Raw genomic sequence first — 288,358 nt, 5'->3', positions numbered from 1 at the left:
TGCATTGCACACAGGCTTGGGCAGCATGTGAGGAAGGTTGTGGAGATCTGCAGGCACAAGAGACAGCAGCTTTCTGCACGAGAGTTTTGCGTGTACATTTGGAAACCTCTGCCACACCTCTGCTGGCAGTGTGCTACTGACCACAAACCTGGAATAAGCTTGCTCCTAATTTCTGCTCTTTTTCAGGTTTGTAAAATGCTGGTTTTCTGGGGGACCAGGAGGGTGGAAGTCACTTTGAACACCCAGCTCCTCAGAGTTGTTAAGTTGTCCTGTGTATGGACTAAAAAGAAGTAAGATTAGAAACATAGAATCACATAATCATTAAGGTTGGAAAAGACCTTCAAGATTGTCAAGTGCAGCCTTTGACCAAACACCACCATGCCAACTAAACCATAGCTCTAAGTGCTGTGTCCAGTCATTTCTTTAATGTTTCCAGGGATTGTGACTCCACCACTTCCCTGGGCAGCCTGTTCCAATTCTTGACAACACTTTCTGTGAAAAAATTCCTCCTGATGTTGGACCTGAACCTCCCTGCTGCAGCTTGAGGCCATTTCCTCTTGTCCTATCACTAATTGTCTGATACAAGAGGCTGAGCCACACCTTGCTACAACATCCTTTCAGGGAGTTTTAGAGAGCTATAAGACCTCTTCTGAGCCTCCTTTTCTCCAGGCTAAACAACCCCAGCCATCTTCCTCAAATGCTCTGCATATGATTAATACCCTAGACCCTTCACCAGCTTCATTGTCCCCCTTTGGACACTCCAGAACCTTAAGTGCCTCTTTTCTTCTTGAAGTGAGGGGCTAGATAATCAGTGAAACACCTCCTAGAGCCTTGCTGAAAGTAATTGTAGAAATCTGTGGACAGCAGAGCTGCAATCCCAGTCATAAAGCAGAAGCAATGCTTTCAGCTCTTGAAGGCACTCTACCCCACTTCCCAGCACTTGCTATTTGCCCTGCTGTGCTGTAAACTTGCGAGGTCAGAGTTGTATGTGAGGATAGCAACACAAGAAAGGAACTATCAGCTCTGAAAAATAACTGCAAGCTTTTAGAGAGCTCCTTGTACATGATGTTTGTAGCCCTTGTCAAGCCACCAATACATTACTGTAGTAGCTGTGTTAAACTGCAGAAAGATAACTATAGGGAAAAAGAGAGCATACAAATCTCAGGGTCACTTGCATTTTATTCATAAAATTAACTCTTTCTCATAGTGTTCAGATTTGAGAATGTGCCATATTTCAAAATGTGCAGAGCTCCCGCACCCCAGACAGGCTGTTTTAAGCTATTGATTTATCTCAGGTCTTTTTTTGCATGATATCATGAGTTGATTTTGTTATAGCATCTTATAAAGCCCTGGAAATGGCTTCATGTTTTGGAGATTTCAGGAGATTTTTTTCTTCCCTCTGCAGTATGCAGCTAAAGCAGGTTTTGGGAAGGTGTAAATGCTATTTAGGCAAAGCTGTCCCACTTCAAACACTCTGCCAAAATCTGTCTGAGCCATCACAACCCTTATGGCTCACTCTGGTATTGTTTTTGGTGTGTGGGCCAGGTTTTACCCATCTTTTCCAGTTTTTAAGGAGCTTGCCAATGTAGCTATGCCCATTCTAATCACAGTTCCAAATCACTGTGTTGTCGGCTCCTGTTCCTTTCAACAACAGCCTCCTGCATCTTTAGGCACCTGAACTTGTTGCACATCTGCTCCCAAACCTTGGGAGAATCAATAGGAATGTGTCTGCTTGTGACAAAACTTGATAGTTGTTTGCATTTTTCACCATCTGGTATCAGTGCCTGTAAGGGTATTATATCTATTTTTATTGGAGAAATGTGAAAAAGAGTTGTCATGGTTTTGAGCTGGAATCCCATTTCCTCACTCTACACCCACAGTCCTACCAGGGCAACACAAACTGCTTCATGGCCTCTGGCTGCCACTTTTCTCCCCAGAATCTCTCAAAGCACTGAGGAATTAACCAGCCCTGTATTCCTGGGAAGTATCAGTGCTGTCACCTGTCACTTTGTGTCCATGGTTTCTGCACTGAGCAGAAGTGCAACCTTGGCTGCCAGCCCAAGGCTTAGTGCAGACAGAGGCACAGCAAATCTTTGATTCCATGTGTCATGGAAGCATCCTACCTGTCCCTAGGGACAGCAGCTGGTGGGAATTACAATGCAGTGGCTCGAGGGTGAAGGTCAGTGCTCCAGAAAGACTAGGCAGATGGCAGAAGTGCCCAAATTCTGCTGGGACAAAGTAGCTAGAAGATAAAATAAGGGCAAATTTCGGATACTTGCATGGGTAGACCTAGTCTTACTGCATCCCAAAGGGTCAGCTCTTGCTTTGACCCAAGGAGAACATCTCCTCTTTGTCAAGTCCTCAGCATTTTACTGTCCAAACTGGAAGAATCAATTTCACCTTCAATTATTGTTTCGTAAGCAACTAACAATCAGAAAATATAGGTCACCAGGACTTTTAGAGTAAGACATCCACCACCAGAGAGCATCAGCTTTGACATTAAATCAGTGAATGGGAGACATAAGGTAGTCTTATTCATTTTTATTAAGGTTGTAAAAGAGATGGCTCAGGTAACTCAAATCTCCATGGCCAGAACATATTATCTGCCAACAGGCCCACAAGCGACCAACCATAACATTATTTTGACCTTAAATTGTTCACAGTCTTACTCTTCAGGGCATTGTGTCAGCTTATCTTGATCATTACACCTCCTGAATTGGGAATCAATTAAATGTCATCTGATCTCTCCAATCTGTAGTGCACAGTCTATTTTTATGCAGGAAATGAATACTGCAGCGTGATCATCCTGCACCTTCAATTTTCACTGTGTACAAATACTGAATAAATACTGCTGCTTTGGCATGTTTAGAAAAATACTTCCCAAAAATATATGTTTATTTTCAGCCTAGTTCTCGAGGTGAAAAAAAGGTTGTACTTTTATTGAGGCAGAACTACAATATTCCTTAACAGTGTGATAACATATTCTTATTAATAGAGTTGATTACCTGTCTAAGATGATAATGTCTGAAGAGTTAAAGAGTAAATTGTTGTGCAATTGGGTTTTTTTTAGAAAATTACCTTGAGTTGTTTTGGTATGTTAGAATTCATCAGATGTTAAGCAAAACTCCAGCTTTTTAAGAAAAAGACATTTGTGTAGAAAGAAGTGCTAATGTTGAAGTGTTAATGTGAGTATAGAGGGCACCAGCACTGCTCTAAAAAGACGAAATTCTAGCAAGTCTGTTGAAAACAAATGGAGCCATAATATGCTGAGAAAATTAAATTTGGTTTAAATCTGTACCATTTTTAAGACACAAAATTCTGCAGCTTTCAGGAAAAAAAAAAAAAAAAGCAGCATAAACCAGCCAGAACAAGAATAAACCAGAAGGTAGAAATGTTTAGATGTGAAACTTTTGTTATCTGACTTTGGGGAAGAAGCATCCAGCTGCAGAGCATCCTCTGCTGCTCCAGAGGGAGCAGGATCTCTGCAGAGGTGACTGTGAAGGTTATGGTATTGTCAGACTGAAAACAGCAAAGTGCAAAGCAGGAAAAGGAAAGAATAATATCATATTGATTCCAGATCATGTTTAGGGACTTTTTATATATCTTTTTAGCAAAAGACCCGTGATGAAAGTCCACCTGGGGCTGTCCTGTGGGAACATAACATTACATGTGTGAGCTTAACTCAGTCATCTCTAGGCTTTTGCAGTCAAGCTCCACCATTCTAGGAGATAGTGTCCAGTCCCCAGACTATTAAAAAGTGAATCTGGCTTCCTCTTCCTTTCATCCTTAAAGCCTCTTTTAGTTGTTTGCAGGCTGATAGAAGAAAGTCACTTGCAAAGGAATGGAGCAAATTTCTTAACATCAGAAAGAAGGGCAACAGGAGGGCATCCTATGCTGCAGAATCTGCAAACATGCAAAAAATGAAAGTTAGTCATACTTAAAAGGGAAAAATGAAGGAGTAGGTTCAAAGCAAATTGCTCAGTAATGCATTTTTTTTATCAACAAACAATTGTGAGTGGGAATGGGTATAGCAAAATGTTAAGTTTAGAGATAAGACAGAAATTTAAATTACAAAAGAATAAAAATTTTCTTTCTGAGAGAAGCTGCAAATCTAATACATCCCATCCCCACTCCCATAAATAAATAAAATGGAAAAAAACCCTTAAAGGTAAGTTTTTTCTATGACTAGAACATAACACTGTTTTTTATGTTTTGCACAGTGCTGAGTTAGCATCCAAAAAATCCCTTGCTTGCAAGAAATGAACTTCCAAGACCCATTCATGCTCTCAGGGACCCAGCCTGAAATGAATATGAGTTTTTAAGAAGCAGTGAGCTTCTTCTTCCAGAAACACAGGTCTTTTGGGACAGTAAACATTACTGACAATTTTTGAAAAATTTGTGTGGAGCCTTGGCTGTCCTTAACACAGTGCCTTCCTTTGTACTGCCCAGAGCAACAGCAAACCTGAAACCACAAGCATCAGAGTGCTTTGGGCAATTTTCCTCATCCAAGGAGCTGCCAGCTTTGAGTCCTGCTGCTACAGGTCCTGTGGTTTAGTACTCCAATATTTAGTACATCCAAGATCCCCCTATTATGTAGTTTTGGTCAACAAAGAGTTGCAAGAGTAAAATATAGGGGGAAAAAAATAAAGATTGCCCAGTGTAGCAGATTTCAAAGCTATGGAGAATGTGCTGGCTCTGTAAGGAGTCTTGGGAAATGTCTGACATTCCTGGGTTCAGCACTAGAATTTCTAACATTATAAATCAACACTGATAAAATCAAAGGGCTGCTGTGGGTATAAAGGAGGATGGAGATTGTTGTTTGGTGTATCCCTATTGTATACAGTGTTAGAAAGTCTCAGATACTTGTCCTGCAAAAAAAGGGAAGCTGTGAAAACTGGCCATGTGCTCCCACTTTATAGTGGGAAAAAATCCTAGTCCAAAGTGGCTTTCAGCTTTCAAAAACATGCTTTTGGAAAACAACCCTACCAGCACTCAGATGGCAACAGAAGATGCCCTTTCTCCTTGCAGTCATGTCTTGTCCTCTAGCTGGGCATGCATACTGTGTGTGGCCACAGCACAGCAGTTTCCCAGTCCCATTTTCCTCTGAGTCACACTGAGTTTTGACAGAGGCAATTCTGCTGACTTTGCTGTGTCTCAGCTCAGCCATTTAGGGACTTGGTCTTCCTTACCTGGCCTAAGGTCACTGTGGAATTTAAAACCTGCCTTCTACTTCTGAACAAAATTTCAAAGAAATGCAAAGAAAACACATTTTAACTTAGGTGTTGAATATAAGCAGAGGCTGGAGGGTACCATGTGATGCCATACAGGTCTTCCCATGTCACCTGCTGCAGGCCATTGCCTGTCACCATATTGAGTGACTTTGGGTTTGACCCAGCAGTGCCATTCTCAGGTTCTTATTGAAGCAAACCTAGAAATCTTCTTGAGCATATTAAACATTTGGCTGACATGCTCTTCCCCTCAAAGTCCAGAAAAGCATCTCAAGTTGTAGCCTGAAGAGTAGACAACATCCTGAAGGCCTTTTGGGTATTTTGTTCAGTTAGGACAATCCTCAGTGACTAAACATTCAGGTACTGCCTTCTTTTCAAGATGTTTGTTGAGGGCACACTGCATTTACAACATGAGCTGAAAGCTCTTCAGTCATCAGTTGTTATTTTAACCATAGGGACTGAAGTTGAGGTTTGCACCACAAGAGATGGGTGTCAGGTGGATAACAGCTGGGTTGTTTGGGGTGAGCTGATACACATTGGCACCTTCAACAGCTGCTTCCCAGGTGTGCAGATATGTCCTTGAATTTTTGTGGAATTTTTCTGTTGTATTTTTCATATAAGAAGTCATATTGAGTTTGGCTGGTATCTGGACTCCTCTGGAAAAAAGAAAACCCATTTTATTTTTATTTGAAATTATGATCAGAAATTTATCAGCATCCCTTTTCACTTGAACTGAGGCAACAGAGGAAGGAAACTTAAAAAAAAAAGGAACAACAGAGGAAACCTTGAACATTATTTATGAAAGAGCAGGAGACAAAATTAATATCCATATACTTTAGACACTTGTGATTACATTGTGTTTCTTATGCTGTGTAATTTTGCCTCTAAGCTCCCTCTCTCACTTTTCCTTCCATCTGCATTAAGAGAGAACTTTGTATAAATGTTTCTAGGATGTACAGCTCTGACAGATGTTCAAATGATAAATATTTGCAGGCAGGGTAATTTTCAGACCTGGTGTCATTTTGTTGATTTAGGATTTTTCTGTACTTTGTATTTGTGTGCAAACACATAACTCTGGGAAATAAATTTGTCTTAATCAAAGACAAAGTAATTAAAAGGATTGTAGCTGAAACCGCTGATGTTGCTTCTGAATGTCACAAAAAATGGCATTTCAAATGAGGCATGATGCTTTTCAAGTAGATTTAGGATATACAAAATGGATTGGAAATTTTCTCTGTTTGAAATTATATACGTACTGGAAAGCATGGACACTGATATACTGCAAAAAACTAGTAAAGCAGAAAGGAGAAAAATACAGACAAAGCAGACAAAGATAGAGATTGAAAGAGATGAGTAGTCAAAAGAGAAACTGCCTTTGAGAAACAGTGCTCTGTAGTCAGGAAGACAACTTGTACACAGCTGAAGGAAACACATGTTAGGGGATGGCATCACTGCTGCACTGCCCTTCCCAGGGCACTTCCAGGCCAGCAAAGCCACAAACAGTGCAAAAAGGAATTTTATTTTACGTTGCAGTTTTTCTTCACTCTTTTCTTAAACTTATTAAAAAAAAAAAAGTGGGAAGAGATATATTTGTGGTCTTCTAAAATAATTAATTCCTGTCTAGATGTTTTATTTTTATTTTTCCTGACCCTCCAGACTTCTCAGTCAGGGTTAAGCAAGAGTGTTTACAACAGCTAAGATCTGGGTGAAGAAATTTTACCTAAGCCACTGGCTGAAATTTCACATGGACTCTTTTCATCAGACAAACTTGATTTTCTCTATGTTGTAAGGGCTTAAGACTTTTGATAAATTCCTGTCAAAATTTGCTGTCAAATTATGACAGCATTTGTAAAGACCCACTTCCTTTTTCTCTTTTCCTTCCCTTCTTTGAGAGGAAAATCTTATGGCATTTGCACTGCAGAGATTATTTGTCAGACAGGGTTAATTCTTTTGCAGGCATCCAGCACTTGTTCAGTACAAGATTTTTGTATCCATGCAGTGAATAAACTCCTCAAAAAAACCTCTCTTCATTTTAGCCTTCACACAAAACTCCAGATATTTGTCTTCTAGAATAGAATATTGCCTCTTTCTAGGCAGTACTAGAGCATTTTCTAGTATGAGCACTCTCTATCAGAAGAGCTTTTGTTGCCCCAGGTTGGTGGGTGCAGTTATCTCCAACATAATATTGTAATGGTGTTGTTGAGAGTAAAAATTGCTGAATTAATCTGAGGCTTATGGTAAGCTGAAATTTTATTGTTGTGGACATTCAGGCAGCAAAAGCACTGCTTTGCTTTGTTTTGGTTCCTTTTTTTTCCCTCCCCAGAATTAGATGAAGGAAAAAAACATTTAAAGATGACACTGCAGTTATTATTCAGCTACTGAGACTTCTCCACTCCTTTCCACTGAGTGGTCTCTGAAACTTAAGTTACAAATTAGTAGTGGCCATGGAGGAAACACAGACAGAGTGAGATGTACCGTGATAGGACCAGGGGTAACAGTCACAAGATGCAGCAGGGACTTTCCACCCACATATCAGGGAAATGGGAACACAGAACTCTCAATGAGTGCGTCACATGCTGGAAACAGGGCCCAGGGTACAGTCTCTGCAACCCTGAAGATTTGTAATACTTCACTAAACAATGATCCTAAACAATCTTGGGATCCCTACCACACTTTGGAGCCGACTCTGGTTTGAATAGCAAACTAGATTACATGACACCCACAATAACCTAAATCTTTCTTGGATTCAGTGGAATTTTGGATACATATTTCTTTTAATGGCATTGTTTCCCTCCTGATCCCACCCATCTCCTATGAAAATCAAGTATTTCAAATAAAAATTTTCCCTTTCCTAAAAAGCTTAAACCAGCCCTGTTAATCCTTTTAAGGACATAACCTCTCTCCACTTAAGGATGCCCATATCATATTTGGCTTTCATCTTGTTCTTCTGGGCAATAACCATTTCTTTTTGATGTGTCTTTTTCAAGTTTTGGTTTATAGTTTTATAGTTTAGTGCCTCTGGGCGCTACTGTAGCTATGAAAATGCATTTCTCCAGGCATGCCCCAAGGGGTAGACTGAGTTTGTGCTGAAGAGCACAAGAAGTTTTCACCAAATCTCCTGGTTCTTGTCATTCCTCATCAGGCCCTGTGCTCGCTGCACTGCTGCTGCTGTGTTCCCCATTCAGTGCTTATGGAGTGCACATGGGGCAAAGGAGCCCTAAATACCCAGTGCCATGGGGCAGAGATGCTCAGATGCCCAAGAATGCCTGGGGCTCACATGCATGAGGACAGTCCTGCTTCAACATCCCTCTTTGAGACAGAATCAGCAAAAACTACTTGAACAACCAACTGGCATCAAAGCAGTTTAGGATCCCTGTCCTTCCCCTTGGAGCAGCAGCCCCTGGGGGAGCAGGCTGTGGCAGAGCTCCTGCCAGCATTCCAGCCCGGATTTCTCATCTGGGTGGTATTTCAGGGCAGGCTTGGAGGGAGGCTGCATTCATTTTGGCCTGGGAGAAGCAGTCCAGAAGAAACAAAGGGGAATTCTTACAATTGCCAGGGTGGCTTTGAAATCAGCACAAAAAGCCGGGTTGCTAAGTAAGGGAGATCAAGGTGAGAGCAGAATGGGAAGTGTTGATTCAGCCTCTCCTGTAACAAAGAGAAACAGCCTGTCAGTGCCAGACAGGAGTGCTTAAATCACCTGTACCTCAAGGAAGCCAAAACCCAGAAAGCACCCAAGTGGCTGAGAAGCAGCATTGAAGGTATTTATGTGTGCTCACACTTGGCTTCGTGAAACCTGCTCATGGGTGTCGGGTTCGGCTGTCTGTCTCTGCCCGGACACGGGTAGGGTGGTTCTTGGGTGGCACGCGTTTCAAAGGACGAGTCTGGACTCTTCAGCTTTTCAGTCTTCAGATTGTTTATTGTTTCTTATCTACAAAATTTTCTGTCTGCCCAACAGAGGTCTGATCTGCAAGCAGTCACAGGCACTCTCTGACCACCCACGGGGCGGTCATGTCTTTTTATACTAATATCTACGTACATGATATTTACCTTTATTTTCCAATACTTTTCACCCATGTTAGCAAGTGCACCTTCACCATAAACCAATCCCCAAGTGCCAACATCACCACAGGAGATGGAGGACAAGAAGAAGAAAGAAGAAGGACGAGACACGCCCTGATTCCTCCATCTTGTCTCCATAACCCCCCTGTACCAAAAACCTTAAAGTTTATATTTCACCCTCTAAATGTGTCCCTTTTACACCCTTCACTCTAAAGTGATTCTCATGTCCTCAAACTCTTGTTACTTCTGTGGATGGATCAAAATCAAGCCACCAAGCACTCTTGGCAACATTCCAGGATTTCCGAGACCCCCAAGGGTTCTCCTGGCATCTCTGGACATCGGGAATGATGTGCTGAGATCCCACACATGGTGATGGTCAAATTGAGCGTGATGTGTGTGCAAGGCCACTTCCTCCCAGCCATGACACAACTGTTAATATCAAAATAATCAATGGCTTTTTTTGCCCTTTGACATCTGTTGGGTGCTACCTGCCTTGGAGCTGTACCTGGGTCTTTTCCAAAAGCGTTGGTTCTCCTTCTCCGCAGGAAAAGGAGATGTTTGCCTTCTCTGCAGGTGCAAGAGGGATGTTTGCCTTGGCTGGGAGCCTGGGCACATCTGCCCTGCAGTGCTCTGCTGGCCACTGCCCCAGACCCATCCAGCTTTCACGAGAACCAGCTCGGAAAAACAAGTTTGTCCCACGTTTTCCAGAAGATGGAGCTCAAGAGTCTCCCATGTGAAATGGTAAAAGGTTGTCTGTGTCTGGGGAATACGGGAAGATAGACATTACTCCTGGAGAACTACCTGAATAATAATTTTGTAGCAAAAGGCTTAAAATATCTTCTTGTGAGAAAAGGAAGTACACTCCCTCCCCCTGCTCCCCAAGAGTGTGTCTAGAAATGATACAGAAACAGTGAATTTTAATCTATGGTAAAAGATAAATGAAAAAGTATAGTTTATTTGTGAAAAAAAATCCAGTAGGAACTAGACATTTTCTGAAGCAATTTTGTGCCCTACACCATCTACCCCACAGCATTTTATATCCATAGTGGCCAGAAACTGCATTCCCTGGAAAAAAAACCACAAGAAAACAAGGGGGAGATTCTTATTTTCTTGAGATTGAGCCCATCACTAACAGTAGATTTCCAGAATGGATTAAAACATTTTCCAAGGGCTGCAAGAGGAATGACAGACAAGGCAGATTGAACCACCTCCTCAGGAGAGAGCCATGCACGTACAAGAGGTCAGCAGGAATTTGAAGAGATTAACAACTAAAACCATCTGCACTCCGGAAAAAATCAAACCCATACCATATATTGTGCAGGAAATCCATGCAGTAACCCCAAAATCCCTGAGGGCCCTATTAGTCAGACCACAAGATAGCCATGAGAAAACAGTTGAAATGAAAATTATTAGCAGCTTGCTCTCTTCAGGTCCACCTTAGAGCAGTCTAGTATAGCTTTTGAAAGAAAAATATGAGGTAATTCTCTGTTAAGCTCTTTGGGCACTGATAACAACTTCCTCCAAATCCAGATGGATTTTTATATCTGGTCTCAGCTGCCCAGTTCCATAGTTAAGTAAACATACTCTCAATCTAACTGAGATGATGTTGATGTAAAGTAGTAAATATTTATTTTTATGCTACTGTTATGATATCCATGTTCTATTCTATAACATATAAAGAAATATTTCTAGAACTTAACTTTTAAATAGTATTGATTTAAGTAGTATTTAAATAGATCTGAGTAAAGCTGAACTAATAAAAGTTGGAGTGAATTCTGCTCCTATAGAATATCTGAAGGCCAGATACTGAGAAGTTTGAAATCTCACCATTTCTATTTTGCAACTGTGAAAAATACTGTCTATATATCTATAAATCCATAATGCCAAATAGGCTGCTTTTACTGCCTGGGGTTAGGAAATTCCCAGACTTATTAAGTCCTGTTTCCTTCCCACTGCTAGACTGAGAGAACGTAGAAATCTCTGATAGGTCAGCTCTCAGGGGTTTCTTTCCTCCAATTCCTTCCTCCTCCCCAATGCACCTGCCTGCTTTCCCTCTTGGAGGAAATGTGAGTGCACATTGCCAGGTCTTGTCCAGCCTTTCATCCACCAGTATCCCCAGGGTTAACCAAGAGCATAACTCAGGCATAGCTCAATCCCACTGTATGATGGGCCTCTCTTTTCAGCAATATCACCTCCATAAATTTGATCAGAATTCTTCCCAGATGAGCTTTGTGAGAATATTTTTGGACTCTTAATAGAAACCTTTACCCAGAAGGAGCTAATGGAATGAATGAGACAGACATCAGCCATTTCTTTTCCAGGAGGAGCACAGACACTGCTGCTACAGAAAAGAAATATCTGGGACTAGGGCAGGGAATTCTCCTCTGGAAGTGCTCTTTGCTCAAGGCTGCACAGAAGGAAAGTCCCAAGTACTGACTGAGACAACCAGCCTTTAGGTATTCAGTGTTGGTGAGCAGAGGCCCTTCTTTTTTGGTCAGAAGTGTCCTTTTCCATGTTTAAAGAACAATTTCTATGATGCACATTTATTATTGTACCTTTTATAGGCATGTATTTGATGTAAAGTCAGCTAAAGACAAATCCATTTGCCTACTTTTGTAACGAATGGTTATTACTTGACTTTGTTACAAACCTTTTTATTTCAAAATTGGTGTTGAAATTCAAGATTTTCAACAAACTTCTTAAATTTTGCTGCTGGAGGTCAATTAGTGTGAGTTTATGCAGAGATCAGTGCAGAAGCAGACTATTCCTGAGATACTGAATAAGCAGAGCACTTTCAGGAACACTGAGTAAAGATGATAAACAAGGCTGAAAGCAGAGAAACATCTGAGGATGATTTTGCCTGCTGAAAAGGGGTGTGTAAGGGGAAAAAAGTAAAACAAAAGTATAATAAAATGAGATTTAGTTAATTCCTCTTTTGTAACTTAATGATAAAGTGGACAAGACACATCAATTATCAAAGAAAAAATTAGGCATCAGACTAATCAGACTGAATCAGCACTGAATCAGACACTGACAACTTGGAAAGCAAATTAGATGAAGAAAACTTTGCTTTTGTCTGGCTGGAAAAATATTTATGTCAAATATTTATTAAAGCACAGACTCAGCATTCTGCCCCAGTTGTGTGGAACTGAATTTCCCTCCACTCCCTAAACCTGCAGAGGTGATTGTATTCCTGAGATTTGAAAACAAAAGTAAAAGCAGATTCTGCTAGAGACTTGGCCATCTTCACCTAGTGCTAGTAGAGAGGCACAGAATGAACAAACTTTTCCCTGTAACCCACAGTTTTTTGGAGAGCAGCCACTGAAGTGTTTATTACATGCCCAAAAAAGTGGTAGATTAGACCTATGGGGGAAACTGTGTTGAAGTGGGTAAAGATAAAACATGATTTACTGCTCTGGGATAGCTTGAACCTTGCAGGAACGTGCAGCTGACCATGCCTTTCACACAGCTAAGGACAATCACTCCTGTTCTTTAAGCATATTTCATTTGTTTCATTTTTGTCCTCCTTTTTTTGCCTTTTTGTTTTTGCTGTGGAGGGATAGAATGTAAGAAAACAAAAATAGTGCAGAAGGTAGTGTCACACCTGAGGAGCTGCAGCTGTACTAATGACCAAAGATTAGGAACAGGCCTGTCCTTAAAAGGCCACAGCTGTGTCCAACAGGAAGATGAGTGCTACAAAGGAGTGGGTCAGCTAGGTGAAGAGAGAATTGGTTAGCTGTGCTGTGAGGAGATGCCCATGAGAAATCACTGAGAAGGTATGGGAGTTTTGCAATAAGATGACAACATTTTACAGCAAAACTTAGGTGGTTTGCTCAGTGGCACCTAGATTGATAATCTGTGATACAGACACACAGATAGATGGATTCTTAACACCAGATATAAGATGGGTACATGCAGTAACTCTGCCTGCATGGTGAAGACCACAAACTCTTCACTCATGATTGTGCTGGGGGACACGGGGGTCACAAGAGCAATATCTTGGACTGACTGTCTCTGAAACTACTTCAAATTTCCTGTTACTGTGTTCAACATGACAGATAGCTTCTCTCCTTTTCAAAATGATGACCTATTTTTCTACTGTCACTGCAGAATACATTATCATAAACTACAGTTTTCAAATGTATTGCTCTGGACCCTAGAATCATTATTTATAAGAATTATAAGGTTGTCTACATGTTTTATTTTTAGCATTAAACATGACTGAAGCTTAGAATGAGCTATTTTCCATTCTTACCTTATTTTGTAGGCCAGAAATGCTGTGTGTGGGTGCAAAATACAAAAGGTTTCACAGTTTTCAAATCATAGCACTTTCCAAACTATTTCCAGTGTTAGACTTTGAAATAAAGTAGAATACCACTTCACTTGCATTTATTTTCTTTCTTAAAATACAAAATTAAAATAATATCTACTTGCAGGGTGAAATAGCAGTATATTAGGTGTTTAGTTGGGAAAGACCTGAATAATACAGTAAACCAGTAATTCTGTATTGTACAAAAAATGTTTTCAAAACAGTCTTTGAAAGAAGTGTGGCATTAGAGCTATGCATCTTCATATTCTTGAAGTATCCAAACAGCCTCACCTCTGTCTTTTTTGCAAGGTCAAGCTCTTTTTCTCTCCTTCAGATATGTTTGCCTATCATTTGGATACATGTTCTTCCCTTGCAGGGAAAGAGCTCTCCCACTGAATGACCTCTAGACTAGGGAAAACTTGGCTCAGAGTTTGTCCTCCTTTGCTGGCAACTAATACTAAAAGAAATCCTGGAGGATGAGCCTTGCTCTTTTCTTGGGAGAAAGTGGAGAAGGAAATATTTAGCTCTAATATCTAACTTTGTTTGTCCGAGATGTGTTCTTAGGAAAAAAAAAAAAAAAATCCTCTCCTCTAGTTCAGACCTTTGAAGCAGTGAGTCAAAGCTGGCTGGGAGGCTTCCTTTGCAGCCAAAGAGAGTTTTACACTGGTGGGATGTGGCATCTTTTGGAAGTGCCTGAATATCCATACACAATGATGACTGGAGGAGGAGCCCACTAACTATGAGGTGCTAAGAGAACGTCTTTGCCCTCAAGGTAAGTGATGCTTGTCTGGAAAGGAACAGCAATAAACAGGGTTTCTCCCCCAAATAGCGTTTCTGTGAGTGAATAAATGTGTAGTGTTTCGAGATCAATTCTCTGGAGTCAGAATTAGAAAAGTTCAAACCAAGAGCTTCATGGTCACTAACTGGTTCTTCTGCTCTTGGTTGTTGATCAATATTGTGACCAGGTCAGACAAAGGCAACAGTTACTGATAGTCTTGGGCTATTGTTCACTTCACTTTCACTGGGCACTCCCACAAGTCTGTTTTCTGTATGGTTTACCAGAAATCTGTGGCTACAGAAACATCCCAGATTTACTCTGGATTTGTGAACCATGCCGCTCCTATGTGTCTACATTTTGACACAGTGACCATGAAAACTTTTCATATGACATTTAACAAATTTCCTCCCCGAGGAACTATGTAAGTTAAAAAAGTGTTCCCAAAAACTATTATAAACCAAACAGTCCTTTAAATGGATCCTGTACACTGCAACGTGCTAATTTTATCTTTATCCTTGCTCATACTCTTGTCCTACCATGGAAAATTACATGTCTAATTGTTCTTTTGTGTGCCACACTTTGACAGCATGTTTTGCTGATAGCAGACTTCTTTAGCTTAAGGTAACAGTTGAAGAGTGGTAAAATATCTGGGACCCACAGACATTCTGCATTTATGAAATTTTAGAAACATTTCACATTTGTCTCTATTGTATAAATGCTTGAGCAAACACAATATATCTGTGCTAAGAAGAGTTCATATACTCCAGAACACAATCTGACATTTACTCCCATTTATTTTGAAATGCAAATGAATCTAGTTTATTCAGGATTCTTTTGCAGCTTACCGTCTTATTAGTGATCATGCTGATAACTTGAATTTCTGAAATGTTGTTGCTAAGCAATGCAACTTCAGGCATGTAATGAGGCTTTCCAGTGGCTACTTGAAGATGAAGAAAATTATCTCAGCTTCACAGGTTGTTTGATCATCAACCACACTATAATGGTTGGATGATAAATAGGTTTTCAGCTTGCCCTCATTCTCCTGCAAATAATTTATTTTTGTATGGTAACTGAAGATCATACAGTATCAAGAAGAAAGTTGTATATTTTGGGATGCAAAGACAGAACCAAAGAACTTGTGTAGTTCCTTTGTGTAACTTTCTATAAAAAGAAAATTCCTTCCTGCAGCTCATTACTTCAGGGAACAGTAGAGGAAAATTAGGATGCAAAGTTGTCCCAGCAGGACCCCTCCCCACACAAGGTGCTGCTGCCCCTTTGCCCCTTGCAGAGCAGATCTCCTCTTGGTGGGACCTGGCTGAGGAGACCCTCCAGCTGTGACAGGAGCAGGCAGCTGTGCTGGGCTGTGTGCTGGGGCAAGACCTCTTGCACAGGCCTTGTTCTTGGGAAGCCAAATCCATACACGGAACTGGGACAGGTGAAATTCCTCTGACATGGCCCAGCCTGGAGCTCCCCAGTGCATCCAGGCACTGTTCCAGGAGCTCCATAACATGGCAGTACCAGCTGGAATCTGGCTGTTCTTTAATCATCTTTCCTTTATTTTCCTTCATCACTGCAAAGTCCAATCACTTAAGCCTACTGTCAAGAATCTGACATTCCCCTTTTTCTATGGGATGATCCTGAAGATCTTCCCTTTTTTTCCTCCTCCATTTTAGACATTGAAACACCTGCAGCTGAAGTATGTGGTGTTCACATACCCTCTGAACAGAGAGAAGCTGTGAGAGAAGCAGAGAAAAGAATGATCAAAACAATTCTTACCTCATTTGCTGCTCCTGTGTTTGTGCCCATGTGGAATGTGTTCTGGAGATTGTCTACCCGAGGTGATTGCTTGATTGGAATCTGGTGATGGTGTTTTGGATTCATTGACCAATTGGATCCACGTGTGTGTGTATGTCTTGGGACTCAGGCAGAGTGTCATGGGTCTTCTAATTAGTTAGTGATAGTTCTTGTTAGTGTAATAGTCTGTAATATGGTTATACTATAATATAATAAATTAATTAGCCTTCTGATATCCTGGAGTTCTGTGCATCATTCTTCCCAGATGTCAGGCATCTTAGCACCGACAGAAGTACATGGAACCATGTCCTGAACAGCTAACCTACTCTTGTGGGTGCTGCTCAGGTGAAAGAAGGTCCACCCTGACCTTCATCTCCCAGTGCCTCAACCCTCCACCCACCAAAAGAGGCAGTGTCTACGAGTGAAACCAAACCAGCATTTGAAGTATTCAGAAGTAGTAATAAGGCTAAAGAAAAGGCCAGGGGAAAATAGACAAATCTTTATTCAGAACTGGTTTGAAAAGTCTGCAATAGACAAGGCCTGGGGCTACAAATTGGAGAAAAAAATGAAATAAAATATTGACCTCCTGCGCAAAAAGTGCCTTACCTTCTCCCATGCATTCCAAGTGAGAAAGGTTGTGTAAGATTGTGCCACAAGAGTCATGCAAGTGGATTGAATTCAAGTTGTACAAATAACTGTCACATTATCTCTTCAGAGCCTCATTTTTGCAGATTAATATTTTTGAAGTAGGTGGGTGTTTCGTAGATGTCCGTGGTATTGGTGTACAGGGCTTTTCTTGAGGAATCTTGCTAGAATAAAAGTAGCTCCTACTAATGAAAGCTGATTTTGCAAAATTACAGAGAAGTGTTACATTGAAAAATTAAAAGTGTAATGTAAGATGATGTAATTTCTTGCCCTGTAGGATTTATTTTTATATACTTTTTCCCCTGAACATGTCAATGTTCACAATGAGGCAGTAGTTTTAGAGTAGTCACCCACCCAGCCAGGACACATTTTTCTGTGGGTGAAGGAGTGTCATTTTTCTGTCCTCATCAAGACAAATCTTTAGCTGTTTAACAATTAAAACCTTAAGGATTTAATCCTGGAAAAGACAACATTCTAAAGGTTGTGGGTTTGAGCATCTTTGTTTAAATTTCTGACCAAGAAGCCACTAAATCTGTACTTACAGTGCGTAGACACGAACGTAATCTAAACATCAGATTAATTTCCTTACCTGTGGGCAAGCAAGCCTTAAAACTCATGCAGCCAAACATTTGTGTTCTATTCAGTGCACTGTTCTTGTCACTGCTAAATGTTTGTGCTCCAGGAGAGATTTCTGTTCATTTTGCTCCTGCATGTTCTATAGATGCCACTGACAGTCAGTAGGTGCACTGTTGGCTGCATCTCATTATAGTCACAGCCAGCTATGTTGAATCATATAAGGAAGGGAGAGCATGTGGGGAAAGGTGAGATGATGGGAAGATTTTTTTACTTTTAAGAAAGGAGGAGAAATTGGAAATTTAAAAAAGCAGATACCTAAGGCTTAATTCAGAGCTGGTCGTGCAGCAGCACAGGATATTCTCATGCAGATAAACCTGGCATGAAAGCACATATACCTCCTTTCCTGAGCTGAGAAAGCCAAGTGAAGGCACAGGCTCTGAGCTTCTGTGGAGAATGTCACCCCAGGTAGGCAGCACACCTCGTATTTCAGCCCTGCAGCACCAGCACTAGGCAAGGAGCTCAGTGACTTTGATCCTCATAATGATTTTTGTCTTATCTCTGCTGTTTGCTGGTGCAGGAGCAGTCAGGTTTTATTGGTTTGTGCAGTTCCCTTCCTCAGTGGCACACACAGTCTGTGGCTATCTGAGAAGGGGATTTATTTTCTGTATCTGTGATAAAATGTTTTCTGTTAAGTCATTAATCTTCTAGACTGACATTTAACCCTGTACAGGCCAGGATTCCAGCAGCTGGAATCCTCTGCATGAAAAGCCTGGCATATTAATATCCTCCATTTCCAGTCAATTAGGAGGAATATATTTTCTAACACAGAAATAGCACTGTCAAAAAAAAAAAAGATACAACAGCTAACATTCAATGAGAATAATCTGATAATGTAATCAAAGATTCTCTCTAGCGTGGCAGTTAAAATTAAGCATTGTGAACAGTGCGTAATGTTCCCATCTCTTAACAAGTTCATAAATACTTTAACCCTTAGCAGCCTGGATAATGCCAGCATGTTAAGCTTGTTGGACATGGTTGAGCCGCACACATGAACATGTATACATGCACACACAGACAGGAAAAAGCAATGCATTTTAAAAATAAAAATCTCCTTCTATACTGTTTAACACTTTTACATTTCTTTACATTTTTAGATTGCTTTCTATCCTGTTTTACTGTTGGTGTTTGCTTTCACTACCAGCACCTCTGTGTGCTGCTCTGCTCTGGCAGGCGGCAGTGAAGGAGGTGGGCCAGGGAAGGCAATTGGGTGGTAGGAGGATGTTGGTCCCCAAGCTGAAGGCTACCCTGGGGCCAGCTACAGGGTTAATGGGGAGTGGAATATGCAGAGAAATGCAGGAGAGGAGCCTGAGGAAAGAAAAGGGTCCATAGCATCCCAAGGACTGAGCTTAGTGAGCTGTGTCCTGATCCTCCCCGGCCACACAAATGATTCCTCTGCGCCATATGGGAGGGAGCGACTTAAGTGGTTCAGGCAGGTCTTGCTGGGGGCTCCTCATTCATGAGGCAGCTGATCAAAGGAGTCAGGCAAACAGCCTCCAAACCTGGGGTGAACAAGAGGATTTGTATTGCCTGTGCCACCTTCAAGGTCACTGATTTCATTACAAGGTCAAGCTCAAGACAATGATCAGTCCTCACTGTGTGAATGACAAAGGCTGGATGGGAGAAAGTTTAGCTTCTGGTCCTCTTGTGAATGAACAGAAATGCTTTTTAGCCATTGTAATTCAAGAATCCTCAGTCAAGAAGGAGCCGGTGCCTCTAGAAATAAGATTAACAGCTACTGAGCTTCACAAGAGGGCTTGAGGATTGATTAATACACTGGGACTGCTCGATAGCATAGAAGGGCTACATATCAATTTACCCAGGGAACTGCCAATGCTGCATAAGATTAGAGCATGAGCCCATGATCCTCAGATATACAGCTTTCCTTGAAGTGTTACATGCTAGACCTTGTAATAGAGTGATTGCAGATGAAGATGTATGGAGGGCTAGTGACCCAGGTGAGGAAGGTAAAGCCCCCAACATTTAAACACAGAAAACCTTCAGCTAAGGAATAGTATTATTTGTATGTGTGTATTTGCTTTTGCATAAGTAATTGATAGCTCATTAACAACCCATTAGAGTGAAAACTCCTGGGATGAAGAGCATGCTTGCTGTTTGTATTTGAAAACCTAATACAAATAGAAGAGGGAAAGCAGTTTTAGAGTCTGACATAGTTGACTGCTGCGTAGCAGGATCTTTCTCTGGCTTCCAACTGCTCTGATCAGCTGACCTCAGGGAGACAGGGAGTTTCCATCCAGAGCAGAGGAGCTCCAGCTCTACTAGGTCTGTAACTTTTTTGCAGCAGGATTTTTAACAGTTTGTAGTATAACTTCTGTGCAGCCCAAGGGTTCTGATCTTCACAATGGTATAAAATGGCCAAATGGTTTTCTTCTGGCTGAAAACCTAAGGGCTGGTAGAAGGAAAAGAAATTCCCAGCCAGAGACATTCAGTATTTCAAGTACAAACATGAAGGGGAATCACCAGCCCTATTGTACAAGGCTTGGAGGGGGGTAGGGGCTAAGGAAACAGCGGCCTGGGCCCGGAGCACCTCATGATAATCTTGTCAGCAGGAGGGTGCTCAAGGCGGACAGAAAGAAAATGCTGCTCAGAGAGCAACCTCTCTTTGCCAGGTGGCTCTATCCACAGGTCAGTGCTATGCAGTGTATAAAATTCTTTACCAACATTTTTGTCTGAAGGGCTGAGCAAGGTTGCTGCCTGTCAATGGAATGGCTGCTCCTCTCTTGCCAAGGGCTTGGCACCGCCACCAAGGAAATGGAAGATTTAGGTCCAAGTTGCACCATTAACCATCCATTTCATCCAGTAACTGCAACATAAGCTTTGAAACAAGGCAAGGTGAAGGAATCAAACTCACCTTCCCCCTCTCCACCCTCCCAATGCCCAAATGATGGACTGTGACTATCCCCACTCTTTTTCTCTTGACCCAGCTCTAGGCATCTTGTCCATGAATGAGTGGAGAAAATGTGAGTGCCTTCACAAATGCAGCCTTCAAAAGACACTGGGCTAAATAGGATACATTTTCCAAAAGAATTAATTCTATGCAGTTATACATATGACCAACCAAGGTATCTCACTTGAAAACATTGATAAATGAGCTAGGAAATAATGCTGATCCAGGATCAAAAGCGATTTCTTGCTCTTATGTTTATTTCACAGCAGATCAGGGAATTAGGTGAAGACTGATGGAAGAAAAAACAGAAGTGTGTACCTTGAAATATGTCAGACAGAAGTTTTGTTTTTAGTGTCTTGCAATAAAAAAGATCACCATGTCTTCCACTTTTCTAGCATGTAAATCGTTTTCAGATTTTAGCATAAATAAATTTTGCATAAATGGAATCTTTCATTTGGCACTGAATATGTAAGACAGACAAGACATTTAAAAATGATGGGAAAATTATTCTGTTCCTCTGACAATTTCTAAAATCAAAGGCATGTATTTTGGAGTAATACATACTAACTAGGAAAATAATTTTTTAAAAGTCTTTTACAAATGTTACCAAATTAAATATAACCTTCAATGCTGTTTCTGAAACACATATTTTCTTATCAGATGTTACCCGTGTTCAATTTATTCTGTTGTGCTCCTTTTACATCATAGCAATGTAATAGTCAATGACTGGAAATACACATTTATGCAGGAGAAATAGGTGCATCAACACTTTCTTCTGAGTCTTTAAATGCTCTTTATCAATGTATTTAGCAGACAAAAACAACATCTCATTCATAACACAGGAAACTTAACAAAAGGCAAGCAGATATCATTTTGCTGCTTGATCCTGTAAAATATTCAAATGGAAACAACAAGTTGCAGGTGAAGTAAGGAAAATAATCTTCATCTTAAAAAGAGAGAACGCTATTTTTGACAACTGGACCAAACCTAGTGATACATTTATTTAGCAAGGCACTGTGACAGGGCAGAATGGAAAAGGTCAGTGTGGGGATTGCCTGCAATCATTGCAGAGCAGCAGTGTCTGGGGAGGGCTGGGCTCAGTGGAGCACGACAGGCATGTGGGAGCCTGGAGCGAGGCACAGAGCCTGGCCAGCCATGGGCAGTCCCGGGCTCTGGAGTCTGAGCGGGGCTCCAGGCGCCTGGGGAGCTCAGCCTGCACCGCCCTGCACCGTGGTACAGGCCCAAGGGAAGGAAGGGCTCCTCCTCTCCCAACACAGATAGTTCTTTTGGAACTGTGAAAGATAAATACAGAATTATTAATGATAAAGCCTGCAGACTGTGGGGAAAGTGTGAGGGCATCTACCCTGGAGGGCTACCTAGCCCTGGAGACTTCTAGCAGAACAGATGTGGCTGCTTTGCAGCTGTGTGCTGGCTCCAAAGAGGCAAGGAACAGAGATTTTAAATCTCACCCCTTTCCAGGATAAGAGCTATTTTTTTTTCTGAAGCTTTCCTTCTGTTATACTGTGCACTTTCCTCAGTTCAAAGTTTCAGTACAGATTTCATATTAAGCTTCATCTAAGATCATCACCAGCAAAAGCATTTGCAGAGTGCCTGGAATTAGTCAGAAATTCCCCTTTCATCGTGAGTGATTCCACATCCATCCATTATTCAACCATCTCAGATCAGTTTTAACCCCAGAGAGGAGATGAGACAGTCCACCACTCTGATCAAGCCTGAAAATTGTGGTAGTCTTTCTAGCAGTGTTAATACCCTACAAATCACACAGGCTGGGTTTTTTTAAGGTATTTCGACACCTAACTTACCCTGCAATAAATTTAAAGGTCTTTGAACAAATTCTTATGCAAGAAACTCATATTAAGGAAAGAATGCTTGTCCTTCTCACTTAAAATGAAATAAAAGATCTAAAGTCTGCTAATGAGCAGTGATATTCTTGAGTGCCAATTTAAATGGAAAAAATTGCTTTCATTATGCAGATTTTGATGCTGGCCGTGTCATGACACTACTTTCTCCAGAGGATTAATTTAAGTCCAGTAAAGCAGAAAAGAATCCCCTTGAAAGTGATGAAGTGAACAAGAAGTGAAATTGATTTATGCAAAGTAAGAAAGTCCTGAAAGAGTTGTAGATTATGCAAATGATAAAAAAATAAAAGACCAGGAATAAAGTAATTTGAAATTTGGAGGGGAAAAAATCAAATTACATTATACAAAAAATAGTAGCTCTTCAGTTAAAGGTCTTTATTTGATTTTGTAAATGGAATAAGTTAATAATAACTTTAAAAGAAATTAAGAATGCAATGCATATTAAAATGAGCCCCGGTCTTGCCTGGGACTAGACCTTTGCCAACTCCTGTGACAGAAATATTGAATAAGAACACCCATGTGTGGTTATTTTTAAACAGCATCGCTGGCTGCTGGCAGCTCGGATTGCAGTGCTTTGGAGAGTACAGCAAGAGGAATCTGATTAGAATCTCGTACAAGGTGCAAGTTCAGGCTCATTAGCCAGTGGTGATGAAAGCATTAACGCCCTTCAAGGAGTGCCTTTACTCTGAACACATTTGCTCATTAGGAGGATGAAGGTCTCTTTTTTCACCATGCATCTGAGCTGTGAAAGGGTTTAAGGAAACTCTTTGCTTTATTAGGAGCTTTGTCTCCTCACGCTGAAAACCAAAGGGAGGTCCCAGGGCACCATCATCAGGGGTGGGACTGAATTCTCTTGGCAGTGCCTCTCACAGGGCAGCTGCCCCACCAAGGTTTTCACTAAGGTACAGAGAGAGGAGCTGGAACTTCCAGTTACTTGAGATGAACTCAGTAAAAATGTCCCATGGGGAAAGAGAAGGCTCATTGCTAAGAACCAAAGAGTGGTTTAGATGACCAGTTTGCAGAGAATTGTCCACATTAGCCCTGGGCAGACGAGTCGCAGCCCTTCTGCCTGGCACAGAGTCATTGCCACTTTAATCCAGCCACAGGTACAGTAGATCTTATTTTCCTGTAGATCAAGCCAACACTTAAAGCCAACAGGAATGGCAACCTCCTATTGCATCCTGAATGGCAGCCTTCTACTGCTTCCAGTCACAGAGCTAGAAGAAATGAGGGAACTAATTTGAAAGTGGACACTTCAAATACTGTTAAAGACAATCAGGAGTTTCTGATCTGTAGCAATGCCACCAGTAATTGCGCACATTTGAAAGAAACTTTTGCCCCAAGACACTTGCCATCTTTGACGTAGGATCAAGCCTGGACAGCAAAACAGACAATTAATTGCTCATAGGACATGTCCTTGTTCCTGTCCTCATTCTCCTTCAAATAAGGGGATTTGCTTCCAGACCCACTTGAGCTGACTACCCTTTTCCTCCTTGTCTTCCAGAAAAGAATTCAAAAGCTATCAGCAATAGTGTGGTCATAGAAAAGGCTCTTTCTTAATTATTAGTATCACCAAATTTAGCCACACTATTGTGTTAGTTTTCTGGCACATGGCGGACTAGTGGACACACATGGGAGACATGCAAAACAAAGGAATTGTTCCATGTTTTTTCAAAGCTGCTTAAAATTTCTTCCCACTCTGCAGCCTATTGTTGTTCTGAGAAATGCGGCACACTGACACCCCTTGCATGAATACTTGTGCACAGCTTTGTTAGCCTGGTACAAGTATTCCTACAAAAACACTGACTTCTAAAGAGGGTCAAAATACAGATACATTGGCCCAGTGAAAGTTTAGAGAAAAAGAGAAATTGCAGTCTATGCTCCAATAAAAAAATGCTTTTTTTTTGTTTTGTTTTGATTTGGGTTTTTTTGGTACATTAACCCTCTCTTTCACAAGCTTCCAATGTCTTTGATAACAAAATCTTCTCTTCAGACATGATGAACTGCCAAGCCATTGTGTTATTGTTGGGAAAGATGCTGTCTTCATCAGCTTTGTCAGCATTTCATCTTGTGAGTTCCATTATACATGGTAAAAAAAATAAAATACACTGTGCAGGGAAAGATGCATATATATGCAACACAAAATCCCTTTACTGTGCCACACTAAAAAAGGGGAATTCAAGAAAATGATCTTATCTGTATCTTTCATCCTTCTGATCACCTATTAACTATGCATGGAATATATTAAGGCATTTTATTATTTTGGGGAATATTAGTTTACTGCAAAGTTACATATTATTTAATCATCTCAAGCTGCATCTCTACAAAGATGGTGACTTTGTGGGAATTGTCACAACAAGTGGTTACTCCAATAAGAGATTTCTAATGAAAGGGAATTATACTGATTATTAATGAGTTCCAAATGAATTCAAGTCCCATGGTAAGCTTAAAATAACACAGGCAAAAAATACTGCAATGGAAAATGGTTGATCTGATCAGAGGTGTATGGAAATGTAGCTTCAAAAGAGTAATCAGACAGAACTGAGCCAATCTTACTTGTGAAAGTAATTATTTTGCTTATGTCATACTCACCTCTGAAAACTGTTCAAAAAAGAACAGTTTTGCTTCACCAGTCCATGGGTTTATATGATTGCTTCACCAATCCATGGATTTTTGTATGTCTTCAAGAGACAAATGCAAAATAATAAAATAAGAAAAGGAAAAAAAAACAAGAAAAAGAAAAAAAAGGAAAAAAAGAGGGTTGCATACTTAGAAGAGGAGAAAAAAGAGTGAGAGGGAAGTAACAGACACCGATCATTCCCAAAATGTGTTAAAACTAAAGAAAGAAGGTGCAGTATGGAGGAGGTTGGTTATGCCCCAAAGCAGCCCAGTGAAGCCTGAAGATAAATGCAATGTATTGTCAGCACAATGCCTTGCTATAAAGAAACTGGTGCCAGCACTCAGAGGAGGCAAAGACAAAGGAAATAAAACTGTTAATGTGGCCACACAGTGTTTAGAACAGAAGAAATACTAGTTTTCTATCCTGGGAGGCTGCTTCTGTCATAGTAAGATTTGCATGGCTGGCAGCCCCAGGTGCTGATGTTACAGTGCATCCTACAGTATGGAGGTGAGCCACCAAAACTGCAGAAACAATTTTGGCCAAAATAAAGCTGAAATTTCTGGTACCCAGAATTTCTTGTTTGGGTTGAAATGAATTTCTGCTGCCTCTGTTTTCTATGCTGGGCTGTGAGAGGTGTGCTGCCTTCAGCATCAATCCCTCCCCTAGGCAGGATGCACCATCCCACTTGGAGTGCCAGGAGCCCTCCATCCCCTGATCCTCACCTCCACAAAGAGCTGCCAAGGAAGATTCAACAACTTGCAAATGAATTTACATAGAGGGAAGGAAAATGAAGTTTCCAGGATGTAAACAGAACAAAAGTGCCTCCATAATACCTTTCCACCTGTGGCCATGTTCCGTTGGGCTTCACTGAGATGGGCAAGGCGTGAGATGCATCTCTGCCCATGGGTCTCTGGATTTTATTTACTTTTTCTTTGAGGTTCTTCCAGAGAAAGTGGATTGTACTGTTTCTCTGGCATTGGATGCTATGGTCCCCCTTTATGGAAAAAGGCTGTTTGAAGTAAACAACAGCCTAAACCAAGGGTGGTGAACTTGGTAGGGCAAGAGTCTCTTGTGACTTAGTTGGGCTCCATGTACCACCTGGACTTGAACCAAGTAAAGGCACACTGGGGACAAAGCAGATCACTGTGGGGCTTGGCATCATGAATAAATTCATTACTGAGCAGATCCCTTGAAAATCCCCTTTCTCCTCTTTTTTCTTTCCACTCCTGAGTTACTCATCCAGCAAGCAGCCACCTGAGGCAGGCAAACCTTTGGACACACAGCCACTGTGCAGATTACAGTCAAAATTGGCAGCTTGTAAGTTAGGTTGCTAAGGACAGCATTAATCTGTTGGTGATGTAAGCATTCCCAGCTAAGAGTGTTGTGTCAGTAAACTTAATCTGTAATTAGCAGAGTGCACAACCTTTATTTCTCTTGGCATTCACAATCTGGATTCTAATGCTTATGAAATATAGGTATGTCCCTTCCTTTTATAGCAAAGAATATTTCCAGTTTGTCATTCCTACTCAGTCTCCTTGAAGTTGTGGGATTCCAAAATCAAGCAGATAAGTATTCGGCAAGAAAGCCCCATCTTTCTGTGATTTCTTAATATGTGCTAACATTATATTTCATTTTGTTATGGTAGCTCATCCTCTCAGTATTACATGAAATGCTGAGGAGGAATACTTGTGCTCAATAGCATCCAGATATCCCATGGGGGATCAGATAGTTTTAAATGTTAGGAATTTGGGAAATGCCGAGAATCTCAGTTTTCTAAAGCACACACAATGTATGTCAGGACATGCAGCTAACCAATAATGATGGATGGATACAATAAACTCTCCAGAGAGCAGTGGAGTACAAAAGCACATTTTAATTTGAAACCAACAGCAGCATCTTTTCTCACTCCCTGGCAGATAAACAAGGTATCTTGGTTGCATTTCTTGTTGTGTTGACCTGCCTCTCTGGAATTCTGTGTAGTGCTTAATAGGCTGGCATGGCTTTGCTACTGCAGGAATCGTGTGACCTTCCTCTTCTTCAGAGGGCACCGGGCTGAGGTTAGGACCTGTTCTTGGCTGTGCACAGTTGCTGGGACTGCCTTTCACATGCTCATCCCTAATGCATCCATCTCCTTTTGCACTTCATGGCACTACTGAAGTAATTTGCTGGTATAGAATGTAAGCTGAGAAACACAAGCCTGCAAGTTTCTTGGTTTTTATCAATCCTTTTTGACACAGAAAGTGTATGTGGCTGTCAGTGATATTTTTGCAATTCTAGTGCCTGAACAGAGGAAGCTCATGCCATTTCAGGTACACAAAACATCTGCACAAGGCTGAGAGCCATGGCACAAAACCTGCCACACAGTTTGGACCAGCACCTGGGGACTGGTGTAATGCTTTACCAGCAATTGAGACAGCCCTGCATGGCTACAGTTAAGTCATGAGAATCTCACCCTTGGAGTAAAAATTGGAAAATACAAGATTTTGTAAATATAAAACATAAGTCCTGATATTTCAGTCATAATTGCTCTCTTTGTTTTCCCACATTCCAACGCACAGTCTCAATTTATTTCTCTGGATATTCCCTGATTCAGGATCAGTGGGCAATCAAAGATAAATTGAATTCTGCTTTGTGCTTGATAATTACTTTTTGAAGAAAAAATTATCTCACATAAGGAGAAAGAAGAACTAGACTAAGAATTGATACTCCTGATGTCTGTTTCCCAGTTAGAGTTAGTAGATATTTTGCAGTTCTTGTTCTTTTATCTATACTTACATATGTGTGTGTGTTTTATATTTTCTTAAGGCACACTTCTATTAGTAACTTGTAAAAAGTTAACTTCTTTTTGTCATTTTTCTGTCTTTTATTGCTGAATATGAAATACCAGTAGTAGTATTCTTAGAAGTGATTTATTGGCTGGTGTCAGCATTTTATTTTTTCTTTGGGAAAATAAGCTTTTTCATAGCTATTTTAGAAGCTTAAATTAACCAGGAGAAGGACCAGTGATTTTGAGAAATAAAAGAAAGAGTCAGAAAGGAATTACTATGATGAAAGGAAGAGAATAAGAAATAGGAAGGAGGCTGAAAGAAAGGAGAGAATGTTAGGGGTGCAGTTTAGGCAATATTTATAAAAACCCTGTGTTCTGTCACAGTCTTGCTTCTACCAAATGCAATTTTGACAAAGTAATAAAATGTAAGAAGGGTATGGAGGTCTGGCTTCAGCTCTCCTGTTCATAAGGTATACAACAACTCTTTTTTAAAGAAAAGATAGAAATGTCAGTGTTTCTATATTTGGGAAAAATGAGAAGCAGCAAGGTGACTTGTCACAGATCTGTCATCACTATAACTATCTTGTTTGTATTCTGCAAGCTGGCTTTGAGCTTTGTGTCCATTTTGTGATCAGCTCACAGGGATGCATATCTGCTCCACAGGTGGGCATTGCTGTTATTTTTAAGCATCCTCAGGAAAGATGGGATCAGCTGGAGACTGTTCGGAGGAGAGGGTGTGAATGGGCAGAGAAAACAGGAACGTGTCATTTGGCCTCACTGATACAGAGGTGTTGGCAGCAGGGCTGGGCTCTGCCATACAGAGTGAAACCACAGGCTGAGGGGAGCAGCATCTCCTCATGGCTGGGCAATTGCAAGACCAAGGCTGGAGCACTGTATGAGAGAGTATGAGAGAGAGATTGACAAACAGGAGAGGATTGGGAAGGTCAGGGAAGCCTTTACCATGTGAGGAAAGGCTTGAGAGGACTTTTATTTGCTAAGAACCAGGCATTATCACAAGACAGATAACTGGTAAGGTAGAGAACTGAAATTACAGGTGGTTAAATGGGTGCTTTACAGACTTTTAGATGGCTCTAAAGCAGGAAGAGCTTGGAGTCTGAGTGCCATCCCTTCCCTTTGCTCCTGTGCAAAGCCACCACCACACACAAGGCTCAGGCTGCAGATGTTTTCTGTCCATGCAGCACAGAGTCAGGGATGTTCCTTGCTGCCTGAACACAAAAATACTGCAAGATGAAGGTGGTTCATTGGCACCATTTTTCTGCTCCTGTATTGTCAGAGCTGGTTTCCTCAGTGAGGGACAGCTCTTCCCAAAGGGGCACGAGCTGGGACCTGCGGGTGACTCCAGCACAGGCCCGTGCTCTCCAGTGGATGCTGCCCCACAGGCTGTGGCTGTGGTGGGCAGAGACAATGGCTGTGACAAAGTCCACCTGTGGCCCCTGACATGGAAGTGATAAGGGCCAGGGACCAGCCAGGAGCTCCCATCAGGAGCTGAAGGAGAGGACGTAGGAGACAGGATAGAACAAGGCTGCGATGAATAACTGGAGGATCCCAACACAGAAATCAGACTGAAGTGGGGCTTCTGGCCCCAGGTGGATCCAGCAAAGGCTGGGCAGGAGCAGTAGGGCCTCTGGTGCCCTCAAGGCCCTGACATTTGTGTAGCCATCTCCTTGTGAAGAGAAGAAAACAAGAAAGCTGTCCAGGAGTTGCTCAGAGTGTGACATTGCTTCAGGCATAACTGGCAGGGGAAAAAAAAAAAAAAAAAAAGTAGGTCTTTTCTCTCTCTCTGCAAGTTTCTGGTGGATGAAATATGCAGGAATCTATTTTTGGAGATGATCAAATAATGAGTGTGAGGAACTCTGTTGTGCTCACTGTATGGGGAACAAGGATAATAAAAAACACCCTTTCCTCACCAGCTAGTTAACCAAGAACATCCATACACACTCACCACTTTGTTCATATTTCACCTCAACAAAACTGAAATATCAAGTAGGTTTTATAGACACATTCCCAATGACTGAGATTTATTTTTGTGGGGAAAAAAAAAATCATGGTGCTTCCTGAAATGTAACACCTTTGTGCTCTGGTTTGCTGTGTAGCTGAGGTGTTGGGCAGATTCAGGGATGTCCACCACGGAGCAGACCACAGGAAACATTTACTCTAATTGCACCCTAATATAGAGGTTCCCCTGTGGTCGTGCAGCAGCTGGAGAGCCACACCACAGCCATGCAGCCTTGCAGCTAGCAGCTGGCTCTGAGTGCTGGGGGTCAGGGCACAGCCTGGCCTCAGCCACAGAAGCTGTGTGGTGTGAGGAGATGGTGCGAAGCCCTTAACAGGGGCAGACACAGCTCCTCCTCACAGCACAGCCTGGAGCCCTGCTGCCCCTGGGCCACAGCCACTCTGCCATGGAAACACAGCAGACCTACCTGAGCTGGGCTCCACAACAGTCCTCCCCTGGCAGTCTGCCTCTTTCTAGGGGCTCAGTACAGTTACTCCAAACCACAGCTGCTTTTAACCTGAAGCACAGCCAGAAAAGGAAGGGGAGAAGGCAGGGAGAATAGGTAGCTGGCTCTCCCTGAATGTCATCCTTTCCCTTCAGATTTTAGGTAGGCTGGATTCAGCTCTACTTTTGTGCCAGTGGATGCAGAAGCAGTGGATGCTCTTGGCAGCTGCCAAAACCTCACTTTGAGCAGGTGATGCTCCCTCCCTCCCTCTGTCCCTTCCAGCAGTGCAGTGTGTGCCTGGATATGAGGTCTTCCTCTGGGAAAAATAAGCCTGTTGGCTTGGCTGGTAGGTAGACAGGTACTTTGCAGTGAATTATAAAACCCCTGAAGACAGAGGCTTTCTCCAAGCTGTGTCCACAGCCCTCAGGCACAGTTCAGGGGCAGCAGGGGCTGGGACTGGCACTGGGATTCAGCCCTAAGCAGCAGGAAGTGGGTGGCATGGCCAAGCCTGCTCCCCTCCCGCCTTTCCGCTCTGCTGCATGCCAGACAGAAATTATCCCTTTGTTAATTTAAATAAACAGAAACACAGTGATGACAGGTTGTTTATTATAGGATCTAGGCAAGAATCCATGTTTTCAGGATCACATGGAATTCTGTGGTAACAAAGTGAGGCAAACTGGGAGAATGCCTGCACAACCCTTTCATTAGTGCTATATTGCTCCTCCTGCCCCCTCCCCACATCTCCTACTGCTTTGTTTGAATTCATAGAGTTAATTGAAAGCAGGTAATAACAGGCTTTTTACAGATCTGAGCAAGGAAAAGTAATATAATGACCTGGTTAAGCCAGGCTCAGGTACTCAGCTTCAAAGGAGTGAGGATAACAATGTCTTTTCTCTACTCAGACAGGCTGGGAGACTCCTCCAGTAGTCAAGCCTGCTTTCAGAGGAGCCCCTAACACCTCCAAGGTTACAAAAAAGGGCAGGGAATTATGTGAAACAGAAAAAGCTGACAGGCTAAAGATATGTTTGAAAAAAAATGAATTAATCTCGGGAAACAGGCTGCAAGCCTGATAGCCAGCTTCCATGTTGGGGAAAAATACCATGTCTGCCTATGTTCCACCAAGGAAAATTAAGGATGAGTACAAATATAATGTGTAAGGCACCTCTCTTGTATATGTTCTACTAAGACCTGTGCAACTTTTTGGCAAAATAAATAATAATTTTATTTCAGTTAAGCTGCTGTTGCAGCCTAACAGCAAACTAGTACTGGCAACCCCACATCCCAAATTATGGTGTGAGAATTGCAGAATTGCATGCAGGAGGTATCTCCTGGCTTCTTGGGGACAGAGATAAGGAGAGGGGATCTTAGAGATGCCCAAAGCAGGGATGGTAGCACAGCTAACCCAAAAGCACTGGTGCAAAGGATTTAGGGCATCCTGGATGACATTGTACATGTTCTGTCTAGGTCCTCCCTGGACCCTGCAAGACCTGTCCTTATAATCCCACATTGTTGTCCAAATGATATTTTTTTTCCTTATAAACCAGCCTGTAATTCCTCATAAATCCATCTCGCTGTCTCACAGAGATTGCATTGACTTTTCATTTTTCACTCCCTGTGGCATTCTGTGCTTAGAGAAAACACTGTGGTGAGCTGGTCACGCTTCAATAGCTCTCTCACAAATGGACTTGTCAATAATTAAATTAATATATTTTCAGACAATGAGGAAAATATTTTCAGCAGAGCTGTGAGCTAGTAATGCTCTGTTTTCAGAATATTTTGAGACCACAAAGGCCACTGCAGAATCTGAACCTAGTGCACTAAAAAAAGAAACAAAAGCAACTGAGTTTCCACAGTGTTCATTAATTTAATTTAGCTTGAATAATTCATGTAGCACAGCTTCTCTGTAGTACATTTTATCTGGAGATGCAAAGGTTCTTTAGAAAGTTGGGCAGTATAATTATCTTTTTACAGGTGAAGAAGCAGAGATAATCTCCTTACTCAAACCTCAAGCAGCAGGCAGGATTTTCCTGAGGCAGGCACAAAGGCCCATTCTGCCAGGTGTCATTCTGTGAGAAGGCAAGCCTAGCCTCATGTGTTAGGAAAGTAACTCCAGAAATTTGGCTTCTAACCCTGAATGTGACACACGTGGCAGCTACACTCCTGCAAATGAGGTCACTTAATTGACCTTAAGTATTTAATTTAGTGCCACTCTGTGTCAACTGAATGAGCAGAAATCTGCAAATCACAAGTGATGGGGGCTCTCTTGGCAGTCTAGGGGCACCCAGCCCTTTGGCACTCCTTTCCTCAGCTGTGGTTTCATGACACAAAGTCTCCACACTGCAGCATGGTCAGCGGTGTTGCTGCCCCGCTGCTGCTGCTTGCCCAGCTCTCCTCACACACCAGACCTTCATGCAAACCCAGCTCAGAACTGGCCCAGCCTAAAAATCACCAGCTGAAAACACTGTTGGAGCAGCTCTGTTGATTCCTTCATCACATTCACAGCGTTGTGGAACAGCAGTGCCTCGGGCAGAAATCTGTTTGAGCGGAACAGGAGGAGGAGATGGGGTGGTGAGGAAGAGGAAAGGGAGGCCACCAACTTTTCAGGCTGGTACTGCCACCAAGGGCCTTATCTTACAAAGCCACAAAACTATAGTCCAACTTTTAGTAGCCCTTCCCTCATTTGAAAACAAAATTTTCAATGCAATTGAGCTTACCGGTCCGGAATACCCAGATTTGGGGTTGAATTCAGCTGTCTAAATTTTTAGAGCCAAGCTGAACAACACTCCGGATGCATTTTCTTTGCTATTGCCAATAGTCCAAATATCTGAGCCTGTGCTGTAGCTATCCAGGCTGGTACAAGAGATGGAGCTCTTTTGAAGATTGTTTCTCGATAATGGAAAACACTCAGTGTAAACTTTCATTTTTTGCCAATCAAGGCAAGAGCTTGGTGAACCTTTAAAATGCATTCCACACAAAACTCAAGCTGGCAGCAGTTACATGTGACTTTGTTATGAGAGACAAAATAATTTTATCCTAAACTGCATGTTGCCAAGGAGGGGAAGAGCAGCAAATAGGACACAAGAAAAATGTTTCCTAGAAGAGGATGGACAAATGCATCATACTACTATTGCAATAGTAGTGGCCAGTAATTAAGGAGTCTAACACTAACAAAATGTACCTATTTGTGGCATACAAATAAGCAAAAAAGATAGCAAGCAGACCTGAGGGAGCACTGTGATGATCAATTCTGTTACTAGGAGAAAAAAATTATAAACATGGTAGGAGGGACTCAAGTGCAACACTGATGGTTTCCTAGTCTTGTCTTTTTCCTTTTGTGCCTGTTTTACCAAGCATTTCACTTTCTTTTTGCTCAAATTCCCATCTTATTCCTTTTGCTGTTGCTCATAGTGTCAGTGTAGCAATTAGCTGGACAAGACAGGAGCTATTTGCTGTGATTTGCTCCTTAGACATCAGACAGACTCTGGAGAAAAAAGAAAGTCAGAAACCAGACGGGAAGAAGTTGACCACATAAAATCAGCCATCAGAAAAACAGAAGTAGTTGTATGAGAACATTTCTCAGCTAAGGTGGAATCTTACATGTGCTCAAAGACAAAACCCTGATTTTGATTTTTTTTTTTTTTAGGACTTGTTGTCATTGAGTTTAGAATAGTTGGGGTTTTTTTTCTGGGAAATAGGACCCAGTTGAAATTAATTTAGTCCCACCCAGAATAAGAAATTGCATGTAAACAATCTTCAATAATTTGTCTTAAAAGAAGCATCAGTCATCAAGACACTTAAATTCCCCTCATGGTTTTGGGGCAAGGAAGGAAGGGCAGACAAGCAACAGAAAGCCACATCTATGTAACATTCCATCAGGTTCATACAAATTATCTGTGCTTTTAAAGTGGAATGTGCACTAGAGAAGGAGATGTTATTTTGGGACCTAGGGAATAATAAAGTAAACAGGTTTGTATCATTAATGGTCTGTACACAAAATTCCCAACCCTTCTCCAGGGAAAAATTTTAAGTTGGTAACATCACCTCAGTGTCTGATGTGAGCCTCTGAGTGGCCACAGTGCAGGCAGAGGGACTGCCAGCAACAATGACATGACAATAAGTCAACTTTGCTGTAATAGAGGGGCTTGAAAATGATGTTTGCTTGGAGGTCATCTGTCAGCTGGAAAGGAAGGATGATGAAGAGTTCTCACATAAAGTCATTCTTTGTCTTATTGCAGCTGATGAGCTCTGCAAAACTGGGTCTGGTAAAAATGGCCCCAGCCATAAACAAAATGTTCTCCATGGAAAGGGCAGGGCTTCATAGCCTGCCATGCCTGTGAGCATTTCAACCAGAGACCCCTGGGGTTGCATCCCAAAATATCCCATGACACAGTAATTGTACATAACAGTCTACTTGAAAGTATTGCAGAGAGGCAGCGAAGTCTAGGCTGGCCTAGAGAATTTAAGAGACTCAAACTACAATTTAGGAAGTTCTCGCTAACAATCTGAGCTGTACTAAATCTCCACATGCCCAAACTGATACAAATTTTAAAGTAAAACTCATAGCTCTATTATTCCACCTTCACCAGAGGTGAGATTTACCCTAGAAACAAGTGGTTTTAAGGGGAAAGTTACTTAAACCAGTAAGTTTTGCTTTGTAAAGTCGCCAGCTATTAATATGCAATGATCAGCTATGCTGTCTCTGTCAGCATGGAAGGCTTTTTACTCTGCTAAGAGGTGATTGTCCACCAGAGGCAAGTGTTACAAGGATATTGATAATGCACAGGGCTAACAGTTCAGGTTTTGTTTACTACACAACACTGCACTCTAAGAGAAATTTCTTCATTCTGATTAAACTCCTTCTTTTAAGATCACATCCAGATACCTTTGTATGGCTCCTTCTCCGTGACACTACCATCATCTTGAACCTGAAAGTTGCCAGCTACCCCTTTTTTATTATTTTAATTCAGTCAATGGATTAAAGTTGGCACACTGTAAAGCCTTGTCTCTAGCAGAAAAGTGAGTCAGTTTAATTAAATTGATTTACACTTAGGAAATTACTATGATAGACGTAAAGGAGCTGGTTTAGCCCATGCTGCCATTGATTTATCTTGCATCAGTTCTGTTCCTATCATGAATGCCAATCATTATTCTCTTTTAACCAGTGTACTAGAATGGCAAAGTCACAAGGCAAAGGAAAAAAGTCAAAGCTTAGATTTTCCTCCTTTGCAGGAGAAAAATGGATCTTGTTGATACCACCTTTTGTGTTGCAAAAAGCAGTGAAATGGTGGAAGAAGGGAAAGAAGATATCAAGAGGCATAGAAATGGGCAAAACATACACAGTTTGGGGAGTAAGAAAATTTCAGGACAGCGGTGATGGTCATAAACCTCCATTTTCCATTCCATTTAGCTGTCATTTCTCATCATTAATTTTCGCTATACATAGGCAATACCCTGTGCTGAAAAAACCTTTTCACCTCCTGCAAAATCACCCCAAAACACCACAAGAGACTCCTGAATAGCTCTCTGTCAGAAACAGCAGTGTTGACCTTCAGGCACATGGTAGGGATTGTAAAAAAAAAATATGATTTGGCTTCCAGAGTATGCTCAGGGTGTCTCCAAGCTTTATGCTGAAAGCCTACAAAATTGCCACACTGACATTTTCTGGGTATGTTTTGTTGCTATACTGTAGCTGTTAAACCTCCAGACCTTTCAGAAAGCCACTGCAGCTGCTTGCACTGCTTACTGTGACATAACCTCACAGCTCATGAGGGGCCTACCCAGATTTCTATCTCGCTCAGTGCACAGATTACTGCTGCATTATCATTGGACACAGCTCCAGAGCTCATGTACAGCCACTCATTGCAAACGCCTCCTCTGGGTACTGCAGCCCTGAAATAGTCTACAAAGCAAGAAGACAATGTCTCACTCTGTCTGAAATCCAGCCCCTTGGGAAGGACAGGCACATAGCTTTTATTTTACTTGTAAAATTCTTTTATTTTAAGCAAAAAGACTGGAGTGTGACTCCTGTCAATGACTCTTGTACTCATCCCCTTATATGGGGATGTATGTCACCCACAGGGACTCCTAGCCCAGCAGCTGGTCCAGCAGGTGGAAATACCATAATCAATTATGGTATTACTCACAGAATCATAGAATGGTCTGGGTTGGAAAGGGCCTTAAAGATGATCTAGTTTCATCACTAATGACACAGGCAGGGATACCTTCATCTAGACCAAGTTGCTCAGGGTCCCATCCAACCTGGTCTTGAACACTTCCAGGGATGGGGACCCACAACTTCTCTGTTCTCTGGGCAGCCTGTTCCATTGCCTCATCATCCTCACAACAAAAGGCTTTGTAATATCTAATCTGAATCTCCTAATTTGAATCCATTTGTCGGTGTCATATTTTCTGGGAAAATCCCTTTGCCAGGATTTCTCTCCTGGGAAGCTGAGAAGCCTCAGGGGAAAAGGAAAACAATATTATCTCATTTGCTTCTCCTGTGTTTTGCTGCTTTGGAATGTGATTGGAGATTGTTTATCCAACATGTGAATTGTTTTTACTTAATGACCAATCACAGTCCGGCTATGTTGGGACTCTGGTGAGAGTCACGGGTTTTTCATTAGTACCTTGTTAAGCTTTCTATAAGTATCCTTTCTCTATTCTTTAGTATAGTTTTAGTATAGTATTCTTTTATATAATATCATAAAATAATAAATTATCCTTCTAAGAACATGGAGACAGATTCATCTTTCCTCCCCACGACGGGGAGGAAAATACCACATCCATTCTCCCTTTTCCTGTCACTACATGCTCATGTCAAAAGTCCCCTCCATCCTCTTTGCAGGGTCCCTCCAGGTACTGGAAGGCTGCAGTTAGGTCACCCAAGCTGTCTTTTTTCCAGGGTGAACAAACCCAATTCTTTCTGCCTTTCCTTGTATGAGAGGTGCTCCATCCCTCTAAACATCTTGGTGTCCCTCCTCTGGATTTGTTCCAGCAGGTCAATGTCCTTTCTGTGCTGGGGGCCCCAGAGCTGATGCAGCCCTGCAGATGGGGTCTCACCACAGCAGAGCAGAGCAGAGGGGCAGAATCACCTCCATTGCCCTCTGGCCACTCTGCCTCTGACTCAGCCCAGGACACAGTTGGCATTCTGGGCTGCAAGTGCACATTGCCCAGTCGTGTCCAGCCTCTCATCCACCAAACTCTTTGAACTGCTTTCAGTACAGGTTTTGTACACTTTTGTACACTCTCGATTCAAGGTGAATGAACGAGTTGCAAGTCTTGTCATGACATGTGGCTTGGACACAAGGCAGATTTTTATCATACAGGAGATCCTCATCTGGAGTGAATAAATATCCCATGTGCAGATATTGTACTGACCACTTACAGTATTTTGAAGAACAGAAGAATCTCTCTTTTAATCTACAAAGCACTGAACTGCTGACACTCACTGAATGGCAGATGCTGTGCTGCAGGGGGCTTGTGATTTCTTTGCTCCTGGACTACAGTACTGAGGTTGCATCTTGCATCAACCCATCTGCTCTTCCTTGTAATTTCAAAAGGACTCAGATTCAAATCCAGAGGGATTTAAGCACAAGGTGGGTTATGTTTATTTTATCACAGATTTCCACTCTTTACTAGAAGTCTTGGATGTAAAATTTGAAATGTCTTTGTTCATTGATTTTGAAAGGACACATCCCCTTCAGTAACATTAACTTTGCTGCCCGTTTTTCTTTCTGGTAAATTCTTTGGAAAGATTGAGGTGGTGGGAGTGAATTTCAAACTGCAAATGCAGCCTGTGCTTGTCCAAGGAAAGGGAGCAAGCAGAAAGGCTGGCATTATCTGGCAGGCTTTTCATGGAGCAGTAAGCAGTAGTTTACAGGATTAGTTGTCAGGCAATACAATGGGTGCAAGTCAGCCTTCAAGTGATGCTGTGAAGTATTTTGCATGTCTACTATCCTTCTGGTACTTTCTCTCCAGTTCTATGCTCTGTTACTGAGTCAGAGAAAGCTAAAAAGCAGTCCCAGACATCTCAGCTGGATTTAAACTCTGTTACCCAGGCTGTGCTTCCTTAAGAAGGATTTCACAGTATGTACAGGAGCACATTATGGTGGGATTTACTTGCTTTTACTTCAACACGGGCATTATATCTGTCTGCTAAGTAGTTCTTATCACTGAGAATAGCTCTTGCTTCTGTTGGCATGACAGTCAAATACTTTTCAGAATATGATTGACATGTTCATTAATCCCAGTGTAGGAAGAAGCAAATCCTGGCTGCTTGTACACCAGGATAAGCACATTATTCATCCTGTTTCCTTGCTCTCCATCCTAAGTGCAGAGAAGGGCGAGGCTCCAGTTCTGCAGTTTGGTACAAATGTGTGTAGAAATCAGAAGATCTGTGTTTGTGAGAGCAGTTTATACATCTACAGCAAAAGTCTTAAACCAAGTAAAATTTCCACCCAAGTCCTGCATCAGTTGTTAAGCATGGGAGCTAGTTGAACATGCTTTGAGAATAAGTTAAAATGACCAAGTCAAGAGAAGTTAACAACCCAGTCAGCAAAAAGAGCTGAATTTTGTCCAACACTTTTGCCCATAGATTCTGGCTTCCATATCTCCTTTCAAAATTCAGTGTTCATTCAGATAATTCTTTATTAACCATTAGCATGTTCTCAGACTCTGTGTGGGACATGACTCTCTAATCATCAAATCTAACTTCTGGAATGAATCAGGGTTAGCCATGGAAATAATTCCACTTTCCATGCATCCTTCTTCATCTTGAACACTGCTGATGATGCTGACATAATGACCTCCTTAGGTGATACCTTCCTAAGCACAAGTTGTCCTGTTAATCATGTCTCCTTCTGCTATTTCAGTAATGCAGAACTAATATAATAAATAATAATTTAATAAAGCCTTGAACCTGACAGTAACTTTCATTAATCACCCAAAGACTTCACCTATTTGCAAAATGTGACTAGCAGATGTGATTTTCTTGCCCCAAAATGCTATGCATTTAATCTTTAATTCCTTCAGCACACTAGCTTTTAGACTTGGCTTAACAACAATCCCTCCTCTTGCTCACTCACAGAATTGCAGTTATGTCTTGCCAACAAGGCCTGCAAAACAAATTGACACATGAAAAAAAAATAACATGGAAAGACACTTTACGCTTTGAAAGGAGAACTTGTTAATACCTGGAGATCAATCTTTATTTTTGAAAGATTAAGGCATTTCACAACAATGTACCAGATATAAAGAATCACCAGAAACCAACAATAAATATCCCTAAAGAGTGCTGCTTCCAAAGGAAGTATTCTGATTTTTATCTGGTTTTTTTTAGGTGTTGCCTACCCCTGCTGATGGATACACTAAAACAGCCAGTCAGTCACATACATACTGAATCTTACTGAGGCAATAATTCTGAGTGCTCCTCTCTCCAGTCTATCAAGGAATATGGCAAGAGAGCTGAATCTCTGCTATTCCTTCCAATAAATCTGAGTAATTAAGAATTTGCATTTGTTGAGTGCTTTGTTGTTGCTTTATTTGCATACATTTTATCTTTGTTCTTGCAGAATGTGGGAGTAAGTCACTTTATAGATCCTCATCCTTTCATGTTTTTCTGTAACTTTGTCCTAATAAAATGAGAAGTAGTGAACAGGTTACTCTTCCCATCTCTTTTCCCTTCTGGATTTTTCTGACCCTACAGTTACACATACACGCACGACTGAAACATAGCTTGGCACAACTAAAATCCTGATTCAGAAGGCTGATATGTTATATTATATTATATTATATTATATTATATTATATTATATTATATTATATTATATTATATTATATTATATTATATTATAATATATTATATTATATTATATTATATTATATTATATTATATTATATTATATTATATTATATTATATTATATTATATTTTAAAATTATATTTTAAAATTATATTTTAAAATTATATTTTAAAATTATATACTAAAACTATACTAAAGAATAGAAGAAAGGATTTCATCAGAAAGCTAGAAAGGAATGATAATAAAGAAACCCATGACAGGCTCAGAAAGTCTGACACAGCTGGCTGTGATTGTCATCAAGTAAAAACAATTCACATGCTGGGTAACAATTCTCCAAATCACATTCCAAAGGAGCAAAACATGGAGAAGCTTTTCTCCAGCTTCTCAGGAGAAAAGATCCTGGCAAAGGGATTTTTCATAAAATATGTCAGTGACATCCAATCTCCTGTGCAACCAGGTGCCTTGTGATTTCACTTGCTGGATCTTGAAAACCTCCAAGGATGGAGCCTTTCCATCCTGGGCAGTCTGTGCCATTGCTTGATGGAGTTAATAAAGCACCTGGCTTGTTGTAATCTCTGTGCTAAAATTGCTCTGATTTGGTGTCTTTAGGGCATTGTCATGCTAGAAAAAGAGCAGGTTTGTTCTTGTGTTTCCCACACTCTAGGACAGCCTCAAGGTGTAACCAGGATTCTGACAGTCCTGGGAAGTCTTGGGAAGTTAGAAATGACAGAAAGGAGGAAAGGCAGTGCAAAGGTCAGTCGTTCTCCTCCCCTGTATCATTAACTAAAGTGTTGCTGTGTTGTCTGTCACAGATGTTTGGATCAGCTCTGAGAAGGTGGGACTGTGCAGGGGAGGTGAGGCAGGTGGGACTAGAGGTACACAAGGCCAGAGAGAGAAGACACGGGAAGTTTGAATAGGTGGTGAAGGGCAGGCAGTGCCAGCAAAGACACAGCAGCGCTGTCTCAAATGGCCGGTGTGTGCGGGTGAAATGAAGAGGGAAAAGCCAAACCTGCACCACTGTCATGACCCCTGCTTGAAGGCACAACCCTTCTGCTCCTGTCTTCTGCAGCCTGGACCCCTCTCCCCATGGCCCTGGGGGAGGAGGGAGCACCACACTGCACCTGCAGCAGCAGGGGCTGCACTCCCTGGCACCTTCCTTGCATCTCCAGTGGGTTTGATTTCAGTTTCAACCCTACCATTTTTTTCCCCATGGGAGATATGACAGCAATAATTAGAAACCCAGAGGCCTCTGGTGTTATTAACCAGGACAAAAGTCTGCCAATGAGATATATTACAATACTGCTAAGGCATACAATATGTATGGTTGGTTTTCTCTAGAGGTTAACACTTTTACTGTTTGGGAAGCCCCTTTAATTTCTCCATAGTCCATTTAATGGCTTTTCTCCCTTACAAAATGAACTCTCATTTTTCTCCTGAGGTGATTTGTTTTAAATGTTGAAATCCTTTTTCCAGATGAAATTCTTGTCCAGCAAAACTGCTGTGTCACTTTGCCCTGGAATCTGGCAGTCCTGGCCTGTATCAGAAGCAGTGTGGTCAGCAGAACCAGTGATTGTCCCCCTGTACCTGGGACTGGTGAGGCCACGCCTTGAATCCTGTGCTCAATTATGGGTCCCTCACTAATAGAGAGAGATGTTGAGGTGCTGGGGCATGGCCAGAGAAGGGCAGTGGAGCTGGTGAAGGGTCTGGAGAACAAGTCTTACAAGGAACAACCAAGAGAGCTGGGGTTGTTTAGCCTGGACAGGAGGAGGCTCAGGAGGGACCTTATTGCTGTGCATAGCTGCCTGAAAGGAGGCTGCAGCAAGGCAGGAGTTGGTCTCTTCTCACACATAATAAACACCAGGCCGACAGGACAAGTTGCACCAAAAGGGTTGCTCAGCATTGAAAGGAGTTGCCTAGGGAAGTGGTTGAGTTACCAGCCCTGGAGGCATTTAGAAAACATATACATGTGGTGCTTGAAGCCATGGTTTAGTGGTGGCCTTGGCGGTGCTGAGTTAATGGCTGGACTTGGTGATCCTCAAGGTCCTTTCTGACTGAAATGATTCTGTCACTCTGCATCTCTCACCTCTCACCCTGAGTTTTTGTTTGGACATTGTTTACCCAGAGAGGGCATGGCCAGGAGGACCTCAAGATCACCTTAAATGATCTCATGTACATCAAAGGCCTCTACATTCCACTGAGCTACTGCTGTATGGAGATGGTGTGCTGAAACCTGGGCAGTGAAATGCCTCTCAGTCCAAGGGCAGCTTCATTCTTGGAAATCCAGGCCTCTCCTTGACAGATTGACAATTATCTGGCTTGCAAATGGACTAATAAACCACCTCTGCTGTGAGGTGTGTCATTTCCAAAAATATTTCCCAAGTTGTGTGTCGAAGCATCCCTCCAACCTGCTCATCGAATCCCCCAGGCAGAGAAGATCCTGCAGGATTGGGAAGTTTTCTATAAAGTACAGATAAGTAAGGAAATAAAGCAATATCAAATTATCATATTTCTCCTGAAATGGACTTTTCAAGACTTGCTTCCTCAAAACCAAAACAAATTGGTTTGATTTTTCTCATCTGTGTATCACATTTTCTGATTGCCGAACAGTGACATTGAAAAGAGTTATTGCTTTTCTATAGAAGAAGAGTATTATTTAAAAAACTTGTTATTTCTGGACAAGTAGAGACATTAAAACAGGGCATGCTGTAGGCTAAGATTTAATAATGCAATGAGGAAGGACAAGAATCAAACAATCAAATAAATTAATCTTAATGTGTTTTTGTGAAAAGAACAAGTAGATTGAAAATGCTACTGGGCTGCACAAAACCAGCAATACATGATTTATTATAACTTAATTTCTCTTTTAATACCAGGTTAGGGACTTCTTCCTGCTTGCTTTTCCAGCACTGAATATCAACAAGGGAAATAGCAGTCTGCCTCCCCGCAGCTTCCTGAGCTGATGAGCTGATGAGCTGTTGCTTTTGAGATTCAGCTCTCTTTCCAGTCTGAGGTTTTGAGTCTGTGAGTGACCTATGCTACAAGCAAAGCAGGAAAGTTAATACTGTTCTTAATTAATCTCTGCAGGATTCATTTATGTTTATGCAAATTAGGAAGAGGACAAGTAGGTAAACGTCTGCAACTGTCAAAAAGCTGCCGGTGATTGCACGGCTGTGACAAAGTGCTGAAATGATTGCTGCAGCAGTGAAGCAAGGAAATCTCAAAGAAGAGGCAATCACATGTGAGGCAGGAGCTCTCCCCATTCTCATCCTTAGAGAAACAGAGCTATTCCAGATGTTCTGCTTCTGAACTGCTTGTGAACCTTGTACTATTGTAAGCTCAGGCATTCGCAGATTATTTATTGTACTTTTTATTGTGCCTTTGCTGCTCACCGAAGGTGATGGAATTGAATAAATTCTATTTAATTTTACCTTTTCTCTATTGTATAATCTATCTTTATATGGATGCAGCTGCTTGGTCTCAGGCTCCAAAGGCATTGCAATGCAATTCTCCCTGTCTCTGCTCGTGTGTGTGAATATTCCCCTACAAGAAAGAAAATTATTAGTCAGTTGTTATATTCCCTTCTGCAGCTAATGAAAAATATAAAGTATTTTTATTATGTGATGTGAATAATAGACATCACCACCCACAACCTTCCTCTGCCATGCAGGTGGGGTGTCTCACATCATGTGCAAGGCAAGGAAGAGAGAACTGGTGGGGAGAGCAGCTCTGTCTGTGCCTCCATGCTCCTCCCCTCTTGTTTCATCAGATGCAGAGTTCTTGGCTGCGTACTGTATGTGAGTTGTGTGCTGATATTCCCCACAGCTATATTGCCTTTCCATAGATGATCTAACATGTATGAATAGACACATTATGCTCATTGCTCATGACTGATGACTTCTCATCTTGTAACCTCTTCTCTTGTGAGGCCAGGATTATCTGTAATAATGTTGCCAAAATGGGACAGTGGTGCATGGAGGCTGAGGAATAACATGAAGGCTGTGCTGCTGTGCTCTACCCTTCCTTTTTTCTGTCATAGTCTATCTCCCATGCTGGAAATTTGTCACTTCTGTGAATCTTTCTCATGTGTGTTGGGAAGTGGTTGGAGTAGTTGGACTCTCCTAATAAACTCTGCCCAAGAGGAGGCTGGGAAGGATTTTCAGCAAAGGACTTTTGTTGACACCAACACTTTGCCTCCATGGCTGTTGCTTGTTCTCCAAAAGCACCATAAAAAAAAAGGCTGTAAGCATTTCCCAATGCAGCTCTGACTTTAGAGATACCTGGGTTTCTTTCAAATTAGCTAGACAGAAGCACTACAGCTTCAGGATAGTGCTCAACCCAAACTCACCCGAAATATGACTAAACCCTCTCTGGAGCACCATGCAGGAATAAGTGGGATGAGCTAATGCTGATCCATCTGGTGTTGCAGCAGAGTGTGTTAATGAAAGATCTCATTCCCTCCAGCTGCAACTATTTCATTCCAGGGATAAAGAAAAAAAATGTAATATTTGATTTCTTAGTCATAATCAAGCAATGTTTTAAGAAAATAAAAATGTTTAAGATAAAATGTTATATCAAATATTAAAATTTACATATCAACATAAAATTTATATATTCTATACAAATCAAACAGGAAATATATAATAGTCATTCAGAGGGATGAAAAAGCCATCATGATTCTTCCTCTTGGCATCCTTGATGGTTGATTGAGAAATGACAGTGCATGTCTGTCTTGGCTAGAGCTGCTTCAGTACCTCAGTTTCCCATCCTTGAAAAAAATGTGACAGAAGAGTCTACTGTGTCTGGCTGTGATCCCCACAATAAGACAAGCAGCCTTGAGAGCTGCTTGAGAGCTACAGAACCCAGAGCTTTTCCACAGAACTGCAACCACTGAAATTTGGGGTTCTTTTCTTGGAGCTGGGAACCAAGGGGTGCCAACAGAAAAAGCAACTTCAGCAATTCTAGGACACTCAGCTGGAAAAGCAAAAAATTGAGTTTAAAATCTGTAAAATTTGGCTAAGCAGAGGTGAGAGCCCAAGTCCTTGCATCCAGGGAAACTGTTCAACCTATTTGTAGGTATAGAGGCATGCCTTTATAAAAATTTCTTCTTTTTTAGTACCGCTGCCCTACTTACAAATTCTACTGGTAGTGTGTTGTCCCTCTAGTTACTGGTTAGCCTCTGGTCCTGCCACAAGTCCTTCCAGCTCTCAAGTGGGATCAGAGCACAGCTGCAAGATTGGAGCCCCAGGAGAGGACTTCCCCATCTAGTTTAAGGATTGTGTTTCAGGCACAAGGATTTAGGCTTAGGCCAGACTCCTGGGCAGTGTGTTAGGCAGTCACTGAGGTTGCTGTTCTAACAGCTTTGTACATCTTTATTGACAGAAACTCAAAAGTTAAAAGGACTTGATTCCCTGTGAACTCTGGAGGCCATGGAGAGTTTTTTCCTTTATTCATGGAGACTGTTGGAGAACAAAAAGGCTGAGGCAGTTCAGTGCCTTTGAGAGCCTGGGTTTAAGCTCATGTGACAATATTGGAAAACCTGCACTTGAAACCAGATTCAATTGCTGGAAGGTGAACTGCTTCTTCAGGGTAAATGACAAAAAGGAGTCATCAGACTAACCTCTAGCATGTTCACCTGGGGGGTGAAATGCTTAAAAAAAACAAATTTGCACAATTATACAGATTCTATGCCTATATTCTGGTAAAACTACTCCAGCTGGGTGTTACATAAATGAAAATGTTGGAAGTGCCACAGTTGAATGTCAACATGGAAAGTAAAAGTTACAAGGGAGCGGAGCATGCTTAGCACTAAGTTTGAAATCAGGCCAGGAATGCTAGGACTGAGGGATACTGAGCCACAGGAACAGTATCTTGAGCAATTATTAAAATGTTAAAAAATGTTGCTCTCAATCAGTGCCTACTGATTGTATGATGCAGTCCACTGCTGATATTACTAAACAGAATGCATCCTGAGTAATTGCTCCTCCCAGTACTTTTGTCTAACCATGGAAAAAGCCCTGCATGGCTAAGCTGCAATATTAAAAGCATGAAGCTGTGGGATGGTGTAATGCTCTGTGTGTGGTATGGTGTGGTGGTGAGACAAAGTGAAAAGTAATTGGAAACAATTTCATTGGACACAGCAAAAGTTTAGCATCACATTTATGATGGACCTGCATGTGCAAGAAATCCATTTGTCACAATGGCAGCAGGGCTGTCTGCACAGACCTACAGTTTTTCTCTGCATTGCCAAAAAGGGTGCTGATAAATAAGGGGGCTGCTCTGAGGACAGGACCTCCCTACAGCCCCCCTCCCGTTTATGGGCACATCCTAAATTGGACTTCAGGTATGCATTCACTTGGTTTAATCAGCAGGAATAAAGTTACACAAACACTGTTGTTCTGGTCTGCTCAGCTGTCGGATTAGTCTGAAATGGCCACTGAGCACCCAGAAGCAAACACATCTCCGACCTCAACCCTTTCCCATCTCACAGTGAGTGCTTCCAGAGTACTCATCCAGCCGCAGTGTGGCGAGACAGCCTGTTTAACAGAGGGCATGGAAGCATTAACAAACAGGTGCGAGAGTGCGTAGGACACAGATGAGTGTGCGAGCTGGGAGATGCTGCAGCTGGAGGGAGCCCGGCCCTGCCGGCTCTCGGCACAGCACGGGCTGCCAGCCCCGCAGCTAACCAACCCTGCACCGCCCGGCTGCGGGGCACTGCAGCTCCCAGCCTCTGCCCCTTCCGCTGCCAAGAGCTGCCAGGGAGAATGAACCTCATCTTCCCTCCACTTATGGAAGCATGTGGTTGCCATGGGGGGAATGGGAGAGAGGAGAATCTCTCAGTAGCATAATCCGATTCAACTGAGATTCGGCTCGCGCTGAAAACAGCTGGCTGTTTGCCCAGAACAGAGAATGAACTTTACAGGATTTCGAGTGAGCGAGCCCCATCTTCAAAAGCATTCCTCTGGTAAAGCAACATGCTCCACCGGATCTCATCTGAAGACCTGTTAGACAGAGGCTGCTCAGGTACTCAGAGTAAACCGACACATTAAACATTGATATTGGCAAAAGGAAGAGTTCCTATAAACTGACATTACCTACCTGAAACCTAAAAATAAAAAAAAAAAAAAAAAGAAAAAAAAGAGGCAAATATAATTTTGAGTATCACATCTATCTGATTTCCCTGGGAGACACTGCATGGCTTTACAACCACATTTCCCTGCTTACCATGAATGTCCATCTCATCTTCACAGCTTTGTGTAAGGTTCACACAAACAGAAATATAGGGAAAGAGTCCTTGACAAAAATAAGTAGAGGGGAACAATAGAATGAAGAAGGTGAAATTTCAAATGTATGTCACCTAAAGGGCTTAGCAAAATTATCATGTAATATGTTTCAGAGAGACATGATCGATTAAAAAGACACCTCCTCTGAGCCTAATTCAATTTTTGAAGTGAAAGATCTTTATGTTTAGAGTAAGAAATATTGAACCCACGTTCATTCCACTTCTCTTTGGGGAGTCTCCCAGTATTTGAACGCGAGAAACACAACATTTTAACAAGCCTCGCCCAGGCATGAACTTCAAGTGCACTGTCTCTATAAAAAATGTATGGAGCTCTGAACTTTACAGTGACTGCCATGCCTCCCTCAGTCCCTTACGTGCCTCTGGCAGTGTGAGAGCCAGGGCGTTGTTCAGAGGCGATTTTTTTTTTCGCTTTTCCCAGTTGGCTGAAGATGACACCGGCCGTGCTGCGTTTCAGAAGACAAGTGTACGGCAACTCCCGGGTGTCCACACAGCCCCGGCCAGGGAGGAGGTGCCGTGCCGCTCAGCCGTGAGCATCTCCAACCCAAAGAAACAACACCTCAAAAAAACCCACCCCACAAAGACAACTAAACACCCCGAAGAAAACAGATGAGGGTTTAATGGGGCACAGTTCGGGGCCCCGACGAAGCGGCTCCCCCTCTCCCCCCAGCGCGGAGCTCAGCTGGAGGCCGGCAGAGCCCCCGGGGCGGCCGGGACCCCTCGGGACCCCTCGGGACCCCTCGGGACCCCTCGGGACCCCTCGGGACCCCTCGGGACCGGCCCGGCCGCGCTGCCCGGGGGCGCTGCCACCGCCGCGGGCTCCCCCTGGCGGCGCCGGCCGCGCTCAGCGGCGGCCCCGCGGCGCGCAGGGCTCCGGGGGTCTCCGGGGGGCTCCGAGGGGCTCCGCGCCGTGCCGTGCTGTGCCGTGCTGTGCCGTGCCGGGCCGGGCCGTGCTGCGGCAGCAGCCGCGCGTCAGGGGAGCGCGGGGCGGTGGCGAGCGGGAACAAAGGGGATCGAGGCGGCGCAGCGGCGGCGGCTCCGCCGGGGGGAGGCACCGGCTGGGCGCGGGGGGTGTGGGAGGAGGAGGAGGAGGGTCGCCAAACTGCTGCCACTTCGTCGGCCGTGAGCGGCACTCGCTGGCGGCGGCGGCAGCATCCCGCCCCTCGCTGCATGGCAGCCCAGTGAGGGAGGAGCGGGCGAGGGTCTGGAGCTGCCCGGAAGCCGAGGGAGCCAGCGCCGGCGGCAGCAGCGCCCGCCGCCCTCCCGCCGGGATGCGCCCCGCTCTCCGCTGAGGCGCAGCCCCGCCGCGATGCTCTCCCCCGAGCGCCACCGCCACCACCGCCACCCGCCGCCGCCGCAGCCGCCGCCGCCGCCGCACCACTCGCCGCAGCCCAGCCATGTCGTGGCCACCATCGAGAACCTGCCGGCGGAGGGCGGCAGCGGCGGCGGCAGGAGTGGCATCTCCGCGCCCTCCTCCAGCGTGCGCCAGAGGATCAGGAAAGTGCTGAACAGGTGAGGCCAGGGGATGGAGCGGGGCTCTGGCTACACGGCACGGTGCCGCTCGCCCTGGGGCGGGCAGGTTCCGAGGGCCGCCGTCGGAGGGGCCCCGACCCAGCCCGGACCCGGCCCGGCCCCGCTCGGCTCGGCTCCGCCGGGCTGGGCTGGCAGCGCCTTTCCCCACAGAAGCCCCGGGCGGGAAGGGAGCGACGGCGCGGAGCCTCCCCCGGCCCATTGTTGCCTGCGAGGCGGCGGCGTGAGCCGCCAGCCCGCGCCCTCCCCGCCGGGGCCGGTGCCGGTGCCTGTGGCACCTGCCGTGCCCACAGGCACAGCCGCCGCAGCGGAGCCCCCGCGCCTCCGCCGGCTCCGGCTTTCCCGGCCGGTCGCGGACAGGCGGGAGCAGGCAGCAGCATCCCCGCTGCCGCAGCCCGGGGAAGTTGGAGCGCGGGCGAGAGGGCGGCGGGGAAGGGGCGGCCCCCGGGGCTCCCGGCCGGGGTCCGCCAGCGGCGGCCGGGCGCGGCCTGATGCTCCGGGGTGCCGGGTGGCGTCGTGTGGGATCTCTGCCCGGTTCAGCACGCTGGGGCTGCTGACGGGAGGCGAGCCGCTCCGTTCGCCCCTGCGTGTGGCTCAGAGCGGTCAGTGCAAAGATGGGAAAACTGCAGGGTACTCGGAGTAAATTATTTCACCGAAGGCACAAGAAAACGCTGGAACCATCTTAGTTAATCCTTTGCGCTCCCCTCTCTGCCGGTTGTTTCTTTTGCGTTGCATTTGATGAGGGCAGACGGTTTTACTACCAAACAGAGTCCATCCAGAGCCTAACTGGTTGCTCTTCTCCAGAAGGGGCTCCTGTCTGAAAAGGCAGCTGGAGCCATCACTTCTGACTCTTACGTGCTGAACTGAGCGGTTGCAGCAATGGGATGGTGCGTACCAGCCTTGGCCTCATTGTCCCGGCTTTAGTTTCAGATTCACGTAACATGGACGAGCTACTGAACCCAGCTATTCTAAATGGGTGTGTTAGGTTTGAAGATGAAGCTTTTAAATATTAAACAATTACAATTCCTACAAGTGTTACATTGTTAAAAATACGTGAAGCTATTTGCTCCCAGAACATCCCTATTACACGCAGTTAATTAACTGTTACCATTCCAGGAGAATTCCCCAAAGCTTCAGTGACAGAGGGAATACTTATCTTTGCTATTTGAGCATGACAAGGGTTGAAAAGAAGTTGAAACAAGTAAGAGCTGCTTCAACTCAGTTACACATTTTCTTGTACCTCATGCATTTTGCAACTCTCCGTATTGAAAGATTGGCTCAATTCCTTAACCCGACAGTCCGTGTCATCTTAGGCGTCCTGTGCTTGCAAGATCCCGCCCTCCTTCTGCTTGGTCATCCTGAGGTGTGTGTCAGTCCTGAAACAAGACACCAGAGAAAAGATTTTTTTTCCCAGGGGCACCAAGAGAAACAGGAAGATGTGGTGAAGAGGTCGGATACAAAAGCAGTAGGCTCTCCTGGGCAAGGGTGGTGATAATGACCTCTAGGGAGTCATCAGATTGACCACAGTCTTCATGGAGGTGTTGGATTAATTCAAACAGTTTAAACAGTTAGCAGGCTTATGCATGCATACGACTGAGCTGTAGATAAAATGTCAAATCAGTATTTGTTGTTCTTTATATATGATTGTATGATTGAAATGAGAATACCTAGGTACCTAGGTTGTGGTGGGGTTTTGTTTTGTTGTTTTGTTGGGGGTTTTTTTCTTTCTTCTTTTTTTTTTTTTTTTTCTTAAGGAGGGGAAGGATAGAAATTTGCTCTGGTGAATGAAATTCAAATCTGTTTGTTCTGATTCATAAACTTGAACCTAGAAATGAGATCTCACATAGCACAGAAGAGCAGCCTAAGGAACAGGAACAGGAATCAGTCCCTTTTTTTCGTGATTGTGTTCTTACCTCCTTCTCAAACATGAAATAAGAGTAAAATTTTTCCAAATTTATGTGGTTTGTGGAGAAGGAGAAGACATGTTACTGAGGTGTTTTAATTCTTAGCCAGTCCGACACTGTGTATCAATGGAAATTTTTCAAAAGTTAGATTTCCTTAAGTTTCTTTTAACTTTACATGGGAACTGATGTCTCCATGAAACATCACAGCTTTCATAAGTATTTCTGTTGATACGGTGAAATGAATTCTGACACAGTGTTTATATTTTCATTCTCTATGGAAACAATAGTCTGAAAATACATGTGAGAAAGAAAGAAACATGTATGCCATATCCCTAAAGAAGTGGGAGACCCCAACAAACTAAACATTGGCCTTTCCAATTGTTTTTCCCCTGGAAGAGGGTAACACTTTCTCTGTGCTATCTATACTTTGTGTGCACCATTTGCTTGACACCCATTAGTGGAAGGTTCCTGATTGATTCATTGTGCTTCTGTTTTCTGCTACACAAAGTAGGGGATCTTCAGGCAGGCATCAATATAAAAATGTTGACAACAACTGGGGCTGCCAGAAACCTGCTTTTGGCTGGTGGAATCACAGAATGGTTTGGGTTGGAAGGGACCTTTAAAGGTCACCTAATCCAACCCCTGCTGCCATCAGCAGGAACATCTTCAACTAGATCAGGTTGTTCAGAGCCACATCCAACCTCACCCGGATTGTTTCTGGGCAGCCTCTTTCAGAGTTTCACCAACCTCATAATAAAAAAAATTATTCCTTATATCTAATCTTTTAATTTGAAACTCTTGTCCTGTCACAAGAGGCCCTGCTAAGAAATCTGTGCCCAGGAAAGGGACAGACTCTGGTGTGGTCAAGGAGGAAACAAGGCATCAGGAGAAAGGACACAGGAACCAGCAGAAACTGATCATTGTTTCTTGCTCACTTTCTTTGTAGCAGTTCCATTACCCAGGCACTTTCTGATTCCTAAATTGCCTTCCATGGCAATTCAGGAATTAAAATTAAACAATTAAACCAAATTCAAATTGTTTTCCAAGCTATGGAAGCTTATTTTAACTTCACCTTCCAACCTCTCCTCTCTGTTCACTCAGTAGATCCCAAGGTAATAGAGAAACACTGGAACAACCCCTGCAGGGTATTTGGGAGAGAACACACTGAAAGCAGAGCTGGCTGCCTGTAAAAGTTTATTTCAGTGATCACAGCAAACACTGACAAAAATCCCTAACAAGAAAGCAGAAAGTAATTAAAACAAAAAAGTGAATAGTTAGAATAATGAAGGACTGGAGATGCTGAGCACAGTTATGGGATCTACTGGAATAGTTTGTGTATAAATTCTGGGCTGCCAGTGATGGTGAACAGGACCTGCTGCAAAGGGTCAAACTTGCTGTTATCCTTGAAGCAGTTGTGGTGCTTAGGGATCTGGTTTAATGGTGGACCTGCTAGTGCTGGGTTAATGGTTGGACTCCAGGATCTTGGAGGTCTTTTCCAGCCTTAATGATTTTGTGGTTCTGAGTTGGGAGAGGATGGCTCTGAGTTGCTGTAGCAGCTCAAAGGGGAAATGCTGTGCTGCAGATATGTTCCTGGACCTGTGACTCACACCCATGGTCCATAAATCCCATCTTCAGGGCCCTGCCTGGTACCTGCCTTGTGACATTTGCTGAGCAGGTGTCCCTGACTGATGGTGCCCTGCTATGCTGCCGGGAAGAGCAAGAATAATGATGGCTGCTTGATTGCTTGATTACTTGCTTCCCCAAATTTCTGTGCAGCCAAAATTGGAATCCACAAACTCTGCCTGCTTTTAGAAGACCACTTAATAAGCAGTGACTTACTTGCTCCTCATTGACTCCCACCTCTAGTGGGGAGATAGAAAATAAATGATGTGGTTTGGAGTTCTGTGGTTCTCTGTGCCTGTGCCCCAGCAATCACCTACATATTTCAGATACCTGTTGGTGGTCCCAGCTTGCTCCATCTGGCTGTATTCCAGCACAAGAGGCAGCTTGTGTCCCTTTCTTGCACTCCCTGGGTGATCTGAAGGGCAGGGACTCACCTGTGGTCCCTGAAACCTTTTGAACTAATTTACAGGTTGATCTCACATTGGGAAGTGTGGTTATCATCTCTTGAGAGGACTGGACAGACAACAAACATTGCTGAAACACAGGGGGAGCAGGTTGCCAAGGAATCTCTTTGGGGGATTCTTGCAAATTGTCTCTAAATGAAAGCCAACAAGCAAGATACCTGCTTATACATGGACATTATCTCTGTAAACCTGGGCAGCAGAACAGGGGGGAAAATAAAGTTTCTGCAAGCAAAATGAGTTAATATCTTTAGGTACTATGACAAAATTTTTTTAGCTAAGTAAATGAGATTATTCCTAGAAATAAAAAATCCCATAGCCATGTTGATGAACTCAGGTCTCCAGAGACATGTCTAAGGCACTGCTATTATATTGCTTTCCTTGACAAGGACTTTTTTAGACAGCTGGATGGCACATGCATTTTTCTGGGTTTACCCACTTCTATCTGTTAGAGCTTCCTCAAGTCTGGCTGTGCCTTATCTTGCTGTTTCAAGGTTGTCTTGATGGGCTTTTTCTTGCTGGCAGTTGCTGAATGGCACTTTGTGTTTCTCAGAAGTTTCCTAAAAATCATATCAGAATATTAGAGACATACTAAACTTGAATCAGAAAATGGAATAAGAGTTATTTCAGCCATTCAGTCCCATCTCATCTTTTAAATAGCTTTGTTCTCTGCACTAGTGAATTGCAAAAGTTATCTATGGAGCAGTGTGCTTCTTTGCTCACTTATTTACTTTGCCAAGTAAATTTCGGCCTTATATAAAAGCCACTGCATGGTCTAATTCCTGTTTTAGGAAAAGGAAGAGAAAAATGTTTCTAATAAGTATAATTCATTAAATTAGGTAGTGATGTACTGAACAAAATTATATGAAGAAAAGCAATTTAGATTCTTTTTGAAAGAAAGTCTGTCTGTTTGGGTTCAGTCTGGGTAAAACTTGATTTTTTAGTGTGTTATAGGCCAAATTCCTCCTGATACTGGAGTTGAGGAAATTTGGCCCACTAGCTGACTAACTTTGAACTTGACCTGTGTGTCAAAGCTACTAACTCTTCGGGGATGGGAGCTGTTTAAATGGCACTGCAAGCATTGAAAGCTATAACCCAATGTGGTTTTTTTCCCTAATAACATGCACCTGCATAATAAATCAGACATAGGGATTTTATGTACTAAAAGGAACTTGGAGCTGAATAATAATAAAATTGAGATGTTTCATTGCCCCAAAGCAAAAATGTCTTTCAGTTGACTGATCAGAAAGGCAAACAAACCAAATAATTTATGGCATTTTTCCTTAATGAAAAGCAAGTCAAGGATCAAACATATCATTTATGAATCCAAAAAAAGAGTGAGTATTCATTGCCTTCAGTTGCTTTGCCTTTCTTCTTCAAAACAAAAGAATTTGCTTCCTTTGGGATTTTTATTCTTAAAAAGTACAAATAGCTCCTCAAAGTCCACCCCGAATCACAGTGACTGTACAAAGATGAGCCCGAGTTCAATTCAGATAGCCACAGTTCTCCTTTCAGGTAAAAATATTTATACCATTCTGAAGTAAGTCAAAGAAAATGAGATCAGAGCATAAATAAAGCAACTAGGTTGGCTTTCTTGTGCCTGTTAGTATTATTCTTTTTGGTTGAGGAAGTGGGAAGGTCATATCTGCCTGTCGGAAAGCATCCTGGCAGAGCATAAAGAAATGAAGTGATGAAAAATTGTCCATTCTTTCCTTTTCTCATTAGTTAGCTTGTAATCGCCATTTTGTAAGCAAAAAACCTCTGCAAACTAGCTGTGTTCCCAATGATTAGAGTGCATAAGGGAAATAATGGGAGCAAAAGATGCTCTTCCTCTTCTCCAAACAACTTATTTCAGTGAATGCACACTTACTTATTGGCATGCCATAGCACACCCAAAATACTTTGATTTAGGGGTGAAGAACAGCTAAAGTACAAAAAGTTTCCATGGTTTTGATGTAGCATGCACTGAAAAGCTGTCCAAGTTTGGTTTCAAAGTGTCTGAGTGTCATTTCTTAACAGGTTTAGAAGCCAGGATTGGGAAGCTTTGTCCCTCCTGCCTTGTTTTGTTCCTGAGAATTTGCACTTTTGGAGATTCAAGCCTTGCTGGTCCTGTTCTGAAGTAGGAGTTGTTTGAAGTGATGTGATATCCTAAGTGCACTGTAATTCAAACCATACCGTCCCTGTACTGAGTGGGAAAAGATTTCCCTAGGAGGGGCAATTCGGCAAAGCAGAATATGTTGGGTGTCTTCTGTCTACCTATGACACTCAAAATGCCACTCCTTACTGGGTGCCTGTCTGTAAGTGGGAATTTTTGACACTGGCTGTGCTGTGGGCTTTGGGAAGGGGTTACTGCCTCTTGAACTAGGGGGGTTTCAAAGGAGCAGCACCATAAATGGCTCCATAGAGAAAGCGGGAGGAATGGACAGAGTGGCTCTTATGGGATGGACAGAGCAGCTTTAATGTGCTAATGAGGGGAAGGCCAGATGCCAGCAGCGATCAGAAGGGCTCTTTGTGGCTCTGTCTCTTTGGAGATGGCTGGAGTCTCTGTCCTTATCGGGGTTGTTTCTGCAGGCAGAGGGAAACACTGGGGCTATTAGTGAGGTATTCCCTTCCTTTAAGTCAGCAGATAGCCTGACAGATTAGCACTTGAATACTGATTAGGGCTAATTACCAGGAAAGCTGAGGAAAAAGAAGTTGCTGAAGAAGCTTGACATTAAAAACTACAAAAATTAGCCTCCAAGCCCAACAACAACAGAAGTCTCATGCTCAGCAGAGCTCAAACTGAGCTGAAATCACCTGTTGCAAGAACAGCTGTATGGGGACTCATAAATTGCTATGACTGTAAAGTGTGTAAGTATTGGTAGTTCTGAGATTCATGTTGTGAACTGCCTTCTTTACCTGTCTGTGCTTATTTATGTCTGTCATCCATCTAACTGAGATTTTTACTGAAAACTTCAAGTTTTGAAGTTCAGCTTTCTCCGACTTGGTTCCTCTCGCGATTTAAGAAAACATTTCTTCAATACATATTCACTCTAGGTCATTTTTCTCGGAGACACCAAGCGACTGAGGAAGCAGGTTTGACTCCCATGCACCACCTTCTCCTCAGTGCAGGGGGGAGCATCCCCACAGCCTGGCTGTGCTGGGTGAGCACACCCATACAGCAGCACAGTGCCCTACATCTGCAGGGAGTGTGCCGGCTTTTTGGGAAGTGCCATGGCACAAGGGGATGACCAAATAATATCCTAGAGGAGGTGGGTGACCCTTGTTCTCACCAGAATGGTCTGTCCACAAATGATGCCATGCAGGCTCCACAGTAAAAAAATAGGGATGCTTATTAAGCCAGTCTTCTATTTATAGCTGATACAGTAACTTCAGTCCATAATTTCAGATTCCCTTTGGTGTGGTGGTCACCTTTGCTTCCTTACACTGCCTGTTCCCCATGTAATATGAGAGGTCTCACTCCACTTTCAGATGGGTCTGACCTGTGGCGACCTGTAGGAACTTTGGAGCTGGATGGTGAATCTTCTCTTTTGCTGCAACTTTTTTTTCCTAACAGAAAACATAGACAAGTCAAATCCTCAAGAAGGATTGGTCTTTCTTGAGACTTCTTGAGACTGTGTTTAGTAAGGTTTCTTATGTCCACACTAGATTTTTTTGGTTGGAGAGCAAGTAAGACTTCATGGTAATCTGGTGGTGGGAGTGCTTATGTAGGAGACCATGATTAACTCTGCTTTGCTGCATCCCTGAAGGCAGCTGTGAGCACATGTACTGTGAGGTTCCCTAGGGATGAAGAACCTCAAAAGGTCATGGATTTGTCTTGATGCAAAACATGAGAAATTTTGAAAATTGAAAGTTTACAACTAGAAGATGCTTTCCCCCCCATCCTCCCCAGCACATCTTCCAAGGCATTTCAGGCTTCAAGGTGCTCATTTACAAAAGCACGCCATGCTTGAAACAGATTGCTGCATCTCTAATGCAGATAAATGAAGTAATTTAAGTCCAATAACAAGACCATAACCCTACTGTTAATTTCAACCTGTAAGCCAGTATTAGCTGATAATGGAATGAAAACAAAATTTGAAACATCTTTAGTGATGTCCATTAGTTTACTTAGTCCTTTTTGGTGTTCATTTGTCAAAGGAGCTGTTGTGTGTGTGTCCAGAAGTATGTAATTCGGCTGCACTGATTTTAAAAGGGTGCTGTCTTCTGGGCCATATTTATTCTTGTTAGTTTTCTCATCTGGCAAGTGTTTTTTGATGGGAGTTGGCTTTTCCTTCTTTCCATTTGGTAGAAATGGAATATGAGTTAAGAGGGGTATAAGTCTTTCCCCCTCTTTAGTGAGATAGAGAAGAAGCCGTTGACATTGCAAGAGGTAGATGCCAGGGTTTGTTTCTGCTCTGATACCTCTTTATCAACTCTTCAAAGCAGAAGAGTGCTCCACAGCTCCACTCCTGGATCTCTCCAGCCTAATAACTAAAATTCTGGTCCTTAATGTAGCCTTGAGGTGGCTGTCTCAGAGCTTTTCAGGGGAAGGGGGAGTTTGAGGGAGCTGGGCTGGGCTGAATAAGAGTGGTGGCTGCAAGGTAGAAGAGGGGGGAATTCTCTCTCCTTTTTGTTGAAGAGAGGAGGTAGATGTCTAACTCTTCAAGAGGAGGCCTGAAGTGAGTCACTGAAAGGTAGGGGGCAAATGCTCCAAGGAGGGATAAGGCATAAGCTGTACCCTGTACGATGCTTTCTGATTTTTAGCAAGATTTCAGTCTTTGTCTACTCAGGTGCCTCTGTGGCTTTCCCAGGGTGAAATATTATTCTGCATGGATCTTTTGGGGTTTTTTTTTGCCCTATGATGGTGAGACAAATGCTAGAAAATACTTATTAAAATTAAATTAATTACCTTGTGATTATTTTAAGTCCTGGTATTTTATGGAGTTTAAACAGCTCGGTATTTCTGGTGGCCTCTGCCATCTGATCTGGGCCATTTGCCTTCTGAAATCTCTTCTTACTTGAAGCTGAGTGCTGTAATGAAACTATGGGTTTCTTTCCTGTTGCTGCTTTCCTTTTCTCTCTCTGCTGCTGCTGCTGCTGCTACAGACATGAAATGCTTTTGAATATGTTTTCTTTAACTCCCTCCTGCCAGTATATTGAGGTCTGTAGGGATTGTCCTGGGTAGATTGAAAGTGAGAAAGGACAGAAAATGGCAAGTAGGATGGGTAGAGTTGAGCAGTGAGCTGGAAAATATTTTAATGGGTATGTGATTTGATACTTGAAGGAAGTAAAACTTTAATGTTGTGGATATAATTTTCATCAGGCTGGGTATGAGGATTAAGTACCCTTAGGCAGAAAAAAGTTTTCAAGCTTCATCCCATATAGTGGGGAAAAAGCCATCACCCAAATATAATTAACGATCAACAGAAATGTCTCCTTGTCCTGGTTTGGGACAAATCTGGAAGGGAACTTCCAAAGGGATGATTTCCTAAAGGGCAAAATTCAGCAGCCCTTCCCCCCATTTGTTCGGGAGAAAAGTTGAAAAAGCTTTATTTAACAAACAAAGTATTCAGAAGCATAAAAAATGAATAATATTAAACAATAAAACCTCTTGCTGTTCTGAAGAGATGGCAAATTCAGAAAGTCCTTCTGTAGTTCAGAGAGAGTCCTCTGTGGGTGTTTCTTGGCTCACTGAGTGTCTCTCAGTCCCTCTGGTGCTGGAATGCAGTGTCCTGGGCCCTGGACACTGGTGTGAGCTCCTAATGTGTTTTCTGGGTTTCTGGTCCAGAGCAGGTTTGAACAGTTCCAGGAAAAGAAAAAGCCACAGCCCAGGGAACTTTTCTGCCTCAGCTAGTTAAAAAAACCTAACTAAACTGACAAAGGAGAGCTCTCTCCTGCTGTCTGTCCATGCTGCAGACAACAGAGTCTGTGAGAAGGAAAGCTGAAGCTCTTATCTCTGTGTTTTTGAAAACACCATGAAAAAATTCCACCTCTTCTCCTTCTCCCCCACTTTGCTCTCAGATCTAGTTTTAAAGGCACACAATTAATTTCTGGGCTAAACAGATGAATGGGGATACAATTCAGCATCAGAAAATCACCCCAGGACACTCCTTTTCCTGCACAACCTATCAGACATGCACAGGTAACTTCCAGTCAGATTTTGATACCTGACCTCTGCTGTCAGATGCCTGATGTGCTGAGTGGGACACTGTAGAAAAAGGACTTCCAGCATTGGCAGAGGTGCTGTCCAGCTTGTGCCAGGGCAGACAGCACCTGTGGGTAGCCTTGGAGACCTTGTTCCATTGCTGCCTCTTCACATTCTTCTGCCAAAGCTGCTTTTTGCTTGTGCTCACCAGCAATTTTTGACAGTATACTTAAGGGGTTTATTTTTGGGTCCATTCTGGTGGGGGAGTCATGTCTTCAATAACATTCAGCGGATTCCAGAACATTTGGAGGATTTAACCTAGAAGCACAGGGGCAAGGTGGTGTGATGGTTATCATTCACGGATGAAAGCACCTCTTACTGGAACTGAAAAGGAAAATTCCAAGTTTTCTGTCATTTAAACATAATGGTGACAACAGAACAACTGTGCAGTAGCAGAAATGCACTCCAGGACTGAGGCAGAGTGGTCAAGGTAAGATGCAGTGCCATGATGGTGATTGAAGGGTTGCCAGAAATGAAATAGTTACATTGGATTTGTGTTAACCACAGAGTTGGTCTCCTGCTCTAGAGAGGTTACTTGAGTTTAAGATACCAAGTAATTCCCTAGTAATTCACTTGAAAAATTCTGTCTGTGACTGTGTGTTAGCACGTAATATCTTTTAGTTACCTAAAATCAACTTCCCATTATAAATAAATAAATTCTAGGTAATTCTAACTTGTAGAAGAATTTCTGTTAAGTTTGATGTCTGAAATTGTCCATAAGTATTGATTTGGTATGCATTACTGTGTTAATGGAACTTATTATTACTCAGCCAGATTAATTTATTAGATTTATCCCTACATTACAACCTATAGATGTATTGAGACATGAGCCCACAGAATCAATACCAATTTCTTTCCTCATTTATGAATGTTCTTACTAACATCCAAAACAGTGTTACACTCAAGAGTATTTAGCTGCCATTTATTGTGAAGCATTACACTCCAACAATTTTAAATTTGTCTTTTTTCTTTGCCTTTAATAATTATTTTTTCCATTTATCTGGGCACTTGTTTGAACAAAATGCCAAGCATAAAGCTTCAAGTGAGTCATGATCATACTCAATCATTGAGTCTGGCAGTAACTTAGGTGTGCAAAATCAGGGCTCTGAGACCAGACCTAATCTTTGAGATGCATTTTGGCTGCTGTTCCATGTGGCAGGCCCAAAGAGGGAGAGGGAACAAAGGTACAAATGTAACTTCTCCTAAGCTGCCTGCCAAATGTGCTGTATTTGCATGTTTCCCTTTGAGCAGCGGCCATGCGTGCATTTATCTCTCAGAAGCAGCAGTGTTTGGCTGAGGAGCAGTTGCAAAGAACAGCTGAAATGGGCAACTGATGTGGAGCTCATTCACTTGCTCCCAGAGCTTGAGCTGTGGAAAGCTCATGGTGGGAAGTAAAAGAAGTGGGGTCCAGAAGAAATATGGAGTAAGAAAGCTGTTTGATCCCTTCTGCCCCTGCTGCAATTCAAGACTGGTAGACAGCACTGATGGCAGGGAGAGACAAGTCTTCAGACAGTCCTAACACTGGCATTTCTATTCCCATCACAGCTCCAGTGGTGCTTGGGGATAATGTCCTTCCTTCCTCTGGATGGACCAGAAATGTTCTGTAACTCTCAGGAAGAGAATTGCAGAGACTGTTTGGTCTCACCCCAGCCTTTAAATGCAATTCTAAGCAGCTCACCAGACATTTATGCAGACAAATCTCCAGCAGCTGCATATACAACACAGAGATAATGTTTCATCCAGTGATCTGTGAGGTGAAACTCTGTAAAACTCACTCTTCTCCAGACAGTCTTTCTTTCTTATTTTCCAGTTAAAGTTGCTGGATTCACTGAGTATGCTTCTTATCTGACCAATTTTTGGTTTGTATTTAACTGTTTCTGCTGTAGCTGCTGCTTGTGCACCACTGCAGTAACTGGGCATTAAAAGCTCAAGTCTGATAAATGAAACACAGCATGCACAAAAGGATCAGCCAGGTGATAAAGGAGGAAAAAATCAACCCAAAAAATATCATATACGTAGGCATCAGAGTCAAAAAAGTGGTGAGTTGCTCTATGAATACCATCTGCCTGACCCAGCTGTGGGGTTTGGGACAAAGCCAGAGCAGGATGATTTGTGTCATCCTGACTGTGCAAGACTAAAAGCTACAGGACAGCTGGTGGACAAAATGCAGCTTTACCAACGTGTGCAGTGCAGGACAGGGAGGGGTAGGCTTTGTTTTCAGGAGAAGCTGTACTGCAGCAGCAGATGAGGGGAAATACTGTGTTGTAAGGTCTTGGAGAGAAGTTACATACAGTAGCTTCTGATTTACAGTCTAGAATAGGACACCAATTGGTTTTTTGGCCCTGGGTGAATCTCTCAACCTCTCTGGGTCTGGTTCAGCACCTGTAAAATGGGGACTTAACTACCTGGAAGAGTTGTTGATTAGTTAATGCTTGTGAAATGCTACACAGTGCTATAAAACAGAGCATAGTACTCAGAAACATCTGGTTTGCAGTTACTATAGTGCTTCTCTGAAACTTTATGGGCAAACTTTGCCAAGAAGCAAAATGATTAATGTGTGCAATACACGTAGGCATTGGGAGATGAGGAACAGACGGCCTTTCCAAAGCATCTAACTTACCTCAGGTACATTCTCTCAAAATACAAGAAGCTTCCCAAGAGCACCTGAAGTGTCCTGGGACTGAAAGCAGTGTTAGGTGAATTTGGGGCTGCAGAATGAGGCTCTGGCAGGTGGCAGAAGAGCTCTTTGCTCCACTCCTATCTTCTTGTTCTTATTCTTGACCCTACCTAGCTTCTTCCCCCATTTGTTTTTCTGATGGAACTGTTTGCATGGTACCATTGAAAAACAGGTTGGTGGTTTGATTCAGATAGGAAAAAAAAATGGGATAAAAATGGGGAAAAGTTTCTGCCATTGTTGGTTTGTGTTTCCAGATGGATCTTATCTCCAGTGTAGTTTTTTATCATGTGGCTACACACACACAGACTCTGAGGCTGGTACATAGTGGAGTCTGGGGCAGTTGGAATTCTCCTGACACTGGAGGTGGTCCCACAAGCCATGTTACCCAGACACAAAAGGTGTTGCCACCACAGAGCTTAGAAAGTGTGCTAGTGAGCTAACCCTTTTTCCTGCCTCCAAAGACAAGTTACACTGCTTTCCTTGGAGATGTGTATGGCAGCAGAGAGCAACCATTTGCTGAAGAGCTGAAGCTCATCGTGTTGTGTGTGAAACTCTGCTAACAAAAGGGACAAAGCTAAGAATGTGCTAGAGACTGGCTTGTAATAATTTCTGAGATTTGCATCTTGACCATTATTTGAGATACTTACAATGTGAATATGTGCACTATATGAATAATGCACATGCATACATATTGATTTGGTTTAATAGGAGACTGTTAAAAAAAATAGAAGCAGTGGTGGAGGGAAGAAACCATTTCCAAATCCATCACTCCTTCATTGATATCTAGAAATTATTAAGAGAAGGTCATAAGTTACCTCATGTGAAGGTTCAACTTCTCAGTCCTTTTACAGAGCTAGGTAGGATGAACATGAGCTAAGGCTGAGGAATGAGTTTGCTCATAACAGAACATCATGAGCTGCCAAAGGAGGTTGCACTTCTGTCTCTTCCCTGTCCTGGCCAAATTACTCCTTCTGCTTTTGCTAAGCCACGTCTGGTTTCTGTCACAGGCAGATCACTAAAATCACAGATGGGTTTTTGGCGCTAACTTTTGATTAAACTAGTGCCTTGACTGATGATGGAAGGAAAGAGGCTGTGAGCAGGGAGCAGAGAGGAGCAAGGGCAGAGGAGGTGAGGAAAACAGGGATGGGAAGTAAAAGAAACTAGAAAGAAGGAAAGGAAAGTATACCTTTCTATGACCTCAAGCTTTTTATTTGGCTCATCTGTATTGTAATATCATGCCTGAGCTAACTACTTACTGCCAAAGTCCTCAGCTTCCTCCTGCCTTCTTGTTGCAAACCTTAGTGTGATGTTCCTGATGAAATGAACACATGTGAGACCTGTTGGCTATTGACAGCTGGTAAACAATCAGCAGTAGCCAATTCCTCTCTCAGGTAGGGGGGAAGAGGTGTGAGTATACGCAGAGAGGAAAAAGAAGGTTGCCAGAGATTCAGGTAGTGTGATTCTGAATGGGGTGGTGGAAAAATGTGTGCTGTTAGATGTGTAAGTACTTGCTGTTGGAGGTGATGGTGGAGGTGTGATACAGCCCAAGTCTTTTTTGTTACAGGTTAAATTTATTTGTTTTTAGGCAAGGCTGAGATCAGTGAGGATAAGCATTTGTGAAAAACCTCAGTGTAAGCGTGCTCTGTGTTTCCCTGTTGATAGAAAATGGAAGGGGAGCCTTATCCACAAAATAGGTTCTTTTTCACAGTAAATAAAAGAGCAGGCACATGTTCAGCAGGTCATCATTATATCTGGTGTGCAGCAGTGCTCCTGTGTGCTTTGTGACTCACTTCTGCCTCCCTGCCAAGGTGTGCAGTGACTTCTTTGCTATGGCTGACTAGAAAAATAGCCCAATCAGCAGTGGCCAAAATTGGTGGCCACTGAACTGGATTGTCTCCCTTTCCATGATGGCATGTGATGTATGATAGCATTCTGCTATAGTGTGAATTGCTGTTTTTATTTGGCTGATGTGATCTTGGAGGCTTATTGCCATTCCCTGACCCCTTTCTTCCTGGAGCCAGCAGCCATGCACAAGCTTTCCCAAAACTGCCTCTGATCTGCAATCCTGTAACTTCAGTTACCAAAATAATTCTTTAAGAGCAAGGTATCCACCAACTTGGCCACCTGGGGAATGGTCACAATATTGTATTGACATAGATAGTTGTCTGGAAGCATTTCTCTGTTAGTCCTGCTTCCCAAATTGATCCAGTGTCCTCCTAGCTGTTGTATTTTCACTTGCAATACTGTTGTATAGAGTTCCAAAGTATCAGTTCACAACAACTTCTTCTCTCCTGCAGCAAGCAAAGCTTTTTTGTATTTAGAGCACCAAAAGCATAGGTAAGAAGGAAAAGGGAGTGATCATCTTCAGACTGGGAAGGTGTCTATTAGTAGGAGCACAGGCTCTGTCGATTTTTAAAGAAAACAAAATAACAACACATCACCCTTCTCACCCCTGGGAAAAAAAAACCAAAACAAACCCCCAAAAAGCAAAACCACGCAAGAAATACCACCAAACCCCGCAACGTTGCTACAGGGCATTATACAGCCATTTGTGTTTTGATACCAAAATGAATGTGCAGAAAGCTAGGGAAGAAGCTTTCAGGTAAATTCTGCCAGAGTTTGAATCCCATTTGTTGGGAGTAGAGAAATGCAACACAACAAAAACTTACTTTGTCTGTCTGTGTTCAGGTATGCTTCTGTGGCATAAAAATAAATTATCGTGTAGGGAAGGACCTGCTTCTTGTTGTTTTGGGGTTTCCTGATGACCATGGCTCTGATCTTATGTAGGCAGAGATAGACAATGAACTAGCTTGCAGGTGTGCTGTGCTATAACCACATTGTCTGTTTTTATAAACTCAGTGATGGTGTTGTTCTGAAAGAGGGAAAGAAGACGAAAGACTTACGGTGGGAGTAAAGAAAATATGTTATCAATGCAGGAAAAAGTGGTATGTCAGTTCTTAAGATGAATTCCTAGCTGGACCCCAAAGTATATGATAATCCCCAGTTTTGTTTCCTTTGCCTGTCCAACTCTCTCCTTTCCTCCTCCTCCCCCGGCATGCAGCCTCCCTCCACAGCCACAGCAGCACCATGGTTTCAGTATTTCCTGTAAAGGAAGGGGGAGTGAGGGGAGAGTCCCCCATGCCTGGTTAAGAGTGTCTATTATAGAGGATTAACTGTGCCCAAACAATGAAGCCCCTCGAGGAGCCCGGTACCCTTTTGAGATGCGTGTGTGGGTAAGAGGGCACACTGCTGTCCCTGTATCCCAGCCCAAGTGCGTGTGGTTCCATGCCCTGGTTGCTATGACAATTAATCGCGTCTTTTAAGGGCTGGTGCCGACTACAGATCCCTGTAAATTGCCTGAAAGACTAGTTAAAGCTGCTCCTCAGGCACTTTTATTTGCTTTTACCCTCAAAAATGGGATGGAGAGGTTTTCTGCTTCCTACTTGTAAAAAAAGCAAGAATAACTTGGTATATGCTTTTAGACTGGCTTTCACTTTCCTGAGCATGATGAAACATGAATTTTTTCTGAAGAACAACTGTAAAATAGACAGGGATGTGGTGCCTTCCAGCTCTGTGCATGTAATCTTCATGTGACCAGCAGATTGTGCGTGCCTGGGAAATGTAAGTAGTATAGTCTTCAAGAGGTGTGCATGGACTCTTTTGTGTTTGTTTGTTTTTACTGGAAGGTTTGCACTAGGCAATTAATGTATATGTCTTTGGCTTTTCTTTGTACCTTAAAAAAGAGGAACAGGGAATTACTGTGGTGTCTCAACCTACTGCAAGACCGTACTCTGTATTTGCCTGTTTGCCAAGGTAAGGGGAGAGAAATCGATGTTTCCCCTGTCATTAGTCCAGAAAACTGAACAGCAGTGAATGCAAATATTCTTAAAAGTCTTCCTGTAGGTTAAAGCCCTTTTCATTGGAAAGACAGTCCTAACTCCCTCAGTACATTATTAGAATGGTTGGAAAAATATGTCCAGAAGTTTGACAAGTTTATTTTCTTCCTTGAAGGCACTAAAGTCTCTGTTACCTTTAATATTCCTTCTCAGGGAAGAACAAAAAAAAAAACAAAAAACCAAAATTAAGCCCCATGAAGGGAAACAAGTTTAAAGGGATAAGTTATCAAATGCACAATATTCTCTCTTAACCTTAAAACAAAAGGAAAGGTGCAATTCAGCGCAGTCTCTCTTTTTTTAATGAATGTCACCTTGATACAAACACATTCATATACACAGTATATATGTCTGAGGAAACTTACAACTGCTTTTACTGGAGACAGTGGGCAAGATGTTGGTATAGTTTGGTATGTCACATCAGAATCAAATGTGCTAAAATAGATTAGGTAACTTTGATTATCAAAAATATTAATAGCTGTATACATTCAGTGCATGCTATGTATCCTAGTTTTGGGTGACTAATTTTGTCCCACTGGTCACAGAGACATGAATGTGCCATCTGCCATCATAGGTGTGTAATATTGGCTTGCTTTTCATTTGTAATTTCAGTACTTGAGGAGTATAAGGTACTACTGTTGATAATTAAGCCATGGCTGAAGAAGTAGTTGTGTTCCATCTTGTATATGGCAAATATGTGCAATTGTTCAGAACTCTCAGGTCAAGCCAGAGAAGCAACTGAAATGGACCTAACCCCCAGTCTATGGCTCTGCAGCCATTACTTCTTTCTCTTATCAAAGAGTTTTAAACTGGAAGTGCGCAGGATTGCTGCTCAAGGCCTGCAGGCTAAGGTCTTGTTTATTCAGTTTGTATCCTCCAGGATCAGCTTTCCTGTGTGGAAGAACAAGAACCAGTTAAATAGCAGTACACTCCCTTCCTTCCTTTTCATGGTGGAAAACCTTTTCTCAAGACTACATTCTTCCTGGTCAGCAGAGGACTGTGAAAGGCCCCAAGGTGGTGTTTTTGATGTAGTACCTGTTCAACTTACTAATAGCCCTGGAGGTACTATTCAGAGAAAAAAAAAGCATCCTCTGGCCTTCCCTTGCCATTGACAGTCAGAGCCCCATCTTGGCATCTGGAATTGGCTTGCCGGGGATGTGAGACAGAAAAGGTTTCAGTTCTGTCATATGTGTAGTGGCTCTGCATTGTGATGATCCAAAGTCGTGAACTGGAGTATGCCCACACCCATACTGCTGCCAGGACTATTAAACTATTAGCCTCTTGCTCCATTTTTCCCATGAAACTCAGTTCAAGCCAGTATCTTTTAATTTTATTCCAATACAATGTGTTTGTTTGGGTTTTTCCCCCTTTAATGCAATGTAATATTACAATGGGGTTCTTGCTTCAGGCAGCCCTGTGTATGTGAGCAGTGCTTGCCTTGAGTACATCAATGTGATTACAGGCTCTGCTGTTGTGCAGTGTATCCTGTTCAGCCATCACTGTGTATCCTTCAGAAGTCCTGAACCTTCTTTTCCTCTTCCTGCATCCACTGCAGTGCCAGGACTCCCCCATTTGTGGAAGTGGTGGGCCGGGTTCTTGGGGCTTTTCTTGGGGCTTTTCTTGGGTGACATTCCTCTGTGTCCCAGTGGGACTGTACCTGGGGGCTGGGAGGAGATGCTGCCATGGCAGAAAGCTGAGAGTGCTCTCCAGCTGCAGGACCTTGAAATCCAGCAGAATGACAGACAGCTGCTTCTTTACCTCTGCTGGCAATGCAAGAAGAAACTTGCCCTTGTTTGATACCCCCTGAGTTCTCACTACTAAAACCCCTGGGTTCTCAACACTTTAGGGCCACTGGACATCTGACAGGAGCCACCATGGTGCATGGCAGGAGCTGCTGCTGCCACTTGTGTCACTGCTGCCAGCCATGGCCCTGCTCTGCTCCTTCAGGGTGGCTTTAGCAGCATTGTGCCAGATCCATCTGCCCTGGGAAACAATTTTATTTTATCTTTGTCCTTTTAATTCTTTGTCTTTTGTGAAGCACTAGTTAGTTGTCCCTTTTCCCCTGCTCCCTGTGTGGCTGCTGTTCCCTTCACCTGCAGCTTCCCCTTCTTTCTTCTCCCCAGCCTGGCTGCCTCTTTTTATTGCCCTTCTCTCAGAGGAAGATATTCTTAGGCAAGGGTCAGATGCTCAGGTCTCTTGGGGAAAGTACTTCAGGGTTCTGAGACAGAAATAGCACAGTGGCTTTTGGTGCCTGCTGGGAGGAGTCACTAGCCTGTGATCTTTACCTCAACTTCTTTGGGCTCTCATGGAGTTGTTTGGCCCTATTTAAATGTGTTGGCTTGAAGGGGCTCTGAGAAGCAGAAGTGAGCTGGGTCTGTTTTCCCGTGGCTTTAATCTGTTTAGAATGTCCTATAAAAGCAACGTGTCTAATTGAAATAAAAGCAAACTTACGTTAAGGTTTGATTTTTTGCAATGGAAATTGTCTGATGTGGCGACCATTGGATTGCAAATGATATCTGTGTGGCAGCAGCCTCACTTGTCATCACCTGCAGGGCTTTGCACTCCTGTTCTGGCTTGGTCTGCTCTGGGCTGTGGATCTTCCAGCTGCAGAGAAAATCTGGTGAGGCACAGCATCTCCTCTTGTGGAAGAGCAGTTTTAACATAGCAAGGGCATACATAAAATCAGCTATTTGTAGCTGGAAAGATTAATGCTGTAATGGGATAATTACAATGCAGAAGTATGAACAAAGAAAAAAAGCTTTAGTTTTAACCCATGTTCTGACATGCAGTCCCTGCCTTTTGAGCAAGGCATTTTCTAGGTTTGCTGCTGGTTTTCCCCCTGGGATGCAAACACTAGCCCTTCATCAGGAGATTTGGACTATTTAATGAAAAAAAAAACAAACAAAAAAGCAGGAAAGATATTTATAGATGCTTCTAATTTGTATTGTAAATACTGGCTGGCAAGGAGAGCAAGAGGCTAGAAAGGCCATGGCACAGATATGGAAGAGTCTCTTCTATCTCTCACTACAAGCTCAGAAAAACATGAAAGGGCAATGTAATTGGGATGCTGTTGAATTATGTATAATACTGGCATCAAGTTCTCTATCAGTTTAATTTTGGTAATGCTTTCTTTCTTGCCAACATAATAGTCTCTGTAAATAAGCTGCCTTGTTTGCTGGCATGGCCTGATTATATACAATTATCCCTTGACTGCTATGACTTTTTAAATTAGTAGTGGGCTCAGCTGGGTAGGTATTCTAGGATTTAATCTGAAATATTCATTGCTTTAACTGACCACATAAATGCACATGGTTCCACCCCAAAACCGGGAAAAGCCATTCTGCTGACAGCTTCATTGCCTTCCTGCAGTTTTCTTGCCACTGGAATTGCTTGCCACAATGACTTCCATGGTTTAAGTAGAAGGTACCCTCTCAACAGAAGTCAAATTGAGAGTATTCTATGAGCATTCTAGTATTCTAGAGCTTTTACATTTTAAAGTTGACCCGGTAACAGTGAAACAAACCTGGACAGAAGGTTTTTGTCCAGCCTCAGATCCAGATGTGTCTGCAAGAGCACTTTTTTGCCTACTTTGCAACACATCCACATCCTCCTTAACTTGTGGAAACCTCTGTTCCATGACTCAGCTCCACATCTCTGAGGCATTGTTATCTTTACTGCTTCAGAGATGGAACACAATTTTCTCCCTTGTCAGAGGGAAATAACCATCTACAAATGCAGTGGTCTGGCCGTGATATGACAGACTAACATGTGTATTCATAAGCCCAGATAAGCTAGATTGGGATTCAGATTTCAGGTTACAGAAATTTTCGGCAGACTGTTGTTTGAACAAAAAGACAGGAGTTGGCAAATTCATGTTAACTGCAGTTAATGAACCTGAAATTTTATCTTTAAATATTTGAAAAAGGTTGTCTTCAGCATATAGAAAATAAAGATCATGGTTCGGCATATAGAAAATAAAGAGCAGGTTAAAAAAAGCACGTGTTTGTAGTGAAACTTCCAGTGTTTGGCCCTACAGAGCTTGGAAAAATCAACACTTCCATCTTATGTGGTGTCTGAAGAAGGTAAAAAATCAGAATACAATTCCCAAGTGTCTTGATTTCTGTGTGAGGTGGTGTGGCATACTCACAAAAACTAGCTTCACCACAAAATTTGCCTGTTCACCATGTGCTATAGTAATAAGTTTAACACAAGATTTATTAACTTCCTAAATAAAATATTACTTCTCCTTATTTTGAGTTGAATTTTGGTGGCTGATCTAGAATAAAAATTAGCCCCAAAATGCATTGAAAGAGATTTGTACCCTCCAGTATGTCAAAGATTGATTTAGCCCCCCAAAGCTCCTTAGTTTTTAATTAACTTTTTTCCTTGCTCTCTTCACTAGAAGTTTTTGTGATATCATTTTTTCTGTGAAGCCCCAACTCTCTGTGCTCTTAGAAAAAAAGGTTATTTTCTGGTAGGGACACTGAAGGATGCGAAAGAACATGTACTAACTGACCTTATGTGCTACTTATTTTTATTTTTAAGGGACAAAATCTGAAAGTCTTATTTCTTTCTGTGCTGTAGCAGAAGGCTTTTGGAGCATCTCAAAAAAGACAATTAGAACTAGCAGCATAGATACAAAAACTAGGTAGTAGAAAGCAGGATTCGATGGAGATGTCTATTTGTATGTGGACTAATCTTTCAGAAGAAGACGTATCATCCAAACTAAATCACAGAAAGCCCTCCCAAACCCATTTGGAGGAAATAATTCTCTGCTGATGAGAGGAAGAGAGAGGTACAGATGATATAACACATCCCTTGTAGCTCTGATATCGATAGCTCTTTGTCAAAACTGACATTTGAGGGTTATTAAAGAGAGGGATGAAGGATCTGTATAAGAAGCATCAGGTCTAAATGTGGCTGTGGCGTGCCATTCTGTTTCCCTTGGCACAGGAGTGTGGGTTGTCACCCTGTGCACGGGCAGGCACCAGACCCTGCGCTGTGGGCTCTGGTTGTCCCCTGTCCTCGCCCTTCCCCTGGAGCAGTGATGGGGACCAGGGTGTCATCCCAGCCCGGGCTGGCCTCCCCTGCAGGGCTTTGCCAGGGAGCAGAGCGGGGCTGCCCTGGGCGGTGCTGCTGGCTGGGAGAGAGAACATGGCCACATCTCTCCCAAATTTTTCATACATGGGAGCAAGGTTAGCTAACTATCTATCTCACCACTTAACCATTAGTCCACAAAGTGGGAACTTCCGACAGTTGCTGCTTCAAAGGTCAGTGTCAGTCAGTTTAAGCCTAATTCTCTTCAGTTACATCTTTCTGGTTTGTGTGTTAACCCCTTCTGTTGCATATAAAGAGACACTTATTTAAAATCTGACAGATTGAGGAGTACTGAAACACAGCTAATGTGCTGAGTACTGAACACATGGACCTTAAAATATTTTAATATTTTTAAACATAAAAATATGTTTATTTTTAACGGTTTATGTGAAAAACCCAATCACTTGTTTTTAAAATTTTAAAAGTTTAATAGTAATAAAATGGTTATAAAAATAGCAATACAATTAGAGTAATAATAATTTGGACAACTTGGATTAGGATAATGTGAAACAGCAGAAACAAAGAGTTACAGACGTCTGGGTACCTTTTTCTGGGCAGCATAGCCTGAAAAAGGACCCATGTTAACAGACGATTAACCCTTAAAACAATAACCTGTTGCACATTCATACATCTCATACATGATGCATAAATTCCATTCAAACACAGGATTCTGTCTGATCATCATCAACTTCTTCCTTTTAATTCTGACGATGTTGTCAAGCCTGAGCGAAGCGGGAAGAAGTTCGTTTCTTCTGGTAAGAGGGCAATAAATTCTTTTTCTCTGAAAGATTTAGGTGTCTGCTATCTCGCTGCGGGTCCTGTCTTTAAAAAAAAAAGTATCTTACCTAGCATAGTTTCTATTTTAACATTTTGTTATAACCCAAAACTATATTTAACACACCACTTAAGAAAATTAATACAGCATAACTTTCTAACACAAGACATATTCATTTTAGTACTTGCGAAAAGCCAGCCCTACAGTACGCATTTTTCCCAGCTCATTTCAAAAGAAGGGCGGTGCTGCAGTGCCCCCCTTTGAAGTGCCCCGGTGCCCTCCTTGGTGGCACCTGAGCGGCGCTGAAAGCCTCAATGGGCGCCCGGCAACGCGGGGAGCGGCGCCTGGAATGCGCTGGGTTCATTGAGAAATCCCCGCCTGAAAGAGCCGCGGTGGTGCCTTTGTGCAAGCGCATCCAGGCCGCCGCCAAACTCCGCTGCCCCGGCCCTTTGCCTCCCAGTCGGAGCCGCTGGGAAGTTGCCTCTTCGGATCACTTTGGGGCTTTGTGAAAAATGCGTGTTTTATGATTGGCTTTTCTTAAACATTAAAATAAATATTATATGTGTTATGTTAGAAAGTTATGCTGTATTAATTTTCTTAAGTAGTGTGTTAAATATAGTTTTAGGTTGTAACAAAATGTTAAAATAGAAACTATGCTAGGTAAGATCCTTTTTTTTTTAAAGAAAGAACCTGCAGCGAGATAGTAGCCACAGGACACTTAAATCTTGCAGAGAAAAAGAATTTATTGCCCTCTTATCAGAAGAAACTAACTTCTTCCCGCCTCACTCAGGTCTAAAGAGGCCGTTAGGATTCAGAGGAAGAAGTTGTCGATGACCAGACAGAATCCTGTGTTTGAATGGAATTTATGCATCATGTATGAGATGTATGAATATGCAACAGGATTTTTTTTAAGGGTTAATCGTCTGTTAACGTGTGTCCTTTTTCGGGCTTATGTTGCCCAGAAAAGGTACCGGGATGTCCATAACTCTTTGTTTCTATTGTCTCATATTATCCTAATTCAAATTGTCCAAATTATTCTTCCTCTAATAATATTGCTATTTTTATGACCATTTTATTATCATTAAACTTTTAAAATTTTAAAAAACAAGTGATTGGCATTTTTCACACGTTTTAAATCACTTGTGTTAAAGTAATGTATTGTCACAAAACACTGCATGAACTTGGGGGCCCTTGAGGAGTTTTCCACAGAGTTACAAGCATTGGGAAGCAGAAACATAGCAGAGACCTGCTGCATGAGGAAGTGAAACAGCATTTTATGGCTGCTTTGAAAGATTAAAAAAGACCCCAGCAACCTACCAGACAAAAAGTAGTGTGTTGTTTGGGTTTTTTTTTTTTTACTCCCAAACACAAATGTGAAACAATGGTAATATCCTTGTAGCCAAACAACAAATGAACTGAGTATGAGGTATGTGTTTCTTTGCCACCAGCCCGTGAGCAAATATTGCATCTAGAACAAATGGGTGAAATTTGACTGAATTAGCAGAGAAGCACCGTCTTGAGATCTCACTTTCCCTACTCTAATTATTATTTCTTATGGAAGCCCCAGTTGTGCTCCAAGGCTGTGAATGAGTGGAATTTTTCTTCCAAAGCAGACAATCCAACTGCTTGGCTATGAATGGAGAATTGCATGTCTTTCAAATTACCACACCAACTCTCAACACACAACGATTTTCTGAGGTTTGCAAGTGGAACTCTTAAATTAGTTTGAGATTTAAATGGAATTTTAAATTTTATTCCTTTGAGCCTTTTCTGGCTGCTTCTTTTTCATGTGCTAAGCAGAAAAATAACACAGAGCTTGTATTATTTTTTTCTTCCCTTTTTGTTCTTTCTTTTTTTCCCCTCACTGTTGTAGGGCCTGAATCCATGATGCTTTGACCTTCAGCCTCATGGTGCTGATGGATAGAGGACACTTGGGAAGTTTTCCTTGTAGACATATTTCTGTTGTAGATATAGAACTGTTGTGTAGAGTATATGTCTTCATGCTGGAAGAGAAGAGGAACACTTTAGTTCCCCAAAGGTTTGCCAAAGCAAAAAAAAGGTGGAGAAGAAATAAGTGTAAAGGAAAGTCCCATTTTTTTTTTTTTTGCTATCTCAATATGCCAGCTGTGGTGCAGCCATCAGTTTTAACATCTTTTCTTCTTGATGCAAATGTTGTGTTTTTCACCTAAGCAAGTTCAGCTACCTGAAGGAGACTTGTCACAATCAGGAACATGAGTTATTCCTGTAAGCTGGAAAGTGCTGACAGCTGAATAATTTTCGTTGACAAATTGCCAGTGTGATTTTTTTTTTTTTGTTTTAAATTTATGTACTCTAAGCTCTGACTTTAGGTGCATTTTTAATAAACACGTGTGCCTTCCCCTCTTCTTTGTGGAAGAGTGAGAAGTGACCTTAGAAGTATTTTTTGCTTTTAAGACTTAAGTTAGATGGGATGCATTCCACTCCCAAATTGATAGGTCACTCTTGTCTTTTGGGGGAATCAAAAATCTTTGACAAATTCTACTTGATGAGAGTCAGTCTACTTCCTCCCCAACACATACACAAGGTAAATTTGTGTTATGCAGGAGAGCCCTAAAGTTAAAAGAAAGTGCCCCAGATACACCCACCCACTCCCCTACCTGGGAGCAACTGATTGGTGCCTAGAACAAGATTTTGTTGTAATAGCTAGAATATGGTTCCTTCTGTGCTATTTGAGTTGGGAAAGAGCACCTCGTTGGCTTTAGCAGGAGTACGAAAGGGTGAAATGATGATGTCAAGAGCTTAGGAAATGAAAAAGAAGATTGGTGTTTTTATAAAACCTTTTAATTGATTTTAATGTGTTGCTTTTAATGGCAGCATTTAAAAGCCGTTTAGTAAATAATCTCCTCAGTACAGGCATTTATTTGGAGAAGAGACATCTCCATGAGAGATTTTTAAACGGCAGTGCTTCATGCCATAGGTAAATCAACTAAATGGTGTTTTAAATACCCATTGATTTCCTTCTTTCAGCCCCCGTACTTCTGCTATATTTCATTCTGCCTTGCTGTGTGATAATATTGGGCTGTTGTACAGCTAATACAAAAATCTTACTGCTCTGAACAGCAAAAATAAACCCATGTTTTGCCTCATACTTGGAGACAGATGAGGATCTTTCCTGTACTGGTGAGTGAGTTACTGGGGAAATCTGGCAGACATAATCCATGTTGCTAATAGGTAATGTGCTCCTTCAGATTTAATTTCTATCAATTTTAGGTAAGCTTAGGTGAGTGTCTGTGTTATGGAGAAGCAGCAGTGAGTATTAGACTTATGTCACTTAATAATTCCTGTAGTTTTAATGGGGATCTCCCATCAACAGAGCCCGTTTTAGGGCTTTCAGTGAGACCTCAATACTGAATTGGTGTGGAGGCTGAGTGACGCCATCCACTTTTTTTTTGGTGAAAACTTGCTCTAGTTTGGCCAAGATTCACATGTCTAAAAAACCAAAAATCACAATGAGATGTGCTATAGTACAGCTTTGGGTCTGACACCATGCCAGACTTCAGTGTCTATCTAGTAAGACACAGATCTATCTTCTACTTGGAAGCGTGGTACCATAAATAACATCATGAGAGTGCAAAAAGGAAAATACATTCAGATTTCCCTTAGGTAAATAAAAGGGGGTGATTTTTAACAACACATATGATAAAATTTTGCATAATGTGAAAGTACCATCCTCTCGCCTACTAATGTAAAGTCTAGTATCCTGCAAAGTGGCATAAAGAAGATGGGTGCTGTACAAAATGGCTAGATAAAATTAATTCAGCTACTAGAAAAATAAGGCACATATCTTTACCTCAATGACTTTGCAGTAATTACCCTCAGCTACTGCCTGCTAAATCTTGGTTAGATCTTAATTGACATACTCAATTATAAAACTATAAATCTGGGAGAGGAAAGATCTCCCTTGTCTTTAGCTGCAATAATGTAGCTAATTCTAATAACGGTTTGTTATCTCACCAAATATGTTTAGCAAAAGATTTTTCTAATAGTTTAATGTCCCTACAAGGAAAAAAAGAATATTCACAATCTCTGAAGAATATAAAACAACCAATCGATAAGTTAATCAAATTAATCCTGTCAGTTGTAGAGAGGGGTTAGGTCTCCTGCTCTCTGACACTGTAGTAGCTGCAAATTCTGATAGCTAAAAAAACCAACAACAGTGCAAAAACTGAGCTGTGGGTTGGTAATGATGCTCCTTTTAGATCTTGATGAATTCTGTATTACTTGGATATATTATGTCTCATTAAAAGTTTTCCTGGTTTACAAATGGGATTTTATTTAATCATTGTCTTAAAACAAAACCTAACACCAACCAGCCACAGAAATGAAACTGCTAAAAAAAAACCAAACATGAAATTCAATGAGGAATTTTAAAGCCTCATTTAAAAATTTCACTGTGGTCCTGTAAAATGTAGTTGTTACCCTCCAGAATATTTAGAGCAGCAGTTTCTATCTTTAACAGAATTGAGTTCTGTTTAGTCTCCAGAGGGGCGTGCTGCTACCAACAGCTTTGAAATCTTTCCCTGGAACTTCTCTAATGTGGGGTGCTTGTTGCATGTTTTGAGAAGAGAGGCATAACAGATCAGGCTATTTTCTACGTTTTTGAAATGTTCAAACTAAGAAGTTGTGATTTCCCCCCCACACTCCTCCCCCAAGGAGGGGAACTGTAACTCAACCCACTTGTTGGCTCTTCTCCACTGAATACAGATCATATGGTGTAAATCTTTCTGAAAGGGAAGTTGTCATTTATTATAAACACATTTCTCTGAAGGGAGTAACTAGTGAACTGTAGACACCTGGATGTACTGAGTGCGTGACTAAACACGTCTCTGTGTGCCTGCATTCAAATTTTGGGTACTGTAAAGATCACACAGCAAGCCTAAATAATCCACTGTGTCATTTTGGGGATCAGCATTCCCCAGAGGAGGTTTTACAAGATGAAACTGGCTGCTGCTTCCATCTGCAGTCCATGTGCATGTGTTTTAGAGTACCTTCTCCAGGCTGATCTCTCCAAGTGGCAGCCAGATGTGGCTTTGGACTACTCCCCTGCTCTTTCTGTCCTTAGTTTTGACTCTTGTGAAGCAACACATGGTTCAAAGTTTGGGAGTCCCACACTGCCAGGCTTCAGTGCTGGTGTATGAGATCCAATTCCTGCCAAGAAAATCCCACCTCCAATGCTGTTCAGGAGAGCTGCCAGTGCTGGTACCTGCAGTGGCAGCCAGGGGTTCATGCTGGGATGTGAGCAGGCCTGGTACTGATAGAGCAAACCAGGGGTGGGCACCTGGGAAAGTGCTGTGGGCAGCATCCCTAGCAAAAGCAGTAAAATAACTGAGTGACCTGAGCCCCTGATGTTAGACACAGATGGGCTATGGGCTGTATTGGATTCTGAATCTGATTTGTGCTTTCAATTTAAGATAATGTTGCTACAGCTGCTTTTTTCTTCTTCTTCTTTTTTTCTTTTTTCCTTTTTAAATCTCGAAGGGCTGCATAGGAGAACAGAGATTCTTTTTACTGAAGCTGGCATCACCCTTTTCCCCCTGCTTTTCTACGTGATTTTATACAACAACCACAGCTGACTTTCACGTGAACTGGACAGAAGCAGGAAGAAATTCTGTCTCTGGCATTATTAACTGACTTCTTGGCATGGGAAAATAAGAGAGTGTGCAGACCGCTAACACAGGCAGTATTTCTTGAGATGAGTTTGAACAGGGGCAGCATCTGATGAAGTGGAAAAATGAGCTTTTCTGTTCCAAAGGTTTCATACTTTCTAGGGCAAGGCAGGAAGTGTTCTTTTCCAGAGAGAAAGGAAATGGGAGGCAGGCTGGCGAAGTGATATGCATGCTGACAGAGGAATAAAAAACAAATAATACTTCCAAGAAATATTATAGACCCCAAAGTTTATCTTTGTGGATTTTTCTTTTTACAGAAGTGATTTACTCACTTTGATGCTATTAAAATGCAAGAGATGACCACATCAAAACATGTGATCTGAAAGAACAGTTTTCTTCCCCTCAGTTGTTTCTTCCTGTGTTTAATTTTATGTTCAATTATTTGTTTTGTAGCAGAGAATATAGAGTTTGAACTTTGTAAGCAAGGACCATGTGTGCAGGAAGCATATGCCATATTGCAGTAGTTGTTAGTAACAAATACAGTATTCCTAGAAACCTTTATCAACTGGATGCTCCTTGCCTCTCCAGTATCATTCCACTACTTGTTTGTCCAGTGCGTTCTCCAAAGACATATTTTGCTGTGGCTGAAGTGGTGCTGAATGCTTTTATTTGGAATGAAAGTTGCTAGGCATTGAGGTTGCTTGGTCTGTAGCTAATGCAGGTCTTTAGGCTGTTATAAATCTTGGGGCATCAGGAAAGTCAGCCTGCACCAATGGGAAACAGTGATATATTCTCATTGATCCCTTCTCCAAATAGTTAGCCATTTCATAAAAATGTCTAGATACACAGCAGCAGTGGCTCCCTGGGTTAGTAGCTAATTATAAAATGCCCTGCAGTTCTCTTTTAAAGCAAAATGAATTTAAAGTATTTATGTCTTATTTTTTGTGCAAGGTAAGAGTTTAAAGTGCTCTTGGTTTCAGAAGAGACCTGAGAGACCTGCAGAGACTTGCAGAGGCAGCACAGCCTGTGCTGGGGGGCAGGCAGCTGTGAAGGGGCGCAGGTCCCATCACCTGGACAGTAGCCCAGGGCAGGGTCCATCAGTATCTTGTGTTCCTTTGTGCATTTCAGATTTTATTAATTGTCACTAGAAGCAGCAGCCTTTTCCTTGGCTTTAGTGGGATTGGGATCAGGTACAGTGTGATTGGCTTTCAGTGGTGATGGAAGCATAAGAAGAAATTATTCTGTGCCCAGCATCCAGCCAGGACATGTTGCAGGTGCTGGATGTCCCTTTGTCAGGATGCTAATAAATAAGAGTGGGTCAGTCACTTAGGCTCTTGCTTTGTCAGAGAAAACCCCACCTGCTGAGAGAGAACATTTTCTAGTGGTTGGTGAGGAGAATATTCTCTGGGGTTCCTCCCTGCTCAGCAGTAGGGTGAACGTTATATGGGGCACCATGTTCCATCTCTGCTTTTCTTTCAAATGTTGTACCTTTTGGTTGCCTCCTGGTCCTGACCTGCTTTCTGTGTATTTTTTTCCCTGTCTTTGTGCCTGGCTTTCTACCTCTTCCTAGGTTCCCTGGTCCTCTCTGTCCTGCTTTTCAATCACCTTGTTATCTTCATGCTTCTCTCCTTTCAATTAATGAGTTTCTCATATCTTGTTGCTCTCATACTTCTACACGTCTCTTTACTTTACCAAAACCAAGCTGTTTTAAGAAGAATAACAATAATTTCTAAATAAAAACCAAAGAACAGTCAGTCTCTCTTGCAGATTTCCCATGACTTCAGTGCATTTAAAATGCACACAGAGGTATTCTAAGCTACACTTTCTTTTTCTGAAGGATGAGACTTCTAACTCAGCAGGTGAGAACAATAAATATTTTTTTTCATTTATCCTGGTGATAAATATAATCCCTGTCCATTTGGGAGAGTTTGGAGGCCACCAGCAGTAGCTACAGCTATCTCCCAGCTTGTGTTCCTTTGCTGTGTTTAAGACTGATTATATTTTTAATCATTGATATGAAGTAGGGTTACTCAAGATTTTATTGTTTGTGATTTATGGATTTGATAGAAAGGTTTCTGAAGGAGGGTGTCTCCATGCATGTGTAGAACTTCACTAAAATTCAGACACACTAAAACTCAGACACACAAGATTACCATCATTTTCTCTGTAAAATACGAAGGAAAATGAAAACAAGTTAATATTGCTGAATGCAGCTCAAGGGTAACAGGATGCATCTCAATGTACTTACTGATGCTGGATTTTGGCCAGGACTCCAAGCCAATAGACTACTGAAGCCCAGAATGGTTTCTTTAATGATAACAAGTAATCGGGAGATTTTGTATTTGCATTTTATCTTGGAAGCAAGTGTTAGAAATAGGTGTAACCAACTGTCACATAATCCAGCTCAGAAGAGTGCAGCCTTTCCAGCTGCTGGATGCCTTGCTGGCTGGAGGGTTTTTCTGCACATTAAAAAAAACCCAAAACAAAACCAAAACACCACCTGTCAAGAGCATATGAAAAGACTTCAGTGTTTTTAATCTCCTAACTGTAATAAACTCTGTTTTAGGGACTATGTGGTAGAAATAATTGGATTTTTTCCCCCTAAATACACACTAAAGTGTTGCATGAACCACAAAGCAAAGCTGATTTTACATTGATACAAGCTGCTTGTGAACCTCTGGTGTTATTTTTAACCTGGAGGTGAAAATGGTGTATTAAGTGTGTGCTCCCACAGTGTTTCCTTTGGCTTGACTTTTCCTTTTACTACCAAGATGTTTCACTGATGCATGTTTCAAATGCACATCAACTTTTTGTCAAAGACTGTGGTGAGAAGGAGAAACAGTAGATCTTGCAGGGTTACAGCTTTATACATCTTCCATCTTGCAGTTATGAGCATTTTTTGTATATCCTATATTTTATTTTATCCCTGTCTTTTTTGGGCTTATTTAGATGAAAAAAAGCTGGAGAACTGCAGTGTGTGTATATATAACATAATAGAGACAAAAGTCAGTGTTTGATGGAGATCCAATGTAGCTTCTGTTCTCTGCAGTGGAGTCACCTTTGTACCTTTGCATTGCCCTGGCCTTACAAACAGTAAGAACAGCCCTTAGGTCAAGCCTTAAATCTTCAAATAAACTTTTTAAAGTAATAATTTTTTTAATGTAGTAGAAGTACAATTTTTATTCTTCAGAAAGCAGCTAATTTTCAATCTAAATACTTGGATTGTCTTTGCTTTTCTTTCATAAGGTCTTGCTGACTCAGAATGCTGATGTATTTGTAATTTTATTTTCATCTGCAGGATAAAATTCTCCCATAACATGCAACTACAAATTAACTTAGCTGTGACATACATTTGCTTGGTTATATGGTTATCTCTTGCAAATTTTAGGCCTGGCTATGACTAAACTAAAGTGATGCAGAAAAAGCCTTGATTTTGTGGGAATTTGGGTATTTCCCAGTTTCTTTATGTAAATTGAAAAGTGGCCTTACTAACTGCTTCAAGAATAAGTACTATAAGAGCATGTGTGAATTTTGGTTTTGTCTCCATTTCATTTTACTACTTGTTTTTAATTTACTGTAGTACTAATGGTGAATTATGTCAATACTGAAAATAAAAAATATGAAGGGATTGGTTTGCTTTTCTGTAGCAATACAAAATCCTGGTCTGGTTTTGATGAGTACATAGCACCCCCCTTCATAGTAAGGGATTATCCATTTACTTTTAGAAATGCAGGAAAATCTCCTTTATGATGCCACCAGGTGTACCTAAGAATCCCTGAGCCTAATCCCTGCCCTTTAGCCCTCCATCACACTCTTCCCATGGATGCCCATACTGTTTGAACTCTGTTCCACTCCTTCAACTCAAGCTCTGTTTGCTCTGACTAGCACAGAGTATGAAGAGGAAGCAAAGGGGAAGATTAGGGTGTTTTTTAGCAGGCAGAGCTCCCACGAGGCTGAAGGTACATTGGAATGACTCTGTGTTGGTGTGTTGGTTGGGGCTGCTGCCTTTGCCTGTGGTGGGGGCCTGGCACTTGCCCCCCTTGGCATGATGCTCATTTCTGCCCTGAAGTGATGTCTTTCCCAGCAGCCCCCTTCACATGTAGAGAGGATATGACATAGAGGACTGGAAGAAGCTGTTTTTTGGAGGATGAGTGTGGCATTCACATTCTCTGAAAAAATTCCTTCGCTCAGGATTTTTCTCCTGGGAAGCTGAGAAGCCTCAGAAAAAAGGAAAACAATTCTGATCTCATTTGCTTCTCCTCTGTTTTGCTCATGTGGAATGTGTTTGGAGATTGTTTACCCACAGGTGATTGTTTCATTGGTTTCTGGTGTGAGTTGTTTTGACTCATTGGTCAATCAGGGCCAAGCTGTGTTGAGACTCTGGAAAGAGTCATGAGTTTTCATTATAATCTTTTTAGCATTCAGTAAGTATTTTTTCTGTATTCTTTAGAATAGTATAGTATTGTTTAATATAATATAGTATTATAAAGTAATAAATTAGCCTTCTGAAAACATGGAGTCAGATGCATCATTCCTGCCTTTGTTGGGGCATTCCCTGCTAATACAATGGATGAGGGCATGTCTGAGACAGACTGTGCTGCTCCAGTGTGATAATTTGTCAGGGAAATTTGTGTGAAAATGAGAAATCAGAAAATACGGGTCGGCATGGGAAAGGAGAGCGATCCAACAATGGGAAAGGAGGAGATGGAGACTGGGCACAGGGCAAAGGCAAGAGTGTAGGAGAAGTTATGTTTTCCAGATGTGGGCAGTAAGCATGCATTGGCATGGCAGTACTTTTATCCAGGTCTGGAAGAGGACATGATTTTTCTGGATCTCATCGCTGCTGAGCTTCCATCTAACTTGCCATCTCATGGCAGAGAGCATTTTCTCTTTGCAGTGGTGATCCACCAAGAGATTGACAACACTTTCCGTAATTTCATTAGCCCAGATGACAGATGAGTAAGTTCCCACTGTGCCAGTGAACCTCAGCAGCATAGCAGGATGGTCAGTGAGGACATTTTGGGTTTGAAATTTGTTATGGGAAATCTAAATGATTAATTGCAAACACATGGAGAGGGAACTTCACGTGTTAGGGTTATGTATGAAGGATATCTCAGTTGCCAGAGTGAGTGATCTGTAAATGCTGAATTTTCTTCCTCTTTCTAGAGCAGAGCTTCTGATAATACAGGCATGTGCTGCAAATTCCCTACTCCATAAGTAAGCAGAAGGATTTGCTCAGGACCAGTTTGGTTACTGTGCTACAGTCCAAGGATCAGAAACTGGAAAACATGCAGCAAAGAAGGGAATTTCAGGGTGGCAGAGGAATACTTTGGCAGTTTGGACTGCCATAGGCTGCCTTGAAGGATGAGTCATGCAGGATTCAAAGTGACAAGCATTCAAGTACTTATGGATTTAGTGTTTTAGCTTGTAATGTTAAATACAGAGTCAGGGTGGACATCTGTTAGTCTACCAAAACTGTGTTCAGGCAAAGCTGCTGCTTAAGAATCTGGCCAGAGTGAACAAGAAAAAAAGAAAAAAATGCCTTAAACACATGGAAAGTTAGCTTAGGCAATCAATAATGAAGCATCTTTGAAGTTTCTAAAACCACGGAGATTAATTTCCTAACAAAAGAGAACTGTGCCTCTTGTGATAGTATCTGGTATTGCAAGATAACTTTTAAGAGAACTTTTTATCCTTTGATCAAATTTTAATAATACTGTGGGTAGGCACATAAGCCTGCTATACTGTCAGGTCTCCAGGACCTCTCTGGACAACCTATTCCAGTGTTTGACCTCTCTTACAGTAAAGTCGTCTTAAGATGTTTCAGTACCTCTTGTCCTGCCCGTGGGCACCAGGGAGAAGAGCTGGGCTGCAGCTGCTTGCCAGTGGGATTGTTATATTCACACTGCAGGTTTCAGCACACTGAATTTAATAACTGAATTTAACTGTTTCCCCTTTCAGTGGTGATTCAGATCCAGTCTTGTCACTTTTAACTCCCCTCCATCTCCTGTATTGCCAGGGAATGCTTACACCATTTGGAAAGGCTTCCATACTGTCAAACAGGTTACAAGATTTCAAGGGCAGGTACAGGATTTTTGGATTCCTTGAAAAAACACTGGTTTGATACTCATTTCATCTGAACATCTGAAAAGTTACTTGATTCCTTTGCAAAACAAATATAGTAATACCAACTTTCAGAATTACTATTTTAAAGGAGTCCTGTCTTTCAGTGTTGTAGTTTTCTGTTGAAATGGTGGCTTTCTGAGTTGCTTTTTGGAGTTGAATATTGATGGTACACAAATGTAAAATAATTTTGTACTGACACAAAACATTTTGTATGGTGTAAGAAGTCTTGTTTTTTTTTGGGTGAAGATCTCATAAACTTTAAGCCAACTACTACTCTGCTTAATTAAAAACAAACAAACAAACAACAACAAAAAAATTTCCAAGCAAAATCATGTGTCATACAGTGCACCAGGGTCATGACATGGAGGCAGGTGGGCTCCAACCTGTGAGGCACTTAGGTCTTCCCTCAGCAGAGCACTTTATTTTGTGCCAGGCTGTGATTAGTAAGTAGCACACACTGCCATGCTTTGCTTGAGAGAGGCCAGACACTCAGCACCCCACGTATTGAGCCAAGAATGTGCTGTATATTAGAGGGGGAAAAACTACATTGTACTCTAAAAATACTACCTTTTTGCAGGTCATATTTCCTCTCCCTATTCCCTTTCAGGTCTCTCTGGTACCTGATATTATTCAGTGGTAGTAGATAGAGAGGTTTGCTGGACAAGTACAATGCTTTTATAGAAAGAGTCATTCTGCGATTTCAGATTGCTCAAAGCTTTTTCCCTTCACTGCACTTATTGAGGGGAAGGGAATCTAAATGTATGAGGGCAGAAATAATTTCCCTTTTCTTTAACAATTGCACCCATGATGTCAGCTGCTGCTAGTAATGTGGAGTGATAAATTGACATTGAACTTGAACAGAATTCATGGCGTGCTGGAGACAATAAGAGCCTCTGAGGAAATAATTATTTTGCTGCCAGGAGCTCATGCATCTCAAATTGGTTGGTGTGGGGACTTTAGAGCAGCCTGCCTGCCTATTGACTGGAGTTGAGAGCTGGTGCTGCCAGCTCTGTGTTAGTGCAGGAACTCAGGCTTTGTGGTTTGCTCATAGCATGTCAGAAAAAAGAAAAGAGAGTGACAAAGGTCTGATGTTGCCCACTTTTACTTGCTTGCTTGCAGGGAGAGGCAGTGGGTGTTGAAAACCAAGTTCAGTAATATGTTTTTTCCTGTGAACATAGGACTTTGATACTCTCACAGCAGTACTTAACTGCAGACACTTGGTTATAGCCCGATTCCTGATGAGCGGCAGATCAGTTGCACGCTGCAGCCGCTAGAATTCAATTTAGTGCTCATGGGCTCAATCGATTTGGGGAGGGCAGAGTCCCTCTGATCAGTGACAGTTGTTACCAATTGGGGTCACAATAATTAAATTTCCCATGAAAGTAATTAGTTTGCATTGTACACAACACTTTGCTGGGTGGTTTTTTGCTTTGTTTTGGGCGTGGCAGTTCTAACAAAAAAGCCCAACCACCCTCTTCTCCTCCTCCCCTCATTAAAGTCAGTTTGCATGTTGAGGATGCTCCATGATGGCCTATAATTAAGGTCTTGCTTTTCATTAGAATAAAACATAAATGACAATTTGGCACTAAGTTCCTGTCGACTTTCACTGAGAGTCAGGCATCTTGATGTCTCTTCTGACTTTGAAAATTTTACTCTTTATTCAAAGGTCATGTTCTTGCAGAGAAATAATCTTTCAGTATGTATTTCAGTATTTCCCAAAGTTTGTAGCTTTCTTATGTCTCAAAGAGACTTTTCATTTGAACTTTGACCTCTTAAATCAGGACATATTAATTTATACAGGTCATAACGTTTTGGAAGGTTATAAATTAGTGTACTTAATCCCTATCTAAATAACAAACTTAAAATATACAAGCTTGCATTTTCAAAGAATAGTTTGGGACAGAAGGGGTCTCTAAAGGCACCATCTGGTCCAACTCATCTGTAATGAGCAGGAACATCATCAACTACATCACTTTATTCTGAGCTGCTCTTGTAATATGCATAACAGAACATGGATCCTTGGTGTCATGTTGGCTCCTGATTTGGGCTTGGCTTCAACTAACAAACTTCCAAAATGTGGGACAAGCAAAATAAAATTTTCATCTGTGAAAATCAACATCATGCCTTCAGTAACAATAACTTTTAATAACAGTTAGTGTTACAGCTCTGTGTTTTTCCAGTGGGCAATTTTTAACAATGAAAATTTCAGGCATCCAGTGTGGTGTGAAACAGCAGCTTGGACAATGAGCTTGATGTCATCTACTGAAATGTGGTTGAAAGCTATGTCTGAACTACCAAAGGGTTGTCTCCTCTGATATTTATTATTTTGATAGTCATAGTTTTTCAGTGATGCATCTCTGGTTATATTGGGTTTATTTGGTTCCATCTGTTACTCTGGTCAGAAATAACTTTTTGGGTCTTTTTTAGGCATGTAGGAGTATAAAATGAAGTGTCATTGATATATTCAATGGTGGTGCTTCTGCTGTGACAATTGAGGCTAGTCTATGGAGTGTCAAAAAAAGCCTTCCAGTAACATCTGGGTCAAGAGAGTATCATATATTTAGTCTCTGACCTATCTCAGTTCTTTGCTTTGTTTGATGCTTTCAGAGAAGAATCCTGTGTTCAGTATCATTCTTCCCTTTTTTTGTGGTACTGAAATCTTTGCAAATGGAGATGTTTCATAGTTTGCTTACCAAGGTAAATGGTATCGCTAAACTAAATAGTAAAATGTAAAAAACCAATTGGAATTACTAGTACCTCGTGTGCAGTGAGCTGGTTTGGCTACCTGCTGGTGAGCTGGCTTGTCTTGCCTGCTGTAATCTAGAATTTGATGTTGAGACATGAAGGCATGAATGAAAAGGTTAAGAATCTGCAATACTTTCACCCAACAGAAGTGGCCCACTTCTGTTGTAGTAATCTTTTTAGGGGAGTTGTGGCCAGTCATTGGGAGAAGAAGGCTTTGATGCTACCTGTGCTCCAGGGCAGCACTTCTTCTGTCACTAGAAAGTTTCAGTGTGTCCTATCCATTTTTTCATCTGAAACAACAGTTCATAAAGTGAATTCTTAGTTTTGCTTGGAAATCTGTGCAGTATGTAGTGGCTTAATTTTTCTCTATACAGCTTCATGCAAATGCCCTGGGGGGAATTCAGAACAGGAGAGTTTTAGTCAGAGGATAATAAGCAGAGAGAAAATAAGCCCTTAAGTATTGTGTAGTTCTCTTTTCCTTTTAGCAGTATCCCATGTAATGTCAAAGTCATAAAATGGTCCATAAAATGGAAAGGTGAAAGGGCTCCTTGTCCTATATAATTACTAGACCTTAGCTCCTGTTCACTTACTCCCATTGAAGGAATGCTTTGGCTCTGGTTCCCTGCACATGTTCTTTAATGAATTGCTGGCATTTATACTGAAGACAAAAAAGAACATTATCCTTTAAAACTTTTCTTCTATTTTCGTTTAATTAGTGCTATTTACAGAAGTAAAGAAAAAATTTTAAAAATCCAAATCTGCTAGTTTTTTCTTGTCTGATGTGGTAACAAATGTCTGGGATGCAAGGCACTAACTTCAGTGATGCTGATAGGAAATTACTTGTTTGTTAGTTGACTGTCTATGGTTATCTGTTCCTCAGGCTTTGAGATTCAATTTATTTGGAGTCTCACTGGTGGCAGGATTATAAAGAGTTTTTGCATGCTCCATTGTACTGACCTGTAATTTTGTGCTGTGGCTGCTGGGTTTCTGAGAAAGCAGGAGTGGACTGGATTCTTCTCATTTTTGCAGGGGAGAGACAAGCATGTGCTAATATTCAGTTCTTTTTTTTCTGTATCAATCAACAAGTGCCAGCAACATGGATAAATAAATGAAAATGAGTACATAGTTAGTCTATGAGATATGGATATGAGATGAAAAACCTGACTGGTCTTGTTGCACATAAATTCCAATCATTAGAATTATTTTTATTTTTTTTGCAGCAAGCATCTGAGTGCTGTGATTATTACTCAGGCCACCCAGTTATCTGAGAAATGCCTCTTTTTGGCTTCTTGAAACCTCCTTACCTGCAGCAACCTGACCTCACCCCTTTCCTGACTGGAGTCAGCCTCATCTTTTCCTCACATTTGCTCTTGTTTTACTAGGGGCAGTTTTGATGAGCTGGAGACTGCTCATGAGCAGCAGCTCTCAGTCTCTGCTTTGGGGTTTAATCTCTGTAGGCCTGTGTGTGCAGCTTAGGTGTATTTTGGAAGTGCAGCATGCATTGGTGGTGCCACTGGTGAAACTATGCCTTCTGCTTGCATCTCTGTGTTTGTTTTGCAAAGATTTGTTCCTTTATGATGCAGAAAATGTCACCACCATGATACCATCTGTGCGCTTTTTCCATAGAGGAGTGCGGGTGAGATTTAACACTAGGGCTGTTCCTGTTTCCCTGTCGGGGACTTTGAAACCTGCTTCATTCTTTTCATCAGTTCTGGGCAGAAATTTCATTTTGAGTGGAGATTGCTATCCATCTGGGAAAGAGAAAGATAGCCAGACACAAACCACATGTTATGAAGCTAAAGGTTTGATGTGGACCCTGTGTGTCAGGACTCTAGGAGAAACAGCAACACAAGGTAAGGGTTAGAAAAAAGAAGGTGGCTGCTGAACTAACATGCACAGGAAAGGGCAGAATTAGCACTAGGCAGTTCAGAAATGTTGAATGAGGGAAACTTAATGATTATAACAAAGCAAAAAGTCAGTGTATTGTTTTGATCACAGAAGATAAATCACCAGCCAGCTCTCCTTTACAAACAGTTAATGTGGGTTATTTTTGCTCCTGGAGCTGTGGGCCTCCAATTTATATTAAGATTGAAGAGCATTAATCATACTTCTTTGCACAGACTTTACCCCTGAACAGATTCTGCCCCATTACTGCTTTAAGTAATGACTGTGCTACATTTAGGCTTTGTTAGGGGAAGAGCATTATAATAGCTGAAGTTTTGTGTGGTTTTGGGCAAGCTGGAGTGACCTGAAGGCTTTTGTGTAGTTGACTGTGATTTACAGCATAGAAGAAACAAGTAGCTTGTGCTGCCAATTCAGAAGATGCCAGAAGTGAATTTTGGTAGGGAGCCTGGTCATGTTAACTTATGTGGGTTACAATAGTATAAACTAGTGATTAGTTTTTACCTGTATCTAGTGGCAATGGGAGTTCTATTCTTATCTTCTCTTGAGTACAATGCAGCTCAAATCTAAAGCAGTGTTAAGCTATCAGGTAGCACAGGTGAATAATATCCCTGGGTCACTCTTCAGGAGATAATGTGTTTAAACTGGAGCAGACCAGCAGGTGATATATCCATATCTGCTGCTTCATTGCCATGCCAGCAGTTGACAGCTGCTCTTGGTGGCTCAGACAGCATATCATCTGTGGTACATTAAGTGCTGTATTTTAGGCAGACTATCAGGGGTACAGCAGACAGATGTCTGTGTTAAGTTGTCCTCTAATTAATGTCCATTGTTATGAGTGGTTTATAATGTAAAGAAGTAGGGTACCTAATGCCTGTTGAGATGCATGTAAATGGTTGTCTGGATCCCCGATGTTTTTCTGAATATCCTGTTATGTGCGTTTTGGCTGAAGTGTGGGAAATGCATATTTGGATTTTTTTAATAGGAGGTTAATCAATATGCATGTAGGCTGTGTGCCACATGTGAGCAATTTATGCCTCAAACTCGACTACAACCAATATTTTCTCTCAGGCCAGTAGTATCTTGAAACAGCATATTTTTCTTTGCATTTATGTCATTATTTTGTTAAGCAAAGTTTGTCTAGTGTTATCAGTAACAATATCTATTAGTGAGTTTTTCCTTGCCTGACAATTTACTTACTTGGAGGTAAAATAATTTTCTGTGTTTCCATTTTATTTCTACAGCTTTAGCCTCTTTTCTGCCTCTTAAGCCAAGCCTGGGATTGTGTTTTTGCTTAGCTTTCTCTTGTATAGATGTATTTTTGCAGAGACCCATTAAATGAATTTGGGTGTTGCACATGGACACATGTATACAGATATACTCACGCACAGAGTTTCCTGTTAATGTATGTTCTTGTAGAGAGTCACACTTAATTAGTCGTCACAACTTCCCAAAATCTGGTTAGATTAGGTTATGGCTATGACCCATTTAAAAGTGAGTCTCTTCAGATTCCTGTCTTTTTGAGTTATTGTAGTCTAGCTAAAAATTAATCTGAGAATATATACACCTATGTACAACTCTGATTCTAATGAAACAGTATGATTGCATCTCTTGTTATTCATATCTATTTGTACATTCAAAGGTTTTAAAATTTTAATTATATTTATGAAGATGTTATAAGCAGTTCCTTATTAAGATACAGATTGTTACTAGACCTTAAATGCTTCAGGTATATACCAAAGTCTCCAGTTGCTAAGAGGAGCCTGTTAGCTGCTTGCTAGCTTAGAACTGGGATCATCTGGCAAATATATTGAAACATAAAAATCTTGAAAAGATACTGACTGTAGATAAGGAGCTAAGTGCTGAGGTCTGGCTCCTGCTCACTTTACCCCATTCTTGCATAGGAAATGTCTTGCAGTGTTGAGTTTTTCTAATAAGAGCATTGCCTAATTCAAAGCTCGCCAGATCCTGAGGATTCGAAAAATCTTGACCCAGAGGTTTTCTTTCTCCTACCCTTTTTCATGTAACCTTTAAAGGGAAGTTCTGTGATTTTTTTGGTGGCTGTTGAAATTAGCACTTTGAGTTCAAAGGATTTTTTAGCAATTCACAATGTTGTAGACTGACATTTGTCAGGGCAGGCCCAAAAGGAGAGACGAAATCCTGGGCTGCTGCAGATAATGGGTAGAAAGAGGTTGAGCTATCCAGTGGCCCTCTATCCAGTTTTATTAGCTCCCTTGATAACTCAAGGGCAGCTGAAGACATAACATTTTTGAAACATCACCTCCTTGGAATGGGTACCTGTGTAAGCCCCAGAGCACTAACTTAAAAGTTCACCAATGTGTTGAGAAAAAATGGACAAAGGTCTGAAATGTATCATAATTGAACAAGCACTTCTAAGTGCCAACCTAGTTAAATTACAGGAATTTGCTCTAATTAATGCAGCTGTAATTAATACAGCTGTACTAGTGCCATAATTAGTATCTTTTTCAGCCATGGTTTGTGTTATGGAAACAAAATACTGTGTAGTAGAATTCTGTTCACATTGGATGCTTTGATTTAGCACTTGTTTGAGGGTTTTTTTTTAGCTGATGATAGGAAGCTCTAATAGGAAGGAATCCAAAAGCCCTTTAGACACCATCTTAATTTTCAGCATTGTTACTGGATCTATTGCCTTCAGTAGAATTACTGTTTTGATGCTTTCCTAGATTGAGCCCGGGTTAGCTGGAGTATTTGGTAGATAGGCAGTGTACCTGCTGCATGCAATTGGGAGGCAGTGGCTGGAATGAACAAGTCCTACAAATCTTCTACCAATTCTCCCAGGGTGGCCAGGGAGTAGGTGTGGCTAATTTGCCGTGTACAGTGTTCATGGATTTGGGGATAAATTTGCTGGCTCTTTGTCCTGTGCTGTAGTTGAAGGCTGACCACTCAGCACCTTTCCTTACCCTGTTGTGCAGCATCACCATACCCGTGCTTTGAGTCTGACCATGAATCACGTGCCAAAATAAGCAAAGAAATAGAAGAATTGCAAACCCAAATGCCCTAATGCAAGCCAGAGCTGGGTACCTCTAATGGAGTAATTTTCTATTTATGTTCTTTGTCTTTTGCTGAAGCACCTAAGTGTCAGATACAGGATGCACACAAGTTAACTCTACCATTGTGATAATATGGCATTATACTCTTACTAAAGATTTTTTTTTAAAGGTTTTTTTTTTTTTTCTTTGCTTTGTACACACTCCATTTGCTGACTGGAGTTCTCAGTTTTGCCAGGTCCAGTCTATTGTTAGCTGAAAAAGTATTTCCTACTCACTGTCTCTTGGAAATGGTGCATTTCAACAGGAACTAGCATAATAGACTAACCAAAGAAAGTCTGAGGAAGATAGCCCTGCCCTGGTGGGGGACTCCCAGTTGTCCTGGCTCCCACTGTGCCATGGCAGTGGGGAGAACACGCTGCTGCATTCCCTGAAGTATGACTTTCCTAAGAAACAGCTTACTGATTAAGTAGTCTTATAGGCCATAAAGCACTTTTTTTCATTAGCTACCTTGCCTAGCACCACTTTTGCAGTCTTTGAGGTATTTTTTGCCCCAGGAAATATCTTTCTATTTAGACCACATCTGTTGTTGAAAAAATTAGAAAACGAATGGTTGTGGTGGTGGTCTGAGTCCTTGCTAGTACATGGATATGCCTCTGAGCTACTGTTCTGTGTAATTTGCACGGATGTCAGTAGTATCTGAAAGACAACTTTTGTACTCTGCTGCAATAAGATTTGAAAATAAGGAGCTCTTTGTCATAAAACTCAAAAAAAGTATTGAGATACAATTTATAATTAGCTTTTTTCCTGTAGTTGCCAGTGCAAGTACTCACACGAGTCCCTTTTCTAATCCAAGACATAAATGAAATCAGAAAATTGTCATGGATGCTTAGTTTCCTTGTTTGCTATAATGAAATAGTTTATGCTGTTTTTTTTTTCTCCTTTGTCTTTGAGAAGATCTGTTAGGGTACAGCTTAAAGTGATTTTCTGGATGTTGTAGTAAAATTGCCAAAGCAGATTGAAGTATATTATAGAGACAGCAGTGTGATGAAAAATTCAGTTTTATTTTCTCATGAATTGTTATTCATCACAGGAGTAATTTCGAATCTCCAGGTCTATTCTTGCTCATTTTGCATGTATCTTTGAGATTCACCTGGGGTTGTAACTCAAAAACACAGGAAGCTTTAATTAATTAATCTATTTCCTTGATGGCATTAGTCCATGCTTCATTTCTGGTCAGATAACACAATAATGATGTGACTTTTTCATCCATAAAACCTTGTAGATATGCACTGAACATCTGCACATAATGAATCCATTCATGCAAAGAAAGATAAGTGACTTATTTATCATGCTAGGTTTGCAAGAATTTCTCCTTTTCTACAGGCAGCTACAGATGTTTGTTGCCACTGAGGGCAAAACTTCACATTCTGTTCATCTAATGAGCAAAGTACAGGATGGATCCTTAAAAAATGTCCATCTCGATTTTTAGATTAGCAGGTAAATATTTGTATAACGAAATGAAAGAAGGGCAAATGTTTTTTGCTGTTGTTAGTTGCTGAATTACTTTGACAGCCACAAAGCACCAAGTGCTGCTGGGTGCATCCTGGATGCAGCAGGTGTGATGTGGGCTGAGGTGAAGATACCACCCCTGGGAGTAACAGTTTGTACTGTTCCAGAGCTTTCAGCCTGTGTGGTCAGCAAATCCTTTGGAGCAGTGGTTCAGCTGTTTGCCAGGATGGGCTCAGTTCAATTACCTAAACATACAATAGCATTTGAGGTGTGCTGTAGAGGATTTGGACATCTTCATGTACAGGTAGGTGCTGTACAGGCTTGCAGGAGACCTGCTCCATGCCCTTCTGGCAGCTGGGAGCTAGGAGGGGTATTCCAGGGAATATGACACTAGATAATTATGCCTAGTGACTCATCTATGGGCAGTGTTGGTGACAAGTGGGTTGTGCCTGAGGTGTCGACTTAAACATTAATTGAATCATTGTCCTGTGATTGATTGGATCTGCATGGATCATACTGGTCTTGTACAAAGCTGGGGCATCCCTGGATACCTGTGCATTGACCCCTAAATGGAAAATGTCTTGCTGCCTGCCCACCTTCAGGTCTGCAGGGCAATCAGGAAGGATCGAGATGGGTACATGTGCATTATCACACCTGTGACATTTTAATTTATTCGTGGCAGTAGAGGATTCTGGAGTCGATGAGAGAGAGTGGGGTTTGCTGAAATTTGTGTCAGAGGGTCTCCATGGATAGAATTAATCTTTCAGAGAGAAATAGGGCAGTGTTTGGATTCAGCCTCCATGCAATGGATCCAGGAATGTGAGAATGTGGTTTTGAAAATACTGACTGAGGGGTGTTGAAAGTGACCAGGGCACGGTTACCTCTGTTAACACAGACTTCTGAATAGGAACAGATTAAATAGAAGGACATAATCTAGTCTGTTCTAAGGATGTGTGTGAAGGTGGTGAGGCACTGGAACAGGTTGCCATGAGAACCTGTAGATGCCCCATCCCTGGAAGTGTTTAAGGCCAGGCTGAACACTGCTCTAGGATGCTCTCCTGGCTTGCTCCATCCTTCCCATGTGTCTTCCTTTGCATGCCCTGTGGCTTGGAAGGTTTTTCCCAGGTTAGCATAGCCCACTGCTTTTGGGGAAGGAACAGTTTTCCGCTCCCACTAGTGACTTCCACCCCCTGCAGCATGCAAAGCTGGGAACAGGCAGGCAAAGACCCTCCCTTCCCTGCATCCCACTGGCACACAACAAAGCAACCTTATAATGTACTCCCTTGAGAAACTAACTTAATAAAACTGGTAACATTCATCCCAGACTCACTGAGGTGAATGGAAAGGGAGGAAGCAATGGAGAAGTCGTGGTGCTTTACGGAGAAGTGTACCAAGAATCATTAGACAAGACTCTGGCATTGAAGTAGCTGGAGGAGAGTAGATGGTGCGAATTGAGTGGGAACTGTTGAAAGTCATAAATGGGCCAAGGGACATGGAGACTAAGCCAAAGGCTTGAATTTGAAGGAATTGCTGGAGACTTCAGTGACAGCAAAACCGATAAAAGGGACATCCATGAAATTGCTGGGAACGGCAGATGAAATCCGAGGAGTGAAATGTAGTTTTTTCACTGCTGAATTTACCTTACAAATGACTGGAGGGAGGAATCTGAGAAGCAGCTAAGAAGGGTGATTAGGATCAAATGCAGGGTTTGGAGAAGGTAGGAGGTCCCAGCAGACAGGCACTTTAAATGCAGCTCCCCTGGATATATTGAATCAGTCTGCTAATGCCTTCACTTAGCTGGCAGCAAAGTTACTAGTTTAGGATTGTATTTCTCCACCACTTGTTAACAAAAGTCCATTCCTGCTGAGTATCAATAGCTTTTATTGAAGTCTGTATCTCAGGAGACTGGGTCCAGAAAGGACAAGGGAAAGGCATCCCTCTGCTCTGACAGTGATGCCTTCAAGGCAGAGATGAATAACACAAACCTTGGCACTGTGACGGAACTAAGAAAGGTGGAAATTATTTTCTTCTTGCTACATAGTCCTTTTTTTAATCTTTAATTGTGCCAGGCTGTTAAATCTAGTCTGGAAGGGAGAATTTCTCTGTCACAAAGAGTTTTGTACGATTTTGAACACATAGGTAATCTGTTTGTGTAATTCCTGTTTGTATGCTGCACTGAAAGTGGGTGTAACTTTTTTCAAACTTCACAGATGGATTTTGAGCAAACCCACAATGAGTGGTGGTGTTTTGAGAGCAAGGGTTTGATCAAAGGAAGCAGCAAGAGTATTTTTTTTTTGGTGCAGTGGTCCTCTTAGCTGTACTGCACTGCTGTAGCACAAAACACAAATGTAAAAGGGAATGAATAAGGCAAAAATAGAATCAAGATTACTTTCTGTTTGGTTCAATGAGGAAATTTTGTCATGCAACTGTGCCAAGAAGGTAAGATGGCTGTGCTCTAAGATTTCAGAAAAAAATCCAGTGATTGCAGACACCTCAATTTTTAGATACATGAAAGTCTGTCCCTGTTTCCATATGTCAAGATGGACACCCAGAAGCACCAGTCTTTTGGTAACATTTAGGGATTATCCCTTGATTCTGAGTCCAGGGTCACAAAGGTTGTCTGCAGTCTGGTAATTCACAACAGAAATAGGAAAACTAGGTCAGAAAATGCTTAAGGGATTCCCATTTAATGACATTGAGGCATCGGTGTTGTCAAACCATTTATGATTTCAAGTTCTTCTTTCTTTTCCTGCTGTGTGGCAGATGATTTCTAGAAAGTACAATCAATTGCAAGTTCAGGCAGCATGGGAATAAGTGTCAATAAATATGGAAAATCGTAGTCTTGTATGCCAGCATACTGCAAAATCATCCAAAGTGTCTCTGTCTAGCTTGGAAGGTCTTATTTCATCACATTTCTGAGCTGAGAAACAGTTGATATATTAGAAAAATCTGTTGGGAGAGGTAATGTGTGGTTTAAGACTAGCAGAAGTGCTGGAAAAGATCAGCGTAGAGGTAGACACCTAAACCTGAGCTCATGTCTGGACTGTTCCATACAGTCAGTGCAGAGAAGGCATCTGTGGGATTAATGCATTTCATGTAGTGTCAACCCACTACAAATGGGAAGGAAAAAACCCCCATTAATAAATTGTTTCTTAAAAGTACTTCTTTATCACCACTGAATTTTAAGTTTGTTTTAAAACAGCTCATGTGTAGTTGTCTATCTCTTGCCTGACATTTAGCAAGGAAACATCCCAGAACACAGGAGCCCAAAAGGGTACCCAGGAACAATGTCTAACTGTTGATTTTTGGTTGCTTAAAAACAGGGGAGAAAGCTTGAACTGCTGAGCTTCACTGACTTATTCTAGGCTATGGAACAGGTATGTGCCTATGCTTTTTATCTTGATTGCAGGAAAAGAGCTCAAAGAGGTGAGATCATATACAGCTCTGAATAGACTTATTACAAATCAGAAATCTTGAAGCCTTCTGCAACCCTTGCTGAAAACTGTCAGCTTCAGTGTGACTGGGGTGGAATATTTGGAATGTTATTTAACTCTGGTGTTACAATAACCCCTGCAGGGCCCAGAAAAGTCAGGGCTTCATAGTACAAATGCGGACAAAACAGACCTATCTCAGAAAATGTACAGTATGTATACATTTCTGAGATATTTACTTATTTAAGCTCTCTATCCTTGAGTTGAATGTTGTACTCAAACAGAAAAGCTCAAAGAAATAAATTTTCTTGCATATTTATGAAGTTCTATGGGTTAAAAAAACCTTAAAATTTCCAATTCTCATATATTAAAAGGCTGTTTGATATAAAACCACCACCACCCTGTAGCAATAAAAAATTTTAAGTGTAAGTAGAAGTGAAGGCAAAGCAGTTAACTTAAGCAAGTACTTTTATATTTAATATTAGCTGCTTCATCCACCATGACAAACTCAGTTTGGAGAATGAGTGTCAAAAAATATAAACCCATTTTAGAATACCTCATGGGATCATTTTAAACATCATGTTGAGAGGGATCTCTGACAGTCTTTAGTCCAGTCTCCTGCTCAGCCTAAGTTCAAAGCTGCGGAAGGTGGCTCATGGCCTGATGTAGTTCACATCAAAAGGTCTGCAAGAGGATCTTGCAAAAGCTTCTTGGGACACCTTGTTCCAGGGTTTGCCACCTACAGATCTCCACCCGTTCACATAGAGATTGCATATTCTTTGGTTTTCTTTGAAACTAATCCATTACCATCAAGAGAAAGTTGCTAAGGACTTGCTTCCAAACTTTCCAACTTTTTGGCCTGGAAATGACGCAAGGCACATTTTGGTTGGCTGTGCAGAATAACCTGTAAATGTAAATCCACAGGATGGGAGTTGTTGCAGGCCACTTTGCAAAGAGGTTGCTGATGCTTTTTGAGCAAGGCTTTTTTGTTTGGGATGCAGGAAAGACCAGCAATGGATGCGGGCTGGTGGCTGAAATTTGTGACTAGAATGAATTTTCTCTGAACTGTTATTACCCTTTAAAAATTGTTTTACTTGAAAAAACTATTTGTAGAGGTTTGCTGATTTAGTTCCTTGTCAAGAAAGGCCTAAGTGAGGGGAGCTGGTTTTACATTTTCACAAACTACTTAGTCTTTGAAAGTACTGATTCAACAGGACAACAGCATCTTGGGGAACAGTCCTAGTAATGCTTTCCCCAGGAAAGGCTTTTAAAGCCCGATGGACTACCTGGTCAAGTCAATGACATCTGTGGGGAACCAGGATTTTCCTCTGTAGTGATGGATACAGCTGTGCAAAACATGAGATTAATAACCCCCAGGAGAGATCTGTCTCATCCATGAACTATAGAGTATGCACAGATGCAAATCTTAGGTGAGACATTTAACTTCTGCAGGGCTGAAGTCAGAAAGATCAAATTCTTTTTTTGTCATATATTTAAATGGTTAGTGTCTAGGCCTTTTAATATTTTGTGGATGTAAATTGCTTTGGAAAACTACATGGCATTGTAGGGAAAGGAAAGAAATTGATACAATAAGCTTCTTAAAGATCATGTGTTGTGAGGTGTTCCCCTCCCTAGGGAGGGCACAGCTGGACTTGGTTGCACTTTTGTGACATTCACCTGGCACATGATCATTGAGGACCCTATGGAGAATATTTAATCACTGTCATGTACACACTTTTGTGTTCTGAGCAAATTTTTCATGTAGCAATGTCTTGTCTGTCACCTGTTTATCCCAGCCCATGGTTAGAAGCACAGAGGCCTCTGCTCCCTCAAGTAAAACATGCAAATTTTTAGTAATCTAGGAGTTTTTCCATATGTGTGTTCAAGAGAGTGGCTTTTCACATACATGACTGAACTGGGTTCCCACCTCGTACTGCTCAAATGCAATCCGCAGCCATGAGAGACTGAGCATGATTTCTGTAGGGATGAAGAATTGCATCATGTAACTGTGCTTTCATGAAGAAAGCAAGTTGGATGCTTGTTTCATGTAAAACTAGGGTCTCAGAGCCTGAATGACCTCAAGTGCTATTTTAAGTTCATTCATAGGCTTCCATGATCTTGTTGACCTTTTAGTCCTGACATCTCTGGTGCCAAGTAGTATGAAAAGTCAGATTCTCAATGAAAATGAGATTTTTGTCTGTGATTTAAGCTTTCATTAGTGAAACAGATGCAGCACTGAAGACATTGTCATGTGAAAAGGATGTATTTGACATTAGCAGTGACTTTTATCACTCTTTACAGCCATGGTAGAACTGGGCATATGGACAATATATGTGTTTTCAGATCTTTACCCTTTCATCTCCTTCAAACCCAGGATGCTGCTAGAATAATTTCAAAGCCAAGAGGATTACAAGCTAAAACACAGGATCAATATGAAAGTATTTGTTTGTTGTTGTATACACAAACATCTACTTCATTGTTCAGTACAGATTTAAAAAAGCAACATTTTTCTTTTGAGTTACATTTTTCGTCTAACCCACCCTGTTGTTGGGGGTGTCCATCTTTCTCTGGAGTTTTGTGTTGCGGCTTTTTACATACATATATCCTTTAGAAACCATTTGTTCATTAGTGCAGCAGTAATCATGGAAATAGGTCACAGCCTCTTTGGAGTTAAGCTGTTACGTGCCCACAGAGAACGGCACTTAAATATCAATAGCGTAACCGGGAAAACTCGGCAGTTATTTCCCTGTTTTCTGCAATTCAATGAGGAGTTGTTCTGTGCAGACCCCATTGCACTCCAGATGAATGGTGGTGATTGTGAGAAAATGATCTTCTATTAATGCAAGATGTCACACTGAGAACAAAGACTAGTTCTTACCATGATGGGATGAGCTCACTCTAATCCCCAATTTGGGAGACTTTGATGCTTGTTCAGGTGCCAGTTTTTCCATATATGACATACCAGAAAGAACTTTAAAAAAAATGCTGAACAGGGCAGTGTTAAACTGATTCATGGCTCCCAAATCTCAAGGTCATATTGGGTGAGATATCATATAATTATCCTTTTGCATGCCATTTCCCAGAAAACCACCTTCCCTATCAACAGTTTGAGCTTTCAGAGTGCTATGAAAATAATTCATATTAAATTTGCTTTAAGTAAAGAAGTGCAGGTCTTTTTTTGAGATCCCGTAACTGTTTCAATTTATCTTGTCTAAATGTTTAAAATATGTCAGTTTAATTAAAACCGGCTTTGCCTACAGGATTTTTGAACTGCAGAACTTTGCACCTCCATCCTGGGATTTTGGTGTGTGGTCAGTGAAATCCAGGAAAGACTCATTGTGCTTTCCTGACACACTGTTCCTCTGCAGTGCCCACCCATCCATCAGAACAGGAAGGACCAAAACATTATGAGTGCTCTGTTTCATAAGCTATTACAAATGCTGTGATAAACAAAGATTTTTTATAAATTTACTCAGTTATAAAATCTTTAAAAAAGGACACTGTCATTGTGGCTTGGAGATTTAGAAATAGTGAGATAGCCAGCAGGATTTCAAACTCAATAATCCTGTAAGTTTACAGTTTCCTCTCTCTGTTTCAGTAGTGTTTTGTGTTGGTTTCCCTATTCCACTAAGATGCCCCTTCTCTTGGTTCATTATCTCTGCAGCACATAACTGCCTTTTACCCAAGATCCCCAAGAAGACATTTGGAAAGTCAGCAAGTTCTAATAAAAAAAGGACACGTATTGCTCATTGCTCTAAACCTAACTTTTTTCCCTTGTGATCTGATGCATGTGGCAAACAGAGGAGGGTCTGGTGGGTGCTGTCCCATTGTCCTGCTTTTTTTTTTTTTTTTTTGTTCCACCTTTTTATTGTGCCAAATCCTTTCTATAGAGAAAGCAGACAGAGTGCAGAAATATTTCTTATTCTGTATATCCCACAAGAGTAAAATGTGAACATTGCATAACCAGCAGGATCAAAGGTTGTTAGAAACCTCAAAGAAATAGCATAATTTCTTTTATTCTAATTTTGAAGGTTATAGGGAAGACTTTTTTGAGGGGTGTTTGCAGGGTGTCAAGAGAATAGAAAATAAACTCCCTGAAGAAAAAAGAAATAAAATATTCAAAATAGTGCTGGAACTGCCAGACTTGTATTCCTTAGAGAACATGAATTTTTATTCTGTAGGCTGCTTTGTAAGGACTAAGCTCTCAAATTTTATGTTTTCAGTTATGAGTTTATTTTAATGTATATATATGCTGTGATGTAAAGTACAATCAGATCAATTAGTAAAGTAAAAGAACTAGGCTGATGTGCCAGAAAGATAAAAACCAAAGTAGCATTTCTTATACCAATAAAGGCCTGTAAAATTCCAGCCTAGATTTGTGGGAAAAAAAAAAAAAAGAAAAACAATGTCAGAGTAATTGGCAGTTCAGAAGCACTGTATTGGAAAGATGTGGCACATTTTGAATATGACAAGATTAGATTCAGAAGAGAGAAATTGCAAGAAGACATAAAAGAAATCTGGTATTTACCTCAGTTTTAGAGTTATGATTTGTGTTTGTGTTACCAAAGGTGTGTGGTTAATAATATGCTAGAATGAGTCTGCCTACATGACTAATTTCTGGAATGTTCTTTTGTTTACCCTGGAGACTATTTTTTTTTTTCTTCCTACCTTTCATTAACTCTGGATGCAGAATCTTTGTGGGTTGCCATCAAGTTTTAGCTCAGGAACTTTCCTGAGGCTTTTATAATTATCGCCTTTAATTAATACTGTCGGAAAGATTGTCAGCATCTGTGCCTTTCATCACAATAAACAGAAAATCAGGGGATTGGAAAAGATACAGAGAACAGCAGTCCTGCTCAGGGATGTGTGTGGTCTTCTCAGGTGGCCCAGAAGGAATTTGACACCTGCCCTGGTGCCAGCCCATACTGGGGATGCCTGGCAGTGGAGCAGCACCTCTTCACCAGCTGTGTAAAGCAGGAACAGGAATTGCAGCACTCCTTTAGAGAACAACTCCCCTTGCCCCCTCCTCCCCTCCCAGCATGCTACAAAGCTCCAGGTCACAAACACAGCAGCAGCAAGGTCTGGTGTGTGATCAACTAATGGCATCCCTCTGATTTCATCCAGTGCTTGTGAGCTCCTCTGGGAGACTCCTCCTTTGGTCACTGCTGATTCTCAAATTCATGCAGTGTCAAAAGCCCAACTGCAGGTATAGAGGGCTCTTCTAAATAATAGTGTTTTAAGCAATGCTGTGAGCTCCTACTAATTACATTAAAATCATCAACAGTAGGCTTTTTGTCTTAGCCCTAATGTGGAAGTGGCATTATTCTGGTCCAGTGGTGTTATTTTAGTGCTCTTCTGTAGAAGATACTCATTGCCTGGAGTGCTTGAAATCAACCCTTTTTATGTTGTTTTGCTAGAGCTGTTGTAGTCTAAGAAGAAATGAGAGATATGTGAGCCATGGCAAGGAACAAGTGGCTACTTGCACTGCAAAATTAAAGGCCAAGCACAATTTAAATGCACAAGCAGGCAAGTTACTGTGCAGGATTCAGAGCTGACAGATGAAGTGGCATAAGTTACATGTTACTAAGTGGATGTAAGTGGATCTGGCTGAGTCTGAAGGAGCAGAAATGATAACGTGGAAAAGTCCTAATTACAGCAGTGTAAGTGATGCTAGAACAGTTTTAAGCACCAATCAAAGAGAAGATTAGCTTAGACAACAACATGCAAAAGTTATATAGAGCTGCTGGGAGAGAGCTACTCAATTGCCACATTTATCTTAAGTTTCTTTCATTGCTGACCCTCTTCCTTGTTTTTCTTCAAGTTTGGGTTGCTGCATACATGGTGCATAGAAGTTGCTTTGTTCTGTGCATTCTCTGAGCCTCATCAACCTTGTCTGATGGCTCACTTTCCTCTCTGTGCAAGTAGGATGTGTGTTTAGGGAGTGGGGAGGGCTGCTGCTCTGCTTTCAGGCATTCCTGGGGCAGCAGAGAAGCACCTTGTGCTGCTTCTCTCCTTCATTTTCCTTGTATGTCATTAGCTGTTGACTTGCTGAGCCTTGCCATTTCTGTTTACTGTTGCAGAACATGTCAGCCAAGGCAATATAAAAGGTGGTAGATTGCCAGTGGATAGTATCTGGGGTGTTTAAGATATAGGCACATGTTCTTAGACACAAAACATAAAACTGCCCATACTATGCTGTCATGTTGACTTTGTGATCTTAGTAGAAGTTTTCAAGGCTTTGCACACAAATGCCATATGAAACACTGTTTTTCTGCCTCATGCTACTTTTTTTTGCTTGCTTTTCTCTACTTTCTTAATGCAATAATAATAGAGCATGGGGATCAGTAAAGTAGTTCTCTTTGTTTAAATATGCCAGGTCAGACATCAGCATTGTTGTTTCTGCTCCAGTGCCCTTTCAGTTCTAGTTTGTGCAGGATTATATGAAACGAATGTGTACATTAGTTGTTAATGCAACTAATTTTCTCCACTTCATTGCTTGACTAAGTTCTGCTGCCTCATGACACCAGCACTTGATTAGAATTAGATTTGTTCATATTGGGGCAAGGAGCACTGAAGAGGTGGTTCTATATTGGAGAAGCATGTGCTTATCCATGGATCACTGATGCATTTCATTTATTTGGCAAGATTTGTTTTGGATTGGTTTGGGGGATGGAGAGACTACTTCAACTGCTCTCCAGTTCTGACAGCAAAGACAACAGTAACCTTGGCAACTAAGGATGCTGAAATACCACTTAATCCTTACTCGTAAGTCAATAGGGTTTTGCTCAAGTAATAAATTATCAAACCTCTCAGCATGTGGCTGAAGAAACTATAAAACAAATCGGGTGCTGCAGTTCAGATAAAATATTGGTGCAGCCACTAACTGCATGGCTGCACAATTGAAACAAACTTTGTCAGGAATTTTCCAGCCAGAGGTCTTTTCTGTCTGAAATTGCTGATTCACAGAAATCAAAACTGTTTTCAGGTTTCTAATTTCAAAGCAAAACCAAGTAGTTGTTTAAATATCTTTCTCTGACATTTTCTTAACAAAAATGTTAAACACTTAACGAAATATTTTTCTGTTAGGTGTGAAAGACTGTAAATCTAGCAGCTGTGTATTGCAGAGTATTTTGGAGCAAGCAGGTGCCCAAGAAGAAAAACCTGCTCCCTGTCTTGCTGCATAGGGCTCAGCTGGGTGAGCTGGTGGGGCCTGAGCTGTTTCACAGCTGTGAGAGTGCCAAGTCCAGGGGCAGGAAGGAGGGTGAGAGGAAGGAGCAGAGTCACTCCTTCTGGCTGCAGCTCCTGCTTGTGCTGCCTGGAGTATAAGGTGAAGTCCTGCTTTGAGTTAAGGTTTTGCTCTGAATCACCTTTGGAAGACCTTCTCTTTGTCTCTCTCTCACATTTGTTTCTTTTGTCTTTGGGGTTTTCTTTTTTAAAAAAAAATTACTTTATGTCTCTGCAGCAGAAGTCCATAATATCCTCCTGGTCTTGGAGCAGTTTCCATTCCACGTTTATATGCACAGTAAATAGTAAGAAAGTTCCTTTGCTATTTCTAGCAATGACTTCTGTTTATTATCCTGAGAGTCATTCTACATGATCAAAGGTAGTCATTGTTTCTTTTTAGCCCAAAACTTTGCTGAGGGTGTGGAGTATAGCTGCCTGTAACATGACCACAAACATGCACAACTTTTCATTTACTGCCATAGCCTCTTAATGTGGAGAAGGTTGCAGTTGAAGTTAAGCTGCTGTGAAAATTTTTACAGTAGGGAGATTTTTACAGTAGGGCAGGGTTTGGGATCAGATCAGGAGGAAAAGCTGCCTGGAGTGAAGGTGGGGTGGGCAGGAAGTCAGGCAAGGTGTGCTGCCACCACCTTGGCTTCCAGTGCTGCTTGTAAAGCCATGGCTTGGTGCAAGGAGTGGGGAGGCAGCGGTGCAGCACCAGCCAGGGGAGCACTGCTTGCTGAGGGCAGCTTTTAGTTGCCAGTTTGGGGACTGCCTTCTTAATTTAGCAGACAATTTGAGTGAACCAAGCCCCCTTTGTTGACTTGACATATATAGGTAAGTGGAGCTGATGTGGACTGATAGTTTTTGATGCAATAGAAATAATTATGAAATACATGCAGGTATAAGTCTTGCAAATGACATGGGTTTTAAAGGTTGAGAGAATGCAGAACAACTTCTACTTTGTTTACCTTGTCTTTCCTGTATTACTCTCTCCTTCAGTTTTTCCTTGGTTCCCCATTTCTTGCTTTGCTTTCAGGCTGTTCTCCCACACAAGTTTTGGAAATATTTTCAGGTCTTCTATAAAGCCCTGTTCCTTTGGTTTTTCCTGTGTTCATATATACACACATACAAAAGATAAGTTACTATTACAGTTCCTGTCATGTCATTTTGAAAGGTATTTTCAAGGCTGGAGAACAAGATGTTTCATCTTTTCACTGTTGTACACTAGTCCCACCTTGTGAAGTTAATCCATCTGCTGACTCCTCTTAGCATTGTTAGTACATGTCCTCATTTTATTCCCTTGGTTTTTCTCTTTTAAGCATCTAATAGGAATTCAGCTCAGCCATGGTGGGCATATGGAACCTTGCAATGCCTTTATTACTTTGGCAGTGGGGATATAAGGAGTCCAATATTCACATGAAAGATTTGACTCCAGTAGGAAAATCCTCAAAAACCTTGCCAAATGTTCTCAGAACCAAGGGAAGTAAAGCTGGGATCTCAGGACAGCTAATTGGATCTTGTGCTACCCCTCTTATTTTTCAACAAACGAAAAGCATCAGTAGTGTTTTTGTATGTTTTGGGGTTCCTTGTTGTTCCCCCTCAAATCCCTTTATTGGAATGACTTTTTCTTAGCAAACAGGATCCAGATGCTTTAGGAAAGAGTAATAGCTACTACTTAAGTCTGACTGTCTTTTCTATTTATTGTGTGTTGAAGGCCTGTTACTAAAGGTTTTATCACTTAAAAGGAATATGAAAATAGACATGAAGGAATCATTTCGCTTTTGTAGATAAGTGTTAAAAATAATTTGTAGAGTTCATAAGGCAAAAGATTCTTAATGATGATTGTGCTGTTGTGACAGATTAAAAAAATAAGGAAAAAAGGCTGGAAATGGGGCTATTATGAACTTGTTAGATGAACTTTTTCAGTTGTACTATCAATATCCTGCATGACCTTCACTCCCATTTCTAAGGTGAGTTAGTGCTGAAAGGGAGGACAGAAAGTGGTCCCTCACACTCCATCCTGTGCCCAGGCAGGGGCTCCTCACTCCTCACTCAGGCTGATTTGGCTGGTGCCCATGGTGCTGCCAGTACATTACTGGATGCCTAGAGGCTGCTGCTCGTTTTCTTAGGAGAGCCAGCCAAGGTTGCAGCAGTGCTCCATCACTCCCTTTTAGGGAGTTTTAGGGGGAAGGAAAGTTTAGATTACTTTGCTGGTTGATCAGTGTGCTGCTGCTTTGGTGTTGTACCAGTGTATCTGTCAGGTTTGCAGCTGTGCAAGTTCTGCCCTGGCCACCCAAGGGGGACCTTTCCTTCCCCCTGGCATGTGTTCAGTGCACACGTTACACTTGTGTTTGCACGGACATCTTCAGAACTGTGAGGATTTCAGATCCCTGCTGAACTGAATTCCATTCTGCTTAATTACTACATCAGCTATAATGTTACTTTGTGCAACTGGGACTAGTTTGAACAAGTCCCCTGAATCTTTAGGGTCGTCTACAGCAGTACCTCAAGCAAGATGCTGTAGCCAAGGGCCCCTAGGACTCTGTAGCCTCCCTCATCCAAGTGTAGTATTGTATTGGATATATTTGCTCACGCAGCCAGAACTATAGCCTGTAAAGAGAAATTAAATGAAAGGGAACTGATAAAAAGGTAGAGGTGGGTGGTGAGTTATTTAGAGAAAACAGTTTTGTACTTACCCTAGGTCTAAGGCTGCCCTTAAAGCTGAGTCAGATTTGGTAAACTTTCACATAACAATGCTGATCTGGAGCGTGGTGGTTCATGATTGCACTTCTTGGATTATGACAGTAGCCCTGGTTGCCCTTTCCTCTTTTCTAACAGGGCTGGGAGCTGGAAAAGGATGCTGCATAACATGCTGAAGCACCCCTGCATATGTACCCCAGGGAAATAAGGAAGCCCAACAGACACTGTTTGAATACAGGCCTTTGGTGTTCAGCTGTCTGTGCTAAAATAGCAGTACTGGTCCTCCCTTGCCTGGAGTGATACATCAGTCTGGTGCATGTGATTGCTGTGGCAATTAGGTTCACTGCAGATCTTTAATCTTATGGTACAGATCTAAAACATTTTTCTCAAAGTTTGCTTCTCTTACATGGAGTTGGCTTTTTTTTTTCTCTGTGTATTTAGTGGTGGGTTCCCCCCCCCCCCCAGTCATTACAATCACTTCATTTTACTGTAGTATGCAACAGGCACAGAATTTGGAGTCTTACCATTTTTAACAAGTTTTTGTTTTATTTTAATACATTTCTATAGAACAATGCCTTTTTTTGTCACTAACTGAAAGGGCTGAAATGAAAATGAAAACTGGTGACTTCCACAACACACTAATTAAAATTAGAGTTTCCTTTATGATTGTTTGGACTTTCAACCAATAGAACATTTAAAAAGAGCATTGTTGCCCATGAATAATAAAGTAGAACATTGCTAGAATTAGGCAAAAAGAGCATTTGTAAAATTGTGATGAGTTTTGAAGCAGCTTTTTGGTGTGTGAAATTTCTGTCTAATCACTTTCCTTAAATGAAAAGTGACAGGTAGGTGTTGTATCACAACAATGTCACTCTGTTTCTAAGAGTCCTTCCGTACCCAGCAATCCAACATCAGGCAAATCCAACCATCCTGGATACAGTCTTATTTTATGCAGCTATTAGACAGGCTTATTTGCTGTAGCATCTCAGACTTGACTTCATTTTAGTTGGGATCTTCCTGTCCAACATAAAGTGTCTTGTTTATTTATGATAAAACTGAAAAAAGGGGAATTATTGAAATTGATTCAACCTTCTTCAATTGATACAATCTTTTCTGCTTTCTGAGTACACTTTGAGATTGTGGAGGTAATTCAGGAACCTGGACGAAACTGAACATCAATGAAAATCAGAAAGTCACTCCACAGATAGACTCAAAAACTTTGGGGAGACCCTTGTGTCTTTTTGTTTCCAAATAAAATAAAGACACTAGTGACAAACCAACCTTTTAAAATATCCTCACTATTGTGCTTTCATTGGTTAGTTCTGAAAATCACCAAATCTGAGTTAGTAGAAGTCTTACATTTTCTCTTTTTTGTCAGATTTGGAAGTATTTTTTCCGGGTGTGAGCTTTGCAGATGACACAGGTTTCTCCTGCATACCATGTAGTGTGCGAGGATGGGAAGGTGACGCTGTACCTTGGAAGAAGTCACTGTGTTGTCACTAGGTAGACACTGACCTCTGTCCCCTAAATGCAGTGCCACCCATCTCTGCTCTCCTGCCTTTCCATTGCATTCCTGAGTTTCATCACTTAGTCTGCCATTTGGACAGAAGTAGCTCCATAAATGCAGCAACTCAGGGTTTTTCTTCAGTTTGATTTCAGTGTGTGCTTATAGACGTTGCTCGTGAAGTGGTGAACGTGAGAAATCTGGGAAGTGAGAGCCAGCATATGGAGCTAGCAAATGAAGATGGGAACGATGAACTAAATGTCGCTTTGGGGAGACATGATGTTAAGCATTTGGCTTTTCAGCTTTACAGCTTAGATTGTGTAAAGCTAATTTATACTCTTCGACCCAGTGATGTCTGTCTTCTAACTGTTTATTGGAAATATGATTGCAGTTTGTGTAGATGTTTTCATACAATAACTGTGTTGTCAATAAAGGGGTTAGCATATCGCTCCCCCCAAAAATCTCATGGATCACAGTCACTTTCCACATTTTTCTATGAGTACAATAAAATTATTTCTTTATTTTCTGTATATTGGAGTATCTCATGTGCAAGATTCATGGACTCTTATGATAAGGCACCTACTACTCTTAATGATACACATACTACACAGTAGTAGGAAGAAGAAAAAGAAAATAACTTCTAATTTTCTTCTAATGTTCAGACCTTCTTTATATATTTTTCTCTACCATCCTCAGACCTTCTTTATACATTTTTCTTTACCTTTCTTTAAGTTTTCTCAAAGTGTTAATAGTGTTAATGCTGTTCTCAATTACTTTTTGTGGAAAGTGGTTTTATTATTTTTTTTCTACTTTCACTGAAGGAGCAAATCGTCTCCCCTTTTAATAAAGATGTTTTTCTTTTGACTTTTTCACATACAGAAAGCTAGCAGCATACTTTTTTAGGCAAAGTCAAAGAGTATCAGTAGTTATTGGAGGAGACACCGGTAAAATAATTAAACCAACAGTTATCAGATTGAACCAACAAAATGCAAACCCCAAAAAACTTTGCTTTCAAGCATTTTACTGGGCTACTGGTAAAACTGTTCAAGTTAATGCCACTGAAATAGACAATGAAATAGCATTTCTGAGTAGTCTTTCAAAATTGCTAAAAGCTTGTAGTGTCAAGTACCTTTTCAATACTAGAAAAAATTAAAAGAGGGAAGGAGATTATGCAGATTTTGAAACTAAAATAAATTTATTTCTGGTAACAGGACTTAAAGCCACATGCAGGTTTCCAGAGGCTTTATTACTCAGTACTTTTATTGGCAGAATGAAGAAGGATGCCTAGTGGAAGGGTAGCCTTACAAGTAGTTACCCACCCCTATGTGTAGAGAATAATTTGGTCTCACAGAATGCTTAGATCTGTGCCTGTGTCCACCTCTGGTTTTCATTAATGCTGATAATATCTTAGCAAGTATTCAGTGAGTCACATCATATGGATCTGCAAATTGTAATTTAGGAGCAGGTATCAATTTCAATGGCAGGAGTTTGGTTCCAGCCACCAGCCCTGGCTGGCTGCAAGCCTGTCAGGCTGAAACAGCTCATGGGAAAAGAGGGAAAAGTCTTGTTTTAAACACAGTGACTTGAGCCTGAACCCTGTTCAGGGGCATGAGTTATCTGCTTGAGACCACAGGAAACTACCCTTGAGAGGAAAGATTCAGTCACAGGTGAGAATGACTGCACTTTTTATAGAGATTCACAAGTTTTATTGAAGTCTAGATTTGGTTTTCGTTAACCTCTGCTCAATGCTGGATGACTTCTAGCCAGTGAAGATATTAAATATAGTACTAGAAAAATCTAATTTTCCCTGGTAAATTACCTGGAACCATTGTGGGTAAAGTTGTTTGGCTTGGCATAAACTCCTCTAAGAAGGTTTGCCTGTGGATATGGCGGCCGAGACTGATTTCTGCTGAAGGAGGCTCTCCTTCTTATGAAAAATAAACAATTTAAATCTTCTGGAAGAGAGCCCAGATTGTTTATTCTTAGGCTTAAAATGATGGCCTTTCATAAAAATCTGGAGACACTCAATCTACATATTCAAGTAAGACTTGCAGTACAAATGAGCAAATGTGAGTCCATATGTTTGTTGCAAATCTTCAAGGAATGACAAGAGGGCTCTTGGTTTTTTTGTTCTGCTGGCAGCAGTGGCTTACTTTGGAGTCTGACTCCTTTATACAGGACAACTTATCCATGAAGGGTTTGCTGCCCTTGTGACAGTGGCAAGGCTCCTTCTTCCTGACTGGCAGCCAGTGTCAAACACTGAGCACTTTTATTGAACTTTTACACCTTTTTGGTTTTACTGTCACTCCTCACTTCAAGCTCAGGATACAGACTGCTCCTGGGATCTCTATGGATACTGAGGAGGGCTTGCTCTTTTTACACTAATTGGCAGCATTGCCAATTGAAAGGTTTTCTTCTGGATTCTACAACTTCTGTGTTTCTCTTGTTCTTTGAATTTTGGTGGCTGTTCCTTATTCTCCCCTCTTCAAAATGGGATACATGTTACTAACAAAGTTGCTTGCAGGTGGTAAAGTTTATCATTATTAAGCTTATCTTGTTCCCTGGTCTGTGCACACAATCAGGATTGCCTCATCTCAGGTGCAGAAATTCATCACTTGCCCATCCTAAACTTCACATAGTTGGTGATTGCCCACCTCTCTGATTTGTTGAGGTCTCTCTGCAGGGTCTCCCTGCCTTCGAGGGAGTCAACAGCTCCTGCCAATTTAGTGTCATCAGTACACTTACTTAGTGTCCCTTCCAGTCCTGCATCCAAGTCATTTATGAAGATGTTGAAGAGCACAGGGCTGGGGATGGAGCCCTGTGGGAAACCCATCAGTGACAGGTCACCAGTCCAATGTCACCCCATTCCCTGTAACCCTTTGTGCCTGACTGGTGAGCCAGATGCTCACCCATGGCATGATGTGTTTATCCAGCTGTGTGCCTGACATTTTGTCCAGATGGATACTGTGAAAGAAACTATTGAAAGCTTTACTGAAGTCCAAAAACGTTACATCAGCTGGGTTCCCTTGGTCAACTAGGTGAGTTACCCTGTCATAGAAGGAAATTAGATTTGATGAGCAAGACTTCCCCTCATGAAATTGTGCTGGCTGTGACCAATGACTCTTTTGTCTCCCAGGTGTTTTTCAATACCTCCCAGAATAATCTTTTCCATGAAAAGATTTTCAGGCTTTGAAGTAAAATGTCACATCTTCTGTAGGCTGGGCCCAGATGACTATAAAAATTGAATCCGTTATCTGAAATAGTCTTGATTTTGTTCTTTTTATTAGCCACTTATATGCCGTAGACTTTTTTTTTTCTTGTGCAATCTCAGAAACATAGTTTATATTTTCATTATAAACCATTTGCATTTTATGCTGTCCTAACACTACTGTGTACTCCTTTACTTTATCTATACATTTCTTCTAAAATTGATGCATACTTCATATAACTCTCATTTTATGCCTGACATACTCTTTTGATTGCAAATTATTGCTGTGGCATGTTTTCAAAAGCTTAGTTTTTAACTGTATTCTTAAATCAATTTCACAAATATATTGGAAATAATAAGAAAATAATGTTTCAAATATAAATTGGTTCCCACAAGGCTCTGTTAAGGATTTTGAGAAAACATTGCTTACTTCCTCATTCACTGGAAAAAATCTTGAAAGAAGTAGTTAATGCTGGTGTCAGCTCATGATTTTCCACAAAAAATGAAGTGAGGTTGCCTGCTCTTGGTCTTGATCCCTTAGATGTTTACCTATATGAGGACAGTGCCAGTGCAAGAAGACATACATTTAAATTTAGATGCATTAATTTCCTCACAATCTGGGCTGAAGGTCTTTTGTGCTGATGGCTGAGCATTTACTCAGGAAGGCCCAGCATCAGTCAATGATCAGAAATGAGGCTGTTTCCACAAGAAACAGGTGCTGGAGGTTGACCTGCTCAGGATCAAAGCAGTGCTGATAATGTAACTCTGGGGCAAAAAGACAGATCACTAAACACCAGAAAGTAAGAGTCCAGCAACAGTGTTAAGAGGGTTAGTTGTCTCATTTTACTTATTTTTAAATAGTGTAAAATGTAGTACAATGTTAAGATGTATAGTTAATGAGAAAATCAAGACAAAAAATACTAAATATACAAAATAAGGCTGAATTAATATCAGTAGTGAAATAGTTGTTTAAAAGTTTACTGACCCTTCTGGCTATTGATGTGAATTTATTAATTCTTCCTTTTCTATTTAACTTCTAATCAGTAAAAAAAACCCAAACTCAATGTTGTCAATTCCTCATTTGATAAGTAGAATATTGGGGAAAAAATAGCATACAAACTTACTTCTTTTTAATTAACTTAATTTAGGGATAAAATTGGCACTAACGAGATCATTTCAAGTGATTTGAATGTCTGAACTCTTTGAATGTACAGTTGTTGGTCTTTGATGCAGTCATTTGTCTTTATCAGGGTGGGAGCAGAAGATGGATCCATGACATTGCTGTGGGGCAGGGGCTGGCAATGGTGTGTGGAGGCAATGCAAGCCTCAGGGCACAGGGAGAGGGGCGTGTGTCTGGGTGCTTCCTGCTCCTCATTCAGTCACATGACTGTAGCAAGATTAACAGTTTTGATTTTGAGGAGTAAGCCTCAGTATGCCAAGCGTCAGAAGTCAGAAGATTGATAGCTTGAAAATATGGTTATTGTTTATTTAGCAAGTATTAAAGGCTTGAAAAAGCCTCCACCCTTTTAACTGTACTGTTTCTCTCTCCAGATTTTCAAATAAAATATACAATGTTGAGAAGAAATGGACCATGGAAATTCTAAATCTGAAATGGATTTATTTTCGAAATTATCAGTACATGACTAGGAGCCCCTAATGGAAATTGCTTTGTAAATGCCATGCCTACTGAAAGTATTAGTGAAAGTCTGATTTGCATTTTTATTCCAGTCACTCTGATGAAATTGAAAGAGACGAAGTTTAGCAATAGATCAGTTGGAACAGAAAACTTTCGTTCTCACACTATATCAGAGAGCTAATTTTGAATTCCCACTTTCATCTGGGTGGCCATAAATGGTAGGACTGTTACCTGTTAAGTTATAGGATGCTTCTGTTCCTCAAGCTTTAAATTGGTACACAGATATCACTTTACATAAAAATGTGCATAAATGAAGTCTCTGTTACATGCCTGACAAAATCAGCCAAGCTGCAGGGAAGCTGTGATGGAAATAGAGATTATCTGCTAAAACTGATGGATCATGATGGAGGAACTCCAATGACAACTTAGAAGCATCCTCCTGACTAGTTGTATATAAAATATTCTTTTTGCCTATGAAATAGGAAAAGGGGTATAGCGCTTAAAAAAGAAGTAGAAATCAAGGTTCTGAGTCTGCTAAGACATTCTCAAAACACTTATTTCTATATGTAGTGTATATTTCCGTTACTATAGTAAAGGAATTGAAGGAAAGTCCAAAAAAACCCTTTCTTTATCAAGAAAATGTCAAGTTTCCATAGTGAAATCCTTAAGAACAGAAAGTATCCACTGTTAAGGTTGCACAGGATCAGTATCCAACTCACAATGTTGCTCCTTCCTAAGTTTTGAGATTTTTTCTTTTTATTTATCATCTTCATAATGGTTTTTCCTGTAGACTAGCTAGAAGTAAATAAGCATATGATAGAGTTGAATAATGTCTTTGCAAGGCACTCTTTTTATCAGTGGACCTAGTGCAGAATTATTTTCATGTTAAGAACAGCAGAGCGCTAGAGCAGGTGATGGCGCTCGTCCTTGTTGTGAGATTTGTCATTCTCTTTAAAAGCAGCAGAGCATTTCCAGTTTTGGCCTCCTCCAGGCAACAAATTTCTTGCTCAGCCGTCTCATTCTCAGGGCCCATCTATTACCAAGTAATTTTTTCATATATTGCATTCTGAGGCAGTATCAATTTTTCTTTGCATAAGAGCGTGTATTCTGCTGGTGGCAGATTCTGCATGACCTTATAAGCTCCTGACTCCCACTGGCTACACACTTAAAATAACTTTTTTTGAGAAGCTACATCTTCCTGAAGGCCACAAGTACAACTTACATGAATTTTTTGGCCCTGATTACTGTATTGAGATTCCTTACCTATTTATCACATTTTTTTTACTGATTATTTTCAGAGGAGCATCCATAAAATGCCAAGCGTGATAGAAGTTGGCAAAGACAACTGGTGCTGTGTCGGAACCTGTGCTAAGCTGTTCAGCATGAGGTGTCACAGAAATAGATTATGCAGCTTTTTGAGGGGGGGATAAGCCAAAGAGTTGTGTGATGGATTGCTGGCTCCTCAGGAATCAAATTACTGATACATGCAGAGCCTTGCTACTGTTCTTGTCACTCATGTTGTCAACTGGAGGAAAAATACTTGAGTGTAGTGCTTTGATGGAAAGCCTACAGGGATTGCTGTTCAGATTGTTACTTGGGATGATAACTAAGAGGCAGAACAAGTTTTCATGAAAGTGGTACGAGGACATTGAAGAAAGAATTTTCATGTGATGTGAGGATACTTGAGCACATGTTCTCTGTAATTAAATTATGAACTTCTTTGTTTGCCTGCCTTCCTTCTTGGGTCATCTTTTTTCTCTCCTACTACCCAGTCTTCCTTGAATTCAAAACTGGTGAAGTTATGATACACATCTTCATGAAAAATGGTAGATGATATGTTTGTGTCTCCACCTCCACTGGAGTCTGCCTTCAGTTGTCTGCAGATATCAACCTGCATTAGGTCCCAGGAGCCCAATAGATCCTTAGACTAAACAAAAATTTAGCTGGTTTTAAAATGAAATTTGAGAGACTGTCAAAGAGGTTAACTAGTAAGCTGATTTTCTCAGGACTGGGAGTAATACTTCCTGCACAGCACGTCTACCACAACATCTTGCAAGACTGAAACCTATAATGCCTTACTGACCCAAGAATTCAAACTTGCTTGAGGGTGGTAGGAAAAAATACAGAAGATGGTCTTAGTGAGCCTTGTGGGTGGGAACACCTTACCTGAGCATAGGTTCAAAACTCTTGAATACAAAGAGTTTTCTTTGTATTCTGTTAAAAGGATTCACAAGAGAATCAATAGACACTTTTTAGTTTGCTGATCAACTAGATCTTTTAGCTTACCAGGTTTTCACTACTGTCACATTCCACATGCTTTTGTGCCACAGATTTCTGCCCACTATGCAAGGTGATGCCTGCCCTATAATGCTTTAGACTAGTTTCTCCAGAGCTCCTTGAGTCTCAAGTGACTCATGTTTTACTGTACAGTTCAAAAGCAGATTTCTGGGTCCTTCTTGCAAAGAGCAGTGACACTGGATAAGTTGAATGCTGTCATTTCATTATGTCCTTGAATGCTCCTGTATTCAGTGGTCCAAAAATTACTAAAATTAGATATATATGGCTATTCTACACTTGTTTTCTCTTGGCTGCAGTAGACTAATTCTGTCTATCTTGTGTTTAGAGGGTGGGGCTGTAAAAGATGGATGAAATTCTTGAATGTTGTGTCTTTCTTTTTCCCCGCCTTTTCATCTATATTCTGTGCTTTCATTTTTAAGTCTCTTGCTCTTTGTCTTGGCTCAATGAAGCTCACTTCTGCAGCCAACCTTGTACACTGCAGAAAGCAGGAGGAGGTCTGCAATGGTCATCTCAGGAAGCAGATCCAGAATCCTCCTCATACACCACATTTGGAGTATAGCCAAGCTCTCTGTTTGTGTGTTGTTTTCTGCCTTCTCATTCTCTTTTCTATGTCTGCTGGCAGGTACTATTAAGCAACTGCTTTGCTAAAGATTTGAATTACTGGCTATGAAAAATTGCACTTAAGTAGGTGTAATGTTTGTTGATCTGTAGCAATAACCTATTTTCCTTAATAGGTTTTCTAATATAGGTGATTCCTTTTAAACTGGGTTTTATTTGCTAAGTTTACCCTGCGCTGTTTGCACTGCTGCATTTGCAGGACAGGGGCTGCTCTGCTTGCTCCTGACAGGAATGCAGTAATTACAGACAGCAGAGGATGAAAAGGGCTCTTTATCAGCTAACCTGGCTGCCCTAAACACTGTGCACCAGCAGCATTTTATTGGCAGATTAAATGTCAGGCACCTGGCTTTAGAACTGGCTCCTGCTGTGTTTTGATGAATACTAGTACTTTCCCAGCTCAAAATAAAAGAGTGCCAGGAGTACACTAGTGCTCTAAAACCTAATATTTGAAACAGTCTGCAATATCATGAGACTTCTGTTATCTTTCCTGTATAGCCCACCTGAAAGCATTCCTGCCTTGGAGCAGATTCTTAACATGTACAAGAAATTAGCTTGAACACTACAAAAAACAAAGCCATGTGTTCTCTGCACAGAACAAGAACATTTGCAGTAAAAACAAGTTATGAGAATAAACAACTTTACCTGTCTCTTGAACACAACATCTTTATAGTAATTTTCACATCAGCAGTGGTAAAGGAGGTTTTCTAAGTACATTCTTCTGAGACGTTAGCATAAGCTATAGAGGATAAATCTAAGTTGTTAGATGGAGATTCTGATTTTTATTTTTTTAATGTTCCAGATATTACCACTCAAATCTATCAGGAAATTTGTTTCTCTCTTCATAGGAGAGAGGTTCTGATGGTTGATGTGCACTCCTGCCCCAAAACCCCTTCTTTTCTCCACTCCTGCCCCCTGACAAGTGTTTCTCCAATGCAGAAAAATAATTACACACTTGTGCAGTTTCTGGTACTCAGATGAAAACATAAATCACAAAGTTCACTGTAGTTCCATGCTTGATGTTGTAACTTTTATCAGTCTGCAGTGCAGATGCTGTAATTGCAAAGAGAAAATTACATCACTTTTCCAGGTGCTCCCTTGAAAAAAAATGTACATCCTGAATTTGCTCATACTGTATTTCCATTAGATTGATTAGGAGAGCCACAAGGAGAGGTTATAATGCTCCAGTGACCTTTTCACTCTCCTCACCAGTGCCATTTTTCTGACAATTCTGGTCAATATCTGCTCTGTGCCTTGCTTTGTTGTGGATGTGTAATGAGGTTTTATTCCCTTACAGCCAGGCAGTATAGAAAGGAGGGTTTTCCAGGGTAGGCAGGATTTTAAACAGGCTTGTAGACATAGCCTGTACCCCTGTTACTGATACAGATACTTTACACTTGGTGTGTAAATTGTAGGCTCAAATCAGCCCAGCTGAACACCTTGTCACCAGTTCTTCCCAGGTCTGTATAGCTGCTATGGCACCACTTTACACCTGTAGCTTACTAATGGTCCAGAGTGGTGGATAAAAATGTGTCTGAAAAACCATGAATTTCAAAATGAGACTTTTCAGTCATCTTAAGATGTTGATGAGGAAGATATTTGGTATGTTTTTCTAATGGAATGAATATATCTCTTCATTGCTTCAATTAAATAAAGCTTATATGCTCTTAGGCACACAGAGATTCAGGTTTGGGTTTTGTGGTGGGTTTTTTTTTTGGTTTGGTTTTTTGTTTGTTTGTGGTTTTTGTTTTGGTTTTTGTGGTTTTTTCCTTTGTTTTGGGTTTTTGGTTTTTTTTTTGGAAGGTTTTAAATGAGTTTGAGTGCAGTAATTTGAAATGCTCTGAAGCAGCTAATTATTTTATAGACTATTATCCAATGGATTCATAGGCCTATTTTTCCCAGTGATTGCATCATTAATGTCTGCACACTATTAGCAGATTATAGGGCCCAGTTAATAAATACATTTATATATTAGGCACCTGACAGTGCAAATGTGCATTTGTTTTTCATCTGGTTTTACAGAGATATTGTGTGTTTAGTTGTACACATCACACTGCTAAAATCAGTGAGGCATTGCACAGGCCTAATGAAGAACAGTGTTAACAAACCTGCTGTGATGCATCTCTTAGAGGACAGCGTTTTACTCTGAGGTCTTAAAAAAGAACAAGTGAAGGAAGAATAAATTTGACCACCTTTAAGAGTTATGAATGTAAAGTAAATGAGAAGTTTTAATTAACCATATTAATTAGTTAGTTGTTTTTTGCATAGCCTCTATAGCTTCCATCTGTGAATGTGCCCTGAAAGAATAATGTTTGTCTGTTGATTAAGATTCTTTGGGATTTTTGGAATAAAAGAATTATTAAGTTGGTAACTTTAGGAAGAGCTGGTTTCAGAAATATTTTTTGCCACAGCCTTATAATAGTCTTTGGGTGATTTTCTAGTCTGCCAGTCTCTAATGGCTGCAGAAAGACTGTGTGACAGGTGTGTCAGATGAGGGATCCCTTACAGCTGCTCAGTGCATTGGGGCACATTGTCGCTTTGTGCAATATCTCACTGCTCATCATAATTGTCACTGATATTACCTAGTGGTGTCAGTTTGAAGATGGTTTTCTCTGCTAGGCTGTAACTTCTGACCAAGTGGGCTCAAGATTTCCCATCTGATTGCCTCTGTCAGTGGGAGCTTAATCTGGGTTTAAGAGGGAGTTCATATCTGCTTGCTTGACTTCTACAAAAGCCCCATTCAGCTATATATTATAACAGATTTAGAAAAAATATATTTTAAAGTTATCAAAATGTCTTCTAATTCTAGGATCTGGACCAGAGAATTGAAACATGGCAAGGTTGTCATACACACAAATTTTAAAAAATAATACTCTATGAATAATATATTTTTTGTGAATTAGCTTACTCAGCTGGAAACAAAAATATTTCAGGTCAGCTGCAGAACTATATTTTGTTTTCTTACCAGACTAGAAAAGAAAATGGTTTTGGATAAATGTTTAGTTTAACTTGCCATGCTTTACCTGTGGTTTTTTTTTAATGTCAAAAAGAGTAGCAGGTTTTTTTTTTTTGTTTTTGCAGTTGCCTTTAACTTTCTTGACAAGCTCTTACAAACTTAGCAAATATTAATTGCCCAGAGAGGTTTACCATGTTGACTTTTGCAGATAGGGCTGAGCAGATGTCATGGTGTGGTGTCTGCTGTGCTCAGTTGTGACTGACAAGCTCTTATTTCTGTAGATCCCCAACTCATCAATACCCACGGCTTATTTTTAGAAGCTTCTGAAAATGGCAAGCAATTTTCTGCCAATATTTTGATAAGACACTAAAGTTTCCATGATCTGTGTGGCAGCACCACTGCCCGAAGACTCCTGCGTAGTTATGTGTGGCTCATTCTCCTTGCTCAGTTCTAAAGAAAAGTACATTATGAAACATGACAGCAACAACTCCTGTATCTCTCTGGACCACACAGAGCAGCAGCACCCCAGCTGTCCCCCGAGGGCTTGTGCACAGCACAGTGCAGTCAACCACAGGCAGGTGCCTGCCCAAGCTCTGTTTCCAGTGCTCTAGCTCCTGTTTTGGGTGCTCTGTCAGGACCAGCCTTGGTTTCTTCACTGTAGCCATAAGTATTGATGTACTGTTTGCTACAGATACACAAGGCAGCAGCAGTCTGGCCTCTGCGCTGAATTTGGCAAAAACACTTTGAGGAACATTCCTGCTGACTAATGAAATTGTGTTATTTTCAATTAAAACAATGTGTGTTGGAGCACACTGTGTTTGTATTTTTTATAGACACTGAAGGTGATCCAGGTTATCATAAACCAATGTGCCCTGTCTCACTATCTGGCAAACTGATTAAGCTGAAAAGGAAAATACTGCTATCTAGCAGCTGGAAAATCATGATAAGATGGGGTCAAAATATCATGACTTCTGCAGAGGCAGCCTGTGCTTTGATAGTTAATCTTCTTGAATTGTTTTAATGTAGCAATAGAGGAGCAAATAAAGGTAAATGGCTGGTACAGTTTATGAAAATAAGGGAAGGTCAATGAAGCATAGAGCTATTATAGCAGAGAGCAGAACAGAAAGGAGTGAAGGCAATTAGACCAGCAGTATAAGACTGTAATATCTTTGATGCAGAACAACAACTACCTTGCCTAAAATCTAAGAGTTACAGCTTCTTCCTTATCCATAGAAATTACTGCAATTATTAATAATGGTTGTAGTTTTTTAAAAAAGTCAAATAATTGTAAGAGGAAGACTGAAGAAAAATTCTGAACAATTTTGAATAAAAGTAGTCAGGTGTTTAAGGTGAAATTTGCTTTAATGTTTTTAAAAAGTTGAATGGAAATGTTTTCCATACTGTGACTAGCTTTGGTAATCTATACCCGTGATACAATAAAAATATACAGAAAATGTGAAGGACGCCTGTATTTGAGCTAAATTTTGAATCTGTGAATTTGTCCAAGAGTGGGATTTAGAAGTTCTTGGTCAGTTATTATGAGCAATTTGTGTTGTGAACTTGACTTTTCTCTTTTCACTCTAAAGGGTGATGCACCATAGCCACTAAAAATTGAAATTTTAATTTTAAAAGCCTTTGAAAAGTTAAAAAGCTGCTGTTTTCTTGTTGTTTTCGCTTAGTCTGTTTAATTCGTTTAACTCTATCTTGGCTGCTCTGTGCTTTTGCTGATGAGAAGTGTGAGAGCCAAGGAGGAGTCTCCACTGCCAGTCTTCAGGAAGACAGTCCTGTGGTGTCTGTTTGAATGAAGAGGTGCTCAACCCAGAAAGTCATGCTGATGAGCATGAGATGAAAACTCATGACAGACAATTTTGCTGCGCTTTCCCTTTGTGATAGCACAAATTTGATTTGGAGTCAGGCATGCCTTCCAGAAGGGTGCCCAGCTTTGCCTTGAAGAGAGCACCATCAGAAAATGTGGTATCTTCCTCAGCTCTTTGCCTCAGCAGCTAGGATCAATTTATCTGGCTTTTCTCCCCATTTTTTCAACTTAATTAAAGAATACTTTGCCAGGGAATAGTCTCTTTTTATAAGAGCATTTATAGAGCATAATCAGGTTTTTTTTTTTATACTAAATCAGTTACGCTTTCACAATGAGGTGTTTTCCAAGATCTTTAGCCTTTTTACTGGCTCTTTATTAGACAGCCTTTTCTGCACTTTCTGAGTCTTTGGAGAAGGGGTCAAGGGAATGCATCAAGGGAAACATGGCCAGCAGGTCGAGGGAGGTGATTCTGCCCCTCTCTTCTGCTCTTGTGGGAACCCACGTGGAGTACTGAAACCAGCTCTGGGGCCCCCAATGAAAAGAAGGATGTGGACCTGTTGCAGTGGGTCCTGTTGAGGAGAGCCATGATGATCAGAGGACTGGAACACCTCTCCAGTGGAGACAATCTGAGAGAGTTGGGGTTGTTTAGCCCAGAAAAGAGAAGGCTCTGGTGGGACTTCATAGCACCTTGCAGTACCTAAATGGGGCTGGCTGCAAGAGAGCTGGAGAAGGACTTGTGACAAGGGGTAATGGCTTTAAACTGAAAGAAGATAGGTTTAGATTAGATACTAAAAAGGAATTCTTGACTGTGAGGGTGGTGAGGCACTGGAACAGGTTGCCCAGGGGAGCTGTGCGTGCCCCATTCCCTGGGAGTATTCAAGGCCGGGTTGGACAGGGCTTTGAGCAGCCTTATCAAGGGAATAGTGTCCCCCGCCCACGACACAGGGTTAGGAATAGATCACCTTTAAGGTCCCTTCCAATCCAAACCATTCTGTGATTGTAAGATATGTAGCACAATGATGCACAGCATTGCCTCTGACAAAAACATCATCACCTTTTCCTCTCACGCTTAGCCCTGGCTCTGGCTTCTCTCTTATCTCCTGTTTGTTTGGGTTTTTCTTTTAAATTTATTTAGCACTTGAGTGACTTGGGTAGCTACTATTTCTGCATTTCTACCTGCCAACTACTTATTTTATCCCAGATTCACAAATTAAAAGATTATATTATTATAATTCTGGATTAGATTTGGAGAGGATTATTACTTTATGTAAGTGTATACGTGCAAAAGCACTGGATCTCAGCATATTTTATTAAATAGTCTATACCTTTGCAAAAGTTATCAGTTCAGCTCTTTACATGATAAATGTTATTTCAACACACCAAAAACTCCTAGTGCAAAAAGACTTTGCTACAGCTCTAAAGCTGCTATCTAAGACCTGTAAGATCATGTTCTTTCTGCAGCTCAGCTAAATTACAAATTACAAAGCTAAACTCTAATCCAAAGCCATATTTCAGTGTGTAAAATACCTAAGATTGTCCAGTGAAACTTTGTGGTGCATAATGCATGACGACTTATCCTTCTAAAGGAAGATATGTTGGTCATATTGTCAGATATTTAGAAATTTTGTACATTCAGAGAAAAAGATTTTCAAATAGTCTGGGATTCCCCTTCCCCATATCCTAGCTGTCAACTTAGTCAGATGCTTTGTATTTTGTAAATCTCTACTAGGTTTGACTGACATCCTAGTACTGAGACAGTTTTTCCTCTCAGCTGCAGCATCATGATGTAAATCATGTCACAGGATTGCTGCTGTGAGGAAGTGGCCTAGTGTCTTGTTTGATCCCTTCAGGGTGAAGCAGATATCTGCCCCCAGCTCCCTGGGACTGATGCCTGGAGTTGATCCATTTTCATCTGTAGAGAAGACTCTTACCCTTTTTCTCACTTTCTAGAACTGGCAGCAAGTGAAATGAGCTTTTGGCTTTTACTCAGAAATAATTTGGTACAAATGTGATATACAGGTGTGTTATGCTCTGCTTTCCCTTTTGGTTTGCCTGCCTGCCACTTGGGAATTTGTGTGCAGTCATTGGAGGCAGCATGATGGACTCCCCAGTGAACAAAGCTCTTCCTGCTAAGATTTCAGCCTAAAGAACATTTTAAAATGTGACAAAGTTAGTTTGATGTTTTGTTGTTTGGGATTGTTATTCCCTCAGAAGTACAGTCTTGCTGTAGAAGCATGGACATCGTGTGATTGCTGCTACAGTCAAGGGTTACAATTTTGTTTTACAAATTAAACAGGTTGCCCAGATCAGCTGTGGATGACCCATCCCTGGAAGTGTTCAAACCCAGGTTGGGTGGGGCTTTGAGCCACTTTTTTTTGGGTGTAATACAAGCTATCCCTGCCCATAGTAGGGCAATTGGAACTAGATGATCTCTAAAGGCTTTTTTAACCCAAATCACTCTATGAAATTTGACAAAGAACTTGCTCAAATGCTCTCAGTTAAAACCTCATTGCTAATTTAAAATTGCTGTGTTCTGGCTGAGGGCTGTATTTGATCACAATAATATTTGGTTCATTATCATCTAATCTGCAGCTTGCAAACTGGCTGTTTTCCTGTGACAGTGATGTACGGTCCATGGCATGTAACTGAAGTTAACATTTATATTGAGCTTAGTGATTTAAGTACAGTTAATCTCTCTATTAATGCTGATTAATACTCTGCATGATCATGTTTTCATTTCTAGTTGACAGAGAGATAGCATTTGGTTGATTCAGTGGTGAAAGCAAGAATGTGTCTTTTTACCCTAATTGCAACAATTTCTAACAGTTACTATTGTAGTTTATAATTCATAACAAGAAGAAATAATGGAGAATAAAGCTATGTACCACATTTTAAACAATTAGCATGCATCTCATTATTACCTTAATAGCTGAAACTCTCTTCTGCAGCTTGATAATATCACTGAAAAAGAAGCCAAGGTGCTTTACTCTGCTTTGAATGTAAACAGAATAGCACTAGATCTTCAAGTCTTTGCTCTGTCCTCACCAGATTGTGATGAGCTGGGATTTCTCCAAGGCCTCTACAGTGCCGGCTGTCCATTCAAAGTTGGCCTGGCACATCTGTTTCTGCTTGGAGAGGGTTCCCCCTCCCTGCCCTCCCCCTGTATCAAGAAGTGGCTTGGAGTCCTTTGGCAAAGTTGCCAACTCAATTAAGAAATGCTGTCAGTCTTGCCTTTCTTTTTGAAAAGACAAATTGGTACTTATACATCTGGGAGCAAAACCAATAAAACATGTTACTGAATGTTAAATTTTCCATCTGAAGATTTATTAAGTGTTCAGAAGCATTTTGCTTCAGTTCTGAATATTAACAGGATAATTGCATTTCTGGAGTTATCAGCGTCTGAGGTACAAATCACCAAGTGTTTTAATTCAGGCCAGGTAATTGTGTCGCTTTGATTGATTGCATATTTAAGGCAAAAGAGTATTTTTTTAATCCAGACTGAACATTTTAGTCAGTTTGCTCTTGATTAAAAGTGCCTCGTGGTGACGTATTATCAGAAAGAGGTTCTTTCACTATATTCTTGGCTAATAAGATACCACAAAGTAACAGCTATGCAACATTTTTCCTGTTTCTCTCCACATGAAAAGTATTGTGAAAATTCCATGCCATCCTAAAATGGCTGAAAGGGAAAGCTAGGCATTATACATATATCTATATATATTCATTTTCAGAGGATAGTGTTTTCATGTACTTCAGAAATGTCACTGCCAGGCCATCACTGCCTGGCTCTGAGAGAACCCCACTGCTGTGCAGTAACTGGTGAGAGTGCCAGGCTGTGCCAGTGGAGGGTGTTGCTTCCTCTGGATTTGCTGAGTATTGTTTTCTGCACAAGTTTTCTCCATCTTGAATTACCTGGATGTGTTACATCCAGGTAATTCAATTACACTTCCTTTCCCAGCTGCCATGTGATGTAGAGTTGTTATTAGATGCTGGATTTGGATGGGTTGGGAGAAAGGAGCAGGAGAGTTCTATATCACGTCCTTAAATGGAGTCAGAGCATCCTAAATCCTGCTGCTGGTGTGGGAAGGAACGGGTGCTAATCTCATTTGCAGAGCTTGAAGCCTCAGTGTTTCACATTATGGGCTGTTATTTAACTGAGGTGAGATTGTGGGATTGTAGAGGGTCTATGGGATTACAGTGAAGGTGAGAGTGATTGTGATGGACACAGGACAGACAGAATGAGTGATCAAGCCCAACTGGAGTCACACTCAGCAGTGTGTTGGAGAAGATGAGAGGACAGCTGAGTGAAAAACCACTATGTGAAAAATTCCACTTTTGGGAAAAAGGAGCAGTGTGAACAAATACTCATGTTAAACAAAAACCCAACCAACCAAATTGTAAAGAGAGAAAGCAGGCACTCTTGGGGAGCTGCTGATGGCCCTGGCAGAGATGGATGGATTGAGCCCCCCTGCTATGTGAAGAATAAGTTGTGCTGTTGTAACTGGTATAGTCAATGTGCCAGGCAGCAATGGAAAGGAATTTTCCTGAGCTGGCAGTTGCCAGAAATGGAAATTGAGCAATGAATTTCAGTGGCTATTCACGTGGTGTTTTCAAATTACACTTTTTGGCCAATGATCTGTGTGTTACTCCTATTTCTGACCTCAACAGAGTCATCTTTCAGAAACATTTTCATACCAATATCAATGCAGAGTGATGGTGGTGCTTCAACTGCACTGTTGTGGTTCAAGTGACAGCCCCACCATTGTAGAAGAGATAAAAGCAACTGGCAGGCTCAGCTGGCCAGTGACAGTAGCCTTTGGGCTTTGAACATGGTGTTGATTAGCAGAAAGCAAGCAGTGTTACATGGAAGAAAGGTGCAAGCAAAACATGGCCCAAGATCTCATGAGAGACCTCAGCCCAGAGTCTGACAGCCTTTCTATCAAAAGCTACGGAGAAAAGATTTCATGTCTCTGCCTCAGCTTGTCCAGATGCAGAATAGAGATGTGAAAAATATTTTGTGCAATAATGTGGAGTGTGAGAAGTCGTCTTGTGGAGAGGAGTTCCATGCTGATGTTTGTTCTTGGCAAGGACCTTTTGAAATTTGAGATGGTAACAACAAATGTTCACCTGGATACTTCTCTGCAATGTGGAGATGTGTGGTAGACTTCTTAAAAAATATATTAAATATTACTTTAGTTATAAACATGTTCCTCTTCTGCAGTGAGCTTTACCTACTAACCAAGATTTCAGTGTTCAGAGGAGATTAAATAGATTGTATAAATATGCAAGAAGTTGGATATTTCATGTCTTCCTGTTGCTGGAGTTCATTTTTATTTCTCACAGATGAGTATAGCAACAATGAGGTAATTACATTTTCTGGTGATTAACATTGCCCTGGTGTAATGTATAAGAGCCAGAGCCTCCAAGAGCACTGTCTTTCAAAGTTACCTTATCACATGGCCCATTGGCAGAGGCAAATGAAGTAATTTAATTCTCTATGATTAGCATTTAAAGCTCTCTACCCAGAACCAATAAGGAGGTTCACAATTCATCCTGTATTATTTCACATAACCCTATAACAATATTAGTTGAAGGCAGTCTAGTTCAGGGAGGTAGTAATTCAATCTGTCCTCCTCCTCTGAATTCCTGGTTTAAAGCAGTAATGAGCAACAAAGGTTGTTGTTAGGCAGCTGTTATAGGTCTGGGGGTGAGCAAGTAGGTGGCAGCAGCCTGGTGGCTCCAGGACAGCTGTATATGTGACAGAAAGTGTCATCCTGGCTGGTGCTGAGCGGCCACCTGGGCTGGCAGGAGCAGCATTCACCCTGGCTGGCCTCATGCCTCCACCTGGCATTGAATGGTGCTGGGAGAAGGTGTGGGAAAGGCTGCTTTCCTCCCACTTCCCTTGTCCAGGCTGCAGCTTAACACAACTCTGGCTCTCTGAATTGCAAATTTGGCTTCTTCAGAACCGATTAATTCAGTTAGGAAAGCCAACACCCCCCATCCCACCCCCTGTCGCAACTTTAAAGGACGTGCCAGTTGGGCACGCTGCAAAAGCCATTTACAGTTGGAATAAAGCAGGACCTGGGGTGGCAGTGCCAGACCTAGCTCCTTTCTGAAAGGAAAGGCTGCTGCAGTGTGGGTGCCTGTCTGTACTCTTTTGTGCATTAACATACGTGCCAACTGGGCAAGTGTGGGCAAAGGCAGAGTCTGGCTTAATGGCACACAAAGCAAATGTCAGCTAAATAGGTTTTCTTTATCTTAATAAGTGATGAGATGTTGGCTATGTTACAGCCGTGCTGGATGGTGGTGCAGTGGTTTCCAGCTCTGCTTCTGCCATCCATCCCAGATGGTTGCTGAGGTGGCACTGCCGGCCGGGGCATCCCCCTCAGGGGCAGGTTAGTGCTGCCACCTGGATATCCCATTAGAAACACTCGGGGTGCACTCAGCAAAAATTTCTCCTGAAAGCCTAGTTCCACAATTTTCTGCCAAGCCTACTGCCTGACCCAAAGGGCACCCTGATTTTCAAGTTTAAATGTACCAACAAACAGGAAAAAAACCCAAGGTCAAATCATACTTTAATGCTGTTAGGATTTGTCCCTCCCAAAAAAATACCATGAGCAGAGCTGTTAGTCAAGGTGTTAATGAACATTTTAAAGGATTAATGGAAAATCCTATATTCTTTTAAATGCATTTTTGAAATTTTCACAGCCCTTCAAAAAAGCAAGGAAATAAAACAAGCTGCTTCTGCTCATTACCTTTTGCAGTGAGAGAGGTTTCTAGCCCTTTGGACCAGCTCTAGCTTTTCTTTCACTTCCCACCCAGTACAGGGGAAACGGGATGTTGCATGTGTAGCACAGATGGGGACTCAGCATATGGGTCACGCCAGTGAGAATTAGGAGGGGGACTGAAGCGTGAAGACATGTTGCCCCTGACACCTCGGTGGGAGCTGCTGTTTGGGATGGTTTCTTTCTCTGCTCTGATGGATTGGCAGCAGTGCATGTTACAAAGCCTTTCTCTGATTTTCCCTGCCTAGAGGAGAAGGGTTTTCCCACTTCAACAGCCCCAGTGCCTTTTTGTAATCTCATATGCCTGTCCAAAACCACCATTTCAGTAGCTCAGTGTATTATTTTTATACGGTCTGTAAGTGTCTTAAATAGCCAACGTTCAGAATGTGCCATTTGTCTTTGTAATAGTGCTTTCCTTTTTAATCATGTTCCTTCTTTGCTGTTTTTCTGCCAGCCCTTGGCAATGTTTCATTTTAGCTCAAAGTGAAAGAACATCCTCTTACAATATTCTGTAATCCTCAGCTATTGTTTGATCAGTTTTAATTCAATTTCACTGCAATGAAAATATAATAGGAGGATGAACTCCAAAACGTGCAATTCAAGGAAAGTTGCTGTCAACATTACCTGCAACCAACTTTTGAGACAGCAATGGAGAGCTAAGGCTAGCAGCTCTTTGGTCTCATGGTCAGCACCTCTCTTATTTATCTGCTCAAGTGTGAGTCACATTTTAAAAAAATCGTCCAAGTTATCTCTTAAGTTTTGAGTAGGTGCCTTTTGGGATGTTTATATGAAATGCCTTGTGTGTGCCTCTCTGATAGGCTTGATTGCCTTTTATTTAATAGCAGTGTTCTTTGTCCTCAAGCCTCTTTACAAGCAGGCTTTGAAGACTCCATCAAAAAAGTTAGCACTTGCTCGGTTTGCTTTCAGTGCAGATGTAACTCAGAAATCTGTGATTATCAAGACTCCTCTGCTATTTTGTTTTCTCTTTTTTAGCCTTGTGTAGGAAAGAAAGAAAGGGAAAAAAGAAAAGCCTCCTTCTCCCCCAGACTGCAGATATTCTACCTTGTCTGGGTCCTCTGATATTCAGCAGCATTGTCGTGACTGCTTTGTCTCTGATCTACATGTCCTCCATCCAGCTTCAGCCTGTCTCTTGCTCTGTCGGGATTCAAAGGCAATTTCTCAGTCTTCACAGGAATTATTTTTGGAGCTTTAAAAATACTCCATCCGTAACACGGTGTTCCTACGCGGGCTGCCTGCCTCGGGAGGATGACTTGGAGGAGGAAAGCGAGGCTACAACCTCCCCAGCACAGCTGATACAATGCTGCCTTTGTATCTGGCCCCTATTCATGCATGACTGTGGCATAAAAGAGCAGCCCCAAACTAGTCCTGCTCTTGGGTCTGGTCCAAGACCTGCTTGGAGGTGAGAAGGGGGTGCCTAAGGGAAGGATTCTTTACAAATAATCTGTACTCTGCCTCCATTTATGAGCAACTGAAAGCTCTTGCTGGAAGATACAGAAGTTAATGTTTGGAGCTGATGATGCTTGTTACTTAAGCCTGATAGTAGCTCCTGAGTAGGAGTGCCTCCATGAATGGTGGCAGGGCATGTTCTTTTCTCATCTTTCTTTGTTTTCTTTGGTCTTTAAATAGCTTCAGACAAAGAAGTAAAGATTAGGTCAGATGTCCAAGAAAGGTGTCTTTTCTTGTGAGCCCACCAGTGGTCAGTATGCCTTCCTGAGAAAGCATCCCTGTTCATGCTGGCCTGAAAGCCCTACACGCTTGGCAATCCTGCTGCCTCCAATCTGAGTAACAGTGGAACCTATCTTGGTGACCACTGGGTAGATCTAGAAACATCCCACCATTCTTCTTGGCTGGTCACAGCAAGAAGCCAAGTTCAAGCACTTACTTGTATGGTCTCCTCTTTCCTTAATGTACTGAGTTTCTTTGTTAAGCAGCCAGTTGCTTTGATTCCACAAATAGAAATTAATCATCTTTCTGTGCAAAAGGCAGATACAAGATTAGCACTGATCCATTTGAGTGGCATCTTTTGGTTCTTCCATGATTTTTTTTTGTTATATATGTGTGAGTGTGTGTACCTATATGCACGAATGCAGCTCTAGCAGGATACCGTTGTTCTGAGCAAGATCATTGATTCTGAGATGTTCAGAGGTTGGGGTGAAAAAGAATGGAAATCAGCTTTCTAAAACAGAGGCCAGAAGAGATATGTGCCATTGGTGAGGTAGCAAACATCAAAAACTATAGTGTGAAAAAAGGATAGGTTACAGAAAAATGTTTGCAGTCTCTGGGAAGAAGCATTGGTACTACACAGGCTGTTGCAGTGTGGATCCAGTTGACATTGTTTTTGGGAGTGGGGTATCCACAGGTCTTTTGGCAGCAGAATTCCCCAGTTCAGAGGGGCTGACAGTTAGGTCTTAGAATCCTCTCTGTAAAGCCATGATAATTCAGGGGGTATGAGCCAAAATGGGCTCTGTGTGCAACCAACCCACACTGACACTTTAATTTTGATTAATTTAGAGAAGGACCTGCAAGTAAAATTTAGTGTGAAATGAGATTACTTTCATGAGTTATACTTGACTCCAGCCAAAGAGTGCATGGATATAGATGCTTATCAGCCTTTAAGAAATGTCATAACACTGGAGGAATACAGGATCATAATATACAGTTAAAGATTGTGGCCCCAATTGCACTCCCTTGTCTAGGAAAGCTACATAAATATCCACTTAACTTTAGGCTTCTATTCTTTTCACTTCAGAGGGATTTAATCATGTGCTGGAATAATTTCCTGTACTAATACTCTCCAGATGCACAAAGGAGCAGAATCAAAATTTAAGACAAGCAGTTCTTTGCTGTATGTTGTTCGTTAGTGTGGGTTGATTCCTGATAAATATTTTAACCTAAGTTCATTAATACTATTTCTAAGGCAAATGTATTGTCTGTACATGAATGTGCAAAGTCTTCAAACCCATCCCATACTTGTAAACTCAGAATGAACTCCTGTCTCATCTACTCACCTGATCAATTTGTGTACTGTCAACCAGCAGCTGTGAAAACATCTCCAGTTGCTCCATTGGCCAAGCATTGGTGAAGGGTGTTTGCATCTTAAAATTCAAAGAACACACAGGAATTCTATTTATTTGTCACCAGTATGGTTTGTATGGGGTAAGGCTGATGATCAAAGCGGAGTTCAGGTAGGTGCCTGGAACCCACCTCTGCTCCAGCCTGACTGAAAACTCCATCATCTGTGCATCACTTAGAATCACTAATGCACAGCAATCAAAGTTAATGAAGGGAAGCTGCTGATATCTTAGACATGCTGACAGCCCTTCTGTTTATTTTTTTTAGGGTAATGGAATGTGCAATGTGTTTTTTTCATTGGAGCTGTGTTTGTGTTTTCATGAACTACTTTTTTTTTTTCCAATGAGTTTAGTTCTTTTGAATCATGAGCTTGTGCGCCCTCAAAATTTGTTACAGGTTTCCTCAAGTTATTTTGTATTGGGTTTCCTCTTCCTGGGTTCACAAAAATGAATCTTTCCACCCTGGTTTAGGAATAGGAATTGTTCATCTACAGCTACTGTCCCACATCTCCTTCCTGACAAAGCTGGTGTAGGTCTGCCGGCTCTTTCATTTTCCTGCTTGCTGTTTGTTCTTTGTTTTGGTGACTTATTCAGGGTGGATGGCACTTCCTTGTACTTGCTGCCGGGGTGGCACCCACAACTGGGAGTCAATGGGACAGCCTCTCACCCAGCAGCTGAGGTTCACTTCTGGAGGTATGGACTCCTGGGAGAAGAGCATTTGGGGGTTGCACAAAGAATAGCTTCTTAAATACACCATTTACATCTTACTTGTTTCACAATGGCTTTAAGAAGCCCTTCCAAACCCCTTGTCTTTTGTTCAACAGGATGCACAATTCTGACAAGCTGCATGAATCGCTCACATTGATGGTTAAAGCTGTGCAACTTAACCTTATGCTTCATCACCAGGAAAAACATAATTGTATTGGACATCTCCAGATGTTCTCACATTAAAAAAATGGCATGTCTGTGTTGCTTTTACAACTCACAACTGAGACTGCTGCAGTCTTTCCAGACTGGAGTAGCTTGAAGCAAACTTCTCTGCCATGGGTTCTGATGGCTTTTTCTGCAGAGCCAAAGAAGCTTTGTTAGTCAGGAGGAGGAGAAGTCTTAGGACCCCATAAGTGCTTTCAGGCTCCATGGCTGCTACAATAGGTGTGAGTGCATGTTGGTAGAGCCACTGCTGTCATTATTGTCTAAGCTGTCAGACAGGGAAGAACTTGATCATGAATTCTGGCATCTTGTCAGCCTTGTGGGTGTTACCCTGAAAACTCCAGAGACTATCACAGCATCGGCCTCATCAAAGCCGTGATCCCAAAACACATAGCCTAAGTCTTCCAGGATGTATTGTAGGATTAAATACCCCTGTGCAGCAGGTGTTAAACAGCTTATCCTGCCTGTTTCCTCCAACCAGCCATCTCTGAGGTTCTCTCTACAGTTCTAAAGGTCATACACAATACAGCGAGCAGTTGTTTCGTCGTAAGAGGCAGATACTTATCATCAGCTGTGGCATCTGGCTTCTGCTTTCTCTGTTTATCTTTTGGTTTGTGGAAAGCACAGTCCACCAGCATTCATCAGCTGTTGGGGTTGGTTTTTAATGGAACTCCAAGGCTTTGCTAACAGGAAGTCTGGATTGTCAGAAAGTGAGAATTTTGGTTATGGGTTGTTGCAATCAGATGGGCCAGCAAGAAAATATTCCAGACTCTGAAAAGTCATTCCTGTACATTATTGGCTAAAATGGGTAACACATTTATAAGATACATATGAATGTAAATCTTAAACATCCCTGAGAAGCTTGTATGATTTGTCAGGTGACTACAGTAAATGAAATGTGAGGGAAAAATGTATAATCTTTTGTTGGGAGGATTAATTTGGCTTGAAATGAATGTTTTACTAATAGTTTTCATGTTTTAAATATGTCCTCTGATCATTCTGTGTAAGAGCATATCAGTAAAGCATAAGGCTAGAATTAGCAGGAAATTTAAAACCAAAACATTTGGGAGTGCAGATGCTTAGATTATACCCATTAAGCAACTTGGTCTAATTATTCTTATATATACTATTCTTAGTGTTATGCGTTTCTATCACTTCACCAGCTCAAAGCAACAGTAGTAGGTTAATCTAAACAGTATATTAAATATAGCTGCATTTTGGTGAACTTCTGTGTAAACATAGAGATTTCTTTATTACTACCTTGGAAGTCACTGGAAATAATCCTCATTTAATCACAGTGTGCATCACAGTATTGAGATTCAGGGAAACAACCATGTGCAAAGGTGAGTAGCTATCTGTCCTCAGAAAATTCTTCTCTGTTTGCTTCATGATCCATCTCATCAACTACTTTATATGGATGGGGATATCCATGTGTGTCTATAGAAAGAGAAAGCACTTAAACAGCAATCTTTAACTAGGTACTTAAGTTTTCAATTATTACATTTAGATAATAGAAAGATAAATTCCACCCACATAGGGAAGTCACAGTTAACTCTGATCATTGTCCACTTACTGTGTTCAAGAAGGCAATTGTGTTTCTCAGCTTGAAAAAAGCTACCTTATTCATTAGGTAATGTTGAAGAAAGAGACTTTTGATTAAAAAAAGAAAACAAAAATTGGTATGAACCCTTTTAGATTTACCTTCTTGACAAAAGGGTCTGTTCATATGAGGATGGAGAAAGAATTTCTTGCAATTCTGATCTGTAACTTGAGAAAAGTTGATTTCTGCAGCATGCACAATGTCTCTCTCCAATCATGTAAGTGAACATACATGTAAACATACATTTATGCTGGTGAAACAAGAGGTTGCATATATCCATGCTTTGACATTAATAAATTGTAGAAAGCACTGGGATGTGGGTTCAAAATCTAGATTATATGCAACTAGAGGTTGCATATAATCAAGTAACACAAATTAGAGAATACTTGTGTATTGTTTATATACATAATATATTCTGGTTTATGGGTAATCCTAAAATTGTTCCCTGTATCTCACACTACTCAGGTGCACAAATTTCTTTTTCTAATTTTTTTTAAAGAATTTAACATCATCAAAATTGTCTTTGGGTACTTATGGGATCTATTATAGTTAAATTCCAGACGTTTTTAATTGAAAAATTTATCAAAGAAAGCTGAATAAGTAAAGAAGTAGGCCCGGAACTGGAGCTTCAGAAGTTGTTTCTGGTGGTTTTACAAAAAACCCCACAGTTTAAAAAGTCACAGGGCAAACCAACTCAATGCTGAGCTTCTCCAGAAAGTGAAAAACCTGTCTTTCAACCATGAATTATAGCAATCTGAAAACATATACTACAAATGTTTCTAGTTTACCTTGGGGATCAGATTAAGCCAGACTACAAATATTTGTAGTCCATTACAAATGTTTGGGGAGAGTTCTGACTTGTTTTTCTAAATAGCTTCAGTTAATTGGCAGTCAATTAACTTGAGATTTAAAAAAAAAATCACCAAGGAGTGAACAGGCACAGTTCTACAGGAAAATTACTTCAGCATGAAGACATGTGCAAATAAAAATCTCAAAGACATTATTTGCAGAAAAGGAAAACTTCAAAAAACTTCCCCTGGATAGAAATTTGTGTTTGGTACCTTGTAAGTGCCCTAGCATCACATGAGGATATGTGTTTTTCAAGTGTTAGCTGTGTTCCTGGTGGGGTCTGGCTGTGGGGCTGCAGAGAAGAGGTGCTGGGAGCGCTGGTCTGTGCTGGCCCCACGTGTGTGTGTGGATGCTGGAGGAGATGCTGGTACTTCCTGGGCACAAAGACACTTGGCCTTGAGCAAACTCTGTCAGAGCTCAGAAGACTTTACCCCACAATAGGAAATTTGGTGTTATTTGGCTCTTAGAAACAGGAAGCCTAAGGATGATTTTTTTCTTCGATGTCACTTCTCTGAAGCTCATTTTTTGCAGCACAGGAGACCAGCCACATCTAGAAACAGTGTCCACCCAGCTCCTCCCTTTCCCATCTTTCTCATAATTTTGGGAGAGAAGTTAGTGTACACAACGGTCTGGTTTGAAAGTATTTTTTTCAAGCTAATAATCCAGTTCTTTCCCATATAGTTAACTGCTTTGAGAGGTTTTGTCTAACCATGTAAACAGTTCTGGCTTTTTAAAAAAACTGCTTTTTTTAAAGTTCTAATTACTTTTTTGTAATTACAAAATTAAGTTCACGGCAGTAATATATAATATGGATACAATTAAAATCTTTTTTTTGCCTTTGTGTGAGTTCAGCTACACCACTAAAAGAATGGGTTATGTACTTTAGCATGCAAAAAAAAGGGGATAACTTGTTTTGGTGTAATTGTATTTTTCAGTAGAGAGATCTTGCAAGTTGAACCCAGCACAAGGACTATGTGTGGATGGCACTGCACTTGACCTTGAAATTCCAAGACATGCTCTCATGTTATAAGAAATTAAGCTAGATAAAAACGTCTACATGTCAGCAAGAAAAAGGACTTTAACAAATGAAACCATACATAAAATTTGTTGCTGCGTTATTTCATGGTTGGGACATTACTCTTTCTTCCTGCCTTGCTGTCAGCTGGCCTGATATACTTTTGTTCTGATTAATTGTGGTACCCTTTCTGATCAGACAGGCATTGCTGGTGGAGGCTTGCTAGGATGTGTGGCAAAGAAAATTTGCAGTTGCTGTCTGAACTTCTAGGAGCAGAGATTGTATGGTATAAGATGGAGAAAAACTAATCTCACCAGGGCTGCTGCCAACTGATTTGGAAGAAAATATTTTTAGTCTGACAGGGGATATGGCTGTGCTGGTTTCCTATTCCTACGCTCTGAAGACTGGATGAGAAATATCTGCAAGGAGTGATGGGAAATGTAGGAAATGTTTTGAATTGCCTGCAATATCCAGAACATAAGTGGAAGTCTTGAAAGTTAAAGATTTGGGGGGAAATTTTAAAAAAAACAAAACAATGTTTTTTAAATTCAGAGCTGCTTCCACACTGTCAGTAAACACCCTTTAAGATCTTCTGGTTGCTTCCCCCATGGATAGAAGAGGTGTTGAATTGGTGCAGAAGAGGTGTCATCTCTGGTTTTCATTAATTTCTTTTTCTCATTTTGCTTGATTTAAGGTCCATAGCTAAGCTGTTTCCAGCATCCATGGGCACAAGTCTGTCAGAAGTCCAAGATGCTTTTTTATTCTACTTCACTTAAGTCCTTAAGTCCTCAGCAGTTAAGTAACATTGTGGTAGGTAGTGTGGGAACATTGATCACTGTAGAGTTTGTTCTTTTGTCTCAGTGGAAGAACTGTGTTGTGGTCCTTAACCACTCCCAAAAACCTGACCATTGGGTCAGAGCTCAGACCAGGTTGGCAGTGTGTATATCTGATTTTCAGGGGAAATCTTTGTCCTTATTCCTTATTGATATTTTAACTATCACCTTCCGGCTGCCACTGTCCTGTGGACCCCATGAAGTTTGTGGGTAATCTTGCATGGTTTGCCAGCTTTTGCCACCCTTCCAAGTGCCCTGATGGGACTTAAAAGTCTTTGATTTTATTACAGATTTTTATTTCATGCTTATGGCAAGTAGGAGAGGGACATTTTGAGAGTGGGTTGCAATTTGACATCTCTACCACTAAGCTGCTAGATCGTTGTCACTTGTGTTCTGCAATGATTTCTACTTCCTGTGGCTCTGTCTTTGGGTTTAGTCAAGAAGAATTAAAGGGGATCTGGGCTACAAGCCCCCTGCTGTGAAGAAGCATCCTGCACAAAGCAAATGATCTCTAAGACAAAGGAATAGCTCAGGGCACCCTTTGTTTTACAACCTGGCTGAAGCATCCTGAATTGCCCACAAAAATATTTTTATTTGTTTTTCTAATATAATTTAAAGAAATGAACAATGGCTAATTTCTCCAGCGCCTTGGGGATTCTTATATAAAAATGTTAATTTTGAAAAGTGAAAAATATGAAGCAAGACTTCAGCCCCATTAGTGAATGGGACCATACACTCACTAAAATGTCACTGCCTGTTTCCCTCCTCAGGTCTCAAACTGTACATGTCAGGCATGATAGACACCTTCTTTCTTCAGCCTCCAGGGAGCTGTACAGTCCAGCCCAGTACAGTCAAGTCAGTGGAAAGAGTTCAACTTAAAAACTGGAGGGAAAAGAACTTTTTGCTCTTTTTGTCACCTTTTCCAGAACATGGTTATGGTGCATGTCTCTTTTCCAATTTAAGGGCTCTGGTGTTAACTCTGGCACTTTGATAAAATAAATCAGCTCATTTTATTCAGTTAAAAACATTCTGTTTTTTCCTAATAACAATCCTTATGTGAATGGGTAGCTGTTAATTGGTACAGTTCTGCCCATTTGGAAAAAAAAATTACAGAATCCCAGAATTAACTAGGCTGGAAAGACCTTGGAGATCACAGAGTCCAACCTATGACCTAAAACAACCATGTCAACCAGACCATGGCACTAAATGCCACATCCATTCTTTTCTTAAATACCTTCAGGGTTAATAACTCCACCACCTCCCTGGGCAGCCCACCGGGTAAAGACTTACTGTAATCTTGCAGGACTGGGTCACAGACAATGTTAAGTTGGGCCTTTGAATCACAATAATTACAATAATTTATTTCAAACCTTTGAAATAAATTATTGTGATTAAGACGATGGAAAAATTGTAAATATCAATATGGAAAAATGTGATGAGTAAAAATGAGTCACATAAAAGCAAATATTTAACAAAAAGAGTGGGAGGTGTCACTCTGTTCAAAAGCATCTCTAAGTCATCTTACACAATGCAAATTCACAGGAAATATTTGTCCTGTTGTCCTGAAAAACATTTGCACTGTTTACAAATTTAAGTTGGAAATTACAGGCTTTGTACCTGGTAAATTAGGTGGTAAATCTTTGCAAATTCATGTGTAGGAATAGCTTTTTTCTGTATTTTTTGTCTTGTACTAGACCTAGAGAAGCTAGAACAGGATGATTGATCTGCCAGTCACCTATGACTTTGCAGTCATTGGGGAGGTAGAGGTTGAGCAGTTCTAGGAGAAAACAGATAGTGGTTTAAAGTAACTTGTGCAGCACCAAAGACACTGATTGCAGTGAGCCAAATGTGCAAAACAAAGCTGTAAGACAGCATCCTTCTCTGTGTGGCAGGGAGCAAAATAGCCTGTGTGGGAAAAGGAGTGTTTAGAAGATATATTTAATATTTTAAGGAGAGTATTTTAAGGTGAGGAGTGCGATCAGTGAAGAACAAGGAGGTAATGTGAGCATAGCAAAAGGCAAGTAAGATGTCTGTGAAGAAAATCTATTTTTATGTATAACTGAGGTAAAATGTGGAATTAGAAAGGCTACAAGGTCACAGAAATCACATTTGGAAAGAGGCATAAATGGGAGCATATGCTATGTAAGCAGTGGAAGAAGGGAAGGGTAGATTTTAGGCATACAGGAACGATCAGTAAAAATAAGACATAGGTAAGGATGTGTGGAGGAACTGAAACTGCAGTGGCTAAGGAGGCTGGAAACAGGTTTCCTGGGAAAGTGTGAGGAGGTGAAAAAAGGCTGTCTTCATCCCTCTGGAGCAGAAGCACCCTGGTCTGACTGTGGGGGAGGCTGTGCTCATGCTCTCCAAGCTGTGCATCCTCTTGAGAAATGCAAGACTTGTTTCTTCAGACTGTTGGGTCAGTTGTTCCTGCACTTTATGGAAGGGAATGGGAGGCAAGAGAAAGAAAAGCAAAATGTTTTCTCCCTTTATATCACAAATACTCATTGTTGGATTATGCATGACAGAATATAGGTAATATAATATCTAAAATACCTTTGAATTAATTAGATTAAACACAGATGAAATGTAAAACACTTGCCATGTGAATTTCAAAAGAAGTTAAAACACTGTTTTCTTGCTTAGACCATTCTGGGTTTTGTGTATTGTGCTGAGAACAGACTGCTCTGCCCTTTAGGGGAAGGGAGAACTGCAGCAAAGCCAGCCATGGTTCATGGCAGCACACTGCTCTTGACTACTTGTGCAGTTGCATGAGGGCAAATGTGCTGGATTTTTGATGCCAGGTATGTTGACATTGAAGCCCAGCACCAGTTAGGAGGTTTCTGCTTTGTAGTGACTTGAAGTTACAGAGCCTGAAAATATTTCCTTTGATGGGAAAGTAACTGAAGTTTTATTTAATTGGTTTTTTTCCAAACACCAGCAGAAAAGATTTCATTACTCTAGCTAAAATGCAATCAGTCAAATTAGAACTGGCACAGTGTCCAGAAGATATTTATTCTCTAAGGATATTTGTCATTAGCACCAAGAATAATTTGGATTCTCCATTGGATTATACAATGGGCTACTGAACATTAGTTTCAGCACTATAGTAATAATAGAGAAATAACTGCTTAAACCACAATTAGGTGGGAATGTAATGCTCCCTTCATGAAAAATTTAGTCATTAATTTTATGTTGATATCTTTTTAACATTATTAAACTGTACACTGGAGACAGTGGTTCCATAAAACACGTTTTTCCTATAGGAGCTGTATGACTTAGATGGCTGCAGCCCAGTATGCATTAGAAAGAGTAATGAAAGTGTTAAGATGACAAATGCCATAATTAGGTGTGCAAAGAGCATTGGCAGGCGACCACGAACTAACAGAGTGTTTGTGTGTGTGTACATTCATAACACATATTCATTTGGTTTTCTGCTGGGTTGCATGAAGCCTCTGAACTCTTAATTAGGAGATTTTCTAATGTAATATAATCTCTTTAAGCATATCATTGTGAACTGCGTGGGGCCTACATACAGACATGTATTTCTTCTTTACACAACACACTTAGCCTGAAGAGAAGAGCTGTGTTGCATTTCAAAGGGCAGAAGTGAAATTGTTCTACCATGTATATAATTTTGTTGTAACTTAATTTTTTTTTGTCTGACCGAATGGACTCCTGCACATTTTCTTATTTGGAAAGAAAACTTCCAGTCCACTTTTGGTCCATGTGAATAAAACAGGCACATTTTAATAACACATGTTGACATTGCCCTGAGTTCAAAAAAGCACTGACAGATGACATCTAGGATTTTTAAAGCTCTCAGCTGGATTTCACTGATGTCATCAGGTGTCAGGTTTTCTATTTGGTATATGATGGGTTTGTTTTTTTTTTTATGTTTTCAGTCCTTGTCTTTCCTTTCTTTTAAGTGAAATGATTGTGCAAAAGCCTTCTTCATGGTCAGCAGCCTGGGAGGTGTGTTCACTTCTTCAGGTGTGTTCACTTAAAGATGACAGGAAAAAAAAGCAAGAGACATCTATAGGGATATTAAAAAAGAGAAGACCACAGAACAGCCAGTCCTTAAAGAAGTAACTCTAGGCTCTAAATGGATCAATCAGCAAATAAAATTACAGTGAATGATGAAGTTGTCAAAACTGTTCTTGCAGTACCCCAAAAGTCTTCTTGAAGCTGTGGGCATTGCAGGCTGTAGCTTAGAAAATTTGTCTCTTTTTCAGAAGTGTTATTGCAAAGTAGTATTACATTGCCCTGTGATCTGGCCACGACAGATGTCTCATCTGAGAGGACTTTGCTACTCTTCTGCATCACACTCATGCTTGGTCCAGGGTCCCTCCACCACACTTACTCACCTGAGAGGAAACCCTTCTTCCCCTGCCCCAGGCAATGGACATGAGGTGATAGGGTAACCTGGCCATGCCTGCTCCTAGCCACTGCAAAAATTAACCCTGTTCTGCCCAAAACCAGGACAAGAATCTAAAGACAAATATTAGAAGGTGACCCCAAGTCTGCATGTCCATATGGATTCATACATGGCAATTCCCATGCCCTTGCTGGACTACAGAATGTGAAGAAACCAAAGTACAATAAACCAGAGACCTGCTGGAGGGACCAATCAAAGTCCATGCTGGTATTTCTTTTTCTTGATTGATACTGGGCTTTCTGGTCCTAATTGAGCTGTTAGAACCTGGGCCAGGTTTGAAATAGCACAGAAGTGCTTGCAGCATTTTATGGTGCTTGCTCTGTGGTTGAAATGGTGATTGAGAAAAAGGTGGGAAGCTATTCTGCTTGGCCTGGGCTCCAAATAATTTCCATGCCTAAAATACATTACAACCCATAACCAGAGATTTATACAAAGCCTAGCTGGCCTTTGTAGTGTTTTTGTTTCAATTGTGGCTGATGTGCTGATGCCAGCATTTGGATAAGACACATTGACTAAAAGCATTGCAGTGCAGTAGAACATGGAGTAAAACTTCTGTAAGAGTTGGTTGCACTACAAAAGACACTGAATCATGTCCGATATTTAGGGCAGCACTGGTGTACTTCCATTAGAAATTTTGGATTCAATCAATTTTGAGCTCTGGAATACAAGATGAGGGTGATTTGTGTTTGGAATTGTAAATTTTACAAGAGGGATCAAAGCAACGAGCCACTAAATGTGTCTCTCTGGTTTTGGGTGGTAAAATTCATAATTTGGATGCTGGTGTTGGACATACTGTTAAAATATAAGAAAAGCCTTATTGTTCTAGTAACTGCTCTCTCTCTCTCTCTCTCTCTCTCTTTCTCTCACACTCTGTTTCATTTAAGAATATTTGCCTACAGGCTTTCCCACTTTTCTTTGCCTTCTTTCTTCTAGAGGTTTACAAAATACTACATGCATTTCCTCAGGCTGCTTTGTATTTTTTTCCTACAATTCCCTGTTCAGCAGCAAGGGCTGAATGTCAGATGGGTGTGCACACACAGTTTTACCTACAAGCAAAGAGCAAGAGAGAGCTTTCATGGAGTGACACTTGCATGCACAGGCTTATTCTGTGGGAGAGTTTTGTAAATCTCATTTACAGAATTATGTACCTGGCAGCAAGTGATAGCTGGCAAAACTGTGACAGCAATGCTTGACATCAGCTATGCAAAGTATGCTAATTCATAAAACAAACCAATATCACCCATGTAAAAGCTTTAATAATCATAATTAAAAAATACCTTTTGCACAGTAGTTATTCCAGAATGCAAATGTAAATCTTGTTGTGACAGTGTGGAGGTTTTAGTCCCTTACTATGAGGAAGACACTGAGAGAGCCCCAAAAAGAGCACCGAAGCTGGTGAGGGTTTTGGAGCACTGATCTTAGAAACAGCTGAGGGAGCTGGTGTTTAGTCTGAAGAAAAGGACAACCTTATCACTCTGTACAGCTACCTGAAAGGAAATTCAGCTTGCATCAGGGAAGGTTTAGGTTGGATATTAGGAAAGATTTCTTCATGGAAAAAGTTGTCAAGCATTGGAAAAGGCTGCCCAGGGAAGTGTACCTCCCTTGAAGATATTTAAAAAACATGTAGGTATGGAGCTTAGGGACATGGTTTAGTGGTGGACTTGGCGATGCTGACTTAAAGTTGGACTTAATGATCTTAAAGGTCATTTCCAGCCTGGATGAGCAGGTGTCCCATCAGCCAGCTTGGCTCCAGCACACGGCTGCTGGCTCCAATGGGCTCAGGAGGAAAGGGGGAGGTTTGGGAGGTCCCACGGGAAGAAACTACATGCAGGATCTGTGGGGAAATGCAGTGGTGAGGGCAATGCAGTGGCGGGAGTTACTGATGACACCACACTGAAGAGCTGTGGGCATCATAAGGAGGGGCTGCTGGACCCAGTCCTGTTGGCAGCCAGGCTTGTTCACCCACCTGCAGTACTGTCCTTGACCTTGTGGCTGCCCAGGTCTAGGCTAACATGTATGGCTGTGTTACACTGTCCCTCAGCCTTTGGAAACCTCCTGGACCAGCCTTCTTCCCACTCTGGGGACCTGCCCAGTGGCTGCCCAAGAGAGGGTAAACTTTAAAATTCTCACAGCAAAGAAAATCAAGACTTTTTAGTTGTTGAGCAGAAATAAAAAGAACAGAAGCAGAACTGCAGATTACAATGGCCATAAAAGTACATCTTAAAAACTCACTTTTTGGGCAAGAAACAGCTGATTCAAGTACTTATCATTGCTGAATCTTTTTAACATAGCTCTAAGTTTGACATATCTTGTGGTTAATTGATTTAGACCTAGAGGAAGACCTCAATTTAGACTTTGTTTTTTTCCTATTTCATACAGCTTAGCCTAGAGATGAAACCTGCTTCTATCAGTCCTTAATTTCATTTACTTAGCTCCTGCAAGACAGCAAAATGTGCCGTAGAAACAGCATTTGCAAATGAACTCAGTTGGCAGAGCAAATACAAAAAAGCCTTGCACGTGTGCAAACGCTCCCAGCCGATGCTGGGCTGTTGCCGTATTTCTTGGCACTGAGGTAACACACAGACGTGTTTTCTGGCCTGTCCCTAAACCAAGAGTTTAGTTTGTCTTGGGAGGGGCAAAGTAGAAGGCAGGGTTTAATATTTGGAAAGCTGTGCCCCCTTCAGCCAGGGCTCACCCACTCTTGCTGCAGGAGGTGGCCCCAAAATACCATGGCACCCTGTCCCCACAGCTGTAAGCAGCTGTTTCCAGTGAGCTGCATGACAGGTTATTAATTAGATGTTGCACAGACCTTAGCAGGTGGTGAACAGGCTCCATCACCATCTGTGTCAGGCATTGGACAAGGAGGTTCACAAGGCTTATTATATCTTTCCTGAGTAGGTTCATGTAAAAGCCCAATGTGGCAGGTAGGAGGGTGAGTGTGGAAGGCATCTAGGATCGCTGTGTGGCATCTGTGAGCAGCTGCCATATCTGGGTCAGACAGTGTCCTGTCAGGAAATCTGTAGAGAAGGAACGATGTCCCTCCATGATCTGTTTGTCCCTTCTCAGAATCAAAGGAAAGTAAAGCTGAAAGAGATTGTGACACATTCCACAACCCTACCTCCCCACTCCCTCCCTTCTTCCCCCACTTCCAATGTCAAAGCAGCTCTATAGTCTGGGATAAGGAAGAGCTACTGCAACTGTTCTACAAAGCAGCTGAGGTGCTGGGAACTTCTGCAGTACACAATCTGGAAACACCATCTTCTGCTGCCTTTAACTCCCTCTTAAAAACCTTGAGTGAAGCAGATTTTCTAGCCTTCCTAGGAAATCTCTCCAGATGCTTCTCCTTGCTCATCACCAGACAGTTTTGCTGTTGAAAGACCATGGAGATGTGCCCAGAGGCAAGAGGATGCCTGGCTGTGAGACTTGTGGAGGTGGTTCCTGGGAAGATGTCTAGGGGTTTGAGCAGGCAATAGGAGGTTGAGAAACTGAGATGGGCTGTGGGAACCTCTATGCAGTGTGGAATCTCTTTACAATTAGCTGATTACATTGCTGGTGCCACTGTGAGACCATCATGCTCCATCTCCCCCTCCCTGCCTCCTTGCTGATCTCCTGTCTGTACCTGGCTTCAGCTGTGGCAGAGGGGGGAAGGCAGAAATCTGATCTCTCTAGGATTTCAGTCTGGTGGTGAGTGCAGGTGGCTGCTGCCTCAGTCCATGCACTGTCAGCCTTGCATACCCAACCCATGGCTAAATCATGCTGTAGGCTCTGCACCCCTTTGCTTTGTCACCTGCAAAGCAAAGGTAGCCCTGCCCTGAGTGCTGGGAGTTTTGCTGGATTGTGTTGAATTTCCAAGCTGGTGGTAATCAGTAGCCTCTTAATAGTCAGTGTGGCAGCCAGAGGAAAGGCAATGGCTCTTTGCCTGCTAAAAACAATCAGTGCAGTGGCATCTAGTGCACAGTGGGCAGAATTACAGATGTCCAGCAGCCCCCCAGCTGAGCTGGGTGTCACTGAGGACGGACTGTAGGATGCCTTTTGAGGAATCTCTGGAGCTGGGAGCAAATCTGTTCCTCTCCTTCTCTGTTCTCCTGAGTGGAGCAGGGGGCCTCAAGTTTTAGGGCAGCTCAGAGCACAGCAAGCTGCTGTTGTCTTTTGCTTATGAGCACTCAGTCATCCGAATGCAAGATTCTGGTGTAGGATTAAAAAAAATAAAAATAAAGAGATAATCTAGTTCAGGCATGTACAGAGAAGAGTGGGTATTGTCAGTGTTCCTGGTGGCAGGAGCTGCTGATGAGCCAAAGAAGTTGTAGGTGTTTTAACTGACAGGGGATAAATGTCCAGGCACCCAGAATCTCAGTCACAGCAGCAGCATGTGCTGTGCCTCCTTGAACTGAAGTGCAGTGGGTGCCAAATAGGCATGTCACAGAGTCTGGACTAAGTCTGGCCACAAAAGCCAGTGCAATGCCACATTCTGCTCTTTTTTTTCACATACAAGAAACAAAATCAGCATGTAAAATGGCAATGAGCAATTCTGCGTCAGCACTCTTGAGCAAGGAGACACCCAAAAGGGCAGTAATTCAAATAAGAAATTTGATGAGTCACTATTAGGTACAAGTGAAAGTCTATTTCCAGTTATGTTTTGGTTCTTGCATGGTGAAGTAATCCTGATGGGTGTTTATTTGTGTAGGGATCTTGCGTGCTCATTTTGAACAGCAAAAACATACATGCATACATGTGGCACATGTGCTGTGTTGTTTGTATGCTATGTCAAATGTTCATAGCAAAGTACAGGTCATATCTTATTAATACCAAGAGCTGGTTTGTTGTTGGGAGATTTTTCATATATAAAATGTATGGGAAGGCTCTAGATAAGCATAGAAATTTGAAAGAAAAAGTTTACCATAGAATAAATACATTTTTATCAATGGAAGACTTAATTTTGCTCTTACTGAAGTCAATGGTAATCCTTCCATTGTAGTGGTCTAAGCAGCATTGACCTAGGAACCTTCAATTCCTAAATGATCTCTCATTAATGGCAATAGGTCAAGAAAATCCTCTTATGGAAGTACTGGAAACTCTTGGATTTTGCCCTAAAGAAGTGGGAGTCAAAGTCAACCACATCCTTACTCATTTTCCTTTCCTGTGTATCAGCACACATATACAGCTTGTGGGTACTGCATGAAGCCCTCCAATTGCATTGATTCTGGGTCTGAAGGCTCAAGATTGTTAAGCATGAGAATCAGAGCTGCCTAACACTGAAGAGGAAGGGAGTAATAAGTTTGTCAAGAATGTAGCTTCATGTGTCACAAAATGGTGCGTTAATTCTATTGGAATAATTTGCTGGATAGTTTTATTTTAGAAATTTAATGAATTCTTTACTCTCCATGGTGAGACTTGTCCAAATGTCTCTTAATTTTCAAAATGCTGCTTTATCTACCAAGCTACTTAAACATTTCTGACCCTTTCACTCTGTTCCTGCAAATCCATTTTTCATCCATCCTGACGTACATGGCCTTCCTTCCTTTCTGACAGGAGTAAAAAAGATGGAGCCCAGGTGAATATTGCTTTTAAAGTGTTATTTCCCTGGGCTGTAATATATAGTTAAGAATCTGTTTTCTCAAGACAGAGAATACTCTAAAGATTACCCACAAGGATTAAAGATTTCTCTTGTCTGTACACATCTCATTCATCTGATTACGGGTGATCCATGGGAGAATTTCTAGATGGAGTGGGGATGCGGTGGGTGCTTTGGGAAGTGCCTCTTCATTCAGGCTGGGTAAGATGGACTTGAAGGTATGCTTTGCTTCTGGAAGCAGAGGAGATAAGACCCAGTGTATTTTCTTTCTTTGTCTTTGTATTAAAGGATTATTAAAAAAAAAAAAAAAAAAGGAAAGAGGATTTTATAGTAAATGATGGATTTCTTTTGAGTTCTTTATAATTCCTTTGGCTATCATCAGATTGGGTGTTGCAATAGCAACACAGTAAGTATTTATTTATAAGATGGAAAAATATTTGATGATACTAGCTGCACAGTTGCTTATCTGGTGGAAACAAATTTTAAAAGTTACAATGGTTGTGAATTGAATTTTTTTTTAAAGCTCTGCTTGAGATCAAAGGTAAAATCCTTCAATTTCTCAGATATAAAAACAGCCACAGTGCGGCAAGAAGAACTCAGTTATCAATAGCTCTTGGAGAAATTGTTTTCAGAGTTTGCACAGCTTCATTTCATAGCTATCTTTTCTATCTGAAGCCTGTACTTGAAGCATCTGCAGCTACCAGTACATTGCTTTTGACTGCAGTAACCTACAATGAAAAAACTTAATGGTGCTGGATGCTAAATTTGTTATGTACAAAACTTTTCCCGCTGCCTCCAGGTGTAAGCAGGAGCTACTGCACACATTCTGCACCTCCTTTCCATTTCTTGTGTCTACCACAGACATATTTTCTCTCACTAAGTAAGATGAACTAAGTTTTCATCATTAAAAAACAAACCAATATGCTTTTCTTAATAATAACCTGTTCATGGTTTCAACAAGGAAGCAGTCTAATTATGGTAATTTTTTATTCCACCTGATTCAGCCATTGGTGAGTCTGAGATGGGCAGATGTAAGGTAGGGCTGCAGTGAGCCCTGCACCAGCAGGGTAAGGCACAGCTCAAGTTGAAGGTGTTTGCCAAGCTGTGAAAATAGGACCCAACAGAAGAGGCTACACGTCAAGGGAATCTGAGGGGGGTGGGAGAAGACCCTCTCTTGGGTAGTAAAATGCAACAGATTTATATTGTCTTTCCAAATGGGTGTTGCCTGATGACTTTTAGGTTTCCTTTTAAATGCCTTCTTACTTGGCTATTTTAATCACTTTTCCTAAGAGTCTTCTTCATTCTGTAAAGACATTGCAGTTACAAGGTAGGTGAAATGGCTGTTTAAATAACATCTAAAAAATAAGAAAGGTGTGAGACAGAAGTGCTCAGAAAAAAACATTTCTCTGACTTCTGTGAAAATAATCTTCTGTGTCTGGAAAATTAGGATTTGAACTGTAAGGGTATTACAGATTACAGTGCTGTCTGTTTATATGATGCAATGAAACTCAAATCAAAGCATACTAAAGTATGTACAGATGAGATGTGTTACAGTTATGAGAAAATTTCATATGAAGAACCAAATTCTCTGTTAGCAGAGTTGCTATGTTGCTATAGTTGTTCCAATGTTGTTTGATGTATAGTGCCATTTATACTCTCTGTTATTTGATCCATAAGTGATATAATTGTCCTCTGGCTTTTGTTTATGAGAACTTGGACAAAGTCTTTCAGCATTACTGAAGAGTCAGCAATGTGATAACAGCACAAAGGAGTGGAGAGGCAGTGGGTTTGAGCAGACTTTACTGACACTGATGCGGACAGAGGCAGAGGTCAAGAGCCAGTAGAGTGGCACTGGGCAGAGAAATTGTCTGCTCTTAAAGAGTGCTCCAGCAGATGTGCAGCTGAGATGGTTCCTGGTCACCATCAGAGCAACAAAAACCTACCAGAAGCATAGTGAGGAGTCTACTCATAAATATACTGTAGCTGTTGTGTGGATTGGGTTGAATTAAGAACGGAGCAGGCATCACTAGCCTGAACCTAGCTGACCTATGAAGCACTGTGGGAGCAAAGAGCATGGCAGCTTGACTCAGCAGTTATTTAGCTAGGAGGATAGGGCAGGACAGAAGCACAGTTCATGCAATTCTCTTTTCATTAGGCCAGCAATGTGCACTGTTCACAGTACAGTCTTGAAAGAAAGGTTCAGCTGCTGTGCACAGTAAGGAAACCACAGAAAGGAAACCACAGAGCCCTAATGTGATGGCACAGCAGGAGTTCTGCTAGGGATGTGCCAGTGTCTGATGGCTGTGCTGTCACCTATGATTGCTTTGTCTCTGTTGTTGTTTACTTGACTGATGGTACCTGCCAAGAGCAATACACCTACAAATATCATAGCTTTTGGTGTGCCTGGTGGCAGCCTGCTATGATTCTCAGGACCAGTGTGTCCAGTTAGTTAGGACTAATTCCCTTTCAGAAGCCCATGTTAGTCCTTTTCTAGTTCATCTTGACTCCACTGTCCTTGTGCTAGACATTGTATCCCTGCTGTTTTCTGTCAGGTGGTGACTGTTGAATTTTTTACACTGTACATGATATCTGCTCTTCTGTTGGGTGCTGCTTTAGTGCTATAGAGTTAACTTATATCTCCATGGCTCATAGATAGGGCTGTGCTACTGCTGGAAGCAGAACTGTTTGCATCCTTGCTAAAATACTGGGAAGACACCATGACACATTTGTAAGGCTTCTTTCTATTCTCCTTTTCCTCTAATTTTCCCTTTCTTTTTCTCTCCTGCTAACCCTGTTGAAAATGTTGGTAGACCAAAAACAACCAGGGCTGTCTTTTTTCCTTCTTCTTTCTTTTCCCTTACTAGCTTTTCTTTATGTGCTGGGATAATTATGCCCAAATTGCCAAATAGAAAATGCATTGCATGTGTTTTGGCGTGTATATAGGGTTAACTCATATGTAATATGGAAGGATGGCAAGTGTTTTTCCAGGATTCAGCTGAAACAAACCTTAGCTTGCCTACGGCTGTTCAGGGTTTCCTTTTGGTCCATGTGTTGCAAATGATCACCTTGGTAGTCCTCATTCAAGTATAATTGGCCAACTGCAATTGTATTTGAGAAAAAATTAGTTTTTCTTCCTAAATTTGAATGAACATACAATGTTTTCTCCCTAGGCTGAAAATTGGAGTTCTCGTGTTTAGTGGTTAAGTAGTATTTGCTGTTTATTTAAAAAATTTCAATAGAAATCAGAGGTGTCCCCCATGCCTGCCTTCATGCCAACAGCAGACATTTCTGCAGTGGTGACTACTGTAGGTTGCTTTGGCTGTGAGATCCTGAAAGAGAATGTCTCTTGAGTAGTTTGTTGGTGTTGTCATTCCCCCCCCCCCCCCATTTCTTTTCTTCTGGTTAGTATGAATGCCTGAGCACAATCTGGCTCATCATCGGGATGTTTTATCTTGATGTTGACAAATGCCATCTCCTGTGCAAAGGTTTTCTTTTGAAAAAAGAAAATCCAGCTGTCTCAGTGGGTAGATGCAGCTGTCAAGTTGCAAGTGTCAGAGCTGCTGTAGGTGCATTGCAGACTGCTGGGTGGGGGAGTGAGTCCCTTTTCATTGCACACCTGTGCAACACAACCATAGAAATAAATACAGCGGGCAATTTTTGAAGTTATTTCTGAATGTGTATTCGCCTAGAATTTCAGGACCTTGGGTAGTTTGGGCTTTAGACATTTAACAGTAGATATGTTTAAAAGGCAATAAAAAACCTGATGTAATGCTAAACTAAGTAGGGTGGTATTTGTGAAAAGGAGCTGCTTCCAGGAGAAGCTTCAGCCAAGGGGAGGAGTAAGGGTTTTGTATGAAAATAAATGGGACAAAATTTTGGTCTGAGAAGACTTGGTGCCTGTGCTTCTCTGCTGTTGCTTTGTTTTAGTCATAAAATAAATGACCAGTGATAAATGCCTGCTCTCTGTAGCTACTTATACAGTGGCATGTTTTAGGGTTGTGCTCTGAAAATGAGAGCAGTTCATGGACTGAAATATCTGCTCTCCTCCAAATAAGAGGTCAGGCCACACACCCCAGGGCTCTCCTGCCCACCCACCTCTTCCCTTTCTTGAGCCAAATCACTCTGGGCTTGCTGTCACCATAAGCTGGCCAAAATGAAATGTTCTCACCTGACTTCCTTTTCATAAAGTTGTGTTATTCCCTATTGGTGTTAAGATGCCCAATGGGCAGGAAGAATGATGCATAAAACGCCATGATATCAGAAGGCTAATGAATTAATTAATTCATTATACTATATTTTACTATAAATATATTACACAAACAAGAACTATCACTAACTAACTAACTAGACCCATGACTCTCTGCCCAAGAGTCCCGACACACACACACACACGTGGATCCAATTGGTCAATGAATCCAAAACACCATCACCAGAATCAAGCAATCACCTCGGGTGAACACATTCCACATGGGCAAAAACACAGGAGCAGCAAATGACATAAGAATTGTTTTGATTATTCTTTTCTCTGCTTCTCTCACAGCCTTTCTCAGGAGAATCCTCAGAAATCTAAATCTCAGAGGGCATGTGAATACCACAATTGCCTGGTGGCCCATCGCAGGCAGGAATGTTCCTGTTTCTCCACACACAAGCCTGCCTGCCCTCTGCCTCTGGGGACCCCTGGTGCACCTGGGTGGCACTCATATCCTCCCTCGTGGGAAACAGCCCACAGAAATACAAGCCTGGCAGTCCGTAGTGCATGTGGAGCTCCTGTTCAGAACTGACATGCTTTAGTTTGGATCCAAGCCCTGTTAGTTTTCTCTACACAGTTGCAAACAATTCCTGGATGAATAGTTCATGGTCCCTTGGCTGTGAGCCAGGACTCTGTGCCCACAGCATCCTTAGTGCTGTCTAGTGATGAATCTGCAAAGCTGCTGTTGGGGACAATGAGGGAAGAGTGGGGTGAACTTCTAATGAAAGGTTACCTGCAGTGCTGTGTCCTGTGACACTGCAATTCTTATTATTAATGCTCTGGCTGAAGTAGATGGTTGGAGTTTAGTGCTGGACTTTGTGGTTGCCTTCAGCCTCATCTGCTCAGTTTGAGGCTTTCTAAAGCTTCTCAGAGGAAGTGGAAGCAGAGGATTTCAGCAGGAATTTCTGAGAGGCTAAGCTGGGCACAGCTGAAAAGCAGACTACCCATTGCGTCCCATCAAAGCTGACCAGGCCATCTCTACTCATTGTGAAAGTACACAAACCTCCAGTCTTCCTAATTTTTTCAATGTCTGTTAGAGTCCTCTTAATAATAGCATAGGAAATTCAAATTATCTCTGGACAATTGCAGCAATTCTTGGGTGGTTAAAATTTAAAATCTTATCCTGCTATCTGTGGTATGATATTGATACCCACAAGTATTTTTTTGCCATGTATTATTGCTTAATTATATCAGTTATGAATCAGTCAAAAGAAGCAGCAGAATGGATGTGGGGGGGATAGAATGTAAGAAAATAAAGATAGTGCAGAAGGCAATCTCAGCCCTGACAAGTTGCAGCTGTACCAATCACCAAAGATTAGGAACAGGCCTGCCCTTAACAGGCCACAGCTGTGTCCAATGAAGATGATTGCTATAAAAGAGTGGGTTAGCTGGGTGAGGAGGGAGTTGGTGTTTGTTGGCTGTGCTGTGAGGAGCTGCCCATGAGAAATCACCAGGAAGGTATGGAACTTTTGCAATAAGATAACAACAAATGGCCATAGAATTAATTCCCAATTTAGATGTATAAAGGGATAGGGGGAAGAATAATGTTTGTACTCAGCTTCTTCTAAAGCAGGCTGACCACTTGCACTGAAAATAAAGGGCAGAGACTTCAAAATGGTAATTAAAAAGTGAGTTAAATGAGGCTACTATGCACTGTAATCAGAACACTAAATTTCAAATGTTTCATCTTACTTTTTGCCTTTCAATATATGTCAAGCTACCCATTTTTTTTGGTGCCATTCAGTGTAGTGCTCTGGATATACAAATAGAATTTATTGTGTAATATACCAGCCACACATGACAAAATCTTAAATCTCTTGCTATTCAATTCCTCTTTTATGTTATTGTTCTATGTCATCTTTTAAGTCTTCATTTTCAAGTTTCATTAGTAAGAAGAAGGAGAAAGCACATTGTTTTGGAGGCTAGATAATAAAAAGGTAGCTCTATTTCCCAGAGTATGCGTCAGGTTGAGATATATATTTACAAAGAAGGAGAAAAAAAATATTTTTTCTAAGAACTGAGCAGTACATGCAATGCCACCTGGGAGAGGAAGAGTTATAATGATCACATTAAAAGGAATCTTAAAAATGTGAAATTAGAAATTAATAATCCCCCACCCCTACATGTGACTGAAATTTTAATGCACCCAAAGGAATACCCAAACATCCATTCACACTCTAGTTTTTGCTGTGTGTGCCTCTGATTGCAGCATCAGCAGGTCATAGTAGAAGCCCATGCTCAGGAAAGAAGGTTCAGCAAACTGACTGAGGGATCATCTTTACTGATCCAGTCTACATCCTGTTTACATACTCCAGTCTGTCACATCACTAGTGCGTGTTACAACCTTTAACTCTGAGAATGCAGGCAGGCACCTAGTAGATCAGTGAATACATAAATGCAGAACTCAGGTTGCCTAAGAGAGCTATGAAGGCTGACAAGGAGATGGGTGATCACCTTCACGTGAGCGGAGCGGGAAGTAGATTAGGGCTTCAGCAGGTTGAATGAGACCACTCAGTTTTGACTCATCCAGCTTATTAGACTTACAAATATCATTCCTTAGAGCTGACCTAGAGGCCCTGCAGCATCCTTACTGCATTCACTAGCACCTTAAACTTTCTGACCCACAGCAGATCTCCCAAGGACCTCAGCTGCCCTGCTGAGGGTGTTACTCCTGTTTTGTTAGACAGTGTCTGCCCCACGGGAACAGCAGAGCCTCTGTGGCTTAATGCAGACTTTCAACACTTGCTGATGGGTCAGGACACCAGGGAAATAATTCTCCCTTCTTACAGAAAATAAAACCCAATCTCTGGTTTTCTTTAAGCTTTCCCATTTTAAACAGGAATGCATGACACCAGAGACACAAAGGTTGTCCTTAACAAATAAGGGATTGGATGTGGACCTCTGGAAATGTACACTTGCTAAGGTCCAGAGGCACCTGAAAGTCCTTCGGGGCACACACACATTTGCAGTGCGTGAAAGAAGAGTCATTGTGCTCATCTGTTCTGTGCTCAGGGTATAAAAGATGCCTCTCAAGGTCAATTACTATGTCAACAAAAGTAAGAAAGTACAATTTTCAAGTTGGTTGAAATTGAGATATCTCAGTGGACTTAATGGAGTGGATCACTTACACATGAAGCTTAACAGCCTGGCCTACAGTGTTAGAGTTTATAAATTGTGGAAAAAAGCACCACATATTTCAGAGCTGCGCTAGCCAACAACACAAGTGCTGCTGTCTGCTGAAACGTCCTTGGACTGTAGTTGTCCATTGAAATTCATCTCTGAACTGTCCTGAGGGTGCCACGGAGAAAAGCAATGTTTTTTTCAATGTGTGAACTACATGTAACATGTATCATGATAATTTTCTCCAGAGTCTGAAATTAACTTTTTTTTGTGTGTCTATAAATAGTTCTAATTTTTAAGGTGAAATTTTCAAATCATAGTTTGGCCTATTGGTATATTTCAGCTAAGAGTTATTTTTTTCTTCTATGCTTAGTCAGTTTTGTGTCTTTTTTGTGGTCTCAGTATGAATAGAGATTTGTTTCTTTTTATTAATGAGATTTGGACTGCAAAACATGGGCAAATAAATTTGATTTATATATACGTATATAAATACACACACCTAGATATTATTTTTGATATCAAGCAGAGAGAGACATGACCAAACAAATCCAGAGATTGTAAAAGATTGAGGAAAAGCCCTACAGCAACAGTAGCAGGGAGATTATGTTAGCATAATGGAGAGAACTTGATAAATAATGGTCAAAAAGGTAGAATTTAATTTTATTGATAGCATATGCATGCAGTTCATGTCTCTAGGCTTTTGAGTACGGAACTTCAAAGCAGCCAAGCTGTGACAGTAACTGATAGTGGGGAAGACAAGTAAGCTGAGGGGTAGAAAAATAGAAACAAGTAGGGAACCAGTGGCATTTTAGCTGACAAAAGCCCAGGGATGTTTATGTGATCTCAGAACACCATCCCTGTGCAATACATAGGGATGGTTGTAGGAAGATGGGAGCAAGTTTATTAGTAAAATAATAAACTTTTTTGATTGCTCATCAAAAATATGTGGGTTTTGGAAATTATTTTAAAGCACGTAGCTTGATACTGTTAACTTATCAAAGAAGAGTTGCTGTGTGCAGTGAGACTCAAAAGCAAATAATCATTGTGCAGACTTCATTCCTCTTCTGGGACAGAGCATTTGGCAGGAGAATCCTTTCAGGGACTGAGTGTAATCCTTCTCTAGTGATGGTTTAACATGTTCCTTTCATCCTAAACTGCTGAACAAATAAAACTGCATGTAGGAAAATCAACCTCCCAGAAAAAAGCGATGAACCATGAAGAGAAACCCTATTCCTTCAAATTTATTGAGGATCAAATGTAGATATATTTTTTCATGTCAGATAATGTCTTTCCATTTTGTCTGAGCAGTCATGGCACAATAAATGTTTCCAAATGGAAGTCACAGTGCCAAGTCCAGCAATGCTATCAGTTACCTGGTTGGCTGGCTCTCATACATCTCAATATAATCTGGTTTGGAAGAACATGCTGTATTTAAAGTACAAAATATCTCTGTGAAATAAATAGCGAGCTTAAACTAAGTAGCAGTGATAGGAAATACTCATTTTTTGCATTTCTCTCCTTTTTGCATTTGACATTATTCACTATTTTCCACATTTCCGTGTTTGTGCATATGAATGTACAATTAATTGCTGTATAGAGTCATATGCTATATGTGCATTTTAAGAACCCTACTGTGTTTTCTGAGCTCTCTAACATTTCTGGGAATTCATCTTGCAATTCTGTAAAAAAAGCCTTACTATTCCCACCAGGACCTCTGAGGAGAAGAGCGATCCCATTTCAAGTCCTTCACACAGTGAATAAAGCCCCAAGGAAATGCAGAACCAATAAGAGGTCTCCCCTTTCCCCTTTGCGATGCCAGGCAGTGATTTTTTCAGTTGGTATCACATTCAGAGCAAAATGATGCTGTAACAATGTATTACAGCAAAATAATTGAGTATCCAATTTGTTTTGTAAATGCATTTCCCCTCCAGTCCCCTCATCTATTTTTCTCTCCTCTAGATAGAAACTTACGTACAACAGTATTAGAACATAAACTCTTATTTTTTTGGTGCATATTGAAAAAACTCACATGCAGCAAAGATTAAAGTATCTGAGAGCTTTACTCTTGCTCTCTGGTTTATGCTGTACATACTGGCATTAAAGATTCAGTGAAGGGAGAATAGCCATTAAACATTCATGGGAATGTTTAAGTAGGGGCACCTCAGTGCCACATTTTGGGATGCTGCACTCACCTCTGTTGCTGAAAAAGGCACGTGGGCTGAGGCAGGCAGGGATGTCCCATCCTGCACAGCAGTGTTTCCAGCTGAGTTCTCCCCCATAGTTCCTGCTGTGTGTGGCCAGACATTTTCTCTCCTGCCAGATTTTGTAGTGCTGCCCAGTGCTGTTCAATAGCTGTGAATTTTCATAGTATAGATAATGTGAAGGGGTTTTAACAAGATGAAGTGATTAATATGTACTTATGTTTTCATCTGCTGAAAGTATTTTGTGTTCCAGTGGATTAAAAAATGTTATACTTGCAAACTGGGAAATGATGTGGCCTTATTAGGGAGATCCAGCATTATAAAAAGGAGATGAGTCATGCCTGCTGATTGAACACCATAGGGGATAGACAGATCTGGATCTTCCTGGGGCATATGATGGTATTGGTAAAACAGGCCAGGCTGTGTGTCCCAGAGCCACACTGACCTGCTGGGAGCTGAGCCACAGCTCAGCCAGGCTTTTGATAGCATGGAGGTGACTCAGAAAAGAATCAAAAGAGAGACTGGAAAATATTGAAAGGAGAGGTTTGATCAATTTGTTCAATTTAGTTTAACTTTTACCTAGATTCAACAAATGTAGAAATTCATATTCTCAATGTAGAAGATGTTACTAAAATTCTGTGAGAGTTTTGAACAGTATTCAAAGGGGAAAAAATAAAGCTTTTTCTTAATTCACTATTGTATCTGATGCTTGCTCTAAGGAAGAAGCCTTAGAGAGAAAAGATAACTCTCCTGGGGGCTATCAGTAAATGGAGACCTAAGAGGCAGGAAATAATGGTGGAGAAATCTTTAGTCTAACAAGATTCAATAGTGGACAAGATTCAATAGTAAATGAGTCAAGGTAAATGCAAACTAAATCTTGGACAGTGAAAAGAATCTGATACTAATAGTTTATGGCAACCGTCAATTACCATCAGTGCAAATTTAAAAGTCATGACTGGATTTTTTTTTTCCTTCAAAATTAAAGCCTTTGTGTATGTAATATTGTAATTTTGCACATGATTATCCACTTGATACAGATATATCTCTTCAGCTCTTGCTCAAATCTTTGTATTTCCTTTTAGGAATCTTGTATACTTCAAAAATGAGTCACTTTTTCTAATTACTTGTAATTAATACTTCTGGCAAATGAATGGCATGTCTGATTATTTTTTGTTTCTTTGCTTGCCTCTTTTTCCAGAAATGTTTAGGAGAGATGCAATGCATTCATTAGCAAGACGTTAACATTCATTTAACATAATTACCATCCTTTTTCCTGAGTGGAAAGATTTCCTTTTCAGACCAGAAAGCTGCACTTTGAGCTGATCACAACATGGGAAAACTGACTTTGGTGAGGCAAGAGCAGTGCACTGAGAAAAGCCTGAGGAGGGGGACAGCCAGAGCTTAGCATCAACCAGGGAGAAAATGGGGGCAGAACACTATATGCAAATACTTCCTTCTCTTAAGCATTAAAATGTCAAAAGCTTATTCATCCAGGAAAATCATTACCTTTCACAAAGAGCAAAAGGAAAATTCATAGTTTTGTTCATTGAAATATTGCTGCATTCCACACAAAGAGGTATTGTTGCTCCCCAAAAGGAGAGGACTTTATGGCTGTGTAGGATTCACATAATTTAGGGAGTATTTAAGTTTCATTTACTAATTATCAAATTCTCACAAGGTGCCAATGGGCGATTTTCTCCAAAATTCTTTGTTCACTTTTTCTAAGATGGGCTAGAGCATCCATTTGAAAAGATAAATAAAGCAAGCCTAGGCGCCATTCAACAAGTCACACTTAAGAAGTCCAGCAGTGTTGTAGACTTTTTACATGCAGGTGGGTTTCACTCATTGCTGCTGATAATTCATCCAGGACATGGTTAATCAATTTTCTTTTTCACTATGTCTGCTAAACCACTTTGTTTGCCTTTAGAAATAAGACCCAGTGTCAAGAGGACAAAGAAAGGCAGGCATGTGTTACTTGTCTTTAGAAAATGTGGATCGTGGCCCCTTTTGCAATGATGCTCAAGAAGTGGAGGATAAAGTCTGCGAATTGAAAAAAAATGATAACCCATGAGGACAGAGGTGTGCCCACTTAGGCTTCATCCTCCCCTAGCGCTGGAGATGTTTCCTGAAAGTGATGAGGCACAGATGACTGAGTCCCCCTTTTATCGCATCCATTTTTATACGCTTTCATAATGTGTGTTGGCTTCATTTTCAGCACCTTTTCCTAAGAGAAATAAAGCTTTAATGTTCATTTAAGTTGCCCTGCAAGCATATATCTGGTTTTGTGACTGTACTTCAGCTCAGGGCTGACCAGATAAGCACACTTAGTGCAAATGGAGGACAAAAAACAGTAATGGCTGGGGAAGGCCTAGAATGCAGTGACACATTCTTTGGGTGTTTATGTAGCCTTTCAAAAAGCTGAGAGTGTTAGGAGAGGAAATTTTCTTCCTGGGACTGCTGAAATCAGGAATACAAATAATTATGTTCTAAATGATAGCTCTATAAGAGTTGCATGATCATGCTTCATCTCCCTGCTATTTTTCTATTTTTTTTCACTCTTTACTGCTTGTCTTGTATATCCATGTAACAGGCACAGTTCTTAAAAAAAAAAAAGTGGGAATAAAGAAGCTTTTTTCTCATCTCTTTCCATCAGCTAAACTTCCCATAGAAGGGAAGTTTAGCTGATGGAAACATCCTCTTTATCACGGTTATGGGTTTCCACATCTTGGCATGCTATTTCTTTCCTTTAGTGCATGCCAGCAAACTGAGTTAAGAGTGATGAAAGCAGAGAATAAGGCACGTATAAGGCCATATTTATTCACTTACATCAAGAGCATTTATTTACACAAGTGGGGCAAGTGCGATATAAGTTGCATTTGTAACTATGAACAGCACACACCTGTGTTTCAAAAGATGACACATCTGTAACATTCTGCCTTGCACATGAAAATAATTGGTATTATTCATGGAAATATGAACAAAAGAAAACAGCTGTCTGCCTTTTGAGCCATTTTAGAGCAAAAACAGAGCCCAGCCCTGCACCCTGCCCAAAGTGCAGCCTTGACTTGTATTGACAGGGGAATGTATTGCTTTGACTTGGCTGTTGTGGAAATATGGACCAATGGCCTTTGCATTATTCACGTTAAATACGTTCTGCTGAATCATGGTAAAAGCCCCTGAGAAGCCAACCACTTTCTCTTGACAGCCTGAGTGCTTTTTAATTCCCATTCACTTATGGGAGGGTATGGCAAGCAGTGTCCTGTGACACTGGGCCCTGTATTTGATTCCGGCACATTGAATCACTCCAACAGAAAAGCCACAGTAGAAAAAATTGTGTCTTGGCATGTTTGGACTTGACATTAGGGAGCAATTCTTTGCTAGGAGAGTACTGTAGTACAGGAACAGGTTATCTTGAGAAGTTATAGATTATCCATCCATGGAGGTTTTTAAGTCTAGGATAAGCAAAACTAAGTCTGATCTAGTCTGCTGTGGTGATAGGGCAGAAAGTTGGACTAGATGACATCCAGGCATTCCTTTGAATCAATATTTCTACAGTTCTGTGGCTTCCTCAGTAAAATATGTATGAATTAGGCTTTTGTTTTCACTATGCACTCTTTCTCAAAATCAAAGTATAAACCATTATTTTTAGAGAAAAAGTAAACCAGAATCAACCTACATTTTTACTGATAAAGTGCCATTATTTTTAGCAGTGACAATAACGTTTGTTCCCTCGGATCACTGAAGAGCACTATAACTATTATTTCAGTGGAGCAAAGGGAGAATGATTTTAATTTGAATCCAACTGTTGTAACAATGAAATTCAAAAGGCCATAATAAGGAGCTAAAACCCTGTGATTCAATAGTCAGCATTGATCTCTCTCTTATTGATCTTAGGGAAACCAAGATTTCACTCTATGGCATGAAGAGCTACACAAGAACTTTCCAGCAATTAATTTCCTTTTAAGTCCTTCTCTGATGGCTCAAGCAGTATTTTCAAATTAATTTTGCTCATTTTTTCTTTAAAGACCAGTTTTACAATTTGCAATAAATTTTAAAAAGTATGGACTTCTTACATGTTCAGGTGCAAAATCTCTAGTTTGCTAAAAGAAAATGAGTCTTTTATTACCAGTACAGATCAGTTAGACTCCTGTAAATCTAATAACCTTTCTCACAGTTTTAACATTCTTTACCTGCTGTGGGGAATTATTTAAAAGAGTTATTCTTACCTATCTTGAAAAACTTCAAAGTCTGAACTATAAAAGCACAGTCTCTGTGGACCAGCACAGCAGAGTATTCATCCCTATGCAAATTATGTTTTAGAAAACAGTATTCACTCCATATAGTGAAAAGTTGTGACAGAGGTAGAACGGTAAAACAAATTTGATTTGGACTACAGTGATGTTTTCTTGGGGTTGAAAGTTTCCTAACATTTGATGGAGCTGAGAAATGCCACCAGTCTTGACATTACTTGCATTTGAATGGATTTCTCTGACTGAGCACATTCTCTAGCTATTTCTCATGTTTTCTTTTTAGTTTTTCTGAAAAGTTTCATTGCATTTCTTAAAAGAACACCCAAAATATTCTATCTTCCAGTGAGCTGTGCTTTCATGACTACATTAAAAAATGAACAAAAAGACTTAGAATGTATAACCAATGAAAGAAAAGGAGAGCAGGTGGGAATTGATGTGCAGTAAAGGTGAGGATTGTGGGAAGCATGTGAGGCTAGGAGTGGCAAAAAGCAGGGGGAGAAGTGATTGTGCTTTGCTTAGGGGTAGGTGGCTGTGCTGCCTTAGCAGGGAAGGGAGCAAGTTGTTTGGTGCTTTTGCTTCAGGAGAGAAATTGAAGTAGGATTCTCTGAAAAATCCAGGTGGTGTATTGGATGGCAAGAGCAAGATCATGCAATCTGCATCCAGAGGAGTGCTCTGTGCTGTTGGTGCTGGCTGGCAGTGAGGAGGTCCAGAGGAGAGGAAATGATTTACTGTTATACTGGTTTATTAAAGACCAAAGAGGTGATTCAAATATTCATTGCCCTATCACCTTGCCACTGATCTGACATTGCAGCAGACCCGGCATCTGATTAATCAAATATGAAGGAAAGGTTAAAGTAATTAGTTTTAATCAGTGTGGGTTTATGGTGAATACCTTTTGTCAAAATAGCTTTGTGCCTTTTCTGATATTGTTGCTAGTTTAGGGACAGTCTTGAAGTAATCTGCTTCAATTCTCTCAGCCTTTTTCAACTTGCTGACACACAATGTTTTGATTAAGAAAGTAGAATAAGTAGAATGATATAAAATTAACGTTGTACGCATATTAGGTGGAGTTGAAACTGGCATAGTGGTAGTTTTTAAACTTGAATGTGTTTCCCTGCACAGAGGATGATGAATTGCATGCTATCTTACACTATTAACAGCAGATGTGAGAGAAGAGAGACAATTATTCCGCATAAATTGGCAGATGACACAAAGTTAAAGGAGTGTGGTAATAGTTAACAGAACAAGCTGTTGTACAGAGTGGTCTGCTCTGATTGCTATGGACAAAATGCAAGAAAGCAGTAGGAGTCTTTATGAGGCCAAGTAAAAGGACTATATATAGGAGTAAATACTGTGCTGATAGAATTGTTCTCTCTGTCCCAGAAAGCAGTATCAGAAAAGGCTGAGATGCTGTGTGTGGAATTAGCAGGCTGTGACCTCTACTGTGAGTGTGTGATGCAAAAGGGAAAATGAGATTTTTGGTACGGGAACTAGGGAATATTGAGGTGGTCTTGGTTAGTGTATGACTGGCTTTGGGACACTGTCCCATTGCATTGTTCAAGACTGAAGAATACTGATAACTAGAGAAGTTGTAAGTGGGAGCCATAAGTGCTAAAAGAAAGAACATTTTATAGTGAAGGGCTTGGCCTGCTTGCTAAAAAACAAAAATAACATTAGAAAGTGACTTGATAGAATTTTGTACGTGTTAAACAAAAATTGGTAATAGAGCATCAGGAAGCAGTAGTAGCGTGAAAGCTGATGCTACCTAAATTCCTCTTTGAAATAATAGACTCAGATTTTAGTAGTTAAGTAATTGATCTCTGGAGCAACTTGTCAAGACTCTGAAGTCTCTCCATTGCTGAACAATGGAAAGTATTGGATACCTTTATAAAATGCATACTCTGATTCAAACAGGCATTAATATTGAGATGTCCTGTGGTCTGTCTTATGGTGGAGGTAAAAGTAATTGTCTATAAAATCCCATGTGTATAGATCACAATTGTAACTGTCACAATTGTAACTTTTGCATCACAAAATAGAATCATAGTATGGTTTGGCTTGGAAGTGACTTTTAAATCTTATCTAGTCCAACCCACCTGCAACAAGCAGGGCAGTCTTCGACTAGACCAGGTTGCTCAGAGCCACATCCAGCCTGATCTTGAATGTTTCCAGGGATGAAGCTGGTACCACCTTTCTGGCTAGCCTGTTCCATTATTTTGTCTGGATGTCCCCATTTTAGTTTAAAACCATTATCCATTGTCCTATCTCAACAGGCCAGTTATCCGCAGAAGAAGTACAGCAAGGTAGAGGTTTCCTTTTGAAACAAAACCAGTCTAAATTGTATTCAATTTCTGTCCTGCAACACTGGGAGGAGGATGAAAGAGATGAAAAGAATGGACAAAAGAGGAGGTGGAGCTGAATGGACATAGGTTTTAAATGCCTGATGGTCTTCATCCAGTTTGATGAGAACTGTTTCTTCAGTCAGGAGCAAGAGGGAATGGGATTGTGAGGTTCAGCCTAAGCTGTGTCAGTGAAACTGTAGAAGAAAAGCACAAAGCTTCAGGAAACTGAAAATCAATATATCCAGGCAATGAAAGCATTTTTATTACAAAGAACCAAAAGGTGTCACACAACAAAAGGTTTGCTGAAAATGGAAAAGAGATAAGTGTAAGGCGTCAGCTCTCCCAAGTAAAAAATAAATTGCAGTTACAAAGAGATGATACAATATACTTTTTGCAGGATAAGAAGGTCTTGCCTTCAAGGAGTTAGAAGGGGTGAAACCTCCAACACTGGAAGGCATCTTCCACTGGGTTTTCTTGTGGAGACTATTTTTGTGTTGCTCCTCTGTTCCTATTCTGCTTCCTACATAAAGGCTTTCTGGTAGGCTCATTTAATATAGAAAGGAGTCTTTTCCCTGAGATTTTTTGACCTGAACAGACACAACAGTGGAGATTAAATTGAGGCAGAGAGAACTGAAAATATCCATGGGAGGTCGGTGGTGCAACTGGGACTAGATGTGCTGAAAATATCCCACAGTTACAGACCTCTGCCTGCTTTCCCTGATCCCCACTGCAAGGGTAGGTAGGACCTCTGGAGACCATAGGTTTCTATCCCACAAACCATCCTGGATTACTGAAGTGCCTCATCTGTCTGACCTTGCACAAATAATCAGACATAACAGAAAGTCTAACAAGTACTTGCCACAGGGTCAGAAGGTGCAGGGTTGCTGGGTTTTTTTAACTGCTTGACTCTGATATGAAACAAGCTCAGCAGACAGCATGGCCTCAGCATGGCTGCTGCTGCTACAGCTTCCATGTTCCTGGTGTTGGGCACAAGCAGCAGCATGGCAAAAGTGTCTTAAGGTGAGACAAGAGGTGCAACAAGATCTTCTCCACTCCTGTGGTGGATTGACCTTGTCTGGCTGACAGATGCTGCTCACTGAGCTGCTCTCTCACTCCTTCTTTTCAGCAGTTCAAGGGGGGAGAAAGTGAGACAAGAAAATCATGGGTTGAGACAAAGGTAGGTAATTGATCCCAGACAGATCCAGGATGACCCCCAAGGACCCTGTAGGCAGGTTGTTCTCATCTTAGCTATTTCTTCCCCTTCTCACAATAGTGCCAATTACCAACTATTCTCATTTCCAGACATTTTTTCTGAAATACAGCTGTGCACCCTCCCAGCTGAGTGGTTCAGGAATGCCCTAAACATTCATTAGACTAACCCAAAGATTAAGCAAGCAATTTAGCAAAGATTAAACAAGTGATTACTTTGATGTTTCTCACTGATTTGATCTCTCCCTGTGCTCAGTCAGCAGCTCCTCAGCACCCCAAGCAGTCCCATCTCCATCTTTGGGCATGAAATGTTTTGAGCAGGCTGTGCAGACAAATTAGTTGGTCTCTTATTGCATAAATCTGTATTATCTTCATTTTTCCCAGAATGTCATCTGTACAGAGCTGTAAAATCAATGACCTTTGTGCAAGGTTTGTGTTGAAATTAATGTTACTGTTATTTCTTCCTTCTCAAAGTCTTGTTGTAGTTTGTTCCACAGTGTAAATTGGATTTTTAATTCTGATCTCTCACTATGAAAAGACATTGTTCATTCTGCTATGAATGCTCTTTCTTGAACTGAAATATTCTTGAAGGAGTGGTTTCTGGAGCCACAGGTCTTGAACTGTTTTAAAGTAGAAGAGGATAAATTGATGATATAATGAGTCTTCCTAATATCTGATTTCCATAGTTTGATGAATTTCAATATAGAATGTTTCATTAATATTATATAAAGAAGTGATTTGCAGGCAGATTAAGTGGTTGACACAGGTACTAAATAATAAAAGCATATAAATTAAATTCAAGCACACAATTAATTACAAGATAAATCTGTTCTTATCTTGTCCCATGATATCTCTCAAGTATTCCTGCATATTCATAATCATGTTAGTTGAGCTTGAAATTATTTTTTGATAAATATATAAATATATAACCTTAACATGATGCTGATGATATTCTGTACCTCATGTAGTTGCACAGTGCACACAGGTAAAGTGTGATACTTCCCAACAGTGTAAACTGTAAAAAAATAGTGTCTGGGTCTCAGATTGCTGTCCTGTTTGAAGGGCTATGTACTGCTCACCTGTGCATGCAGTAAGGAAGCTGTAGCAGCAATGTGGCATGATTTGATACTAAAATTTTCTCATTGACTGCCACTATTTTGTTCAGATAATTTCCCCTGTAAGGCCCTCTGATGTCTGTCCAGGCACTTGGCCTAGTAATCAGACTTAGGGAGCAATGGAAAATATTCACTAGGAGAAGAATCATCCTCATCAATTTCATTTGAACATTTGAAGGGCCACTGTCCTGCCAAATTTGGATTTGGTTGGTAAAGATATTCTTGCATCTGCAAACAGTCTTCTATGATAGCCTTTCCATCTGTCTTCCCAAGAAAACAAATCTTGACAACGAACATGTTAGGAAAATTAATCCACAATGCCACAGGTTTATGTCCAAAAAGGAGACAGAGGACTCCTGTAACTTTATTAAAATAAAGTGAGAGATCATGGGGCATTTCTCATGGGGTCTCTGAAATTCTTGGGTGACAACCCCAGTTTTATCCTGAGTTCCCAGCCCCATCACCCTGTTCCTTTTCCCCACTAGCTGAGGTACTCAGAAGGCACAGACTTCCTGAACTGCCTACACTGTTCTCACCTCTAATATGGCCCCCTCTTTTATATAAAAGAAAGAAAAAAGATATTCATAATTCTAGTAAGTCTTCTTTTTCTCTAGGCTCGGAGATTTAACATGGCCTTGGCTGAGCAACAGTCCATGTTGATTAGTAACATTTTCCAGAACTAATAGTTACTTCTGTTACTTCTCTGTAAGTACCTGGCCCTATCTACAAGCAGATTCACACAGTCTGTTTATCAAGACATCTTATTCCTTTCAGACGGAATTTGAAGAAGCAGAATGAGAGCCTGTCAGGGTATGGTATTTCACAAGTATCACCAACTTTTCAGTTTTGTCTGGATTTCCCTGCTTCCACTTGGGCAGGCCACTGGGATGTTAGACTTGCAGCAAAATTTTCATGGGGGAAACAGGGGTGAGATCAGTGGCCTTAGGAAAGGTCACTTCAAAGTCCTCACTCCAGCAAGCCCTGTCATGGCCTATTGCACCTGCTTGACTCAGATATAACCATGGATGATCCATGTGCTCAAACTGGGCTTTACAAACAAAAGCATTTGACTTACACAAACTAATTTACTTCAAACTGAATTAAATTTTAGTTTATTCCACAAGTAAATGAAGGCAGTAAATGAAAAGGTAGTTTGTTACATCTCTGAAGTATTTAGGTACTTTACAGCCCTGCATGGCCCTTGTCAGATAATCCCTTCCACACATAAATTAAGCAGTGTGTGTTGCTCAAAAGCAACATGTGAGATATCTGCAGTCGTGTTGCAGGATGGCCCACATGAACATAAGCACTTAGCCCAGCTGTGCACTCTGTATGATGGGTGTGCCACTTGATTCACCTTTGCAGCTATGAGAGTTTTTCTCTCTGGCCTTCTCAACTTGTCTTATTTCTTACTAAGAAGAATAAAAAGCCATCAATGGGGAACATACTGCATATCATTACAGTGAAATCCGATTTAATGGCTAACTTAATTCCAAAAGGCAAGGAAACGGAGAGCTATGACTGGGATTTTATCCTTCAGTTATAACTACAGCCTCAGATGCCTTTCAGAAGGGTGATCTCTGCAGAGCAAATGCTATTGAGTAACATGGAAATTCTTCCTAAACTTTTTAATGCTAATGATAGGTTTATGCATGTATTTTTGTAAGAGTAGCAGTCTAAAGCCTTAAAGCGAAGTGTCACAAATGTCATGCTTGCACAGAATATGATTTCATCCCTGATTTTTTCCTCACACTTTTCAACTGTCAGATTGACCCCTGCTCTCTGTGCTGCAAGCACAGATGTGAATCACTCTGGGAGGGGAAATGAAATAAACTTGCCAGCTGAAGGTTATGACCACACTTGTATATGGCTGGGAGGCAAAAGGTCCTCTGGTTCTCCTGGGTCAGGGTGTGTTTTGGCATGCTATTGTCTTGTGTATGGGAAGGAGATGGCACATCAACTGCACACACTGAGGAAACCCTCAGTGGCCTGGTTGCAGCCTGCTCATTGCCTTTGCATAATTCTACAGTTCAGTGCTGGCAAGGCAAAATTGTGCCCACTCATAAAATCTTTTACATGATGGAGTTTTCTTTTCTTTTTTTGCATATCTGAAATTTAGATGCTGCTATTGTGAAGGAATTGTAATAAAGCAACCTGGAAGGCAGGGAGCAATGCTCTGGCAAATGTCACTTGGTTTATTTCCTTCAAGAGGACTTTAGAGCTCCTGTTTTTTTCACAGTTTTCATTCTAATTTAAGTGATTCATCACTCTCCTTCTTTAGGTCATCAGTGACTTCACTCATATATTCAGCACTGCAGCATGTTCCTGTAAGCTAGGAATTTCTCTGTCTTGACTCTCCAAATCTGCAGCTGGTGACCTCCCAGACCACTTACAGTTTATTTATTTTTATTTATTTTAAACTCCTTGCAGTTCTGAATTCTAATAAAACAGGAAAAATTATATCAGTGGCTTTATGTTTTTTCAGCTGAGCCTGTTCCATCATTGTGTTTCAGGTCTGTAGTAAATTTACAGTGTTGACAGAGGCAGTCCTGCAGTTTCACTGAATTGAAAGGAAGAGAGGAAGGGGGAGAGATTTATCTTGGAGCCTAAGGCTAGAGCAGTAAACCAGAACCACCACACTCGTTCCTAAAAGTGAAGAACATAGTGTTGTTGGACTTTTCATTTAGCAAGAGTTGAATTTTGACCAGTTGTTATTTCCACTTAAACTGGCTTTTTTCTTTTTGAATTGTAAGCAGAATGCATAAGAATACAGCTGCAGAAGTTTGGACCTCTTGTGTAGTTTTGGCTGAGTAATGATTTTATCACTGCTGAGAATTGAACAAACAGCAAAAGCAAGGAAAAGAAGTACTTGCACTCCACCTCTCCAAAAGGCTGGTTTTGCCGTGCCCCCTTTCACCAAGTGCTTCCTTTCCTGCAAGACCCTTCTGTATCTTCCAAGTAGGAAGGTAGAGAGGACCTGTGAGGGCACCCCTGGGTTATTGCTGAAACAATTCTGGGCACCCAACTCAAAATACCTTAGAGGGACCTTGCTTTCAGAAAGGACCAGTTGCAGACAGAGAAGAAAACTCAACACCTTTCAGGTCCTGCAAGTGGGGCACTCACAATTGATCCAGCTGGGCCAGGAAGGGTGTTGCCTGCTGAAACCCATCTTGACTGTAGCCCTGGGCTAGTTACTGACCCAAACCAGGAATTCACTTTCCAGCTGTGCCTCTGGAATGTCTCTAGAGCCAGAGCACAAACTTCTCTTCCAGAAGGTGACACCCAGCTCAGTAAAGCAGCCAAACTCTTAAATTGTTTGCCTAAGTGGCTTCAGTGGTCTTGTTCTGAGGACTTACACTTGCGTATTCTGCATCCTGTGGTCTATCAACCACCAGATTAGCAGTAGATCTATTGAGGATGTTTTCTCTTTCACCATAATGAAGCTGTGCCACCCTGAAACTCAGTATGCAAGCTTCACATTCAAGAATAGGATAGAGAAAGACACTCGCACAAAGGGGGAAAATTCTGGCCTCTGTGCATTAAAGAACTGTTGGGGGGAAAAAGGTGTAAAACTTTCGTGTCCTTGTGTTTGTCATAATATCCATGAGCAAGCAACTTTGAGCATTACTCCTGCTTGAGGGGCTGCAGAATGAGGTAGCAGCAATACAACACACACATGGGAAAAAGCAAAAGAAGGTCAGAGCCTCAAAGAGCTGAAGTTAGGATGAGCCACAGGCATGTGAGCATCTCTCCTTTGAAGCAGGTGGAGATTTGGAAAAGTGTGCAATGGCGTAGTGCTGTCCTTGATGAAATGCTAATGTGGATATCTTTTGTCTTTCTGTACCAGGGGTGTAATCAAGAGGCCAATATTCACGGCCCAATTTAAGGACATTTTTCTTAAGGTTTCTTTTACATGCTTCAAGCATATAGATTATGGAGTAGAAACTTACTGTAAAAACGATGCAAACTTATGGGAATTGCATGTGCCTGCCTGTGGAGAAAATGTCGTCCACAGAAGCAGAGTTTTTAAATTCTGTAACAATTTTCAAGAGTTGCAGGGGAAAAAAAAAGTAACTATTTTGTTCTGAAGTTTTAAATGTAGTTAGTTTTATCCAAGAAAAATATTTTGCATAATCCAGGCAGATAAATTTGATTTTTAAATTAAATATTTATAATAGATATTAAGTGCTCTCTAGAATGAAAAATCAATACTATTTATTTTGCAAATGCACTGATATTAAATAAAGGAAAAAAATTATACCTCTTGTAATAATTGAATTAGTAGCTTTAGTTCTCCAAAAGCCAGCCATGATATTCATAGAGGCATTTTTGCATTTCCAATATGAACACCTTTTTTTTTTGACCTCCAGTTTTACATGTAAGCTATAATTTTTGCAGTTGCCTAATTGTAGATGAACAGTCAGTAAACACATTTGTATATGCTTAGAGTTATAAATTTTATGGGGACAGAAATTCAGAAACAAATTTTGCCACTTTTGGGAGCACCAGGAAGAACCTGAAATCATCCATCATCCTGACTCCCATACATACTATTTTCTAGGAGCTCTAAGCCCATACTTCTGTGTTTCTGACAACACCAAATTAAATCACAGTAGCATCTATCACTTGAGGAATCTTGAGTCATATGAACTTGTTTTCCATCAGACTGTTCAATCAAGATTGGCTTATCAGTGGCAGGGGTATAGCAGGAGCTCTAATGCTTTTCATCTCCTCCTTTATCAACTGTCTCTCAATAGCTGTAAGAGTCCATAAACCCCCATCACTTTAAACTGTATTAGCACTGTACAGTAATGGCAAGAGAGCAGTAAGAAGTGATGTTGTACTACTTTGGGCACTGGTGAGCTATTTTTCTTGATGCTGGGAATCATCCAGGTCTATTACTGTAGGCTTTCAGCTCCTCTGAGAAAACTGGGAGCTGATGATGATCTTAACTGAACTGAAACTTTATAACTCTTTCTCATATTATCTAAAGATATTCGTCACTGTAATTTTAATGTTCTGAGCCTTAGGCATAAAAACCACTGCAAGTGAGATGAGCTAATGCAATTTGACAGTGAATTTCTTTTCTACAAGAAACAGAGAGCCATCAGTCCTTCCACATCCTCATTACTTTCAACATCTAAAAGCTCAGACTGGTGCATTTGGAAGAGAGTAAAGATAAATATCTATCTCAAAACCACATCTGTTTGTGTGCTTTATTCTTGAATGATAAAAATAACTGATCAGCAGCCCAATGACTGCCTCAATTTCATTGGCAAAAATGTGGTATTTTCAGTGGTTGTCACATGGATTTCTAGCTTGAGAAATTACAGCTCACTCTTAATACATAATTGAGCCTCTTACTCTATTTCTAAGACTGGAAATATAATTTTTGAATTAATTTTTGGATAATGATGGAAGAAGTTAGTCTTTCAAAAGTACCATATTCAGCAGTTGGTGTTTGTAACAAGTTTTGTAAGCTCTTGTATGGAAAGTTAATTCTGTCATTTGTTATTCCAATCTAGATCAAATATTTATGTATTTATATATTTATTTCTATATCCTAAATTCTCTAGTCATACTAGGCTAGACAGTGACCTTTATAAAAATTTATAGACTGCAGCTAGCTTCAGTCAATTTATTTGACTAAAATAACCTGAAATACAATTCTTTTATCTCATGGTCATCTATAATTATACTTTTGATTTCATCACAAAGATTGAAATGTTTCCAGTCTATCCAGTATAGGCTGAGAAGTTGCCAAGAACTGTATATGGAGAAACCTCATTCTTAAAGAGAAAAAGCCTCTAGGGCTCCAAGTCTGGTGATTTTTACCTGAAAAGGAACCAGGAAATTACTGATTGGAAGGCAGATGGCTTTTTGAAAACCTAGGCATGTTTTTAGGATAAGCATGTTTTATTTTCTTTGTTAGCTTACTGGTAGGATGAAGATGACTATAAGCAAATTGCACCAACACAAACACACACCCCCACCCCATGCCTCCAATTTGCTTGTAAGGATTTAGCACTGGACTCCATCAAGACTCCATGGAAGTTTTGTCACCATACTTTCCTTTGCTATCTTTAAACATATATCTTATTCAACAGTAATAATTAAAAAAGGAGTGCCTTCTTTGCACTTAGAGTCAGTGCAGCAGGTATCTCAACAGTATATAATTAACTATTAAGTGCAGGGATATGTTTTATCTGTGTAAGAACAGTGTTAAAAAAGATTCCAGTAAATTCCTGTTACTAAAGTGTTGTAAAACACAATAACTATGACCATGTTTGTGTGTATGTGTGTGAAGTTGGGGTTATAAGCGTATGGTAAATTAAACCCATTTTCAAGAATTGCTGTAACTGGCATTATACAAGAATTGGGAAATTTATTAGGTAAAAGCTCATCTTAAGAAACTGCTTCAGAGACTCCCAAGGCTTGCTGAATGTGATTCTGCTTTGTTTTCATCCAAAGTCAACATTCTGGGCTGGTCCCTCAAGCTATCACAGAAAAGCAGCAGAGCCTGAGTCTGCCACAGCTTTGAGGCAGACGTACCTACTCCTTGATTTTAAGTGATATCCCCAAAAGGCTCTTAAAATCAAGCCCAGTTGTATTTGAATACAAATTAGAACCCTAATGTCTTGAATAGAAAAACCTCAAAGCAACTATGAAAGCCAGTAAGCAAGGGATAAGAAACTTGGGCAGCTCTCTCCAGGGTGTCCTTCCAGCTAAGGCAGTGGCTGCTGGGCCTTCTGCAGCTCTTGGGGAGTGCTGGCTGTGTGTCCAGGTCTGGCTGTCCGTCTGCTGCCCCTCAGGGCTGTCCCTTGGATGCTGCAATGAGGTGCTGGGCCTGCTGGGGAAAGAACCTGTGGAGCTTGATCCAGAGCTGCAAGCAAGTGACAAGTTGCTGGGGAGGTGGCAAGAGAGGATGATGAGAACAAGGAGGTGCAGAGCTCCCCTCTTACCCCCAGCTTATGGCACAGAGAATTTCTTTTGTGCCTCAGTGGGAGCTTGAGGTAGTCTGCAACTCACTGTGTGGAAAACCCAACCTTTGTGCTGAGATCCAGTACAAAGCCTGTACATCACATAACTGCATTAAAGATTTCACAATAATGACTCAGTAGGAATTAAGGGATGGATAGGCTTAGTGTTGCATGGGTTTCTCTCTCTGATTTGTCAGTTAATATTAGTGTTGTTTGTATTTTAATGCAGTGTGGCTTTAGTTGGGCTCCAGACTTTGGTATTTCACTGTTCAGCAATGGCTTGATACCTATATTCTGAAAATATTTTACATCAGTTTGTTCTTCCTTGCCAGAAATATTAAAAGTGTCTTTTATTTAGACCCACAAATCCACTGTGTTTTCTTGAGATATCATCTAGGATGATTGCAGAGAATGTAGACTATGGGAGTAGGTGACCAATAGAATACTGTGGCCCATCAGCCCATGATGTTATTGTCAGTATATGTGTTGGGTGGTGTGGTTGCTATTACTGCTGTGAACATTTAGCTATAGAGTATTGGGACTGCTTCTGTAAATTGCTCTAAAGCAGTGTGCAGCAGCTTTGATGCATTAACTGAAGATACTTGCTGCAATCCTTACTTTATTGAGAGGGGCAGAGAGGAGGGAAGGGTTGAATGTGCCAACTTGTAGAATTTCTCCCCTGTGTAACAGGCATGTCAGAATAAGGGGAAAATAAGAAAAGACAAGTTTCCATGGAAAATTAGTGTAGAATCTTGTTCTCTAGATGCAATCAATTTCAGAGCAACGCAGGACTAATAGGAGACTTCATATGCTTCAAAGCTATTAGAAAATCTGCAGCTTTAGCTTTCAGAGAGAGCTCAGTTGATTGTCCAGAACAAATCTTGTTAATTTATTCTTTCACAAGCTGCCTGTGTCAGTGTTGAGTGTGAACCACAAAATATGGAAGTAATGTCCGTGTCCTCATTAAGCAGCGATTCAAGGGGAGGGTGGTGTGGGAACTTAGGAACTCGGTTGCAGTGGAAACAGTCACATTCCACGCTGGTAATGGCAGTTAGTATTTGTGATTTTGGCATGTCCTGTTCCTGGGTTTTCTATGGTAATATGCATCAACATTTCTACCAGATAAGTAGAATTTTAAAACAAGATTGCACGTCCACCTGTAAGCATTTAAATAAACTTGACTGGATTCCTACATGATACAGGGGCATAACTTCAGCTTACTTTGAATCAATGTGAAGTTTTTAAGACCTTGTTTTATTTCTCCTCATGCTCTTATAGAAACACAGTAAAATGCACTCAAGTGAAGAAGCTTGGCAGAATCACAGTGCTGTGACAGACATCATCAGCTTCACTATGGCATAGCAGCCATCAGTCTGAATGAAGTATATCTGCTTTTTCATTTTTTAAATACACAGTTGGAACATTTGGAGTGGTAACTTCGTGTTGCAGTCATTACTGCCCTGGAGAAGGCACGATCCTGCCTGCAGGCCCTTTCTCACAGTGCTGTAAAGCAGCCTTTACAGATGTGCTCCTCTAGTGAAATTTTGGCTCAGGAAACAGACTGCCAATCTCTTGTCTGCTGGAGCCTGTGGCATGCTGAAGGATTAGCACACCTCATGCTTGAGATTAAAAGTAGTGGTAGCCTCTGTTCTTTATCATCTGAGATACTCTAAAACTGATGCAGTGGGGACTTACCAGTGGAAATATACCAAATAAAGTGCAAAAGAGAGGAGGGAAAGCAGTTAAATTAAACTGACATGGAGAGTGCTTTAAAACAGGATTTAGTGTCAATTAAATAGGCCTGAATGTTTAAATCACTTGGCCACCCTCTGCATGTCATTGATTCTCCAGCATACAGCAGCTGTGATTGTGTGGCTCCTTCTCAGTGTTGTACTGCCTTGATTTTGTGTTGTGGAGAGTGTTTCTATGTTCTGGGGAGGATATGGGAATGGACTAGTATTCAGAGCTAAATATTTTAACTTCATGTAGAATAATTACAGGATAACCTGCAGATAGCTGTTTAGTACACTTTATTGCACCAGTGTGTATGTGCAAGGAACCAAGCGCTAGCTCCAGAGTTCTTTGATATGAGAATGTCTGCCTTCAGAAGTTTGGCTTTGTCATGGCTGATAAAGGAGACACTCGAGTGACAGAAATTTCCATAAGCCTGGAGGAACAAGTGAAAAGGATGCACAGCAGCTACCAGCCCAGACATTTAAACAGAATTAAATGGCTTCCAACATCAAGAGGAGGCTTTGTCTTCTGGCTTCACTTCCAAAGAGACAAAAAAGAAGTATTTTTAAAATTCTGTTAGTATGCTGTGAGTGAAAAACTTACTTAGGAACATGACACCTGGAGATTTAGGAGTAATTCTGACCTACTTCTCACTTAAAAATAACAGTGTGATCCTAGGTTAATGGTTGGACTAAATGACTTTTTCCAGCCTAAATGATTCAATGATTCTATGCATTTATGAGATCAAAGCTTAACTACAAGCTGAAGATCTTTCCCTGTTTTTACTTGGTTTGAGAAAGTACTGTTGGTGTTGCTGAGGGAAAAATGGGATTTTTGAAGAATTGATTTGTTTTGATTTAAATAGAATACAAGTAGAGAAATAGAATAGCACTCAGCTAAAGAGAAATTGGATCCTGAAAGGCAGAAACCCACACTTTTATAAAGCTTTTTCTACTGAGACTTTCTTTCTGGTGTACTGTTTGAAGGCCATCAAACTACACAGCCTTTCTTCAAGGTATGAATGAATGTTACTTCCTCCGTGAATGAATGTGCTGCTGAAGCCAGCACAATAGACCAAAAAGCTTAGGGAAGAAATCATCCTTTGTGCCATCTCCTGAGTGGTGGAGCACATGAAAAGCAACACAGAAAGTGTTGCAGATAGAAGCCATGTTGCATATTTCAACAGTATTATGATTTTTTTGGGAAGATACTTGTGAGTGCCAGAGATGACAGCATTGAGTTAGTGTCTTTTACTTTGTCTAAAGGAAATAGTAGGTTTTCCACAGCCATTGAAATCTTCTTTTCAGTGTTTGCTTGCTGCTTCTTCTTAAAAAGAATGGGTATGTTATTATTCTTATCCAGGTATTAAAGGCTCGGGAGTTAAGACTCTTGTATTATTAGATCACCATTTGCAGGGAAAAAAAAATTGAATACGGTCAATGTTACCAGAATTTTTTGTAAAATTCAGGTATCTTACACTGGTTATTAGGTTTATTAAAAAAATGTATTTTTCTATATTGCCGCTGACATTGTCACCAATTTAAACAATTTAAGATTTGTTTCCACTTTTCTGTTTGGAGAGAGATGAGTTGTTATCTTACATTCAGCCAAGGCAAAAATGAGCGTTTTATTGATCTCATTATTTGCTTTCTCTTACTTACTTTTCATTTCATTACTGTTTTCCATGATAATGGTTAGCGTGTCAGAGCCTACAGTGGTGAAAGAAGGGGAGGATACAGAATCTTCTGTGCCACTGCTTGTCATTCATGTCTGTAATGGGCATATTACTAGGTGTGGCAGGAGAGTTTAATGTGGGCATGAACAGTTAAATTTTGTAAAATAGATCAAGTCTGAGCATATAATGGGCACTTGAATTAGACTTACAAAATAAGAGTAAAAGATTTGTATCTTTCTGTGTCATCCATCAACTGTGAAATGTTTAACTAAGTTCTGACTGGAAGAGAAGCAAAACAGCTTGATTTCAGAATTAGTTTTCTTACATAATTAGAAATACCAAATATGTGAAAAAATCAGAGACAAGTAGTGAGTATGTACTCAGTATCATTTATGTAGTCAGTGTTTTGAAAGACAGTGATAGTGATGGTACTGCTTGCACTTGGACTCCCACAAAGTAGTTTTCTGCAGTTTTTGCATTCAGTTTTTTTTTCTGAAAGATAATTATTACTCAAAAGTGCTTTCAAATTACAGAGATTATACAGATTCAACCTTTACTTACAGACTTGGAGGTGTTTAGGTTCACAGCCTTGATTTTTTTGTCCACGAACTGAACTCCAATTACCCTTTGTGTTCATTGATGACTTCAATAATGCAATAGCAAGTGGATCTTTGGACACATTTTGAAATTGACAGAAGACTTAGAGAGGTATTCTCAATGACTTTTCAGGAATAAGACCATAACATTTGAATTACCTTCTTGTTTATAAGTTTATGACGTGTAAAATCCAGAAGCTTAGGGCAGGTTGTATGTGTGCATGTATGCTGTAGACCTTGACTCTTTAGGAAAACTGCCACTTGTAGATGTGGTTGAATGACTTGGCAAAGAGCCAACTATGAAAAAATGTAGTTGTTTTATAAATAGCAAAATAGCAATGAGGGAATCAGAACATACACCAGAGAGGGCTACAGCTATCAAACACAGTTTTGAAATTTACCTGGTGTTTTTCAGGTTTTGTTGGTTGGATTTTTAATACAAATGTCAGTGCAGACTGGTCAGGCCTGGTGACACACCTGAATATAGAGAGCTGAGCTAGAAAATATGCCTTTTGTAAGACCGTATCAAACTTCCCACCAGTCTGAAAAAATGTAATGCTTAGTGTGGTTCTCAACAGCTAACAGCCCTAGGGAGCAAGAAATATGTTATTGTGAGAATCCATTCCTGAGAGAGGGTGTGTTTAGCTTTATGTAAATCTAAGCAGGATCCAAGATGCTTCTCTTCAGAGCAGGTGCAGTCCCCCAGTGAATGTAATACAACTTTCACTCACAGGCACAGCCAAAATACAGGGACACACCTGCATTTCATGTAAAGCTGGTAACTGATTTGCAAACATCCAATTTACTAATGAAATGGAACTATAGAAATGGCAGTAGGCAAGAGGACAACCCTGCATGAAACTTAATTAGAGAAGGATGTAGGAAACATATCCAGCTAAATGAAGAACTATAAACAAGGGTGCAAGATGAATATGTGGATTTAAATTGCAGTCAGTATTCAAATTTCCTATTCCATGTCAACAGCAGAGCAGGTAACAGCAGGAACTGAGGATCAATAGTGTAGGCATCATCTGCATCATGGTCTTGGATATCACCTCTGTTGACTGTGTTTGTTTCCCTTGGTTATGTTTCACAGTGGAGTGAGTAATGTGAAAGCAGAAGTAGTAGTAGTAGTAGTAGAGTCTTACTTGCTGCTTCTCCAGCAGTCTCCCATCAAAACACAGAGTTTAGCACAATAAAGTTTGTTCTTTACTCTGTGTGTCAGGCTGTTTGTCAGCGAGGTATGTTTGCTGAATATGACTACCCAGCCTCCCATGCTTTCCAGTGTCTCTTTGGTTAAATCACGCCATGACTGACACCACGACACATTAGTGGGAGGATTGTTTATGAGAAAAAGGAAAACGAGCTTGACACTTGAGTTTACCATGTTGTGGAAGCACAGATGCTCATCACTGCCAAACACGCAGAGCCGAGGTCAGGGAAATCTGTCAGGGAAAGCAAAGCAGCCTTGAAACAATTTTTTTTTTTTTTTTAACTGTCTGGCAGAGAACACACATGAAATAGTGTTATAGCTGAGCAGGGTGCTGCCCTCCTTCCTCTACTCCCTTAGGATTGCTTACTTCCCTTTCCTCATTCCAGGCTCAAATGAGACATTGCAGAACATGCTCCTCTCCTTCATACCTTCCCCAGGGAGCTCAGCCCCTCTTTTCTGGGGGCTGGTGACAGCAGCAGTAGCAGTGGGCAGGGCTCAGACTAGATGTCCCCTTTGGATGCCCTTTTGCTCTCCCTGGCATTGTTTTTGCTTGCTTCTCTACCAGACCAACACTTTTTTGCATTTCGTTCTTCTGCATGGGAAGGTGGAGCTGTAGAGCAGGCCTGATCAGCATGAGAGAGCTGACACATGGGGGACCTGGGAAAACTCTTAAGGGTAATTAAATACAGATATTCCTGTGTTGTGGGCATTGGGAGAATTTGGAAAAGGAGGATTGTTTGGACTCAGTTGGGCTGTGTAGTTAGATAATAAATTCTACAAGAGTAAAAGAGATGGAGGTATTTGGAGGGAAAAAGTCTTTCAGATATAGCAATTTCTGCAGTAAAGAGAATATTATAGGAAGACAGAGAACATGCACAAAACTATTTGACACCTGTGGAGAAAGAGAATGGGGTAATAGGAGAATGCAGAAGATATTGGAGATTAAAAAAAAGAAAAAACAGATTAAAGCAAAAATCCTAACCAGAAAGTATATTTCTAACAGTCAGAAGGAGACAGGAAGGGGAAAATTGGAATCTCTTGTTCCCATCAAGCAGAAGAGAAAGCAGTTGGAAGGGTGAAACAAAATATAAATATATTTATCCATAGTAGATTGAAAGAATAGTTTATATGATGAAATGTATATTCGTCTTGATGATGAAATCTGATCCTTTATCTTCTTTTTCTCTTTGACTGCTAAGTCCTGAAAGAGCTGTGTTTCCCACTGTGTCTGAATGATAGCCCTGGGTCTTTCTGTTAAGGAGGATGCTCAAAGGAAGCAGTACTGTGTTTTGGTTGATTTAAACTATCATTTATCCTTTGTGAAATGTGAAATGCAAAATTAAATGGTAGGGACATGCCATCTGCTGTTGTTTAACATGTGAATAAAAGCTACTATGTTGGCACAATGTTTATGCCCATGATAAGAGCAGGAATAATGGAAATGTTATGTTGGCTATACCCAGCAGGTCCCCTCATTGACTGAAGCATCATGTTTCTTCCATGTCCCAGAAATGCTGAACATGATTCCTGGAGGAGGATGAGCATTTCCTCTTTAGTGAGGAGGCTGAGTGTTTTATGTCTGTTATTCTCATTCCTTTCAGGGATCTCTTGCTGTCTGTGGCACTTGGCCAGGTACTCTCCCTCCTTATCTGTGGCATTGGTCTCACAAGCAAGTATCTGTCAGAAGACTTCCATGCCAACACACCTGTTTTCCAGAGCTTCCTCAATTATATCCTTCTGTTCTTGGTCTACACAACAACACTAGCCGTCAGACAAGGTGAGTGTCTCTCTGAAACTGTTTTATAGAAAGCAGTGGGAATAAAGGCTTTTGCAGAACAGTAACAAGCAATATGATTTAGACACATATCCCACTAATATTTGTTCCGTATTTACATTACCTAGAAACGTGTATTGAATGAACTGAAAAAACCACCAACAAGTCTTCATTAGCAAAGAATGAAGCATTAGATCACAAGGATTGGGGTGCTACCTAAAAGCTAAAGTAAACATCAGTACTTTTGAATTCTGGTTGTTCTTGCCTTGCTGGGAAATACTTTAAGTATGCTTTACATCTTACATAGACTGAGGAGAGCTCAGATACAAGCAAAGAGCTTGCTAGTTCTAGATGCTGATCATGGCAATTGAGTAGTTCACTTACTAGACAGAAAGAAATAGCAGCCAACTTTTAGCTACTGGGAAGTAAGAGATGAAGGGAGGGATTCTGGGGTGCTCTCTCTCTCTGGGGGGAGGTTTGGGCAGAGCAGCTCCATGGCCCTGTCACTGCTTTGCCATGGGGCCTGTGTAACCAATCTGACCTCCAAAATGAGAAATGCATTACAGTATGCCTTGGTACTGTGTATCTAATGATGCTCTCTTTGACAGTCTGTATTTTTTATGGGGGGTTGTGCCTTTCCTGCACATCTCTTCCCTTCTTTGAGATTTCGTTCTAGATGAGGTGTGGGAGGTGAATGCATTTAAGTACATTTCTCAGCCACTCTTCTTTTCTGTAATAATTTTATTTATTCACCTTCACAGAACACATAGATTAGAAGCTAAATAAAAGAGAAAAAATATCATGTGTTCTCCTGACATAAGGAGGGTAGGGCTCTGTGGAGGATAACAACTACAAAATGTATTAGGCCGTGGTACATTTATCAGCATACTGAAAAGCTCATGTTTTCTTACAGGAACAATGATTTTTGGATTGGCCTTTGATCTTTTAAGGGAACAACCGTGAAGCTTAAGTTCTTCACTCGTTGTACAGTCTTGTGATACAATGCTAAAAGTGTTCCAAAGCAGCAAGGACTTAATTTCTATGCAAAAATGAACAGTCAAAAAATACCTCAGTACTCCAGCACAAAGCACTTAAGCATATCACAACATAAGTTTTATAAACATTGGTCCCCACTGGCATTTTGCAGAGGTGCTAAAAGCCAATGTGCAAAGGAAATGTTGGTTCTTATATAAGGAGAGATTGCTCAGGCACTGTTTCACTGTCTTGGTATTTCAGTTTGTGTAGGGGGAAACATCACCACATACTTTGCTCTGCCAAAGGTTTAAAATGTGTTATTAGTAGCAGTTTTCTGGAGAACTGTGTTTAAAAATAATTATTCTGAGTGTAGGATTGCCTAGATGTTCACAAGTTCTGTCCCAGAAATGTCGTCCTCTGGACTTATTTAGATACTGTGGAAGGCAAGTCCCTATATGGACTCTTAAATAGATGTTACTTTTTTGAAAATGCTTGTGAGAGGGTATACCTATATAGATACTGCATTCTGCTGTGCATTACAGAGGCTAATTTGGAATAAGGTTTGATGCCTGTTGTATATTGACATCTAAAAAATACTATCAAGCACTCTCCTTTATTCATATATGAATATGTATTAAAAAGGCACTTTATAAATATTTTTCTGACTCTGTTTAAAAATACAGTGGTGGACTAAAGGGAGTTTGTCAGAAGTATCTCTTGTGCCAATATGATAGGTTTGGGAACTAAGTGGTAAAGTGTTAGGAATATGTGGAAAATGTTTTCTGGACAAGTGAAGAGGGCTGGGGAAGGTGTTTGAAAACACCTGTGGTTGATTACAGACCATACAAACAACTAGAGCACGTGTAAAGGGTACCAATGGAATTGTCTGGAAAAGGAGCTGTAAAAAAACCCTAAAAGATAGTTTCATCCAAAAAACCCAAAATAAAATTGGCTACAGAAGCTATGAAAGCAGTGATCCAGGCATTCATCATAACATTCCTGCTGGATGGTACAGCACTATACAGCCTATTTATTTACTCGGCATTTAGTGTTGCCAGCTGACTGAGCCTGACATTGTCTTTTTGCTTGTGTATTTATTCAAATCCATTATCTGTGTTTGTTCCATTAAAGCAGTTTCTCTAGCAGCTCTAATCATGTGGCTTCATTAATAAATGGAAATCACATAATAATATTAATGATTCTGTTCTGAGTGCTGACATCATCAAAAACTTTTTTTTCAAGTATACTTCTTTATGAAAGACTGAAAAATTTTTAAATCATTCTCTTTCTCCTTCAGAAATCAAACCATCATAAATTGATTTGTAGTAAAAAATAATTGCATCCCTTTGTCTTTTTCTTTCCTTGCTTCATTAATTCCTGGGATTTTTGCAGAAATGTAGTGTTTAAGGAGGTGTTGCTTGGGGTAGCCAAAAAAACCCTGAATTCACTCTAGGACTGAAATCTATAATTTCCTCAAGACATAAAGAGTTCCTCTTTCTTCAGAGGCTTCTTCCAAAATTTGATTTACTCTGGATGCCCTTGGACTTAGCTGTCACTCGCTGTTCTTATATACTCCCTGAGTGATAATGAAAAGGCAGAATTTGCACTGGTCTCTGAAAATCAACATTAGCAGATGATTAAAGCTCCTGAGCTTTTCTGACTAAAGCCTTCTGCAGTGAATCCTCAGCTTTCAGCAGCTAAAGTTAGCCCAGCATCAGCAGCATCCACTTCATTTTTATATTGTGAGTTGAGATTGTTTTCCAAAATAATTCTACCACAGCGCTTGCCCTAATGGATACATAGATTAGGATTGTCAGCTTGCAGTGAATCAACATATCATCAGATAGTGGAGAGGCACAGTCCTGCTGGTGTCAGAATCTCTGAATTTTTAAAACTTCATTTCCATGTTAAAAAAACAAAAACAAAAACAAAAAAAAAAACTCAACAAAACAAAACCCAAAAACCAAATCTAAATCTCCCAAAAAAAGGAGTTTCAAGGAGTAAAAGTAGACTCAATAGTTTTAAGCAGTGAAGTCCATGTAAGTAAGGCTTTTCATCATCATTGCAACTTTGTTCTCATGACCCAAAATAAAAAGTGACAAAAGCATTTAAGGAAATCTGTTCTTTTGAGATTTTCATATGGGCCTTAAAACATGGATGCCACTCAGGCACAGGTCATGAAAAAGTGGAAGAATTTGTCTAAACTTGGATTTTTCTCATGAAAAATAAATCTGCCAAACATTTAACAGGTAACGAGGCCGTTCTCAGTTCCTTCTCTTGAGGTAGCTTCCTCTCATGCCTGTTGTTTTCGCAGCCAGAACTTGTGTTTGTCCATGGTAACACCTCTGAGAAGGTTTTAACACATATTATCTCACCTCAGTCTCCTCGTTAGCAGAGGGAAATGCTTGACAAAAACATGTAGGGATACTTTCCTATATCCTCTGCGTCCTATGTCATTATTAGTGGAGAAAAGAAAAACCTTGGCTATCAGTGAGAAAAGCCTCAAATGGGTGAAATGGAGCTATGAGAGATCGAGATGGTGGAGATTAGTTTTAGCACCTTAAAAAGCAGTAAGTGGGAAATTGTCCATAGTGGACCAGAAGGTGTTAATTGCTAGCAGCCAACATGGGAGCAAGCATCAGCAGCTTGCCACCAAAAATAAATTACTTCTAAAAGCCACGTCACATATGCTACAAATGAAAACAACACATCTACTAGACATCATTAAAAACAGAAAAAACCCAAAACTGCTATTTTTTTGTTATTCTGAAAAACAAAAAATGAGGGAGCAATGGAAGTGTCTTTTGAGCAGACGGGAACCACAAAGCCTTGAGGGCCAGATTCTGTGTGAGTAGGGCTCCACACTGCAAGCTGCTCCTTGCATTTTAGAGCACCAAGTTACTGAGTGTTTTCAGCCCACCAGTACTAAGGGATGGCAAAAATTTGCTTGTCCAGAAACATTTTTTATGAACCTCTGTATGCCTGGGTGAATTCTGCTTCTAGGCCAAGTGATGAGGTTATATCATCTGTCAATGGAAATAGTTTTCCCTACAGTGACTGTAATGTCTTAGATTTGACATACAATTAAAGATGATCTGCGCCCCTGAGTAAGCCAGAGAGTCCCGTGAGACTGGCAAGACTGCAGACCTCTTACTGGCATATCATTTTTTGAAGCATTTCTATCTCAGGGTGGTTTATGCCATTAGTATCTCAGCCATATGTAATTTCCTGATGTGTCTGCTATCCAAGTATGTATTTCCATTTAGATAATGGCACTGCTCCCCAGCATCACTCCTACTTCACCAAAGTTGACCAAACCTGGCTAATTGAAGGAAGATAGAGAACCATAAAGGAGTTGCTTTTTTTCACTGCAGTGCTTGTCAGCTATTTATTGAATGATAGAAAGGTAAAATGTCTCTTTTTACTTAACTCTGTTCTACTAGTAAAGGTATATTAATACAAAGCTAGTATTATGCACTTAACTTAGGTAGACATAACAGAATTTCTTTTAAACCAACACCTTTTTTTGTCAGTTGCCAGTCAGAACAATCTTGTTTGTCTGGGAAACATTATTATCTGTCTATTATTTAAGCTGATCAAACTATATTAGATATCATGAACTTTGGACAATATATGTTGTACCATTGAGATGAAATGTCTTCTGGAAAGGCATTGATCCTCTTCACTGAGGATGGCAGGGAGTGATTTTGATTTGAAAATATACATTTCATCACTGTTCAGTTTCCTAAGCATGCTCACACCACTGCCGTAAAACAAAGAGCTTGGTATCCCCCCAGTCAAGTAAAATGTTCAAAGCTGCAGCCAAGTATCTTTATTGCTCTATCTAGCTGTGATAGAAGGGGTCCTTGGATTCTCAAGGCAACAGCTCAGCCACACTCTGGCCTGCAAACACATGGTAGACACTGCAAGAAGATGTGACATTGCCCTTGAAGCACAGGGAAGGGCAAGTCCAGCTGGCCCATCTCTTCCATTTGACAGAGGTATGCAGAGATAGGACAGGGGGAGATGGCTTTAAACTGGAAGTAGGTTTAGATGCCCCATCCCTGGAAGTGTTCCAGGCTAGGTTGGATGGGGCAACCTGGTCTAGTGGAAGGTGTCTTTGCTCATGGCAGGGGTGTTGGAAGTGGATGGTCTTCAAGGTCTTTTCCAGCCCTAACCATTCTCTGATTCTATGATTCTTGCAGCCCTCCCAGTGCAAGAGGCCATGATCATTCTGCATTGTAAAAATGAAACACAGCAGCAAATGTGGCTTGGAACCAGTGAAAAATAATGACCTTCAGGTCTTTGGTATTCTCATAGCAGCGCTTCAGAATCTCCCTGCTGTGTTACACATTGCTGTCTGCAAAGTACTTTCTCCTAATTACTCTGGGCTTCTAATTAGGGATGCCAAACCGTGTGGGATATGTTTATTATGAAAATGGTCAGCCAAATAGTCCCTTTGTTTGGGATCTGAAGAGCCCTTTTCATATTCAGAGGGAATTCTATACTTCAGGACAAATGAAACTAGAATGCTGCCTATTTATAGACACTTCAAATTGCAGAGATCTTTTTTTGTAATGTGCAATTTTCAGTTTTGGATAGCATGCTCAGAGGAGCAAGGATTATGATACGTTATGTATTTGGGATTTGCCTATCATATCATGGACACTACAGCAAGCTAGCTGGAAAAAAACCAGTGTGACTAGAGCCAGGTTTCTGTTCAGTTCTATTTACATAATAATTGTGTTTGAATTTTCATTCTACTTCCAATTGAGTTTTTAAAATTTCCTGCTATAAAATGTTGACTGCTGCTGCTGCTGAATTTTACTTCGTTATTTTACTCTGTAGGTGATAACAATTCAGTGAGGTGTCAAACTTTTCAGATATGTAAAGTTTTCATACAGAACCTTGGGATTTTTTCTTTATGATAGTTTCTCTAAACATCAAATTTCCCTTCCCAGTCGAGTGAAGTGGTCTTGCATTCTCAGCCATAATACAAAAACAGATGCAATTTCAGCACAGTATGATTATTCCACATAGCTAGAAAGGCAGGGTATAAAAAAAAAAGACCATGTTGGGGATACAAAGACAGGGTTAAAAACAATAAACTTGACCTCTGTCTTTTGTTCTGATCTGTTTGGCTATTCCTAGCAGAGATGTTGGATGGTATTTTTTAATCCTCAGGGTTTTTCTCCACTTTTAACTGTTCTTGTTACACTGACCAGCAAACAGATGCTTTCTGCTTTGGCCCTGCTGCTCCTTTCCACGCACACAAAGGACCAGGCATCTCAGGGCTTAGTCAATTTTCATTTCCATCATGTGTGCTTTGCTTTGCCAGCTGTTTAACAAGGTACAAATAAACACTTACAGAGAGGAATCCTGGCCCCAAACATAGGGCAAATAAAATGGCAGGTAAAGGCTCAAAAAACCCCTCAGCTTTTTCTTTCTAGAGTTATTTCTCTCAATAAGCTGCTCCTGATTGTTAGGTAAGCACTTGCTGTACAAACCCACAGCATGCATCGTGTGTTACAAAATATCTTTCCTTTTTCTAATCCCAGCCAAAGCAGCACATATATATGCTCCTGCATGGTATCATTGGAGGAAATCATGTACATCCCATGGCACATACAAGCTGAAAATTGGAAAGCATTCTTCCTCTAGGATGGAGGTGGCAGCAGTTAAGCTTGAGCACTGTATGTCCTGGTTTAATGATGCAATCACTAATACAATCATGATAACCCCGAAGCAATAAAGGCCTGGCCTCATCAAGCATCCATGCTGTAGCATTCTCTGCAGTAGTGTCCCTTGATCCCTGATGCAGCTCATTCAACCCTGAGAGACCTCTTGTTACTAAGTTGCTTTCAAAATAGCTTTGGTGCTCAAGGAAGCATCCTTTGTGTTATCAGAGACAAAAGCTGCAAGAGTGCATTGTGTGAAAGGATAGGAACACCTCATTTTTCCTGTGCTTGGTGATGCAGACCAGAGCACAGGGGGGAAAAGAGATTTCTCTAACCATTCTCTTGACCTAAATGAGGGAATGGGAGGTCTTGTCCACACAGAGAATGAATTTGTTCTTAAGTTACACTAGGGGTACCTCTCCTTGTAAAAAAGTCCGTGGAAGATTCAAATCAGGCAGTTCAGATCACTCTCACTTTGGGAAGCTCAGACCTGGTCATCTTTGTGGCTGCCAAGTTTATGCCCTCAGCCAGTACCTTCCAGAGACAGCATTCAGATTTGCACCATGGTTCAAAGACTGGTGCATCTTTTATGAGAGCAAACCTTACAGGCACTGAGTGCAGTGAGCGTGAAAGGGATGCTGAGCTTTAGGCTGGCCAAAGTCCTGGGTGATGAACCATGTTTGCATCAAGATGCTGCATCATATCTGTGAGGCAATGTCTATACTGGGTATACTACTTGAGAAAAAGGCAGTTTTGCCCTGGAGGTAAATGTACATTCATTTTAGGAGCATTTAGCCAGCTGTGGCCATTTTATGCCAGTAAGTCCATAAATAGAAACCACAGATGCAATAAAATGGGAAACATTGCAGTTACTCAGCTCACAGCTGCAAAATCACAGGTAGCTAGTGAAATTCAGCAGAATCAAAAAATCACCACAATGTGACATTTCATGCTGTCATGCTTTTCTTGGTGATGCCAGCACCTAAGTCTGAGAGGCAAATCTGCAACGTATATTTGCAAGCATTTATCTTTGCATAAGGATTTAGATTTTGTTGCTGAGCCTGGAAAGCTCCCTCCTCGCTTACTTTTCCAGGAGCCCTGCCAGTACTTCGAAGACAGTGCCAATCTGAGCACAAGGCTGTGAGTTCCTGTTTGAGAAGATAAACCTCATCACTAGAAGGATGAGTGGGCAGGCTCGAGGAGGCTCTGAGGAAGTGCAGTTTGTACCTACCCCTCATGCATCTTGCTGCTTGATTTTTCTCTCCATCTCTGCAGATGCCATTGCATGTATTTTGTACCACAGGCTCAAACAGAGGCACAGATGTTGTAAGTTAAAGAATCAAGGCTTTTGAGCAGGTAGAAAGTGAGGTAGCACAGCCTTGGAAGTGCTGAGATACTGTGGCTGTGAGCACAGATTGAGCTTTGAAACTTACTCCACAGTATCAGGGTATTGCAGAGGGCTGAATGTTGTTCTCAGTAATTTTATTTGAGGGTAATGAAGCTCTCTATGTAGCCCAGATTGCCTCACAGTATGTCAAATAATAAATTGTCTCATAAGGATGTGAGCTGAATCACAAACACTTGATTTTTTGGTAGAATTAAGGGATAACTGTCCTTTGTAGGGGTAGTATATGTGTCTGGCTCTTGTTAATACATAAACATCTCAAGTACTGTTTGCAAAACCAACCATCCCTTCCCACTTCAATGAGGAAAGTTAATGGTTCTGATAAAATAGTGCACCCTTGATCCTACAGCTGTAAGCAGAATGCAAGGGTTGTCTCTGCCTCTTCATGCAGTATCAGTATTTCCCTGTGATTTATGGAATATTTAAACATTCATCAAGCCAAGCAGCTAGCCAGGGTAGCAGGATCCACATTCAGCACACGTAGCTCCAGCGTTCATGCGGGAGATCTGAAGTGTGGTTACAAGATGATAACTGCATTGCCTGAAGGAGATAAGTCCCGCTCTGCCAGAATGGTGCTTTGTATGTAATTAGTGTAAAAATTCCGAGGAATGGAGTTTATCCTTGCCATCGTCTTTCTCATTAAAAAGGAATCATAATGAAAGAACAAAGCAGTCCCTGCAGTGAATTGACTTGACTTCCTAAATTTTCATTAAATCAAAGGCTCAATAGCATCCCATTTTGCAGAGGCCAGTTGTAAACTGTACACAAGATTTGCAGTAAAGTCCCTGTGAAGATCACATCCTTTCTGAAGGTTTGGAAGTACTACCTTTTATAAAATAAGGAGTATAAGACAGCATGAATCAAAGGAATAAAAAGTTATGCCAGTAGGATAAAACTGTATTCTCAACTTATTCTTCTGCCTCACACTTAATACTTAGTCCTAACACAAGCAGTGATTTTGTCTTCTTTCATGTCCCTTACTACCAAGATAATACATATATTTATTTTTACAACTAAATACATCTTTGAGGCAAAAATGTACAAATATCCTGTAAGTTTATCTACCCCTTTGTAAGCATTTTTTTCCTTTGTGTTTGGCTGAACTGTTAGCTAACTGGTTGCCTTGAATTCCTGTTACATTTCTGGATGATAGTGCTATAATATTAATTGCAGCTTCATCTGAAAGAACATTTATAAATGTAGCACTCAGTATTCAAGTTGCAGTTGTGCTGTCTCTCCCTTCTGCTCATGAGCTGCCAAGCACAGGTCACAGGACACCGAGTCACTTCTGGAAGGTGCTCGGGATGCAGGGACCTGGGGACTCACCTCTTAGTCCCTTTGCCTGCAGCACTGCTCACAAACCTTGAGGGTGCTCTAGACCCAGTTCACTACAAAGCAGAACAGCTCAAGGTCATTAGCAACCAATTCTGTTAGAACCTCCCCCTACATTATCTTTCCTGATTTAACATTAAAGAGAAAAGGAGAAGGATAATATATGCTGTCTGTCAGCCTCCTCCATTTCTTGCACACATTTCCCTGATGAGAGGAGGGAGCTTTGAGGTAAAGGTGGGAGCTTTGCTGTCAGCAGTAGTGAGTGCTCCAAATACACAGGGGAGGGAGAGGCCATGTGCCTGTCTCAAAGGAGCACTTACCCCTTAGTTTTCAGTTATAGCACAGTGACAGTCAATTCACAGGGATATTTTTGTAACTGTTACAGAAATATAGCAAATAAACTTTCAAAGGAAAATTATCTGTGCCTTTTCTGAATTAAATATTAATGAACTTGCTCCTGTGCAGCTACTAGAATGTTTACATAATATCATTGTCCATGCTGCTCTGATTATTTGTTTGTGATCTGATACTTGGTTTTGTTTTGCCTAATGCTAAAGGAGGTTTTAATACCCCAGAGTAGAAGTGAACTGTCACTATTTTAATCAAATGGATCTGCAGTGATTTGCATCACTGATGACATCAGGGAGGGAGTGGCATGTTCATCAACATAAATTTTGATATATGCTGTTTGTTTTCATTGCTAGTTGGAATCTTTGGTTTGAATGTGCTTTCAAGTGTCTTATTAAGATTTCAACAGCTTGGTGTAGAAAAAGAGCAACTAGTGCCCTTATTTATTACGTTTGGCATGTAAAAGGTTTGTTTTCATTTAAAAGGACCTAAGGTGGTTTATATTGATGGAGTTTTTCCATGCACACACATCTAATTTTATGCATGTGTACATATAAAAAACCTCAAAGTATGTATTTTGGTAGAATTTATTTTTAGAATTATTTTGTATTGCTTATCATCTCAAGATCCCAGAATTTCATGTTTTCCTGAGCTAGGCTTCATGCTCAATTGGGCAGGCATATGATAAGAAGCAGGCCACAGCATGACTAGGAACATTTCATGTCTATCACAGCTTTTATAGCAATTCAAGGACAAGAAATGCCACAAGGGGAATAGAAACTTGCCAGTTGTCAAACTTTCCATGGGTAAACCAAGTCACCAGTGAGCTCTTCCCAGCCATGGATGTGAATTCCAGAATGCATGGATGCTGGTGAAGGACCCTGTGGAATCTTTTGCAAAAGTGTATTGAATCTAAATTGGGTTAAATTTTGTCTTAAGACAAAATGTCTTTTGTTAAGATTGTATTCCAAAGCTGAAGAGAGCATCAAAAAGGATTCCAATGAATGTCTGATGCTCTCATGACTGAGTCAAACCTGATGTGGAAATGCTTTTTGTGAACTGGTCCCTGCTAAACTGGGAGATAAGAGGTCTGCATGAACTTGGCTGTTGAGTCAGGTGGCCAGCAGTCACTGGGTTGAGATGATTGGGTTGAGTGCTTTCTAAGAAAACCAGGTAGCTCAGGGACAGGTAGGCTGGCAGGAGCTGAAGTTACAGAAACAGCTTCACAGTAGGGAAATCTGAATGAATTTTAAGTGAATGTTGGACTTGTTGTGTGAGGAGCCACAGCATGTCAGATGGACAAGGTGGAGAAACCCTGCCAAGGGCCAAGCACATTGCCTCAAAAAGCATATGCCCTGATATTTTAGTTCCTCTTTCCATGATAGCATGATTGGCACACACCACTGTCACACCCCAAGTGCCATGTTCCTCTTCCCACTGGTGTTTTATACCTATGGCAGACTGCCTCTCTCTCTCTGGGAAAGTGCTCTACTGAGGATCTGTAGGGAAAGTAATAATCACAAGTTACTGAGCAGAAAGAGGACTAAAACTTTCACATTTCTCCCTAGTGCAGTAACACTGAAATTGCATGGATAATAATACTTGGGAATGCTTGTGAGTCTGCAGTGCATGATTGTCTGAGGCCTGTGCTCTCAAACCCACCTACTTATTCTCTGGGGAATGGAGTATTAGAAAGGTGAGAATTCAGTCACTTTTCATTTAGCAAGAGTATTGGATGTGTTTCTTCTATTGTTGTTTGCCTAGAAAATATAAAATAGTCTGTTTTTATCAGAAGACTATTTGTCTGAAGCATGGAGTAAAATAAAACCAATAAAAAAGAAAGTAGGGTTCTTTTTTCTTTGAAGGATATGGCACGCTGCAGAAAAGAAATGTGTAGCTGCTTCAAGGTGAGAGAACTCAAGTCATATCTCAGAACAACCTGCCTTTAAGAAGACAAATGATGGGGGTATTTACAATAGTATTTCTTGCCAGTAATGTAATGACTGCTCAATAGAATCCTTTTTCAAAATAGAGAGCACACACACCAAGATCTTTTCAGGAATCTGTTGAAATAAACATAAAATACAAGGCAACACAGAAGTTTGGGCATGTATACATAACTATTTCCCCTTGTATATGTTTATACAACATATAAATGTATTTTTTTAATTAATAAAAGTCTTTTCTCTTAACAAAAGTGTGTGATTGCAAGGAAGAGTTCCCAGAGTGTCTGTGGAAGAGTTGCACCGTTGCTATGCCTTGATGATAGAAACATTTTTAGCAGGGCTGACTCACTTCATACATAGGCTGTATTTCAGTGTCTCTGTCTATAAGGATTGTATCCATGCCTAAAGCTGAATGAAGACATGTCATCTTTATGGCTGATTAATCTCTCTTTAAAACCATCTTTGTAAAAACGATCTTGATTTAAAAGCAAGGTACTTGTTTCAGTTGTCAAGCAGTGAAGACAGTGTAGAGAAAGGAGGGAGTCTAAAATGTAGAGGTGCTGTGTCAACAAACTTGTATGGAAAAGCACAAGGTGCGAAATTTCTATCAATAGATATTTTTAAGCATGTGTACACTCCAAGTATTTAAAAAATAATTTCTAAGTATGTGCACCGGAAATTCAAACTTAAACAGTCAAATAAGCCCAAGCCAACTGCAACAAGAAGGAAAATCCCATCTTCAAATTTACACAGGATGTTTCTGCTTGAAATTTCTACCATTACCTTCATTTTTCTTTACATGCCCACCTGATAGTACCACAGCAACTTATTCCAGATTGGAAGCTGCTTACTGCAAATTTTCAGGTTCTGTCAACATTCCTTCTCTATCTTTTTACAAAAGAATCAGGTTTTTTTAGTTCAATATTTCAGATTTTGTCAATAACCTGAAAAATGGCATCTCCTTTTTTCTTAATAATTTGAACAGTGATATAAAAATGGAAACTCATTCTCAGCTGTCCCTGTGTGCATTACAGAGACATTTCTTCATATGCATTTGGTGAAGCTTTTGTTTATTTCCATAATTTCAATGAATTCTGCTTGGGGAGGGAACAGTTTATCTTCTGTTAATGACAATATTGAGAGATAAACTGCTTGAGTATGTTTTTTCAAAGTTATCTATCATGCTACTAATATTTTCTACTGTTGCTTCTATTTTGTACTTTCATGAGCTGTGTTTAATGTTTTATAGATTTAATCTGTTACGTACAGAGGTGTATTTAATGGACTTGACCAATTATTGGTAATAGATGTAAGCAACACTTAAGTAGAATTTTTCACTGAAAAAATTATCTCTCTCGGTATTGAGAGAGAGATTATTGGCAGGTATGAAAAGCTGTAGAACTAAGGAAGTAGCAGGTGATGGGATCAATAGCAGTGGTGCTTGCCATTGCCTTTTGCAGTCTTATAGACAAAGATTAATATTGTTAATTGGAATTAATTAGTTGTAGAAGCCAAAATTTATATCTTCAGTGAAGATTTATGAAGAAATTACTGATAGTGATTTTCAACTGAAAATTAGATCCCATATCAACAGTGCCATTCAGGAATGAAGGATTCCCCTTCAAGGAATTTAGTAAATGAAATTTCTTCATTACAACTTAATTTTATTACCTATTAACATTGCTAACTTCAAAGCAAGGACAATAAGTATTTTAATAGATACATTGGAAATAAGTATTTCAGAGCTTTAAATGATAGTGAGAAAGGGTTTTTATTCACTTTCTTCCAAAAATATATTGCCTAGTGATGATTATACAATCATAAAAAGTACTAAGACCTCCTAAGTTAAATTTTCAGAAAAGATTTTGTGACCCAGTTGAACTACTCACTGCACAGCAATCATTGACTAAATTTAAGAACCAGTATTAGAAAAGTATCTTCTAGAGATAGTATATAGATACAAGAAATCATGTTGCAAGGATTTCAGTTAGGAACTTTATATTTTTGTAACTCTTTTGCCAAGCACAACCAATGCTTCCTCTCAACTGTGGGTACCATCCAGTAGGTAAGGAAAATATTAACATGAGAAATTAAGTTTGGTGAGGCTTCAGGGAGACATGGTCAGAGAAGAAGTTTTTAGGATTGTTGTCAGACATCTGCAAGGTGGGAAAGTTCAGAAAACACAGCTACTTGCTCTGGAAACCACCCTTGCAGCCCAGCAGCATCTTTAGCAAGAGGATTATTTTTGTTGTATTGGTGCATTCACTGTGCCCTAAGCACCGAGGCAGTGAGAGTGTGGCAGAGCTGTAGTCACCAAACAGACCCTCCAAAGAGTGCAGTCAGCCTTTTCTTCTTAGTAGAGAATACACAGGAGTGTTTCCACCAGCACTGCTCAGATTTCTCCTTGAGACCTGCCAAGGTCATCCTTCCCCTCTGGTGGTCAAGTGTTCCCAGCATGGGAAAGTGGTTCTCAATTAGCCATGTGTCACTGCAGAAAGGATTTGAACTGTCACTGCTGGAACTCTGGCTTTGCTGGTTTGATCGACAAAAGGACTCTGTGAGGGAGCTGCTGGGCAAAGGGTCTGCAGACAGGAGCACATAAACAGAATAGTTTCTCAAGAAGTGTTTCCTGAAGAACTGATCTCTGATTTCCTAACTCTGAATGGCCTCGGAGTCACAAAGTGACATTGCTCAGTGATCATCTCTTGTAAATGCTCAAACTGCAGCAAAAGGGATTTCGGTGCCTGCATGTGGAAATAGAAATCTGTGGTTTGCCTCTGTCAAACTCAAAAGCAGGCACAGGCTGCAAAACCAAATGCTCTAGTTGCATTTGAAATTGCAAACGGCACAGTCTCCAGATGGTTACATGGTGACTGGCTGTTTGGGTAGTCAGATTTGGGTTTTGTATTATTATTACTAACCAGATCAACCATATCCAAATTTCAAATTTGTGGGGGGTTTGGCTCTTTATGGACAAAAGTTGATGGTACCCCCTTTCTAAGTCCTTGACTCCCTCAGGGAATAATTGTTCAGAGAAAAATTGTCTTTTGATATTGTCCAGTTCCGGTTGAAAAGACTGAATGATGTTGATGCTGAAATAGAGATAGTCACAAGACTAAACATGGAATTTATGTTTAGAATTTGGTTGAACCTGGCAAAAAGCAAAGTGCAGCAGAAACCAGTTTTTCATTTTAACTTCAGAACATAGATACATTATGATCTTTCTGTAGCCTTCTTGAAAATTTTGGAGGTTGCATACAACGAAATCTGTGAAGAGATTGCCTGAACAGACAAACAGATATGTAAATCAAGGAAACAAAGCTGTAAAGAGCCGTGGGAGCTGAGACCAAAACAGTGATGTGGGCTTGCTGAAAGCTGAGTGAGTCAGCATGCCTGGAGAACAGCAGTTCAAATCCTCTGTGTAATCTGAGAGCCCTGTGTCGCATCTGTGATCAGAGGAATTCCCTGCTGACTCCATTTATCCCTGCCATACCAAAATAATTTTATGCTGTTTGTCCTAGTGTCAGTGCCATCCAAAGCTTTATTTCTCTGCTTAGTTTTGATTTTGTCTTTTAGAGTCCTTTCATTGTTGTTAGACTCTGCTCCCTGCTTCCCTATCTTCATCCTATAAGCATTCTTGTAATTTATTCCAAATATTACCTATTGCTTCTTAACTGGTTACATCTTTGAAATTATCCTCAGATGATGCATTTGCTTCTGAACGAGGCATTAGCTTCTTTTGTACTTACTCCACATTAATATGTTAGGAACAATTTTTATTCCAACACAGTTTCATGTGGATAAAATTTGTTTACTATTTTTAGGAGGAGAAATGAAATGAACATCAAAGCAGCAATATCTGGTTGTACAAGGCATGCTGTTATCAAAATAAATGATACAATAAGACCAAATTATGAGGTAATTTCTCAGGGCCTTTGTCTGAAATAATCGAATGTATAAAGGTGAAATACGTACCACAGAGCAAGAGAAAAAAGAAAAGTACCTGCCTTTTAGAATGTTTTCTCTGTCACAGAGTTGCATTTTCACTATGTCAGTAATACATAGCATCCATATCCAAACTACGGACAGAAACTGAATGAAATTTCACAAGGATTTGATTTATGTATAAGCTGTAATGAGAATTTTTCATACAGATGACTTTTGAGGAAACATAGACTATTTTGAAGTCAGGTATTTTATTAACACAGAAGAGTCCAATCAGCTTTTGAGCTATATGCTCTAGTAACACAGACAAATTTGCATTTCTATCTTTTTCTATCTTTTTGAAATATAGTAAATATGAAAAGTATCTGATAGGGATTTGATGATTAAACATTTCATCACAAATACTGGTGCACTTAATCTGAGCAGGATAACCTTTTCACAGCTGCTGCCATGGAAATAAAACCAATGAAGTTATGTTTGAAAGGTGTGCCCCTTGTGGTTAGAGTTCAGTCAAGCATGGTCTTAGGGAATTTGCAGATTCAGTTCTGTACAGCACAGGTTCCTACAAGGCAGTAAATCACACCAGAAGCACACAGATTATCTCTCTGTCCATCCGTCCATTACTGTGGTTGCTGAGTGCCTTTAAAATATGTTTTATTCTAGATGCCATATGTTCAAATGCATTACACAACAAGTTTAAGGTGTCAAAATTCTATTTCTAGCTTTGATTCAGTGGGTAACACTGAACAAGTTGTTTAAAGTATAATCTTATTCTTGTTTCTCTGCTGTGAACAGGAAAGAAAATCAGCAGAGGCAGTGAAGCGAACTGCCAAACATTGTGTTTTGTACAGAACAGTGCTGCCAGCTTTTATAGAACGCTGTTGTAAAGACATTCATGGTAATAAATATGTCTGTTTTTTTCCTTAAAACCCTTGTTTAGTTTTGTCAACTGAAAATACCTCCTCTGAGTTTCATAAGAACTATGTTTCTTACATGGTAGCAAAGAAAAGTTTTCAAACATGGAATCTCAATTTCTTCTTATAACATCAAGTTTATGATGTTTAGCATAATGCAATTCTGTAAACTCTCTCTCATATTTTGAATGGGATATTTCCTTTGAAGAAATTTTTGTGTGTTTGTGGTTGACTGTACTGAGAAGGATGCCTGCCTGATTGATAGGTTTGGTAGTTGGCACTCTGAAAAAGAGACTACGCATGCTTGTGCTCTTTTTGGCCAGAGGAAGGTAAAATAATGGCAAACAAGTGAAAAGACTGAACAGTGCTGCTGATGTTATGCCCAATGCATGCAGTTTGTCCACTGATCCAAGCTTTTAGAAGGGTAATAGAGTGTAGAGGAGCCTTCACTGAGTGCAGAAGTGTCCCATGCCACCAAAAGCACACAGTGTGATGAAATGTTGTTGAGATGGCTGTCTACTCCCTCTGCTTGTAAAAGGAAGAAAATCTGCTGGCAGCAGGTACAGCTTGTGAAGGAGGACAAGATGCTATTTGCCACTTTTGACAGTTGTCTTGTAGAACGAGCTCTTAGGAATGTACTGAAGCAATTATGTTTACCCACGTGCCCATTGTGGGTCACAAGGCATTGCAGCTGGAATCCAGTATTGGAATATCCTACAGGTCTTGCAAAGGGTAATGTAGGTACAGGTATCTACTGGGTGACATGCATTTCCAATCCAATTTATAAGATCCTTTTCAGTCTTGGTGGCCTGATGCCCCAGCAATGGCCCCAGTTGTTCATTCTAAAACCAGTTGTAATGACTTTGCCATCTCACCCTCCCACTCAGCAACAGTATGTGGCAGTGTGTTCTTTCCAGTAACAGTGAATCCTCATTTCCTGACTCTGGATGATCACTGTCAATATTTTTTTGTCTGGCCTTGGCAGACTGCCTTTTGTCTTCTGGCTCCAGTAAGTGAGCAGCTCCTCCTTCCCTGCTGTTCCCAGTTGTCTAGTTAAATCCATCATATTAGAAAGCTCAATTTATGTGGTGACATGCAAGAAAAGCCACCTGATCAAGATGCTCTCCTGTGTTTCCTTTTCACACCTCCTGCTTGGTTCAAATGCCCCACTGGCAACTCTAACTGTCTTGTGAGAAGATTCCTTCCCCTACTGATGAAACAGCAATGATCCACTTTTGGCAGGTCTGTTTGATACAGGAGGTAGAACAGTGTAGAATGGATTCAGGGCCTTCTTTCTTGTACTCTATAGAAATTTGGAGTTCCATGCTATATTTTCTGCCTTCAACTGCCTACTTTTACTCAGGGAGTTGAAATAATCTCTGGGAAGGTTTCTTTATTTTCTTACAACAAATAGCATCATTCTGACACTTTTGAATTTATCTGTAATATGACTTAGAACCTGTGAAGTGTTCTACAAAGCAATATCATTAAAGGTGGTGTGTATCCTTCCTAAATAGATCTGCCATTTCTGAGTGTAGATAAAAGTAGGGTCATGTCTCTTTATTAATAAGAGCAAATTCATAAAAAGATGATGAGAGAGTTTTTAATTTTCCAGTTGAATATGGCAGATTGCTCTTGATGTCTGACAAGGTTGGGCACAGCTAAAGGAACGCTGCTGGCATTTTAAATGACCATAAAAATGAGAAAAAAACCCTTTTGATCTTTTCCACCTCTAAACAGGAATCCATAGTGATAATGCTTTTCTACTGTAGCAGTGGGATTAGACATGACTTAGATTGGTCCTACAGCCAGGTGGGAATTGTCCTGTATCCTGGTGTCTTCAGTAATTGCTTATGAATTAAAGTGAAAATAGAGCACATGGAGATTGGCTTTCCAACACCTTCCTTTAGACAAAGCCTGTGAATGTCATGCCATGGCAGTAATAATATTGAAATTTATACCACCCATAAACCTTTTATAGCAGTGTAATTAGTTGGGCTATTAGTACTACCCAAGCTTAGCCTTATTTTATTGCTATGAACACAGCCTGTAATCACATAAATGGTAATAAGTAATAACACTTAAGGGCATTGTATAAACACAAGCATTTTAGTCTCTCTAGTGAGTCCTCTTTGTGAACAAAAGGAAGGGATCCTACAGCTTTTCCTCTGCTGTGGGTACTTATTTCCATGCTCTCTTTAGAGGGTCCTCTAGTGCAAAATAAGATTGTAAAACTTCTGTTCTTTTCAGTAATCTGACTCGGCTGACTGCTGTGCTAGCTGCAAAGTAGGCAATAGATAGGAAGAAAGAACTGGATTCAGAGTTTGGGGACCATTTCAGCAAATCAGAGGTGTGTTATGGTGTTCTCAATAGTAGATTATTCAAATGAGCTCCTTCTTCTTGTCTTGTGGTTTGCGCTGGTTTATAGAATTAATATTAGTCTATAAATAGGGCAATATTTTAGAGAAGATGCAACTTTTAATTTATAGTACCTTCTTGAGTAGAAAGCACAGTCCATTTGGCTTTGCAACTTGCTGCCAGATTTGTTCTGTGCCCTGTAGAGGAGACTGGGTGGCTATTCCTGTTGTGCATCACTCCACATCTCCAGCTTTCCTCACAGCTGGCTATACCACCATCTGATGGCATTTCTGCTGTTTCTGGATCTCTAGTGCAAGTCAGCTGGTGTAACTTCAATTCTGCAGTTTAACTCTGGTGAGAATAGAGTGCTCAGAAAACCAAAATGGGATATTTCCTTGTAGTGTTAATAGGAGATTCACTGTGCTGGTGATCAGGATTTTGGAAGGAATTAAATAGGCCAGGAGCTAACTGCAAGCAAATTGGTCAATACTCATCATCCAACCAGAATAAAATGAAATTTAATTAAGTGGCCTAGAATGACTGTGTATCAGTCTTGGGCATTCTTCCCACGTTAATAATCTAAATGCACTAGGGAGGGAAAAGAAGTCAGTACTGATCACTCGATTCAAAAGGAATTTAAAAGCATGTTTTAAACAAAGTAGAAGGTGAGAGGCAGAGAATGACCCAGCCTGTTGCACCAACCCTGACAGCAACCCCTGCTGCAGCTCAGGTGACAGCACTGCCCCAGCAGCTGGCTTTTGTCTTTGGTCATCTTCTTAGCAGTTTCCATCATAGTCCCCTCAGGACTGCTTCTATATCTTCCAGAAAAAGACTCCAAACAAAATCATATCTGTGTGAGAATTCAATTTCTGTTATACTTATTGTCCCAACTTTGCAGCATTTTGCACAAAGCTGTGATAAACATTAATATCAAATAATATAGTTACTGTCTTTTAGATTTCTGACTCCAAGGTTACAGCTTAGTTATGTGCTTTCTCAACACTTCTTATGCCTGATATCTTTCATTCTTGAGGGTTTTTTAGAACTCCCCAGTCTGTTGTTTGGGTACATGAAACTACTAATGGATATTTCTTAAAAGCATCAGGTCTTCAAAATTTGTTACTCTTGTAAAAAAAAAATAAAATTAAAAAGCTGAATTAGAAACATAAATATATTTGTCCACAAAACTGCTATTCTTCTGAGCAATATAATCAGAATTATCATAGCAGAATTTATAAGGAAATGTTGAACTTTTGACTCCATCACATTTTTGGAATGCTTGAAAGTATAGCATCATGTCTACTATTCAAGAACTTTCAGTGCTTGTGCATCTAATGAGGTTTTGTTTGACAGCTTCTTTAAAGATCAAATTTTGGACTTCATCTCTATTACGTAGAGTTTCTTAGCTCTTATGGATTATTGCTTCTGGGCTGGATGAAGGGTCAAGTCCCTTGCTGTTTTCTCTTAATATCTTCCTGCCTTTCCAGCTTTTACATGCTACTGTTTAATTTTAGAGAAGTTTTTAGTGTTTCTCAAGAAAAAAGCCCATTATTAAATCATAAAGTACTCTGCTACTTGGAAAATATGTCAGAAGCATGCTCCAGAGACTTAAATATTTTTAAATTGTTTATTTTTCTATACTTTTTCTGCTTCATTGCAACTTAAGCATTCATAAATTGGTCTCATGCTAAGAGAACTTGTAAACCCTGAGGGCCTCCCAATATAGCCAATACCCTAATTGCTTTAAAGAACATCTTGAGTGGTTTCCTGGTGTGCTCCAATACAAAAGTCAACAAATTGAGGTTGAGAGACAGTCACTTCTGTCCATGAGGTTCTTTTGTGATGCAGTTACTCTAAGATGAGAGATTAAAAAGTAACGTAGAAGAGGAAATTAAACAAGGAACAAAATAGAGCAGCCCATTGACGTTTACCAGGACAAAATCCGTATTAAAACTGGCCAAGTTTGTCAGACAGGTATTCTGTGAAAGCACTTGCTGAATTGAACCATGTGTTATAAGGGTACATTCAAGACTCCAAAAGATAGTTACTCCTGACTTATATGGTTCAACCATATTTACATTGCAAAGAATATTCTGAAACTTTCCTTGAGAATTATTAGGGGTTTGCAGTTTGGCAGCTTCTTTTTTGAGTTTGGTTGTAGAATGGCTGCTTAATATACAATGAATTTTTAATGAGGAGAGAGAAGAAGCATTTTCTGTTCATCTGTGTCGTGGATTGTTGAACATACTTGGCTCAACATAAGGTTCCATGGATAGGTTTCCATTCACAGCTGTCTCATCAGTTAAAGCTCTTTGAGATGAAAGCAATAAAAATTGCTATCCTCATTTAAAATTTAGAACATAGACATATAAGAAATGTTGCCTACCAATAAATAAATACTAAATTTGTTTTTAAAGTGCATTTATTTATGTAATAGATGTTAAAAGTGCTTTTTTGACCAAGAAACTGGAACTACACCATTAAAAAGAGATGATTATGTGGTAATCTAATAGATAGGAAATGCAAGTATGTCTGAAATACAAAGAGGCCTATTTAAATAACGCTGTGAAACTGTTTGACTTCTGTGTTAGTGCAGTGCAGATTTATATAATGTAATTATGTAAGGAAATCATGCACACCCTGAGCTATAAAACACATAACACCAACCAGGGAAAATAGTGCTTAATAAGAGGGTTTTAAGGCAGTAGATGCTTGAATCCAGAATTTCACCTTAAAGGAGTTTTCCAGAGCTTTTTATCTGTTCCTGCAGTTTCCCAGCATAAGAAGACAGAAAGGTGCCTTCCTTGCAGTGTAATCTGTCCCACATCAGATTCAGTACTGCTCTATCTTTCCTTTTTCTTGCACTTTTATTCCCACATGAAGTCTGGGATCAGCTAAGGTTATTCTTATCAAGAAGAAGCTTCATCTTCTATCTGATACATGTCTGAGCAGGATCCTGCAGTGTGGAAGCAGGGAAGACAGCCCCAGGCTGGGACCAGGCCAGGTTTCACAAATACTTTGTCAAAATGCATCCTTTGCCCTCTACTGGGAGTCCATTAATCACCTGTTCAGCAGAGAAAACTGTCCCTTTTAGGAAATGAAAGAAAAACAAAAGAACATTACATTTGTTTGTTTGGGATTTTTTCCAGTCTCATTAAAAGCTATTACTAATACCAATTTTCTGCAGTTGCTCTGTCCACACAGATCACTCAGAGTTTTGGCTTAGACATGTTCATCATGGAAGTGATAACAGTTATCCCATAAGATTGTTTTGTCATTGGACAACAGCTAGACTTGATTTAAAAATCAACCTCAGCCAACCTTTTCTTTTTGTCTTCAGTTAACACTAATTAAAAGGACAGTTTGCACATACTGATTTTTGAAGGCTCAGTTACTTCTTTTCACCTGTTTAATTTACTGCTGTGTGCTTGAATACAATCAGCTGTTACTAGAAACAATTCAAATGAAAAATTGCACTTGAAGATACAAACAGGTGTTGTGTTAAATAGCAGCCCCTTCATCTTCCTCTGATGAAACCCAAAATTGCCTTTGCAGTTCTCTAGGAGATGTGTTTTATAGATCTGGTTGGTTTGTATTGTTTGCTAGGTTACTTTTCAAATGTTATTGCTAAAAATATAAATTGTTTTGAATTTCTCTATATTTTGTTGAGTTCTTTAATTAAAATAATTAAAATGAATTGAAAAACAGACTCTGAACTTTAGTTTGCCTCAGTTCAAAGGTATTTGGGTTTGAATGGAGTTTATTTCCCCTGAAAATATTCTTACTGTACAGAAAGTTTGTCAATATGTTAGTGATAATCCTCAGTGCTCCCAAATGACATGATTTCTAGGAAAGCAATGCTTATTTTTGTTTTTCTTACAAATTTCATGGTAATTCATGGATGCAGTAATTCTTATTTATAGCCCAAGGAAACAGGATTTGTATTTATTTTGTGTTTATGGTACCAGATTTTTCAGCCTGAAGTTCTCAAACACTATGAAACTGATCTTAAAAAAATAAAATCAAATACGAAAAGAATAATTCTAAGAACAAGATACAAATAAGAAAAATTATAACTTTTCACTCAAGACAAGTTTTAACTTTTATGATACATATAAGCCACATTTTCAAATATTGATGTATGAAGTGAATTCTTGGGCTCAGTTTTGATAGAAGTTCCAGTAAAAGTAAAATTAATTTATGCCAAAAACTGAATGTTGAGGAAAATATCAGATACTGTAAGTAAAATTAAGTGATAGCTTTGTGCATGCACTGTTTTACAAAAAAAATATTGATCAGCAGCAGTGAAATGTTTTGGGAACTTGATATTTTTCTCGAATGTTTCACACTGTTTCATTATTTAAAAGTCCAAGATTACCCTTTCAATATTTTCCAAAATGAAACTTTGGGTTTATATGTGAATTGCAATATATAATTTTTACATCAAAATAAACTGGGTGTAGGTTCTTTCAAGTCACATACTATGCAGCCATGCATGGTATGACGTCTCATGCCCTTGGATTAAGTATCTAATTGTGGAATAAAGCATGACTTATTTAATTTCTTACCACTACTCAAGGATTATTTACAGAACTTGCCACTAACACTTTTTGTCTGTATTTGCCACAAAACAGAGGAATTGCTACATGGCTGCTATGCCACACAAATTTTTAAGGCAGTTTAACAGTTAAAGAAGCTTGCACGCTAATTATCTATTAAAGTTTTCAATAAATTTTAGCCTTGGTAATGAACACTCCAATCAGATTTTGACTGTTACTTTTAATTTAGTTTCATTAGAGGGTTGGTTTTTTTCTTTCTTTCCAAGCTCCCCAGCCTTTCAATCTTTTCTTTCTTTCATGGCTAACACTTCAGGCATCTTATCTGGACCATGCAGTGCAGACTCTAAGAGGACAAATGTCTCTTGGGGTCACAGCAGAATGTCAGATGCTCACTTCTTCCTGGACAACAAATCTGTGCCACTAACTCTTCTTTCACTGTACTGTTAGTAGAACAAACAATCTTGGTGGGGTTTTTCAGCTGGGTTTTTTTTGCTTTATCTAACTAGCTATGGTATAATAGCAAGTTTGCTGAAAATTCACTAAAAACCTCAGTGCTGATGAATTCCTTACCTCTGTTTCCTGACACAAGTCCTTATAAATGCTCTTTTTTTGCATCTTTTCCCCCCATTCTCCAGCTGCCTGCTTCATCTGCTTTCTCTTACTGGGCAAATGAACTACTTTAATTTGGTTAAGGCATGGCAGTTGTTAGCAGTAATACTGACCATCAGAGATGATTTCTGATCCTTCATCCCTGCCATGATTTTCTTGTGTTTGTTAAACTACCTTCCTCTTATGAAAGACTTTAATCAACAGTAATGACAAGCAACCTATAATGGACACCTAGATTGTTTTTAAGCTTTTGCAAGGTAAATTTTGTTATTACTCTGGCTGCTTACAAGATTTGTGTTCAGGATTTTAGGACTGATATGAATTACATAGTATAAATCAACAGTTACTCTAAGTTAGCTACAACAGTTTGTATCAGATGAGAATTGGGTGTTTGGTGGGGTTTACAGGAGACCTGTTGCAAGTGGTAGGCATCACAGGCCCAAGAAGAGTGAAGTTGTTGCAGATCTCTTTGCTGGTGGCACTGGTGGTTGCAGTCATTTGGAAGTATTATTCCAGCTGGAACAGCCAAGGAGTCGGTGGCAAACAGGTTGTGTGAGCCTACTAGTAGGAATATAAGCACATATGAAAGGAATATAAGAACTGTTCAAGTTTCACTGATAAAAGTGGGAGGAGGGCAATATAAGGATGACTTAAGAATGACTTTATCCTACAAGGGAGGCAGACCATGAGTAATGAATGTACAGTGACATCCCCAAATACTTCACTGACTTATTGATTTCTTAAAATTTTGTCTGTGATTAATTGAACCCTTACTTTTGTGCTATAAAGACTTGAAGCAAATCCAGTGTAAATGTACTCATCAGATAATGGCACTGTTCATTTTCTTTGTCTTCCTCACGGCAATGACTATCAGAAGAGCAAATAAGCCTCAGCAGACTTCAATAATGTTTCTTCTGGTATTTTAATCAGTTTTATGTTTGTTTTAGATATTCTGGTCTTAAAGTGTAAATAATATAATAATAATTTTCTATTCGAACTAAAGAGTGAGCCTTTAACTTTTCATGGGTAAAGAAAATGCTTTAAGATAATAATCTGAAGTGCTAAAAAGCAGAAAGCAACGAAGGAGCATTGTGCTCAACAATCAAGAGCAAAATTGATTATGTTTACTCCTATCATTGTGAGGACACCCTCATTTTGATTTTAAAGGAATGGAGATGGTGAATCTGCCTTTTTCATGTGTATAACCTACAGAAGTTCAGCAGTGTTGGATCTGCATAGCTCCAGTGGGAATAAAGCCTGTTCTTTAATCCGCATTTACATCCAGTATACTTCAGTCATGCACACTCTAACTGCCAAGCACTACAGAACTAAATTCTAAAAAAAAAATTGGTAACATTAATTTTTTTCTCCCTGCTATCTAGTCCATGCTCAGCCCATTGATGTATGTCTTACCTGTTTTAAGAAAATAAAAGTAGATGCACATCATTTGACTATCAATGTCTCATCAGTTTTAACTATATGCTTTCTAAATTGCTTATGAGAATAAATATGAGCCTGAATGCCAGACTTAGGAGTTGGCCATCTGTGGGCTAACTGTTGCAAACTGGTGCATTCTTTCATCAGCAAAATGCTGGCCAGGCTATTGCTTCAGCCAGCCATGGCAGCAGAGAAAAAAAATCAGACAATCCTTAGCATTTATGCATATTCAGAGGAGGTCACCATGTTCACTCAGTGTCAGCTGCACATGTGCTCTGGAAGAGGCACAGAGAGGGGGAAAGCAAGCATGGAAAGTGAATGATATTATTGAGAGGGATACTTTTATTCTCTGCCAGAGTCAGCTGAAAGCGCTGTCAATAACAAGCACCATAGGAGAGTAATGACTGCAGAAGACCTCTCTCCCACAGTGAGATGCTGCAAAGTCTGAATGCCAGTCAGACCCCTCCTCTTCTGGCTGTGCAGCAAAAAAAATTCCCTTTGTTTCGTGTGTGTGTGGCTGATTGAAGCTATTGTTTACCCTGGCTCCCTTTTTTTTTTTCGCTCCCTTGGGGAAAAGCAAGAATTGAATTGGGGCTTTCCCTGCTCTGAGAACAGCCATGAGGGAAATCAGTCCCATTCCCAATAAAGACTGCAGTCCCACAGGAGACCAATTTGCCTATGGGGCAGGAGACCTATTGCCTTTCATGGCATTCCAGGCTGGGGATAACACAGACATGATGGAAAGAAAAACTGCACAATAGTTGCTGGATCTCACCACTAAATTTCAATGCAGAACATTCATAAGACTTCCCTAATTTCAGAAATTTACCTGATTTTGGGTACTAGAACCATTGATATGCTGTCACTATGGGCTGGGGAGAAGTTTGGTCTGGGCAGCAGTTACCTGCCAGATACCACTCAAAGAAGTCAGATGTCTGTTGAACAATTTAATATAGCTTTAGGAAACATAGCACTGAACAGAACAAAGGAACCTGTGGATAAATGACATTAGTTCTTAGCAGCAAAATCTGTCTCTGCTTCTGTTGTTTTTTTTGATAGAGAGCATCAAAAAAAACCCCAACCTCTCTGTCAGATTTGCTCCTGGACTTCTATTACAGTGGCTTATGGTGCCACTGTCAGGTGAGCAGGTAGAAGATTGTCATTTTCAGCAGAGAAAGGAGGATTTTATTAGGTTGGAATAATCCTTTAGGTCTTAAAGGGCTCACTGAAAGTCTGGGGCAGCATTTGTAGGTGTATCTTAATAGTTACAGTTACAGGTAGGACAAAGACAAACTGAAAAAATAAAATACAGTAAATGATAGAAATAAGAACCACCTTACTCACCTTTGGAACCTCCATTGTAATTCTGTCCAATTCAATAAAACCCCTTTAGGCTGGTGCTTTCCCATCACAGCCCTTGGGCCTCAGTGATGGGCAGCAGGCCTGGGAAGTGATGCTGGGATCAGCCAAATGGGCAGTGAGAGAAATACAGATGGAGCACCCGTGGGGAGGTCCACTCACAAAACCAGAGCAGAATCTGGCTGGCTGCTAGCTGATGTCTGGATGAGAAAGTGCTTCAGCTGATGCTCCCTGCTCTTTTCCTCTCTAGTTCTCCAGCCAATCCCTCTCCAGAGAAAATTTCTTTTCTTCTCCTTTGTTTTCCTGCTGTTGTGTCCCAGAAGAGGTGAGAGTCCCACCTCAGCCAGAGTAGCAGCTGGGGTGCAGAGCCATGTAAGCAGCTGTGTTTGGGCAGCACCAGCTGAGCTGCTCTTTGCTGGGGGGTGATGTATCCTTGTGACACAGCCCACCTATGAAGACAGTGGCACAAGTGTTTTCCCAGTTAGTCTACACCATGGCTTGGAATACCAGATCCATAGCTTCAAAGCAGTGTAGGCATCCTACAGCCCTTCTCATTCCTGCTGTCTTTCCCCCGGGTGGGAGATCAGTCCTGCACCTCCCACAAGTCCTTTACAGAGGCCCCCCAGAAGAGAAGTCCATTCTCCCCCTGAGAGAGACTGGGAACACTCTGATCCTGTCTGATGTGGAATCATTAATAGCTGAGACTTTCCAGTTGAAGTTGAGATCTTGCACTCAGGCCTTTTTGTTCAACTAATTGTTTCTAATTGTGGCTAAAATTTTCTTTCACTGACCTGCAACTATGCATCTCTTTATTTTTGAGTGCTTTAGCACCCCACATAAATAGCTATTTCTGAAAGCTTTATTCTTACTGATGCTGGCCTTCAGATGAGATGGAGCAACATGTACAAACCTTGACATCTGTGTTTGTGAGAGTCTTGGCTTATAGAAGTGATATAAATGCCTATGGCAAACACATTAGAAAATAACTGGCCATTGTAATTGTCATTTTAGGAGAGAAGTAATGAAAACTAATCTGTCTTTTATGATTTAGATCTCTCACATGTTGATTTATGAAGTAGATGCCGTGCTGGCAATTATTGTATTACAGACATTATCTTGTTTGTTACTGTTCAGCTTCAAGTTTATTTTAATGGACAGGATCAGCCATAGTAAAGAAAGTAGCAGTAACCCATCCACAGTGTCCCTTTTTCCTCATGTCTTCTTTCTCGGCAAATTCTTAATATATGGCTAAGAATCCACCATAAAATCACAAAATCTTGGAAAACACAGACTCCTTTCCTAAAGAGCTGTAATTATCACCACAAACAGGCATTATTGTAGAGTTATTCCGTGCATTGATATCCATGCCTGACTCTGCTTGGGTCATGTGCAGTCACGCCTGGGCACCACCTCACCCAGTGTCCCTCTGCTGAGCCACTGTCACTTCACCTGGCTTTCCATCCACAGCATGTTCTTAGGAAGACAGAAATAGATATGGCACAGGAATTTTTCAAGAGCATAAAGACCATGATTTCTTCATGACTGTCTAGGCTCAAAGTTTCCTTGTCCTTCAGTTATTATATTCTGGGATCACATTTTATCAGCTCATCTCAATTCAGCAGGCAATTTAGGCAAGTGCTTAACTTTAATAAGGAGTTTAGGCTTCAGCAGTATTCTGGGGTGCTAAAATACTGTTGCAGAAATAGGATATGTGTGCTGAGATGGCATTTTTGTGGTTTACTTGCACTTGTTTCTATGTTCTCTCACATATAACTGTTGTTAGATCAGAATATCACTCAAGAGCCATCTAGATGCAGTCCTGGGCAACATACTCTAGCAAGACCCTGCTTGAGCAGTGAACCTCTAAATGTGATATCTGGTGCCTCTCTCCTGTCCTTAACACTCCTTTTTCTGTGGCAGAAATAAGTGTACTCCTGCATGGGGTTTTTTGGACAACTCTGTGTCACTGTCACCCATTATTGCATTGCATTCCCTTAGCACTGTGAGTCCACCAAGAGAGCTAAAAACACTTCAGTGTCAGTCTCAACAGATGTTTTCTGTGGCTGAGGACACTGTTTTTTGGAATCAGCTGATTTTAAGACAAAAAATTTACCTAAAGCACTCCAATCTACCCTTTTGCTTTCTTAGCCCACGCTCTTCCCCCTTTGCAAGCAGCAAGTGCTGGTGATAACCCGGAGCTTCAGTGCCGTGTCTCTTCTGTAGCATGACAGGGGCTTCTGGAGGTGCCTGTCCCTGTGGGGATGTGCATGTGCATTATGAGAGGTGCCCAGGGAGCCTGCCCAGAGAGATGAGCTTGCTTAAAGTGGTTGAAAATATTATTATCTGTTTTACAGATGGGAATTTGAGAGGAACTGAAATGAAGTGATTTGCATGTGATTACACAAGCTGTCTCTGGCAGAGGCAGAGGAATGCTCCCTTTTTTAATATCTTAGATTAATATTTAATAATGTAACTGACAATATTGATTTAATATAACCACAGTCCTGGCTACCATTTGCACTGCTGGTGATTTTCCAGGACAAGTGTTTCTTCTTTTACAGGCTGATACTCCTTTCAGCTGGCCACTCTGCCTAGGCTGCTGAAAACTGGATAGCCATGAGCTTTTCTTGTCTTTGCTCACCCAGTGGGCTGTCGGTGGGCTTCTGGCCATTACTGATCTGCTGGACACTGTAGCTCCTTCAGCCTTTCAGCTTTGATTAACAAGAGTAATTAATCATACACTGATGAGGCTTGTGGTGACTAAGGTGCTGCAGTTAGGAGAGCAGCATGTAGGTGCTGGAGAGCCAATTGTGAAAACAAAAAAAAAAAGAAAGAGAACAGGAGAAAGAAGCCACGTGGACTTTTGTTCCTTTGAAGTGACCTTTCAGTGCAGGTTCTTTACTTTTCACTTCCTTTATGTTGTTCTTTTCCTTATTTGTTCTGAAAAGAGTGGAGCCTTCCTTGCAAAGCAATTCATATGTAAAAAGTTTTCACATTGGGATTCATCTGATAAAGTCTGCAGAGGGGACTTATTTGCACTGACAAGTTGGCAGCCAGACAGCCTCTCCATTTTCTAAATGAAAGCAGAGTAGCAGCAGGACATCTCCTGCCCTCTCTGCCTTTCATTGCTGGAAGAGAAGCAAAGTCTGGCCCACAGCCGTTGGGGGCAGTCGGCTGTTTAGGAGCTGCAGAAGGGTACGGACACTGGGAATGGAACATACGGTTTGCCTTCTGTGAGAACCAGCACAGACAAGTGACATTTGGGTTGGTGATTTTCAGGGATGGGGGATGGGAAGCTTGACCTAGCAGATGCAGTCCGCTTGCCTTTATCTTCTGTAGCAGGACTGTTCCAAATGTGAAGTAATCTAAATGTGTTTTTAATTCTTGGCTGTGAAAGAGAAGGTAATCATAAAGACCAGGTAATTTTCTTCCACATTCAGTCTCATATTCTAGCATGTAACGAATGTGAGATCACTCCCATTTCCTTCAATCATACCTGTAGGGAAAGAGGATGAAGGTGCTTCAAAAGCCATTTCCTGGTCACATACATAGCACTGCAGAGTAATGGCAAAAAAAACAATTACTGCCCCTACCCAAGCTCAGTGTTTCTGTATAGATTTATTCTGTAGAAGCTAGCACTTGAATTTTGCAGATTTAGCAGACAAATGACCTGTTTTAATTAAATACACTGGTGTGCTTTTTATGGAAAGGTTTTACCATAATTATGGTGATGTTAAAATAAGTTTGTTTTCCATAAAACCCAACAGGAAGCTGTTAACTGCCTTTTGCATAGTTACTGCATTATTTATCTTGAGAAGAGAAGTGAATATCAGCCATATGCCCAAACCAATGTCCTTTTCTACCAAATTAATTTACAGAGCCAAAACAATTGCCTGTAGTACCTCCAAAGACTGGTGATGGCCACAGTGCAGGCAGCTGCTAAACAACAAGCATATCACAAATATTTCCAAGGGTTCAGATGAACATTTTCCAGACATTCATGCTGCTAAATTGGACCATACATGGGTGTGAATCTCAGTGGGAAAACATGATCTTTTCCAGTCCCACTGCTATTTTTCTGTGTTTGGTGGCAATAGACCCAAGACTAGAAATATGATTGATGTCTGTCATCCAGTAAATGGTGCCTATGTATAACAGCTTTCACACCACATCGGAAGGAAACAGAAGGTCCTTTTGCTATTGGAGTGGGAGCCTTTGGTCAAGAGAACCAGAGCAAGAAGTATAATAACTGGAAGACCAATTTTACCCCTACTATTTTATATTCAAAGGTCTGTGCTGCCGTAAGCTGCAAGAAATAGAAGGCAAGTGATGGGAAAAAATAAGCATAAAATAAAATCAATTTAAAGAATAAGGCCTCTAGTAAATTTACCAGATCAAAAATGAAGTATTGCTGAATAAGCTCTTATTATCCAGTGTCAAGCACAATAGCATGTAAATGAATGTAATAGAGATGATGAACTGCTCAAACCTTGGCTAATGCTCTTAGGACTGATAGAGTTGATGAGAATTTGAAGTACAAAAGGGTTTTTTTTAGAACAATATCGCTGCTGGTTTTGAAAGATGTTATTAAGGGAAGCTAACAGACTCATCACAATCTTTTAAAGCTGTGTTCCTCTAATGAGCAGCTAAATGGCAGCTCGTGTATAAATGACAACAGTTCATTTAAATTGCACCTTGTTGCTCAGGCTGATGGTCAAGCAGCTACAAAGAAAGTAAAACTATAAAGGAGGCATAGCAATATTTGGGTAGACACTTCCTCATTTTCTCAGCCTCTGCCTTGTGTTGAAGTGCTAGACATGGAGAGGATGAGAAATGAGAGCTCAGGGGATGCCAGTGGGAGCTCCCATGAGCTGCCTGGCTTTTCTAAGGAGGAGGAATTAAACATGAATATGAGCATAGGGCATTTTTTGAGGTGTCATTTATAAAATCAGGGAAGGGTTGGATGGGGGAGTTGTCAGGAATGATGTCTTGCAGGGCATGGAGCCAGGCAGCTCCAGCAGACAGGTGGCAGTGGGATCTGTGTGGAGGAAGAGCAGGAGACTTTGCAGAGCAAACCCTGTCAGAGTACACACTAGGCTGACAACCTGGCATCAGAAGTTCCACCTATTGCAGGAAATAAAAGAAAAGCCTTTCAAACTCTGGGTGAATGCAAGATTTGAGCCTCGATGGCCTTTTCATACAGACACTGCTGGAAAGTCAGGAATGACACATTTCCACAGGAAGAGCTGTTGTGCAAGGAAATGCAAAGGGGAAATTTAAGTATGTTTTTTCACATATTTAGAAGACTGATGACCTGAGAAATTCACCTGGCAAGATATTCATTACCTGCGTGTTCCCAATCAGGATTTCCCATGGAACCCATATAATGAGCAATTTTTCCTTTTTAGTCCAGAAGCCTGTGAATTTGGGCTCCCCTTTGCTTGATTTCCTCATATCCAGACCGGCCTCAAAAAAACAGGATTGCAAAACAGGAATAGCTGGGTAGGAAAGCTTGCATTCATCTCATGTGATGAAATTATAGCGTGGTTCAGCTGAAGGTAGCGGTACTAATGCACTGTGGTGTTTAATATGTGGTTCTTCAGTTCTCTTGGTATAATTACCACCCCACTCACCTTTCAGATCACAGGCAGTACCCTTCACGTCTTCTCACTCCCATCTAAAGTAAGTTTATGTGTGAAATCCCAGGTTTCCAGATTTTCTTGCTACAGTATGAAGCAGTGATTAAGGGAAAAGGAAAACCCACTATCTTTAACTGGAATAGAAATGTAAAAAGTAAAAATACTTAAGGCATTCCAGATTAGCATTTCAGTAGTCCTGTAGTTGTGCAGGAACTTTCCTTCCTCCTTGATGCCTCCCAAGTCCAGTCCCAACTGCAACTCCTTGGTCTTGCAGTTTCTTTCTCAGCATATGTTTTCTTTGCTACGGACAAGAGCTTGTGATGGAAGGGATATTGTCTAGTCCTGTGTCTTGCTCTTTAAGCACCTACTGGTATTTTGCAGTGAGGTGAGTGTAAACTCACGTATCAGTAAAGCAGCTTTTAAAATTACATACCAAAATGCTAATCCTTGTGTTTATTGCTGAGGCTGAGCAGCTTTCTCTGGCTCTTGAGAGCAGCAGCATTGGTGAGGAAGGTGGGGGTGGCAAGAGGTAGCCAGAGCCTTTGCAGCGCTCCAGGTGCTGAGGAAATTGTGAATAGCTGAGTCATTTGGAATCATAGAACCATCAAACAGTCCAGGCTGGGAGGGACCTTAAAGGTCCATCTAGTCCAACCCCCCTGCAATGATCAGAGACATCTTCAGCTAGATCAAGTTGCTCAGAGACATGCCCACATAACTTCTGCTGGCTGGAAAACTTTATTTTTATATAATTGTTGGAAAGGGTCCTAGATGCTTGCCAATTAAACTGTCAGAGGAGAGGGGATTTGCTGCTCTCTTGTAGAAGCTGGGCACAGCTCTTTTCTGTTGGGGGCAGGTAAAACTGCTGAGCTGGTGAGCATGACCATGAAGACATGTGCCAGCTCCTGACACAGAAGGTGAAATAGCAAGCTCAAGGCTGATGCCACTTACCAAACAATCAAATGGTGGTTTGGTGGAAGGTGTAAGCCTCAGTTGCTGCAGGCAAACCACAAGGGTAGGCATGTGAGTGTGGGATACATTAATATTTGAATGTAGCAAAATAGTTTGAAAAAGCAAAGGTAAAGCTGCAGTGGGCGTGTAGGGAAAAAAGGTACAAATGGGGGAGTAATATGCAAGATGAACTGGAAAAAGAAGGAGAGAGCATAATTATTTTGGGGAGTATTTTGCATTTGAATGCTGGAGTTTTTCAAGCCACAGATCAAACCAACACTTGGAAGCGTCTGCATGTGTTCCCAGCTCACAAAATACTGATTGCAAGAGCTATTAAAGGCCTGTTGGTATTGAACTCTCCTTCAAAAGAGACTCCATTCCAATATTTAGTCTAAATTCTCTACCTAACACTATACTTGCAATAGGTAAATATAGATATGATATCTATAAGATGATGAAGAATAGTGCATGAATTATATCCTTCCTGCCTGGGTGAAGCCATCCATCTGCCTTAGCCCTCTTCTCTGGTGGAGGACTGCATGCTGGAAGGCAGAAGATTTGAAGCAAGAACTGAGAATATGAAGCCATGTCTCAGGATATATTCTGTATATATTCTGACTCGTGATTAGTTGCAATATTATTTATTTTATTTTGATACATCTTACAGTCTTTTTGAAATCAAAGAATCTCTATTTATTATATGGTTTGTTAAAATAATGTGATAAAAATATTAAGCATTTGAACTATTCTTTTGACAGGTTTTATGTTACAAATATCATACCATGAGTCCATCACATTGGACTCATGAGTCCATCACATGGACATGTGTCCACGTTGCTTCTCCTGACCTTCTCTGAAATTATTAAAAAGTATGTAAATAAAATAAAACCATACAAAATCAATCAACTAAAAATCTAAATGAAACCTCAAGCTTGTAAAACAAATCAGAATTCTAATGCAAAAATGTTTACACATTCATGTCGCTGGTGATTGTAATAAATTTTCATAAAAATATGTTGATTTTGTCTAAGCAAATTTTATTGCTTTTTTACTGGTGAAATTGATGCAGAAGTCTGAATCCAGGAAGATTTTTTTAGCCTTTCCTATTTGGAAATTATGTAAACAAGAAAGCAGTTAGAAATGCAGTCATTTATTTCGAAGCAGGAATTTTTTAGAGGAGATGCATAAGACAGATCATGGCAGACCTGAATAGTTATTATGGATCTTGTGCATTTAAGAAACTCAGAATTTGGCAGTAAATGAGCCTATGTAGTTCAATATCTTGACTACACATATGCTAAAGCATATGCTTTCCTGGACCTACATATTGAAGGATTTTGTTTGTTTCTTTGTTTATTTACAGCTATTTTTCCTGGATGTTATCTGTCTTGGATACAATTGTAAGGATGATGTATGTATCATACAGATGACCTATATTAGCCCATTCTTCCTCCTAAAGGAGAAATTTTGTATCTTTATGACCAGATGTTATGCATGCCTCTTCAGCAATAATAAATAGAGCAAGGCATAAGAAGAGACCAAAAACTAGAGAGGTTGTCAGGAGAGGTCTGTAGTCTTTTGCTGTCACAACACAAGATAGCACTAATGGTTTCTGTTTTCTAAATTAAAAATGGCTTGTTACTTTTCCCTGTCAAGAAAACAAATTTAATTCTATATGCCTAAAACCAAACCAAATTGTTATTAACCCCATAAACAACCTAAGTAATCCCATTGGAGTTGACTTTTAGCTCACTTAGGAGTAGCAAAGATCTTCTATGCAAAAGCTGAATATTAACAGGACGAAATTATTGAGAATATGTGAGTGTTACTACACATGCATGGAAGACAATAAAGAGCGGGATAATAAATTGATGCATTCCATCAGACCATGGAAAGTTTTGAAAACCACCATGAGTGTAGTTTCCCATGAAAATCTTAAGAGGAAGAGAGAGAGAAATGGAGAGCAGGAAAACAAAGTAAAAAGAAGGGCTTTTTGAACTCCTGCTGGTGCACTTGTGGTTATAGTTGGGAACAGTACTTGCTGGGAGATCAGTAGAGATCTCATGACCAGCCAATAAATTCTGGTGGCCCCCAGATCTTTAGGGGATGTTTCTACTTCTATTAGCCTTTCATTAGCTCTAGCTAAGTAGATAAGCAACCATTCCTATGCAGGTACTGAATGTATAGTTTTAACAGGTGAAGGCCTATGTCCAAGCAGCACAGTTATGTCCACATGCTACCTTCGTTCTCTCCCTCTTCCTTTGCCATCTGGCTGGCATCTTGAATTTTATGCCTTCAAACATTAATTGCTTCTTCAGAGTTTCATATGAGCTCAGCCTGGTGTTTGCAACTAGGAACACACAAATGTGTGAAAAATCCATGTGATCTAATTCACCTGGGCTGCCCTGCACAAATTTCACCTGAAACCTCTGCTCACATTTCATGTGTATGGCTTGTCTTACCATCAGTGGTAAAGTTGGCTGAAAGGGCTGAGCCTTCACATAGGAATATATTTCGGTGTAGAAGATGTTAACTGGGGACACCCAGTGCTGCTGCCACATCACAGAAAGCCCCAGCCCTGCTGTTGTGCACTTTGTGGAGCCATTGCCACACTGAACAAAGCAGGTGTAACTCATCCTCACCTATATTACACTCCCTGGGCACAAGGCTGCAGAAAATAAGGGCCATAATTTAAAAAAAAATTGTGAATGCATATTTGAGTATCAAAGAATGGGAATAGTTATGGGACGTTTAATGGCATTTTCACTCTTGTTTGATGGGTTACAGAACTCTCAGCTTTAAATATTCTTCCACAAAAAAATTCCATCCATTGTTTCTGCAAGAAGCTTTTCTTGATGCTAGATGCCCCCCGGTGTTTTATGGGAATTATTTTATTAACTGCATTTCCTGAAATGTTATTATTCTACTTTTCTCACAGAAGATGTTTTACTGTTGCTGACAAATGAGATTTCATACTTACCTGTCATGGCCTTTATGATGAAGTTTGAGTCTTCCACACTGACACATCTTTTCTCTGAGAGGGTCAGACAGCCTGTTCACCCTTTCTGGCTGCCTGATCTTGTGTGATATACCTTCATTCTGCCTGTGCTGATGGGTTTTCTGAGAAATGGGATTGCTAAGGTGACCGCTACATCTGGAATGGTTTCCTTCTCTTGAATCATTTTGCTCATGCATTTCTCAGCATTGGATGCATCACTCTCATATATAGAATATAAAAAGTCAGACACAGAGTCACAGAATATTCCAAGCTGGAAGCATTATTGAGTCCAGCTCTTAAGTGGATGGTCCATACAGGGACCAAAGCCAGAACCCTGGAATTATTGGCATCAAGCTCTAACCAACTGAGCTAATGCTCTATCTGTACTTCCCAGCCCTCAGCAATCTGTTACTTTTATTAGCAGCTCGTGCAAGGAAGGTGCATTGACTCCCTTCTTTCATGTGCTGAATAGTTGTTGTGTGATGGAACTGCCACTGGGCTTCAACTGTGGAATGGAGAAAGGAAGAAAAATCATGACTCTTGCACAACTGGATGGATGTCAAAGTATATGTGTCTGAGTCAGATATGTGTGCTTGTAAGCATAGGAAGATGTGCTCCTGAATGAAATGATAGATGACAAGATGGTAAACATTCTGTTGGTGTGTAAGTAACCAGCTGGAAGTGCAAGGGGGCACGTGTGATACCTGGCCATAACTCACACATTAATGGTTGGCCACCTCATCAGTTGATGAATTTCTGCTTGGATGTTAATTGCACAGGATGCAAGTTCCTTTTATTCTAACCCTGAGTTTCACATTATAGAATTTCATGTTGCTCTTATCAGCCAGAATATCTTCCTAGCACATTAATATTTCCTCTCCTATAAATGAATTGGACATATTTCTGGTTAAGTGTTACTTCTCATTAATGTGGAATGGCTACAGGGTCAATACCTGTAAAACACGTGAGACATTCAGCAATTTGCTTATAAATCAGGATTCAGGCAAAGGAAACAGTTTTTTACAAGTTTCTTCATTGTATCATTTATTACTGGAGATTTTTTGAGCTTCGTGGCAATCAGCTGGAATCAAGAGAGGCGCAATCACTCCTCACAGCTGCTGTGTCAAGTTTCTATACTTCTCAGCAGTGTTTTCAGATGCACATTCTCTTGAATTCTTGGTGAGGAGGAGTGGGAGATGTTTAATTTTCAGTGCACCCTGCTGAGCACTGCATGATTCAGTAACACACATTACAGAAGAGTGTGCAGAAAGTGACTGCGATTTCCAGGGATGACAGACACCAAGAGCTCATTATTTCAGAGTGTTCTTAATACCATGGTGATCTACTTGCATTTATTCTGAAACCAAAAGGGGGGTATTGGCTGCATCTTCCAGTAGCTGCCTCCCACACTGATCTCTTTTTGTCCTCCCAGAACTGCTAGTTTTCCTGGGATCGGAGCCCCAATGAGCACCAAACCACCATTCTGGGAAGTACCAGCTTATGTGCTGGCTCCGGATTCTGCCCCTAGAACAAGCTCTTCCTAAAATCATGCTTGGCTTTTCCAAGATGCACAGCTCAGTTTCTGGATGAATTAGTGGAGTTTCTCTTACTGCAGTAGGATGACAAGTGCCAGATGTAATACTAGTCTTTCCCTGATTAAGCAGCAGCATAGTGGCATTAGCTCTCCTACTGTATGATTCCTGGATCCAATCTATACAACTTTATTGTATATATTTTATGAGATCCTGAATTTCTCTATCATACTTTTGGTTGGCTATCACTTTCTTCCATGGAAAGATAATGCATGTTATCTTCAGTGATTACTGTTTTGATACCTTAAGCATGAGCACAATCTCCAGTCACCAGTAGCACTACCAGATGCATAGTTCATTTATAATAGCACTGATGGAATACTTCTCAGTTTGCACATGACACTGCAGGTACTCTTTTGTCAGACTTTAGAGGACTGCAGACCTCCAGGTTGCTAGTGCATCATCTTATCAGTCTCAGTCTCAAACTCTTCATTGTTTCAGTAGCACAGCTACAGTGATCAGATTCTGTATTTTTCAGAATTCAAGACTGCACTAAGCAGGGACACAACACTTTTTTTATCTGTAGATTTGGATTTTGCTTTGTATTCCAGCCATTACTTGATGCATGACATGGACCAGGTGAGTTTTGATACCCGATACAAAGCTGCTTTGACCAATTTACTGAAGGTAAACTGGTACACACTGGTCATTCAATTAACATTTAATGTTCTAGCTAGAGCAAAACAATGCCTGAATAGTATTGCAAACTTCACCACCTTGTGGGTATGATTGCACTTACATGCTGGTCATGACCACCACACTTGTGAAAGATGGCAAAAAATACACAAAAGTTGACTACTCTGATTATGCATCTCTTAGAGATTATGCACCTCTTACCTTTCAACTTCGTAAACCTACTAAGTTGTCATTTTATAGAGTTTGACTCATGGAAAATGTGTATTTTTCTTGTGAGAAACATTACAGTCCCAACTCTATTGTAAAGTTTTTTTAGTCTGGTTCTGCCAGCTCAGCAGGCAAGAAGTGCAGGATGGAGGGCTGCTCTCCATGGTTCCAGTTGCTTCCCACATCTCTTTCTCCTTTATGTAGACATATCGACCTATAATTCTGATTTGTTTATCTGATACTAATATTGCTAAATCTTCAGGGGTCACATCAAGACCCTGTTGATTTAGGTACATAACAGGTATGCAACAAAATTTCACCTGCTCCAATCAACATGTCATCTAAAAATATATCTGGCTTCATATCAAATCTTAATGGTCATTCTAAGAACTCATTTAGGATTTTGTAATAAAGAATAGCAAGTTTCTTCAGCAGAATTGCCTGTAGATGTCTAGTTTGCCATGGTGGCAATGTGATGCTTTATGCCAATTAATTAGCATGGTTCAGTGATGTTTTATGCTTTTGGTATCCTACTTCAGTAGTCATGCTGCAAGGGATATAAACAATGGGATTTTTTAGTAGTTTTGATCATTACAGATGGAACATTGAGATTTCTGGTGTGTGTGACTCCTGGTAGTATCATGGCATAGGCAAATAAATGCACTGGCTCTCGCTGTTCTATGAAGCTATTGTGTTTCACATATTTCTTTATGCTCATGCCTGCATTTTCTCTGCTTAACTGGTTTTACTCATTTTGAATAAGCCTTTTGTAATTACTGCCACACATAAAACAAGGTGCTCATGCTGTGGCCAACAATGAAGGAGCCACAATTCATTGGTGTGTCTCGCATGGGCTCTGCTGCTGGTCACCTTGGAGACCTGGACTGGCCTCACAACTGCTTTAACTGGTGGCAGCTCCTGCATTTTCTGCTTCATGTGTAATTAGTGGCACTTCTTGAATAATCTGTGGTTGTTCTAAGTGAGGGTTTTACCCATGGTGATGAGAAGTTCCCAAAGCTTCTATATTCCTCCAGGGGATAATATTTAATATGTAATTTGGAAGTTTAGCAAACTTTATTCCAGTTCACCAACAGTGCTGTCAGGAAAGTTTCAGAAGGGGAATAATTCTCCTAGATGCTGTACCACAAATAAATACTCCAAGAGGAGAGTGTCTGCTTACAGACATCTAATGCAGAAGAATTCTGGAACACCTCTAGAGATCATGGAGCATCTATAAAGCCATATATGTCTAGAGCCAGGCAGCCGTAATGTATTCTGAACTCTTCTCCCCTTGGCCCTGGGTAATGGCATCAAATAGTGCTGGCTATTAGGATTTTACATATTTTTGGTTAAAATTATTGACTCCAAATGAAGTTTTAATTCTGTCAGCATTGCTTCTTTATCATCATCTTCCCATCCTATTCTACTTGAAAATGTTCCTTTCAATGTCAATTAATTTGTTGCAAAACTAAGAAGAATTTTCAGGGTTGGAGTGTGTATGTACCACAAGAAACAACAATCCCATTTTCAATGTTCACCAATAGCCTTATTAATAGTAATCCTCTTAATAATACAGGCCTCTTGTAGTCATCAGCAAAGAGGCTTCTTTTTTTAGTAGATATCTCTAGGTTTCATAGCCTGTAAAAAAAAACTGGTTCTCCTTCATGTGTGCCATATCCTGGATACAGCCCTTGCTCATATTTCATGCCAGTGCCTGCTACTAGGCAGCAATTTGGTGATCCCCAGAACGGGCACTCCCTGATCTCTTAGGGGTTTGTAGCTGGTGTGTAAGAAGATGCAGAGTCCCAACCTTGGAGCCTAGTAAGTGGTGTGAGTACCTCCAAGCCTATACATGGTGGTGGCAATGTTTGTTTTTCTTTCTTCTGCTCAGTTAACTATAAAATCTATAGGAAGTAATACCTTTGCAGTCTCTGTCAGATTAGATTTAAATTACATCAGTGTGTTCAGACATTACTGACGGAGAATGGAGAAAGATACACACTCCTTGACTTCCTTATTCTTATCTTACTGTCTTTTAAAGAAAGGGTACATATTAAATTTCAGTTGAGTCTGCTTGATCTATGAATGGTTAATAGTAATGAAAATTTGCATTGGGTCTTCTTTTTACTATCTCAGTCAAATCTCAATGCTTTGGGAAATAAAATTTGTAGGAATCACGAATAACAAGTAGGTAATTCATTATTCATATCTGTCTGCTGGGAAAAAATGTCACAGAGTGGGTAGGTGGCTGGACCAACATTGTCTATGAGTCTATGAAAGATGAGGAAAAAAAAGTCATGCATTCTAACTGACTCCTCTGCCTTAAACAATGAATATTATTTCTTTTGTGATTATTTGACTTTAATTAATCTTGTGAATATGATTAAGATGCCCAGGTTTATCCAGGAGGATAAATCATTAATGCACATTACACATTTACAAATGATATACAGAGATATATATACAGATTTCCTTCATTTGATCTTTTGACTTACACCCTAGTGAGTTTGAAAATGAGGGAAGGGAAAGGGAAAGGGAAAGGGAAATGGAAAGGGAAAGGGAAAGGGAAAGAAAAGGAGTATTACAGTTGGAAGGGATCTACGATGATCATCTCTCTAGCAGCCTGTTTTGAAGTAGTGCTGTGTGAAAGTGAGCCAAAAGCTGATAGACTACAGTGTTAGCTCAGAGGTAACTTAAGACTGAGAGTATTGTAGATCAGATATCAACAGTGAAGATTTCATTCAGAAAGATATAATCAACTCTTAGGTTTGGGGGAAGGCTCCCGCTTCTCATTGTGCTCATGTCCCTCTGCATTACAGAGTGAGACACATTCTGCCATTTCAGGGAAAGTGCTTACTTAAGTTTAGGTAGGGGATAAAACAACATGAATAAAAAGTTTGTGTATTAGAAATAGCACAGTTTTTTTATCTTGACACATTAAAAGGCTGGGAGTTTAGCAGGTTGTTGTTTTGGTTTTTTTTTTTTTTTTTTTTGAAACAGTGTACTGTTTCAAGCTTTCTTCAGGTCTTTGCAGTAACCTGTGGTAGTGACACCAAGCATTGTGTCTGCCACCAAAGGGAAAACCATATGTAGTCTAGTGGGTGGGCAGGAGGAGAGAAACTGAGGCATGATCAGCTACTTTATCTGTGTAGTTTAAATTGTAATTTACCCCTTAAACTAACAACCAGTAATCTCATGAAATAAAACATTTGAAGATTATAAGATCTAACAACAGAGTTTAGGCTAGATCAAAATCAAGGCACCAAAAATTGATCCTTTCATGTTTTTTATAAAAATGCATGTTCAAATTAGATCTGACTTCAACTATTATGATCTACATTCGCAGTCAAAACAGTCTGTTCTGCAAAATCTCTAAAAGGAAATAACAAGTCAAAACACTTCAGATGAGCTTGTAATTTAGTGAAGGGAATGCTGTATTGTGTCATGTTAATAAGCTAAGCCTGCCCTGTATCAGAGGAGAAACTTGTCCCTTGACTGGATCTGTTTACTTGGTGCTCGCCTCCTACAAGAGTAATATGGATTTGGTCACAAACTGCTCAGGACACAGTCTGAAAATTAATCTGAAAATCCCAAATCTTTGGTTTCAGGCAAGTCTTTAGCCTGGCTCACTGCACAGCCCCACAAGCACCAGCTGGCACAGGGCAAGGAGCAGGAGCATGTGAGAGCCAGTTGCAGCAGCAGCTCAGGGCTGTTACACCGACGCAGCTTTCCCACTGTGAGAGAGGGAGCAGGAGGGAGCTGTGAATAAGAACAGGTTGGATAAGATCAGATGTTCTGAGGAGGCGAAGGGAAATGATGCCATCTAGTCTCCCAAAGGCTTGCTGAAAACGTGGTACAGGACAAGAGCAGTGCAGCCTGCAAGCATCATCTGTAAGGGGAACAGGGTATTTTCAGGTGCTTTGTGAAGCCAGACTAGTGAAGTATTCCTGTAAGAGTGCATTTTCTCTGTTGTGTAAATAATTTAGCAATGTTGCTGTTTTGTCTTTAGGCATCAGTATTCCCATAAAGTAGTCATCAGTAATACAAGTGGATATGAGGAAATAAGAAACTTTTTTGGGTCAGGGGGATGTAAACTCACACAGAAGAGGAACAGTTCTTTTGAGCTTTTGTGCAGAGGTCAAAGTCTCCTACAGCAGGCCTTCAGCCTCCTGAACCAGCTACTTGACCAAGCAGAAGACAAGCAAAGTTTTATTGTTTAGGCATGGGAGCCTTTTGGCTTTGTAAAAAAATCTGTGTTACTCTACACAGTGTAACCCCATTTGACTGCCTCCTTACCCCTGTCCTGGTTAGGGCTGGATGTCTGCAAAGTCTGTAGAGAAATAATGTTTGTACTGGAGAAGCTCTGTGTCTGCAAGACTGCCTGTAATGGGCAAAAATTCAAAAGAAACAATTATCCTATAATTTTCATTTGTAATTGAGATTCTTTTTCAAACAGTGAGGTAATAAGTAAATTCTGGTATAATCTTCATCCTTTGTGAGACTTTTGCTTCTTTACCACTCAGCACTTAACTCTGGCACTCTTGTGAGAGGCAGGGGAGGACCAGAGTGCCTGCCAGCCCTCCCCCTTGCAAGTCTCCTGCACTCATTTAGATCTCTCTGCTAAACTCTGTAAGGAAGAAGGAGAGCACAACTCCTTTGATGATCTTGATCTAAAAAGCAAGTTGTCATCTAAAGTAAAAGAGAGAGACTGCAGTGGATGAAAGAGAAGCAATATACTGATTTTCTGGTCTAGCAGTGCTGTTATTCTACCTGTGTCCCAAGCCCATACACAAATAATTGGGAATTTGCTGTCTTAATGGTTGTTGGGTTTTTTTATTGTACCTCTGTGGCTGTGTGGATGAATGTAAAAAGGGTTTTGTATATGTGTATTTGTATATTTGGTAGACACTGCGCAGCTAAAGCCTCTTCCAATTTTCTCTCTAATTTATTTTTAATTTTGTAATCCCCCCAGGGGTAAATCCTTATTACAAGATATAAAACCATCTTTTCTACAAAGCAGCTTATTTGTTGATATTTAATTCAAGCCAACAGACGCAAAGCTGTAGCTTTTTTCGAAACACTAAGACCTCCTTTGTATATATATCTGTCAAGTGTGTCTCACTGCAAAATTAGTAAAAAAAATTAAACTTAAATTATCATTCTAGAAAGAGCAAAAAGAGAAGGGTTTTATTTCTCTGCAATAAAACTATGCTAGACTTCTGAATCTTGAAACATTCTGAACAGGCAACTTACTTTTAAATCTACACTACATTTGAATTAGACTGAATATGAAGACTTACCTTTTCAGAAGGCTCAAGTGCTGAAAGAAGTTGGAGGTTGTTTTTTGAAGGAGGACCTCCATCAAAAGAAGGCAGTGTCTAGAGACAGCATTACTGTGTGCACTTACATAAATGCATGTTCACTGGCATCAATATGTGCTTTGTCTCATGGGAAATGCTGCCCTTAAGCTAACCTGCACACTTTATGGCTTAATATTTGCTTATATGACTGGCTGAAACTCCTAGTCACAGATGTATTGCAGTAATAACAAAAAGACATGATCTGAAATAATCTGTCTTCCTACTGTATCTCATTCTAATCAAATCATATTTTTAAAAAAGCTGAAAAAAGCCCTTTAAAATTCTTTACTAGTTGGTTCAGGTATAGGCATCTACATTTGGTCCTTCTGGTCTACTATGCTTACAACTCAAAAGACAAAAATAATTAATTTGCTTTGAGTTGTCATTGAGGGAAATATATTTTTAAAAACTCAGATTGTCTCTTTTTGCTTTGTTTTTAATAAAGTGTGATGGTTATGTTCCCATCATTGTTTTTACACAAAGGCGATGTTTATTTCTATTCAGGATGTGAGTCTTAGAATAAAGCTTTTGATTCTTTCTGCTTGTCCTTTTAGTTTTCACAAGTCAAGGCTTCCCACTTGTCTCCTTGACTCCCCTTTCCATTCTCTTTGTTTTCCAAATTCACTGAGTTTGCAATCTGTGATTGCTGTTCAGAGGTCCTGTCCTGCTGGCAGCCCCACATCTTCTCCAGGTTATCTTCCACTGTTGCCTTTTATTGGGTGTTTTTTGCTAGGCTGGGACATTTGAGTATGGTGACTCCATTTCAGCCACCTGTCAAAACCAGGACTCCACTGCCTCTGCCTTGATCTGTCCATAGCACTGGACTGACAGTCCCTGCAGATGATCATCTTCCTACTGCCTGCCTCCCCCCTTTGGAAGTGATTCCTGAGCTTTTTGGTCTGCCCAGCTTTCTCAGCAGAAACTGTTCTTTTGCAGTTTGGAATATCTCAGAGATCTAAATCAAAGATAAGTTACCATATATCAAGTATTTTTCTTATTTTCATCAAGAGCAAAGAAAAAATCAAGAAAGCAAAAAGAGAGAACTGTGTGTGCCAGTTTAAATTGTAGAAGAGTTAATTCCCATCACTGGAAACTCTCACTTTACCCATTAGCCAGAAGTCACAGCCATACATTTATTTTAAACACTGACTTAGTTGGCCACATCTGAGCAATACAGTGATCTGTGGCTGGAAATGGAAGAAAGCACTGGCAAGCCAAAGGCACCAAGAGATCTTAAGTTGTACCCATAGTCCTGGCTCAGGCAACCTACTGCCAGTGCAGCTCTTGAGCCTGCTGCTTCTCTCTGCTTATGAAGGTACCATCAAGGTCCTATTGTAACAAAAAGAGATTCAGGTGGGATTTCCACTGTTGGAATAGAGACTGCAGTTTGATCTCTTCAATTTTTTGGCTTTATCTTTACAGTTAAAATAAAAAATCACTCTGCAACTTTAACCACATCTTTCCATTGCATTGTTGTTTTCCAGTTGATGCTTTAAAGCTGTTGTCTGGGCAGCATAAAAATTTGAGATACAGTTTCAATACCTGTAAAGGATTTATCTTACAATACCTGTAAAGGACTTAGTGTGGTTTACTTAGGGAGGCAAGGAAGGAGGGGAAGGAGGAGGGAAAGAAGACTTCTAGCATTTACAGTTTTGCACTCAATGTCATTATTGCTGTAACAAATAATTAGGCTGTTGCCTAATAATATCCCACTGAATGAGTGTATGTGTGATTAATTTGTTAATGAACAAACATGGAATTATTCAGATGCTTCCTTCAGGTGAACCCATTCAAGTCACTCATCAGGGCCAAGCTTTAGCAGCTATGATTTTTGAATTAACTTTTGAAGTAGTTATCTTTTTTAGTGTGTTTGAGTCTTATAAGATCTGAGATGCCTGTGCTATGGAGAGCCTGCTGTTTCTGCCATGGCTATAGCAGCCCATATATCACCAGGTCCATTTGAGCCAGAGAACGAACACACTTGCAATGAAGGAAAATTGTGAAGGAGAATTGGGAAGCCTGAAGAAGGCTTGGTGGCAATGGACAATAATGATCCTTTTCTTTTGTGTTTTCCATCACCCATTTTGGTGATCACAGGCCCTTAGAAAAGCTACAGCAATATGAAAAAATCTCAGAATAGTGGAGCTTGCTTTGAAAGTTTCAAGACAGTTCAAATACCATTTTTAGTACTTTGGGAAGACAAGTAAACCCCAGTTAGATTCCTTTCTAGGCTACAGACTCTGAAAGGCCTCCAGTCCTACAGTGTTCAGTCACAGTCTGCCCCTTTCACAGTGAAGTCTCATCATGTGTGGAACTTACTGTAATGCAAATAAGTCATAGGTTTGCCCACCATAATTAATGAGCTGTCTGCTTTTGAGTGGAGAACAATAAGCCCTAGTCTACCATGAGGAATGCTTTGACCTTTTGAAAGTTGTGGGTTTGATCTGCAGGCTGTATTGTAGTGTCAGTTTTCAAGTGGTAGGGATTAAATACTGGGTGATTGACAGGGTTCCCATGGGAGGCAGCAAACCTGCCTGCTTTAGAAGAAAGATTCTGGGAGCAGAGCAACTGCCACCCAAAATATGTCTCAATGCAGCCTTTCACAAAACAAGTGAACTTTGAACCTCTAGGATGAGAATAATCATCCTTGGAACAGGATCTGTCCTATGCCCATATGATGCTGTTACTCTCCTGCTCTAATATTCCATCATATTTAAAAATACTGCTAATCTCGCACCCTGGCAAAAACCTGTTGCATCATATGTGCAGCATACAACCTTTTATCAGTGTATATGGAAAGTGTAAATGCATTATATTTATATTTATAAATATTTATAATTATATTATTATATATAATTATACTTTATGTTTATAAAGTATAAAAAGTATAACTACTCTATTCTTTAGCACTTTATATGTGCACATATATGTGTATATATTACTTTGCCAAGCTGGCTCTTTTAATATCTGCTAGACAAATAAGGTGTGTTAGTTTTCACTTCCTTGCAGTACCTCTTTGTATATGGTGGCTTTCAACTGCTTAGTGTAAATGTGAGAGATCTAGATAATTTTTCTGGACAGACAGGTATTTGGGGCATATAAACCTAACTCTTACATAATTGTTCTTGTTTACTTCCACAGGAGAAGAAAACTTGCTGGCAATTTTGAAGAGGAGATGGTGGAAGTACATGATCCTGGGCATAATAGATATAGAAGCCAACTACCTGGTAGTCAAAGCTTATCAATACACAACTCTTACCAGTGTACAGGTAAGGACTCAAAGCATTTCCTCTTTTGAGGTAAGATAATAGCTCCAGTGGGGGCAGTGGTGCAGTATCCGTTGGCTTCAGTGAACAATAGCTAATTGCTGCCCCTGACTTCTGTGTACCTTTTAATGCTGACTCATAAGACACATTTTTTCATATTGGACTATTTTTATTATTCAATATTTTCCAAACTGTCCAAAAACATTCTTTCATTTTATTTCTCTGTGCTAAACCATTCATAACCACATTTTTGTCATTATCTACGTAATTTAATCTTTTGAGGAAATATTTTCAGATTGGCTGAAATATTTTTCTCACTTTGTATTGTACTTGGAGAAAACATAAGCACTTCTTTTAGGGTTCCTTAATTAGATCTGAGTTTCTAAAGGTCTAGGGTGGGCTGACCCTATCTGGACACCAGGTGTGACTCTATAACCCTCTTCCACAGCTGAACCAGGGGAGATGGAATATAAGGGAAGTTTTGGGGGTCTTGATAAGGACAGGGACAGATCACTCACCAGTTACCATCACAAGCAAAACAGACTCAAATTGGGCAAGTTAGTTTAATTTATTACCAGTCAAATCACTCACATTTTCCCCCTACTCCAGTGCGGGGATCCCTCCCAGAGGAGACACTTCTCCACTGTAAGTCCTTTCTACAGGCTGTGGTTCTTCACAAACTGCCCCAGCACAGGAGCCTTTCACAGGTGCAGCCCTTCAGGAATCAGCAGCTCCACAGAGGGTCCCCTCCAGGGTTACAAGTCATGCCAGCAAACCTGCTCCAGCTTGGGATTCTTTTTCCATGGGTCCACAGGTCCTGCCAGCAGCTCTAACACAGGGCTTCCATGGGATCACAGCCTCCTTTGGGCAGTGCTCCAGCACAGGGTTCTGCACAGCCTGCAGGTGAATCTCTGCTCCATGTGAACCTCCATGGGCTGCAGAGAGACATTCTGTCTCATCATGGTCTGCACCATGGGCTGCAGGGGAATCTGCTCTGGCACATGAAGCACCTCCTCCCTTTCCTTCTGCACTGCCCTTGGTGTCTGCAGAGTTGCTACTCTCACATGTTCTCACTCCTCTCTCTGGCTGCAATCTCTGTTGCACAGGGTTGCTTTTTTTCTCCCTGCTTACCTGTGTTACCCCAGAGGTGCCACCACTGCCATTGCTGGGCTCAGCCTTGGCCAGCAGCAGGTTTGTCTTGGGCACAACTGGCATTGGCTCTGCCAACTTCCAGCTGCTGCTCAGAGAAACCACCCCTGCAGCCCCCACTGCTGTCACAGCCTTGCCAAGCAAACCCACTAAAGGATGTTTGGGATCCTGTAATTAGATCAGAGTGCAAAAGTTGTCATTAAGTAAAATGAATGCAGTTTTTATGAAGAAGTCTGACTACAGTGCAAGCTGTTAGATGTGTTATATAACAGCTCGACTGCAGCTATCAAAAAGTACAGTCCCTGCTAAAAAATTATATGTGCAAAAGCTAGGGTACTGATTTCTTCAAAGATACAGTCTGGATATTTTATATATAAAACCACAAAAAAAATCAGGCTCCTTCAATTTAAGTGGAAAAGTGAATAATAGAAACATTTTTAAGATTCTGGAAATTGTCTGTCTTGGGAAATCATTGAATACTTAATTGCTACTTGTTCTAAAACAAGCCTAGTGCCTCTTTACATTATTTTTAAATAACTGAGTAGCACTAGGTAGTGTTCAATGTATTTTATACCTTACTTACCTGAAGTTTGCATTAGAGTTAATAAAATAAAGGAGCACCAGTTAATGTTTTGCAGGATCACAGCTAATTAAGAGTATATTTCTTCCATAGCTGAAAAGCAGTATTGGAAAATCCTGAGCTTCTTTAGCTGAATAAGAAGCAGATATAGAAAAAACAATGAATTCAAGGAATCGGAATGAGGTTTATGCTAAATATTCACAAGTGCCTCTGGCATCAGAATCTGGGTTTGAGGATTCATTGAATCATGCCCAGAAAATGTAATATTGTTTTTAACACTTTTCCCAATCTGATTACTTAGTTTAGAATAAAGCTTAAATCCACGTAAATCTCATATACTCAGATTTTACAGTCACTAAAAGCCTCGAAGAGAAAAGCAAACTGAATTGCTTCTTTTGTGTGATTCACTCACAGCAAGTATAAATAGTGTACTGAGCAGAATGACTGGGGTCATTAAATCCCATCTCCCAAAGCCACCAACAAGCACGTATCAAAGGTTCATCTGGCCAGACCTGTGACCCCTCACTTCCAGAAGATGCAGATCCTGGAGCCAGCAATGCAATGAGCATGGCCTTTAGTGTATTATGTCAACAGATCAAAAGTTACAGTGTGAAAGGGAAGCAGGCAGGAGAGTTCAGGCATTGCCTGTGCCTCAACAGGGAATTTGTTAGCTGAAATCATCCATGTTCTCCTTTTAAACTAAGGGGGAGAGAGAGGAGTGGTGGATCAGGAGAGCTGTCAGAGGGCACAGACAATGTCATGTCCATTTTTAGACCTCCTCCACATCAGAATTACAGCAGAGCTCAGGTTTCTTTCCCGTGTAGCTTGAAAGAAAGAACAGGTAGGAACTCAAATCTTGTCAAGCTTTTTTCCAGTCATGGAGTGAATACAGGGTCACCTTTTCCCATAGCTGTCCTTATTTGCTGGGATACATATGGAGTCACTGGGAATACCTGCTGCATTTTAAATTCATTTCATGCCCTAATAAGAATGAGCTTCTAAGTGACAAGCCCAAAGATACAATGAGAATGGGACAAGTGTGAGGTAATGCATTAAGAATTGAATCAAATTACACATTTTCTGAAATGTGGCCAAACAACCATATTTCATTTAAAGATGAAACAGAAGCAGCTCAGGGAATTATTCAGCATTGGTCTAAGTGTGTCGTTGAATGAAATGAAGACCTTAAAAGTGGAAAACAGAAGATGAAGAAAAGAAAACTTTTCCTAGAATCTGATTTTTGAAGAAGGAAACAACTCTCAAGAGAAAGGAACTCTCTGTTGTGGAAGGCCTGATCCTGCAGGAGCTCTACCTGTAAGGCCAAAATGCTTGCTGGCACATAGCAAAATATGTTCAAATTCTTTCAGAACTGAGACCCAAGAAGCTATTGCTACCTGCCACAAATCAAAATGTCTGCTTGGAGACTGTGGGAGCTGTGCCTGTGTACACATTGGGCTGGGAATTGAGCCCTTCAAGTCGGTTCTGGGGGATTTTATATTAAGAGCATGTATCAGGGCTTTTTTGATGGAGAAAATGTAAGACTTTTTGAAATTGTCACTTGAGTAAATGAGAAATTTTGCAGTATTTTTATAGTGGTGGTACATGGACCATTTTGGTAGGATGTCAGTTTTGCAGCATATCCTTTTTTCCACATGACATCTCTGCTCCGTCATGCAAAACTAACATGCAAGTGTGCAATGCTTGTGGTGCTTTTAGGCAAAAAAAACCCATTACACTGGACTCAGCAGAAAGCCAAAGCTTAACAGTAAAAATACATCTTTATTGCAAATGCTTTGATTTCAGCTTCACCAAAAAACTCTTGGCATTCAACAGCTTTGTTTGCCAAGTAGCTTTAAACTCTTAGGACTATCACAGTTTCTAGTTTTTACTCCATCCTTTTGTTTTTTAATATTCTATATTATTTCATCATGGTTCCACGAAAAGAAAAACTGAAAATGGTGCCCTACTTTTGTTCAGTGTTTCACACCCAAATTTTCCTATATTTTAAGATTCTCTTTTGGCTTTGATCTGGGAAAACAGGATTTTCTAATAAACCTTCCTACATATCTTTCTCCAAATGCTTTCAGAATCACAGTGAATGAGAACATGTAGGCACAAATCAGAAATGAATGTGGTACCTAACCTTTACTTTGGGACATGCTTCTGATTATTTCAAATCCTCGTGTACTCTATAATTACTATCAGAGAACGTGGCAGTCAGTTTCATAATAAGATGAAAGCAAAGTACTGTGAAGCCCAGAAACACATAATTTTCCTCTTTAAAAAAAAAAAAAAACAACAAACAGCTAAAATACCTCCCTTACAAATTAGGTGACATAGAATTTAGATTGAAAATCAATGCACTATTTATGTTTCAGTCATTTCAGTGCAGGTCATTTGCTAAGGATAAAGTCCAAGTTACCCCTTTTAAGCACCAGCAGTGCAATCCAAAGACAACTCAGTTCAATGGAACAATGCAAGGAACTCACATCTAACTGTCTACAAATCTAAAATGTTGTGGACATCTATTATCCCTTCCCTTGTTGCTCAGAGCACAATTTTGGGGCATGAAAACATGTTTTAGCTTATCAGGTTGCTTCTTCTTTGGTAACTTTAAGCTCTGGCTCTTTGCATGCCCAGAGTGATTCTGTATTGATGCAGAGAGATGCCTAAATACCTGCCTCCACTAAAAACCCTGAAAGCTAAGTATTGCTACATCAAAGTACCCCAAGGAACTCAATTTGTTAGATATGATCTTAGCACGCCTCAAGTGCTTGCAGAAAGCCTGGAGTGCTTTCCAAATTGTAAGTGTGGGGCCACCTTTTTCATTAAGTCATAGCTTTTAAAGCAGCAGCACACAGAAAGGGCTTGACTTTACTCCGGCTCAGCTGAGGGCATGGCAACTCAAGCTTTCAATAACCATGAAAATGCTCAGACTAGTACATGAAAACTGTTCCCCAGAGGGTACTCTTAAAAAACCGAGTCAAGTAAAAGACACAGGAGTTTATGAGTGGATCAATTTGATATCCAAACCCACCTATTTTGAGAAGTATCAGAGATCAGTCACACTTAATATTACCAGACATATACGTGAGTTGATTCCCAGATGGCCCAAAATTTGTGAAATGATCTTTAGTTTCTGTTTGTTGTCTTACTCTGACTTGCAGTACATTTTGCAGCCTTCTTGCATGTCAGCTGTACCAGATACAGAAGGTACACTGAGCACTCCCTTGTACACTAGCACCTGGCACCATGGACTTGGTTTAGAAGCTATGTACTTAACTTTCGGACTGCTCTGGTAATGCATGTCGTATTTATCCTAATGGGTTTGAAAACAACCCTGGTGTAGGCCTGTGGAAGGTTTAATAACTATTCAAGAAGGATGTTTTGAATACTGTTAGAGACAGTTTTACACAGCAGATAAAATTGCGTCCCCCAGAGGGAATGAAAAGATTCTGAAGATTCGGATTATTCCAGTTACTTAGATCTAGATATTAAATTTCCTTGAAACTGTGTTTTAACTTCAACTTGCCTGTACTGCATTTACAGTGTATCATACACACACATCCTCCCAAATCCATGTCTTCCACTAAGCCTGTTATATACTAACAATTGTAATCTTTTCTGTCAGTAGTTGCTTTCTCATCAAAACCATCAAGCTGTGTTGTGAGGCAGACTGCCCTCACCCTTTTACAACTCCACAAATTAATTAGCTCTCCTTGCTCCAATACATTGTTCTATCCATCTCCATATTACACTCATGTTGCACTTTCTGGAGGTTATCCTTTTTCTATATTATGGCATCACACAGAAATCTGGATTATTTCTGCAACACCTTGCATAATGTTAGTGCAGAGTATACATACAATGTCATAAGAAGAGAGGCACTGTCAAGGAGACAGAGATGTTTCCATATAGCAATTTATCTGGTAATTTATTCCTTGGGCAATCATGCCTTTGATTGGCACGATGAAAACAAAGGTAGTAAAAGCTGGGATTTATAGACACCAGGAGACAGGCTATAAAGCTATGATGCTGATGTTCTCAGCTCTTAGATCACTGTGAGGCTGAGCAGTACATCACACTTCCAATTACCTCTGGCAGTTTTCATATCTCAACAACAGCCACCAGAAAAGGAAAGGAGTCAGCAGTAAGTGCTTATTATAGGAGAGCTGGATGGCAATAGTCTTTACTTTGTTCTTGGTCCCTGTGGACTCAAAGTACATCGAGGCAGAAGGTTTGAGATGAGTTTGAAGCAAATCTGGGAGGCAGGGAGCAGGGATGTGCAATGTTGAAGTTGTTGATCCACTTTTTCTGCTAATGTGAATTATCCCAAAAGCAGAGATAAATTCCACTCTTTCCCTTCCTCCCCCCATCCTATGAATGTAAGATTGACCATACTTTCCTGTTCTGCTTCAGGGCAGTGAGGAAATAGAGCAATGTTAATAAAGTTTGCAGATCAGCATTTTGTGGAAGTGTTGCATGCTGTACATTTATACTGAGAGAGGCTATCTTATGTCTGATTTATTATCAGACTTTCAGTTACTGTTAACTTATTACATACCTGTGGTGTGCAAACCAGGTCCTACAGTATCCACAGTCTCTGTATGTGGGTTTGAAGTCAACAGAGCTCTCAGTATCCAGAGCTCCTGCCTCTACTGGCAAAATTCACCCAGAGCCAAATTTTTACTAACATAAATATGCAAAATCTCATTAAATTCAGTGGAGCTGTGCCCATTACAAGAGCAGAGGTTTTGGCCTCCTATGCCCATTTTGCATATTTTGGCAGGTGACATGCAAAAGCAGAGGCTTTCCTGTAGGAGAGATCCATGAATTTTCTTAGGCTGGGATCTCATCCCTCACATAGGCAAAGCAGGTGGTGACATGGAGAAGTTTCTAATGAGTAATCTTGAGAAAATGATCTGCCCAACTCTTATCCAGTCAGCTTACTTTGAGAGAAGCTAAACAGAAAATGGGAGTGGAGGGGATTCTGCAGAAACACATGCCTGCTGGCAGAACTGTCTTACAATGATCTTTTTCTGACAATGGTATGTAGAATCAGAGGAAGTAGTCAATTAAAGGAAAGACCATTTCCATGGTCAATTTGTTGGTAAATTTTCCTGGTATCTGCGCAGATCTGTGTAAGCACACCTGGAGTTCATGTATGGAATGACGAGGTATTTTTTTAAAGGAGTCAAAATGTGATTATTCATGTTGGCAGTAAGGCATGTCCTTGTGTAGAGAGTTTAGAGCAGAGGAGCTGTGGGTTGGATGTGACCACCACCTTTCATTTAATGTAACTTCAAGAAACCACTAAACCTCCTTCTATGTGCACAGAAAGCTGAAGCTGTGAGATTCCTCATCTCAGGTTTTGATACATACAAGTCAAATAGAGGTAAAGGTCTTTCATTAGTCAAAGTTTTAAGTGAGTTTCTGTGTCCATAAGGAAAGAAAACCACTGAGAACAGATTAAAGAATTAAAGAATTAAAGAAACTGATCAGAACAGTTCTAGAAGCATTAAGAAAAAAATTGGAGGTCTTGTGGGCAAAGTGGAGAAGACTGGGAGCATTCTCCTGGCTTTTGTTTTTTCCACATCATGGAAATACACGTTTTTACATTTGTTTGAAAACAAATTACATCACTGGTTCTTTCACCAGTCTCCATACCTGAAGTACTGTACATTTTGACTGTATGAAAAGTTAATGGTTTCACATTAATTTTGTGATTAAATAAAAGCCATGCAAGAAAGTGGTAAAGTTGTGATGAGGTATCAAATAGAAACATGAAAGATAAAAATGGTGCTCCTTTTTTTATTTGAATTGTTTGAAATAACCCTGTCAGAGATACTGCCAGCATCCACACCTTTCCTGCAGAAAGTTTTGGTTGCAGGGCAGAATAATTGCAATGCAGCTCCCCTGACAGCTGGCATCCAGCTCTGTGAGGGTTCACATCTCATCTGCTTTTGTTGAATCAAGTGTGTGTGATATTGAGAAGGTGGTCTGAAAACTGGAGGATAAAAAGCACTTGAACAGGCAGCAAACCCTTTTTTCCTTTGGAAAAAACCCCAAAACCCCAAGTAAATAACAAGCTGTGTCTCTCACTGGCTATAGCACTTGCTGTTGTATTAAAATTTCCAGGTCACATGCTGAAATTCTGTGGCCATCATGTGTGCTTGACCATACAATGTTTGATGGATGTGACACTGGTTTTACTGATCCCCCTGCTCTGGAGAGCAGGGGAAGAGGAGGCTGCAGCTGATTCTCCGCATGATTTGCTGGAGGGCAGCGCTAATGAGAAACCCCTAATGTGAAAAAAAAGGCTTGTAACTGGGGGGAAGAAAATCCAATGAATGTTTAAAAAGGAAGATTCAGCTCAGCTGTTCCCATAGGGAGTTTGCTGACCAGCTTTTTTCTTTTTGATATCACTGCAGATCAGCAGTTCACTCTGTACTACAGACCTCTCTTCTAAAGCTTGCCAGCTCTCTCTTCCAATGATTTGACAGAACATTCTTGATGTAGATATGCAGAAACATGCTGAATTTGTGAGACCAGAGACTAGATTTTTACTATTAGCAAGAGAGTATTTGTCTTTGATTCACAAGGATAATAATTTAACAAACAAGTAATCAGAGGAAATAGATTTCAACAGTGTGTTTCATCAACAGATGCAGTGTGGTATCTTTTAGAGTCAAATAATAACCTTCAATTTCTACAACAACATAACATTCTTATAATAAAAAGAAGTTTCTATGGGGTAGTATATCAATAGATTACATATTTTTGTATCCTGCCTTCCAAAGCAACCCCATTCAGAGCTGTGACTGAAGAAAGACAGACAAACACAGCAATGTCAAAGAATGTGGTCTACACCACCCCATGGCAACATAGGAAATATGTTTTATTTTAGGTTAGTGAGATATAATGACTTCTGTGATTAATAGGAATGTTGATTAAAATCAGACCATTCATTAATTTGCCTTAAAGACAGGGTATAGGTAATACCTTTAAAATAAACAATTAAAAGGAAGGAAAATATTGGACATAATTGAGAAATATTGATAAACAACTGACCTTTATGTCCTGTAAATGAAATTTAGCTAAGCATAATCTGTCTTTGTTACTGTGATAGACAGAAAAATTACAATTAGTTATAATATTTTTTCTTAATAGCTTAAATAATTAATAACAAACAAAGAAAGAAAAAAGGCCAATCCCCCCATCAATTAAAAAGCCCTGTTGCAGATGAGGTAATGCTCAATCTCTGTGGAATATATGTGCATATTTTCTTCTACTAGATAGGTTTATCTGAGGAAAAAAAGAAAGGCAGGGCGAATTTAGACCTGGAGAAGTGAAATTTAAAGCAATACCTGAAAAAGAGTTAATAATATATTCTAGGTTATCTTATTGCTTACATTGTAGTAACCTAATTTATTTTTGTCTACCTCATTCTTTAATTAAAGATATAAACTAAGCACAATTTAAGAACTATATAACATCAGTTCCAATTACCTACATTTCATGTTTGTATCTATTGATACTGCAGCATTCCAAATAACAGTTTGTGAATTAGACTTTGGATTGCCAGCCCAAGGAGGTGTTTTCTGGCTGTTATCATCATTGTTTATTTGTGAAAGGTTCTGTTCACGCGTCCTTTCATGTTACTGCTTAAAAGACACTCATTCACATACTTGAAAGCATAGGTATGTTTAAATATTTATGGAACGAGAGGAATTTAAAAAATCTTCCTCTAGAAGACTGTTAGTGGGAATTTGCATGTTGAAGTACACATGTGGCAGGTACAAGTATGTTTAAACTCCTAGAACAATTTAGACTCATGGAACACCCTAGCTTAGGACAGCCCTCCAAACTGGTCCAGCTTTTTGTGGGAAAGGGAGCCTAGATGAGATTATTTAGCACCCAGTCACATCTTGAAAATCTCTGATCACCCTACCATGTCTCTATGGAGTTTGTTTCCACTGTAAAAAGATTTCTTTCTTTATTGAGATAAAACCTCTTCCAGTGTAACTTGTGTTCCTTGCCCCTTGTCTTTCCTCTACTCCCCTCTGATGAGACACCACCTGGAATACTGCATCCAGCTCTGGGGCCCCCATCACAGGAAATCCATTGAACTGTTGAAGCAAGTCCAGAGGAGGCCACAAAGATGGTTAGAGGGATGAAGCATCTCTCCTCTGAAGAAAGGCTGAGAAAATTGGGATTGCTCAGAATGGAGAAGAGAAAGCTCTGGGGTGACCTTGTAGCAGCATTTCAGTGCCTCAAGAGGTCTACAGGAGAGCTGGAGAGGGACTTTTCATAAGGGCATGTAGTGACCGGACAAGGGGTAAGGGCTTTAAACTGGAGGAGGGCAGGATTAGGTCAGACAGTAGGAAGAAATTTCCCTGTGAGAGTGGTAAAGCAGGTTGTCCAGAGAAACTATGGATGCTCCATCCCTGGAAGTGTTCCAGGCCAGGTTGGATGGAGCATTGAACAACCTGGTCTAGTGGAAACTGTTTCTGCCCATGGCAGGGGGCTTGGAACCAGGTCATCTTCAAGGTCTCTTCCAATCCAAATCCTTCTGTAATTTTATGATTCTCCATGTGATTTCTGTTGAAGAAAGACCTTGCATCTTCTTTGTAGCCATACATTAAGTGATGGAAATCTGTGGTGGGGCCAGAAAATGGTAAGTTAAATTCACCTGTTCAATGCTGCACTGGGAGGGAATGTGGCAGAGGCCTTCAAACCTTCAAGGAGAGCTGTGATCAGGGGGAGAAGCGCCTGCCTCCTTGCTCTTTGGTACCACCTTTGGCAGAGGAGACGGGTGTAGCGTGTGCTGAAGGCCAGACATCCAGTGAGTGCAGGCACAATGAGTGAGTGTGGAGTGAGGCAGGAGCTGTTGAGCTGTGCCCACATCCCAAAGGTTACACCAAAGGGTGCCCTTCCCTCAGATGCCCAGAATTTAGTGTGTGTGCTCAGTACTCCTGCCAGCAGCCCTCCCTGCCCCAGGAGATGGCTGCTTGCAGCAGCACAGCTTCTGGAGCTGTTCCTGTGGATGGGGAGTGTTGCTTGTGCGTGTCTGTGTCTCGGCCCAGCCCAGCTGCCCAGTGTGAGCTGGGTACGTGCTGGGTGTGCTACGGGGCAGAGCAGAGGCCCCATGCAGAAGAAGCTTGTTCCAGTTCTTTCAGACTTTGTCCCTTTTTGTGTTCTGTCAGTGAAGGATGGAGGACTGCTGCAGAAAGTTTTCACTGTAAAGAGACCTGACCATGACTTTTAGATGATTAGCTCTCACTTTAAATGCAGAACCTGCTTTTAGCATCAACTGTTCCCATTTGTAATTTCCCTCATTTTTTCTGCACTCTTTGGGACTGTTTAAGCCTGCTAAGAGAAGCATGGTCCCACTGATACACTGGTTTTCCTCTGAAGCCTTTTGTGTCTTACTGTCTGATGGACGGGTTTTCACTGCACATTCCTGTTTTTCAAAGAAAGTTTCAGGGAAATTATTCTCAGTCCAAAAACTGTTTGTTTTGGTTTTTTTTTTTGCTGATTTCACAAATACAATGCTAATTACATATGTATCCCACATGCAAAAAATAGTTTTCTAAGAAGTAAAATTCTTGGAATAATCCAAAAATCTTTCTTTCTTCAAATAACACATGGAAAGACAAAGTTAAAAGGGGTTTGATCTTTATTTGATAACAGTGTCCTTAGTGCTAAATCACACTGAGAAAGCAAGTAACACGTGATGGGTTCAAAGGGAGGAAAAATCAGATAACATCACCTAAAATAAAGGTAACAATATCTGGAATGTTTTTTCCAGAGCTATGGACACAGTTGACGGTTCTGCTTCTTTGCTTGGTCCAGACATTTTCATTAGGAAGAAGATACGTGTCATACTGCTTTGGTTCATGCTGTATCAATTGGCAATGAACAGTAGTGTATCCTGCCCAATCCCATCATTAGTCCACAGAATTGCAACTCTTCATTACCTGTATCCTTTTGGGAAGTGGGAAACTTGACTTTAGTCAAGTTTCTTTGGGGTTTCTTATACAGGATTTTTGTTTCTTGGTGACATAAACTTTAGTTTCTAAAATATATTTTAATTTGAAAATCTGAAGGACCTCTCACAAACAGTTGGTACACTTATTTTAACACATCTTCTCTGGGCCTATTTCTTGATGTCTCTGAAAAAAAACAAACAATCAAAAATTGCATTTTTTAACATTTCTTTGAGAAAGTTCTTTCCAAGGGAATATGGACAAGAAGAGCGAGTTTCTTGCACTGCATGCAAAATGGGGGTTTGGGATTTTTTTTCCTTCAAAGGCATATGGGACTCTCTTTTCACAAAGTTAACAGTGACCACAGGGGCCAGATTTTTCATAAGCATTCTGCATGTAGAAAACCCCTAATTTATATAGACAGATTAGACAGATTTAATAAATCCAGTCAACTTGTGTTGACTTGTGTTGTGTGATATGAACATTCTTAATATCTCAGCCTGAAACGACTGAATTAAAGTGTATGTCTAGACTGCAGGAAAACTACCTTCCTGGAGGTGAGGACCAGATGGAGTGGTGTGACTCTCTTTTGGCCCAGATTTTCTTCCCATAGCTTTGAAATATGCATCTGAATCCAAGAGCAGTGCATTTGAGTGCATGTTGAGAGCAACAGCTCTCCTGAATTAGCGGAATTGGCATTGATAGTCTTACCCTGTGTCTGATGTATGAAGAGCCACTTGAATACACTTTTTCTTGGTAGAAAGTGCTATCACAAACTAGATAACCCTGCTCCCCTCTGCTGGAATCTGTCCTAGTACATCAGGGCAAACTATTTGCAGGTTGATGTGTTCTTGATTTTTCTTCTCTTTTTTTGACAGCTCCTAGACTGTTTTGTGATCCCAGTGGTGATACTCCTCTCCTGGTTCTTCTTACTGGTGCGATACAAGGCAGTTCATTTCATTGGGATTGTGGTCTGCATTCTGGGCATGGGCTGCATGGCAGGAGCAGATGTCCTCGTTGGGAGACAGCAAGGAGCAGGTGAGTAAGAATGAATGGGTTGTGTGGCCAAGTTCTGTTCAGAGAAGCCATTGACCACTGTGTGTCAGACTGGGGCCAAAAAAGGGGGAAATGTGGCAAGAAAATCTGTACCTTCATGAATCCAAAGCACTGCACTATTCAGAGTTGTCTCTTTGTCAGAATGGCAGAAAGGGGTCACCACTTACAAGTCAGCAGTGCTCCAAACAGGTTTCTTGGGCCCTGTGTATTACAACCCTCTGCAAGCTGGGGGGACAAGCTAAATATTTGTAGTCTTGTTCTCTTTTGGCTTAGGTGTTGGACTGCAAACCTCAATAGCTTCATTTCCAAATTGGATGCATTTCTGAGACATAAGCACCTCTCACATCCACTGTGCGCTCTTACTTCTCCTCAACTTGGCTTGTTTTTCTACAGAGGTGGGATCACTTGGTAGGTGCTAAAACACACTGAGCCTGGATACCACCAGTTGGGTTTTGCACACAGTCTTGTCCTAAAGCTTTGGGACTTTACTGTAACATTTTTGAAAAGAACCTCCTTGTGTGTAAAATGTTCTTTTTTTTCTGTGTGGCGTCATATGAATAATGTGTGTGTATCTATTAATGCAGACTAGACAGAGTTAGATTTCATCGATCAACTTCCCCTGTCACATTGATTTCTCTAGTGCCAAGCCAAATGATGTGGGAAGGCTGGAAATTCTTTTCAAAGATTGTCAATTAGGCACAGTTTTCATTCTTAATTAAAAGCACTGAATTGTGAGCAGAGCATAATACGCTGGGATTTAAAATTCTTGAGTCAGCTTTCTGAATACAAATGCAAGTGCTGTAAAAACTGCATTTGCCAGAATGCTACTAAATAAAACAATGGAGTTTGTAACAGTGCTCACCATATCTCCTTACCCCCTTCTATCTCTGTCCTTAAACCTGAAAGGAGACTTTTAGTTACTGGTCTCCTCCAGAAGTAGCCTTGCCCCAGCTAAAAATGAAATAATATACTCTGTACTATGTAACCAGCCAGCCAAGGGAATAGTGTTGGGAATGGCTGGTTTCAGAGGGATTGAGATTTCAAACTAGGGTTCCAGAAGAAACATCCTGTGTCCCAGCAGTCTAGAGAGTGACATGCTTGAGCGGGTGAGCTGTGGATCAGCAGGAGCATGTGGGGCAGTGGAAGCAGACAAGGAACAGATTGAAGAGCACTGACACTTTGCCATGCAACTGCAGTAATTAGATGTTATTTGCCATGTTCATTACTGAAGCATGGGTATAGCTGTTAAGTAAATTTGTCCAGAAAAATTTGTGAACATGCATTATTGCCTTTTTAATTGGACCTACACATGAAAAACTGTGTCCATGCTCTCTGCTATGCAGAGAGACTGCAGCTTTTTTACTTTTTTTAGTGGCATAATGATGTTATTAATGATGCTGTCTTTAACAGAGTAAAATAGATCATCTAGTTTAATTTCTTTGAAAGGCTAAAACTACACATTAGAATGTACAAATAAAAAGAATTAATGGCAGGAAGAAAAGAAAAAAATGATTGAAACTCTTCATTAAGAGGTTGTACACCATTTATAGGATGTTTCCTAGGACTGGATAAACTAAAGTAAGGAAGACACCAAAAGCAATGATACTTCATTAGTCCTCAGTAAATGTCTCCATTTATCTTATATTTTAGGGGACAAGAACTGTTGATACCTGTGTGCCCCTGTTGACCACACTGCTTCCTGTATTAGAAGAGCCATAAGGCTCTGCTAGGTACCCACAGCATAAGGCAATTTAGCCTGCCAACTCTTACAGTAAAGGAACATGAATTTAAAATGTATCACGGAGAGATTAAAAGGTATTTTCCAAACTGTCTGCAGGAATTAGGTGTAATGTGCACACATGCTTTCAATTTTCAATTATATCCTCGCTGATATTTTGCACATTATTCAATGGGAAAACAATTACTATTTAGTATTTAGAGCTCTATCATCTTACATGCCAAGTATACCTGAAAAAAACATTATTCTGAGCTAACACCCATGAGTTACTTTCACACTTCTGCTCCTGCTATAAACATAGGTCTAAGCCACACAGATCTAAGTGTTTCATCCAGGTTTTTCAAAGCACTTCCTTGCTTTAACTTACAGCAGTCTCTGGAAACCAGTCACATCAATCCTGCTAATACATATATCAGTGTTCAATTTAAAATGGGACACATTGAGAGTGGTTTTTAGGTATTACGTTCATCAGTAACTACAATCAAACCAAAGTGAAATGCCTCTTAATGGCAGGGGCTAGTGCAAAAATGTGACAAAGAGGCCTATTGGGAGTGTGAAAAGAAATTGTGTCAGAACACAATTCACATTTTAAAGATTTGTGTTGCACCATAATGCTATAACTAGTTCCCAAAACACTAACTCCGCTCTGGACCATATGACTTCTCCACAGAATATTAAATATGGTAACAATCATTAATATAAAGCTTGTTTTGCCAGGCTATGCCTTGTGTGTCTTCTGAAGAATGACCTACACCATTAAATTGGTGAAATAAGCTTTATTATCCTAAAAGTCTTTAGAATGCATCTAATTAGTTGATGCATGTTTTTTTAGCAATGAAACCAGTAGAGACATGTGGATATTACAGGCATGAAAATAAATCTATAGGGATATGTCAGTGTTGGGGGAAAGTTCCAAAGTCTCAGCCTCTCAAGGAAGCAAAGATAAGGCATTTGACAACCAGAATAGTAATTGCTAAGAAAGAAAGCAAAAACATATTTTACAACATTTTTACACCAGTATATAAAGTTTTGGTGCACTAACTCCTTGGGTACCATGTATTACTCTAGTCACTGCATCTCAAAAGAAGTCATCAGAAAATAAACCTGTATAAGATATGGAGAAAGATGAGAAAACTGTTCAAGGACATAAAATGGATTCAGATGAAGAGACTGTAGCCAGACTGGGACATTCCATTTCTCAGAAAAGGCAAGAAAGAGACCTGTGAAGGTATATGAAGTCTTCAGTGATATGGAAAGGGTCAATACAGAGTGATTTTTAAATATTTCTCAGGAAATTATGGGATGACTCATACAATTTTGAGGTATCCAGACTAAAAGTTAAAAGCATGAAGTACTTCTTAATAGTAGACCAAAAATATACAGATTTTACACAAATTGATGAAGGATCCCTCAAGGTTCATTAAATTTGATGGCCTAATGCAACTTCTATCTCAGAAAATGCCTGATCTACTGAGAACTGGCTGACACAAGTCCCTCTACTTCCCTATTTTTTTGTGCTCTCCTCAGCCACTCTGTGCTGCTGAGTACCAGAGGAGGTTCCAGTGTCAGAGTCTGGTGCTTTGAACAGAGCTCAGATCCCTCTTCTGGGAAGGCCCTGAAGGTTGAGGCTCACACTCAGCATGGGAAGAGCACTTTGGGAAGAGATATCAGGGTATGATGCTTGAGGCCATCCCATCTGTGCGAAAATGCTCAGCCTCTGAGCTGCTTTTGTTTCACAGATGCAAAAGGATGATATTTTTGTCCCAGCAGGAGCTCTAAGGTCAAAAGCTTTTTCAGCAATACTTCCCTGAAGTGTCAGTGAGTAGCTGCAATAAATACCAAAAAAGTGAGCTCAGTGAGGAATCAATGGAGGCACTGTGAAATATGAAATGCATCAGGGGTATGAAGAAGTTCTGTAAAGTCATGATGGCTATTTTAAATTAAGAACATTACTGATTGCAAAAGAAGACTAAAATCTTTTTAACAGAACAACTAAATCATAAAAAGATAAATGGTCAAATATAAACATGTTGCCAGTCAAGAAATTCAGTCAAAGCCTGGATGACTATGTGAAAAACAAATCTAGTACTATTTGCTAAATACACAGAAGCCACATCTCATCTGAGCCAAAAATTGTTGGAAACTAAGAGAGTATTACTGGGAATATTTTACACTTTTCTCCGTTCCTATTGTCCTTAAACTTATACTTTTCTGGTGCTTGTAGCCAGTGTTGGAGACAGGATTAATGAACCCTTGGTCTGTCCTCTTATGACCATTTTTATTATCATAAGTTTCTTCCCCACAGAAATTTCAGCACTACAGTTTGGAATGATAACTGAAGGCTTAAAAGAACACCTTAAAGAAAAATGTTGAAAAGATAATTTTGAACCAATTAGAATGTTTGGTTTCCATTTTTATTTACTGCAGTGCATATTTTACAGGTCAATTGAAATAAAACTTTAAAAGACGGGGACGTAAAAAGGAAATTGAGGTATTTTAAAAGAAAACAGGATTTCTTTTTTAAAAAATACTGTGTAGTACTTCAGCATTTCTGCTGAAACTTTTCAAAGAAAAATCCATTATAATCCAGCATTTCAGAATATGGTTCTGCAGCAATATCTGACAGCTTTGTGAAGCTGTAGCTCTTGTAGAAATATTTTAACAAGCCATATGTGCAGAGGGAATTGCATGCACCAGTTTGCAAAGCTAGGGCCTCAGTTTTCAAGCTGGAACTTGATCTTGATCAAATGTCACTGCAGCTCTCCCCAACACCCAATAATAAAATCTTCCAAGACTTAAAAAGATTTCAAGCAATCTTTGATAACAAAATGTTTTAGTAATTCTGTATACCTGGAGGTATTGAAAATACATCTTGTTCTTTGCATGCATTAGGTATTGCTATGTTAATTGAACCTCTTTTAGAAATCTGTCCTTATCATCACTCTGTCTACACTCCATCCTTCCTCCTCCCTTTCTTGTCAAACAGCTCCATGTGAGAATGAGGTCAATATTAGGTTGTAATGATTTCTTCACTCATTTCACAGGTACACAGAATTTTTCAGTTGTCCTCAGATCTAAGTACTGAACATGTTTTAGACTGGTTAAATTTCAAGATGAGATGCAAACTGCTCTATAGAGTTGAGTCACATTCTCTCTGCAAAAAAAAAAGGTAGTAATAATAAAGTAAAAAGGATCAGTCTCTGAAGAGTGCCACTTGGATTCTATACTTTTTTTTACAAGTTTTTCAGAACTTTTTGGCTTCTTTTTTCTACAGCAAGGAACATGCTCTCCCTCTGTCTGACTGAGGCTGGTGTCTTGAATGAAAACTGACAGAATATTCAAGTGACAGAATATTTACATTCATTTTATTAACACAGATAAGGGCTACATAGTGATTGAGGAATGAAATCTGTTGGGAAGAACATGCAATGGTTTTGGACAGAAGATGTTTGTTTTGAGGCATTCTGATTTTTTTTTTTCTATTTATCCCTAGGTGAAAATAAACTGATAGGGGACCTCTTAGTCCTTGGCGGAGCAACGCTGTACGGCATCTCCAACGTCTGTGAGGAGTACATCGTCCGAAACCTGAGTCGAGTGGAGTTCCTGGGCATGATCGGACTCTTTGGTTCCTTCTTCAGTGGAATTCAGCTGTAAGTGGGCAGGTTTGAGCTCACTAAGGCTCAAATAAGTGCAGCTGTGGCCTCCATTGAGATACATTACCCACTCCTTCAAAATTAGCCCTTTCCTGTGGAGAGCAGGTGTCCTCTAATCTTGGAATTTGCATTGGTTTTCATATTTCAAATTGGTGATTTGAATAATAGCACAGATTTTTACCCAAGTACTCTAATTCAAGGACCATTGTCCTTGAGTAGTCACATAAAAGGCAGAAGACATGTCACACCATCTTGCCGCTGGAGGACAAGTGGATGCTTCACATATTATTCTGAACTGTGAATAACAAAATCCACAGCTTCTTCTGGTTCTATTTTATACATTTAAAAAGTCCCCTTGATTTCTAAAGAGGTAGAAAACACATCCAGTCAGAAAGTGTTTTACTGGTTTGCTTGTTCTATGTAATTACATTATGATATGGAGGAAATCATACAAAGCCTGTAAGAAAATGGCATTTTCACTTCAAAAATATTTGGCACTTAGGATATTGTTGCATGGATTTCAGGATCTATGGAGTCTGGTCTATATCCACATGTACCTAATGAGCATCCCAACTGCAAGCCTAATAGTTGGAAGGTGGCTTCCAATGTTGCAGTGCTGTGACTGATGTAAAAGTAGCCCTGCAAGATTGCTGCATTTTGTGCAGGACTGTCTCTGGTGCTTGTAACACAGAATGACTTTTGATTATTCGTCCACAAGAAGTTGCTTCTCTACAGATCTAAGCTACTCTGCTTCTAAGAACAGAAACTGATCAAAAAAACTGCAGCCCATCAATTCCCATTTCAATGGTTCTATTTTTTTTTTTAGCTAGAAAGCTTAATATATTTGTAAGGGATCTGAACAAGTGTCTTAAAATTATTTCTATTAACTAGTTGCCATACAAGAAGTTTCCTTTTAAAAGAATATGGAATTTAAGAGCATACAAATGTGCCTAGTATCCTTAGCTAAAGCATTCTTTTATATGTTTGTGATTAAGTAGATACTAACATTCTGAGGACATCAAAGCAGTGCCCTTGTCTTGCTCTGTGTGTATAAACTGTCATGTAAGTGTCTCATACTCCAGAATTCAATTGTTTTGCCATTTCTCCCTCTTGACCCAAGCAGTTAGTCACAATTCAGGGTCTGTGAGTTGTTCTGCTGGTGAGAATCTGGTTTTGGAATAAGGCATCTTTGTATAAAGAAGAAACAACTGAAAGGACACAATTAGAAACCATTTCTTTGATGAAAGCCCTAAGGTTTTTCTATTCAAACTTTGGCCCAACTTTGGTTCACTCCAACAGGTTTTTCTCCACCAGCCTCTGCACCTTTTTGCTGATAGTGCTTTTCAGGCACCTTCTGGAGACTCAACCCCACTTAGTTCATACCTGTGCCTTTTTCTTACCTTTACCTGTAATGAATAGCAGAAGTCACAGTTGTGTGTTCACAGAGATTTAATCTAACTGAATATAACACTTACTTCAAAGAGAAGCCAATTTCTCATGTTAAATTTGCAGGCTCTTTCTTTGAAAAACTACTGGCCACTTTGGTGCAATATAGGACCTTTAGATCCTCTAAACTGAAGGAGTCTTAGACTGTAACATAAAATAAACACACATAATGCCTGTTGTGCAGCAAAGGAGGGAGAGCGAAGGTGTCAGGGGAAACAGTGAATTAATGAGTTGGCTGATTACCCAGACATGGTGGAAAGAGTTTAGTATGTTGGGTATGATTAAAGCAGGGAGGAAGAATAAGAGATTAGTTTATAAGACTTGGGGATATCACAATTACCCAGCAAATTGAGATAAGGTTATCTGATGGAATCACATCATCATAACATGGCCTATTTTCTGATGGCCCCCTGAAGGTCATCTGGTTCAAGCTCCTACTCAAAGCTAGCTCCAAAGTTACATCAGGCTGCTTAGGAAGTTGTTCAGTTGATTTCTTGGCATCTCCAAGAATGGAGTTGCCAGTCATGCTGGGCAACCTATTCCAATGTTTGACAATCTTTTTTCCCCTTGATATTTAATAAGTTTTCCACATTGCCACTTATGTCCATTGTCATTCATCCTTTTGTTGTTCACCTCCAAGAAAAGTATGACTACTTTGTCAGTAACTACTCATACCCATAGTTAAGATGGAAAATTTATTGTGTGTCCTCCTTTCCCGCAGCTTAGCCTTCTCTTCTCCATGCTAGGCAAACCCTACTGTTTCAGAATTTCCTCTTACATCCTGTCCTCAACCTGCCTGACCATTGTGATGGAATTCCACTGTACTCCCTTCAATTTGTTATTATCTGTCTTGTTCTGGACAGCCCATAATTGGATACAGGACACTAGCTGCTGTCTCACAAATCACATCCTTCAGCTTTCTGGCCAGACCTTTACTGACACAGCTCAGGATGCTGTTGCCTTCCTCTGCTCCAGGGACACATTGCTGACTTGGGTCCAGGTTGATGTCCGCCAGGACTGTAAGGTTTATTGCTGGAAAACAATTTCTATCCAGTCAGCTCCCATCCTGTACTGTTTCATAGTGTCTCTCCACCCCAGGTGAAGGAGTTAATACTTGCTTTTTTTGAACTTCATTAAGTTTCTTCTCGCACTTTTATTTAGACAACATTGTACATAGTCCACACATCTCGTCCATACCTCTTGAGTCTCTGAAGATCTTTAAGAAAATCATGTTGGAAACCTTGCTAAAGTAACAGTAGATTACACACATACTCTCACTCATTCCCTCTCCTTTATTTACTGATCCAGTCACCTCATCATAGAAGGCAGTGCTCTTGAGAGCACTGTGCTGGCTCTTCCCACTGGAACCCATCTTCTTCATTTCCTGCGAATGACTTCAGGGTAGATTTGTTCCATAATCTTCCCAAAGGTTAGCATAATCTGGCTGCCCAGGCTATACTTATTGTTCTGTGTTAAACTGAATGTTGCATTTGTCTCTTTTCAGTCATCAGAGACCTCCTCCAACTACCACAGGCTTTCAAAATCATTGTGATTCCAATTCTTCAGTGCCTCTGGCATCACTAAATGGCCATTTCTGACAAAGTTTCTCTCATCCCTCTTTTTTCACAGATCATAAGAAATCACAAGCCATAGCATATTGCTTTATACATCTTTTGTATTGGCTAAATAATAATATGAATGCAATGTTCCTACATTTAAGTTATGTGAAATATTTTTTACCAGACCAAGAGATGTTGCAGTTTGTTTTCATTATATTCTTAAGAAATTACTTATAAAGGAGACATATACCTTATGTATGCAAAAACACCTATAATTTAGTTATTTTACAGAGAATATAGTCTTATTATTCTGTACACAGTATTAGATTTGCCTCACATCAGCAGCAAGCAAATTAAAATTTCCAGGATGCAACTCTTTAGACTAGATTAATCTGGAAGGTGCTGAGCTCCTGTAGTTTTACTATTAGATTTGGTCTTCCACATACCACCTTTCCTACTAGGTACTTTGTTTTTCAATCTGTATAATTTCGTGTTTTATACTTGTTTAAAATAGTGTCCAGACCAGCATGCAGAGTTCTGCACAGCTGGATTTATCTGGAAATCACACAGACAGGGAAAGCAGTTACCTGCACGAAGACCTAGCTTGGGAGATATCTTATCTCCAAGGGTCTGTTTGCCTGGATTGGGAAGAGCTGACTTGTTGCCACCTTAGAATTTTATGAATATGTGACTTTGATGTTAATGTACAGTGCAAGATTTACAAGATACTGAGAGTGGACTTTTGCAGGTTTGCCCATCCTTTGCTTATTATCCTGACTTTCACTGCTGTGACTATTTGGTTTCTCTCAGTGTGTAACAAATCACAGTATTCTTCCCAAACCAGATTGTGATATCTATTTATTTTACACTGCAGAGCTACTCTGAAGTGTGAATAACTCAGATAGATATATTATTAATAATTAACATTCAAAAGATTTCAGAATATTAAGTCAGAAAAGTACAAGATGATTGAACATTTAGGGGAATGGACATGTAGAGCACGTATATAGAGAGCTGGAAATAAACCAGGAGAAATTGTATGCTATCACATCTGATTATTACCCTGAAGATCTTTCAAATACACAGGCACAGGGATAATGCCAGAGTAGATTAGTAAACTCTTGATTGCATTTTGTTCCCACAGAGATTCTTTTGTTATAAGGTTATTTATGTTGTTTTGTCCAGCACTTGAATTAAATGAGTGGAAGTAATTTAACTTCTGTTCTCTTACATCAAATTTTGCTTTCTCTTCTAGTGCAATCATGGAACACAAAGAGCTGTTGAAGGTCCCCTGGGATTGGCAAATAGGTAAGAACACACTTTACCTCATGGAAGATGGTTGCTGAAGGAGGCGTGCTCACAGCCAGCATTTGGGGAGGCAGGCACAGAGTTTCAGGGGAGCCAATATTTGTGACTTTTCCACAAGGAAAAGTTACTTCCAAAGGTTGAACCTCATAACTGCTCTTAAACAATCTGTCCTCCATTGCTGTGTTATGCCTTCCCTGCACAATTAGGTTAAGCATATGAATGCTGTAAGATAACCATTCAGACAGCCGTGAAGTTAAACAATAGTGTGGTTCCAGTTTTAAGATTCAATGCAACACTGGGGCAATAAATGAGGCAGTCATTAAGAGCCAAACCTTTCCAATGAAAGCCAAGGAAAGAAAATGGAGCCTAACAAAATAACCTTGAAAAGTACTTGCAGTGCATATTATAGCCTCATAAATTCACTTCCAGGAGGAGCATTTCTGTATGGAAGTGGTTTAATTGCTTTCCAAATAGTTTTGGTGGAATAAAGCAGATGTGTCCTTTTAGACAAGTTTTGGGAGCATCATGCCCAATGAAGCAGTTATGGTGTTCTGCCAAGCAGGGGATTGCATTTTCCCATTTCAGTTTGGAAGCTGAGTTTATGAGTCTCTTCTAATTAGTCCAATGAATTATTTGGTTTAAAAGCAAATCAATATCTGGGGGAGTCCCTATAATCACACCTTCACTGTTTATGACAATAGAAGAAATAAAAGAATACTAGTAGCATAGAGCTGATTGATTGCAGAGGATTCAAGCTTTGGCAATCCATTGACAGCAGCTCTTTACCTAGTTTCATACTGAACATCAAAATGGCAACTCAGAAGTGTGCAAAAACAACTGATTAGGTGGGGACTCCCTGAGGGGAGGGGATACAAATTGTGGAATAGAGTTGGTTTCTTTAAACTTGGTTTGCAATTTCCTTTCATCATCTTAAACCTTGATAAATATAGCACATTTTTCACAAAACATTGCACCTAGAAATCTTGGAAATTTGATGGTTGAGCTGTAAAAGTAAGTGACAAATTAATTTAAAGTATCCATGGAGAGACACACTCAACTGTGTACTAAAGTGTATTGGCCTTCTTTAATCTGAGATAGTTAGCATAATTGCATCAGTGTTTGTTTATATTTCATGAGAAGGAGCTTAGGGACATAATTAATCTGGTACTGATGATACCAGTGGTCATAGTGAATTAATCTACTGTCCATGTAAATGTCATATATACTTCCATGAGATTTCTGTTCAAACTCAGTATCAGTGAAATGTGCTGTTAAAATAAGGTCTTACTTCATCTGTGATGCTGCCAAAATGTCCCTGAAAGTTGATTACTAATTCTGAAGAGTCCTTATGCTTCACAAGGCTGAGATCATCTTAGCACAAACATCATAGATATGAACTTGTTTTGTTAGAGCAATAATTGGAAATGTGGTGTAGTTGAACATGGATTAAATGGTGACAGTTCTGTAGTTCTTCCTTGGCTTCCACTGCACCTGGTGTACTTTCCATTGCATTGGCAGTGATACAAGATTGTCAAAAAGTGATTGACAGATCTGTATAAGGGAGTTCACAGCCTTGTCCTGGGTAGTTATCTGCTGTGACAGACTCAAACCTGCAGTCCAGCAGAGTTAAATCATCAGCCTTCCAAATGGTGGTGATAAAGTCACAGCAGGCAACCTAATAAATAAATCAAGGTGGCCTGTTGCCATCTGCCATAATTGTGCTTTTAAGATCAAATGAGCTACCTTTTAACTGATGCAAATGATTTTTGAATATAAAGATCTAAAGCCAATCTGTTATGTCTATCATGTTTAAAACAGGCTGTGTCCCTCCTGGTGTTAATTTTGGAAATTGCCCTGATACATATCATCATCTTCACACTCAGTGTGAATCACTGTAGCTCTGTTTGTATCCTTGAAGTTTTAAGTATTAATACTTGCTGACAACCAGACTGAAAGGAGCATGATTTTACAGTTTTGAGAGAGTGGTTTCATATGAGACCATGACAGGTTTTATAGTGATAGATGAAATACTAACAAATAAACTCACATCAGTTTTATCTAAGAGAAAAGCCAGTTTGTAGCTCCAAGGAAGTGTCCTTTGTTACCAGGGGTTTGAATATTTCTGAGTGGTCTTTGTTCCAAGGCAGTATGGAAGATCATAACTGATTCCACGTCATGCCAATTAAACATTTGCTTTTGGAGTAAAAGCACAAAGGCAACATTTGTACATCATGGCACCGTGCAACATTCAACCACCTCGCTCAGGAGCAAGACCAGAAGTTCTCAAGTCATCTTGGTCTCTGTCCTACTTGGGCTGTATTAGAGTGATCCCTAGGGAAAGATCTGCCTATTTGTGTGAAGACACCAAGTGTAACGAGAAATGGAGAAATGCTGAGGGACTGGGGCTCGTTCAGCCTGTGGAAGAGAAGTTATCTGCAAGGAGTTTATCAAAAGGACAGAGCTGGTGCATGGCTCTGTCAGAGGTGCATGGCAGGAGGATGAGAGCTCAAATGACAGATTCAGACTGGATATAAAGAAAACCACCTTCACACTGAGGGCAGGCAGGCAGCAGAGCAGGTTGCCCAGAGAGGTTCTGGAGTCCGCTGGGACTGCAGCACTAGAGGCGATTCCCAAGGCTGCTATTTGCACTGCATGGGTACCTGAGGAGGCTGAGGATTCAAGCTGTTGACTTAAATCATATTTTCAGTCTCAAAATTGGCCCTCTAAGAAGCATATATATCTGGAAATCATATTATGTTGATTTCATTTGTTTATTGTCACGACTAAATGCCACCCAACTGGTGGATATTACAAATATTTTGAAGCTGTAAATGAAATGCCACTTTATATTCACCTCTGCTAGGACAGCTACAGTTTAAGCAATTTTCCACTGGAACTGAAATGCCCTTTGGAAAAGCAACCTGTGAAGCTGGCTGTCAAATAATGTGAACACCAAGGCAGTACCATAAAATTACACTGTGAGTTGAGTGCATAAACCAGCAAATCTGTGTTAAATCCAGACAGCCAGAGACTTGGTGGACCAGCTTGTGGTTTGCAGACTGTACTTTGACAATGCTGACTTCTGATCCAGAATGGCTTTGGTGCCTGACCTGTTCTTCTTAAGCCTGGAAGAAAAGCTGGCTTAGTGCTCTTGTACGCAAAACAATTTCCCATTGACCAAAACTACACTCCACATGTTGCAATTATTTGCCTGCTACAGAAGAGTCACAGAGTTTAAATAAAGCAGCTTTCAAGCACTGCCTAAAACTTAATTCTGTTACCAGTATACAATGCACACCTTATAAATTTGCTGCCTATGGGTAAAAGCAGTTTTTGCTATAATTGTCCATATTCTGAATATAAATTCAAAATTCCTTATCATGCCATATTATGGACACTGATAGTTTGTGTCTGCTATGTTTGTTTCAGTTGAGTGTACACTTCAGTTCATATGCTTCCAAAAGACTCAATCTGTCACAGCTGATTTTGTCCTTTAGACAGCTTTTCTAAAGAATTTTTAACTAAATGGATCCACATGCAGATATATGGCCATTATATGGCTTTTTTTTATCCTTTCTAATCCCTTTTAGGACTTCAGCAATCAGATTTTCTACAACTTTTAGTCAATAACATGTTCTGAAGAGCTGGCACGAGTCTTAATTTAGGCCTATGCACATATCAGCTGGGAATTCTGCAGCATATGGCAGCCTAAGAAATATCATTTGCATGAGAGCAGATGAGTAAAGTGTTTGCTGTTTTTTTAACTTCATATTGATTAATTTGCCTTGGGATTTATCAAGTAATAACTGAAGCAATGAATTCTTTCCCAGTAAGTTATTTAGGTTTTTAAATTAATTTAGATTTTTACTGTAATGTATTTTTATTATATTAGTGTCTAACAATCTAATTTGTGTGAGGCACTTTGTAAACATGTAGCAGGAAAGAGTTTCAGCTCACAAAAGTTTTATTGAGGAAGGCAGACAAAAAGGAGTAGAGGAACAGAAGTGCAAAAATCTGAAGTTATTTGTCAGTTTTGGTGGCAAAATAGGTCTAGGATCTCTGACACTTGAGTGCTGTCCTCATGCATTCATCCATTTGCTCATTAACTCCTCTGCAAATAATATTGCGTTCATATTTTGGGTCCATTCCCAAAAAACACTGTGTGCTCCATCCAACTCAGCTGAACTCACTTGGCGCTGGGGACATTCAGCTCCTGCAGAGACTGGATTTGATATGTTCAAATGCATCATTATGTCCAAATCTAAGTAGGACATGAGGTAGTCACTGGTAGTATAAGACACCAGCTTGAAACAACTCTGCTATTATGGAGACCCCAAAGGACCTCATGTCCAGTGTTGATATGGTTTTCACTCTCTATATATGTGTACATTATTAATTTGAATTTTTCTTTGAAAAAGCATTATTCTTTCTTTTCCTAAAAGCACAACCTTTGGAAGAAGGTTGTCCCAACAAAATAATTTCTGCAGGCTGTAAGGTCACTTTGCTTCTTGTTTCTCTCCTGCAGGCTTGCTGTACGTTGGCTTTAGTGCCTGTATGTTTGGCCTCTACAGCTTCATGCCAGTGGTCATAAAGAAAACCAGTGCTACTGCTGTCAACCTCTCCCTGCTCACAGCTGACCTGTACAGCCTCTTTTGTGGATTATTCCTCTTCCACTACAAGGTATGGAAATGAGGGATGTGTTTGGGTAATAGCAGTATGCCTCAAGAAACATCAGTTAACGACAAGGAAACAAAAGAAGCCTCCAAGCTTTGCTAGGAGGCTAAACAGTTAAAATGCAAGTTGATTTTTTTACTTCAGACTTCCTACACTAAAACAAATTTTATTTTATTATTTGTTTTCTGAGAGAGCTCATTTGGTCTTTTTGTTACAAGTTTTAAAATTTGAGTACCTGCTTATCAGCCACTGTATCATTAATTTCATATTACTTATCAAAGGTTACCTTCAATTGCAGTGAACAGACCTAATGTGGCAGGATGAAGGGAGGGACTCTTCCAAAATTCCCACAGACTTTTTTTTTGCCTGGAAACAAGGTTGTTTCATTCATACTGATTCTGAATTCATAACTAAATTGTTCATAAATTACACCTTTCTCTTGGCCAGACCAGTGGCTTGCCTCTTATTGTAAATGCCAAAATGTGCAGCATATTTGTGTTGAAGTTAAACTTTGGCCTCCCAGGTCCCCTAATATTTAAAGCACCATGTGGTACACGACCACATTTGACCTCCAGTTATGAGGAATGGCACTTCATTATTCACAAGTATCCCCCGCTAGTGTCCATCCTGTGAAAATAACATTGCGGTGCTGGAAGCAATTGCTTTCTACCATCATTTATTCATAGGAGGGAGGTTACTTGATAGCTAAATTGTGTTAGAAGTGTTAGGCAACAGAAAGCCTTAAAATTCTGAGTGTCTAATCAACTTATATCAGATTTTGTTGTAGTAATAGTACCTGCATGACTCTGAATGTGACAGTCAAAGTTCAAATCTTCAGAGTTCAACACAAAATTGTTTGCCACTACTGTCTTTTATTTTGGTTTTGTGGCTTTGAGAATTCTGCAGGCACAAGAAAAGCAAGAATAGAAACAAAAATATGACTGAAAACACAATGTAGGGGTTGCCTGCTGCTTTTCAGCTGTCTCATGGTGATATCATTTCTCCTTCTTTCTGCCTCATGCTTCAAACCCCAAGTGTTTGACATTAGGTGTTATCTGAAAACTATCTCCTGTAAATATTATTATTTGATACACACAGATAAATATATTTAGGGGTGTTAGTCCACTGTTTCTAAGAAAAATTGCTACATTTACTACAGTGAAAGACAAATGTTATTCTGAAAACAGTGGTGGTGGTGTACTAGCAAAATCAAACTTCAGTGGAAGGAAAGACTCAAAAGGCAGCAGAGGGTGAATAGCTCTGTGCTCAGCATTGCTCAAACCTAACAAAAACGGCAATTTTGCAAACACACACTCCAAAGTTCAGACACTTGAAAGGCAAAAGGTGAGTTAACAGTTTAATTTCTTCCTTGTGTCTGATGGATACATTAGAGCCAGGAAGGCAGAACTTTCAGCTTTACTGAACCCCATCATTCTACAGTAAGTTCATGTCAGCTCCCATCCATAATGGCATCTTGGTCTCCCTCCAAGACCTGTATGGGAAAAGTGCTCAAGAGTAGAAGGCTCAGATCAGGGAAGTTTTCTGGTTGAAAGCATCCATCTCAACATGTGTCCTGGTAAACTGGTTGAGTTCCACATCTGAAGTAACTGATGGTCCCCTCTGTCCCTTGCTCTAATTATTAGAAAACTGAAAGTCTCATCCTCCTGTGGTTACTGTATGTATCATGCTGTTGCTTTCATAAACACTTACCAATTACTTAAACCTATCCAGGTTTTTACCTCCACTGCTTTCCTTGGAAGACCTTCAGAACATTACCTGTCCAACAGTTACAAACCTCCTTATTTCCAGCATAAATTTACTTGTGCCTGGTTTTGGTCCATTCATCTTTCTACCAAGAGTATCCATTAGCAGCAAGAATGCCCATCTCCATGGTGTTTTACTCCATTGGTACATCAGTAGAGAGGAATCATATTGTCTCTCAGCCTTCACTAATCAGGGCAAGCCCTTCTCTGCACCTCACCTGGTTGGATTTCATCCTCCCTGAGACAGCCCCTTCAGCTCGAGGTCCTGGTCCCTCCAGCACCTGGTGCAATGCTTTTTACTCTGTTTCTCTAGGAAGCCAGTTACCCCATAGACAGCAAACCAGCAATGACATTTTTCATCACTGCATTTCTTTTGTAATTTATCCTCATCCTGCACTCCATACAACTCATGTGTCTCACTTTTCTTCTTCCCAGATGAAGCCTTGAAAAGGAGAAGACCTTTATAAGGGCTTTCTGAAAGGACCTTTACCTGAAATGCAGCATCAATTTCTCAAGCTGTGTCTCCTTTCACACCCTTCAAACTTACATTGCAGATGAAATTTGAAGAGAAAGGCTATATGCAAAGATCATGTCGATTTTAAAGTCCACTTAGTTATTTGGTTTCTTCTTTAGTTACGATGTTTTTATTCATAGTTCGATGACCTTCTCCTTTTCTTATGGTTTGCTAACAGGTATCATTTTATCTGAGGAAGTGGAACTGTGAAATGTGTGACTTGCACTCAATAATGAAGTCTAATAAGTTGGTATGAAGTGATCCAAAATAATTCCCCTCCTAGGACTGTGTACACTTACTTGTTTCCTAGCTTTTAAAGTGCTGTTTTGTTCCTAGCCCAGCTGTACATCCCCTGCAGCACCTTCTGCTTTTTTCTGCACTGGCCAATGGGCACAGCCCCACTTCACTGGGAAGCAAATGGGTTTATGCTCAAGTAGGATCAACTGAGGGGGTTTAGTGTCCCTTGCAGAATATCATTTTATGAGGCTTTCAAGAAATAGTTGTGATTTTTCCCTCTGCTGCTACTTTTATCACCAGACAGGTTTATTGCACCTATAGCAGTAGATCTATGAAAATCCATGGAAAATGCAGAAAATTAGTTTAACTGAGCTTTAGAGCTTTTGAAACCAAACTGAAGAGAAGATTGTCTTTGAAGTGTTTTGATTCATTAGCATGTCATTTTTATATAGTACAGCCTTGCAACATCATTGTATGCAGGACATGAGTGAGTTTATAAACAGCTGCATCTCTAGTCTTACCCCACATGCAGGCATCTTCTTACCACACTGAACACTTCCTAGGCCCTTGGAAGCTGGAAATTCAGCCTGTTAATTTCACACAATTCTGGTGATATATGTATAATTCCAGATGTTAATTTTTCAAGATCTTATTGTATTAAAATGTAAAAATATATAGTTTTCAATTGGAGATAGATTACTAGATTGTAATGTATCATTCTTAAAAGTTCTCACATCCCCCAAAATAAAAGATGTCTTTTTAGTTCTTCTGTAATCAAAAATTGATTTCAAATATTCCAGTGGATGGAGAAATGTGTTTGGCCTCTGTGGTAGCTGAATATCCACCACTGTCATAGCATTTAAGTATACAACCCCATATCTTTTTTTTTTTTTTTTTAATTTCTCACCATATTGAGATATGTTATACAATTTTTATGTTCAAAACAGGATTGTCCTAGGCCATTCTTTGTTATGGATACATGGACACAAGTGGTGCTGAAAAATTCAGGGCCGCATCTCTGGGTGCACAGAGTAGAACTTTTATATAAATATGGGGCCATTTTTTTGTAGGAGTATTCTTTTTTACATTTTAGTCTCAGCCTTAGCTCTTTTGTTAGCTCTTTTCTGTTGGCTTCCTTTGCAAGCTCTATGTTGTCTTTAGTCATTCTAAGCAAATTAGGTTCTCACTAAATAATCTAAGCAGTTATTTTATATTTTCCAGCAGCTAGAGCATGAATACTGATTGTGTTCTGGACCAGCAGGTTGAATCACACTATATTGTATCATTACCTACCAAGCCAAGCCCAATAGATTATATTATTCCTTGGCAAATTCATTCATGACTTTATCCAAGATGCAGCTATAAAAATTCAGAACTTCTGGACATAGTAGTAATTCGTGTATCTTGATTTAGAATCTCAGAGAGTATTTGTGACGAAGGACTTGATAGACAGGTAAACATGATACTCAAGACCTTCCAGGACCAGAAATCTGAAATTATGCTTATTGAGGCCTCCTTTGCTGATACTAAGTGATGTTTCTAAACAGAATGCTAATTTTAACAGTATCCATCCAATGGGAAGACAGTCTTCCCATTACATCAAGGAAGAAGCCATGAAGACAGGGGTTTTTCCAGATGGAGAAGAGAGGGTGAAGTTTGGGGGAAGGGGGTTCCTGGATTTTTTTGGCCAGCATAGATCCTAAGCAATGCTTAGTGAATTTGGGATTTACACAGTCTTCACTGTAGTGAAAATTTGACCCTTGCTAGAAACATGAATTGCAGCCAGTGTGAGTTTTTCTGCTGTCTTTGGTGCGCTTCAGTTCATTTTCCTAAATTAGGAAAGCCTGCCCCTCAAGGAGTAATCTTTAGAAAAATTCAGTTTCATGACTATGCAGATGAAACCTTATTTTTGACCTTGACTCTATATGCTTCAGGCAGTCCTGGATTTTCTTGGAGCAGGATGGTTACAAAGTCTGTGGTTTGACAGCAGGAGTTAAATAAAATTGGTTTGGTTTGGGGGAGGATTGTTTATTACTTTGATTTTTATTTGGCAGCCATCCATAAACATCTGAGAGACTTTTCCTAAACCTCTGACCTAACTGAGAAAATACTTCAGTTAATGTTCTCACCTTTTTTTTTTTAAACTTCCCTGAAAGTATTAGCTGAAGTCAGTAAGATCCTATTTTTTGCTGGCACTTGTTAGGGAACTAACACCTACCTATTTTAAACTTTGACTGTGGTGCTGTCAGTGGTGCATCATTATTTCTAGGGAAGCAGGCAGTGCAGGCTAAAAAGCTGTTTTTTACACTATCACTTTCTCAGTCATATATTTAAAGGTATTTTCCTGATGAAGTTGAGTATGCAGGCTGCTGATCCATAAACTTCCTGTTTTAATGGAATTTAATCTCACAGGGGTTCTATCCTTGTGAATACTTCTAAGCCTGTGATAATAATGAGGGTAAGTCATATTACTAGTTAATTCTTTATGTCATTGGTAATGTGCAAAAAAACCCCCTATGTTCATGTTTACTTTTCTTTTCCAAAGTACTAAGTTTCTTATAGTGGGAGTCCCTCTCAACAGCTCTGCTCCCATGAAGTTCTACTGCCTTTCAGCTAAGCAGCATCATTTTCAAATTTCTTTAAATTTATTTATTTAATTGGTTAGCTATTTGAATTTCCTCCTCCAAATTCTAGTCAATTAGAAAATAGTTAGGTGTCTATATTTAAAGAGCTGTCTTGAGGTGGAAAGGAGTTAAACATGTCTTTGGTCACACAAATTCCTGTGACAGAAAGAGCCCCATCCACTCACCCTTTTTGTGATGATGCAGGATGGCACACAATAAAAAAGCTATGAAGTAAACTGACAGAAGAGAGTAGAAGCTGGAAAACAAAGTGTCTTCCACTAAGATGTTGCACAGCCTAACAGATTTTTAACAACACAGCACGGATATGGAAGCTTTTTCAAAATACTGCATTTTTAAATGTCTTCCTTTTGCAGTGCTATGTTGCAATAGATTCATTAGTTCCAAAGCTTGAATAGTGGAACATGGATACTCACTCTTTGGAAGGCATCAAGAACAGTGTAAATGATGAGGCATTCATATTGCAGAAGTTATGATAAAAGCTTTGATTTCAAATATATATTTCAGACACTAGCTCATCTAAATGTCAAGTTTTTTAGCTTGTTTTCAATGCTTTTATCTTGGGATTTTTTCATTTGGTCTCATGTTAAAAGACTGTACACAACAGAACTGTTTTGAAGCTTTCTATGAAAATGCATTTTTGTTGAAAATGCCCAATTACCAAAACAGAAATGCTAAGTGAACGTGTCTTGATCTTAGAATACTCCAAAGCAAACACCACACCCACCCCCTTTTTATTGTGGGTAATTTTGGAACCACATCTTTCTATCTCTTAGTGTCACACCTTCCTGCATACCTCAAGTGTTAAAATGTAAAATTTATGGAATTAGTGAAGAAATTATTAGGGAATTGTTCAGAGATCTCTTAAGTATACAACAAGAGTACATTGTGAAGTGTAGTTGTTACAATTTCAAGGAAGTAAATAGCTTTTAATTCTCACACAGTATGAGAGCTCAAATGTATTAGGGGAGCTCTTCCTGTTACTGGAATTAACTCTTGAATGATAAATCTTCAACAAAACTATATTGATTTTAAAGGTGCCGGTGAATATGGGTTGGAAAAGGAAAGCTGGGGGATAACAGCAATAAAGATGCATAATATCAAAGAACCAGCAAATGGATTGCAAACTGCAGAGAGCAAAAAATACTGTAGCAAATAACTACATTTTTCTTTATCCCAAGAAAATGTGCAGACAGAAAAAACATAGTGAAGCCATCCTATCTAAAGAGATGGATTTTACTGACAACGTACTTTTTCTAAATGATGCTCAATGAATATGAAAGCAAAGACCAAGAGGCTAAGTTTTGTAATTACTTGTGGAGGAAAAAATCAGCATAAATAAAAACCTCAGCATTTCCCAAGACAAGCATATTTTGAAGACAAGGGAGTACAATGTATTTGTTGAGTTACATATCTCAGCAATAATTTGCAACCCAGGAGAGAAACCAAAAAAAAAAAGAGAAGTAATGAATTAGCAAGGCAGCAGTTGCATTCAAAAGCTCAAACAAGGTTCAGCTACTGAAAATCTACAAGATTTTAAAATTATGATTCTTTGAATTGGATGCTATTTTCACCTTTGCATATGGAAACAAACAAAGACTAGAAGTTCCTCAGAGATGTAGACAGAATCATCTTTGAAAGAAAATGCTAAGGGTTAAATGCAATAATTTCATTATAAATTTGTTATGGAACTGAGTAAACTCTATTTCAAGAAGTGACCAGAAAATAAGGTAGAATATTTAGGAAGTGTGCAAAGAATTATGTGTGGCCTACAAGTTATGCCGTGGTCTCTGAGCTGCCAGGAAGGAACATACATAAAATCTGTTTTGGTATACAACTGGAATTGAAGAGCTTATTCCAGTTGTGCCTCCTACCAGCCAAATCAGTGAATGCTACTGACATACAGGGCTAAAACATCCACATCAGCTTCACTTGCCTGCCAGAATGGAGGAATGGATCAACACACCAAAAAAAAAATCAGTTAGAAAACATCACTTTTACATGCTTTCAGTATAACCAGTGGAGTATTTTATTAGATTCTATAACATCTAGAAAAAAACAAAAACATCTTCTTTTGTCTAAACTCCCCCTTCCCACTAAACTGGAAGCTTTCAAACCCATGATATGGGATGGATGCTTGACATCAGCACTGCTGACAAGCAATTTTATTAGCTGGACTAAACTTCTGGAATTATTCCCACCACATACATGAGTTAAGTTTAGCAAGGAACACTGTTAAAAAGGCTCATAATGGATCTGGAGGAGATTTTTAATAGATTTAACTTATAGTAATATGAATTTTATATCTTAAAGACAAGAGGAAAACTTGTAAGGGAGAACTCCAAATGCAACTGGACAAAAAAACTGCTTAAAAAACTCTTAGAAATAAACAGAAAACAAGGAATCACAAAAGAAAACTAATACTGCGCAGGTAAAAAAGAAAATGAGTGAAGTCTAATTACTGTAAAAGAGAAACCAAACTTGACAATGAAGAAGAAAGTGAAACAAGCAGTAAAAAGTTCTTGTATATTAAGAGAAGAAATAGTTTTGCTGTGCAAGGACAGTGGGGGCAGAAATTAAACAACCTTCACTTGGCACCAAAACAAATTGGGACCTTCTGTAATATTCAGTAAGGATGAGAGTTAAATGTGAGGACAATGCACCATCTTTAATAGAAATGGAAATTACCATGTCAGAAGTAGAAACAGAACACAATAATCTGAATGCTTCAAATTTGATATGAAGTAGACAATAAAATCAAAAGTAGACATAATTAGGAACATGGAGATAAATGGAAAATTAGATGAAATATAAGCTTGTTCTCACAAGACAGATAATCCTGTCAAAATCTGGTGCCTGTCTGATAATTTAACAGATTTTCGTAGGGAAAAGTCAAATGGTAGATCTAATATGCAAGGCTTTTGAACAGTGCAGCACAGAAAATTATCAGCTAAAGAACAGGATTATTGATGTAAAGATTGGAAGCCAGGTGAGAAACTGGCTAATGAGGATAAAGGACAAGGCAATGTGCTGAGAGAGAAACAGCATGCTTGAAGGAACTCGCTGATGGAGGTCCCAAAGAGTTGGTCTGAAGACCAGCCTTGTGTAGTGACTGTAGTAATAGATTTGGCACCCTCAGTAGGGAGAAGAATTAGAATAATCAGGCATCCAGAACTGGCTGACATTGAGAAATGCTGTGAAGCACAAAGTGCGAGGCAGTGTCTGTGGCAACAGATGGGAAGAATTTGAGCACAGTCGTGACAAAGCTGTTTCCAAATGAGTCTGTCTAGGTATTTCTGGTATTGATGAAGAAGTGCTAATGCCATAGGACAGGACAACTTACTGTCTCAGGGACAGCACTTTTCTAGCTGTAGCAATAGGGGTTTTTTTCTGTCAGCTCGAGAGCACCAAACAGAGCTTTTCTTTTATCTGCACCAAAGCCTCAACAGAGTAACCATATGGCCCCTAACAAAGTACTGAATATGCAGATCCCTAAAAAAATCTTTATTGTGTGTAACATGGATTTGATGGGTTGGGAGGGACTATGGAACCTTAACATACATGAATTAATCTATAAATTCACAGGGAGAAAATGAGAATTATTTGATCTAATGATACAAGAACATATTGGTGGAAATTGAAAATGTATAGAAATTAGGGGGATTTTTTTGCTATCATAGCAGGGAGGTTCCAGGATAAATTCAAATAGGTTAGTGGGAAGTAAAAAACATCCCTAATAATGCTTGCATGAGAAGGATTTGCCAGATGGAATATTTCATCTGATTGTAAGCAGTAATGAGGGGTTGGATTCAACAGCTTAGGACATGCTCTCCCCTCTGATTCCCTCATGAACCTGCCTTGAGAGTCACCTCAACTGAGAGCTCTTGGAGCTCCTGAAGTTTGGCCTCTCGTTGCCAGCAGCAAATGTGTCACACTGCAGAGAGCCCTGACATGAAGCAGCCATGTCACACTCCCTCCAGACAGCTGGCCTGGTCACTCATCCTAAGAGTAACTGCAGCTGCATAGTCCTTGGTTCTCAGGGTAGGAGTGCCCCAAATTTCCATTGCCAGGAAGAAAGAACACCTTTTGGGAAGGAATTTCTACAGGAATGTATTGCTAGATTCAGCAGAAAGATATAAACAAAGAATCCAAGATGAATCAGTTATTGTAACTGTGGTTTTGAATGCACTGAGCACAATTAGCCTCATGTACAGTAATAGAGAATCATTACAGCAGACAGCTGCTGCTATATTAAATACTTACACACAAACCCAAAAGGACACATGGCAACTGGCAGCTGATAGAGAAAACCAACAAAGAATACTGAAAGGTAAAAGGGGGGAGGGAAAATTGATTTTATAAGCTTTTCTGTTGTGCTCCTCCTTTTGGTATTAAGAACATCTGAAAGGATAGGTCCTTCACCACTTTCTTGCCAAGTAATTGATATAAAACAACCAGAAATTAAGCCCCTTTATGCCATAATAACGATGCTACAGGAAATTAGAGAAATGTAATAGAAGTGTTTTAACTACACATAAAAATCTCTTTCCTACATAGATAAGATTAAAACAGATTGCAGGACTCATTCTACCTTGCACTTTTTAATTAGACAGAGTGCTGGTACCGCAGGGGTACTGAACACAGGCTTCTTTTTTCTCCACATCTGATGTCAGAGGCAACAAAGGGAAAGAGAAGAGAAAGCAGCGTTCCCATCTCTCCTGGCACTCAGGAAATGAAGATAAGCCATTTCACACAAACATTTTGCCCTATCAGGCATGTATTTAGAAATGACAGGCTATTATTATTTTTTTCTGAGGATGCCATTTGAGAAGCATGAAATCGTGCAGCTTAGTGCAAAATCAGTATTTTCCTTACAGCTGCCTATGTCAAGCTCATAGATTTTTCCCCAAAATGCTATTTTCGTTTTCTCCATAAGTTTGTTTCATTCCACCAATGAATTCCAGGCAATCTATTAAGTTTCCTAAGAATTTAATAGAATCTCTGGTGACAGTTTTCCAGTAAACCCTCCTAATTTTTTTCTCTTGTAGATAACCTCAGCATCTAAAAGGTAAGAAAGCTAGGGTGTTTCCCACAGACCACTGCCTTACCAGTTAAACTGTGCCCACCAGCAAATATAATTCAAGAACTGAAAAAGAGGGTGCTGCTGTATGACAGAAAGCATAGATCAGTATGTTTTACATGGAGTAAAACATGCAAGCAGTAGAACAGAATAAATTGGAAAATACAGAAAATGTGTCATCTGGTTCCTTGTCATCATGGTTTCTATGCAACATTTACAATTCAGCATAAGCCATAGTAATGGACAGCATTTCATCTGAGTTAGATCATATTGAGAGTGCAAGCAAGCATCAGGAATTGAGAAGTATGGCCTTTCTGCCATGCATGAAATGACAAGAAAAACTTCCTTTGGCCTCTTTGTTTTCACCAAATGGCAACAAGGGCAGTGTCAGGTTTTCACTGTTGTCCAGGCAAACCTGAAACTTCTTGCTTTGGGTTCTGCTGGCATGAGTGATGTGTTGAGACAAACCTCCTTCATTCAATGATGATCAAAGATGTGGAGTAACTAGCTACACACTCCATTTTTCATCCCAGCTGTGTTCAGAGAGCAAGGTAGGACTTCAAGTCATCACTTAAGACTCTATCCGCATGGTTTGCCTAAGAAATAGCTGGAGGTCATTTAAATGTGAAGATAATACAATCCTGCTGGTAGTGGACAGACTTGCTGTCCAGAAGTTATCATCATTACTGAAGCTGTCCAGTGCCCCTACTCAGCAAGAGAACCAACATTTCTGCTCAGACATTCCAACTTCTGCAGTTGGTGAGCAGGGAAGGCACTCTGAACCATGCCTCAGTGGTTTGAGTCCCTTTGGAGATTTCTTAAAAACTGAGAGATCTCACAGGACACATAAAGGTTCAGGTGAATTTGTTTTTTCCCTTTCAATGCAGTCTGGAAAACCCACAGCAACCCTTCTGGTGTGTATGATGCCATTTGGGGTTGCAAAATACAGTGTTGTGCTGTTGGAGGTTGCTTCAGTTTCTGTTGAGGAGCAGATCAGGCTCTGAATCCCAAAGAGGTATCTTCCTTGTAGGCTGGGACAAAAATAGTCAGCAGTAGTTTAAGGCACAGTGCTGATCCAAGACAGAGTCAGTCAGATCCTCCTGGGTGTGATCCAAGGCGGTCGCCAAAGAGCGCTGCGAGCTATGACTGGGATGCTGGCTCCTGTTCTATTAATAGAGTAATATGGCTGCAGCATCCAGCCAGGCAAGTGAAAGCACTCTGTGAATTCCTAGCTCTCAGAGCCCTCAGCCTTCTGGTGCTGCTGCTGGCTGGAGAGAGTGTGCATCCCACAGTGCAACTTCTGCACTTGGTCATGGTGAGCTTCATTTGCTATGTTGGAGGCAAAAACAGAAAATTGTGGAAAGAAGCTCAGCCTCTCAATCAATTTATCAAACAGAGTGGAAATGTCTGTTTGCTATATAAAAGATAATGAGAGAAATTTGGTTTTAACTCCCTTCACTCAGCCTGCTCAGGTATTCATGTGTGAAATTACCCAGGGGAAGAAGCCATAAGTCAGTGAAAGAACACCTATTGGCCTTAGCTTTGATGGGCTGTGCAGCGTATGCTACAAACTGAATCAATCTGGAAAGCAGAGTTCACTGCACTGCACAGACCCACTGATGGGAAGGAAGAAGGTGGTGGAACTGGAGAGCATGGATGGTGCCAGCAGAAATACGGAACTAGATTAATTCCACCTGATACATACATTTTTACCCCTCTTCATCAGTGTAATACTGAGGAGGCCACTTTTCTCTGAGATTTAAAACTTGAATTAATGGACCTGATTTCTTTATTCATTTATGCCAAAATGTGGAGAACTGCCAGATGAGGTAGAGAAAAAGGTAGTTATTCCATTTCATACTTTATCACTGAATATGTGAAACATGACAATTATAAATTTTCAGTTAGTACTTGAATAACAAAAAAACCTTTTTTAAAGACTTGAAAAGCACAGTTGAGTTGCCATAGGCTAGGAGCTGGGGTTCATACTACCTAAAGAGATTCAGTGTGTGGCTGCTGTTTTGAAATACAAATGGAGTGCTGGAGTGCTGCAGCTCAAATAGTCTGCTCCTGCAACTATTTCCAGTTCAATGGACTGAGTAAAACAGAATTAGCATTTTCATAACCATTGCAATAATGTTCAAGATCATTATCATGATGGCTGAGCGAAAACCCAAAATTAGCAAATGGTTGAATTTCTTTGTCTGCATGGGCTTTTCTGCAGACTCACATCTGTCTCATTTTGTCACTCTGGATACTGTTTTGCCATGGTGTCAGTGGTAACATGGACATGGACATCTGTGACAGCCAGAACTACTTGTCTGCAGATTCCCTCTGCAGGAGTCAGTCAGCACAGCCTTTCCTAGATGTGATTTTTCCATGTGATTTTTCCATGCATGTTTCTTTGGACTTTCCCTTCTATATTCATGACCCGTGTACTGAAGACTGGCTTTTTCTCTCCAGCATGAATCTACTACCTTCTAAATAGTTTTTCTTCTGTTTTTTTCTTCTCCTGTTACTGCCTAATCACTGTTCAAGACAATGAAATCAGATGCACTCATTTCCCTGTTAAGAAACTTCCTTTTCTCCCACCTTTCCAAGTGGGTTACTTTAAAGCATAAGAGTCTCAAGACGAAATGGTAGAAGCGCTTTACCCGTAGTGATTCAGGATATATGAAAGACAAGTTTCACATGGACAGACAGTAAAAAGTAGAGGATAAAAACCAGTAGGGAGTAAATTTTGAAAGTTTTAATAGTTTATTCTGGATTTTTAAAAATACTACGTTTTCAGGTGCCTTTATACTCAACTTCTTTATTTTAGGTACCTTGGGATGCTTCGCTTACTCATTATTTTGATTCACTTGCCACAAAAATGCTACATATATAAGCTAAATTTTGTTTTGTGAACTTCATCTACAGTTTTATGTAGGACTGCAGATATGTTTGGGTTCTTTTCTTTTTTAAAGTCAAAGACTTTGTGCATTGGTAACAGAAGGAGTAATTTCACCTTACATTTGCTGTGATTGCTGGAGTTTGCTGCTGCGGTGGTTTTCCTGGTGGGGCTCTGCAGCTGCACACTCTGGAGTGATGCCCCTATTCCTGCAGCCAAGCCATGAGCTTCCATAAGCTCCTCTGCTGAACCTGACTGAGCGGATCCAGTCAAATACTGGGTTCCTAATGAACAACTCAGATAAATACCAGAAATGTCCACTCACCAGAATCTGTGCTTGTTTTGATAGGCCAACCAAATCTTGTTAAGCATATTACCGTGTTATATTTGTCTAGGTTTTGTGTTGTGTGTTTATCTTCAAATTGACAGGCACCAAAGATGTGCCTTTTACATGCTGAAAGGTAATGTTATTTTAATGTAGGCTATTTTTACCACAGGTACTAAATGGTATCTAGAGAAGATTTTTTTTTGTGTGTTTTCATAGTTTTTTAACATTTATGAATATCATTTTATGATCCATATTGAATACTATTGATTGGGGAAGCATTTATAGACACACAGATGTCAGAGCAGAGTAGACATGATCAGATCTGTAGAGCTGATTTAACTATTTGATTTGACTGGCAAAAAAGCTTTGGCACATGCTTTTCATGTCATTGATGAAATCTGAAATGTTGTAAGTAAGGCACTTTCCCTGCAAAGGAGCTCTCTGCCTTCTCCTCAGAGGATCCCTATTCCCCATTTTTATTCTGTAAACTCATATTTATTCAGTAACCAAGTGTTATTATCTCTTTTAAATGGGTAAGAAACTGAGGATCATAAAAAATCATTGTGATTCACAAATTAAATTCACAGGTTGAAAATCCAATCTGGGACTCAAGACTGTTAGATCATTGACCCCACCACAAAGTCATCTGGTCTCTCAATAAGCTTCATGGATGAGCAAGTTTACACATGTAATACATATGTACCTATAAATGTAGATAAGAAATCCACAGTAAAACTGTTTAATGATATGGAAACATGGGTTGAATTTTAGTCTGTTTAGGGTGTGTGACACTCATTAGCTAATTTGAGCTAACCAGTTTCTTTTCACCATGTTACTCTTTTTGCAGTTATCCTGCTTAGCATGGAGGGAAGGATTTGGAGAGGCATACAAATCTGGATATTTTAAAAATATTTTTTCTTAGAGGAAATATGTTCTCTGTAGAAAGAGTAAAATGAAGCACAGTATCATTCTAAAGTAGCTTTTTAGGCAGAGAGAGGAATTACACACTTCCCAAGAACCTACAGTTTGGTACTGCAGTTGTGTGGAGAGTGGCAATGAAAAGTGATCCTCCCTCACTTCGTTTCTAAGGAGTGGCTCTTTTCTCTGGTTTTGAATGTGCTTCTTTTTCCTGTCTATTAATAGCAAATCTCAGTAGATGAGGTTTGCAGATGAATATTAAAAAAACCTCCAAAACCTACATGGTAGTAGAGTGTGCCTGAAATCTTATCTGCCATAAATCGCAGATTTCAGCTGGAGTCTGAGGAGCATAGTACAGTGAACAACAAATTTTGGTTTTGGGAACTAGGTCTGCATCTTTCCATTGCACTGATGGATTCACTGCTGTTTTAATAGGAGGAAAATACCCATTTATTTCAAAGAGGTTTGGATCAGTCTGACTGGGTTTTGACAAAAAACAGAGATTTGCCATGTACTTCAGTATGTATTCCTATATTAACTTCACTATCTACCTTTCTACTTCAGTGTTGCAGAGAGCTGCTGCATAAATGAATTCAGCCTGAACCTTGTTTCTAAGGAAGGTAAAAAGGAAGGAATTGTCATAGGACTGTTGGACTCCAGGTCTCTTTGAAGTAGCTGTGCACAGATACCAAAGACAAATGTTTCACAGATCTTTGTTTAGATTTCCCCAAGCTTGCCCAAAGCCTTTCCCCCCAGGCTGGAGAGCTGCCATGAGGGAGGACACTACCATGGAAAGAATACTATCAGACAAAAGCCTCTGAGAGAGGAATGAGAGGTATGGCCAGGAGAAAGGGGATATGGTAGAGCTGGAGCCATGAACCAAATTCAAAAATGAATTGATTTTGTCTGGACAGCTCCTAGAACAAGAAAAAAGCATATTTAGCTGCTGGAAGCCCCACAGATTCCTCACAGCAGGACACGAGGCAATCACAGATCTGGCTGGCACTCTGGCTATGCAGTGGGCCAAGCCAATTGGCTGGCTGGGGTGAGAAATTCAAGCATAAGGTGGGAATAAGGGACAGTGGGAAACTAGGGATGGGAAACTAGATGCATTTGGCTCCTGAGATTTTCTTCAGCTTAGTCAGCTTCACTGCTGCCAAGTGATGCTCAAGTTCAAATACAAAGTGAAAGAGGGGAAGAAAGCGCTGAGAACAAAATTGTACTGAAAATCAAGGGGGAGAAATCAACCAGAAGTTTGAAATTATTGACTTGTGTTTGATTGCCACATGGGGGAGATGTAAGCTTAACAGTCCTATCAGAGCTGTGTCACATGGAAAGAATCCTTCAGCAGGCACCAGGTGAGGCTCAACAGTGTCTCTGTGACTCTGGGACAGCTGGGTGGTTTCATCAAATTGTGCTGCCAGACAACATGTGAGGGCCTGGTGGCATACATGTTAAAAAACAATTAAAAGCTGATGAAAAGCAAAACTCTTCCTACCCTCTAATCCTTCTCACATGCTTTAAAAACTTTCCCCATTATGGTATTTTCCCTGTTGAACATGCACACTGGATGTGGGAAACACACTCAGACCTGATCACCTTATCACCATGGGTTATGTGACCAAAGCTTTCAGAGATACTGAGGGTTCTGTAAAAAGTCCAAATGCTTCCTCAGGCAGGAGGCTAGATGGAGGTTTTGTAGGTTTATGAAGCAGTAACAAATTAACATCACTACAAATTTAGCTTAAGTAAAATTTGTTTTCTCCACAATGATAATTTCTTTAAGCAAAAAAGACAGAATTGCTAAAAAATTTCAAGATAATATAGTCCGTTCTATTTTGTGCTGTGCTAAGGTGATCCAGAAGAAACAAATGGGGCATCCATCAAAGCAGAGTCAGTCAGGATTAACAAACAGACTTGCAGACACCTTTACATAAAATCCTGAAGTACCTCATGGAGTAGCTAATAGCAGGTTGCAAGTAGTTGATGGTGTTCAGGTACAGATTCCGGACAGCTGCAGAATACAGGCACTTCTAGAAGTTCCACTGAATACAAATCATTTATATCCTCAACAAGGTGGCTGTGCAATTTGTCCTTCATGGTTTCTCACACACAGCATGCATGAACAAATAACTTGTAGTCTGGGATCAACAGACAAGTCATGTAGGCTGAAAGCCATTTTTGTGTCCCCTGTAGCCAGAACCCAGTATCTAAAGCTAGTACCCAATGGTCTGTGCTTTTGAAACCCTGTCTTTGCCTTTAGCTTTATCTGCAAGGGCTAATGAGTTGCCAGAAAGGTTCTTTGTGTTGTATTTTTAGTTCAGACACAAGTCTGTATATGTCAAAAAATTCAGGCTGACCTCTGATCTAGTGAAGCTGTGTGCCAAAATATGTGTACTTGAGCTTTCAGTTAACTGCCCTCCCTGTGTACTTTCAAACCTCATGATGTTGACCCAGAGCACGTTTCACAGCTGAAGTTCATCCTGTCCAAACTCACATTAGATCTTCTAGCAGCTGCTTTCTATTCACAAGCAAGAGATACTGCAGACAGGGTAGTTTTTAAGGGTAGTTTTTAAGTGCCTTTATTTATACATATACATATATTTAAAATTCTTATTGAAATTATTATTTAATTATATTTTTATATTTCTAACAGCATGTTAACTTCACAGACATGTGCTTTAGCTGTAACTAACTTCAGATTTGTCCACTGCCTGTCTGACAACTGTAAATGATGGTACCTCGCACTGGAGCTGGAGAAACTTGGACTCAGAGAAGTAGCTGGCTTGTCTAAAAGCATGAAAAAATCAGCTTTGGATCTGTAACCAAAACTCAGCTTTCCCAGGTCCCAGACAGTCAATACTTAACATGCCTGGCCCAGGGGAAGGCAATTATTAGCTCTTGTTTATGAAGGACAGAGGAATTGGTGAGAGTAAATTAAATTTCAAGGAGTCATTCCCATAAAAATTCAATATCCAAATGATAGGGAGTTTGACCTGTGCAGCGCATGCCAAAACAAGGATCTATGCCTAACCCTGTCTTTAGGTCTTCATGAACTCAGGGTAATTGGTGCTGTGTCTAACGACTCTGCTGTTATTTCTACTCAGTTTTCAGGACTTTACTTGTTGTCATTCTTCACAATCCTCGTTGGGCTGATGCTCTACTCCTCCACATCCACCTACGTAGCCCAGGATCCTCGGGTGTACAAGCAGTTCCGAAATCCCTCTGGACCTGTTGTAGACCTGCCAGCCAGCAGCCAGATGGAGCCTTCGGTGACATACACCAGCCTGGGGCAGGAGACAGAAGAGGAGCCTCACGTTAGAGTTGCTTAAACCCAGGGCTGTTGATCACCTATTGACAGTGGAGCTCGTATATCCATTATCTCTGTATTGTACATAGAGAAAGGTATTTACCGGGTGCAGTTACACTGGTGAGCTGCAAGGTAGCAAATAAGGAAAGCTCATACAAACACAAATCAATTGTTCCAGGGTGTTCCTTGCAGGGAGATGCCAGTCCCTCGTTTACGAAATGAGCAGCATGTTTGCAATACAAACTGCTGTGTAGGAATCAGTTAATGTCAAACTACCTGTGAAAGATATTCAATACATAAGATGAAATTACAAAAAAAAATAAATTAATAGAAGGGTGTTTTACACACACAGAGTGATGTTATGCCTAAGCCACACCAGCTGTGGAAAAAATGCCTTTTTACAGCAAATATACTTTGTGCAGTCACTGTTAATTTCTCTCTAAAATTTGTTTGTTTGCGCAAAACAGATGGGTTAATCGTGGTAACAACCCCCTGACACATTTTTGCTAGCACCTTGGGTTTGGTGAGGGAAATACAATGAAGTTCTTCTGTGCTCTCTGTCTAGTTGCCCTTTCTAGGTAATCTGATGCATGAATCCAGAGAAGGGACAACTTACAATATCCGTCTCTATTCTAGGAATAGGTATAAGGCGAGCATTTTAGCCTTTCTATATTTGCAGAAGTGAAGTACTCAAGCATTGACCTCTCTATGATCCATGGCAGATTTCCTAGTGGCCAAGGTTCTGCATCAGGTGACAGGGAGTCAATTTCTCTGTAGTCGTGATTCAACACAGATTTCTTACTTTTAAAATTTTAACCTGTAGAAAGAAAAATACATTTTCTAATTTCCTATGTATTGTACCTCTCTATGGAAAGATGACATATCATGTGGATTAGGGCACTTATTTTAGATATTCAGTGCATCAAGGGTGCCTTCTGCTCTTCCAGTTTGCTTAGCCTCCCGTGGTTCATTATTCTAACAATAGCTATTTAGAAATGTGTCAGTTTTTCACCAAAACCCACAGATTGTAAAAATCAGGAAGATTAAGGGAGGAATTCATGAGCAGAAAGACTGGACCATCTGCTGGTGTTGCTGCAGTAGCACAAAGGCATTTTACTGGCAGGGTGCAGCCAATTATTTTTCATTAGCTGTGAAGCAAGCAGAAGAATTCAGCAGTTTTCTTACATTCCTGGGGACGTGTGAAAATAGTAAGGGTGTGCTCCACACTTCTGTATACAACTGTACTTCTGCCTCAGGAGCCTTACCAGAATGGGGAAAATCTTAGTCACCACCATGAAAAATCCATCTTTGCCTGTATGTTTGCTCCTCTGAGAGCCCAGTACAAGGAAATCATTATTTCAATATCCTTTATCTATTTGTAATTTAAAATTAAGGAAGACAAGGTGTTCCTGTGTCTAGCAATAGATGGGGAATCTAGGAGAGATCTTGGTTTTATTCACCAATCTGCCACATCTTTGCATGAATCCTTGGGCATGACTTACCTTCTGTGTGGCTGAGTTTCCCAATCAGTATATATGGAAATAATGACATTTTACCTACCTCATAGAGGTGCTATGGGACCAAGTTATTTTAAAATGCTTCAGGATCTTCAGAAAGAAGGAGTTTAAGAGCACATAACAGTGCTGTAAAAGTGTGTATACATTCATCGTATTTGAAAATGGAGTTTGCGGCATGGTTGATGAATATTTTGCTTGTGGGCATAGAAGGTGAATTTGATTTGAATGTTATTCTGCTGAAAAGGACTGTTTCAAGCAAAAATGTAGGCCTTCATGTTTGAAAAATACAACTTACCTATTTCTATATAAAAAAGAAGAAAAAAGTCAATCTATACATTGGAGATTAGAAAGGTCACACAGTTCAACCAAGCAGGATGAATTTCTGCTGAGGTAACATTCATTTTTTACAGTGCTGTTCTGCTTTAATACAGAAGGAACTTCCCTGAAGCAGACTGAGAGAAGTTTATATATGCATAACAGACATGAAGTGGCAAATGTCAAAATGCTCTTGAACAGCAGAAGTATGTGGTATCTTATTCTTACTGTGGAGAAGAGGTCATTTCTTTCCCACTGTGTTTAGGCTGTCTGCCACAACCCTGCTGCACCTAAGGGAAGGTTCTGCAGTATTGCCAAATCATGCCCAAAACTAGCCCAAAAGTTTTGGTTAAGATGCCTTGGTACTAAACTAACAAATGTATGATTTTTTTTTTCCTGTCTTCTGGGTTTTTTTAAATCTTTTTAGCACTCATGTTTCTGAACTTTTTTTTTTCTTAAACTATTGAGGATTAAAAAAACACAAAAAAAGCCCCACTAGATTCCTGCAGAAAAACAGAGTCTGTATTCTGGGGATATTAAGGAAAGTCTAAATCAAAAAAGTAAAAAACACAGAAGAAAGAGTACCTGACACTTCAGGGTAAGATCCTTGGGTCAAGCTCTGTGAGAGCTTCGACCTAAGGTGGATTCGACCCCAGGAGAAGGGGTCTGATTACAGTCATGGCTCCCTCAGGTACCCAGAGGCACACTGGTGGGCACCTGTCATCTCAGTCTTTTTTGCTACCTTTTGTACCAATTAAATACCTTTCTCTGAGCATTAGTCCCCGTGTTGGTCTGAGAACCTTGAGGATTGTGCGCATGTGTGTTTCATGTTTACAGTTCCTTCCTTTTGCATAACTGTTTTGATTAATTTCCTTATTAGTATTTATTTTTAAGCCAAATGTTTGTAGTCCTTCGGCCTCCCCCTCCTCATTTTTCTGACACTAACTTGTAGACGTTTGTTAGAGTCTTCTGTGAAACAGCTGGGCAGGAGGCAGCTCCCGGCTGGGTCACGGGGCTGGGAGTTTTTCCTTACGAGGGGTTGCAATCCATGGGTGGCTGAGAGGTGCCACCAGGCTATTCTGAAAGGCTCTGTTGTACAGGAATAAGTTATGGATGTCTCAGTGAGCGCTCTGCAGCCAGCCAGCATCCCCTGTGCTTCTGGTGCAGGAGGAGTTTGATGTGCAAAGCGGGGCTGCTTCGCTGTGTTTCCCCATAAACAAGGTGGATGCTCGGATTAGTGCCAGCGCGCTAGTCCTGGATGGACCTCGAAGGAGAACAGTAGTATAGCTTTACAAAGAACTGTGTTGACTGAAAAACTGAGGTCTAGTGGAGGAAAACATTCCTTCTGCCTGCTTGTGTTCTGCAGTTGGAGCCCTCAGTGTGCACCAGCAAAGGCTCAGCTATCTAACGGCAGCTACTCTCCGTGTGCGTAGGACGTCTCTAGCTCTGCATAGCTCCTTGCCTCAACAAACTGAAACTCTCTGATTCTGCTGGTCCTGGGCAGCCCTTAGCAAGACTGATGGAATTTTCTGATACCAGATGAAAACCCTCACTGGGAGACAGACCTGGTCTTTGTTCCAGCTATCAAGTTTCGAAACACACAATGATAGACCAAGCAATTGAAAATTTTGCACCACTGTGTCATAAGAAGAAGTTTCAATGTATAGTGTAGAGATTGCTAACTTGTGCTATTAACATTTTGACAAGCGTGTAGTATCATTTCCTTTCTTTTTTTTTTTTGACAACCATTTAGTATTCCTGAGCTAGCTACAAATATAAATTTTACCCCATGGGTAGGATTTTATTGTTAAATGCCATAATAAAGCACACTAATCTTGACACCGCGGATGGAAGTATGAACCAAAACCAAAACCAGGCAAACAAAATCCCAACCCCAAATCCTGCATTGAGAAGCTGAATAAATCTTTCTCCATTTTGATATTTGCATGCACCTATATGGACTGGCTGTGGCAATGTAATGCCTGTATAATGTTTTCAAATAAAAAAAATAAATGCTTTATGAAAGCGGGGTTAGTGGTTTCTTGACTGTTTCCTTTCTGCTATCTTTGCCTTAAATGATTTTTCAGAAGTGTAAATCTTGAATTGCGGGGAGCAGTTTTTTGCTGTGCTCAGGGCTTCTCCCCCTTGTGAGGTGTTAACCCAGAACTCTTTCCAAGGTGTCTAAGAATAGATGCCATCAGGCATCCTCAAGTACCTTGCCTGGCCCCAGAGCACTCATCCAGAAGGATAAGAGTACTCCTGCATACCCTCTATCTTAACCTGCCATTTCCCTAGGGCTAGCTCAGGTATCCTGATAGTCACTGCCCTCATTTAGAGACAAAACCACTCTCTCCACTGCCTTCCAGAAATTATTAATTAGTCTAGAATTAATCTGGGTAAATTAATCGGTGTAGAATTAATCTGACAAGTGCATGGTATTGAAGGGCTTCTCTGGCAGAGGTTATGGAGTGCCTGCAGCTGCCTTTCCCAGCCCTCCCTCCCAGGCTGCCCTACACTGCAACACTACACCCAGCTGAGTCCTGGAAAGAAAGGATGGAGACAAAGTTTAGATACTGGGGGAAAAGGAGTGTTAGGGGGAACAGAATTAGGATAAGAAGGAAAATAAGACTTTGACTCATTAAAAGTTCACATGGACAGGAAAGGAAGATCCTTAGTGTGTGAGAGCAAGCCATTTTATAAACATGTATTCATTCACTTCTAAGAGTGTTTGCCAGCATATGCACCTCTCCATCCCTCTTTGTCTGATTCCTCCCTGGGAAACTTTGCATCAGTATTTCTCACATACTTCATTGCTGGGAGTAAAAGGAGAATGGAGAGTGGTGAGCTCATTTCCAGCCACTCCCTGATCTGCAACTGCACAGAGCCCAGATGTTACAAAGCCAGCAGTGCTGCACCTATGTGCTGGTTAATGTCTGATATTCCACTATGAATATCTCCTGTTATACAGAGCTAGAAACTGAGTTAGTGTGCATAGCCTGATCATACTAACAGTTGATTTGTATTTCCTCCAAATCTTCTCAAGAGACTCTCTGGCATTATAAAATTATCCTGTTATTGCCTGGCTAAAATTCAGCCTGGGTGCTTGAGTCATATGAATAGTAATTGCATGGAATTACTCTAAAAATAGATCATAAATAGGCATTAATGAATCTTTCTGTTCTTAAATAAAGCACGTTTTAACACTGAAGGACACTCAATCAGCTTAAAGCTGCCAGTCTCCCTTTGTTTTTGTTTATTTAGAGCTAGTTCTCCAAAACATTACAAACCCAAAGCTGAATGCTTAGCAGCAATATGTTGTGGCATACAAACAAGGAAGCAGTGCTTTTACAGTTCGAAAAGTTGTTTTGTTATGTTTGCTCTGCAATTATAAACACAGCAATTGTGACATAAACAGTAACTAAGCCAAACCCTTGTGAAAGAGAATACCTCTGCTTGTGCAGCCATTGACCTGTTCCCTCAGCAATTGCAAAGGGGACACCAAAATGCACAATAATGACAATATTGGAGTAGAGTATTGTCCTTGTCATCCTCCTCCTCCTGTTTGAAGTGTAGGCTCATGCACTGTGGTATTTATTATTAAAAATCCTTCCTCTATGGAAGATATTAATTCTACAGGGCTGGGATCACTAATCAGTGATTAGTCATGGACCGGCTGTGAGCCACCAACAGGACACAAAACCCTACAAATTGGCCACAAAAAGCCAGTGGTGACCCTCAGATAGCTTGCACTGCTGTTATTTCAGTTTCACTAAAAGGCCCACAGTGTTTCTTCAGGCCACATCCCTCTGATGCTCAGAGCATCTTCCACAGCCTTAGAAAGCACCACAGGTACCCTGTGATCCCAGTGATGGCACTTGGCTGGGTGCAGGGAGGAACCACTACCATTGTGCTGCCTCTCACAGAGGAATTTCCCTCCATGAGGAAGAGCCCCTGCTACCACTGCTATGATACAGCAACCAGGTGGAGGAAAGAAACTGGCTCAAAGCAAATCTTGAGGACTGAAGTGAAAAGTCAGCACTCCATGCAGTCCTTTCTGCTCTAGAACCATACATTTGCTCTTATTTGGGGGTATTTTTTTCCCCTTATCCTAGAAGTTCCATTTTTAATTGGAAATTATGCCCCAAGTTCCTCTGGTATTCATGATGTCAAAATTTAGCCCTTTATTAATAGTCTACTATTTTATAATATTATTAATGTATGGAATCTCTTTAAGAGTACAGATATTGTCAGTCCTATATGTTATACAAATATTTGTAGGTTGAGACTAGGTGAAGCTGATTTTATTAGATTTATAAATTTTATTCTACTTAGATTCTGATTTATAACCTTGAGCTATAGTTGACTTTTTTTGTGACTCCTTATTGTGTACAATGTCCTCAGGCAATTTCCTAGTGCTACCCTGATCTTAATAATGCATTATTAATTCCTTACTGCTAAATAAATTATTTATATTAACTACTGCATTTTATTCCCCACATCTTGATAGCAGCAAACTCATCAGATTTTAACACAACTGCAAAGTTGTCAGTATGGATTCAGCTCCTCCTTCCCATGTGCAATATGTACATGCCTGTCAGGAGCAAAATATTGGATTTACCATGATTAAATAATGACTTTTTATTCTAGACTTTACCAAAGCAGAGAAAGATAATGAACATGTGCTGAGTTTACCTGATCACTGAAGCACAAAGTGATTCAATGACAACACCAGAGACACTTTGCATGCAGAATAGCTGGGATTTTTACAGGTGCAGAATGCCTGCAAGCCCATGGATCAACATTATGGGAGGTCATGCATATTTAACTTCCCACTGCCTATAGTAGCCAGCGTCCCTGAAGCCTGGCTGCTTGCCAGATCCATAGAAATCAGCAATCAGCATTTGCATGTTCTTAAAATGACTGCTTGCCTAAATGAACTTCCTAAGTGAGAAGGGGGAAGGGAATGGGCTAATGACAACAATAATCTGAAGAACCTCATTATGTGACTCACTGTGAGCAGTGGCTTGAACTATCTAATGTAGTTCTTGGCATTAAAGAGATTTCTGGATAATAAATAGGTCACACATGTATGCAGACACATATTTTATGAGTCTTTATGTCCCCATACACTGTCTGTGAGCCTACAGTGTAATTAAAGAGAAAGGAGAGTACCCACAATTTTTTTTCATTTAAAACTGTTGCAGCAGGGTTGATTTAATGACTAAGTTGACAAGGAACATTGGTGCTGCAGGACCTGCCTTGACTTTGCATCCTTAGGTGGATGCATCCACCCCCACCTCTTAGTATGATGTGTACTGCTACACCAGCCAGCAAAGCATTTGGAAAATGCAGAATTTGAGTCTTTATTTTAGCCTTGAGCTTTAACACAACATACAACAAAAGCAAACAGGGATTTAAAGTGGAACAGGTATATATTAAAAGAGCAGGGTAGCACTTAGCTTCCTACTCCTCTGTCATCCAGTTTGTCTGACAATCTTTTTCCCCAGGTCACCATCCACCAATCTCCATGTGACCAAAACAGCTACTAAGCTCATCTTCATCTTTTTGGTCTAAGTTACACTCCCTTCTGAATCACTAACCTAAACTCATTCACAGCTTCGAGGTCCTTGGCTATCGTGCCTCTCCCTCCCAGTCTGGCCCACAGTATGGGTCCTCTGCCTCCTCCATACAAACATCTTGCTGCTTTATTGCTGGTGTAGTCCAGCCAAAGGGGCTCCTGGCCTCAACATGAAGGCTAATTGTCACAGAATATTTGAACAGGAGTTTCTTTCAGTTTCTGTACAAATGTCAGATTCCAGCCCCACTCCGTTGCAACCATTGCAACTGGACATATTAAAAAAAAATTAAAATAAAATGCCTGCTCTTCTACTATAGGATGTTCAGGCAATGGCATACCAGTATGGTATGAAACCAGTCATAGGAGATTCAAAAAGCAATGTTAATTTGCCTGCCATTTGATTTACAATGAAGGTGAAAGATGAGTGGCTGATGGAGAATGAGCTGCAGGTACCCTGCAGGTCATTGTCTCTAACAAGTCAGCAACAAAAATAGTTGCATTATTTGAACTGAGCAAGGGAGGGTAATCCACATCATTCTGTCCTCATGGAAAAAACCAACATAAAAAGCAAAATGTCTCTCCAGCTTGTAATTATTTAAATTATTAACAGAGATGGCATTGATGATCCATTTACATATAGAGATTGGCTTCCTCTCCTCCAGCTCTTGTTTTCCTCTCCAGCTTCTCTGCATCTGGTCTGACCAAGGAAATGCTTAATTCCACTAAAAATATAAGAAAAGAGAGAAAAATTAAGGAAAGTGTTTATCCAAGGTATAACTGCTTCTCTTTCTCCTTGAACAAATGCCTCCTATGAACTACACTTGGTGCAAACATGAACTGTGGCTGAGCTGGCATTTGTCTTCAGAGACTGGGAGGACTGTGAGTCCTGAGCCCCAAACCTCAACCTTCACCTCTACCACAGACTTTCATTTCTGTGAGATGATGGAGGGATCCAGCTGAGCTCCTTTTATTTCCCCTGGGTGCAGGAGGAAAGATGCGTGCTCAAGACAGCACGAGAAAGCTTGTCCTGCTAAAATCTTGTCCTGCTGCAGTACTTGAGTTCAGATTTAGTCGCTAGATCCAGGGCTCTGTGCTCTGCAGAGCCAGCAGCCTGGCACCTGCCACAGGTCTGCTGTAGCTGGAGTTACTGGGGTAAGCTGCTGATCTGAAGAAAGTTATTGCAGCAGCTGCACTAGCACAGGCTTCTCTCTGCTGCTGTAGAGGGGTAAACATCCCTGTCAGCTCCAGCATGGGCGTTTCATTATGGCAAGGGAATACTGATGGACTTCACTCTGAGCGTGCAGTGTGAAAAATTTGCAAAAAAAGTACCCTAGCACTCCCATTTTAGCTTGTGCTTTTTCCTTGTGAGTTTTCTATTCTTTTTGCCCTTACATGGTGGCAAGACACTTCTTCCACACCAGCATTTGAGCCTTGGAGTGAAATGCAGATACAGAAAAGCCAAAAAAAGGCTTTGGCAGCCTAAGAGGTTTTCAGTCACATGAAATTCACCTTACACCCAGCTTGCATGGAAGTGTTCTAGACAAGAAGGTGTCTGCAAGGCCAGCTCCAGTCTCCTGCATCCCCCTGTGATGGTGAGGGAGAAGACTCACAGCTGTGAAAGGTAAAGATGTGGCAGTGGGAAAGAGAGGAAAGTGGTGATTTTGGACAGAGGGAGAGAAAGAGACGGGAGTCTTTTGGGATGGAGAAGGGAAGAAGGGATATGAGTTGTGAAGGGAAGAAGGAATATGAGTTGTGAATGAAAGAAAGGATGGGATAGGGGGACCATGGCCTGTGTCCAAGGTTATTTAAGAGGTTAGAGAGGGGTAGGAGAGGTGTTCATCACCTCATCTGCTGCCAAAGCACTACCAAGTCTGAGGCTTTAGCTCTCCTCCTGATCAGCAGATCTGCAAGGGGGATGTGCTCTGACAGCACAGTGAAAATGGAATAGGTGGCTTCTCCTTAGGAGCTGCACCTTGGGGTGCTTGTGTTGGATGTGTGTGAACCTAAAGCAGACACTGATGAGGCCCATTAATGAACAACCATTCCCAGATATTAAAGATGGAAGAAAAACTCCTCAAGCAAGAAGGAAAGTGTGGAAAAGGGCTTTATTTATGTTGTCAGACAAGATATTGCTGCTGTCTTGCTTTTTTGGGGTTTTTATTTTCCCCAAATAGCTGCCACCCCACGCTGACTTTTAAAAAGTCTATCAATGTATGAGGGAACATTATTGCTGCATGGAGTGTTTGCAATCTCTGAGCATGAAAGATGGTTAATTTTTCTGAGCAGAGAGAAATAACCCATCCTACTTTGTTTTTTCTGTATTTCCCAGTTTTGATTCTGGCTGTGTTCTGACTGTTCTCTGCACAAGCTAAATGGCAATTGGTAAGTGTGTCTGAGGCAGTGTCTGGAGTTTGCCACTGACACTTTAATCTAATGAGAAATGCCAGGGACCTTCTGTTGGTTATTTCAAAATATTTTGTTTGGAAGAATTTTAAGACTTATAAAATAAATCAGTCTTGTTATATCAACATTTCCGGACAAAAACAACTCCCAGATCTTATGCTCAACGTTTTCTCCCCTGCTTGCCTCATACTTGGGTTGCATCAGAGCCAGGAAATAAACATGTCACTTCTTTCACTGCTCATTTATCAGGAAGGAGAAAAGATGGGGGGAGAGAAATAAAGGGAAAAAAAAAATGTTGGGGCTCTGTGGGCATCTTGTGTGATGGCTTAACCTCTATAATTGTGAGTTCATAAAGCAGTGAAGCCTCAATTGCTCTGACCTCTTCCTCTCCATTTGCCTAGTGATGCACCAGAGTGTTTAACACCAGATCTAGGGATGCTCATATCTGATAAAGCAAATAAAGAGAAAAGAGCGAAGCAGAACATATTAGAGCACACTGAACAAAAGCTTTTAGTCACTAACCAAGAACAACTTCAATCAACAAATGTCACTAATGCATTTTGAAAAAACAGCAGAGCTGAAATGCTGGGCATTCTGATTTCCATTAAAATGAAAGGTGTGGTGCAAGGAAAATGACCCAGATGATCTCTGAAGAAGGCAGAAGATGTAATCCCCAAATGAAAGATGCTTATGCAGAACTGTCCTCAGGATAACACATCTTCCTTAGGAGCTGCTGCAGTTCTGAGGCAATGGCATTTATCCACAGGCCCACAGAACAAATCTTTCTGTAGGGGTCTTGCTTACAGCTGAACCTGGCTTTTCTATTTGCAAAAGTGATTTTCACTTTAGCAATTTAACATACAACTATTTGTATTTATATTATCTAGAGGCAAGCAGAATGTTTTTCAGCCTGTTGAGGCCGCAGCAGGTGGTGCTCATTTGCATTCTGCAGATGTTTGGGCTTTCCAGCAGGGCTTCAAGAGAGAGAATATTTTCTTTGTTTCTTATAAAGACTAAGACTTTGAATTTTCACATGAAGAAACATATAACTAGATCTGAATGTTTCTATTATGCTTGCAGAGCTGTATATAAAGTGCTGCTCCATGTATCTTTTGGGTGGCATTTGTAGTGTGCCCATTTGGCCTTCATACATCTTTTTGCTGATGCAAGTGATCAGTTATAATTCTGAGTGATGGAAAATCACTCAGAATTAGAGTCTTGTTTCTGGGGCCAAGTCTTGTTTCTGGGTCTTGTCACTGAGATGATTTAATAATTTAACCTGCTATGATTTAACAACCATTCTTTTTCTGTGTATTTACATCTCTGCTTGGAATATACTTGAGATGTAAAAGTCCTACACTTTTAAAAACCCCTAGAGGACACACACAATTGAAAATATCAAAGGGAGTAAGTATTTGAAATATGTTTGTCCTTTCCCTTATTTTATATGACATAGGTTTTAAAATTTATTTATCAGCATGCTGTTGAGGTACAAACTAATGCCAAAAGTGCTGTATTGCTCTTACTGATGTTTTCACATTTATACCTGTTTCTCCAATGAATGTATGATGTTCTGTGTATTGTATTTAAAAATAGGAGCAACCTGATAGATTTTGCATTTAAGCAGAAAACAGAACTGTGGCAAATATGCACAGACAAATTATTCTTGAAATGCATTGCTCTCTTCAGCTGTCAAGTGATGTTTCTCTGTAAATGAGCTCTTTCATTTTGGATGCCTCCATCCCATTTCAATCCCCTGATGGACGATGCCTTCAGGCATCTGTACACCTGGAAAAACTTCTACAGGAAACTGCTCAATAACAGCTTCAAATGCTGACCTTTTCTGGAGGTGTGTTGTGCAAATGTTTGCTGGGCAGTAGCAAATCCCCTTGCCTTCTTCCCAGATGCCAGATGGTGCTGAAGCTTCAGGATGGCTCCTCCTCAGCCCTTGGGAAGATCTTTATGAGCACATCTCTGGTGCTGCACCTACCCCTTCATTTAACTGGCAGACACCTTGAAAATCTGTCAGCCTGGCAGTTGTTTGCTCCCCTGAGATCTAGAAATCTGTCTTTCTGGTTTGGCCCTTCTCAGCTTTACAACTTGTCCTCTGAATGCTCTTAGTTGTGCTCCCTCCAGCTCTCCTCTAAATCTTGGAGAATTTAAATTCTTGGTCACTTTCTCTCTTTCTTCTGCAGCTTATCCATGAGTAAACTTGTTCATATACTGTCTGCCAAGTTAATATTCCCAATCCTTTCTCTCAAGTGCTGATCAGCTTTGTTTGTCAGACTAAACTGTGTGTCTCACTAACATCATTTTGTGGGTGACAGTGTGACTTAAGCCTTGCTCAGGCTCTTCCCACCAGAGCTGCTCATCTCTGTTCTTAATTACTGTGAACTTGCAGTCCTGAAGCCACTGCTCTGTTTGATGGCTGTGCAGTTTTGTCCTGAAGTGCTGCTGCTCATCTTGTTTTAATTAAGGTAGTTTCTCCTTAAAGGTTGTTCTTTGGGCACAGCACTTAAGAGATCAATTCCACTTCTTTTTCACTTCCACTGCAGATAAGAAGGGGGGAAAGTAATTAGCACAAATGTCTCCAGCAGCAGAGGCTCCTCACTATGTATCCCTGAAGTGTTGTGTATTCAACTGGCATCAGACAAATGGATGTTGTTTTGGGGTTCTTTTTAAAGAAAAAAGCTAGTCACTTATTTCCTTTCAAATAGAGAAATCCTCTGGTACCTGAAATCCTGTAGTAAATTAATGGAAGTCTGTGTAAGACTGTATAGAAAAGGAAAGAAATACCTTAAATAACAACTGTCACCAGTCTCACTCACTGTCTCATGGGCTGCACTTATTCACACCCAGATGTTCACAAGCTGCCCACAATCAAAACTGAAGAACACCAAAAAATAGGATTTCAGTCTCCTCAACAGATCTCTTGGGAAAGAAAACTCATATCTGGATAGACTTGATGTGCCTCTGAGAACTCAGCAATGACTATGGCATGAGCTTTTTCCTCTGAACCTTGTTTATATTCTACTATTCTTAGGCCCTGTTGCTACCCATTGCCTTTATTTCCTCATTTTGGTTGTCCTTCTGGCTGTAACTTGATTTCTGGTTTTGTGAGAGGGGTGAGAATGGCACATGTGATGCAGCCTGGTTGCCATCATCTTGTTTATACCTACATGAAAAGACCTGTATCCCAACAGCAACACAGTTCTTTCTCTGTGTTTACAAGGCTGACTGCTCTGTGTGTGCTACGTGCTACTGTTTTAACCCTTCATTTTCTTCTGGTGCCCTCACATGGGCTGACACATTCAGAAAAATCTTGGTATTTCTGCTACAAATATTTCTGTTCCTAAAGTCTGAATGGAGAAATAGAGCTGAATTTTGCAATTATGGTGACTTATTTTGGTCATTTAGCCTTTTGCTAGTATGCGAATATTTAAACCATAGGACATAAACCAGATGTACAGGGTTTCAGTTCTGTTTGGGTTTTCACATGACTGGGTTATACTTCCCCTGTTGCAAGGACCTATAAAAAATTTGAAGATGGCAACATGAGCATGAAACAAATCACCACAGCCAAGAAACTTGAAATGCTGAAAGTATTTCTTGAGCCGAAATAATGATAACATTTGTTTCACAGTTTTCCAATATCACTATTTTTTTTTCCTTTCCTGAAATATAAAAGCAGAGAGACATTTATGTAGATAGCTAGTTTGGAAATGAAATGCTTGGTATCCCTTGAGAGCAGGTCAGCTGCAATTGTCTGTATGCAGGAGTTGCACAGCACTGAGTCTGCCTGGAGAAGAGGACAATACTCTTACTGCTGAGCAGAGCATGGGTCCCCCAGGAACTGTCTTTTTTGGCTGGTTTTTTTTCAAACAGATGAAGTTTTTGGCTGTATTGTTTCAAATAGATGAAGTAACTGCCACCAAAAGAGACCTGTGTACCACAGGCATTCGTTCACGTGTGGCAAAGAGGAAGATGTTCCTCACCCAGTGTCCTGTCCTGTGCAGGGTTACTCCCCCATTCCCTCCAATAAAGTCAGGTTCTGACATTATTTTCCACAATAAACAAATCATTTGATTGCTGCTTTTGGTGGAAATTATATATTCTGGGTCTCTTTCCAGCTTGGCTTTCTTAAGCTGTCCTTCTGCAAGGACAGTGACAGGACAGTCTTCCTCTCAGACCCAAAACTTCTAATATTGCTCTTTAGATATGAAAAGCATATTGATTGAAAGATCAATCAATATATCAATGTCAATATAAACCAATTTGCATTTCAAGATATGAAAAGCACAGTGATTGAAAGATCACTTAAAGCCCCCATTCTAAATGTTCCAAGACTTAAAAGAATTTTGTTTGCATGAGTCTTAATACCTGATTTTTTTACTCTTACCTTGTATTAAAGTGCAAACCTGAAGTTCCAGATATTAACACAACAGCAAAAAATAAGTGAGAAATTAAAAGCATAAGCATTTAAGGTCTCTTGCATCACAAGTCCTTTACACCTTCACCTAATCAGTTTAGAGTACTCTCTGGCCCTTTCTACTGGACTGATTTGGGGGTTACAAATTCAAACAAATAAACAAACAAACTTACAACTATCTGCACTGGTTTTGAAACAGTGAAAGATTTGGACTCCAGTCCCAACAGCAATAAAACATCTTCTTTTTAGATTCCAACAGTTAAAAACAAAAGTCATTAATCCAGGTAATCTCTACATGTTTACCTCTCTTCACAGAACTCTCTATTTCCACCTGAACTATCTGCTTAGGGCTTAAAAAAAAAAACCAAACCAAAACAAAACAAAAAAAAAACCCAACCAAAGAACCACTGAGTTTTTAAATTTCTTGCAGTTACTCCATTCAAAACACTTTTCCTGCTCCTGCTACAAAACCAGAGGTTTCAGCTCCCTTATTGTAATATCTATTCATTTCCTTACCTGCCTTTGGGAAAACATGTAGTTTGAGGACATTGTTGTGGGTTAATGAAAGCATTCTGTAATCTTTTGTCCATCAGCTGTTCAGCCTAAAACATTTTCACGTTGCCTGTGATTAAAGGCAGACAAGTGAGGGTTAAATCTGCATTTGTCTCTGTTCACTTCTAATTATTTGCCACACAGCAGCTGAGAGTGCACCATTCTTCACTATGAGATCAAATGGTGGCTTTCTATCTGCTTTCTATTTGTTGCAGTTTTGAGTAGTTTTGTTTTCATGTCAAAATTATATGGCTTGAAAACACTATTCATTTTGTCAAAATAGTTAACATAGGGTTACGATGGGGGATTACAAATTCCAACAAGATGTGCTCAATATTAAGAGAAAAGCACTTGTTCTGAATCTGGAGTTTTCTTTCTCCATGGAGATTATATTGCTATGTAGATTTTCCATTTTTCTAATGTTTAGGTTATTAGGACATTGTGGCCTGCAGTGAAAACTCAGATTGCAATAGAATTTCAGGATTTAACTTTTCATTTGCAATTATTCAAACAGAGGATTTGTTCCTTAAGAAGTTCATGAATGAGTGCCTTCGTGCCCTATAGACATGACTTGGTTTTAATAGAAATGCAACAGAAAAACTGAAAAACTGAGATGCAGAATAATTTCTGGCTAGAGCCTTTCTGGCATTGACATTCGATTTGATTTGACAAGTTTTTCTGACTAACTTTCAGTGTTACATATGTATGAAAACCTGAGACCTACACAGCATCTCTTGAAAATGTAACCTCTTGCATTTATATGTGATGCAACATCTCTGTCCAGCTTTTAACCTGGTCCTTATAGGATAAGACAAGTATATTCTTTATGCAAAAAGGTGTGTGTGTCTGGATCTCCCTTCCTTCACTGCAGTCATGGAAGGATGTGTAGCAGCCACACGCTCAACATGGACACTTTAAACACCTCATAGCTGTTTATGAAGGAGCAGGAGCAATTCTCAGGCTCTCTCGCTGGTCTGAGTGACCTCGAGATGTGTTAGAAAGTCTCTTTTCCCAGCCCAGAGCTTGAAGAAGGAGTCAGAACTCTTCAGTTCTCGGTCTCAAGGTTGTTTATTTTTCCTCATCTATAAAATTTTTTCTCCTGTCCAGCTGAGGTCTGCTCAGCAAGACAGTCAGATACACTCTGCCTGCCCCCAGGCGGTGTTATCTTTTTATACTAAAAACCAGATATACAAGGTTTACAATTACTTTCCAATACCTGTCATCTATGTTAGACAGTAAGCTTCTACTCTAAACCAATCTAAAAGTGCCAACATCATCCAGAAGATGGAGGCCAAGAAGAAGAAGAAGGAGAAAGGCTGGACCTGCCCAGATTCCTCCATCTTGCCCCCTGAACCCCCATTCTAAAAACCTCAAAAATCTATTTTTCACCCCGTGATAAATTCACTATCATTCTAATTAAACTTTCATGGCTGGTAATCCTTCATATAAAGATTGGTAATTGTTTTTTTCCCAAGGGCTAAATCAAAGGCACAGGGGTTTTGAGCTCTGTGCCAAGGTCTCTGAGCCTCCTGACAGGGTCTCGCATCCTCCAGGGCAGCCAGAGGAATTTCCTGGGTTCCCACAAGCAACAACAGGAGGAGAGAAGGGATGCATGCCATGGAAAAAGAGATGGAAGGGAAGAAGGTGTGGGAGGCTACATCTGACCAGTGAGCCAGAAGGGCTTTGGCTGCATTTATGCCCTTCCTACACATCAACTCCACACCAATGTAAAAGGTGTGGGATGCACCAGTCTTCTCTGGCTCTGATTTCCACATGTCATTCTCCAGCTGCTCCCGAGTCCCAAGGAATGGGATACACAAAACACAGCACAATGAGCCCCTCCAAGCAAGAGAAGGAACTGGGCACAATATGCAGCGCAGAAGTTGTAGGGACATGCACACCACTGTTAGCAAGAGATATCTGATGTGTGCTCTGGGAACGGTGGCAGGAGCTAGAACATCACATCTGCTACCTGAGCTGCTCAGTGGAATTCTTCCTAAATTTTTATGCTGCTCTTTTTCTTTTAATTAACCATGCTTCTGGCTTGCTGCAAAGGTCAATGACTGACACATAGGAATGAGGTGTTAGTGGAGCTGTCTGCTTGACTTTATTAAATAAAGATTAATTTATCCTATGTGTACAGAGTATCTTGCAGGGTTGTATAGGGCTTTGGTCCTGAGTCAGGTTTTTCACAGTCTCTTTAGATAACAATTTGTCATAGCCATTACTGTCACTTTCCCACAGTGCATATTCAGAACATGGAGGAGTTATCTTTTGCTGATGCTCTCACAGGACCTTTGAAGTTGAGGGTTGAACTTCTATCTGCAATCTTATATTACATGCATAAGGAATCATATAAGACCAGTGGAAAACCTCTGCACATACTTTTTTGTGGTGGTGTTCACAGGGGTCCCAGGATGAGAGAAGAGACAAGGATCTGACACCATGTTTCAGAAGGCTGATTTATTATTTTATGATATATGTCTTATATTAAAACTATACTAAAAGAATAGAAGAAAAGATTTCATCTGAAGGCTTGAAAGGAAAAGAAAAAGAATGGAATGAATAACAAAAGCTCGTGACTCTCAGAAGGTCTGAGCCAGCTGGCTGTGATTGGCCATTAATTAGAAACAACCACATGAGACCAATCACAGATCCACCTGTTGCATTCCACAGCAACAGATAATCATTGTTTACATTTTGTTCGTGAGGCCTCAGCTTCTCAGGAGAAAAATACTAACAAAAGGATTTTTCATAAAACATGTCTGTGACAACTTTTTATCTTCTTTTTCAGGATACACCCCTCCATTTTGGGGCTTATTTTATTTCATTCTCCAGCTTTCAAAGAGTAAATTTGCTCTTTAATTTCAGATTGTGTGAAAAACTAGGGAGGGGAAAAATGTTATTCACTTTGGAAAAAGAATACTAACAAAAAAAAGAAAAAATCTGAAAAGGTTTTTGTCTTCCTCAGATGTGTGCTGCCTTCTGTGATTAAGAAGAGTTCAGCCAGGGCTGGTTTATGTACTACTGCACTAAGACTGGGCTCCGATCTCTGACTTACAAATAACTGGCTCTGGAAAAGTTGAGTAATTGCCAGAAGGGTAAAAAGTTTTGAGGGATTATCAGGAATGTCTGAAATGTGGAGAGATTTTTTCTGTGAAGAAAAGAGTCTTGATACAAGTTGGTAATATAACATTTTCTACCCATAACTGTGTCTGAAATGCTTGACTGTCAAAGAGGAGAGAATTCTGAAATCAGTAACAGTAAACTAATTTGCAAAAAATTAGCCTGCAGCTAAATTTGTAATTATTACCGATCAAATTAGAATGGTTTCCTAAAACATGATGAAGAAGCTGCATTACTTAGGCAGGTTGTTTAAAGCAACACCAGAAAAACCATCAAAAATAGAAATTGGAATAGAAGACAGAATAAGAAAATTTCTTTGATTAGACCACACTCTCAATAACCTACCTGTTGTTTCTGATTTCCAAGAGTGGTGTTTGGCAATAATACATTTGTTGTTTGGGAAATACAGTTCTTCCTGTGCTAATTAATGTGGTGTAAAAAAATTCATTATTCTGTTAACACATGTGCCCTTTGTAATTTACAGTCAAATTTATCTTAGATGCTTATATTGGTTTTATTGGAAGTGGTATTTCTTGAAGTACAAATGATCCAGTCTCAAGAGCCCTAGACAGTTCCCACCATGGAGATGGGCTGTCTCTTTAACTTTATTTCCAGTGCTGTCAGGGTGAAAATTTCACAGTTCCTCATTTTCTGGTTTAGATTTGAATTAAGGTTATTACATTCACATCAAACGGAAATTATAACTGCTAATCATATTATGTTCAGTGTTGTTTACCCAAGATTACAGCTGTCAAAATAGATATGGCAATATTAGATTTTGAAGAAGCTGTCTCTAACAGTTGTAGTATGCATTAGTAAATGATAAACAGCTCAGGTTTTTACTCCCTTGTTGG

The 288,358-nt window shown here is 40.4% G+C and overlaps 1 protein-coding gene across 2 annotated transcripts; it reads left to right on the top strand.

Annotated features, from left to right (window-relative positions):
• The first annotated feature begins 48,328 nt into the window (after positions 1–48,328).
• SLC35F1 (solute carrier family 35 member F1) lies at positions 48,329–273,446 on the top strand. Of its 2 annotated transcripts, none has more exons than XM_066547086.1 (8): positions 48,329–48,688; positions 177,067–177,242; positions 224,626–224,753; positions 237,347–237,506; positions 242,756–242,912; positions 247,176–247,228; positions 251,754–251,908; positions 269,382–273,446. In XM_066547086.1, exons 1-8 carry the CDS (start codon positions 48,486–48,488, stop codon positions 269,604–269,606), a joined length of 1,257 nt encoding a protein of 418 aa, XP_066403183.1. In that variant the 5' UTR covers positions 48,329–48,485; the 3' UTR covers positions 269,607–273,446. The 2 variants fall into 2 exon arrangements, with proteins under 2 accessions (XP_066403183.1, XP_066403184.1); XM_066547087.1 differs by lacking the exon at positions 48,329–48,688 and adding an exon at positions 64,976–65,179.
• Positions 273,447–288,358: the final 14,912 nt, after the last annotated feature.

This window comes from Molothrus aeneus, chromosome 3 (assembly GCF_037042795.1).
Source record: "Molothrus aeneus isolate 106 chromosome 3, BPBGC_Maene_1.0, whole genome shotgun sequence".
Taxonomy (NCBI): domain Eukaryota; kingdom Metazoa; phylum Chordata; class Aves; order Passeriformes; family Icteridae; genus Molothrus; species Molothrus aeneus.
Note: the sequence above shows the minus strand (reverse complement) of the source record. Positions and strands in the feature narration are given on the sequence as shown.

Bases quoted from the DNA above. Each gene is read 5' to 3' on its own strand.
- SLC35F1 (XM_066547086.1), top strand. From the start codon at position 48,486: ATGCTCTCCCCCGAGCGCCACCGCCACCACCGCCACCCGCCGCCGCCG. The intron at 48,689-177,066 runs GTGAGGCCAGGG...CATTCCTTTCAG, and splicing joins ATCAGGAAAGTGCTGAACAG to GGATCTCTTGCTGTCTGTGG. The intron at 177,243-224,625 runs GTGAGTGTCTCT...TTACTTCCACAG, and splicing joins AACACTAGCCGTCAGACAAG to GAGAAGAAAACTTGCTGGCA.